Here is a 288358-nt window from a genome sequence, read left to right on the forward strand (position 1 = left end):
CGTCAGCTATTCTTGGCCATTTGTATTTAAAAGCCACCACCTGCATGGTACCTCCTGCTCAACCAAACTCCCCCAGAGAATCAAGAAGGGCGTGCGTGCCCAAATGGCTGCCACTTCTACAAATGTGCAGGAAAGGGAAGTTTTGCTGTTAATTTCTTCACAGCACCTGTTGTAAACGGCAAGCTTATTCACCGACTTGCTTTTCTTGCCAGTAACTTCAGCCCTGTATGTGCTGAAATAACTATGATGTAGCTCAGTTGGTTTTTGTGGTGGTTTAGCCCAGTGTCCACTAAGTCATAAAATCACTCCTCCTCCTAAACTGGACAGGAGAGAGAGAGAAATATAACAAACGGCTTGTGAGTTGAGATAAGGATGGAGAGATCTCTCAGCAATTAGCGTCACAGGCAAAACAGACTCAACTTAATGAGAAAAAAGTATGGTTTATTAAAGAAACAATAAGAGCAGGGAGATGAGAAATAAAACCATCTTTAAAACACCTCTCCCCACCCCTTCTCTTCCTTGGACTCCGCTTCCTTCCCCCACAGCGGCGCAGGGGATGGGGGTTGTTGTCAATTCATTACAGATGGACTTTGCTGCTGCTGCTTCTCAGGGGCAGGCCTCCTCACACTTCCCACTGCTACAGTGTGGGGTCCCTCCCCACAGGTGTCAGTCCCTCGTGAACTTTTCCAGTGTGGGTTCTTTCCATGGGCTGCAGTTCCTTATGAACTGCTCCAGCATGGGGGCTCCCATGGGGGCAGCTCCTCACACCCTGCCCCAACATGGGTCACTCAACAGTTCTTCAGGTACCAACTGCTCCAGCCTGAGTCCCTCACAGGATCACAAGTCCTGACAGCAAACCTGCACCTCCCCCATAGGCTCCCAGGTCCTGCCAGGAACTTGCTCTAGGGTGACCTTCCCACCAAGTCACAGCCTCCTTTGGGCATCCACCCACTCCAGCATGGGGTCCTCCATGGGCTGCGAGTGGGTCTCTGCTCCCTAGTGGCCTCCATGGGCTGCAGGGGGACAGATGCTTCACCATGATCCTTACCACATATCACATGGGGGTCTTTCTTCCAGGGCCTAAGCACTGTCCTCTCCCTCCTTCTCCACTGACCTTGGTGTCTGTGGAGATATTTTCACATTCTCACTCCCTGTTGCTGCTGCAGTTTAGCAACTGTGCAGCAACTTCTTCCCCTTCTCAAATCTGTTATTCACAGAGGTGTTACCTCCATCACTAATTGGCCAGGCCTGGGTCAGCTGCGGGGTCCAGCTTAGAATTGACTGGCCCTAACCCTATGAGCTACAGGGGAAGCTTCTGGCAACTCTTTGTTTAAAGAAGCCACCCCTGTAGCCACCCCCACTACCAAAAACTTGGCCCAGGCAAAAAACCCTATAGTTTTTAAACTGCAGGTTTTACACTTGGCATGTGTCATGTTCCCATGTCTGTGCACCTCCACCTGCAGGTGGGATGGCTATCATGCCCTGCCTCGCTGCGGGAGGGCGTCCCGGGGAGTCTGTGGCTGTGCCTTTTCCCTGCAGGTAGCTTCAAGACTCAGTGCCTCGTGATTTTCAGCATGCCTCTGCCAGCCTTTTGGAGTCAGTTTCTCTTTGCTGGATCTGCTCATGACTGCCTTGTCCCGAGGTGCTCAGTTGGCAATGCAGCTGCCAAGCCCCCGGGTCATACTGAGGCCTCGGGGCTCCTTTGAGCCAAGGGTTTACAGATGGCTTTGTGCAAGTCACTGTTTTCCCTCTTTAAAGCATGCAAGGTGTCTCAGCAGATGATAAAAATAGAGGTCCAGGCAGCCCCACTTCAGGGTAGAAGATGAGCGTGAGGCAGTGAAAGCAAGGTGGGGTTTGTTCTTCTTAGTGACCACCATCCTTCGTTTACTTGATGTGCTACAAGGTAATCTCAAAGCCCAGTTGAGGAAAAGTTTATGAGTTGAGGGAGATGATGAATATGGTACATTTAGGGCTCTGATCTCATTGAAGTCACAAACCTGGTGATAACTGCAGCTCAGGAGCCATGCTGTAGGGTGCTTTGGCTGACTGCTAATGGACAGTCAGAGGCGCAGCAGGAAGTAAGTAGGCGTAAACACAAATGAGTTCCCCTGTACACTCGCTATCATCTTGCAGAGGTTCCCACACCTTCAAGCTTCATACTTGCACTCACCCTCACCCCACTGCGATGGCAGGAGGGTGACTGCCGCCAAACACAGGGCACCCGCCTTGGGGTTTTTTTTGTTATTGTTGTCATCCTTGCTGTGCTAGAAGAGTAACAGCAACAGCTTGTACAAGCATGAAAGATCTGGTCAAAGATTAGTCTGTCACCACTGGCCAAGAGGCACCCGGGAGACAGAGGGAGGACATGGCTGCTGGAGTCCCTCATCCCCCGTGCCGTGTGTGGGTGGCCCTGGGCAGACATCTGAGGCCTTGTGCGTGTGAGCGTGGGAGCAGGTAAAATGAGCTTCCACAGACGTTTCACAGATAAATGCCACCTCCCCTTTCTGCCAGATCCCCCGCCGGGCTTTGCTGCGCTGGTTTCATGGGCGTCACATGAGCAGGAAGAGCCAACTGTGCCAGGAGAGCTGTGTTTGTAACGTTGGGGAAATGCCCTGGGAGCAGGCCTCAGCACAGCCACCGGCGCCCAGGCCCCGAGGAGCCCAGACGGGTGCTGCCGGCGGGTTTGGGCTCGAGTCCCATGACAGAGTGCTGGATCTGGCAAACCAGAGCTGAGTGGTTGTTGGTTCCCTCAGTTAGGAAGGCTTCCCAACTTTTGTTTAATCCCTTGCTTGTTAATGGTGCTCACCTCTTTGATCACAGACTGGCACTGATTTCATTTAAGGTTGAGCAAGAGCCTGGTGACAGGGAAGGCTGTATCAGGAGGAGCAGCTGCTGTGCCCTGGAGGGTTTCTTCACCCTCGTGACCAAAATCTATAGTCGTAGGTGAAACGTATTTATTCCCCGACTAAGCTGGAGCAAACTCAAGTAATCCTTTGCTGGCAAAATAGCTCTGCTGAAAGGTGGCAGTGGCTATCCAGGGAGCTCCAGTTCTTCCCGTCTCAAGCACCAGGGAGGGACCAGGCCCTTCCCACAAAAGGGCAAAGTCACGAGAAGATAAGGCTTGGCTTTGCTTTGGGACACCGCTCTCGAGTGGGATATTGCTGGGGTGAGTAGCTATGCCTATGGCCTACCTGGGGTTTTTCATAACTGTGTCTTCATTAGTTCTAACCGTGCCTCTTGTCGTCTCCAAGAGGGAGACAGCTGCAGAAGATGACTCTGCCTAGGTGAAGGATGACTATTAGAGACCAGAACAATCAAATTATATGCAAAGTTGAGTTTCTAGAGTAATGAAAGCTGGGATGGACCCTCAAGGGGAATTAGCAACGCAAGTGTAATTTGGGGAGTTGTGAAAAATAGAGAGGAGTGATGGATTTACTAAATATTTCCAAAGCAGCAGTAACAAACTCAAAAAGCTGTTGTCTGAGTGCATACTTATGCGTAACAGATGACAAAACCCATTGTTTAAACATCACATTAATATTTGTGCTGCGGTAATACCTTGATACACTCTCCCAACTACGCTATGTTGATTAAAACTAGGGAGTATAAAAAGAAGTGGTAGGCAGGAACTGCATAAGAGGGAGACCAAAGCAGTGGGAAAGGAGAGAGGAAGCCACCAAGGGAAGTCAACACTTTGGTGGGGCTTCAGCGAGGTACGTGGCCACCTCTGGGCAGCTTCACTATAAACTTCTGCTTTGCAACCCAGCAACATTAGAAAGAAAGAAGCAGCATGGAAGGGCTCTTTACATTGTGGAAAGAATGTGAGAAGGATACCCGGCTTGTCTGGCTAGCAAGAAATCCATACTGTGGGATTGCACCATGTATCACGACTGCCCACAAAGCCTTTGAGATGTATCTTCTCCTAAAGTGTTCTACCTCTGGAGAGGTAGACATAGGGAGTGTCAAAATGGTGTGGTGAGGGTGGGACATGCGATACTTGTGCTGGTAGTTTTGAAATCACAGGGTAGGAATAAGAGGTGGTAAAAAAATGAGATGGGGGCATCCTCAGAGCATTTGCAGCCACCTGAGTAAACCAGAGACATGGTCTGGTGGTATTTTCCCAGCTGCTGCCCTGCTTAGCACCGCTGCTGCGCTGCTGATCCAGCATCTGAGCTGCTCACCAGGAAAGCGGCACATGGAGGTTTTTTACTTCACAGCAAGGCAAATGCTTTGTCCCTCTGCCTGACTTGGTTTTACTTTGCCACAGCCTGTAGTGGGCAAGTCAGTCAATTCACTAGAAGAAAGGAGCTGAATGAGAAATGTGGTTTTCTCCACCAAAATCCCTTTAGAAAAAATACTTTGGGAAATATTTTGCATGAAAAAAAAGAGTTGGTTTTTTTTTACTGCATCTGAGAACCAGTAGCTTTTCTTTTTAAGTTAAACCAGTTGAAATGTATTTAGAATTTTCCTTTTGAATATGTCTTCCAGCTGAAAATGCTGTGACAAGGGAAAAAAGCATGTTCTACAAAAACCTCCTTTGGAAGTTATCATTTAGGTTAAAAGAAGACAAGCAGTGAATAACGTGAAAATTGTTGTGAGAGCGAAGGTTTGTGCTGATGTGGGACAGAGCTGATGGCTTGGGCTTGGGAGCTCAAGGAAGGCTGAGAAGGGTCTCAAAGACACCTACAGCCCCTTTGCTTGTAACACAGCAACCTTGGCAGGAGTGAGACTCGAAAACATTAATGGCTTGTTTGCTAGAAATGTTTCATTTTGGCTCAGGGCTGGAATTTTTTGATCTCTAAATTTGGATGGATGGTGATTATGATAGGATAATACTAGGTCTGTCTTGGCTATTTGCTTATCTGGGAAAGAAAAATGTTTATCCCGTGAATCCTTTGAACCTAATGTTCATTAAAGCCTTGGACGAGTAGAGAAAGGCATTGCTCTCACATGCTGGTTTGAGGCCAGTTCCTCCCAGGTGGTTCCTGTCCTCACTGAGTGTGGTGGGCACAGTGACTACCAGCAGCAGTGACCACCAGGTCCCTCGTCACCAAAACATTGGTGCTGGCTCTGGCTCGCTGGCTGGTTGGAGCTCTGTCCCCAGGGCAAGCCTGCCCTGGTCCTCCCACCATGCCAGACCAGCAGCCGGCAGGGGAGAGACCTGCCATCACCTACCTCTGCTGAGCGGGGCTGGGTGGGGGAAGGCACTTGGCATCTTCCATCTTCACCTCCCACAGACAAAAAAATAAAAGCAAAGATGGAAAAAAAGTCCAGAAGTCTCAAAAGCCAAGTAAGATCCTGCCATCCTACATCACTCCTGGCAATGGCTGAGGCTCCCTGGCCAGAGCCCTTCCCCAGGCACATTGAGGGCAGCACCTTGCAGCTCTCTGCAGAGGCATGGATCTGGCTCTGTGTGTTCGAGGTGAGGAGCCCTGAGAGGAGAGTGGGTGACTTTCCACACAAGAAGGCTGTGGCACAGTTTGGAATAGGAGCCAAGTCTTAATGATGCTAATATGCCTTAATTATAAGGATATTTCTTTTCCTTATCATTCAAAGTGACTTGTACTACAAAATCCTTCCCTACATCTTTTATTAACACCCTCCACACACCTTTTTATCACTCAAGACACTAATTTGCCCTTAAATTTGGGAAGACTGGGGTAGCCCTTGGGGCGACTGAATGGTGAAACTTCTCAGTTTCCCTCTCCCGCCCTCACGACATGAGAAAAACACTGAGCAAGGTGTTTTCCCTGTCACATGTTCTGCTGCTGGCACTGTGAACCACACCATTCAGAAGAGCTTTGGTCCGTGCCTCATTGTTCATGTGACTGCTGACTGAATATAGAATGTAAAAGGTTACTTGCTCCGTGCAGATAACATCACCTATTGCACATTTTTAATTGTCGCTGAAAACAGCAGCCAGTTTCATCGGAGCAGCGCCGGAGAGGAGACACCGACCCAGGTCTTGCAATATTTTCCTCAGCAGGTGTGTTGATGTTATAAACAGCAGAGTTTTGCATAGGTGTCCTCCAGCTGGGTATAGACATTCAACTGCTTGAGTGAGAGAAAAGAGTTCATCAAATTCCTCATTTTACACATTTTGCTGTATGCACGTTAAAAGTTTTTGCTGTCTATCTGCTTCGCCAATGATGTGTGCTTGCATGGGGGACAGGGGAGGAAGAAACAGCAAAGAAACCTTTGAAGGTGGTCATTCATTTGGATTTTACCTGTATCTTACTGAAATGGCTGGTTGCTGTCCAGACCATTTGGAAAGGGATTTGGACAGAGGTTTAGAAAGGCTACTTTCAAATAGTTACCAGAAAGAACTTTGAGTTTTTAGGGTAGACTGGAAGTTTTTACATTAGTTTTTAGATCCTAACAATTCCTTTTCCTTACAGTATCCAAATTCTGGTAACTTTAAATAGTTTAACCTGTAAAACATTTCAGTGAGACCCTTACTTTCTGTAAGGGTTTTAATCATGAGTCCAGGAGGCTGGAACACCAACCCAATGTTGCAGAGAGGATGTATAGGCAAGGTGAATGTGATGTTTTTATCCACAGAGATTTTTGAGGGGGAGAATACGGCAGGATTTGGTGCTTTGTGCTTGGAATTGCTCTTGCTTTTCCTGTATGCTTCTGTCTCACGGGTCAGTGCTGCACTAAGCAGAGTGTAAGGTGCTGCACAAAATGGTACCAGGCAGCAGGATGCCTGGGGAGAGTTATGAGCCATGATGTTTTGAGAAAGGCTTTTTGGGGCAATTTCAGCATTTGAAATTGCCCTCTGAGATGCTGTATTCTGTGAAATGCTGCTTCTCTGTAGCTCCCTGGGGTGCTGGAAGGGAGAGCATGGAAGGCAGTGAACCAGCAGGCACAGGGAGGGACCAGGAGCTCTATCTCTCCCAGCTTGCAGGGGTTCTTTTGGAGGACAGTGCTGCCTCATAGGGTCGGATGACCCTTTCTATCAAAATCTTCCATTTTCGTCTGCTTGTAAAAATTTGTGAAGCCTCAGCCAACAAAGCACAAATCTTCCCTTCTAGTTGCCCTCCTCTTAAAAGAAAAAGGGGAAATCACAACCAAAACATTCATGTTTGAAACACCTCCCCACACACGCAGCTGGAGAGGCACATGGGAGGTGTTTCTTTGGTGGAGGGGAGAGATGCTGAGGCTGGCTGTGCAGGCAGGGAGGGCTCCGAGGGAAAGGGCAGGCCTCATGGCGGGAGCAGGAGAGGGGGAAACTGGTGCAGGTAGGTTGGCTTCTCCCTTGCCTGAGCCTTGTGAAAGAGCTGTCAATGGTGTGATTGTGTACTCCTCATATGGCATGTGAGACTGGTCTGTGAATCAGTATTTCACCAAGGCTTATCTGCCAGGTAAGTGAGAAGGGAACTTGTGGGAAGAGAAAGGTTTAGTGAGGCTCAGCTGGGGAAGTGAAACAACTGATAAAACAAACACAGGCTGATGCAGATCTGGAGACTTTCTGCCTCAGCAGGAGCTGTGTGGATGCTGGGCTGCTGCTGCTACTGCTGCCAAACCCCGTTTTCCCACAGGGGCAAGAGCAGCTCTGTGTTTTCCAGCCCACAATATAATAAAGTCAGCATTGTGTCTCTAGGCCTCGGGTCCCAAATACTTCAGCCACATGACACAAAATTTTAACTCAAGAGAAACTCACTCCTCCAGCTCGGGCGCAGCATAACAGGTTTCAGGAGGTTTTACTGGCATCTTCCTGCATATCCTTATTTATACTTTAGACTGATGCTATTTGCCAATGTGAAGCAACGGAGTGGCTCACTGCCTGATCTCTTGTGGGCACTTTTCTTGGAAAGGAGAAGGATGTATTTGATAAATGGGTTACTTCGACCTTACTATGGCTGTGTGAGTCCTTGTCTTGGGTGCCTAGGGGTGGGGAGCAGAGAAGATCCCAGGTTTCCATTCACAGTGAGTACTGGCTCTTCCCACATACTTTGAAGTGCATTATTGCTAATTAATTATCTATATACCTTATCACTGGCTCACCTGCCAGGAAACAATGCCCGCTTGAAGACAGTAATCCATAGGAAGAGTGTTATGTCAGGGACTGGCTGCCTCCCAAGAAATATCTCTCTGATCTGTGGAAAAAAATGTGCTGAGGCTGGCGGATACATCAGTGGAGATGTCTCCATCAGTGGTGACTGAGGCAGCGAGTGCGCCCCTTTCTTTTGTAAGAGCTGAATGGTGGAGGCTATTGCTGACATCCCACACAGGGGCAGGGCAGGCCCAGGGGCTGTTACCTGTTTTGGAGGGCATCAACGGGCTCTGAAGACAAAGGAGAGGGATTGAGCACCCTGTGCCAGGGTGGTGGCTGAGTAGCTGGTGTCCCCACTGGCGCTCTGTGGCAATGGGGACAGGGAAATGAGCAGGCACCTGGGACGGGGGCTTCAAAGGTGGCTTTCCCTCTGAAGCAGTGACTGGGGAAAATACACTTGGCAGCCTGAAATGGGGTAACATTTGGAGTCTGCAGCGGGGACTGGAGCTGTGGCTGAGGCGGTGGGAATGCTGATGAAAATGAAATGTTTGGAGGGAAACCAAAGCGGCAGGATTTCAAAGGCAGGAGTTTTCCCCCATGTTTGCATACTCACACTTGGTATGGCAACAGGCACTTGGTCTGCAATGTCCTCGGTGGCAAAATGCAGTCATTATTGTGGGGGTGGTGTGTGTCTTCCTATGGAGCAAGTCAATGTGTCTTCATTAATAAGGCAGAGCCTTATTTTCCCACAGAAAGGCTTCTGAGTCACCGGTGCTGCTGCACATCAGTCCCTTCTCATGGTCTGGGGGACTCCTGGGATCACTGAACAACAGCCAACAGCTTGGTCTCAGCTTAGGGCTATGTCCCCAGCAGTGCCTTGCCTGGAGGAAGGTGTCTCACCAGCAGCTCTGGTTTAAAGTCTCTCACCTGGGAAAGATTTGCTAAAGAGAAGCCTTGTCTCCTCAAGCTCAGTTCCAGCCACATGGCAAAGGAAATGTCACATGAACCTCCCAAGTTACTCTGTCATGAAGGATTTGGAGGGCTTTGCCAGTTACAACTTCTGATTTTAAGCATTGTAGGCATGAAAAATCCATGTAAGAGCTTTTCAATAAATCCATTATCAACTCTCTTCCCCTCAGACCATGTCCTCTTCCATCAAAATCGAATCTATCGTGAAGGAGAAGAACAGGATGGGAGAGTGCCCAGTCTGGGAAGAAAGGGAGAATGCACTTATCTATGTAGACATTAACTCACAGAAGGTTTGTCGCTGGAGCTCGCTCACCAACAAGGTGCAGAGTGTCTCTGTGGGTAAGAGTCCGTCCTCACTGCTTCACCCTGGGAGTCCTCTGTCTGTGCTGGTCCATCCCTCCTGGTAGGAGTCCTGCAGCATAGTGATCTCGCTTATATTCCGTGAGGCCACACACTCTTTCTTCTAACGGGGTGTTGCTGAGCATGCTGTGGCCCAAGCCAGCAGAGCAGAAGGGGCTGTGGTCAGGTGTGGAGAGCCACACACGTGTTACTAAGCCCAGACAGGAAACCACACTTCATTTGGGACCTGCAGAGGAAAAGGTAGAGGCCTTACGGCTGTGACTGCCCAGAAGGTGCAAAGATCTGGGGCACACAGAGCCAGTGAGACGTGCAAACGATCGCAGGGGAGAAGAATCTTAGCATCAGCTCAGCATTTCCTATCCCACTGAAGCCCTGATGCCCTTGGTGAGGTGGGAAGGGGTAGGGCTGACTGATGGCCCCGGAGCCACCCGCCATCTCCTGCTCTCTCTTGCCCACAGATGCCCGTGTTGGCTCGGTGGCACTGCGGCAGTGCAGGGGCTACGTCATCGCCCTGGGGACCAGATTTGCCTTTCTGGACTGGGACACACAGGCAGTCACCACCATCTTTGAGGTTGAGCAGGATAAACCCAATAACCGGTTCAATGATGGGAAAGTGGACCCAAATGGGAGGTTCTTTGCTGGTAAGTTGCTGGCATAATGATCGCCCTGAGCACAGAGGAACTGGTTACAGTGTATTTTATACGGTGCCTTTTCTTTCACATTTGTGATTTCTCTGTTGAATTCCCTGCAAAACCTGCTATTGAGAGTGTGAGCCATCTGGGGAATGCTCTGCTTGGTTATTGCTTCATGGAGGAGGACAGGGGACCCTGCATCCCCTGACCTAAAGGAGGACAGAGGCTGCCAACAAGGGCTGTCTAATGGGAAAGGGCCCCCTTTTAGTTGGTGGATGGTGTTTTCCAGACATCTGCTTCCATGGGAGCAAAAAGCCAGTGAAAGGCTTGTGCAAATGGGAAGTCTACTGGAGGTGTAGAGGAGGATGCAGCTCCTGGAAGCAGAAGATGAGCTGCTGCTTGTACCCTTCACATAGAGCCTCCTCTAGTTGGCCCATGGCAAACAGGGATGTGACGAGAGACCTTTAGCCTCCTGAAGGCAAGAGGGACTTTGGCTGCTGGTTGCAACACAGCCAGGACCCTACCCTGTGCTTTCTCTCCTCATATAGAACAATTGAGCCAAGTACAGCAATTCAGGCTGGAAGTGGAGAGCGATTGATGGGAGTCAAAACTGCCCTCTATTTGTTTTGCTGGCCAACCTTTTCTTCTCATTTCAAATTTGCCAAAAAATGAGGACACTAGTTTGACTCACACTTATGCTTGACATGTCACTAGAGTTAAGGGAGAACATAAGAGACCAGTATGCTTTACACACCCATTCCTAGCTATACACGGTGGATCAATGCTTTCAGTCAGGGTTTTGGCCAAGCATTGCAAAACAAGTTCATGAAGTCTTCTGAAAGGGGAGGCCAACAGTCTGTCTCAGTTAAAATAAGGTGTAAATGCCCCTTTCCAGTGCTTCCTGCCTCATAGCTGCAGAGCTGTCTCCTTTCTGGAGGAGAAAGAATCAGAAACTAAATAACAAGTGTAACAGGCATTTTTTCCTTACGAAAAAAATCTCTCTTCCTTGGTATTCTCCACTTCCTTCTGAGGTAACTGTGATTTACAGCACCTGTGTTTTCACATCACAGCCTACTTAATGACAAATGCTGTCTACAAAGGGCAGAAACAAAAAGAGCACGTGATGCTTGACTGCATCTCAGCTTTTCCTGTGAGCAAAACCTCAGCCCCTGGCGTGCTGTGGCTCCTTTGGGTCTCTTAATATCTATGACTTAAACCTCATGCCAATGTAGCAACTTGTCCTTTTGTTGGCCAGGAGCACCTCCATGCAAGGCAGAAGCTCCTGACCTGCTCCTTTTCCAACTTATCATCAATCTGATAGGACCTGGTTCATCCATTTTTCCCTAGGACCTCTTAGAATAGCACTTAGAGGAGGTTTTTGACTGAGCATGAAGAACAAGCTTTCTCACAGTCACCCCCATCTCCATTTCAGGTACAATGGCTGAAGAGACGGCACCGGGGGTGCGAGCAAGGCGGCAGGGAGCTCTCTACACCCTTTTCCCTGACCGTTCAGTAATAAAACAATTGGATCAGGTGGACATCTCCAATGGTCTGGATTGGTCTCTGGACCACAGGACCTTCTTTCACATCGACAGCCTGGCATACGCTGTGCACGCCTTCAGCTACGACGTGCATACTGGAAAGATCGGTACACATCCTTTTCTAAGTTGGGTGACAAGTAATGCTGTTGCTCTTCCTGCAGCGAGACCTGAGCGTGTAAGATGCAGTCATTTGTTTGACAGATCTTATCTCTTCTGGTTACAGCTTGCCAGAGGGCTGGCTGTGATTGCTCTCCAATTTAGTGACACACCAGGTGTATCTGGGGAGCAAAACTTTGACAATCCTTCAGCTTACTTTCATCTGGATAGATGGCTTATGTTAAGTCCCATTCAAGGAGTCTCAGGGAAGAAGCCATTTACACTACAGTGAGAATTAGGCTAGAGGATGCTATTCTTGAGTGCCATCTACTGGAATGCTTCCATGGTACTAGCTCCGTACATAACAAACGAGGAACGTGTACGCGTGTGTGTCACAGAAACAAGTTTAAAGAGTCAAGTGATTGTTGTGACTGAGGTTTACAAACTCTTGAAATTAAAATTGCCTTCAGATGTTTGGCAGATTTCCCTTAAATTCATTTTCTGGACAAACTTTTCTCTAAATCATGTCTGCCAAAAAGGAAAATGTAAGCAAACACAAAACTGATGCCATCTCCTTTCAAAGCTGTGAAGTGTTTTTGTGCTGTGACAACCTGTTACACTCCATGGGAATTTAAATGGCTGGGTTGCCTTTGTGTAATCATGGGTGAAAATTACACAAAATAATTAGAGCTACTCAGATTTTATTTTGCTGTGAAAATAAAGTTTTCACAGATTTTAGGGTAAAAGAATTTTGAAGAAGGTTTAATGCAACTTCCCTCCTCGACAAGTACAAAAACATAAAGAGTTTGAGCTTCCTAGCCTTTGCTTTGTATTGGTGGCTGTCTGGTTTTGGGTGGTCTAATGGCCATAAGGTGCTGGGTCAGAGCAGGCCAAGTGCTGCCCGTGGTCACTGCAGCATGGACTATGCATATGTCCACCAACCCATCTGCGCTGCAGCCTACACTGCCAGCAGTTGATGTCCAGGCTTAATCAAAAACGGCGGCTTCATTGGCCATTAAAAAGTAAAATTCTAGATCTTTAGGTGGCAGGGAAAACATTTAAACAGAAACATTTAAATCCAAGAAACATTTAAATCCAAGTCATGGTTTATGTGATTTACTGCTCATAGAAAGACATTCAAGCTGCCACGAGCAGTGGAAGTCTAGGAAAAGTTATTGCACTTGGAGCAGTCTTGGCACGGTGGGCAGCTAGTGGTTTAAAAAGAGGGACAGATGCATTTTGTTCTCTTCTCTTGGTAAAATAAGAGCCCTAATTCAGTGCAATCCCAGCCCGCCATGGCTCTGCTGGAGGCTTGTTTCTGTCAGGTTGAGTCAGGCTTTTAACACTTCTGCCCAATGCACATCTGAAATGCATTTTGCAGCATGTCTGTCTCACAGAAAACAAACTTTAGCTGTTTGCAAGAGCATGGAAGACGTTAGGCTGGGATCTGATACGGAACCGATGCTGACCCACGTAACACTGGCTTCATAACTCTCCTTGCAGCCTGCCCCAGACTTGTGTACCAACTAGAAAAGGAGGAGCAAATGCCTGACGGGATGTGCATAGACGCAGAAGGGAAGCTCTGGGTGGCCTGTATTGATGGCGGGAGAGTCATTCGTATAGACCCAGAGACAGGTAAGGCCTCCGCCAGCACGCGACTGTTGAGTGTCACCTGGGTGCCATGAAGGCGAGAGGAGAGGCAGCCAGGAGGAACAGTTTGAAGGTGAGAGAAGGTGTGGTTTAATACCTGTTCCTGCCCCATCGGTTGCCATGGGCATCACTGGTCCAAGCCCTGGTCACAGGGAGAGTGTAGCTCCCCATGCTGCCTCCCAGTATCAGGTGACCCTGCGCAGGCTCTCACAGCACACACGCTTCCTAATCATGCCACTAACCCCCTCCCCCCCATATATATATAAATGCACTGCATATCTATTGTGAGAAATAGTATAAATCTGTAATGAAAATAAAAAATCTCAATGCTGAAATGTTTAACTGGGAAATGCTGTTAGGGAATGACAGCTGTTCCAGACCAGATGTCTCTGCCTTTCCTGGCTCCCTGTATTGTATCACTTTGTGTTGAGAAAAGGGAAATGAGGCCCCACAGGTACAGGAGAGGGGCTGAAAAATAGAGATGAGGCACATGAAATACTTTAATTTCCCCACAAACTACCCTTTAGGATATGGCCTTTGTCTGAAGGGAGGCTGCCTTCTGAGTAAATGCCACATCTGTACCATGTGTCATAGTACTTCTGTATCTACATGCTGCCTAGAAAATGGAGATTAGGAAACTGATGTACATTTTTTCCCCCAGGAAAAAGAATCCAAACTGTGAGGCTGCCTGCTTCAAGGATCACCTCTTGCTGCTTTGGTGGAAAAGACTACTCAGAAATGTACGTGACTTCTGCATATGACGGACTGGATGAGGCGGCCTTAGCCAAGGAACCTCAAGCGGGAGAGATTTTCAAGGTGAGTGGATTTTCTTTCTCTAAGAACGAGGTGCCCCTGGCTGCCCTTGCTAATCCTGCCCACCTTATGTGCTGCTCCAGATGTGTTGCTTGTCCCTTGGCTGGGCAGAGCTGCTTTTGCACAGCTGCTCCAGCATTTGGAGTAATGGTTAGTAAGAGAGTTGATATGTTGGGTCACTGAAGTCAGTGACTGGTAAGGAATTGGATCTTGCTCCTATCTCTTGCTGTCTTTTCATCAATTTTGGATGAAACTTAATTCTTGGACTCCCTTAATTCTTAATTTTCAGTTGTACCAGGAAATCTAAATGTTCACAACACAGATTGCTCCTTTTAAAAGTTAAATGCTTACATTTACCAAGGCAAAGTTTTGCACTGTAATCCCAAATCTTTTCAGATTTTTTTTAGTCTGTTAAAAGTGGTTGCTATGTTTTGAGAAACTAACAAGCTACATTTTTGCCCAGGGCTCTCAAAAATAAAACTTGTTTCTGCCTTCTTTTTTCAGTCCATTAGCACAAAGTACATCAGGAGAATAAAATGCAGTTCTTAACCAGCAGTTGCCATAATTCCCCGATGACTGACCACAGCATGAAAGGGAAGGGTTGTAAGTGAGGGGAGATGAATGGAAAACAAAAGCCAAGCAGTTCAGCAATATGATTAAGACATATTCCAGGAGGAATGGAAATCTAGTCTGGGACCTGGGGTCTTCTAGTTGAAAGCAGTGCTTTGAGCAGATTTCTCTTGGCTGAGAACAGATAGATTTCTCAAGCAGTGGAGTTTAGGAGCCCAGAGGAGAATTAAATAAGCTTGACCTTTTTTATGTCTGTTCCTTGATTCTCTCATTCTAGAAGGGAACTGGTACTTTCCAGATTCACATTTGTCTTGAATGGACAAAGCACATTAAAAGTTACTATGATTTGTTTGGTTAATATAGAGATGCAGGTCACAGATAATGTGTAAATTAACAAAACTACTGAGTGGCACTTGATAATCTTAACTATCTTAAGGAGTTCTAAAGAGAGAATTTCATGAAATTACTCTTTTTGAGCTCCTCTTGAATCAGAGGACCCTTCATGTAGGGATAGGTAGGTTGCAAGTTGCACCAGGAGAGGTTTAGATTGGACATTAGGAAGAATTTTTTCTCTGAGAGCATTGTTAGACACTGGCACAGGCTGCCCTGAGAGTTGGTGGAGTCTGGAGATATTTAAAACCATGTAGATGAGGTGCTGAGGAACATGCTTTGGTGGTGAGCTTGGCAATGTTAGATTAGTGGTTGGAGCTGATAATGTTAAAGATCTTTTCCAATCAAACCAATTCTGTGATGACCTATTCTAGGTGATCCTGCTCTGGCAGGGGGTTTCGACTAGAATATCTTTTGAGGTCTGTTCCAACCCTTAAGATTCTGTGATTCTGTGCTGTATGTAGTATTTGTTGTACAACACTCGAATATTTTGATTTTACCAGAGATCTTATCTGTTTCCTTTCTCTTATTTTTTGTTTTCTTAAACAGATAACAGGCCTGGGTGTGAAAGGGATCCCACAGAATTTCTATGCTGCTTGAACATTGATGCTAAATAACAAGGAGAAAGTCTTGCATCTTGTAGCAACTCTGACGAGGAGAAGTCCAGTGATCTACAGAATTTATCTGTGTGAGGATTTCTAAGCCCACATTTGAGAGCGTGCTTGTTTGGAATTGAAGGCTCTCCTTCTTCTGTGGGCCTGTGGCTTAGTGCAATAGGTTAGAGACATAAACTTCATGTGTAACATCTTGATTGCTTTTGTGATTTTCCATAAACCTCTTCAAGCTCAAGCTTAGTTTTGTTGAACTTTTTGATGATCAACTCTGGATTTTCAAGTCTGTGTGGTTGGCAAAACAGAATCTGACTCTTGGTTTGACTTTTCATATTACAGTGATGTACCAGCAATGATATGGCTGATTTTAATAAATATTTTAAGAATGGTGACTGTTCTCTGCTGTGGGACTCTCCCTAAGGTCTTTTCTTCATGATCAGACCTATTTGTAGTACCCAGACTTCATTTTTACATCCTTGCTAGCCTTGATTCCATTTGCCTTGTCATGAATTCTTCTATCTTATCTTTACGACACTGTTTATGCTACTGAAAATAGACACTGCATCAATATTTAAAAGATGCTTACAGGTATTTTTTTTCTGCATTCAAATATTACCATGAAAATGCTGAGTGATCACATGCAATTGGGATACAGTTTATGAGCTACCAGGATAGCCTGTGATACCAAAAATAGATGCTCTACAGAGTCCTCTTATCAGGGCTTATATTTACACCCATACTCATGGACTTCCCTTTGCTTTACATATCTTTTTATTGCATATGTGGCTTCAGCTTCTTATCCCTCTTCTTATAATGCTCTTCCTCTTTTTTCCCCACTCCCTCTAGAATTTTTTTTTTCCCTTCTTGTCTCACTGAGCTTCCTCTCTCTACTCAGTATCACAGAATCACAGAAAGGTAGAAGTTGGAAGGGACCTCTAGAGATGATCTAGTCCAACCTCCCCGCAGAGGCAGGTCAGCCTAGATCAGATCACACAGGAACACATCCAGGCAGATTTTAAAAACCTCAAAAGAAGGAGTCTCCACACCCTCCCTGGGTGTTAGTGCTCCATCACCCTCATAGTAAAACAGTTTTCCCTTGTGTTTAAGTGAAATTTTTTGTGTTTCAGCTTTTGTTTATTATCCTTGTCACTGGACACTACAGAAAAAAGTGCCGCCCCAGCCTCTTGACATGCATCTTTTAAATACTTTTAAGTGTTAACGAGGTCCCTTCTCAGTCTCCTCTTCTCCAGACTAAACAGCCCCAGTTCCCGCAGCCTTTCCTCGTATGAAAGATGTTCCATTTCCCTGATCATCTTGGTGTCCCTGCGCTGGACTCTCTCCAGCACTTCCCTGTCCCTCTTGAGCTGAGGAGCCCAGAACTGGACACAGGACTCTAGATGAGGCCTCACCAGGGCAGAGTAGAGAGGGGGGAGAACCTCCCTTGACCTGCTGCCCACACTGCTCTTGATGCATCCCAGGATGCCATTGGCCTTCTTGGCCACGAGGGCACATTGCTGGCTCATGGTTAGTTTATTGTCAATCAGGGCTCCCAGGTCTCTCTGCAGAGCTGCTCTCCAGCAGATCATGCCCAGCCTGTATTGGTGCATGGAGTTGTTCCCCCCCAGATGCAGGACTCTACACTTGCCCTTGTTGAACCTCATGAGATTCCTGTCTGCCCAACCCTCAAGTCAGCTGAGATCTTCCTGAATGGCAGCACAGCCTTCTGGGGAATCAGCCAGTCCCGATCTCACTTTCCGTCAGTTTTCCTCTGTCTCTTTGTGGCCCATACTGCTCAGTACTGAGTTAGAAGTCTTTGTGCCTTCCTTCAGTGCTGTATATATCTGCCCAAGTTTCTCTCTGCATTACTCTCACTTCCTCTTTCTTTGGGAGGGCAACATCTGGCTCATCAACGTTTCTTCTTTTGCTCAAACTGTGTAGGATTTTCTCCCACACCAAAGACTACTCTAAAGCTTACTCCCGAACTTGAGGTTTCCCCAAAGGCCTCAGCATACCCTCAGGGAGCCAGGCCCTGACCAAAAGCTGTCCAGGCTGAGTCGGTGAGCAATGAAAGTGGAGAAGCTGCTCACCACTTCCCTTTACTTCTGTTGCATGGTCTGCAGACAGCAGAAATAACATCTTGCGTGTAAGTAAATTAAACACACGTTGGAAAATGCTGGCAGATAAGCCTGTGTAAAAACAGAGTGCTGTGGAGGAGGTCTCTCAGTGTTTCCTGCCTTTTTTGTGCAAACCTGGGCCCCAACAAGGCTATCCTTGCCTCCTACAACTCCATGACCTCCAGTTCCTTTCCAGTTTCTTCCCAGTTCCTTTCCAGTTCCTTTTCCAGTGAGCAGGAGCTGATTATACCACAGTGCAGCAGAGAGCACAATGACAAGGTGTATTTTGACAGGCTATTGAAATAATGACCCAACACTGTGCTGGATTCACTGAACCACTGTGATCCTTTCATTGTCTGAGAAGCTTGAGAGCTGTAAATATCCAGTGAAATCTAGACTTTGCTTTGAATTTACTGTCTTCTGACCTCCTGGAAAGATAAACAGCCCATTTATAACCCATTGTCAGATCGTTAATGCTGACACTTTGTGATGTTACAAAGAGGTCAATAATATTAATCATCTACCAGATGGGATGTTTCAGTGACTTTATGTTTCCATGACTTTCTCTGAGCTATTTGGCCTTTTCCACCCTTGCTGTTCAAAGCCTTAAGCTAGCCCTCAGACACTATGAGCAGGGACTAAGTACTCGATGCCTCATGAAGATGATCTCCTACAATAACCCATGCACAGAAGAGCAGAGAGACTGTGGTTAGCCACACAGAAATGCAAAACACAGTTTCCATGGGGCTGTATACAGATTGCCCCTAGAATTAGTTGCTTTCTCCAGAGCCAAAATCTCTCTTCTGGCCATGTATCCCTCACAGAAGTTTTGAAAGAACCAAACTGGAGTGATTTCTTCCTTTTAAGATATCCATAATGCCCAGGTCTTTTACATGGCAGCTCTCTGGCCTGCTGACAAGCAGGAAATCTGTTTCTGAGCTCTAATGAGGCAAAGAGCAGGTCAAACCACATGTCCCAGGACAATGTTCTACCCATTTCAAAGGGGAATGTGACATGGGAAAGATCAAGTGGCATATGTGGCCTCTCCAGTTGAACTTAGCCACAGTCCAGAAAGAAATTTGAGATCCAAAGGGCGAAGAAGGAGTTTTGTTCACTAAGCACTATTGAAAATACTTGGCCATTGAACAGGATTTCCCAAGAAGCATTATTTCAGTGCAGTTACCTAAGTCTACTGTGGAACCTGTGTTGGGTACTTTTTGGGTCCTTGATGATTATTTTAGGTCATTAGCAAACACTTTGCTCCTGTGCTACTTGACCAGATGGTGAAACGGGATAATGGCTCTTGCCCCATCACTCTGCTTCACTCTTACCTTGCCCTAGAAGGGACATGAGTCCATGAGGCTGCACAAAGGCAACATGACTGAGAAATAAAATGTTCAGATCATTTTAATGTTTGCTCAACAACTGATCTGTTGGTTTGTTTTTTTTTTTTTTCCCCCCTAGTCATAATTACAACAGCAGTTAAGCTGCTGGAGGATCTTAAGAGCAAAGGTGTTAAACGCCCTTTGGCATCATGTCAATGCCCAACTGGTATAAGGAACATCACTGACAGTTATGCAAGATTTCCTGTTTACCCCATCTGGAGAGGAATGTGAAGGCAGGATGTTTGGAGGCAAGTGTCCTAACCTTTAATTAAAAAAAGTAGGAAGTGTGTGTAGGTACCTTATTTCATTTAAAAAAACCCAATTATTTGCAAAATTGCCCATCCTCTAGGCTATTTGCTCTGTCAGAAAAGGAAAGTAGATAATTTTGAAACAATTTATGCTTGAAAAATCCTTAATACTCTCATAAGTTTTTTTTTCGAGAGGTTCCCCAGGCACGCAAGCCAAGCTCACTGGTTTGTAATACTCTGGCCACTCCTTCCTCCATCTCTAAAGAGGGAGACTATGCGTGCTGCTCTCAGACTGCAAGATCTGAGTGCTTTGGGATCTCTCTCATCACAGCATGGCTTCCCAAATTAAAGAAAGCCTTGAAGATTAACTTCTCTCTGTTACTCAAAGGCCCACTATTTCTCTTCAGATTTCAGAAGTCGATGGCTAGTGATTTTGCTGCCCAAATAAAAGCATTGATTGAAAACCACAGTGGGACTATTCTCCAGCCTTGTTAACCAAAGTGAAGCAAAGGCCCTTTGGCTTGAGCAGGGGGAAGGCATGAAGGAAGTGGGTATGGGGCTGGGCTCATTCCCTTTGTGTGTGTGTAGATAACAGTATTGTACCTATAATCCTTGATGAGGATTCACTCTGGGATGGTTACCAGGTGACTGTGTATCTGGTTGGTGTGGGTCAGCCTCACACAGTGAGAAGTATGTCAGGGAGGATGCTGTCTGCCCAAGGGTGACCTGCTGATGGAGTATCCCCCCAAGAAGAAGCACAGGCAGAACATAAACCAGCTTCTCAAGAAGATAGCAGTGAGTGACGGGAACTGGCTTCCCTTGTAAGGGATTGGATTGTACTTCCTGTCTTTTAGAAGCTTTTCTATTTACTATGTTTAATGTATATTTAACCTATACCAGGCTGGATAAATCATACTTCTCTTGAATGCTTTTGTGTGTGTTGTGAAATAGGCTTTGAGCTGAGAAGATTTTGGTCCTTTTGTTCTTGCCCTTGAGGCACAACCTGACTGCCTTTTTTCGCCTTTCCCAAAAGCCACATCTTTCAGAAAACCTATTAAATCTAAACGGAGGTTCTCCAAATATTCATAAGGATATGAAGGAAGCTGATTAAACATCATGTCTGTGCTGGCATTGATGCAGCACCCACGTGCTGTCACAGGCCTGGAATTGGCAAATAAAACGTTGTAGGGTTTGCTTCACTGCCTTTTACTGTTGTGCCCATGACTCCAGGCAGGAAAGAATATGCAAAAGTATTTCTTAATCCTGGATAAGGAGGCATAATCTTTTTTTTTTCCCCTAGCAATCTTTGTTTATCTATTTGTTGTTCTGATTATCTACTCAGTCTTAAAGAGAAATGGTAAAGATAGTCTCTTTGGTAATGAGAGAGGGGACAGACATAAAGTAACTGACTAAATAAAAAGTTTGTAAGTGCTACCTACTATGAGTAAATAGGTCCCTGGCAGAAAAAGAGGTAGCTACCCTGCTGAAACAACCAGGCTTTGCATGCTTATTTTACCTTGACCCTATCATGCTCCATACTCACACCAAACTTACAAACATAACTTTGAATTCAGGCCTTTGCCACCTCCTTCATGTTATCTCTCTGTGTCAATGGGGACTGAGATTGCAGAGGGTAATAATGCACAGCCTTCAAAGGAGAGACATTGAACTTTGAACCTCTATTCACATGAAAACACTCTGGGGAAAGAAGAAGCGACTTGCCCTATGAACCATTAACAGAACTACTGGGTGGCCTGTGGTGTGACTTTGGTCAGCAGATGGGCCTGACTACAGGAGCAAGAGGCATCTCCTTGGGAGGTGTATGAACAAGGGTTGGGTGTCCACAAAAACAATGGCTGAACTAGCTGAAGGTTGATTTAACTTGTCTAAGATTGTAGATTCCTTGAGCTGCCTAAAGTATGGGTTTATTGAGTGGGTTTGTGCTGTACTGACAATCTGAAAGTCAAAGAAAAACTTGGTTTTGATGTCAGGTTCTCCTTCCACACCAAAATAGAATGTGTAAGACCCTGATTCTCATTTCTGCCATCTTCTTAAAGAAGAAAGACTTCAACTCTGTGTTTACCAGTACCGAAGTCATGTTAGGGAAGAGTGGATATGGGTGAATACCCTGTCAAGAATGTGGTACCTTCTGGAAAGAGCTGCTATCACAGTACTGACATACTGGAAGTAATTTGAGATGAAAGGAAAAAGCTATTGGAGGTGAGACTTAACATTAGTGCTAAGATGATGACAGAGAGAAATGCGAAAGCACAGAGAAGGAGAAGGGCATGTTGCTGGTAGCTGTGGGACAAGTGACAGGAAGGTGAGCCCCATCATTTGAAAATAGAGCTTGAACTGGAACAATTGTACCTTGGGGAGATGTTTAGGACTTGGAGGAAACTGAAGATGATTGCTCCATCCTCTGCAGGGTTTTCCTTGCCTGCTGATACTTTAATGTATCCAAAGGCAGATGGTGGTGTGGGAAAAGCTGAACTGTCTTCTCCCATACTCTTTTTTTTTTTTGCAAAGACTTTATCTCTCTTTTAAAATCACCTCCAACCCAAACAGATGTGCTGGTCTATAATGGATTCATTTGTATCTAATACAGTGAGGAGTGTTGGTACAGGGTATGGGACTATGGAGGATGATGGAGTCATCCCCATATCGTATATTATGGTGACAGGGTGATATTAAGAGCATGGAGCAGCAACATGTGGGCCACAAGGAAGATGAGAATTGTGAGGCTGGTCTGGAGCAGATAAGGGGAGCTCTGCCTGTGTTAGGTGGTGCTGGGCAGATTTCTGGTTTGGGATGCTGAGGATCTTGGGAAGCATTCTCTGGTCTGAGAGCATTGGACATTTCTCACAGAAAATGAGTGTGTATATGGACCCAGAGCTTTCCATGTTGCAGGGACTACCAGTTCCTGCTACAAAGCCCTATCAATGGCCTTCTTCCTCCTGCTCTTCCCCATCTGTAAAGGCCTATGGGCGAGTTTTGAGCTACCTCCTGAATATCTTGCCAGATACTGTGTGGCAGGGAATGGGCAGACTAACTTTGGCCAGTTCTGCCTTATCATAGAATCATAGAATGGTAGGGCCATGCTTTGTGCTTGTACCTGGATCTCCCTTCAGTCTTCTTTCTACGCCATCCTGCCCCTGCACTTGAACAAGCTTCCTTTAAGCAGCCTGGACTTGATCATGTGATGGGAACCCAGGAAAGCCAGTACACACACAATCGCTGGAAATACAACATAAATGTCTCTTTTCAGTGCATGTAGACAAAAAGCTTTCTTGAGAAAAGCTTTCTCTTAGAAGCTTTCTCTCAGGAGCTACAAACCAGGGATGGAAACTCCAGACAACCTGCCATGTTGCAATGAAGGAAAGAAATGAAAAACACGAAGTTTAGCTTGAGGTGATACTATAGCATGAATATTTTTGGGGACAGTGTTTTGGTTGGGTTCTTTGGGTTTTTCTGGTGATTCAGCATACATCACACCTGTCAAAAAAAAAAATAGTAATATGGACAAACTTGACTGTTCTGTCTTGGCTTCGGGAAGGTTGTACTTTTGCTGGCCTGCAATTATTTTGGATTTGGAATTGTGTCTTCCAGAATATGATCGCTCAATACTCTGGAGACAGTGCTCCTGGGATGACTGGCCACTGCTGTGTGCTCTTGTCTCCTCTGCCGGATTCCTGCTTGGGCCAGGGCTTTCTCTGCTTTTCTGGACAGCATGTTTGTGCTCTTTGATGAAAAGTTTTTGCTTTGAAACCAGTAACTTCTCCACTATGTGGAAAAGAGAAATAGGCAGCTCTAGGATGTAACTCAGCAGACTGATTTTAGATGTCTACTTGAGGCTACTGAATTGCACCTTTCAATTATTTACTCCCTTGGATTGCAAAAGAATTCTTATCTGGGTAGGGCAGATGTCAACAGACATTACACTGCAGTTGTCTGAGGAGTTGGACAAGCTGAATCTCACTTTAATGTTCTGGTGACCTGGTCTTCTCTCTTAAATGTAGGTGGCATTGGCTAAAAAGTTACCCAAAAGATCGCTGAGTGATGGCATAGGACTTTAGGCAGTGAAGCCAAGTAATGACGGTGATCACTTCTACCTTCTTGATGCCACAGAGGACTTCTCTATGGTCTCTGCTAAAGGGGAGATTTATGTAGGTTGGCACAGGAGTCCTCTCAGTTAAGGGATGCTGGAACCTGGCATTGCTCAATTTATTCCTTCTCATTTGACAACAGCTTCCTTTTTTTTTTGTAATAATCCTCTCTGTAGCACATAATGTTTGTTACACCAATGGTACGAGAGCAGCGTGTTTGGGACACCAAGGACAGTTGACACCCTGCTAGAGAAAACTTGGTACAGATACACAAAGAGAATCTGTCTGCAAGAGCTGGAGAGAGATCAGAATTACCATCTCCACCCTTGGGTAACTGAGGCACAAATAGGATTGCTCAAGATATCTTTAGCAGGTTTGGAGAGCCCCAACAGAGCTCCATCTGCTGCCTCCTACTCTACTAACACCAGGTGGGTTTTAGCAACTGCAGTAGGGATTGGTAGCGGGCACTAGTAGGAGTAACTGCTGAGAAAAGGGAGGGCAAAAATTAATGCCCAGGGAAGTTAGCAGCAAGCCCTGCAGACTCCATCTTTCCTCCTGTCTGCTGCTGCTGTTGCTCTGTCCTCCTCCCACTCGCTGCTGGTGCCAACGAGATCTGTTTGCACCCACTTTCATAAGAGTGGGTGGAAGTAACTTGAGTCAGCTCTGAGTGTGTCCTTACCACTTTGTCAGTGTAGGTGATCTCTGTTCAGCACCCAGGTGTTGAAGCTGCCTGGGCGGTTTTGAGGTGGCTATCCTAGGAATTTGCTCTCGTTTTTCCTTAAGAGGCAAGTCACTGAGAAAGAGTTGCTATTTTCTACAGTCTGTCACTCGGGATTTCTCAATAGGGCAGAAAGTAAACATCCTGTTTACTTAAACAAATGGCTTCATCTGTATCAACTGCACATTTCTATGTCTGGTTGCTTTGAAGCAAAGACAATGTCCTAAGGTGAGATGTAGCTCATAAGGTACATTTCTTATCACATTAGTGACCTTTCTGATAATTAAAACCACATAGGGCAATTTCATAAATTTATTTCTTTTCATCACCTTCTGTAAATATTTGTGTGTGGTTGAAAGGTAGAGGAAAAGTTAATGTAAAATAATGCTAGGTTCACTAAAGTTCTTTCCTTTGAAATTAGAGGTTTTTTGTTGTTGGTTCTTGTATTATTCTTAGGATGAGTTAGTGGCTAGAGTGATTCCTCTTAGAAGATGTTACTTACAAATATCTTTTAAAGCACTTCCCCCCATTTAAAACAGAACAAAACAAACATAAAACCTCCTGTGATTACAATGGGACCTATTTTTACCAGATAAGAGCAGCAGAGGCTGAGTTACGGTGATGCACTGACCTCTGTTGGCGTCATCCTTTTTTTACTGAAACTCCTTTTAAATTCTGATCTTGATACTCTAGAAAATAGATGATCCATCTGAGACAAGACCTAGGGTAGAATCACTTGGTGATGAAGCCGTATCCTGATGCCACAGTAAATCTAACACTGTGATCCTTCAACCAATTCACAGTTCTTGGGCATACTGATATGTGGCACTGGTTTCCTAAAATAACCTCTCAATCAGATGTTTTAAATCTGTCAAACGAGCTGGATGATTTCTCTTAGGCCAGCAGACTCTGTGATGGACCACATATTGGCTGTCTGTCCTCCTATGGCTAGTGTAAAGCCAGGCTGCAAAGAGAAAGCATCCACAACATCTCAGTAAGATGTTAAAGGTGAGCTGTGTGCTCATGCCTGACTCCAGCCTGCTTTGTACCATCACACCACCTCATAGCATGCTGGGCCAACATGAACCACAGGGCATTGCCTGTTCATGCAGCATTGGCCAGCTGTCAGCAAACCTCTTGTCTGCAACACCCTATAAGTGGCTCTGATCAATTAGCTCCAATTAGAGCTGCCTCTCTCCTGGAAAGAGCTTGTCATGGGAGCCAGGTGCTAAAGGAGCCTCATGGAGAGAAATGAGCATTTCTAGGCAGCAGCTTGTCCAGTTTTAGTTAGGGATGGGATGATCTCTCCACAGGTTGCTCTCTACAACAGCTTTTGTCATGTGACTCTGATCCTCCAGCAGGAACCACTTCTAGGTGCATGCTAGGTTTGCCTCGGATGAATCTCCAGGTAATGGCAGGATCTTATAGGTGAAGCAATCAAAATGCTGCTAAAGAGCGTAATACTCTTGGAGAAAAGAAAGATGCTGTGGTATAGGGAGAAATGTCAGGGGGAAGTAGTTATGTTGACTTTTGGTGCCATAGTATGAGAAGCTTTCCTCTTCTATTTGTCCATAGAAGAACTAAATACTTGGGAATATTCTTTTTAGGCGATACTCTATTCCTCTCCATTTTCCTGGAGGCACCTGCATGTATAACTTGGGTGAGAGAAGGCATTGTGTGTATTTAAGAAACTTCCTAGAGACTCCTAGGCTTAATGAGTAACTGTGGGAAAACACATGAATCCATATTTTCTTTGTACTTCTGTCACTCTGTGTGTCTTTCAAAGAGAAGGTGTGCCTGTTGTCCATGTGCCAGCCTTTGGAGCTAAGTTTTAGAGAAGAGTGGAGCAAGAAAGGCTCTCCAGCCCTCCTTTCTCATGTTGTGAGAAAAATTATTAGCTTTTGTTTTGGAAGGAAACCTGCCAAGTCAAGATGAGAGGGATAGTAATATGCAGGGACGTGCCTGTTCATGCACTCCTTCCTCAAAGTGGAGGCTGAGACTCAGCTGCTCTGTCAGAATATGAGTCATGTTTTTATTTGTGTTTTTCTGACACTGAATTGAGAAAGCTCGTGTAAGTAATTTTATGGTCCTTGACATCACTCTGCACTTCTGCAGGACAATACCCTGACATTTTGCCCTAGGTGTTGGATTAAATAGTAACTGGAGATTGTGCAAATGTTGCTGCTTAGCTATGATTATCATGCCAAAGCCTTGTGCAAGCTGGGGACTTCTGCTGTTGGGGTGGTTCCACTAGTGTGTGCCATTGAGATAACAGCTCCACCTGTTTGCGCCACTGCTGGTTGGCTCTTCTTTGAAAGCACGGGTAGAAAGCCCACGTAGGAGGAACTGAGTGAAGAATTATGTGTCCTGACCACCAGTGCTTGCTAAACAAGGTGAATCTTGGTGGTATACAGAGCCCATAACTCACACTTGAGAAAGGCAGGCTGGAACTTCACAGTTCTGTTGTACATAAGCATTTTGACACAAGCATGTCGCTGGTCCCAGTTCTCTAGGCAGCAATACGACAAAAGGGAACACAGACTGCTGCTTGTCTGGCTGTATCCTGCATTTCCCCTACAGTTACTCTCTCCTAAACTCTGTCTGTGAGAGCACAGGGAGTTGATATTGTAAGAGCAAAGAGGCTTGCTCTTGCAAAGAGGTATGCTAACAGCCACAAGCCTGAAATAATTTAGGAGATTTTATGTTCACGTTCGTTTTACAAATGAGGAAGCTCAGGGCTGCTGGGTGAAGGGTGAGTCAGTGTCACATATTTTGATGCCTTATGGATATGTTCTCAGAGTTTTTTTGTTATCCTTTTGAGACCGTTGTTTTCCCCTTTGCTTTGATGTCATAGCTTTAACTAATCATCTCACAATCTCCTTTCAAGCTGCAGTAGTAGGAACATGGCAGCAGGGCTTTCTCTTCCCAGTAGTCCACTTGGTGGGTAAAACGCAAACTTGGTAGAACCACATTTTATTTTTAAGCTGTCTACTTGCTCTCCAGCTGCTGCTCTTTTCTGTGCTCAACTCTAGATTAGAGATACCTTGTGGACTTGTTCTCCTACTCACCTTACAGTGGTACTACAAACCATGGCTGAGTATTTTAAATTTGTCATACTTGCCATCATGGCAAAAAAGCCTTCAATATGTTTGGCTGCCTCTGGCCTGAAATATGAGCTCTTCTCTCGTGGTTATTCAAATGATGAGACTTGCTCAAGCTCATTGTACAGAAATGAGAAGCACAGAGGATGATGTGTGTGGCTGGATCTCACCTTAATGTGGGTCTGTAACACAATCATATTGTCCTCCTCAACCACAGAGCTAAGAAATAGCCTTGTGTCCCAAGGTGTAGGCATAGGCCTTGCAGATCACAGGATCCAGTGAGAGAAAGCAAGTTCAGAAAAGAACAAGCTTACATATATGAGGCAGAAGCTGTTGCATCCCTTGATCAATTGTACTAAGGAAAGCAGATATTTTAAAAGCCGACTGGGTTTCTGTGCTGAGATGATCAGCAATGTAAAGGAAAGGGAAAAGCAGCAGGAAGGGAAGTGAGATTGGCGAACACGGTTGTTCCACTGAAAAAGTAAGGGCACCTGAGTCTTTACTAAAGAGGTGGCCTTAGGAAGGGCTTCCAGGGGATTGACTTCAGTAAGAACACTTTGGTAGCAGTATGTCTCCATTTGAGCCCATGTGAAATAGGCTGGAGGAATGGTACACTAGATGTGTTCTTTTCTGTCTATTGACTTTAAAGAGAAGTTAGTTTGTATTCAGAAATTGCTGGGAGGAAAGTGAAGATAGGAAAGGAGGAGAGACAGGCATAATGACAGTGTAGCTGCATATACCTCAGCTGCTAAAAAGAAACCCAGTCTAAAAGTCAAGTTAGTTTGGCAAGGTGTATGTCCTATGAGGCTAGGGCTGTTTAAACTGTTAGCCTCCTTCTCTGTTTGTTTGCCCAGCCCCATCTCCCGGCCTGGAATATGACTGCAGGCTCAGAGTACAGCTCAGGCTGGAAGGGCCCTTGGAGGGTATCTTCAGTTCTACCTCCTGACAAAGCCAGGCAGCTCTGGGCTGGGACGGGCTGCTCATGGCTTGGGCCACTTGGTGCTGCAGCACAACTACATGAGGAGCTGTCTGCATGAAGGCCCATAAGTCAATGTTTAACAATGAATCACTGGGATCTCTTTCTAGACAGAGTCCCAGCAGCGTGCACACACTGTAGTGTACAGCTGTCTGCAAGGCTATCAGCCTCCTCCAGCTATGGCAGAGGGAAGAATGAGAAAGTAAACTTCCTTGAACTTTCTGACCTCTTGGTCCTACTGTGTGACCTCCAGAGGAGATAAGCAATGTCCACTCCTCTGCCTTTGGCCCAAAACCCAAGGGCCTCTTAATCAGGTCATGACAGCATTGAAGAAAGGTTATTTTGAAGAACCTCATACTACGGCTGATTTACTTTTGGTTGAACTCAGCTTATGGTTTAAAAAGTACTGGGGATAAAAAAATAAGGAGAAAGACAGTACAAGATAAGGCAACTGCATGCATCTAATTTCCCTTGTAAAAAAAAAAATCTGAAACAAACACAGAAAAAACCAAACCCCCAAGCTGCCAAGTTCTGTTTCCTACAAACCACCAGTTGTTTGGGTTTGTGCTAACCTCCTTTCCCCACTAGTTGAGCACAGGGCTTTATGTGAGCTTCCTTTCAGTGCAGAGCAAAGACTGACAATAAGGATCTAACCCTGTAGCCCCATACAAAGTTTTATCTATGCCAGAGGACCTGAGCATCATTTCAGGATCAGAAATTCTTCAAATACATTGATAGCAGTATCTAAAGCTGTAGCTGAAGGTTCTCATCACACCCATGAACTGAATGAAATTATCTCATCTCCATAACACAGTTATCCATATTAAAAAAAGGGAGGTGTCTAAGTGCAACAATAAAGAGTGGGTGTGCCATCATGTTCTCCACTTATAACCAGGGAACAGGTAAAACTTGTATTTCAACTTGCAAATGTCCTTGCTCCCTGCAGCTTCTAACAGGTGTGCTGTAATGGATGTGCTCATGTGTTCCTGTGAGATTGACTACTGTGAGTTGTTCCTATGGACTGATTAGTTGCCATTGCCATGATCACCGCAGGTAAGATAGATATGGAGGTATGTAACCATAAGAAAAAGCACCTTTGTTTTTACAGGAAAACCTGGCAGTCAGGAACATCCTAATCCATGGAAAATCCAATTGTTGAACCACACAGTCTTCAGATTTAAGTCTTCTGTTGGATTCTGGGGCTGTTTAGTCTGGACTGAGGGGTGATGTCATTAACATTTATAAATATCTAAAGGGTGGATGTCAGGAAGTTGGGACATCCCTCTTTTCTGTGGTAGATAGTAACAAGACAAGGGGTAATGGGATGAAGCTGGAACACAAAAAGTTCCACTTAAACATAAGAAAAAACTATTTCACTGTTCAGGTGAGGGAGCCCTGGCACAGGCTGCCCAGGGGGGTTGTGGAGTCTCCTTCCTTGGAGGTCTGCAAGACCCGCCTGGACACGTTCCTGTGTGACCTGATCTAGGTGAACCTGCTTCTGCAGGGGAGTTGGACTAGATGATCTCTAAAGGTCCCTTCCAACCCCTACCATTCTATGATTCATTCAAAACCGACCTAAATGAGTTCTTGCGTGACTTACTCTAGGTGGTCCTGCTCTGGAACGGGGGTGGGACTGGATGATCTTTTGAGAAGTCCCTTCCAAACCTTAAGATTGTGTGATTTGAGTGGTTTATAATAGGCAGATAGGGAAAGAGGGGGTTAGAAGAGCCTTAGAGCACCTTGAGTCCAACTGAAAGAAAATTGCTGTGGAAAATTAACTCACAAGTGACAGTCAGGTAGGGTTTGCCCACTGTTGGAGCAGCTTCTCTCTGTCTGCTTGTGTCTCCTTTCTCAAACACAAACAGCAGCATTCTTTCAGACAGCTGCTAAGCTTCCAGTGCATTGTGGTGGCTTTTTACCACTGCTTTTAATATAAGGTGGTTTGTTAACATTGTATTTTGAGCTTTGGCAAATCTGCTTTTGTGGCTAGACAAGACTGCAGTTTGTATGTTGCACACAGCAGCGCTAGCAACATCCCCTAACTAAAAAATGCCATATAACAACTTGAAAGGTACCTACTATATTTTTCCTATAAAGATTGAGGAAGATGGGTCATAATGAGTGTACATCTGGACATTGATGGATTAGTTAAGGCAAAATAAAACATAATACAGATTCAGCCTCTAGGTGGGAAATGTTAGCTGGAATCTTTCTGTGTATGCCTCCAGCAGAGCTGCTCTCCTGAGTGTTGAAGAGTGGGACTGTCCCAGTAGCTGCAGCCCTTATGCAACTTTTCAGCTCCACATTCCTGATACAAGAACCAGTGGAAAACAATCCACCAATGGATGGCAGCTTTTAGACAGTGTCAGTAGAAAAAAATGCCCAGTAATATATAAATGACTATGCTATAAATTAGTGCCCTGTGGTAGTGTGGCAGGTCACTATGGTGCTCTGTTACTCTGTAATAAACAAAAGTAATAAAAGATGAAGTAATTTCTTAGGTTATCTGGCCCCTTTGGAAAATTATGTCATTTTTCTGTTGGATCTTAGCTTTTAATATCAGCACTGTTTCACCCAGATTGACATCCTGAACTCGGCTGTTACCAGCCCTGCACCTAAATTACCTGCCATGGATGACTCCTGTTTGCAGTGTAAAGTTCTATTGTAAGACAAACTTGTACTGCAGGTCACCTCAGGTCATGCCTGCACTGCCCAGGACGTCTATCCTTGCATACTTGCATCAGTAATGTGTGGTAGAAGTCAGCTTTAGAAGAATACTGACAGATATTCCTCAAAGATCCATTGTAATACCAGAGACATCAAAGCTCAACCTGTGAGAGAACCACAGGAGTTAAGGTCTGGATGGCTTAAAGACCCAGACACTCTCAGCTTAAACCGTTGCCCCTGTGTCAAAAGTACTGCAAATTTATCCCTGAGGACACTTAGTTTTCACAACTGATCACAGGAAGAATGTGGGATGTTGTTCATGGCTGATGAAGGACACAAGACTTGATCCTTCAGCCTCACCACAGGGATGAATTGAAGCGGAGTCCTTTTTTCTTATCCTCACGGTCTCCTACCAAATTAGGAAAGACATTGTTGCTTGTGCTTTTCCAGGGATCAGGACACCAGAGTAGAGAAAAGGCTTTGTTTCTGACTTGTTCCAGACAAAAATAAACAAACAAACAGATAAATAAAGTAATGCAGAATGGGGAGTGTGGTGAAAAAATAGCTCAGGAATTTACCCCATTCCAATGATTTTGAAGGACTAGATAGCAAATTGAGCAAGTGAAAGTATGAGAGGAGGAGGTTTCCCTTCTTCATGTAACCGGATAGTCTTGTTAGTGGACAGGAATGCATTTATTTTCTGTCTCCCCAGTTTCTCTCTCTCTGTTGGTGTGGGTTCTAGCAACAAATCCCATTTCTCCTCTTGCTCATATCTTCTCAGATGTTGGGTCTGAGGAGAGAGGTTTGTTTACCTCCCCCTTAAGCTTCTCTTTTCAGCAGGTCACTACCAGCAGCTCTCCTATGCCTCTTGGAAGTACTTTTAATGGCTTGTTTTAAACACCACTGGTGCCAGACATGAAGTAAGCTGACTCTACTAAATGGTCTTTAGGGTATTTTAACCCTCTTGTCAATACCAGTGTAGTTAAGTTGAAATTGAAATCCCATTTTCTGCTTTTTGAGAAGAAAATTGTTTTGCCTGGACGTTGCTCCAAGCCCACTGAGGCCTCATTTAACATTGGCGGGACTGGATCAAATTAGTGGAATGAGCTCTTTTTTTCCCTCTTTTTTTTAGTTTCTTTTAAAAAAGCCTCTTTGCTCAGGAAAAAAAAAGTGCTAATACAATTCTACTATAATTTTTCTTTTCTTTTTTGTTATTTTAAAACAAGACAAAACATTTCTTCCATCTTTCAAAACTTTGATGTGAACCTCCCCCCTCAATCTGATGAAGGCCTGGCTCTTGGGAATCCATTGTGTGAAGGGAGTGGTATTGTACCTCATGTCTAACCATCACAGTAGCATATTTGCCAGTCACTGAATTTCAGCATTGAATTTGCCCGTTGTAAATAAAGCCAGGGCTCTTTCTTCATGATGGCATTGACACGCTGCAGTGTGTCTGGGAGACCTGAAGTCTACCTAAATCCTTCTGCCTAAGGTTTCCTGCAAGCAGTGTCAGAGGCACTTTGTTGACAGGCAGACCCAAGCGTGGGGACTGGGCACAAAGAAGGACTCCAGACTGTGCCCCGATCCTTATCTGGTCCTTCTCACAGCATTGCTGACTTTGGAGTAGCCATCGTGGTCCATTAACTCTAGAAGCAAACACAGGGAACCAGAAACCAGCAAGTCTGAGCTGCATGTTTCTTTCGAGGTCTTTTTATTGCCCAGAGTGACCTCTCTGGTACTGTACTCTTCCTCCCTACTGATTCCCCTGCTCTTAGGAGCCATCGTGGCTGCTGCCACTAGATATACAACCTCCTCTCAGAAATACCAATTGTTTGTTTTCAAAGACAGAAATTGGGTAAGGGTTGAGAGGATTTATCAGTCAGGGCAGAAACAAACACACACATTGACAGAGCATTGCAAACACCTCCAGAACAAACATCCAAATCCAGGGAATTTAGTTAAGGCTGTTTAAATACTTACTGCGTGGCATTTCTGTATCTTACAGCATGTGCCATTCTGAAAATAAAGAACTGGCACAAAAGAAAAAAATCTCATGCAACATCCCAAATGTTGTACCCATTCAAAAACCAAAAATCTCACCAAAGTCATATGGAAAACTAACTGATTTCTCTCAGACTGAGTGTGGCCTATTTTGGTAAGCCAAAACTGTCCGTATCCCAGCTCTGTGGATAAGGTTCTGTGACTGCTGTCACAGTGACTAAGAATTTTTCACTCTGATCCAACAGCAGACCTGCATTCCATCTCTGCCCATACTGAAGCTTCTGTATCTGCCTGTTTTAACTCTCTTGGATGCTACCTGCTTCAAACCTTTGCAGTGCTGAATGTTTTAAAACCTGCTTAAACTCTTTCTGGGTAAGTTCTTTCTTGTCCAGTACTTTTGAACTCCACTCAGTCTTTTTAATGCAGATATTTATTTCTTTTTATGAGGGATGAGAAATCTTGGACTTTTACATCTTGCAAACATTGCTAAAAGTTATTCTTGCCTTGACCCCCTCCTCAGGAGACATGCTTATTCAGGGCTTAATCATTTGCTGATTAATATCCTGTCATTCCTCATTTTATGGGCTTCCTAAATCCCTCAAGAGATATTGTGATCTCAGGATTAAACCGAGAGCAACTCTCTTGACATCTCGAGTAATTCCAGTGCAAATGAAGAAGAACTGAGACTTAAACTCAGCCTTGAAAGAGTGGGAATTAGGAAGGTTTGGAGAGGGCTTGAAATTTTCTGATAGAGTATTTCCACAGAGGTGAGACCTGCAAGATTGTTTCCACATCAGTCGGCAGCTATTTCACACTACTACAGTGTAAAGTCCTGTTGTAATGCCTCCAGAATAAAATGGTTTAGAATTATCAGCTTCATGGCTCTTTTTGAGCTTTCCGTTATTAAATTTAAGTCGACACAAAAATAGCTTTTAAATTTTCCTTTCTGTGGTCATGTTTTCCAAACTAGTCACACGAACTTCATGTAGGTTTTTTAAAGCACCAGAACCACATCTGGCTGTACTGTATTTGTTATAGCAGTATTCAGAGGCTGCCTGACTGCTATTTTATCATGAGTCCATGACATGCTAAGGCCTAGAAAGTCTTAACTTTCTAAATAACTGAAGATTTGTTTCTAAATAAATGAAGTTGACTTTGATTTTTCCTTCTAGCTTTTCTTGTTTGAAATACTTTTCCATTTTTTTAAATTCTGTGAAGAGCACAGTAATACTTCTCTGTAGCTGCTCTCAGCTACTTTCTATCACAGCACTGCCAAATCAACTCAGTTTTTAAACAGTTTCTTCTTTCTTACCTTCTGCTTTGCTCTACTTCATCCCTTTAGGTATTTTGTCCTTTTTGTGTCTAGCTTCACAACATCTATTCTGCATCTCCCTCCAGCTAGTTTTGTGATACTCTGTAAGAGCTGGTACATAAACAGCAGTCTGAACTGTGGCATAAACCTGAAGCCTAGGCAGCCCGGCTGTCCTGGGGTTCACTGATAAGAAGGACCCAGCTGAATGTTGACATTGTCTAGTGCTAGTGACACAGCAAGTTTTGCCCTATAAGTGGACACTGCTCCTCCTTTATCTCTGCCTCACACAAAAAAATGAGATAGTGGAAAGGGGAGTATCTGGAAAATACATCCTTGCATTAAGAAGCACAACATCGCAGCAGTCTGAATTTTTCCCTGGTCCTGGCTGTGGTATGACCCTTGGAGCAGCCAGGTCCCAGTTCTGCTGCAGATGACCCTCTAGGAATGCTGCCCTGGGGAGGAGAAAGGGAAGTTATTCTTCTCTGGCCATTCTTTCCACTGGAGTTTCAGCTCATCACTCTTTTCTCAGGAAACTGTGGGTTTTAATGTGCGTTTGGAACTTGGAGATGAAGTAGAGGAGCTTTGTTCACTGCTCTAGGCACTCTGCTTCCAAAACTGCAACAAGGGATTGCATGTTTGCCCCTATGTGTTGTTCACTCACATATTTACCTCATGCCTCCTTCCACAAAGAAAAAAAAAAGGCTTTTTGAGGAGCTTGCCTAGATTTCAGCAAGGTGCCATAAGAAATACGAGTGAATTTCAGCACAGATGAGGTGCTGCAGAAGACAAAGGGGTGAAAGAAATCACTAAACCGTGTATTAGCTCTGCAAAGTGAAGAAACAGAAACTCTGTTGGGCAAAGCGGACAACTGATGTATTTGATATATAGTTATAAATATATTTTTTAGGCTTTTCTCTTGGTTTTTGTGGTATCTTTTTTTTTTTGTTAATAGGTTTTTAGATGCAGTTGAAGGCTGGCCCCGTGCTATTATATGCTATTACTCCCCCGGCCTATCCCCTGCCTGCGGGTTCCTCCCGAGGCGACACATCTCCCGCCCACGGGCTATCTCACCCCGTGGTTCCTTCAGGCTTCACTTCACAAGAACCGCCTCCCCTCTTCTTTCTCTTTCTTCTCTTCCTCCTCCTCTCCTCCTCTCCGCCTCTCCTCCTCTTTCCCGCCTCTCCTTCACCTCCCTCAGACCTGCGGTCACTTGACCCGGGCGGGGCGGGGCGCGGCGAGGGGCTCGTGCCGGCGGCTGGAGGCCGCTGCGGGGTGTGTGTGGGTTGGGGGGGGGGGCGGAGCTAATCTGAGAGGCGCAAAAGTCTCCTCGGAGAGCTGCGATGGAAGGGGAATCTCACATCGAGGTAAGTCAAACGATTAAAAAACACAGCGGGGAAGGGGGAATCCGTTTCCCCGGAGGGCTGGAGAGTGGGGTGCGAGGCGGAGGGCCGGCGGAGCGAGCCTTTCGTCAGGCGCTGCCCTGGCAGCCGCTTCCCTCCCTGTGGCAGATCGAGTGCTTCTCGCCACGGCGTTTCCCGTAATTCCCGTGATGTTAGTTTCGCATTCTGCCGCGGCAAGTGATTTAATTATGTCATGGCCAAGGATTCGTTGATTGGCGCGGCGCTGGGCCGTGTCCCGGCGCTGAGGGCTGGCGGGGCCGCCCGTGCGAGGCACGCTTTGAGCACAGCCCGGGAGAGATCCCACCCACTGCCCTCCGTCGGATGTTAAGAGGGTGGTGATCTCAAGCCGCTTCGTATATTTGTATAGCTTGTTTAATGCTTGCATCCCGGTAGAGTCCTCAAAATGCCATTGCTGGCGGCACTCTGAGCACCTGAGGCTCAGAAAGCTGGCATGAGTGAGGGTAGTCAAGCACAGCAACGAGGGTAGGGCAGATACGCCTGGTTGGAAGACAGACGCAGTTCTCCTTTGTGAAGTTTAGGATTTAGTCATAAGAGGCAGTAGCTAATGGTTGTCCTTTCATTCCTCGAGGCAAGCCTTGGTTTCTCCCTAAAGGGTACCCCACATCTCAAACACAAGGTAGCAACTAAGTTTGTGGGTGGCAATGTGAACACCTAGGGCTTTGCACTGCACAGGGTGTCAGGCCAAAACCTGAGCCTGTCACTTCTGTATGGAGCTTGATCAGCCATGATGCTGCTGTTTCTGCCGTTGCACTCTCGGTGGCTGCTATCCCCAGCCTCAGGGTGCTGAGAGGAAGATGAGGAAGAGGAGGACAAGATATGAATCTCATATATGTCTGTGTTTGCAAGATGTCAGCATGGCTTGGTCTTGCAGTTTCTGCTCTCTGCTGGCTTCCCCCAGCCCAAGCAGGACACTCCTTGTGAAGTGGCCTGGTCCCACAGAGATTGGGGCACTGATGGCAGCTTGTGCCAAGCTGAGAGCCTACCGCCCATGGGTTTTGTCTGGGCAACGCCAAGGGGTCTGTTATCCATCCCAGCAAAGCCAACTGTGGGGCTTGCTCCCTCTGCAGGGGGCTTCCACAGCATGGGCCAGCACTGGGCTGTCCTGATTCAGTGGTGAACTGATATAAGGAAGTCATGTGGCAGAAAACCAGCTTTTTTTGTTGTTAGCTGCAGGACTGTGCCCAAGCAAGGCAGTAAGAGCATGTGGCGGGAGGACAGGTTGACAGCAGGGAAACCTGCACCCTTGGATGCATCCTGAGAGTGCTGTCAGTGCAAAGGAGTTTGTGCTGGACTGAGGGAAGGCTAGCTAGTGGGTCTTACAGGTCTCTGCTGCTCAGTGGGGGACTGCCTACCTGCTCTGGAGGGATGTGGGTGGCTTTGGGGAACAGTGGAATTAGATGGCCCCAAAGGCTCTGGAAGGGGAGCTCCAAATGCCAACAAAAAGTGAAAAAGCAGTGCTTATAGTTAGGTTTCTAGCCTCTGTGCTGGACCTGAAAAAGTGGTGCCATACACTGGAGTTTTGCATCCTCACAGCTCCTGTCAGCTTCAGAGCTGGGGAAGGAGAAAGACTATCCAGTGTTTTGCAACTATAGACAGTAATGCTTTAAGCATCCTCAGCCCCTGCCCATGCTGATGCCACATACTACATAGATTAGAACACAAGGGCACTGGGTGAGCAGTGGTGTGTAGTCTGAGGAAGCAAAAAACACAGCAAAATGGGGCAAGATTAGCTTCAGATGTCTGTTGTCTGAGAACGTGGTCTGCAGGAGACAGGAAGTTCAGCGTATTAAGTTGCAGAGCCACAAGATGGATGAGTTGATTTGCCTGAGAGCTGAACATCTTTCTGAGAGTAAGAGTACCAGATGTGGCATATACAGACCATTTGCTTAGGCAGGACAAAAAGATCTGCATCTTTCTTTTTTTTTTTTTTTTAAGTAAAGCCATGGGAGTTTTTTCACTTGATTTTGCACTAGGCTCACCAAATATCTGTTTTTCTAACATAAGAAGACAAAGGATGCAAAAGACAGTTTACATCACTTCTTTCTTACTTCTGCCATGGTCTTGTGTGTACAGATATCTTCAGGGATAGCCACTTTTCACCAGGAGCAAAGCCCCGGTTTACACACTAGGCACGTGCAACCTGAGTCACTGCACCAGTGGTGCTGGGCATATCCCTCAGTTGACATGGTTTCATTCTTATCTTAACTGGAGAAGCCATACTCAGAAGGATCAATTCAAAGCCACACCAAAGGCATGAAAAGACATAGTAGATGAGTGATGCTACATGCACTAGCAGATGTAAAAGCAGATTGTATCTGTTAATGTGTGGTGTGGACATACAACTTTGGAATGCAGTTCCTAAAGTTGCCTTTCAGATGACCCTACGTGACTGCCAAAAAAAAATCTATTGCATCATGGTTAAGGAAATGTTCTTCATATAAACAATATGGCTCACCTGTAAATCCAGGAAAAGCAACCACATCCCAAACGCAACCCAAAGAATACTTTGGGGAGAAGCAGTCTCGGGAATGAATGTGCAGAGATGCAGCAAAAGGGACCAGGGACCAGTGAGGATGTTTGGCAGACAACAAAACCTGTGCAAATACATATCTGACTGCCATTGCTGTAGCAGACAAGAAGCAATCATTCTCAGTGACGGTTTTTTTAGAAGAGATTAAAAATGAAGGTGTGATATTAATACAGGTCATCACTGTGCCATGATTTAAAAGCAAATGTCACACTACCTAGCTGTGAAAAAATACATTACACCTTGAAACAGTGAAAAGAAAGAAGGCTTTCATCCCCAAATTACCGTCTGAACTTGAAGAATATTCTAGAAAAGAAAAGGCTTGGCGAGCCTGTCTCCTGTGTTCTGTGTCATCCAGGAGAACTTAAAATGAGAAATAAACTGGATAACTCTAATAGGCCTTGGTGATGTCCATGATTTCTCAGCTTGGGTTTCATCCACTGGTGCACCTGCATAGCCATTGCGACTTGTGCAGAAGATCCCAGAAAGGCTTATATTCAAGAAGAACAGATCCAGAGTAGTTTTCAGGGAGGTCTGACCAAACTGAAGTATTTGTGATCATGGGCTCAAAAGGGATGATAAGAGCAGACATCAAGAGATCTTCTCAAAACAGGGTCTAAGAAGATGGACGATTTCCTCTTTGACCTGAAGCCAGTATGACCTGAAAATCCAGCGTCTTGACATCTTTGTCAAGGTTTTTCATAGAGTTATTGTTGTGGCAGCTGAATTGATGCTTCAAGGTAAGCGTTCTCTGGGGACCTGAGGGCTGCAGACCTGTCCTGGCCCTGCTTTTGGTCCCACTTCCCTGCTCATGGGGCTGCAGAGGGTCAGAGAACAGACATTGTTTCACAGTGGAAGTAGGTTACTCCTCATGATGTTGCAATAGCCCATGTAGGCAGTAATTTTTCCATGCCAACAAGGCTTAATGTGTTTGTCTTGGCTCTATTTTTCCTTTTGGTTGGTCAGTTTAGAAGCCTGAAGCTGGAACCCTCCCTTGGCATTGTGCTGGGACGCAGTTTTATCAATAGCAGTGTGTGTTGTGACTGAGAAGCTCTTGACATTTTGCTGCAACTACTTGAGGGAAGGGTCAACGTTTTGTAGTATTTATGAATCTGTTCTGCACAGGTGCAATTCAACCACTCTATATGGAATGGTTTATTCTTTTTCCTTTTCCTTCCCAGAACACTCCATGAAGTCCTAGAGCAGGCAGTAATGGAAGGCCCTTTGCAGACTGCCATTCAGGTGTGCCATGAAAACGATCAATGGATGTCACGATTACCTGAGAAACTCTGGGATATTCCCCTCTATAATTTAGCTCTTCCAGGTAAAGATCGACTTTTGTTCTCCACTGTGTTGTTAATGTGTCATTTGAGCTCTGGAACATCCTGTTTGTCCCATTTCAGGATGACTGTCTTGATTATGTGGGTCAGCGTGTGGGAGAAGGACTTGGGGGAGAGTTTGTGTGATATGTGTGTGCAGGTGAATACTTTTAGCCTGTAATGTCTGGGATATCTTGGAGAAGAAGGGAGAGCAGGGTGTCTTTTGGGTGGGTTTTTTTTTTTGAGAGAAGGAAAGAAATTGACTTTTTTTCAGTCTCTGTGCATCATCTTGTCAGCATCAGCATTAATAATCTGAGGATTATTATCTGGGCAATGGTGATGTTTTTCTTAATTTGTTCTTGCAACTTTCTACAAAATAAAATGGTTCCAAATGAGAGAAATAACGTTTTACCTTATTATTTGGGTTTTTTTTGCACTATCTAAAAGAGGTTGTGAAGGTATGAAAAAAGGAGGATGGAGGTTTTTAATTAACATTTGTTTTTATTAATGTAGAATGTGACTTTTCTGCTTGATCTTGCTTATGAAAACTGGATTTATCCTATTATGGCTAAATACAGCTGCACTGTGGCTGGTGTCCTCACTGGTACTACATACAGACCTGTGTATCATGAACCTTTTTTTGATCATATTATTGCTTCTCTGTGCTGCTTCAAATAGATTTTTTTCCCCTCCTTTCGTCATTCTGTCCAAAAAAGTCACAGGAGAACCTGTTTTCACTGGCATGAGGGGAGGCACTGGAGGGCTGTTAGCTCTGATTCCTTTTGTGTGCACAATAAAAATGGTACTGAAGAAAGGTCTTGCCCATGTTTTCTCTCACACCTGTAGATGCCACAGGTAATTTAGGTGGAAAGCAGCACAGTGTGTAGGTGAACGTTTCATGTAGGCTACAGGATCGTAGGTGAACTTTAGTAAAGACATGTATTTAGAGGTAGTGGGAAACAGCAAGTCTTGTCTTCAGTGGGTGGAGCCTTGTGATGGATTTTTTTCCCCCCTGCCTTTTGTGAACAAATGGAGTGTAGGGTTTCAATTGAAATTGAAACTTATGTCATGATGATTTCTTGGATATATAAATTGATGTTAACTTCAAATGCACCTCTGTTTTGGATAAAGCCTATGTTAGAGGATCCCAGGACAAATGTGTTAAAAGAATTCTAGATCTCTTATTTAACTGTCAGGACAAGGAAATAAGTATCAGTCTTATGGCAGAAGAAAGAAGGATAATATTATCTCTTTTTTTAATTTATTTTCTTCCTCTTGCAAAAATCCTTCAAAAAGTCAGTGGCATGTTCAGTGGCTTTTTTTTTTTTGTTGGAAAAAGAACCATGTTGTTTCTAAAGAGCTTTCACAGTGGTGTTTCTTGGACATTGTAGAAAGCTGAGAACCTGCTGATGTGTGCCTTAAACTTCCTGGCTGTTCTAATGGTTACCTTGTTATTTTTGTAAATGTTTGTCCTTCTTGTGACTATGCCTGTATGGAGAACAGACATGGAGAAAAGAATAGTTGAAGACAAGCCCATTTCAGCAAACATTGGAGGGCTTTTACAAAGCATTGCAGGCTATTTGCTTGGAAGGTTTTGGTGACTGTCCAAGTAATCTACAAAACTGGTCTAGTCCAGGTCAGAGCAAAAGCAGATCAAGACCAGCCAGGTTGAGATAGCTCTGGCAGGTTTTCAGAGGTAGCAAAGGCTGAGGGAAGCCCAATTTAGAAGTGGAGGTTTATCTCAGATAGAGAAGACAGCAAGGCAGGCAAGAAATGTGAGAGAGTGCATCCTGAAAACATGACGGGGAGGCAGAGACAAGTCTCAGTAATTGGTGTTGTGTTTGCACCAGGTTCAGCACAATGCTACTGGGGAGATGTTGCTTCAAGCTCTGAAACTACCTGGTGCTAGCTCACTATCTTTGCATGATATTTGTGGTGTGGATATATCCATCTTCCTTTCATTACTGTAACTCACTGACATCACAAGAAGACTCGTAAATGAAAGGTTACTATCCATTTGCTGATTGGCATCAGTAGATGCAATGCCCATCCATGGAATTCTATTCACTTCTCTCAGACTTGGATTTGGTCCATGGCTATTTATTGCTTTGACTCTTACATCTTGTAAGACAAGCTTCTTTGATTGCATGCCCTCATTATCAATCTTCCATCGGCAATGAGCTTGGTTTAGGTGTTTAAAGCAGGAAAATAGGCAGAAATACAAGGTTAAAAGGTGAAAGAAATGAATGAGACATTAAACTGTTATTGATAGTTTAAAAGAATTTTCTTTATATCAAATACAATCTTGTCCTTTTTCTTTGGCTGTTAGAAATATTGCCTTTGGCACCTGTAAGACCAACTATTTGAGAAGGGAGTTCCTAGCACCAGTGAGTGAATGATTTCTTTGACAGAAGGCTTCAAAACCAAAATGATATGCAGATTCCTTGCAGATACTCTGTAAAGATCTCAGCAAGTCACTTCACCGAGTTGTTAGTTTTCCTGTTGATGCTTTATAAAATGAGAAGAAATAATAGAACAGATAAAGCCAGCAAAATCACCGGTTGCCTGTCCTGAAGAAATTGTGAGTTGCAACAGAGTTGCATTTAAACATGCTGCAAGAGATGTGTCAGATTTATTAAAACTTCAAAGAAGTCAAATGTTTGGGCAGGCTGTACTTGGCTCTGAAGCTTCGCCTGCCTCTGTGTAGTTACTTGTGCTGGAAAGAGTCAGGTAATCTTTGAAATCCATAAAAAGTGGATCTTGTTCATATATCACATGTAAACTTAGACTTGGATTTGCCTCTGGAACCTTCAAGCACCCACCTCTTACGTGGCTTTGTTTTTGGTAGGAGACGTGGCTATTTAGTTCAGGAGGGTGTTTTTACCAGATATGCAAGATATAAATGCTTAAAGTGCCAAATGAGGAGTTGGCCTACTCAAAGGTGTATGAAGATTAATGTCTGCTTTCAGTCATATTTTCCTGTGCAGAAATGATGGGATTGGAACATGAAATCCTGCATTGGGTCAACTCTGAAAACAGGACAAATTTGAGATAAATTCAGCCTTCAGCTATTTATTTCCTACAAAAAAAGTGGGTGTTTACAGCAAGATCATTATTCCAGTGGAAGCTGCTAGCTTAAATAGGCTATTTTATTGTGGTTTGAGGCAAACAACCATGATGTTTAATTTAGATGAGGACTGCTTTACTGAAAAGTCTTGATGGCTTCCCTTCGCCAGGATTTCACACTAAGCTTATAAATGTCAGGTGGGCAACCCCTCTAGAAGAGCCCACCTTTTTGCCACGACCATTTAGGCTGTGAGGCACTATGGGTGTCTGATAGGTGTCAGGTTTGTGTAAGCAGTAACCCCACGTGCTGTGCTCTCAAGTAGTTAAGAAATGACGTTTTCTGTACATTTATTTTTGTGTTCTACAGGGAGCCACGACACTATGACCTACTGCTTGGATAAAAACTCTGCTGTTAGTGGCAATGAATCCAAGGTGGTGAAGTTTTTAAACAAATGTATGCCCTGCATTGTGCACCCCATTATCATGAAGTGGTCTACAACACAGGTAACTGTTGCCTATCGTTCTCATCATGCCTGGTGCTGAGTGGTCAGGCTTTCCCGTGCACAATGAAAGAATAGCCTGCTGCCCAGAAATCTGCCCTCTCCTGAGATTTCATGCTTGGGTGTCGTGGTTTAACTCCAGCCAGCAGCAGAGCACCACACAGCCACTTCCTCACTCCCCACTCTTGCTGAGGTGAGGAAGAGAATGCAAAGGGTAAAAGTGAGAAAACTAATGGGCTGAGATAAAGGCAACTTAATAGGTAAAGCAAGAGCCATGCATGCAAGCAAAGCAGAACTAGCAATTTGTTCACTACTTCCCATGGGCAGGCAGGTATTCAGCCCTCACCTGTAACAGTGACTCAGCAAGATGAACACCATTCCTCCGAATGTCCCCCCTTTCCTTCTTTTCCCCTCACCTTTATAGGCTGAGCATGATGTCAAATGGTGTGGGATATCCCTTTAGTGGGTTGGAGTCAACTGTCCTAGCTCTGTCACCTCCTAGCTCCTTGTGCATCCCCAGTCCACTCACTGGTGGAATGGGATGGGAAGCAGAAAAGGCCTCGATGCTGTGCAAACACTTCTCAGCAGTGACTGAAACATCCCTGTGCTATCAACACTGTTTCTGGCACAAAACTAAAGCATAACCCCCTACCAGCTCCTTTGAAGAAAATGAACTCTATCTTAGCCAAAACCAGCACATTAGGGTATGAAACAGATGCCAGGCATGCTGGATCTTCTTTTATGGTGAAAAAGCATGTAGGTGAGGCCGAGATTATATGTAGACAAAGATGTTGCTTAAAGCTGACCACTTGGTACTAGAAACTAATCTTGTTTTCTTCACTTGTTTATTGTTGTTACAAATAACATTTAATACTACTGCAGTCAAAAGAGGGGGTTTTTTTGCACTTTATTTGGAAGAAACATTTTTGCTCTCACTTTTGTGAGAGATGTCAGTTGTTTTCCTCTTTTATCATAGAATGGTAGGGGTTGGAAGGGACCTTTAGAGATCATCTAGTCCAACCCTCCTGCAGAAGCAGGTCAACCTAGATCAGGTTGTACAGGAACATGTCCAGGCGGGTCTTGAAGACCTCCAAGGAAGGAGCCTCCACACCCTCCCTGGGCAGCCTGTGCCAGGGCTCCCTCATGCTCAGAGTAAATAGTTTTTCCTTATATTTAAATGGAACTTTTTGTGTTCCAGCTTCATCCCATTACCCCTTGTCCTGTTGCTAGATACCATTGAAAAAAGGGATGCCTCAACCTCCTGACATCCACCATTTAGATATTTGTAAATATTAATGAGATCCCCCCTTAGTCTCCTCTTCTCCAGACTAACCAGCCCCAGTTCTCACAGCCTTTCCACGTATGAATGATGTTCCAGTCACCTGGCAGCATAGACAAAAACTGGGATAATTTTTTTCCATAAAGAGTAAGAGAATGAACATGTGGTCCCTCATGTAAGGCTTTTTAAAAGAATGTCAAAATAGTAAGCTAGTGATTATCTCTTTGTTCCTCACAAACATGTTAAAGACCAACTTGGGGATCATGATTTAAGCTAAAGCTTTTGAAGGTTTTTTTTTTTAAAGAACAGAGTTTCCTGGCATCAAAGAAGTACCAGGAATCTTTTCACTTTTGTTCTTATTGAAAGAGTAGTTCATTATTAGGTTATTAAACAGGAAAAATGGGTAAATGGCAATATTTACTCCTAAGCTTCTTTTGTTGCGTTTCAGCAGCCCTGGCAAACTGGAGCCTTAGACACTACTAGATATCAAATATGTAATGGCAGTGATGAGTTGATGTGGAAAGGCACTTGCTTAACACACTGCCTTTTCATAGAATCATAGAATCATTTGGTTGGAAAAGACCTTTAAAATCGAGTTCAACCACTCACCTCACACTGCCGAGCCCACCACTAAACCATGTCCCTCAGCACCTCATCTATGTGTCTTTTAAATGCCTTCAGGGTTGGGGGCTCCATCACCTCCCTGGGCAACCTGTGCCAGTGTCTAACAACCCTCTCAGTGAAAAAGTTCTTCGTAATGCCCAATCTAACCTTCCCTGGCTCAACTTGAGGCCATTTCTTCTTGTTCTGTCATTCATTACTTGGGAGAAGAGACCAACTCCCACCTCAGTACCTTTTCAGGTAGCTGTAGAGAGTGATCTTGTCTCCTCTCAGCCTCCTCTTCTCCAGACTAAACATCCCCAGTTCCCTCAGCTGCTTCTCATAAGACGTGTGCTCCAGACCCTTCACCAGCTTCATTGCCCATCTCTGGAAGTACTCCAGTTTTTCTTGAGCTGCATTTTATTTTGGGACTTAAGCCAGTGAAAGATTTGGATACTTCCTAACTTGTGAGTTGCTGGCTCACTGTAAAGTGACCCCATTGGTGACAACAAGCTCGTTACATCATTATAGTGATTTTCTCATCCAAACCCAGCATATTGAGTGGAAAGCAGCCTGGTGCTGATGAAAGAAGAGGCACAGCTGCAATCCTGCCTCTCCTTAGATAGCTTTGCTGTGCTCAGGTTATCTTTGGGAGGTGGTGACTTCACCTGTTAGTATCTAGAGCAGACATCAAGGAGCCCTCCTGAAGGTAGGACCCACAGGTTGCTGGGTGGCTCGGTGCCAAAGGTGTTAATCTATATGCCCAAATCTCTCTGCACAGTGGCTGAGGTCAGGTGTGTCATTTTCACTCATGCCCTGGATGTCTGATGTGAGATTGCAGCACTGAGCACCATCACTCTCTATGTCTTTTAAATTTTTTCCTTATGCGGGTGGGGAAGCAGGCGATGTTCACACTAATTCAGTATTCAGCCCCAGTGACTGATTAGAGAGTCTAATTGTGTATTTTATCTTCCTTATGAGGAAAGGCTGCAGGAACTAGCGCTATTTAGTCTAAAGAAGAGAAGACTGAGGGGGGATCTCACTGTGTTGGGTGTCAGGAGGTTGGAGCATCCCTTTTTTCTATTGCATCTAGCAACAGGACAAGGGCTAATGGGATGAAGCTAAAATACAAAAAGTTCCATTTAAACATAAGGAAAAACACAGGCTGCCCAGGGATGGTGTGGAGTCTCCTTCTCTCGAGGTCTTCAAGACCCACCTGAACACATTCCTGTGTGACCTGATCTAGATGGACCTGCTTCTGCAGGGGGGTTGGACTAGTTCTCTAAAGGTCCCTTCCAACCCCTACCATTCTATGATTCCATGATTTTCCCCATGCAGTTAACAGAAAGAAATTAATTCATCCAAAGAGCAGTTCAGAGCAGCTATTTCATCTGGTCACAAAAGTTGTGTATGACCTGCAGCCACGTACACTCCCATCTCCAGAGTGCTCAGAGTGAAGGTGGTACAGGTCACTCCTTCCCCTGCTCCAGCCTGGTGGGGATCAAGTGGGCACAGAAGAAGCTGTTGTCCTGAGCCACTGCACCACCTTCACCCTGGGGCATGCGGGGCTAGGGAGATTAAACTCCATCCTAAACCAGGAAGTTAGATGATTGAAACTGTATAGCAGAGTGAGCATCCTGCCATGTGTCTTAAGCTCTGTCTAGGCCCTAAAGCTATGAATGTGGTTATTCAGGTGCAACCCCTTGTATTGATTCAGCTTTTGTTGAATCCTCTCTGACTTTAACCAGCAGAGTGTGTGCTTTCTGAAATGGAAAAGTGTCATCCATAGCAGGTTGTACTGAGACAAACTTGTGTTTAAATATATTTAAATAAATTGACTCTATTTTATCATGCAAAACGAGCCCCAGTATAGATAAAAGACATAACATTTGGGACTTTTTTCCGCAGAAACTCAGCTGTATCGCCTGTTCTGTTCAGTCCTCAAATCCAGAATAGGTCTGAGGGAATTGGAACTTGAGTAAGACTTCTGTTTTGTAGGACTTCTACAGGTTAATTGCAACTTTTAAAGATACTTTGTCTTGAAAAAGAACAATAGCTAGTACTTTTTTTGTCTATTTTTCTTTTTCCTTCGGTTGAGGATGAGTGAGCTCCACAGAGACACCACGGAAAAGCCTTTGATCTAACCAAACAAATACAGCATTTCTGAGGTGCCAATCCTGCAATTTTTGTTCAGAGTAGCCTTGTGAAGAGCAATTGTGTATTTACACACAGGTTCACTGATCTTTAACTTTCAGAACACAACAAGGGCACAGATCTGAAAGTTATCTAATCTGTACCTGCAGTATATGCTGTAGGGAAATTGGCATCCCTCTTGTCACAGAGTAAAATACTTCAGAGTTGTGTCTTAGTGCCATAGAATTGTAGAATCATGCAGTACCTTTTTAAAGATGAAAGAGATGTCAAAAAGTCATAGGTAGGGCTAACTTCACATACTTTTTTTACCGCTTTCTAAACTAAAGAAACAAACCTCTTTCAAGCCCTCAGAACCTTTGTCTTCTGTTGCACCTTTCAGGTACTGACTGTGACAGAGCAACTTGAGGCTGGAGTTAGATACCTGGATTTCAGGATTGCCCACAAGGCCAACGATCCATCTATGAATTTGTACTTCGTGCATATGGTTTACACAACTGTTACTGTACAGGTATTGTCCTTACCTTTGAAATGGCCACAAAAACAATGCTGTTCCTTTAAGAACCGTCATCATCTAAAAATGCTGGCCCAAGTTTTTCCCAGTAGATTATTTGTTTTCCTGATGTGAGGTCTTCAAATCAGAGAAAATCATCAGGGCTGGAAGTTACTTTCAGCCACTTCAAGTGAGACTCAAGCATCAATCCATTCCTCATCCTCAAAGTGGAATCGCTGTGCTTTTGTCCACTGCCTAGCCTCTACCAAGGGCCTGATGTTTCTGGGGTTTATCTTGTGTCGTCCTAGGATGCAATCCCATTTCCCTGGTAATGAGAGAAGTGATTAAAGAGAAGAAGGTACTAAAAGACTAATAAAACTACAGAAACACTTATTTTTTTGAGGAAAAAATATTTCACTGAGAGAAAGAGAGACTCATGTCTGGATCCCATGATGTAATTACTGTCAGCCACTGTGAGGAAACTGCTGTCGGTTGCACTTTGCATCTGCTCTGGCACTATGGAGGAGTTTACGTCTTTCTGTTTGCTGGGACCTGTACAACGAGGCACAGACGGCTAATGCAGCTCTTTATTTGTAGACTTAACTTGTCTAAACTTCATTTTCACGCTCATAAGTCTGAATCTTTCATGTGCTGAGATCTCGTGGTGACTGGCCTGTAAACAGATGTAGTGCCTGACTACCCTGCTAATTATATGTGGTCTTCAAGAAGTTGTCATGGTCTATAACAAATGGGAAAAGCAGGTCCTGTTATGTTTAAGCAAGTACAGAACTTTCCCTGTTTTCCATTTTGTCCTTTAAGATGCTTAGGGAGGTGAGTTTACTACTAACCTGCCTCTAGTCAGAAGGAGGTTCATATTATGAATGTGAAGCTGCTAGGCATAGTGTGCTAGAACCACATCTAGGGCAAACCAGCATAGACCTGCAGAAAGAAAGATTTCCTGGGGCAAATCTCTCTGAACCACCTTGTGGGTAGTCAGATGGCCATCCTCTGTAGCAAAGGTGTATTCTAAGTTGTCGTGACTCTCTTGTAGGATATTCTGTGGGAAGTATTAAGGTGGTTGGAAACTCATCCTCGGGAAGTTGTTATCTTAGCCTGCAGGAATTTTGATGGATTAACCAAGAGACTTCATCGTCGTCTTATTGCCAGTATAAAAGAGATTTTCCACTTTAAACTATGTCCCAGACATGTAAGTAAGAGATTTTTTTTCTCCCTTTTTAAGAATGACATATTCCTGTGAGAGCTTTGCTTCCAAATTTTTAGATATATTTTACTTTCACTTTATTTTTAATCTAGGGAAAGTAACATTTGCTGCATCAGAGATAGGTCTTTACCTAAAAAAATGGAGGAGTTAAAGCAAACCCACATCCCACAATGTGGAGGGGAGAATTAAATTTGGCTGTCACATCTGTTGAGTTGTAGGACAAGAGTAAGGACACAGTTGACTTTCAGCCTTTTGCTGCGGATATCTGAGGAGTCTTCTCTACACCTGCCCATTAGGTATTTGCAGAAAGCAGCAAGACCTGTCTATAGTCTTTTTTCAAGCTGAACACAGCCAGCTCTTTCAGCCTGCCCTTGCATGTCCTGCCCCAGCCTCCACTCGCTCTGGTTGTGTGCTGCTGGACTCACTCCAGCACGTCAATGAGTCTTTTGTGCTGGGGAAGCCCCAGCTGGAGACAGGACATGGGATGCGGTCCCACAACTGCTGAATAGAAAAGAACACCTTCTCTTGAATTGCTGTCTGTGCTTTTACTAATTACAGCCCAGTTTGCAGTTGACCTCTGCCACTTAGGCACAGTGCTGGCTTATGTTCAGCTTGGTGTCCACAAGGTCCTTTAGTGAAAAGCAGGTTTGGAAACCATCTGCCCCCAGTTTGTTCTGGTGTGTGGGGTGGGTTCCGTTCAGGCACAGGACTTTGCATTTGCCTTTGCTGAGCTTCTTGAGGTTTCTGTCAGCCCATGTTTTCAGATGGCTGAGGTGCCTCTTAGCAGCATCTCTGCCCTCAGTGCATTTCTGGTGGCATTGACTATTTTTTACCTGGTTATGAGACAGAACTGACCTTTCTAACCAGCCTAATGTGCTTTTGGTCACCCAAACCTCCAGAGAAGCCTTAATTTAAATAATCAGAAATTATCTGATTGTTACATTTTAGAAGCTGAGGTTCTTAGCTTTCTCTTATTTTTTTTTTACAAGGTGAGGGAGCTTTTAGTAGTTAAACAATTAACATTTCAAAGATGCACACGAACAGAGGATTTTCTCTGGAGATATGTGGGGTACAGGATAATGATGACCCTGTTTGTGATTTGAATTCAGCCTTTGAAGCTAGTATATCAGTAACTGGTATTACCATTTCAAAGCGTATAATGCATTTGAGTTAAAATAGAACAATTCTCAGCAAAACTGGGGGATTCTGAATATTCAGGCCTCAGCTGAATAACTGAAGACCCGAGTGACACTGTTTTATTGTTTCCCCAACTAACTGAAGAGCATAAGCTGTGGATGAGCCCAGCAATACTGGAGAAAATGGTCAAATTTGCTTTCAGACACATGGGCAGCTCTTAGAAAGTTACTAATTGCAAAAGGGGCAAGCTGCTGCTGATTGTAAACAAAGGTGATGACTGAATGGTTTGAGATCGCCTCTCTGAAGAAAGAAGAACGGTTTGAGATCACTGGACTGAAGAAAGAAGAGCATTTCTGAGTTGTATCCAGAGAGAGGGAGAAAAGACATTGGACAAAAGAGAAGCCAAGTACTTCTCTCAAGTGGGAAGACTATTTCTACGGGTTCTGTGAGCAGCACAATGGATCTTGCCATTTTTACAGGTGATACTGTTGCAGGTTAGGTAGCTGTGAGGTTTTTCAGGATCACAGATTCAGATTTAACATCAAATAACCAAGTGCTTGCTCACATTCTAAAATAATCTGGTATCTACTGTCTTTCAAGACTGCAACGCTGTCATCATACAAAAGTAAGCACCAAACTGTTTATGAAGCAACTCCTAAGAGGGGTCTTTATGTAGTACTGGCACGGGCCACTGAGTGACAACATCACATTGCCTTTAAAATTGTAATTGCCTTCACTATCCAAGGTGTCTTCCTTGTTAGACATTGACAGTTTCATTTCTGCTTTGTTTGCAAAAGAAGCACCTGTACACATTTCTGGTAGCTTTTTTTTCACACCCTCTTTTAATTTTTTTCCCAGAGGTTCCAGCTTTAGAGAGGCAGCTGCAGTAAAACAAAGATTTGTCAACCACAGATTTCTGTAGCTTTGAAGAGCTTGTGTATTAATTTTGCAGTATTTTCTGACCTAATTGTGGCTTGCACTATCTCTCAGATGAAGAGGGATTCCCATGTTCATGCAACCGTTGGCTCTCTCAAAAGATTTACATAAAACATTTTTCAACTGCCTTTGGCTTTTAATTAATAAGTTAATTGGAACATCAAAAAGCCACCATTTCCATTTTATGAGCGACAGACACAGCTTTTACCCACAACGTTTAAAAGAACCCAATACCTGTTAAATATGTTGGTTTTGCAAATTCTGTCTAATGGTAGCTTTTGACGATTGGAAAATGTAATTTCATATTGAAACACTTAAATTTAACAAACCTGTTTCAGCCCATCTGTCTATCTTGGAAGGTTTCTGACTCAAGTCTTCCCCTCCCTCAATTCAGAATATTTGGAGCATCCCAATTTCAGAAACTTTCCACTTAAGAGAAGTCATAATTAACCTGTATCTCGAAGACTTATATTTAGCCTTACCAAGTCTTAAGCAGTTCAATTTTCTTTGATGGCTACAGTGACAAATTTGGATCCATGTGGGGTGCTTGCTAAAATTCTTCCTGTTTCTCTGTATCTGTATTCCTCCAGCTGGGTGCTGAGCTTTGCCCCTCTCCTACCTCCTTTCACCAAATGGCACGTCTTCCTCTCTCAACAAATTTTCAGCAGCAGTATGTGTACGAGAGCCAACACAGGGATAATGTCTTGTTACACGAGTGTCAGACCTTGAGTTACTTTATCACTGTTGAATTGTTGAGAAAAGGAGGAATCTGCTGAAGTTCTCAGGCTCCTATCACCCCTGCAGCTTGTAACCCAGCCAACAACCCACTGGGCTGTACGCTTATAAGCTTTATTTGAACTGGATCTGTGCCTCTCTACCATGGCGGTGTCACGAGTATTTCAGCTTTGGAAACACTGCTGTCTTGTTGGCTTCAACCTGGGCACGCTTTCTCTTAGGTAGCCCCAACCCTACGGACCATGTGGCAGCGTGGCCATCAGGTGATAGTCTCGTATGAGGAGGACATGGAAGTGGAGAAGCACCGGGAGCTCTGGCCTGCGATCCCATACTGGTGGGGAAACAAAACTGCCACCCGTGCCCTTATCCAGTATCTAGAGCACATGAAGCGGATGGGCCGCCCAGGTAGGCACTGGCAGTTGCTGGAAATGAGGAGACAAGGGGCATGTGCAACAATTGCAAAGCAAACAGGAAGGTGGGTGATGGTAGTGTTCTGGGGTGTAACCACTTCGGGCATGGCTGTGTACATGAGGCATGCCCATAGTGCCAAGTGTTCGGCCCACCACTGGGCGATTGTTGCTATGCCCTTCTCACAGAGACTACCCCCTCCATCCAGTGCCCACTGCCTGAGGGAAACATTATGGCAGCCTTCTTGGGAACAGAAACCCCTGCAAGAACAGTGCATGAAGGCTGTAGTTGCACCAGGAACTAGCAATGCTTAAACATGCTCGTGTAGTGTAAGCTGAAAGAAAGGCAGTTCGTAACCTCTGACACAGCTCTGAGGTGAAGGGGTGACAAAGGGGAGAACTGCTTCAAAAGCAGGCTCCCCAGCCAAAGGAAAATGCTCCTGTAGGCGTACCCTGCGTTCCCATTGTCACAGGAAGGCTGTGGGAACTGGGGCTGTTTAGAAAAGAGCAGACTGAGGAAGGGATTAATATTTACAAATATCTAAATGGTGGGTGTCAGGAGGTTGGGACATCCCTTTTTTGATGGTACTTAGCAACAGGACAAGGAGTAACGGGATGAAGCTGGAACACAAAAAGTTCCATTTAAACATAAGAAAAAAATATTTCACTTTGAGGGTGAAGGAGCCCTGGCACAGGCTGCCCGGGGAAGGTGTGGAGTCTCCTTCCTTGGAGGTCTTCAAGACCCACCTGGACATGTTCCTGTATGACCTGATCTAGGTGAACCTGCTTCTGCAGGGGGGTTGAACTAGATGATCTCTAAAGGTCCCTTCCAACCCCTGCCATTCTATGGTTCTATGATTCTATGATTTTGGAAGCAACCCTAGCAGAAACAAAACATTCACAAAGGAGAACCTTTGGTCTGCAGTGAATAGTTTAAGATAAATTTAGCTAAACTCGAATGGCTCAATAACCAAGCTTGGTTCAGTAAGTGTTCACTACAGCATGCAGCTGCAACAAGGGGAGACAGTGTACTGAAACAGTTCTAAGGACATGAAACGCTACAGAAAGTGTGTTAAATTAGTGTTTTATCATACCCAGAGGAACGAGCTCTGGAGGTAATGCAGTGCTGAGCGGTTTCTGTTCTCCTCAAAGGAATATTTCAAGTGTTTCCTTCTGATTTTTGTTTCAGAAAAATTCTTTGTAGCGGGGATTAACCTTACTGAAAATTTAAGGTATATTCTTGTACACCCATTTGGATCACTGAAGAAAATGACACTCCAGAGCCTTCCATACTTGAAAATCTGGATAAAGCAGCAGTATCCAGGACAAAAAAAGGAATGTATTAACATCATTGCTGGAGACTTTATAGGAAATGATGATTTTGTCAGAGATGTGATAGAACTTAACACAAAAATTAATCCTCCATTACAGTGCCAAAATAAAGGGGCTGGAACAAACAGCATTTAATTCTCAGCTTCTTAACCTGTTGAAAAGCAGAAAAGGCTTTGTCTACATTTAACATGTCGTGGTTTAAACATAATGGATCCCATAATGGTCCACTTAAACCAGAAATGTTCTGAAGACTCGGTAGGAAAAGTGCTCTTAACATTGCCAGGGTTTCAAGGCCTTTTCACAGAAGACAGAGCAGGCAGACCTTGATGAAGTCTCTAGAGAATCATGGTATAATTTACTTGGAGGTGCTTAGATTCTGTAGGAGTTGGCAATATTGAAAGTCTCAAGAACTTAATCTTATTTTTCATATTAGCAAAAGAGAGAAATGTCAGCACCTGCCTGAATTATTTTGGGGTAAGATTTTATCTTTCTTACCACTGTAAAGATATTCTGCACTCCCTGCAACCCCAATTCTCAGCCTTTTATATCAATGTGAAACTGACTTGTTATCATGGTTTGTGTTAAATATATGAAAGGAACTGTTTAAAAGTATTTCTGATGTATCAAAGAATATATTGACATGATTTTTATATATACACCAATATGTCATTACCATTGGAGATCTAGAAGCAACTGTACTGTTGCTGTGTGCTGAGTATCATTTGTGAGCCCCTTTACCAACAGGGTAGTCACAAGATTCTTTATGATTTCTAAGAGGTATGTGTATTTGAGCATGCACTTACTCTATCACTCATGCCAGTTTTGCAGCAATAAAGATACCAAAACTAGGCCCCTAGACAGTTTTGTCTGTGGTAATTAAATGTTTTATTAGGTACTGCCAAAATATGCCTTACCTTGAAAATGTAACAAGTTCTTTAAACTCTGACAGCTGTAGAAATACAGATCCTTGGCTATTATCATGCTCATTTGGGGTTTCACATCTGGTCTTTTACTTAGCTATTTTAGTAGCTCTATTATTATTTTTCCTCTCAGTAAGTAGTTTTTGCTTATGTAAAAACCAAGGGGCTTATGCTGTTTGCCATTGCACATTAGTCCTACTGAGTTTTTTAAATGAACTGTGCAATAACAGATGCTCATGAAGGTAAGAGAAATGGCAAGCATCAGGACTAAACCAAAAGCAGGCACTGCACAAAGTTCACTGTGCAGCTTCATCAATATACCTCACTTTTTAGATGCACTTTATATACAAAAGCTGTGTTCAAATGTCTGGTGAGATGTGAAATGTTTGCAGAAGTTTTAAATCAACTACTACTTGCCATCACATCCAACTCACCCTGGACACCTCAGCATGAAAGGCTAAGAGGCTACCTCTTTGTGCAATCTCTTGCAATTGCAGAAGACATGAAAACCTAAGCATTCTACTTCTAAAAGGAGAGTTTCTAAACGCTTTTTTTACAGTTGCTTTTATCTTTGTTCTTATCTCTGTGTACTCCATACTGAGCAGTCACTCAGTTCTGATTTTTTTTGAGTCACTACCTGCATGAAGTGTTATACATACTCCAAATGTTTTTCTGCCCATGTTTTATACCCTCAAGTAGCTTGTTACTCTACCTAATAAAATCCGTGTCTGTAATATGGTCTGAGATAGCTTTAATTCTCCTTTCTGTGATACTGATTGTTTTATTTGTTCCCACTAGTAACTCATCACTCAAGTAATGGATCAGGCACAGTAATAGGTATTGTGGGTAAATTGCAGTGGGCAAGAAAAATGTACAGGTAAAATATGTTCACAGCTAACCTTTTATTGAGTAAATACACAAATCTATGGGGTTTTTTACTTCACTGCAATAAGACATGACAGTTATTTTATGTAGGTTCATGCAGCCTTCTGCAGGGGGATTGGACTAGATGATCTCTAAAGGTCCCTTCCAACCCTACCATTTTATGATTCTATGGTTCTTTAAGACCTGCCTGGACACATTCCCGTGTGACCTGATCTGGGTGGACCTGCTTTGGCAGGAGGTTGGACCTCTAGAGGTCCCTTCCTCTATGATTCTGGTTGAATATATGTTTATCTGGTATTGCTTAATGGTTAATTGTTGGACTCTTAGGACCTTAAAGTTCTCTTTTGCTTCATATAAAGCCAACAACATTTTATTCACTAACTTTCATTTTCCAAGGACCATCTGAGACACCTTAAGTGTAATAAATATTATTTTATTCTGACAAATGAAGTACAAATCTTTATTTATATAAAAACCTTGTTACTTTACTGAAGGTTAATGCAGATGCTATACAGTGATTTCCATGTGTTTGGGGTTCACAGCTTATAGCCAACAACTGTTTTAACATTAAAACTCTAGTGCTGTCCTTGCACTTGCAGGCAGAATGAAGTTCAAAGCTTTTATTGTTTCCAAACTGAAGTTTTATGAAAGCGTGTCCATTTCTAAGATGCATCAAAAACATCACCTAGGGAAGAAACACAGTCTTCCATACCCAGGCTAACAGGTCATTAACTTCATTTCACCTCATCCTCTTAATGGGATCAGTTTCTTCTAGGAAAGGATGTAGCGTCACGACATCAAAATCTTACTGTTGGCAAAGAGTTTTTTGTACCTTCCAAAAGCAGAATTGCTGATTATCACCTTCACCCTGGCAGTGCTATCTTCAGGCATGACTTCTACTTCCTGAACTGTTGCTTCTTTATAGAGCCAACTGTAAAAGTAAAAGCATATTAGCACCTTAAAGGTATGACATGCTGCATAATATGTAGTCTTCGTTTTAGGTCAATAGGTTCCAAATGAGGTAATTTAACACTTCAAATGATGAAGTGCTTTGCTTAACTTTTCATTTGCTACCTGCTATTTGAGGGGGAGGGTATGGTGTCTGCATCAATCTTCCAGATTTGTGATTTTATCAGAAATCTGTCTCCAGGACCAGTTGCATGGTCCTTCTGGAAGTATGTGTTATTTTACTAACACACACAACTCTGTGAAGGACACTTTCTGAAGAAGACTCCAGGCTATCTAATGGGGATATTTTTTCTCAATAGGTCAGAAAACTTTGATAATTATCCCTGTAATTCTTAATGCAAATTAAAGTCAGTTTGATAGGATTTGTATATTTTAAAACACGCAAGACTAGGAGTTTCATATTACTCCAAGTCCTCCTCACAATTCAAAACTGTTTACCTTAGCTGAGGTCCATCTAAGTTGATATGAACTGTCAGAATCTTCTTCCCTGTTGCTGTCAAAACTTTTTTCTCTATTTCTTCTTTCAGCTCTTCTAAACCATGTCCATGTAAAGCAGAAACAGCTAAAGCATTTTGTTCAGTGGGTTCATACCTGAAAGACAACAATTGCTAGCACATTTGCTCATGAAAATTAGGTTGTGTAAATATTCCAGGCACAGACAATTTAACTGTGTTATTTTATATCGACACCTTCCTAACACAGGTCACTTCTTGTATAACCCACAGTGATTTCTTTTGTAATTAAAACACAACTATTTTTAAGACCACAGTTACATATGTAAAAGACTGAGAAACATTATTAAATGTATTCAGAAGTGTGGGAGCTCTTTTCTAGACTAAGAATGAAAAAGCTTCAGGAACATAGGAAATGTTTAAGTGCACTTAGCATCTCCTGCTTACCTTTCTATCAAATCCACTTTATTATGAACTTCTATCATTGAGTCCAATAAATGGCTGGGAAGATTAAGATTCTTCAGAACTGACAGAACAGTTGCCTTCTGGAGGATGGTTTCTGGATGAGTAACATCCCTCACATGAACTATCAGATCCTAGCAATCATCAAATATGTAAGACAGTTACTTAATGAAACACAACAGTCACTATGTTCTAGCGCTTTTATACTATTGTTGCATTGTTAATTCATGTAAGATACATTCCTATCCACTAGATAATATGTTCGTAGATTAATGCTGTAAAACAAACTTCTAAAATAGTAGTAAAGCAATGCTGTTTTTTTTGCATCATGTTGGAAGAGACTCTGTCTTTCAGTTCACACTTGCCTCCAGCAACCCTGAAACAAGCCCTGCCAAACAAGCTAATTATAGAATTGAGATTTCAAATAATAACGATCTAATTTTTTCAAAGCCAAATCGGTTTAACAATAAGGCTCCAGTATTTTTGGAGAAAAAAAAGCAAACTCTGAAAAGGTTTTAAAGGAGCAATGGCTCAAAACCAACTGTGTAACTTGTAATTCTGTTTTTACACTGAAAATGCTGAAGATTATCCTCAGCTCTCAAGAAACTATTACTGGTGCTTCACTTGAAATCTTTAAACAAAACTTACAAGTTTCAAGTACACACATGATCATGTTTACCATGATAAAAACCAAGCAATGAAATTCAGTAATTGCATTCAAAATGTTTCATCACCTTTGCTCAAGATACTGCTGCAAACTTCTGAACAGCAATGAGAACTAAAAGTTTCTTGCCTTTCATTTAAAACCTTAGAATAAGGATACTTACAGACAGCTTTTCAAAGTCCTGTTATTACATGGTGAAGTCTAATCCTCAGAAGCATTCTGGCATCTTGCTACCACTGAATTTCATTACCTTTGGCAATGCAGGCTTTTTGTTTAATGCCTGGGCATATACAACGCTATACTTTGCTATAACACAGGAAACTAATGAGAAAATGATTGAAAAACTATATTTATGTTTATCACATGCTGCCCGTATAACATCACAATCACTCACTTTTAATGCTACAGGAAACCTTGAGTGAAAACCAGATCATTCCAGAGGCTTTATTTCTTTTTCAACTCTCAAGATCATTGAGAGATAAATAAATAGGCCTCAACTTACTCAGATGTACTATTTGGATTTTCAGATATTTAATCAGTAAAATCTGATTTATCTGGTTTACGTATCATGGAGGATGACACATATATTCCAAATAAACCCTTTCTGAAGTCCCTTCATATCTATATGTTCTGCATAATTTCAAGTATCATAAAATTGGTTTATGGTAAGATATTTACCTCATTATCTTATGAGACTACTGTTAGTCAGCCAGATACTTCACTGAGAACAGCATGCTAATTAACTTTCCCTTTTCTGAAGGAGCGAGGATTAGGAATTAATTAGATTTCTCATTTTTTATAGTCAATTACTTACTGAGTAAGCCACTTCTTCTAATGTAGCTGAAAAGGACTCAACCAGATTATGTGGAAGATCAGTCAGAAACCCGATGGTGTCAACATAAATAACTGCCATACGCGAGGGCAGATAGCCAGCATGGGCTGTAATATCAAGAGTGGCAAACAGCTGATCTCTGGGTTGAATTCCTGCTTCCCCAGTCAAGGCTTTGATCAGAGTAGTTTTTCCTAATTAAAGAAAAAAAAAGAAGATTTTAATGGCTTCATTCAAGTATCTTCATTCATGTCTAGGTCACTAAGTTAAATCTAGCTTATGATTAGTTACCATAGAGTCATAGAATCGTAGGGGTTGGAAGGGATCTTTAGAGATCATCTAGTCCAACCCCTTGCTAAAGCAGATCCACCTAGATCAGGTCACACAGGAAGTCCAAGTGGGTTTTGAAAACCTCCCGAGAAGGAGACTCCACTAGCTACACAATGTTAGGAAATGCAAAGACAGTCTTATCTTTTATAACCTGAAAACTGGATTTAAGGCCAGATCTGGCTGCTATGCTGTGAAATCACAAGATGATCAAACACTAAACTGACCTACAAAGTGACCTACCCACGTCTCTCACCTCTAAGACTCTCTGAAAAGCACTGCCACGACAGCATTAGGAAGCATATACTTATGTACTCCTCTGTGCTTCTGCTGTCAAATAAAACAATTCAATATTTACTTGTTAAATCCAACAATAAACGGAAGCACTAATAGTATGTAACTTGTTAGGTTTATGCTTTTATTGGGTGTTTCCTCATGAACATAATACTAGAGATGTTAAAGAATATGTCACAGAATTTAGTCATTAAACTGAAGTGATCGGTACAGACTATATTTCAATTATGTGCATAAAATTGCAATATATATACATTTATTTTGTCAAATCTTCAGTTTTATATAAGAAAAACACATAGTGAAATCCAAATCTTTGAGTATGTAACTGATAAAATTAGTGCAAGGTTTGATTTTATAAAGCGGTTGAGTAGGAAAATGAAATGGTCTTAAGATAATGCAGCCTGGAAAAAAGTGTCTTGTCCAAAGTCTATTTATGCCTTGTGCATGAATTCACTTGTATTCAAAAAAACATCTGAAAAAAAATCTTTAGCTTTATTTACAGTCTCTTTTGAACACATCTCAGAACACTACATGTCAATCAATGAAAAGCTACGGTGCTTCTTAAGCACATTTTTCAGACCAACTGCCAGCTCTCCTGAATTTCTCTCCTATTCCCCAAGCCTTCACTGTGATCCAAACAACTATCTACTTTTCCCGTTCTGATCCAGTAATACAGATGGATATAAAGAGACACTTACAGTATTGTTTGCAGTACTATATATCAAATATTTTTGGCACAAGAGGTGCTAGGCACACTGACACCACCCCCCCCCAATCTAACTACAACAAACATCATTTGCTTTCCTAACTATATCCTAATTGACATTTATTCATTACACAATTAAAAAACTAATTAAAATACGGAGCCCATTTGCAATGAAATTAGATTCTGGCTAGAGTTCCTAATTAAAAATTAGACAATGTAAGCTCCTCTGTGTGCCAATTTCCCGAGTTTTTGCTTACCACAGTTAGTATAACCCATTACTGAGATAACGGGAAACTCGCGTTTTCTGCGCTGAGATCTAAGTAGAGACCTTTTTCTTCTTAGTTTCTCCAGGGCATTCCGAATTCTAAGTTCTTTTTCTTTCAAGACACGATTCTGTGTCTCCATGAATGTTTCACCTGAAAAATACAAATGAGTAACTGGCAGAATAGTCTAAAAGAAAGAGTAAACCAAGCAATCTTGTGCATTTGGAAATCAAGTGTGTTAGTACTAGGGCATGCAAAGTTATAAATAAGCAATTGAGCCTATGTACTCTTGCCTAAGAGTCTCTGTGATGTTGCTGACTGTGGACACTTAGCCAGTACAGACCAAGACTTTAATAAAGTTACTTTCCAATAAATTTTTCTATGTTCATCAGGCTCAGAACACTTTTCCTCTTGGCCTCCTCCAAATAAAGTGAAATTAAACTTCTTTAAAGGCTATGGTCAAAAAGAATTCTGTAGTTCATGAGAATGTTTCAACTTTACCTGAGCCCATGATGTATCTAGATCCACCTCTCTGCTGATCTAGCCAAGATGCCTCATTTTTCAGGTTTGACCTGGCAGTAGAATAACAGTCAGAAGCCAATCTCTTTAATCAAGCTATCCTAAAATGACTAACAAATGTGAAGCAGTAGTGAACAGTACAAATAAAAACACTAAATTGCAGTGTTCTAAATAAATCCTGCTCATGGCAAGAAGCCTGGCAAAAAAAAATTCCTGGCTCCTCAACTGTGTTTGAAAAAGCATGCAACTCTCTTGGCAACTTAAAATGGCTATCGTGAATTTTCAGAAAGCCAAAGATGTCTCTTATCCATCCACACAACTCACACCAACTGCCATGTACCAATATTTCTATGCCATGTAATGTAGAACTATGGGAAATTCAGATACAAATTAAGGCCTTAAATCTTCCTTGTTTACAGCTTTCCTTATTAAACCCATCAGTATTAAACCATCAATCCCATATATATGGGATTACATATCCAATTCCTTGCAATCCATCTTCATGTGAGAAAGAACTGGGACCTTTACATGAGAAATGTATTTGTAAGATTATCTCCTGAACGCTTTCTGGTTTTGCCTGTCAGCACTGCAGAACCTTAAATCCATGACATTATAGCAAACACTTCTATGCTCTGATCAATCATTCAGCATGCCATGCAAGCACTGAAACACTGTCATTTTTCCTTACAGTGTTGCCATTTTTGTTACTGTAAAGAAACAGTCACAAAAATATGTAACTATGGAATTTGCACAGCTTTGAGGTACCTGAGAAGTGGAATTTCAGCCAACGCTATCTGAAGTTTTGCTTCTCTGGTCCGGGCATTACAACGAAAAATGTGAAGTACAACTGTGTATCTGTCCAAGACTTTCACGCCCCAAGCATCTTCTAGTTCTTTCTTCAGCCATGTAAGACAAAATAACTAGATGTTTTCTGTTCCACACAGTATCAGTAAATCAGTTCCCACACAGCACTACAGTTACAGTTGGCTGATGGACACTTGAACTCAGCGGGTCTCAGGATTCTATTTCAATGGATGGACAACAATTAAGAGCATGCAAAGACAAAATTTCGTTGACCATGAAGAAAGGCGACAGTTTAGAAGGTAGAACTTTATGTCCAGGCTCACTAAATTCAGCGATAATCCTTCCACTGCCTTTAACACATTCTAACTGTTTGGGGCTGTTTGGTCTAGAAAAGAGGAGACTGGGGAGGGATCTCATTAATATTTACAAATATTTAAATAGTGGGTGTCAGGAGGTTGAAGCATCCCTTTTTTCAATGGTATCTAGCAACAGGACAAGGGGTAATGAGATGAAGCTGGAACACAAAAAGTTCCATTTAAATATAAGGAAAAACTATTTACTGTGAGCATGAGGGAGCCCTGGCACAGGCTGCCCAAGGAGGGTGGGGAGGCTCCTTCCTTGGAGGTCTTCAAGACCCGCCTGGACATGTTCCTGTACAACCTGATCTAGGTTGACTTGCTTCTGCAGGAGGGTTGGACTAGATGATCTCTAAAGGTCCCTTCCAGCTCTATCATTCTATGATTCTAACATCAGCTCTTAGAGCATCTCTCAGAATCACAAATCTCAGTGGCTAAGGTATTGTAAAAAATAATGATGAAATGCTGGAATGGGAAAGCATAGGGATAACACAGAAACAGAAAAGGCAAACAAAAACCAAAATGGCAAAAAAAAAATTTCATAGGGTGCTTTTCACGATATACTTAAAAAACTTCAACCAACAACCGAACAAAAAACCCACCCTTGCCGTCATTCAGCAAAAGGTACTTTAAGTATGCAATAGTTCCCCTCTGCCATCTCTAAAATCCAGAATGCTGTGTTTATACACCTTCTTGAATCAATCTTGTCAAATTCCTTTTCAGATATAGATTTGCAAAAAGAGATATATTTTTAGCAAATGTAGCACTAAAAGAACTCCTACTACAAATTAGGAAATGAAAACTAGGAAATTAAAACAAAACATTTTCAACTTCCATTCCATCAATAAACTGAAGTGCCCAAGATAACTATCTATTAGAAAATCAGGGAAAGTATTCAAAACTACCAGCAAGGCATTAATGTTTGTAAATGTAAACCTAAAAAGTATTTATTTCAGTATGTTTAAGCATTTAAAAGAACATCTACAGTTCATGCCCCACTTGTTTTACTGATAAGTGTTAAAAAAAAAGTGAAGCAGGCTCCTCTTCTCAACGTGATCCACTTAAAATACAGTTTCTTCTTAAGGGTTATGAACGACAGTTTAAATATTTGAAACATTCAAATATAAGCCTGCTCTAAATGTACATCTCAAGTTCAAAACACAATACAGCATCCACAAAACTACAGGAAAACAAATACATTATCCATATAGGTACAGAAACTTGTGCATATAGCTAATCCAAAACTTTGACATGCTTCATTACAAAAGCTGAGTTATCACTTCCAGTTTTTGAAAAAGACCTCAAGTAACTTTTCTGTCATTTTAAGTAGGGCCACTGGCAAACGTGGGAGCAGAGTCTGGACTAAATAGCTATTAGGCTGATGGAGAATTTTGTGCAAGAGAGCTGGAAGCACATACAGTAACTGGATAAATGTAGTAGGAATTGTTTCCTTTCAACAAAACTCAGTCTAGGTGGCTTCATATACTACCAATTGCAAATTCAGAGTCGTGACTGACCGCGCTTCTCATAACCCCAGTGTCATCCAAACAATACTGATATCAAGAATATGATTCGATATTAAATTACCTTTGTTAGTGAAGATATTCTTTCCACATTCAAGAAGACAGCTGTCACATGGGGCAATTTTTTAATCTTTTCTAAAAGATGGATAACCATTGCAAAATACAGTATTAAATGTCAGTTCTCTTTTTAAAAAGATACACACACATAAAACCATTTTGCACTGAGCAGAATGCCTGTAAAATGTCAAGTGGCACCATAGTCTTTGATCGCAGAACAAAGTTGTAACTGCAATAACATAGTGCTACGTCAAGAACAGCTGCTGGTTTCGCTTATGTAATTACATGGACATTAAGTTGCCTTATATATTTTCAGTGAGAACAGGTTATTTGATTGTGTTGGTTTTGTAACCTTAAAAAATTCTTTGAAGGTCATTTGTGCAAACTTGCATGACAAATAAACAAAATTCTCTCTCTCTTCAGCTTTCATACCTATCCTTAAACAGTTCAGCTTAGAATGACACGGTGCTGAAAAATTTCAGCCCTTACCTGTCAAAGCTTGAAAGTTTCCTTTGCCAAAAATAAACTTCTTGTCGGGATTTTTTGTAGGAATCATTATTTTATCTACAACTGTCCAGTTCTGAAGGGTATCTACAAGAGCAATGGCTTCAGCCATCTGTAATTCAGCTTTAGGAACAGAAAAAAAAAAAAAAAGAAGAAAAAAAGTATTATAACATCATAACTTTGCTCAGATTTTCAATAGCTACGGTATATGCATGAACAGGGAAAGGCTAAACTACACTGAAATTCTATTAAGGCATTTATTTTAACCTCTAGCACAAGGTGCAAAATGTCTTATCTCTAATTAGAGTAAACTGAAACTTCTAATTTGATGTAATTTTATCACACAAAGCATCTTTCTGCCAGTATGATTTTTTTCCATCATTTTTTATTTAGAAGAATTTTTAATTGTATTGTCAGCAAAGAAATTACCAAGCTTGTTGCCTCAAGATGTGAAATGAATAATTTGCTGGAAAAGAAATTCTGTTATTTCAGATGAGCACAAACTCACGTGACTAATTCCTTGGTGTTTTGTGCCAATATTTAAAAAATTACTAATGCTGCATATCCTGCTGTTAACTTCACTGCTAGTTATTCATAAAAGACCTACGCTAATTTATGGCTTGCTAAACCCAGGAGACTTCTATCCTGTATTTTGGCTCATCAGTCACTTTTTTTTAAATGTCAAAGCAGTGATTTTTGAGGACTTCATGCAATCACAGACTACATGGGCACAGCAGATCACTGGGTCCAGTTTTGATGTGCCAAATTTTTCAGAACAGATTTTTTTCAAGTTTCTCTAGATAGCAAAACACAATTCACATATTAAGTAGGTTACCTTGGTCCAAAAGGTACTATATTTTTAAAGATAAGCATGATCCTCTTTCTCCTCACATTAAGTGTTCCTTGTAAAATGCAGAGATTTCCTGTTGGACCTGAGGTGTTTCAACAATCATTCCAAAACATTTGTTCAAGCTTCAGGCTCTTCATCTGGAGGGCCTAAATAAATGGAAAGGGATCACTGCTATTCTTCTGTTATGTCTGGACAGAAAGATGCCTTCATATTTTACTTTTCGGTTGTAAAATGGGAATGCTTATGTAAATTCTGAGAAGGTTACAAACTTTCTTCTGCAGTGTGACAATTTGTTAGAATTAACACCACTAATAAAACTGAATGAGATTTAGGTTCATCACGTAACAAATCTGAATACAAAAATAAATATATCTAAACTGTCTCTACATAAAAAACAAACTTGAAAGATGCTTAATCTTTTCTGTTACAATCATTTCTATTACAATTCTGTCATTAGAGAAGTATTTGGAGAAGCATCAGAGCAAGTTCATCATATATCTTCATTGTGCATGATGGATGCATTAGCTAGCTACAAGGTTTTCTGAGAGAAATCTAAGGGTAGCAATGTTAAATAAGGTCTTTCTGGAGGAATTACTGGTGCAAGACCATCCCTAAGTAACTGCATAAAAGCATGTCGTTAAGGAGGACTTAAACAAGATCTCATCTCCACTACTCCCACGTACAGGAGAGCGTTCCTGCTCTTCAGCCAACTTCTGGGCAAGCCGGAGGACCCCAGCACTGCTGAGAGCAGAAAGCTTATTAATGTTCTGTCGGTAAGAGGGCAGCTCGGCAGTTTCCTAATGCAACCTGACCACTCTGCATCGCTTTGTTTTGCTGTCCAAGACCTGAAGTTACCGTGATTTACAAGTCAAAGCACAGTCGCGCCAAGCCTCACCAACAGCGCAGCTGTCATTTAAAAAAGGTTACCGAGGAAGAAAACGGCAGCCTAGACTTTCCGAGTTTTGCATTTGGCCAACTGAAGTAAATAGTTTCACCGCTGCAACAACGGGTCCCCCTCATAGCGCCGGCACTAATGCCCTAGATGCGTGCGTACGGGTCCCGGGGTTACCTACCACAGGAGGGAACCGAGAAGCGTGGCAGCAGAGCTAGAAAGCAGCCCGCCTACAGCCCGCGGCGCCTGCCTGTCCCCGTCCCTGGTCCCGGCGCAGCCACGCACCCGTGGTGAGAGGCGACTTCTTCGGGCCCCACTTGACCGCGGGGTGCACCACGGCCACGCGCTGCGCCCCGGCCTCCACGGCCAGCGGAGAAGGGCCCAGCAGCTCCTCCAGATCCGCATCATCATAATCATCATCATCTTCTTCCTCCTCCTCCTCTTCTTCTTCTTCATCCCCGTCGGGGCCTGCCGCCTGGTTCCACCGCCCTCCACCGCCTGCCCGCGGTGGCTCGCCCCTGCCCGGCGGCCGCTGGGGAGCCCGCAGGCGAACGACGGCGCTGAGGGGGCGGACTGACAGCGGGCCGCCGCGGTAGCGGGCCGCCACAAAAGCCACCGGCGCTCGCCGGCAGCGCAGCAGCAGCGACCGCAGGAGGCAGCCAGGCCCCATTGCGCGGCCCCGGGCAAGGCGGGGGGAGGCAGCGTTAACGGGCGCGGCAGCCGCTACGGAAGCCGCAGGGCACCGACGCGCCCAAGCCCGCACCGCCAGCCCCGCCCACCTGCGGCGGCGGGGCACGTGACAGCGACCCACGCCTCTGATAGGCCGGGCGGTGGCCAGGGGCGGCCGTGATTGACGCTGGGCCGGAGCCGGGGCTCGGGCCGTCGCTGTTGCCGCAGCGCGGGGAGGGGGCAGCCGAGGGGGCGGTGACGGCGCGCGCCCGCCCGCCGAGCGCGCCCCCGCGGCAGGTGAGTGGCGGGTCCCGCGCAGCGCGCGCCCGTGGCCGCCGCCGGTACCTTCTTTTCTCCCGCCGCTGCAGCCGCCGTATGGGCCGCGGCCGCTGTCGTGCCCCGCCGCTGCCGCCCCCGCTCCCGGCTGTGCGTTTGTGTATGTGTTCGTAGGGGGGGCTGAGGGTCCCGCGCGTCTCGGCCTCGACCCCCTTTGCCCCCATTCTGTACCCTCAGGGCGGCGGCGGCAGCGTTGACGACGCACCTGTGAGGCGGCCCCGCCCGTGCGGGCCGCGGGAGAGAGCGGGGCGTGGTGCCGGAGGCCTTGCGGGGGTCTGCCCAAAAGGGCGGAGGGTAAACGGGGCCGGGCCGTAGCTTTGTACGTGCGGTGTCCTCAGGGCTCCTGCCAGGGGCAGCGATCACACCTCTGAATTCTCCTCTTTTCTTTCTTGAAGCGACGTATGCCCTTCTGCGACTTGATTTTGTGGGGGACTTTCTGACTTGCTTCTTAAGGGAACTGCATAGAACTAACTCTGTTTTCTTCACAGCTTTTAGTTGCTGTTTCGTCCACAAGAGCTAAAGCTTCGTGAAGTTTTTAACGCTACCAGCCGTGGTGAAGTTTCCTCAGGAGCGGTGCTGATCCCATCAGCTTGCTGTCCGCGCTGCTGAAATAATGTAGCGGAAATGATAGCAGAGCCCAACGCAGCCAGTAACCTTCCCAGCCAAAAGTAAGACCTGCCGTGAGGTCGTCTATTAAATTTGTTGGTAAATTAGGGTGCTGTCCTTTGAATTTGTGCCCAGTAGGGCAGGCTGCCATGTGTCATTTTGGATGGGAGGGGGGAGAACAGAAAAGAGATTTGCTTGTTACTAATGTCTCTATCATATCGCCTTTTATGTGTTGTTTAGCATCTTCTTAATGTAGTGTTTTATGCTGATTGACAGGGACCTAGGCCTTCCAAGCTTCTCTGTACCTTATTTGCTACAGTGCAAATGAACCTACTTTAGAAAAAAAAAAGATGGGCAGATTCATGGTAAACATGTATTCACTTTCAGTGGTGGGCTGCTGAGAGAAAAGAATGCCGAATAATCTAGAATCTCCCAGTTGGCATTGAAGGGGTACGCTGCTTCTCTGTAGTTCTTTTTGTCAGGGGTACATCAAGTCTTCTCCCTTTCGTAGTGTACATCTTCAGTCATCAGTTGAAACATGTTTATCTTCATGCTGAAGATGACCTTGGGTGGCAAAACTTTAGAGATCTTTTCCAACCCTATGACTCTATGAGAAACCAAATGTATTCGTATCACTGTTTATAGAACAGTATTTGGAAGTAGAAGGAGCAGATATAAATAAATAGGTGGTAAAGTCAAAACATTTGGGAATATCTTATCTCATTTTTAAGAGTGAAGCTGCTTAGATGTCTAGAGTTACATGCTTTGGATTCGTCGGAGCCCGACCTTTGCTGATCTTTTCAACTTCTCAGCAAGTTTGCTCCAGGTCTTTTGCTTCATTAAACTGTAATGAAAGATGAGATGTGTTCCTCGTAGTCTGTGATGACAATTAGCATAGCCTCTTCTATGTCTTTTCCAGTATACTTGATCTGAAGCCAGCCTCTTAATTTCAGAAGTGCCAGGAGAGCACCAGGCAATTGTTTAGCTGAGCTTCTTGTGATGCTTCTAAAAGACAAAACAGTTGTATTGAAATTTGTAATTAAAAAAAAATATACAGGTAGGATTCTTCCAGTAGTATAGATTGTTCATTTCACACAGCTAAAGGAGTATGTTATCTCTTTGTAAAAGAGGTGTCTCTCTTTCCAAGTGTGAGTGCCTAGATCTGCTGCAGATGTTTATTAAGGTAAGAAAACTGAATTCAGAAATGGTTATAGTAGTATTGAGGACTGGATTAAGGGCTTTGTTTTCCTTCCTACTTAAAGGGGTTTTTGTTTCATCAGTAATACTTCACTTACTAGTGGAAGAACTGTACTGTAGCAGGCATGTGATGGAAAAATAGGTCTGTGGGCCATATGTTACAGGATATAAAGGTGAAAATTAGGATGAGATAGGAATGGAATTCTGTTTATGGTTTCTTACTGATTGCTGATGGAAACAAAGTAAATGCCTGAGAACTGTTTCTTAGTGGTGCATGAGACAGTGAATTTAGATATGCAAAAAATGCTCAGTATGGTGTAGACTAAAAGGGGAGCAAAAAAAAGACTAGTTCAGAAACCTACTGTTGCATTCACACAGTTGAGAAATGTTAAATGAAGATATATATCAAGTTTGTTGCAGAAGCGATCATGGAATCTCAAGTAGATAAGGTGATTCCTGTTTTGCTCAAGAAGAAAGAGGAGGTTTTAATTCTTTTTACAGTTTCTATCATTAGAAGCTTAGTTGTGCAAATAAAAACTCCCTTGAAGTATCTCACTTAATTTCTAAGTGGTTTCATGGAGTTCAGTTTCTAGGCTCTGGTTTAGTTCTTGAGCATGTTTAAGTACCTATCTGATGAATAACCTTATTGGAAACATCAGTAGTAAAAGGGAGGAAAAAAAAGAAAATAAAAGAGAAACATGAGTATTGATAGTATCTAGATTTTAAAAGAAATCTCTGCTCTTGTGTAGGCTGTCTGTTGTAGCACAGCACTTCCTGTGGCATTGTCATATGCTGTGGGACTCTAATGACGAAAACAATTCAGAAACTAAATGGCTTTTTAATATTAGTATTTAGTGCTCAGTTACATTTGCTACATGTTTAAGACAGATGTTTAGTGCATTTGTGGAAGTTACTGTAGTGGTTTAACCTGGGCCAGGTTTTTGGTAGTGGAGTGGTTAAAGGGGTGGCTTCTTTAGACAAAGAGCTACCAGAAGCTTCCCCTGTACCTGATAGGGCTAATGCCAGTCAGTTCTAAGATGGACCCTGCAGCTGACCCAGGCCTGGCCAATTAGTGACTGAGATAAAGCCTCTGTGAATATCAGATTTGAGAAGCGGAAGAAGTTGCTGCACAGTTGCTAAATGGCAGCAGCAACAGGGAGTGAGAATGTGAAAACATCTCCACAGGCACCAAGGTCAGTGGAGAAGGAGGGAGAGGAGGGTGCTTAGGCCCTGGAAGAAAGACTCTGCTGTGGTCTATGGTGAGAACCATAGTGAGGCAGCTGTGCCCCTGCAGCCCATGGAGGCCATCAGGGAGCAGAGATCCACTTGCAGCCCATGGAAGACCCCACGCCAGAGTGGGTGAATGCCCAAAGGAGGCTGTGGCTCTGTTGGAATCTCACCCTGGAGCAAGTTCCTGGCAGGACCTGGGAGCCCACGGGGAGAGAGGAGCCCACGCCAGAGCAGGTTTGCTGTCAGGACTTGTGATCCTGTGAGGGCCTCAGGCTGGAGCAGTTGGTACCTGAAGGACTGTTCTCCCCTTGGGTGACCCACGCTGTGACAGGGTGTGAGGAGCTGCTACTGTGGGAGGCCCCATGGTGGAGCAGTTCATGATGAACTGTAGCCCATGGGAAGAACCCACATTGGAAAAGTTCATGAGGGACTGTCTCCCGTGGGGAGGGACCCCACAGTGTAGCAGTGGGAAGTGTGAGGAGGCCTCACGCTGAGAAGAAGCAGCGACAAAGTCCATCTGTAATGAACTGACTGCAACCCCCATCCCCTGTGCCGCTGTATGGGAAAGGGAGTCCTGGACGAGGGAGGGATGGGGGGAGGTGTTTTTAAGATTCAGTTTTATTTTACATCTCCCTGTTCTTACAGTTCCTTAAATAGATCAAACCTTTTCTCCCCAAGTTGAGTCTGTTTTGCCCGTGACTGTTTTGCTGTGCTATCTTCCTGTCCTTATCTTGACTCACAAACCTCTCGTTATGTTTCTCTTTCTTTCCTGTCCAGTTTAGTAGGGGGAGTGATATTTTGATTTTTTGGGCACCTGGCTAAACCACCACAGTTGCTCTATCTGGTTTCATCACAGGGATGTTGTTTTACTTGGTATTATTAGCTCAACAGGAGGAGACTGTTGATCAATGTTCTTCTCATTCTTGGAGATGTGGCTGAGCTTTGACCAGTAACTGTCCAATGTACCAGCCATTCACTTACTTTGTTGAGCCCCTTTTGCTACAAGCACCTTTTGCCTGTCATAAACTGACCAAGTAAGTAGCATGGAGCCAGTAGACACTATAAGTAGTGCCATCCTTCAGGGTGTTCCTGGGAAAAAGATGTTTGAATTAAAGCTTCAAAGTAGTATTTTCCAGGTGGAGACATTAAAAGCAGTACATGATCAAATAAGTTGTTGGTTGAACTGTACTGCAGCAGTTCTGATTTTTTCATTATTGAAATGTTTTAATTCAATTTGGAAATAGTTATAGTTGCTGCAATCAAATGAAATGCATTAATTTTTATTGTGGGATGGAGCAAGTTGCTAAACAGTACGTGTAAACAGTTTGGGAAAGTTGTTTGAGAGAGTGTTAAGCATTATATTGAGGTATAATGTAGAACAAGTAACATGTTACTATGATGTTGGCTTGCATCTGAGTTGCAGTTCTAGTGAAACAGTGCAAGTAAGGACTTGTTTGTCCATAATGTTACATTCTCCTTTCAAATCAAGAGTGAAAGGATTTAATCACATAGGAGAAGCAGCTCCATGACAAGCATGTTTGGCTTCTTTTTGTTTATTTGCAGTCTGTAGAAGAACCTGGGAAGAACTGACTGGTGTCAGAAAAGCCATGCATATTACGATCTCTTGCTGCTTGTTCTCGACTAAGAAGTCTCTGATGGTGCTTGAGATGCTTGATTGCAGTGCCTCACAGTTGCACATCAAATAAAACATTTGAAAACTTTTAAAAACTACTGCTTTTAGTATGCTGCCTCAGTTGTGAATTATATTTTGTCTCTTCCTTTTCTAAAACTTGCAAAAGTCCAGGCAACTGATGTAAGGCTTGGTTCATCCTGAATTATTTTCTTGGCTTCCATCTGTCAAACGCAGTGGCACATTTTGAACTTTTCTATGAAAATATATTCATTGAATTTAACTTTCAACTTTCATGGGACTTTTCTCTGTAGGGAAGTTAAGCATTGGCAAGATTGTATTTAGAAATTTTATATGTTTTTAATAGAATTTTATATTCATCTAGAGTTTTCATAGGTGTCTTTGAAAGCTTAATTCTACATTGCTTATAGTGAAGTGTCCCAAAAGATTAAAAAAGTAAACAGAGTTGTGTTTAAATAAAAACTTATGTTTCCTCTCACTTTATGAGATAACATCAAGACCTTGGTCCTGCAGTTGATGCTGCAGGATTTGACTGAAACAGTCTTGGGAAGAACAGCAGTAGCGCTTATCTGACGTTGGTAAACCTAGTTGGATTTGAGCCGTCTCTGCATTCATAGCACTGTTAATTCTCCCTCTGAGTTCTCCAATGTCTCTGGATATTAGAGAGTTAACTATATCTAACAGTGTAATACACTGTTTTTTTCGTTGTGAGGTACTTATTTGTGTTGGTACACTTTCTTGTTGCAGCACTACCACAAAAACAAAAGTAACTCTCATATGGACTTTCTGTTTGTACCTTGTTATGGTACCAGTCAACTGGCTTATGTCTTGGTCACCATGGTTTAAAAGGAGGCCATAGCAGCCAGCTACCAGTACTAGACCTGCAGCACAAGTGGGATCCAGCTCGTCTGCTCAAACATGACCCTTGTCAAAGCGTATTGTTAGCACTGGGAATGATGAAAAGTGGCATGATTTCATTGCAGATAAATGTGTGGCTTCAGGTCTCTCAGAAGGCGAATCTTTGCTAATATGACAGAGGAATACTTTTATAAACAATGTCCTGCAAATTAAGTTTCTTATTTATCATTTATCTTCAGCATGTTTTACAGACAAAGTCAACCAGTCTCATTTTAAATTGTAGACCTATGAAATGCTAGCAACTTGTTTCGTGTGGTGCACCCACAAAGTGAGTGCGTACTTGTGTTATTGATTTGTGGTGCAAAGCTCTTAAGCCAACAAGGGGATCCTTAAATGAACATCTGCTTTCTGTTTCCATTACTTACTTTCTACTTTCTTGATATTTTTGGTAGTTGTGCTAGTTTTCTAGTTATCTCTGTATCTTACACGAAAGCAAATAGTTTGGAAAAAGTCCCAAGTTTCTGTTGTACCTTCAAAACTGAAAAGCTAACTTTTAAGTAACAAAATGATAATTAATGATCATTAAAAATATGAAACCACATGTATATGCTTCCATTTTCTTCTGTTGTTTGTGCTGAAGTGTGTAGTTCTGTGTTCTCACTGCTAACCCCTTGAACATTTTTGTTACCCTCCAGAGAGAATGCTGGTCGTGATGAGACTGTGCCCGAGTCTACTGTGGGGAACGGCAGCTGTGTGAGAAATGGCAACCTGAGAACACCAGTAAGTTGCTTTTTCTTTCTTTCTTTTTTTCTTTAATTATGGAATTTATTTTCTGTATCATTCACTTGTTATAAAACATAGTTGAGTGTTGCACAGACCAATCACAATACAGTGCATCTAAAAATCTAGACACTGGATACATCTTGACCCTCCCCCCCCACCCCGCCCCCCAATTTCCATTGGCATCACAGCCTCAGTGCCAACTTTTTCAACAGTTGCTTCATTTCAGTGTGTGTTTTTTCTTGTGATGCATTGCGTGCAGCTGATGTTAATGTGCAGGTTGTGTGTTTACCTTGTGAGTGTAAAAGTGTAGAAGAGCTTCTGTGCTTGCTATCTGTTCTTCAGAAATTACAGCTACACTGAAAAATGTCTTGGGGGTAGTATGTGACTGTTCAGAAGCTTCTTTCCTGTTTTACCTTCCCATTCTTCTGGCTTATTGTTGAGAAAAGATTCAGACTACTAAATCCTTTCTTTAATCTCCTTCTTGTATGGTCATATTTGATAAGGCTTTATCAGCGTCCTTGAAGCTTAAAAGTTAGCAGCTCCAGGAAGTCATTACAATGAGGGTAAAATAAACTTCTTGTTAGGGAATAGTTCATGTATCTGTGAATGGCTGTTACATGTTGTGTTTTCTCATGTACTTTCTTTGCTTGACTTTTCAGAGAGAGAAACGGAAGGTCCAGGAACACTGTGAAAACATAAGGAGAAATTCTTCCAGTAGCAGAAGAGTGAGCCAGCTGCAGAATGGAGAACTGGTTGAGGCAGTTACGTTGTTTGAAGTGGTTAGCATGGGAAAACAGGCCATGCAGGTATTTCTAGCTGTGAATTCTGTGAGGAGTTAGTGGAGGGGAGATGGATAAACAGTAGTCATTTTGGTTATTTATTCTCTGGAGCATTGAAATTTTGTTCTGTTTTCGCATAGGTGAAGAAGAAACATGTTTGTCTGGACTGCTATAAGCATGACTCTTGAAAAGCATGCATCTTCAAGAAATTAGTGAAAAAGTAATTGTCACAGATTTTAAAAAAAGGAAAGAAATATGTATCTAACCCAGTCTTCCTAAAGTAATGTCTGAACACAGGAGAAGAGAATTATTTAAAAAAAAAATACAAATCTTATCAGTAGAAAATTTTGGTTGTTCAGGCCACTTTTTTTCTTCTGGGAGTTTGTCTTTTACCTCTATTCTCAAGCAGTTTGAAAGCAGTTTGTGTAACAGTCAAGTTCCCTGTGCATCTATAGAGTTACCGTCTTTCCTCACAATGAGGAAGCTCTGTGAACATTTGTGTATACTATGTTTGTATATGTATATTAAGTTTTTAAGTGCTATATGTATATTTAAGTGTATATGTATAACATGCTGTTTTTATACAGAATCACAGAATGGTAGGGGTTGGAAGGGACCTTTAGAGATCATCTACTCCAACCCTCCTGCTAAAGCAGATTCACCTAGACCAGGTCACACAGGGACGTGTCCAGGTGTCTCTTGAAAATCTCCAGAGAAGGAGACTCAACAAGAGTTATATTATACATATGTCTCCAGTATATAGTGTCTGTAAGCAAAGTGTGTGTGTGTGTGCACATGAAAAGTGCATTTATATTTTGTATGTGAGACCTTAGTGTTTCCAAAATATTTGTGTGGGTGGATTTTTGCCATGCCACAGATGTATTACCTTCAGTGGAACTCACTTGAAGTGCTCAGCTTCTGCTGGGCAAAGTGTGATGTGAAGGGCTTGGAGAGGCAGCAGCTTGAGCCCAGGCTGCTGCTCTTAGATTTCATTACATGTGTGGCACTGAAAGTGAGGTGAAGCCTAGATGACTGACTTGTCTCAGCAGCGCTGTGTCACACACAGGCTGTAGGCTCTGCTGCCCTAGAAATGAAATTTGTAGTTGTTGTTTAGCTTGAATGCAGTACACAAACTGTTCCAGCCCTCTGTGGAAACTGGGTGCTAGAGAAGAAGAGAACTCTGAGACGCAATTGGTAGTATTAATTTAATATTGATTGTTAAGACGGTGCAGAGATTGAATGTAGGTTGTTTCTTTTTTTAAATGAAACTGTTACCTCAGTGCTGTCAAGAAATCATGAGGACAACATTTTAGTTTTGTATATTAAATTTACTGAAGCTGTGGTTATTTTCCCTGTTAACAGGGGGCAAAGCATCTCTGAATGGCAGCATTGCCTAGAGCAGAGCTTCTGAGTGAGCAGTTCAAGACTTCATTTTTGCTCAGACGTCATCCTTTACATGACTTCTAGAAATGGAACAAAATGGTGTGGAGGTTATTCCTATTTTTATGATTTGATGGACCACTGTTAGTTTGTCTTGATTATGGATATGCTCAGTGGAGCACAGCATGTTGTGTTCAGCTCTGACTAATGAGTTTCCTTAATCTGTTCTAGTCTGTTGTAGATGACTGGGTTGAAGCTTATAAACAAGATAGGAATGTGGCACTTCTAGATCTGATCAACTTCTTCATTCAGTGCTCAGGCTGTCAAGGTAATTTACCCTCTTAGTAGCCCTTTCCATTGCGTGTGGGTGAGAGTAATCTGAAGTGCTTTCTGAAACGGAATTTTTCTCTCCAATAAACTGCGTACTTATAATCTGTACTGTTCTGTTACGACAAACTCCAGATGGCCAGGACTAACAGTAAAGAATGTTGCTGATTAAATTCTCTGAGTCTGTATTTACAGCATACCAACTCTCAGAGCTGTATTTCAATGTGGTTTGCAAGGTCAGGCTTCTAAGTGGCATGTCACGTCACTTTGTGGAATCCCCACGTAGGGAAGATGGTTTTAATGACCGTTCTAATTAAAATCAGTGTTTCAGTTGCCAATTGTTTTACAATTTCCTAGCATCTTTCTGTCTTGCTAGTATCTTTGTTTGAACATAAACAAAGCTAGCAAATTATGCTCCCTGCTTTGGTGGATAGAAAAGCAGTGTTTTACCTCATTGCCATTACTTTTACCAGAGGGTTGTGAAGCTGTCTCATAACAAACATTTAGAGGGAGTGACTTTTGGTGACTTCTCTCTGCTAGGGAAATGCTTCAGGATGGCAAGTAAGAGTTTTAAGAAGACTATTCTGTTAGTTTGAAACTTCTGAGTGTATTTAAGCAGCTAGAGTGTACCTTTTACCCTTCATTTTTTTCCAAGTCTTTGACTAATGGGCTTTTTTATGGGAAATGGTTTTGGGTTTTTGATTATCAATGGCCAAAATTTTAGTAAATCCTTGAAGTAAAGAAATGGACAGATAAAATAGCCATGCCAGACAGCATAGGGCTGATTTTTCTAATGTGAAATTTCACTTTTGGTTTGTCAATATTTTCTACTAGAAATGAATTTTTGAATCTTATATATATATGTGTGTGTGTATATATATGTGTGTGTGTGTACATGTATATATATGTGTGTGTGTAAACAGAGATAGAATCCTTGTTTCTTGGTGTTTCTAAATTGAAAATTAAGTCTTTACTGTGGTTGAGACTCGATTAATGTAATACAGTTGTTGATAATTCTTTTAAAACATTGCTTTTCTAGGCATGGTAACAGCAGAGATGTTCCAAAGTTTGCACAAGAAGGATATCATGCAAAAAATGACAGAGACTTTTGATGAGGTAGGCACAACTTTGCATGGTTTTTTTGTGTAAACAGTGGGGTCTACCTTAATAGCCAACCTTGACAGAGTTCCTGCTGCTTGTCAGGAGCTGTGTCCCATTTCCTTAATTTAGGAAAATAATCCTGTTTTTCATGAGAGAAATTTGACCTTGTATTGACCCTCCTTAGCAGCAGCAGGACTTTTGGGTTTTTTATATGTCACTCACTTTCAAGGTTTTATTAAGGCTATGTAACTAATGTCTTCTTGAATCTGTCTTTCTCTTGGGAGTTCTTTTGTTAGTGGGTTGATAGGTAAAGGAAAGGTAAATAGAAAATGTCACTACCGCAGGTAAATGGTTCCTTTGGTATTTGATTGATAGGTCCTTTTAAATATATCGTGTGGATTACTTGTGAGCTAATTCAAAGATATTTTTTAGTTGATATGTTTTTATTTGAATCTTTTCCTTCTGCTTTACTGCCAATATGAGTTTGTATAACAGGATTATGTCACATGACAGAAGAAAAATGCGTTTCTGATTCTTAGGTACTTGGCAAAACAATGGTGAATATCTTGTTTCTTGAGAATTGTTAAGAAAAATGCACAGCTTTACAATACTATATTTCTATTTGACTGCTCTTTGGTTAATTATGCCAACGTAAAATTTTCTACAGTGTTCTCACAATTGCTTCTGTGCTTTTTTTTCCTGTGTTTGCCACCTCTGAATTCATTTGTCGAGCTGCAGACATTAGCCTTGCTTTAATTGAGGATCTCTCAAGACCAGCTGTTGTAGAAATTCCCAAAGAGAATGAGTTTGCCAACATGGTCATCTTCATTTTAGAAGTGTCTCATAGGACTCAGGCTAATATTTGACAGAAATGATCTGATATGTATCTGGCCATATAAATTAGTAATCTGGCACTTCTTTTACATCTAAATTAGGCCTTAGTAGTACTCAGGATGGGAAGATGTGATTACTGTCTGGATGTGTTAACAGCTTTATAACCTTCTCACCTGTCCTGGTGGGCAAAAATTAAGGTGCCACAGTTGCCTTAGAAGCTGTATTCTGCATGCTAATACACCAGAGTAATTTTGTTTACTGGGCAGTGTTTTGATATGCTACTCTAGGGAAGCATTTCACTGATGAAAGGAAGTGATAATCCCTGTGTACAACAAAGCCAATAGCATACTCTGGGTGTTTTTTCCTTTTTTTCTTCAATTCTAAATCCAAGAATTCTGAAATACACTAGATTCTGAAAAAACCTCTTAAAAGATTCTAAAAGACTCAACTTCTAAAATGATTTATACAGAATTAAGTGTTTTTAAAGACAGTATCTGTCAGCTTGTTTAATTTATATGCTTAGACTAGTATTAATGTAGAAAAAAAACATGTCTGAAGCAATTGTTTTAATGTTAACTACAATTATTAAGTGATGGAAAAAATGCTTTAGGATTAAAAGTGTTTCTCTTAAAGCAGGATTGTGATAGCAAAGTTGTTTGTGATTTTTGAGTTATTTCCTCTCTGTTTCCTCATCTTTTTAGTAAATAAGATCGAAATGAAACTTACAAATGAAGTCAATTGAGTATTAGTGCCATATAGGACTATTATGACATCAAAAATAGTTTTTGAAATCAAAGGATAATAGTAGTGAAAGCAGTAGTGAGAGTTTTGCCAAGTAGTGAGAGTGGAGTGAGTAGTGAAAGCAGAGTGAGTATTGTCAGATATCTGCTTGTGTACCTCATCTTGCCTTGTGATTTATATTGTTTATTTATAGCATTCAGAGGATTGGAAAACTTAAAGATATTTCTGTAGTTCTTCATTCTTGATCATTTCAATGATTTAACCATTGCTTTATGGTTACATTAATTACTTGCAATACTATATCCATGTACCAATGATTCCTCACAGAATTCTCACTGGTGTTAGTGGGAAATGTTAGTGGTGGTGAGAATCATAGAATGGTAGGGCTGGAAGGGATCTTTAGAGATCATCTAGTCCAACTCCTCTGCAGAAGCAAGTCCATCTAGATCAGGTCACATAGGAACATGTCCAGGTGGGCCTTGAAGACCTCCAAGGAAGGAGACTCCACAACCCTTCTGGGCAGCCTGTGCCAGGGCTCCCTCACCCTCACAGTAAAATCGTTCTTATGTTTAAACGGAACTTCCTTTTCACTCTTGCTTTCAAGAAGGGCAAGCAGGAGGATCTGAGGAGCTCAGGCTGCTCAGCCTCAACTTGATCACTGGGAAAGTGATGAAGCAACTAATTCTCTACATGTAAGGGACAAGAAGGTGATTAGAAGTAGTCAGCAGGGACTTACAAAGGGGAATTGTGCTTAACCAACATGGAAACCTACTATAACAAAGTGACTAGCTTGGTGGATGATGAGGGAGCAGAAGACTTCAGTAAGACTTAACACTGTCTCCTGTAGCATCTTCATAGACAGACTGATGAAGTATGAGTTAGTTAGTGGACAATGACCTGAAAACTGGCCGAACAACCAGGCCCATAGGGTTGTGATCAGTGGCACAAAGTCCAGTTGGAGGCAAGTCGCTAGTAGGGTACCTCAGGATTTGATATTTGGGCTAATGCTGCTTAATACCTTTAATAATGACTTGACCAATAAAGCAGAGAATAATTTTAGCAAGTTTACAGATGATACAAAACTGAGAGGAGTAGTTCCTAGATCAGGTGGTTGTTCAGCTTTTCAGAGGAACTTTAATAAGTTGAGAGTTGGACAGATAGGAACCTCATCAAATTCTACAACAGGAAACCCCATGAACCTGGGGAGGAATAACCCTGTGCACTACTACTCACTAGGGACTGACTGGCTGGAAAGCAGCTCTGCACAGTAGAATATTGGTGTCCTTGTGGATGACAACATGAACATGAACCAGCAATATATCTCACAGCAAAGATGACAACCTCCTGGACTGCATTAGGCAGAGCATTGCCAGCAGGTTATGAGAGGTAATGCCTCTCTACTTATACTAGTGACACCACATCTGGAGTGCTGAGTTAAGTTCTGGGCATTCCAGTACAAGAGAGAGATGGATTTACTGGAGTGAGTCCAGCAAAGGGCTGCAAAGATACTTAATGGTCTTCCATGTGAGGAGAGACTGAGAGAGTTGGTTCAGAGGGATCTTGACCATGTGTAAAAATACCTGATGGGACATAATGAAGAAGAGGAACCCAGATTGTACTGAATAGTGCCCAGTGAGCACAAAGGCAAGCCAAGATGGGTCATGAGCACAAGCTCACATGTCTGAAAATTCACTTGAACACAAGAAAACACTTTTGCTGTGAGGGTGATTGAGCCAAGGAACAGGCTGCATGGAGAAGTTGTGGAGTCTCCATCTGTGAAGATATTACCAAGCTGACTGCACACGGTGTCACCTGACACTGAGGGGACAGATGTGTTCTCTTAGGGATCCTTGGTAAAATGATGGTGGCACTAATTTTAGTTGCAATTAAAGCTTTATTTTCTTAACAGGATATTATGTTAGTATAGCACAGGATTTATCATTAGACTGGCACAGTATTTCAGAAGTAGAATCAATATAGTAGCACAGCACAGAATTTAAAATACAGCTTAGGATTTCTCATCACTTGAGCAATACAGAATTTGTAATACAATTGAAATGAGAATTTCTTATCACCTGCATTCCTCACAACTCAGGTAAAATCTTAATATCTGGTTTGTTATATCAATGTAATAATCATAATCTAGACTTGAAAATCATAAAAGTCACTCAGTCCTTTGAGAAAGTTAATGACAGTGAAGGTGTCCCTGCCATTGGAGAAGTCCAGCAGCAGTTGCAGGACCCCAGTTAGGCCTTGCAACCACTTGATCTTACGGACAATGCTCTGGGTGCTGCAGTACTTTCCTGTTCTGTGATGGGGTCTTCACCACCACCTGCCTGACCAAGTGCTTGCTTTGAGGCCAGTAAGGAAGGGCCTAGTGCCCACGAACCTTGAGGCAAGTAGGGAGGGGAAGAAGAAATCTGTTTGTTTTTCTGCTTGGTTCATGGGACCTTCAGGGCTTGATAATAAGGGAAAGAAAATGAGTATGTGATCCACTTGGTAACAGAGAATGGCTGTTTGCCTCAAAACAGTGTTAGTGATGCTAACCACGTTACCAGGGGCTGTGGGAGCATGGGGTACCAGTCACACATGCTGCTCTGACTGAGCCTGCAGAGGGGGTTGGATTAGGTGGCGTCAGAGTCCCTCTCAATTTCACTTTTCCTGTGATTCTGTGAAGACTTGTATTGGCATAGGAAGCAGTGAATAGCTTTAATATGGTCATTGGGGCATTTATTTCCTCTTTGTGGGCTGCATTATTCTTCAGTAGAGCAATAGGCTTGTCTTTAGGACCTCTGCTTTTTATTTTCCTTCTAATCTGTTTCTCTCTCCTGCATTTCTTCCTCTATGTGGCATTTTATTTCTTGCAGTTATTTGTTCTTTTGTAGATTTTGTTCCCTTTCCCATTTTGTTGGTGGTATGTTTAGCAATGGAATAGTTAAGTTTGCATAACTCTACAGCCAGATGGAGATAGAAATACTAGTTGTTTCACTGAGCCTAACAGAGAGCTGTATATCTCATGCCTTTTGTCTTGGAATAATTGCAGAGTTGAGGAAACATCTCTGAATCAAGTCACACTAGTGCTAAAAAAATTCTCTGTGACTTGAAAAGCCAAGGATGGTTTTCTAGAGCTTAGATGTTTTACAGGACCTAGTTACTAAATGTTGGAAATAGATATATACTTGCTAAGGAGTTGTATCTTAGAATTAATAATAAAGATTATACCTTGCATATATTTACTTATAAATTCTTGCTCGTAGCAAGAAAACTCAAGTTTCCTATAAAAGTATGTGTTTTTCATAGAATCATAGAATGGTAGGGGTTGGAAGGGACCTTTAGAGATCATCTAGTCCAACCCCCCTGCAGAAGCAGGGTCACCTAGATCAGGTTGCATAGGAACATGTCCAGGGGGATCTTGAAGACCTCCAAGGAAGGAGACTCCACAACCCCCCTGGGCAGCCTGTGCCAGGGCTCTCTCACCTGAACAGTGAAATAGTTTTTCCTTATGTTTAAGTGGAACTTTTTGTGTTCCAGCTTCATCCCATTGCCCCTTGTCCTGTTGCTAGCTACTATAGAAAAAAGGGATGTCCCACCCTCCTGACACCCACCCTTTAAATATTTATAAATGTTAATAAGATCTCCTCTCAGGCTTCTCTTTTCTAGACTAAACAGCCCTAGTTCCTGCAGTCTTTCCTCGTGTGAAAGATGTTCCATTCCCCTGATCATCTTGGTGGCCCCGCGCTGGACTCTCTCCAGCACTTCCCTGCCCTCTTGAGCTGAGGAGACCAGAACTGGACACAGGACTCCAGATGAGACCTCACCAGGGCAGAGTAGAGAGGGAGAAGAACCTCCCTCGACGTGCTGGCCACACTCTTCTTGATGCATCCCAAGTTTTTCTTCTTGTCATTGGTTCTAAGGAAAAAAAAAATACTGAGAGAAGAAGGAATTAGATTTTGTTTAATACATTGGATTGTATAAGCTACCTGCAATACAAATAATCTTAAGTTTTAATAGCATTTTTAATATGAAATGCATGCTTTGTGATGCTTTTGTCTTTATGAATTAACTATGCTGTTTAATAAAAAAGCTTTATAAATGTTGTCTCATGCCTTACAGGAAACTGGGCTGCAGTACAAGAAGTTTGTGGCCTATCCTTGGATCCTGACAGTTACTTGGCCAGTGGACATGGTAGGACTCTTATAATTCTCTGCAACTGTAGTGTGGTGTTTTCTGTGGCTATATTTCGTGTTTGCAGTGCTGGTGAGTACATCAGAACTAGTCATCTTCAACTTGTGCCTTATGGAATGGAGGTAATTGTGCACTTCTGAAGTCTGCTTCATCTGATGTGTTTCAGACTTCTGGTTTGGATGAACACCCTCATACTTTTCAAGTGTCTATTTTTCTCTTCTGATGGGACATCAGCATTTTGAACAGACTGGTGTATGTCAAGTTGCAGTGGTGTTCAAGAATGTTCCCCATCCCATCCAGCAAGATTGAGACCCACACACACAAACATGTGTGTCTCCAGGCATATGTGCACACATGTGTATGCACACAGTTTTTGGCAGTAGATTGGTTCAAAGGCTTGTTTCATCAAAACATTATCTTGCAAACATAAATGTTTGATAAGAAGAGTATTTTGAGAACAGAAGCAGCTTTTTTGTAACACCTCTTCCTATACAACCCTTGCAGCATTGTGAGGAATTTGTTTTAGAATCATTGAATCGTTACAATTGGAAAAGACAGAGTCCAACCACTAACCCAACACTAAACTAAATCATATCCCTCAGCACCTCATCTACATGTCTTTTAAATATCTCTAGGGACAGTGACTCCACCAACTCCCTGGGCAGCCTGTTGTAGTGCTTAACCCTCTTGGTGAAAAAGTTCTTCCTAATCTCCAATCTAAACTTCCCCTGCTGCAACTTGAGCCCATTTCCTCATGTCCTGTCATTCATTACTGGACACAGGGGGTTGACCCATTGTGCTGTCTATATTTTTACAGCTTGCATGTTACCATTTAACAACATCTCAATATGACAAATGTGGACAGTAGAAATTACCTTAAAGTGAAACGTTTTCCCATATTTGTGCTGCTTAACAGATAGAGGAGTAAACTACTGTGATAAAGTAGGTATTTTCTGAAGTTGTAGGTGTTCTTTCTACTGTCTGTGTCATGGTCAAGGAGCATTAAATTGTCCCTGTTGGGAACTTTCCTTTTTATCTTGACTCTTACTACTACTGTTAGGCTCTGAACTGGCTCTTACAACCTGATCAGGAGCTCATTTCAAATTCCTAATGTACTTTGGGTTGTGGGCATCCCTGAGATCAGTCTGTGTTTGTGTTTATTTTTCAAGAAGGCAGTAGGTCTTGTGCTTTGAAACCAAAGTTACAAGCGAAGAGCACAAAGTGCCCTTTATAAGTACTCAAGGTTATTCTGAGTGTGAAGCTGTGTGCTAGAATATATCTGAGAAGGTGTTTGAGCAATTAATGAAGGACCAGTGAAGTAGCTGCCAACCTTCAGGATGAAGTTTTCAGTAGTGAGTGAAGTTTTGAAGTTCCTTGGCTCTGTACATACCTGAAAACTGTCAAGATGCAAGTTCATATTCAGAGCCACTCCTGGAGTCTATGAGGTGCAAATGAAATGAATGTTCACATTGCCTGAGGTTGTCATCTACGAAGTCTTCCTAGTGTGCCCTTCATGTGAGGTGCACCATGTTGTGTGAGAAGTCATCTGAACTGCCATCTGTGAACTTTCTTCCTGGCAGTTTCAACTGTACTGTGAGCACTCTTGTGATTTTATTTTAACTTGCTTTTTACATAATGTCAAAAGTATTGCCTGCTAACTGTTTCTGTGGAGTTTTTCAGAGACTGGTGTTATAAGTGAATGACTCAATATTTGTCATTAAGCTGTAGCCTGATAAACTCCTTAAGCTGGCAGTGCTGTTGAGGTGAGGTCTCATCCTGTTCACACCACTGTTGTTTATTTTCACTTTTCAGTCACTTCAATTTTCTCCTGGATTTTACTACACATTTGCAGGAACAGGAAGGACAGGGAAATGTGGAAGCTCAGCTACCTGTGAGGAAGTAAGAGGCTAGAAGTACTCAAGGTTTATGCCAGTGAAAGCTATTTATGATATTGTCACTTCACATGCCCTCTCCCACCTGTCTGTTCACAACTACCTTACATACATTGCGTTCGGAAGTGAGCTATCATGAAGGTGTAGCTCTAATGAAGCTTGTTTCTCTCTTTTTCTGGGTAGTGGCCGTAAAAAAGTTATGGAAGGGCTGAGGTGAAGCTGACTGTCAGCAAAACTGTCTCTGATAATCAGTGGGAGAGGTGGAAATGGCATGCACAAACAAAACTAATTGGTGTGTTTTCTCTTGACCTTTCTTGTTCAGGACAATGAAGACTACCCACTGATCAGAACAGGACCCTATTGGAAGAAGTTTAAGGCCAATTTCTGTGAATTTATTGCAGTGCTTGTCCAACAGTGCCAGTGCAGCATCCTGTATGATAGCTACTTGATGGACACTATCATCTCGCTGCTCACAGGCTTAGCGGACTCCATGGTCAGAGCATTTAGGCACACAAGCACTTTGGCAGGTAAAAGAACTCACAGAGTTGCTGTAGATCATGAGTTTTCTTGACTTGTGTACAAAAACTCAGAATTGAATTTAAAAGCTTTCTTTATTGGAATGGTTGTTCTCATATGCATTGACAGTGCCTTCCTCTTAACATATGTTACTGTAATATACATTATTTGATCCAACATGTATCTGAATGGAATTTAGATGCTTTGGATATGATAGATCTAAACCATCTTTTCTTTCTAAAGCAACTTTCTTTAATGCCTGACATTGCTAACTTTAGAATTGTATTACTGTGTTCTGATTCCTTTTTTCAGAAACTGATTTTTCACAGTCACTTTTCTATTTTGTTATTTTCCTCTGCTAATTAATGTCATGAGGTTGCGTTAAATGCTTCACTTTAAAAAGTTGGCCTTGGAGAGCTGCTCTTCTTGTGGTACCTGTGCTAAAAAGAAAGTATATTGCTTGTTACACATTATTGTTTTATGCAGCATAATCATACTAAAACTGTTGTCTTTTTTTTCTTTTCACAAAGCCAGTAAATAGCCTCTTTGCCACATAAAGAGCACTTAAAGTATAATTTGTTTTAAAATATACTGTTTGCATTGAAGGCTCAAAAAAACCCCCTTTGAAATCTTTGCAAACCATCTAGTGATCTCCAGAGGAATGTGAATTTTTGTCAATTCAAGTAAAATAGATTCCCTACCTTTCATAGGTCAGCTTTACTGTTGGGGTTTTTTTTTAATTATTACTGAAAATCACCTGTTCCAGAACTCTAGATTCTTCTGGAGAAAAATAAAAATGACATAAAAGAAGAAGAGAGATACCCAGTGCATTACTTCTCTGACTAGGACTCTGCCAAGAACTCTGGCCAAAAATTGTAAATCACCAGTAATATCACAGTATTTTCTCTTTTTTTGGTCATTATCTGCTTTTAAAATAATCGCTGTATTTTAAAACAAATTACTATAATCTAGTAGTGTTCGTGTTTTGGATAATAAACTGGGTATGGTTAGCCAGATGCTTTTTGTGGTATAGTGGTGAATGGTACATATTTCTCAGTTAAGCTAAATACATTGGGTTTGTTTCTTTTTTAGCAATGAAACTTCTGACAGCGGTTGTAAGCGTACATCTGAACCTTGATGTCAACAAGCACAATGCTCAAAGGTTATACGAGGTGGAGAAGAAGAGGATAAGTGGCAAGAGGACCAATTACAGACTTGACCAGCTAGAGAGAAAAAGGAAAGAGGTTAGGCAGGTGTCTTGTATTGGAGATGTGTGAAGATATAAAAAGGGGGATTGCTGACAACTGCTGACAGCTTGCTTTTGGGTCACTACACTTCTTTGAGGTTTATATTCTTTATCTAATGTGTGGTGCAGAGCAGTTGAGACTGGCTAGATTAAGTGATATAAAATGACTAAGGTAGTAACTACCTTAGTTTTCCCTTTGGCTCGTCAAGTACATGTATTGCTGTGGAAAAAAGGCTTTTCATAGAATAATAGAATGGTAGGAGTTGGAAAGGACCTTTAGAGATCATCTAGTCCAACCCCCCTGCAGAAGCAGGTCCACCTAGATCAGGTCACACAGGAATGCATCCACGTGGGTCTTGAAGACCTGCAAGGAAGGAGATTCAACGTACTCCCTGGACAGCCTGTGCCAGGGCTCCCTCACCTGAATAGTGAAATAGTTTTTTCTTACATGTAAGTTGAACTTTTTGTGTTTCAGCTTCATCCCATTACCCCTTGTCCTGTCACCAGATACAACAGAAGTGATGCCCCAACCTCCTGAAAACCACCACTTAGATATTTGTAAATATTAATAAGATCAGAATGTAACTACGAAAAGGTCAATTGCTCCTGTAGATACTGACCACTCACTTTATGTTGGTGCTGTTTGTAAACACTAGCAATTCCCACCACAGTAGTATTGTAAGTGCACTAATGCAAATTTTTCCACACGTAGTGAATTGTGGGACCAATATTAACATTCAGATCTCTTTGTATTTCAGTATGAGCATAAACTTCTAGAGATACAGCACATGACAAATGCTATTTTCAAAGGGACGTTTCTAAACCGTTACCGGTAAGAATGAAAATGAAGCTGTGATGTGTATCTGCCTTCCTAACAAAATGCTGCTTAGATTGTCCAGATACCAGAATCAAGTTCAACATCCTAGAGGCACTGATGGCATCAAGGGAAGTGTAGCAGTTATATTATTTTGAAGAATATGAGCTTATGGAAACCTTTCTCTTCAGTATGTTTCTTGAGGTTTTTCCTGCTGGGTATAGAGCAGTGCGTTTGTGATTTGTGACTGGTTTGTGAGAAGGTGTCCAGAATGTCATAATAATTATTGCATGAAACTTATCTGAAAGTATATGAAGATGCCTGTAATATTTTGGATTGTACTTGCTTTTGCAATTCCCAAAAATAAGTGTTATATAATATACATTATATAATATATATATGATAATATAATTAATATATATTAGGTATTTTAAAGGTATTAATATTGTGATTTTTATAATTTCACAGCGATGTGATCCCTGAGATCCGAGCAGCTTGCATTGAAGAAATTGGCAGCTGGATTAAAACATACCCAGATGTTTTTTTAAATGATAGCTATTTAAAGTACATTGGGTGGATGCTGTATGATAAGGTAAAGTTTTAATTTTCCTTACTGGGGACAGTAGATGGGAAACATTTACAAATGTATTAAAAAAACAACCAAAACCTCTGAAAAGGATCCTAATGTTTAAGTTCTTGAGAACAGATATTTAAGACCATGGTAGTATGAAGAAACCCCAAAACTTTCTTCCTCATTTCAGATTTTATTTTTAAAGCTATTGTAGCACTAGAATCATAGAATCATTTCAGTTGGAAGAGACCTTTAAGATTATTGAGTCCAGCCTTTGTCCCAGCCCTATCAACCACTAGACAGAGAATGTTTTTCCTGGTTCTATAGTACTGTGTCCCACCTGTGTGTGTAGTAACTTTTATATGTTACTGAGTGGGGAGCTATTATTGAATTGTAAAATGGCCCATATCCTTTCAGTACATAGAATCATAGAATGGTAGGAGTTGGAAGGGACCTTTAGAGATCATCTAGTCTAACCCCCCTGCAGAAGCAGGGTCACCTAGATCAGGTCGCATAGGAACATGTCTAGGCAGGTCTTGAAGACCTCCAAGGAAGGAGACTCCACAACCCCCCTGGGCAGCCTGTGCCAGGGCTCCCTCACCTGAACAGTGAAATAGTTTTTTCTTATGTTTAAATGGAACTCTTTGTGTTCCACCTTCATCCCTTTACCCCTTGTCCTGTTGCTAGCTACTATAGAAAAAAGGGCTGTCCCAACCTCCTGACACCCACCCTTTAGATATTTATAAATGTTAATAACATCTCCTCTCAGTCTCCTCCAGACTAAACAGCCCCAGTTCCTGCAGCCTTTCCTCATATGAAAGATGTTCCATTCTGCTGATCATCCTGGTGGCCCTGCGCTGGACTCTCTACAGCACTTCCCTGTCCCTCTTGAGCTGAGGAACCCAGAACTGGACACAGGATTCCAGATGAGGCCTCACCAGGGCAGAGTAGAGAGGGAGCAGAACCTCCCTTGACCTGCTGGCCACACTCTTCTTGATGCATCCCAGGATGCCATTGGCCTTCTTGACTATGAGGGCACATTGCTGGCTCATATTTAGCTTATTATCAATCAGGACTCCCAGGTCCTCTCTCTGCAGAGCTGCTCTTCAGCAGTTCAACCCCCATGCAGTGTTAAATGCTGACTCAGATTCTGATTTTCTCGTTTTGATGGTTACATTTAAAAACTTGGTAGGTTTAAAAACCTACCAAAGCCCCAACCAAAATGAAACAAAAAAATGCAAGAAAACTGTAAGTCAAAGAAATGCTTGTCCTCGTGCTTCTAAAACACTTGAGAGATTTTTAGGACAATAGGAATATTTATTGTGAGTAGCTAATTACCAAAATAAGCACATGGTAGGTACTTCTACAGTCCACCTTTTAAAAGTGGATATGGCTTCTGTATAAATTCTGAGACATCCTCAGTTTTGTGTCAACTTTAAGGAATAAAATTGTATTTTATAAGAAAGCCAGGAGGGGGAGCACAAAGCCTCTGTCTTCACTGTGTTGGACCATTAGCGTAAAGGTAGTATTTGGATTTTTAGAACAAATCTATCAACAACTGTTGTCTTTTCCTGCATAAATTTTATCTGATCAGACTATCTTTTTAGGATATGTTCAGTTGGGAGAATTCTCAAAAGGAAAAGTAATTTTGAAGATGATGTGTCTTCATTCCCAATGCTGTGCAGTGAAAATCAACAGCTGGTATCTCAGATTAATACACGTAGCTCATGCAGTATTGCTTATTGAAGACTGGATAGGATTGTTTTTCTAAAGCTTATTATAAGCAATTCAGATGCAGGCAGAGTGAGATAAAGTGAGAAGTCTTCCCTATTCCCCATTAGGCTGAGGTGTGGTAGTGTCCCACTACTGGTGTTTGCAGTCCTGGCAATGCTTTGTGATTTGCAGTCAGCGTTAAATTGCCCAAATCCAAAAGGAGTGCTGGGCATTTTTGGCAGCAGCAGAGGATGGCAGTGCTTTTATATACATCTGAATGTTATTTCCCATGACTCCTCCTTAATAAGCATTTCCATCCCATCTTATTGGGGGTGGGCGGCAGGAGGCTGATATCTCCCAGAGCCAATTTTCTTTTAGTATGTCACGTAGAGAAGTTTGCCAAATAATTTAGACTTCAGAGTAGAACCACCACAAAAGTATTCCAAAGGTGGGGAAAAGCTGGCCAGGAAATCTACAGTGCTGCAAACAGAGATGAATTTAAGTCATTTGGGAGGCTTTAAAGTGGAGAGAGGAGGGGGAAGTAAGAATAACATTAACATTTTGTCTCGAAAGTCTTCTATTTTAATATAAACATTCCATCTTCCTCATGAGACACCATTTTACCATTATACTCTGACATGAAACATTACTTTTTAATGCAAAATCTTATTTCCAAGGTGCAAGAAGATGCTCCATATTCTGTGGTAATCTGCTCAAAATTGCATATGAAGGTCTCTTATTGGCCCAGTAAGAGTTGTGGAGCAGTGCTATAGAGATATATTTCTGAGAAGTTTATGTTCATCTGCTAGAAATAATGAAACTTTTCATTTTTTGAGAGACTAAGCAACAGCTGATACTAAATCTGAGGGCAGTGTGCGGTTGAAAAATGTCGTTTGTGAGCCCGGTCACTTACTGGTTTCATAAATGGTTTCACCAGTTTCGAAACCCAGACACCTAACTTGTGCTCAGAAGCATTAATGTTCTTCCAAGGGAAAGTACAGCATCCAGATCTAATCAAATCAGTGCTGTTCTGAGCAGCAGATGTTGAAAGAACATGACAATGGGGATTAAAGATGGCAAAAGTGAAAAGCAGAACCAGCAGACAGGAAGGCAAAGACAATAGAGATATACACTAGGCACTTTCTACCATGTTAGACTACCTTTGTCTGGAACTTCAGGGCAGGTTAAGATTTTTTTTATTAGACTATGAAAAACATCTAAAGAAATCCTGTGGAGATGGGGATTTGCTGTTGAACCTCTGTGTCATGACTGTGTGATCCTCTGGTCAAATTTCAGGAAATTTAAAGGGTTTTTAATGTTGCTACCCATTCAACATGGCTATAGAAACTCACCCCATGGTTATGGCTATACCTCTGAAATACGTCTTTCTTCAAATGGTTGTGTTAACATGGTTTTCTGCTCCACAGGTCATCTCTGTGCATATGTACTGTTTTTTTCTCTTTGTGGGGGATGTGGGAGAGCAGTTTTAAAGGCTGCTTAACTTGACAGGACAGATAAGCTGCATTGTCTTTGCTCTTTAGGAGTAATTCAGAAGTAGACCTAGTTTTCCCAATTTATTGTTTGGAGAAAAGAAAAATGACCCAATGGCCACATCAAACCCTCAAAGTCCCGGCCTATATTTGTAGATCTTCTTGAATGGTCCCATCTCATAACGGTGAAGCTGAAATGTCATAACTGAATGTGTCTTGGCAGTGCTGGAGCCCGTGTGGAGCTCTCTGAGGTCACTAGAGCTGCCCACTGTCTTACTGATGTTTTCTACCAGTCTGTTTGCAGGTCAGGGTCAAAATATACTATGATACAACTGGGGAACAGCATGTGTTCAGAGTAGCCTGAAAATGTGCTCGGATAATTCCCTTTCGCTCCGTCACAGCTTTGAAAGATGAGACAGTTTTTTTTGGTCAAGATTAGAATGACAAGGGGATGTTTGTACTTGCCTGCCTTACTGTCAAAAGGAGCTTGGAGGTAGGCAGTGAAATAGCTTCAGAAGGATGTGAAGGAATTTTGAATCATCAAGAAGCTATGAGTAGTGATGAATCCAGAAAAGAAGAGGTGATTGAGAAGTAGAGAACACTGCTGAAAACACAGGAAAACAGTAGAAGCAGCCATAGTAAAAGTAGGTATTTGTACATAGTTACTAATTTTCTCAGCACTTAAAGATATACATATAGGGTTCTGACTGAGATCTTCTAGGTGGGAACAGGATGCCTCAGAAGGCTGGTGGTGTAGTTTAATATTCAACTTTATGTCTGCAGACCTACACTTGAATGCCACCTAACTGACAAATGCAAATGATATTACTACCTGGCTGCCAAGGGCTATGTGACTATTTAGCAAACCACAACAAAACTTTTTTCCTCTTTTTTTCTCTCTTATCTTCAAGCACAAATGCAGTCCTTGTTTACAAGCAAAGCCGTGAGATAAACTACTGAGGGCACTTGAAGTGCCAGTATGCAGTGATGGGTACCAAGCTGGGACTGTTTGTGAGCAAGTTCTGTGCTGTAGAAGCCTTTGTGGCTGTAGGAAGCAGCAGGTATGGGCAGATCTTTCTCAGACAAGGCCTTTAATTTCAAAGCCCAATATATAGTGTACTGCTGGTGTGTCATGGGCAGACTAGAGAGCAGTTACTTATTGTTGCCTGCTGATCTTTCATTTTGTGTTCCTAGCAAAAAGAGGTCTTATGCAAAACTGTTTGTCAAAGCCTGCTATGGGGTGTCACTTTCCATCTAAGCAGGTGAACAGGAACTTGTAGTAATGGATAGCCCATGTGTAGGTGGTCTCTCCTTTCTTGGCTTTCCTTGATTATTCTAACTGCTATTGTTAGCAAGAGGAATTAAGGAAGAAATATAAAGAGACTGATTCAAAGCCTGAAGTTCGTTGAAGTGTCTCTGATATCTTTATCATTGTAAATTTACAGAACACAGTGATTTTTTCTATGTTAGATCCTCAGAATGACTTTCCTAATGAGGTGTAAAGCTTTGTCATTTGAAAGGTGTAGCAATATGCATGAGAATTTAAAAGCTGGAAAATGAGAAGACTTCTTTGAGGCATCTGTGTGAAGTAGCAGTACTAATAATGGGAAATAACACCTAGCAGGGATAAATATGTTTTGCCTAAATTAACTAATTAGGCCAAATTCGAAGCAACTCTTTTCTTAGAATGCTTAAAATACAGCATTCTGGTGTAAAACAGAATTAGGGAGAAGGCATAACACTTAACTCCGTGGCTGTAAGAACCCACAATAATAAGCCAATGCATTTCTAAGGTGTACCTCTTCATCTGGGAATCCTCAGAATTTCTTGGAGTTCTTGTCTGTGTTTAGCAATTGTCCCAGTCAAATTGAAAGAAAGCAGGCAAAGTCTGATGTATGGAAGGAGTGCGGATTGTATTGTGTCCAGTTTTGGGCTCCCCAGCTCAAGAGGGACAGGGAACTTCTGGAGAGAGTCCACTAAGATGATCAGGGGACTGGAGCAACTTTCTTATGAGGAAAGGCTGCGGGAACTGGGGCTGTTCAGCCTGGACAAGAGAAGACTAAGGGGAGACCTCATTAATACTTACAGATATTTAAAAGGTGGATGTGAAGAGGATGGGGTGGCACTTTTTTCTGTTGACTCCGGTGACAGGACAAGGGGTAATGGAAAGAAGCTGTAACACAAAAAGTTCCATTTAAACATAAGGAAAAACTATTTTACTGTGAGGAAGCCCTGGCACAGGCTGCCCAGGGAGGGTGTGGAGTCTCCTTCTCTGGAGGTTTTCAGAATGTGCCTGGATGTGTTTCTGTGTGACCTGATCTAGGTGAACCTGCTTTAGCAGGGGGGTTGGACTAGATGATCTCGAGGTCCTTTTCAACCCCTACCATTGTGTGATTCTGTGATATCACTAATAAAGAGGATGAAGCCATATTTCTATAGTCTGCAGTGGGTACCCACAAATAACTCTTATTTACATAATAAAAATGCCAATAGTGCATGACGTCAAAGATACATGTCTTTTACTATTAGCTGACTACTCTATGTCTTCTAGCAAGCTGAAGTACGGTTGAAGTGTCTTCTGGGACTGCAGGGAATTTATAGCAGAAAAGAACTTGTTTCCAGGATGGATCTCTTTACTAGCAGATTCAAGGTAAATAGATTATTACTTGTTATTTTTTAAGTCTCATCAGTTGTATACACAGAGTCTGATGTGTTGATCAGACTCTCCACTCTCTTGACTGACAGGAACTTAGAGTACTGCAGAAACAGCCAGCTCAACTGTGTGGATGAAGACATATGTCTGCAGATGTATTTCCCTCTGTTTCTCTGGAATTTTCTGATTAAGTTCACGTACAAAATGATGTTAGCGTGCTCTGTGGTCAGTTATCTCCACCATTCTTCTAGAATGGCCCAGAATTTTTTTTGGTATCTTTGATAGATGACAAGGAATTTCATAGTTTAAAGGTCCTTTTTGTTTTTTTGCTGCTCCTGATAATGGCTTAACCTTTTAGATACTGAATTGTGTCACATCCTGACCATGTATCACACTGATGTGGAATGGCTCTCTGTTGATCCACCATGTCAGTATGAATCTTGAAGAAGGATCCCTGCTCTCTTTCCTGGACGAGTCACATCAAATGCTGTAATTTTTAGAGCTTTTTCTGTGACCACACTGACCACATACACTACCTTTTTACTATATTCCACCATCCCAGCTTGTTTAAGAAGTGAAGCACCTTTAACTTATTTTAATCCTGCCCTTGGTAATGATTTGGGCAGCAGCTACTATTAGTCCAACAGGGCTGTGCATTTTCAATATCTGGGTAAGAAAGCTCAAAATGCTGTGATTGATATCTCAGTCCCTCAGAATCAGTACATAACCGATGCCTGCATGTGGTGGTATTTCATATTCTTTTTGCAAAAGGAGCAAGGCTTACCTGTATGTTGTGGCAGTTGCTAATAGTAAAAAAATACCTATAGCACATCCTCAAAAGAACAAAAAAGTAGATGAATGTTGTTATCTTAAGAATTAATTATTCAGACTAAGCTTGGCCAGCTAAGGTTAACTTCTGTTCTAAACAATTTTATGTGGTAGTCCCTTATCTTTCTGTCTAAAAGAAGATTGCTGTAAGCTACATAACCAGCTGCTGGTATTCAAAGACTAATCCAGTCTGTACTGCGACCTCCCTCTGTGTAGAGGATGCTATATAAATGGATTATTGCAAACTCCATTCCCCAGTCAAAAAAACCCAAGCTGAACACAACTCCTTCTCCTCTAAACAAAAGAAACCTAAAGAGCTACACACAGAATACACAGTGATCTGTAATATTTTAAAAACTTTTTATGCTTTCTCAATGATGGGAAATGTAATTGTGTAACCATCAATCCATTTCCCACAAGCAGGATTTTTATACACTCCCTCTTACCCTTCAGTGTTCAAACTCAGGATTTGTGGACTTAGACAAGTTGCAACTGGGTTGTGAGGAAAGGAAGGTGCAAAGTAAAGTGAATCTAGAGGTGCAGAAATTATACATTAAGTGAGAAAGCTGTTAGTCCCAAAACAAACAAATCCAGAGTTTCATATACCTTAAAGATGTAGGCCACACTGAGCAGTGTGAGCTCTTCCCAAGGAGGAAGGACATAGGACAGGAAAATTTCCCCTGTCTTCTGAGGTGTCTGCATGTGTTCCAAGTTACAACACTGTGAATTCCAGAGGTGAGGAATATTGCTGCTGTTCTATGAAGTACCTTTATGACTGAAGTCCTAATTGTCTTTCCAGCAATGCTCTGGTTCTGTAACACGTAGGTACATGCACTTTATTGTTGATGAGAGAAACTGATTATATAATGCTTGTAATTTGAGGCTTACCTTTGTTTAACATACTGAAACGCCAGTAGTAACATCTTAGAAATAAGTTGTCAGTCACTTTTAATTTGTAGATTGTAGTTGATTTCTAGTGAAAGCATACATTACCTCTATTAAAAAAATATCATATTACTGCATGATTAATTCAGTTAAATATTAACATGCTGTTAATTTTCAGCGGCTGGGGAACTACTTGGTAGTAATCAAGTTGCCTTATGTCTCTTAGGAAATAGCTACTGAAATAAAAATAAATCTCTGCTCTACTAGTGTAGATGATCTAGCTGTAGCAAAATTATGTGTTTATGGAGAACAAACCATGTTACCTCTTTTTGTTGTCATTTTACATCCATTAGGATCGAATTGTGTCCATGCCTCTGGACAAGGACCATGAAGTAGCAGTTCAAGCCATGAAACTCTTGATGCTTATGTCACAGTAAATAATTTCTTTTTTAATTTACTGTATTGTTTTAATGGCAACAAGATCCAGATACAATCCCGATGAATCTTCCTGTAATTGGTTATATGCTGGGAAACAGTTGCTTCTAGCAGATTATGAGTTAGTTAAAGCTGCTTAAGACATGGCATTTTCTTTCTGGGGGAAATGGCAAGGTTAAGAAAAACCTTGTGCCGAGGTTCAGTGTGAAAACTCAATTTTTGTATCTTTATACTTCCCTCTGAAAGGAAATCCCACACATCTACCTATCTCAAAATCCCCACTGAAGATGGGGTCCCCACCCCATCTTCTGTCCCAGGGTTGCCAGGCCTTAACCAGGAGCTCAGGGAACTCTGACATCTTCCCTGTCTCCTCACCTGATGTAGGAAGCCTTGAGTTTTGAGGCTGTTGCTAGAACTTGGACTGTTAAGATTCTTGGCTCCATGGCAGAGCCATGTCATATCAGTCAACAGAGTGAGTGACAGGAAGTGAGCAAGTGTATGATGTCTGATTTTACTGAAGTGGAAAAGTAATGGAAGAGTTGTTTTCTTGGGAAATTACCTACCAGCACAGATTTGGTAGAAAAACGTCAAGCTGGAAGTGTGAGGTAAAACTAGACTAATGTTACAGAACTATATGAGGTCCTATTCTGATACATCTTTGAGCAGCATGTTTATTTTAGAAATGACTTTATTTGAAAAATGTGTGAAGAATACATTCTCTGTCCCTTTTTGTACTGCAAAATGAGAATTAAAAACACACTACATTCATTGCAGTTGAGATGTTGAGAGTCACTAAGCATCTCTTCTGTCTCAGAGTGTAACCTGAATTCTACTGATGCAGATGCTTGTTTCCATGTACAGTATGGCACAGTGTCCTTGTGGGATTTAATTTACTGTTTAAGCCAGTATTGGTCATAGCTAGATGAGGATGTAGACCTTAATGAAGCTAATACTATGGTGTTGTAGGTATTTATGTTAAGTTTCAAATATGTTTGTATATAGAAGTGCTGCTTTATAATCTAGTCTCCTATCTCACTTCACACCTCATGGATCTGAGTGGCATTTCTCTAGACCTACTTCAAGACACACTTTGGAACAGCATATGTGAGCATAGAGTGCTTTTCTGCAGGGAGTACCATTGTCTGGATCCCAGGAATAGTAGCTAGGATTATATTGTTTCTGTGTTTACAACATCCATTTGTACATCCCTTGGTTCTCGGTGATGTGTAGCTGCTGGAACAAAGCACAACACTGTATCTGTGTGCATGGCGTGTCCCTGTGCGAGGCACCATTGTTGAAGTACAAAGATGCTGTACACCAGTTGTGGCTGTCCTCGTTCTCTGTCTCAACTAAGAAGTGGTATATTGGTTCTGCAGCTGTTTGTCATCTCTGGCTTTATTATAAGAGATTGTGTTCTCATTAATGCAAGCTGCAGCTATAGGTTTGATCAGTATTTCTTTTTCCCTGAAGCATTTTTTTTTGTCCTTAATTTTTCTTAAATATGATTTCCTGTGTTCAATTTTGGGCCTGTCACTACAAGAAGGACACTTCGGTGCTGGAGCATGTCCAGAGATGGGCAATGAAGCTGGTAAAGGGTCTGGAGAATAAGTCTAACAAGGAGCAGCTGAGGGAACTGGACTTATTTAGCCTGGACAAGAGAAGGCTGAGGGGAGACATGATCACTCTCTACAACTACCTGAAAGGAGATTGTAGCGAAGTAAGGGTTGGTCTCTCCAGTAATGAGTGATAGGAAAAGGGGAAGGGGGCTCAAGTTGTGCAAGGAGAGGTTTAGATTGGAGATGAAGAACTTTTTCACTGAGAGGGTTATTAAGCATTGGAATGGGCTGCCCGGGGAGATGGTGGAGTCACCATCCTGGAGATATTTAAAAGACATGTGGCTGAGGTGCTGAGGGACATGGTTTAGTGGTGGGCTTAGTGTTAGACTAGTGGTTGGACTTGATTTTAAAGGTCTTTGATGCTGATGCTATTCAATGCCCTCTAAAGTTTTCTGAAGAACATTTTTCCATCATAAAGTGTAGTTTTCCTAAGTGAAATGAATACATTTAGATTTTTTTTTAATTAATTAGGTTGTGTGGAGGCCTAGCAAATACATGCATCTCTTATTTTGCTCATCTGTTGTACAGATGTTCTGCTTTCTGTCTTCTCCCATCTACTTGCGCTGAGCCCTGCTGATTTGGCTTAATTATTGGAGTGGTGAAAATGAGGACTAAATAAGAAAATTCAATGCCAGCTCTTCTCTTGGATAAGACTAGTTCTGACCAGTCTGTAGAACCTATGTGAAAAGAATGCAAATGATATAGAGAGTAACATGTACAAACATCAGGATGTTTTTCTTGAAGAGCAGGGGAAAGGCTTATGGCCTAGTACCTACAATAGTGTCAGAAGGGACTTGCTGCTGGCGTTTGTGTCTCAAATAAGTATGTCTCATAGCTCAAAACCAATGTCTGGATATTGAGCAGTAGTGATACTTGATAACACACAGTAAAGCATGAAATGGGTTGGGGAACGGCAACGTCCCTGCTTTCAAAGAATAAGAAATGATAGCTTATATAAATGGTACTTTTACTGGTAAGCATTGATGTAATCTTTTTTTTTTCCTGCTTTTGTCATGCTGTATCAACTTCTCTGTGGCTTTTTTGCTCATTTTTCTCATCTGCAAATTTGACAACTGAATTCTAGTCGCTCAACTTGCATTTTTTGTGAGACTTGAAAGACTGTTCACATCAAGATTCTATCTTTAAAGCTACTGGCAAGAACCTCTATCTCACAAACTCCCTGGATTTTATTTGGAATTGTGGATTATTTTTAACAAATAATATCATCTTAATTGGTCAAGTACTGATCTTCAGAACACATCTCTAATCTTGGAATAAACCTTTGTCATTTCATTACATGTGTCAGCAAGAAGCAAGGCCAGGGGCAACTTGTTCACCTCTAGTTAGTCTGTTGGGTGCTCTGTGACTTTCTTGGGGAAAATTTCCTATGTCAGTAACTGTCTCTTACTGGCTTACATAATTGCATTTTGGGTGAGTACAGTGGCAAGACCTCATTGCCAATTGTTTATTTTTGTGATGTGCCCCACGGACGTTAGTAGCAGCTTTGACCATCTATTAACCATCACTCCATTTCAGTCCTGTGGAATATGCATTGATTGCTCTGTGTACTGCTGATCCATAAAATTGCTCTGCTGGCCTTTACATTCTCTCTCTCACTAGTTAGAGAGTTAGTAAAACCAGTGATCTTTTCAATTCACTTTGATGTACTGCATTATTAACAGTGCTTATGCAAAACCCTCTTGCTATGCACGTACCTGTTTTGGGTGTGGTTTTTTTTTTTTACTTTCAGACCCATATTTGTGTTTTCATTTTGTCTTTTTCTGTGACCTGAGGTTTTCTTTTTTTCCTTCTTGTTTGTTGCGTGTTGTCTCAATTGAATGCCAAGGTCTTTGGGCTAGTAGATTTCTATTTTTATGCAGCATGATGTGATCCTGAAACTGAAATGAGCCTATGAGGTTTAGCATAATAGAAATTATTAATGCTACTGAATTATGCATAATTGTTAGCATTAATGTGCAAAGGATCTGAGAGGGAACAGAACTAGGAAGAAAACAGAGGGAGAAAACATGAGTGACAGTGAAAGACCAAGGAATCTTACTGAAAATACGGCCTTTAGGAGGCAAATTAGTTTAATGCGCCAACTGCTAGAAAATTCTGTACAGTTATATGTGCTTAACTGCCTGAAAAAAAAATAGAGGGATTTTAGAAAAGAGCAGCAAAAGTAATCAAGTAACTAATAGTAGATGAATGAGGGAAGTTTAGAAGTAGCGTTAGGTAGGAGCACAAATCTACAGATAGCTCAACTGTTAATAGCAAAAGGAGTCAGCAGGAGTAGGGAGGTGATTGTTCCCCTGTACTCAGCTGTGGTGAGGCCGCACCTCAAATACTGTGTCCAGTTTTGGGCTCCTCTCTACAAGAAGGACATTGAGATGCTGGAGAGGATGCAGAGGTGGGCTACCAAGCTAGTAAAGGATTTGGAGCATGTCTCATATGAGGAACGGCTGAGGGATCTGAGACTGTTTAGCCTGGAGAAAAGAAGGCTCAGGGGAGACCTTATTGCTTTCTACAGCTAACTGAAAGGAACTTGTAGCGAGGTGGGGGTCGGCCTGTTCACCCTAGTAACAAGCAATAGAAGAAGAAGAAGTGGACTCAAATTGTGCCAGGGGAGGTTCAGGCTGGATATGAGGAGGGATTTCTTCACTGAAGGGGTTGTCAGGCATTGAAATGCCCAGGGAGGTGGTGGAGTCACTGTCACTTGAGATGTTTAAGAGATGAGTGAATGTTGAACTTAGGGAAATGGTCTAGTGGTTGACAGGACTGGGACAAAGGCTGGGCTTGATCTTAAAGATCTCTTCCAGCTGAAACGATTCTACGATTCTATGAAGGGGAAAATTAATTTTCTGTTACATTAGTTAAAACTCAGTTTAATTCTGAGTTACATTTAAACACAAACCTCAAGTTTGAAATCTGGAAGAGCTGCTTTAGTGAAAACTCTGAGTATGTTGCATGTGTTGAGGACTTCACACAAGTATAGAATCAAAGCTTAAAAACTATTTAATGGAGCTGATAAATACATTAATTCTCACCTGGTGCTTTGTTGCTTTGGCAGTGGTCAGTAGAGTTAATCCAATTTAAAAGTCAAGAAACTTAAAAGTTCCTAGCACTTTGCTTAACACAAGATGCCCAAATCAAGTGGGGATGCATCACTGTTGTGGGTAAAAATATTACTCTCCCAAATCTCAGCTAGACTGGGAAGGATGTTGTAGTTTGGAGAATAAGGAGCTACACTAGAGGAGAAACTTGAAAGTTCAATTTGGCAAATGCCATGGCAAGTAATATATGTTACTAATTCTAGTGGTATGTGTAGAAGGTCCCGTGCCAAGTAGTTCAGTATCAGCAAAGAGATGGAACTCTGATTCTGTAGCGTTATTTCATAGTGAAGCCATGGGAGAAACTGACATTCATTAGGTGAGTGCACTGTATCTAGCAATGGTATTCAGACAAACCATTATACTGAAAACCAGTCAAGTTTATTGAAGGCTTAAATGCTATCACAGAAAGTGTTTTCATGTGATTGTAAAAAATAAACTGAAGAGGATGACATTTTTTGTGTACAAAAAAGGAAATTATCCACCTTTGTCTTGTTTTAGTGGCTTTTAAGAAAAATAGAGTGAAAGTGAAATATCTTGAAATACCTGCAATGACAGCAGAGTAGAAAGAGGAAGATAATAGATTAGCTGATTTTGCTACTTGAAAATTTTATGTCAAATGTTACAGTACTTCGAATTGATATATTTTTTGGTTAATAGTGCTCAGAGCATGAATAGTGTTTTTACAATATATTGCCAATTTGGATGCTTTACTTGAATTAATTTTAAATGCAAAGTTGTCATTTTCTTAATTGAGGTACTGTATCTTGGATTACCAATGTCCCTGCCAGGTCTTTCCCTGCACTGTCATTAAAACAAACAAACAAAAAGAAGTGGCAAAACTTTGAAAAGTGCGTCAGATGTACTTTTGTTTTACTGTTGTGATTCTGATGGTATAAGTGATTCCTTGGTATAACTAAGAGCACAGGCCAAGAGAGGTGACTCAAGTAGTTGTGTATCTTGTGTACAGTAAAATGGAACAAAAAACAAGATAGGAAATATGCTGAATAAAATGGCTCTGTGATCTGCCCCTGGAATAGCCCAACTTCTTTGTGACACATTCATGCTGAAGTGCAGACAAAATGGCATGTCATGACATTGGTATGTGGAAGGCCATGCCTGTTTATTTTTAGGCACCTAAACACTGGCAGGCACTTCTGGCTTAACCTTTATCTGTTACTTGGCATTCTGAGGGCTGTAAACTTGGAGAAGTGTTATTGCTGTATTTGAGGTATTCTTTGAATGTTTGATGATTGGCTTATGCATGTAAAAAAGAAAGGCACCCATTTACTGTAGTAGCATTAGTGGTAGTGGTGGTGGTTGTAGTTACATGCTGCTACTTCCAGATGCAAGTAAATCCCCTAAGCACTCATTTCAGTGGGAGTTATGAGTATAAACCTCATCGCATCACATAGAGTAGTGATTGAGCATTATGTGAAAGTAGTACCAGTACATACAGGTATTCCCTCCCATTCAAGGAAGAAAAAGCTAGATCAGGGGCTCAACTGATGTCTTGAGTGTCTGTTAGCCAGTCTTGCTGCTTGCCCAGAGGCCAAGAAGGCCAATGGCATCCTGGCTTGTGTCAGAAATAGCATGACCAGCAGGGCCAGGGAAGTGATTGTCCACCTGTACTTGGTGCTGGTGAGGCCACACCTCAAGTGTTGTGTTCAGTTCTGGGCCTCTCACTGTAAAGACATGGAACTGCTGGAGCATGTCCAGAAGATGGGCAATGAAGCTGGTGAAAGGTCTGGAGAACAAGTCGGATGGGGAGTGGCTGAGGGAGCTGGGGATGTTTAGAGAAGAGGAGGCTAATGGGGAGACATGATCGCTTTCTACAACCTAAAAGTTGTAAAAGGAGTTGTAGTGAGGTGGAGGTCGATCTCATCTCTACAGTAATGAATGACAGGACAAGAGGAAATGGCTTAGGTTGCACCAGGGAAAATTTAGACTGGAGATTGAGATGTGCTTTTTCACTAAGAGGATTATTAAGCATTGGACCAGGAGATGGGTGTTGCTATCCCTAGAGATATTTAAAAGATTCATAGATGAGGTGCTGAGGGACACAGTTTAGTGATGGGTTTGGCAGTGTTAGGTTAGTGGTTGGACTCGATGATCTTAAAGGTCTTTTCCAAATAAAATGATTCTGCGATTGCATAAAATGGATTGTTTTCCCCTCTTTTGCTTCTATGCTAGTAGTGAGTGCTTCGTAGATGGCCTAGCATCTGAACTACTCCTGTCTTAAGGAGGGAGGAAACAACACTTCTGTAGATTGATGTTAAAAATGAGGTTGGAATTTCAGCATCACAGAATGTCTGAGGTTAGAAGGGACCTCTGGAGGTCATCTGGTCCAGCCCCCGTGCTCAGTCAGGGCCCTCTAGGACAGTTGCCAAGGACTACGATCCAGATGGTTTTGAGTATCTCCATTGATGGAGATTCCACCATCTCCCTGAGCAGCCTGTGACAGAGCTCTGTCACTCTCGCAGTAGAAGAAGTGTTTCCTGATGTTCAGAGGTAACTTCCCATGTTTCAGTCTGTGTCCATTGCCTCTGGCCCTGTCACTGAGCAGAGCTTGACTCCAGCTTCTTTGCAGCCTCCTTTCAGGTACTTACACACATAAGTTCCCCTCTGAGCCTTCTGCAGGCTGAACAGGCTCAGTTCTCTCAGCTTTTCTTCACAGGAGTGATGCCTCACTCTCTTAATCATTGTTGAGACCCTCATTGGACTCTGTCTGGTGTGTTCATGTCTTACACTGGGGAGCCCAGCATTGCACCCAGCACTCCAACTGTGGTCTCACCAGAGCTGAGTAGAAGGGAAGGATCACCTTCCTCAGTCTGCTGGTAACACTCCTCCTCATGCAGCCCAGGATACCATTCACCTTCTTTGCAGCAAGGGCACATTGCTGGCTTTTGCTCAACTTGGTGCCCACCAGGACCCCCAGGGACTTTCCTAAGGAAAGGAAATTTCTAAGGTAAAGCAATTTTGTTTGCAGTGGAAAGGAAGAGTCTTTAATTTCTACCCAGGCATGTTACTGAGCTCTTTGAACTATGGGAACAACTTAGGCAAGGAATTCTTTTAAAATAAGAGACACAAAGGTGTTGCATTCACTGTTTTCACAAATAAGCTAAGAAGAGAAGACCAGAAATATAAAGAACAACAATAACAACAAAAGCATGCATTTGACTGGCATGTTTATACAGGAAACTCCATATAAGCATAAGAAAAATAGTTTTCATTGTGGGAGTGGTCCAAGACTAAAGCAAGTTGCCAGAGAAATTGTGGAGTCTCTGACTTCACACTCAGACCCTGATTGGACACATCCCTCAGCAACTTGCTCTAGCTGATCCTGAGCAGGGAGTTGGACTAAGTGATCTCCAGAAGTGCTGCCCATCCTCAGCCTCTCTGCAATTCTGTTGGCCCACTCTAGATCACAGTATGCTTGGGGAGAAATTTCTTCTTTTTCAAGCAGTCCACAGTTTAAAAAAAAAAATGTACAGAGAGCAAATGACAAAGGCAGCTCTCCAGAAAGTAGTGCTTGAAACCAACTAAATAATAGATCGTCATTAAAAAGAATGAAAGAAATCTTGTCAGACTGGTAGTTTATTTCAATAAATTCCCCATAGCTTTTTAATAGAAAGACTTCCTATGTCATGTATTTCTACTCCTGTAAGTGCAATTTGTTGTCAGTTGTTGTTTTACTTTCATAGACTCATAGAAGCGTAGAATGGTAGAGTGTGAAGAGACTTTTAGAGATCAGGTAGTTGTGGAAGTTTAATAAATCTGATACTTCACATAGGACACACCAATGCTTATTGATTTACTCTAATGCACCATGTTACCTCTTTCAATTTCTTACTGTTTAGCCTCAAAAAATACATTTTTTTGCTTAATTTCTCCATTTCTGTAGGTGGCTGAGTAAGAGTCACGTAAATATTTTCCATGGATTCCATGATGTATATAATCAGACCACATTCTATGTGGCCCTTTACTGCAAATATACACTCAGGGGAATTGCTTGTTAAAAGAAGCCACCACAACCTTCTTTAAATATGTAAGGAAGCTTTTGTTTGTGATTGAGGGCAAGCATTGTCTTGTGAGATAATGCTTTCGGACACATACCATCGGCACTTCTATATAAAGACCCTTTTACTGTTCCAGTGACCATTGTAAGCATCCATGAAAAAATGTGAAAAATTCAAGTGACACAAAAGTAAATACATGGTATTCATAGATTCATGATTGATAGTGTATCAACTTCTATAAATGAGAGGCTTTTAGCTTTGGGAAATGTTATCCCCCCCCCAAAAAAAGGTTGCAATAGACATGTGAGTGATACTCCCACCTAATGTGAGCTCACTTACTTTCAGTCAGATTGGAGGATGTTTTGGGGCTCTGGGACGTGTGAAGATGCTCAAAAATGCAATGGATTTGGAAATGAATGGGCAAGTGTAGGAAAGGCTGCCGTTTTTGTAAGACATCACTCCCGGCAAATGAAGAGCATGAATCCTCAGTTTTGTAGAAGGTATTGGACTACAGCTGTAGATGGTTTTCAGCTGTTACTGAGTGCAGTAATAAATAAAGTAGCAAATAAAGAGGGTCTGGTTGGGGATGGGAAGGTTGGAGGCAACCTTGGCTGCAGTGACCAGGAGATAGAGTGGGGAGTTCAAGATCCTGTCTGGAAGAAGCAGGGCATCATGCAGGACCGTGATCCTGGATTTCAGGCGACTTTGGTCTCTTCAAAGATCTGCTTGGAGGGATCTCATGGGATAGGATCTTGGATGGTAGAAGTGCCCAAGAGAGCTGGTTGATCTTCAAGAGCCACTTCCTGCAAGCCCAGGATCAGTGTGTCCCCACATGTAGGAACATGGGAAAAGAAGGCAGGAGGCCTCCATGGATGAGCAAAGATCTGCTGGGACAACTCAGGGAGAAAGCAGCCATCTGTGAGACTGGTTGACCTTGTGGAAAGAGTATAGGAATATTGGCAGAGCTTTCAGGGGTGCAACCAGGAAGACTGGTTAATCCTGTCCAGGAAAGTAAAGGAAAACAGGAAGGGGTTTTTCAGGTGCATCAGCAGGAAAAGGAAGATTAGGGGGAATGTGGGCCCACTGCTGAACACAGAGGGTGCCCTAGTGACTGAGGATGCAGAGAAGGCTGAACTACGAATGCTTTCTTTGCTTTGGTCTTTACAGCCAAGGCTGGCCCTGGGGAAGCCCAGTTCAGCAAGGATAACAGGATGGTCAGGACAGCAGAGGACTTGCTCTGAGTGGATGAGGAAGAGATTAAAGACTTGTTGGGCAAGCTTAACGCTCATAAGTCAATGGATCCTGATGAGATACATCCTAGAGTGCTGAGGGAGCTGGCTGATGTGATTGCTAAGCTGCTCTGCATCATTTTTGAACAATCATGGAGGACAGATGAGGTGTCTGAGGAGAAAGGCCAATGTCACTCCAGTCTTCAAAATGGGCAAGAAGACCGACTCGGGAAACTACAGGCCGGTTGGCCTCACCTCCATCCCTGGAAAGGTGATGGACCAACTTATCCTGAATGTAGTCATTAAACATATGAAGGAAAAGATGGTTATCAGGGGGAGTCAGCATGGATTCACCAAGGGGAAATCCTGCTTAACCAACCTGATACCCTTCTGTGATGACATGACTGACTGGCTAGATGTGAAGAGAGCAGCGGATGTCATCTACCTTGACTTCAGCAAGACCTTTGACACTGTCTCCTATAACATCCTCATCAGAAAGCTCAGGCAGTGTGGCTTGGTTGAGTGGACAGTGAGGTGGATCGAGAGCTGGCTGAATGACAGAGCCCAGAGGGTGGTGATCAACGGCACAGAGTCGAGTTGGAGGCCTGTGGCCAGTGGAGTTCCACAGGGATTGGTTCTGGGGCCAGTCTTGTTCAACATCTTCATCAACGACCTGGATGAGGGGAGAGAGTGTACCCTCAGCAAGTTGGCTGATGACACCAAACTGGGAGGACTGGCTGATTCCCCAGAAGGCTGTGCTGCCATTCAGCGGGATCTCAACTGGCTTGAGAGTTGGGCAGAGAGGAACCTCATGAGGTTCAACAAGAGCAAGTGTGGAGTACTGCATCTGGGAAGGAACAACCCCATGCACCAGTACAGGCTGGGAGTTGACCTGCTGGAGAGCAGCTCTGCAGAGAGAGACCTGGGAGTCCTGGTTGATAATAAACTAACCATGAGCCAGTAATGTGCCCTTGTGACCAAGAAGGCCAATGTCATCCCGGGATGCATCAAGAAGAGTGTGGCCAGCAGGTCGAGGGAGGTTCTGCTCCCTCTCTACTCTGCCTTGGTGAGGAGTCATCTGGAGTCCTGTGTCCAGTTCTGGGCTCTGCAGCTCAAGAGGGACAGGGAAGTGTTGGAGACAGTCCAGCACAGGGCCACCAAGATGATCAGAGGACTGGAACATGTTTCATATGAGGAAAGGCTGCGGGAACTGGGGCTGTTTAGTCTGGAGGAGACTGAGGGGGGATCTCATTAATATTTACAAATATCTAAAGGGTGTGTGTCAGGAAGTTGGGGCATCCCTTTTTTTGATGGTATCTAGCCAACAGGACCAGGGGTAATGGGATGAAGCTGGAACACAGGAAGTTCCATTTAAATGTAAGGAGAAAATATATTCACTGTGAGGGTGAAGGAACCCTGGCACAGGCTGCCCACGGAGGATGTAGAGTCTCCTCTGGAGGTCTTCAAAACCTGTCTGGACACGTTCCTGTGTGACCTTATCTAAGTTGACCTACTTTGGCAGGGAAGTTTTGGTAGATGATCTGTAGAGGTCCCTTCCAACCCTACCATTCTATGATTCTGTGATGTGTAAGGATCTTGTACGTTGATTTTTCTTTCTCTGAACTAGCTTAGTCCAATGACATTTCTATGGCAGTAAGAAGCAGGTGTTTTGAAACTATAATCCTTGCTTTGTGCTTCACTCCTCTGGTCTCTTCAGTGGCTTCTTCAAACATGATGCTTCAGTTTCTTTTTTGTGAAAGGCTGATAATAGTACCATTTCTACCTCTCATACAGTGTTCGAGGTTTACTAGTTGGTATGTGATATTCTTAAGATGTGTAGTTGAATGAAAGCAATTGTGGCTCTGAGTGTGTTTGTGCAGAAGGTCATAAGCATGCTGTTAACAGTGTTTTGATTTGTTTTTACATGTGACTGTATAAGCCTAGTGTAATAGAATATACATTTTAAAATACTATAATAAATTTTTTTTTTCAGTAATTTGTACTGCAAAATGAAGGCTTCCTCTGTGGTGAAGTTATATTTAAGTTCCACTTAAATCTAAGGAAAAACTATTTCACTGTTCAGGTGAGGGAGCCCTGGCACAGGCTGCCCAGAGGGGTTGTGGAGTCTCCTTCCTTGGAGGTCTTCAAGACCCGCCTGGACACGTTCCCATGCGACCTGATCTAGGTGACCCTGCTTCTGCAGGAGGATTGGACTAGGTGATCTCTAAAGGTCCCTTCCAACCCCTACCATTCTATGATTCTATGGTGGACATACAAGCATAAAGGCATAATTTTCTGATTTTATTACTCTCTTTACTGTGACCACTAATGTAGCTTAATTAAACTTTAAATAATGCCCACGTCCATGCAGTGGACCTTATTCTTCATGGCTTGCACAGACCTCTGTTTCTGTACACAGTGAATAAAAGAATGCTGCCAATTTTGTTTGATAGCATTTTTAGATACGTCCTACATGAATTTACCTTTGTAAACAAGTTGTACAGCTATGGAGAATCAGGCCTAGTAAAAGCTGGACATAGCATTCAGAGTATGCTTTGCAGATAAACCCGAACTATAACTTCCGTTGTTATTTTTACCTAGGAACTGTGAGGATGTGTTATCAGCTGAAGACTGTGAAATGTTATACCAGTTTGTTTATACCACACACCGACCACTTGCAGTAGCAGCTGGGGAATTCCTTTACAAAAGGTATCTCTGCCTGTTTCTTGCTTATTCTCGTTTTTCTCAGAATGAAGGTGGATTTATTTAAGGAGGCCATTAAGCATTCATTCTTCTTCTGGAAGTATGCGCTACAAGATACAAGATGTGCTTTCTTCTACTGTATCAGAAGAGAATTACTGTCTGGGGGTAATGATTTGTTCTCCTACACAGCCCCGGCACTATTGGCATGAGAAAAGTTGCAAGACTAACACAGAGAGCATGGAACAACTGGGTGATCCACAGATCCCATGCTATGTTGAGAGCATACCACCTTTCTTTCTACTTTTTCATGTTGCTTTGCTTCGTACAAGTTAATTCACCTGACTTCTGCTGGATTTCCATAGCTTTGGTGATTAATCACAAAAATGGCCTCTTCTTCTCCCTTTGGAAGTTGCCTTATGCATTGTAAAGACTTTGAATAATGAGAGATGCAGCAGATTAAAAAGCCCTCACAATTTTCTGTCAGGTTAATGAAGTACAGGGTTTATCTTCCCCAGGAGTAACTCTTATAAATGGGCTTATAATAATGGTTGCACGAAGTAAATCAAGTTGGCATGCTAAAAAGAAAAGAAATAAGTATTCTGTCTCAATGGCTGAGAGAAATAATTTTGCCTTTCAAAGGAATGAAAATAAAAATATTTTGGCAAGACTTTTGTGAGGAAAGATTCAGAAATAATAATGAGTTGTGTTTCCATGCCTGCAGAATCTCTTGCTAGTTGTCTTTTCCTATCTAGCCGAGTTGCTGATAGTCTGGAGTTTGTGAAGCCAAGTCCAACAGGGAGACAAATGGAGATAAATTTCTGCTTCAGTCTGTCTTCTATCACATCTATGAGTCGTAGTCTTCTGTTTTTATTCTAATATGCTATTGTAAACCAGGTGTTCTTCCTCTAAGAGCACTGCTGCTTTTTGCCATGGAAGCGGTTGCACTGGTAACGTTACTTTTTCTACACAGCTTCCCAGTGCAGTGTGGACGCTTTTGACTCTCTGAAGCTCATCGTTGTTCTAGTTTGCTTAGTTCTTCTCTCTCTTGCTTCTGCCAGTATAGAAAAGTTTGTTGTAGTGTGATAGGAATGTTAGCAACACCCTCCTTTCTCTGGTCATATTGCTAGGAGTTTTACTATAAATGCTTGTTCTCCTGCCACCCTTCTTCTTGCTTTGAATGAAATCTCCTCAATGTCTGCATTTTTAACTTAGGTTACTTAGCTGGCATAAATTATACCAGTAGAAGCACTTTCTGAAAGTATAAGCTTTTACTGACGTTCAGTAGCTTGGTCCTGCTCTTAAGTCCAAGCCATTTGGGCTTTACATTAATCTATGGGGCTGGCCTTCCTGTATTTATCTTGGGATTAGCACTTTCTGTGAGCAGTGCAGTCACACTTATTTTGGATAAAGAAGGATATGGAAATTGAAGTGTCATGTTGTGCCTCATACTTCAGAGAGAAGAGGAAGAACATTTTTTCCACTGTATTTGTGAAGTTGACTAAATTGTCTCTTATAAATACAAGATACTGTGCTTTCTTGAAGAAGCTTCAGTTCCAAGATATACCATGATGTGAATAATGGTTGGATAGTAATATCTCTACTCTCTTAAGGTTTAAATTCCACTTAAAGCAAACTCCTTTTCAAGCATGTGCAAATGCATACCTCATTATATGTTCAGCGCTGTGGAATCTGCATCTGTTGTCCAGAGAGCTGGCAGAGTACCTGTGAAACTGTCAGAAATAGTCTCTGCATCCACAGGGAGGGCAGATATCTCATAATGGAAAACAATCTAATCTCTTTTCCTTTCATCTGATAAAAAACTCTAATGTGATTTGGAGTAAATATGTAGACATTTAGAAGAAATAGAGTCGTTAGGATCTTGACAGAATCAGGGTTAGACTGGAAAATGAATTTAGGGAGAATGTGGCAGACATGGACTGACTTCCCTTTCTGTTGGCAGGCTGCTTAGTCATGAGGGAGATGAAGAAATTCAGCCCAAAGGAGGAGGGAAGTCTGGGGCGAGTACTGACCAGTTGAAAAGATTAATATGTTTTTTCCTGCAGAGTGAGGTGAGAACAGCCACTGCAGTAAGCCTTTCTAATCCAGTCTTGCACGTTAAATCAAGTATTGGCTTCCTTTTGAAAATTATTTCTGCTGGTGAGCTCTGAAATGTTTGGTGTTTGGGATATTTTTACTCTTTAGCATGAGTTTTTAGTGAAGACATTTCTGTTGTATTTACACTAATTTACAACTATGCTAATGGAGAGAATTAGTGCCGAAGCAACTTCTGTAAACAACCCAAAAGACTAATGCCTCTGGGAGAGGTTTTTTTGGTACGTGACTCTGTCTTTCTGCAGGCAGATATGGATTTTGCTGTACCATAGCTCTATGCTGACAAAGAACTGCAGAGTTTTACTGAGAGTTTTATCAGCTGAAGTGTGTGTACTTCACTATTTTGGCTTTTGCAGTGGTGCAGACCTTTGTCTGGCCAAAGTGTCTCAGGCATGGCAGTTTTGAATTTTCCTGCAAAGAGTTTCACAGACATTGCTTGAAATGTTGACTTGTTTCTAGCCCCCAGGTTGGATTTTTAGGTGTTAACGATCAGCAATATAAAAAGCCATACAGAAACTTGTTTTAAAGAGATTACTTAAGTTACAAAGGAAAAGTACCCTAAAAAGAGTAAAGAAAAGCTTTTTACCTACTTTTCCCCCCACCTACTTTTATGCTTTGTATCAGATTGAAGACATGGTGGTTAAATGTTGATTATTCTCAAACTAAATATATCCACACATCCAGTAATCCAACATACGTGTGAATGACAAAGCTTTGTAATGAGAAAAAGGGAGAGGAACACGTGAAGCTCTGATTCTATAAACTTGTGGTTTTAATCCCTAGCTACACAAACATGTTGCATACCTCATAGACAGCTTGTGGGACTGGGCAGGCAAATTCCTGAAGGACTGGGAGTGCATGACCACTCTTCTGTTAAAAAATACTGAAGAAGGTAGAGAAGGTGAGTAAGCAAAGAGCTTAATTTTGTATGAATAAATCTCAGGGTATTTTTTAACATTGCCTTCAGCTTGTTTAGGTTCATTCCATATTGCAGTACCCTTTGATCCCAAATTGTGGAACCCAGGAGCCACAAAGCAGATGCAGCTCAGTGCGCTGCCGATAACAGTATTTGTGTCATCGTACTTGTTTTATTCGATGTTTTGTATTCATGTAATGTTGATTTAGGAACTTTTCAAGAGTACTTGCATAATGCTATTCACAGAGCATTCACTTTTTTTGTTTGTTTGCCCAAAACTGAAGAATCTGAAACTATTAATTGATTGAAGTGCAGTATTTCCAGACTATTGTTTATGCCTGAAAAGAAAACGAGTAATGTGTTGAGTTCATTGACATCTAGCACTCCAGACTATGAGTTTTTTTGTAGAATTGTTTTAAAGGGGACTCAAATCTTTAAGGTACCTTCCAACTCAACCATCCTATGAATAGTTGTAGTAGAACTGGAGGTAGTTATGTGATTGAAATAAAAGTTTGTAGACCCAGTGAGTTAAAGCATAAAGAAGCACGTTTGTCCTAAACGAGACAGTAGTCAGTAGGAGTAGGCCTTGTTAAGACTGGCTGTGTTGTCAGGAGCCCAGCTGCCCTAAAGGGTTTAGCCATGAGAGGAATAATTGTTTGTGTGTTCAATAAACTTAGAAAATGATTTTATTCAAATTAAATAAAACACTCTCTAGACGTTTATTTAAGCAATATTGCATTTTTATTTCTATAGTGTCCTTCCACAGCTGCTCAGATAAATGAGCAAGCTTTACATTAGCTGTTGATGCACCTTCATTTTTCTTTTGTGTGATGCTGAAAGGAGACTGATTTACTTACAGCACTGAGCGATGCCCATGAAAGTGCTCTCATTGAAATTATCCTCGCAACGGTTAAAGAAGCAGCTGAAGGTCATCCTCCAGTGGGCAGAGGTGCAGCCAAAAAAGTGAGTGCATCTTAGTCTTACTTATTGTCCTATAATCACGTTCTGTTTGTCTTATGTGCTTTGCCGGACGTTATGTTCCTGGTGGTAGGTATATCTTAGGAAATGAAATGGCTGATTTTTATGAAACGACACAATGTCTTTTGACCTCTAGGTCTTATTAGTAGTGGATGTTGAAGGAGATGAGCGTTAGAGGAAAGCCAGTTGAAGCATGTTATTGACAAATGGTGAGCACTTATCCACGAGGTATAGCTGTTCAGTGATTTGCATGTAATTTAAGGTTAACAAAAGAAATAGAAAAGCATCTGATTTGGAAAGCATCTTTATCTTAGCTTGATACGCTTTAGACAAAGGCATATGAGTTAACCTTATATGAGTTAACCTTTGTATGAGTTACATATAAAATTCCACTCAAATCTGAGATTTTATAATTGAAACAAAATGCTTTATCTGCAGATTTTGTCAGTAAAAGAGAAGAAGATACAATTGGAAGATTGTACCAAAATTACCGAACACTTTATTGTGGTGCTTCCTCAGCTCTTGGCAAAGGTAACGAACAGCTGCTCTGTGAATGCATGTTAAATATTTCATTAAAATTCCTGCAGTGTACTCATATCCTGTTTTTTCTCTGCAGTATTCAACAGATGCACAAAAAGTGGCAAGTCTTCTGCAGATTCCTCAGTATTATGATTTAGATGTTTACAGTACGGGACATCTAGAGCAGGTGAATAGGAATTGGGGTAGTCATTTCATCTGGAATGTACTAAATTTATGGGACAATGTGCAGAATTGAGTGGGACTTGGAACATGTACAAGTTTATATGTGGAGATACAAAGAAAAGGTCACCTGCCTTGAGGAAAGTGGTCTCATTCAGGCTTTACTTTTTTATTTGAGGCTGACAAAGAAAAAGTGCATGTCAGTTCTGATATGCTGAGACAGGCCTGTGGTAGGTAATGATTTGTGGTTTCATGTGGTGGGCCCAGCCCTGGGTATTTTGCTGTTGGGTGGAAGAGTGGGTGGGTTATGCCATGTGTCTAAGCTGGTGTCTCCCAGGAGTTTACTACAAAATAGGTTTCATTCCCATTGAATGCTGACTCCCAGCTGCTGGGAAATGACAGTAACTGAAAGATAAGAAAGGAGATAGTATATCTGCTGATGGGAGAGGGATGGTCAGAAATGGGTAGATGAGATCCTTGAAATAGCTTAAAGTATTCTTAAGCTGGGATGTTTACAGGAGTGATGCTAGGCAAACACTCCTGGGTCAATTTCAGCACAAAACATTAACCAGAAGAGAGAGAGTCAGCAGAACAACAGAGGTTACCTCCTCTCACTAAGTCTGGAGACTCCAATTGCTGACATGATCTGAAATATTCTCTATCCTCTGCTGCTGAGGGAGGCAACTTGCATTGTTTTGGAGACACACCTGTCCTTTGGAAGGGTATTTTTTATTCCCTACCATTACCTTTATGTAGTGCCAAACACGTGTTGCTAAAGTAGAACTTAAAGGAGTTTCTTCATTCTTTAGGAAGATCCAGAGACAATAATAACAAAAAAGAGCTACAAACCCAGAAAAAAAAAGTATTATCCTCTGTTCCTGCCCATCTGCTCCTTAGACTGGCATTGATTTCATTTTGGTTTTATGATCTATTGAGATATACAGGCCTAGTTAAATGTGTCTAAAGCATGAGTGGGTTTTTGCAGTTTACCTATAATAACCCTTTTATTACCTGCAGCATTTGGATGCTTTGCTGAGAGAGATAAAAGACATTGCGTCCAAACACTCTGACATATCTGTCCTTGAGGCTTCCTCCAGGACTTACTATGTCCTCTGCAGTGAAGAACTTGCCATCTATAGCCAGGTGGATTGTGCCCGAACTCAACTGATAGATGAGTTGATGCGAGAGCTTAACCAGCTACTTGATGACTTCTGCCAAAAGGTGAGTGTGACTCATTGTAGAGATAAACAGACTGTCTCCCTATGAAAAAAAAAGAGGACAGAAAACATTAAAGGGGATATGGAACTATTCTTTGCCTGCTGTTTCTGCTTCAAGGGAGCAGAGCTATCAAAGATGAGTTTGCACCTCTTAGAAGATTGATGGTTTACATTTTAATGAGGCAGATATATTTTGTCAGGAATAGAGTGGGGAAAATTATAAACAAGTTACTCCACACCAGCAACAAGATATTTTATGTCTTTTGGACATTCTGGACCTAAGGTCTGTAGTTGCTCTGTTACTGTGCCAAAGGTACTATGTGCAAGATCAGCTAATAAGTGCTGTGGATATATAGGTGAAGAGAGTGTTCCTAGAAAGGTATAGTTAAACATTTCTACCTATGTGACTATACACAAGGTGCCCTTTGTGCTGTCACTTTGGCTGTAGATATAGTACTAGGAAAAAAATAGCAGCCTATAATGCAGATTTTATAACTTTGGGGTCTTTGAAATGTTGACCTTCCCCTTGAAGGAGGACTGCAGAGTCTCCCTCAAAGCTTTTCATTAGTTCTAAAAAGCAGAAACAGCTGATGGTGATATGAATAGCATGCTGGCTGAACTGAACAACAGAAGCCTGCAGCTGATCTGATCAACTGTGCCATCACGAACAGGTGTCATGCCATGATATGAGAGTTAACACTGGCAGGATTTTATTGGACATTGGGATATTGTAAAATATGTCAAGCCAAAAAGCCACCTGACCTCAGATTGGATGTATTTTGTTGGTCTTAGATAACTATGCCAATGTTGAAGAGTGTGTACTTACGAGACACAAGATAAGTGGTAGACTGGGGATTCTTCAGCTCCTTCACAGTGTGATCCATGTCTAAATAAAGAGATCTTCTCCTGGAACCCCTCCCTTCTAATTCCTTGTTGTATATACTGTCTCCCATAATCACGTAGTATACTTGTGGAAACCACAGCAATTGCATCTATGGGAAAGTATTTAATATATTTTTAGCTATCTTTGAATGTGATCTGGCAGCTGAAAACAAGGAGAGTCAGCACCATGTGAACAGTTAACTTTCCAGAGATCCTTAACAACTGTGTGAGGGAGCCTAAACGGCCTTCGAGTCTGAGGGTCAGCACTTCTGCATTAGCCTAAGTGCTGGTTTTTACTCAGTGTTAGAAATGCTGTAGTCTGGGGAGGCTGCTGTGAGTTTATTCATGACGGGAACATTTCCTTACACAACATTTCTGTGCAGTCAATGTGACATTTCCTTTTTACTGTAGAGGAAAACATGAGTAACATGCTTTGAAGGTGAAGAGACTGGGGAGGGCTAGAGGAGAGCAATTCAAGGTTCAGGGTTGCTTGGGAGGAGAATGTAGCAGTTGCCTTGCCCCACACTGGCTAATTCCTTTCTCTTTCCCCAACTTTCATAATTTAGGAAGAAGGATTTTGTTTGGATGCAGGAGAAATTTCTCGGATGCACTCTGCTTTGAGAAGAGTAGCAGCTTTTCATAAGTGAGATGTTTATTTACACAATTTACTTCCCCATATGCTTGAGTGTCAACCTAACAAGTGCAAAGTGAGAATTGCCCTTGTTTGTTGGGTTTAATAAGATTTTTCATAAGAGAATGAAAACGATCCCTTTGAGAGGTGCTGCAAGGTTTAGTTTTTTCTTGACAGAAATGTGCTCTTAGATATGGAATTATTTTTGGACTCGTCACTTAGGTTGGAGCATCAGCTCTAATGTGGCTGAGAAGTGTGTGCTACAGAGTTGGAACATCAGACTAGACTGAGAGATCCTCTCTGTGGTGCCTCCTTCCTAGCTGGGTGCTTTTGCACTGCCTTACTGTCAACACTGGTGATCAACAGTGAATATACTCTTTTTATTTTCCCCAGTAGATGTAATTTGCTTTGTTTGTTTTAGTTTATTTGTTCTTCTCTTGTTAAAAGATGAATTTCTCAAAAGCTTGGTTCCCCAGGGATTGTCCAGCAAGTAAACTGTGAAAGATAGTTGAGGGTGGGGGAACTGAGCCTTCTACTCGTCGTGTCTTTTACCTCTCCTGTGTGCTAGGGTTGCCCTGTTTTGTGCAAAGAGCAGTCTCACGTTGAGTTGTGAAACACTTGAGAGTATTAGAAATGGTCTTTTAAAGAGTGGTGGAGAAACTGTTCTTTAGACCTTTTTGGGCACTTGGTGTGGATGGATTATAGGAAAAGGTATGGAGCTCAAGCTTCTTTTTCCTCTCCTCACCACACTGCAGTTTTGTGATAAGAATGCAGACTGTAAAGCTGTGGAGTAAGGGTTGCAATGTTTGATCATGAGAAACTTCATTTAATTTCCCCCTCCTTATAATAAATAATTAGTTGTTTAACATTATTGTTGTACATCAGATGAAGCCAAAGTAAGATACGCTTCCCCTCATTGTTCAGGTGAGATTTCATTTCTTGTTTCTTTTTCACTTGCAGTGCCCATGATCTCACCAAGTGGAATCCGTATGACAAGACTTCAAGGTTGCTGGTGTTTGAAATGGAACGTGGGAGTTTGCCTGTGCTGGTGAGTTGTTAATGTTTAACATGGAAGGATGTTTTTCTTGTTGAAGGCAGGAAAATTAGGAAATATTAAATAATCTTACGTGTCAATGTCACATGAGGCAGAAAGATACCGTTTCCATTTCTCAGTCCTAGAAACTGAGGCTGTCTTTGGTATAATGTTATTTGAATCTGTAAATTCATGCCACAGATTTGTTTGCTTGGGAGACTGTCCAAAATTGTGATAGTCTTCTGACATCTGGATTGATCTTTTGTCATGCTCAGCTCTTCCCATTAATTGCACAGTCTTTCTCCTGGTACGTACAAAATTGTTGGGACTGCGAGGAGCCCCTTACAATTGTGTGTAACCACAAATTGGAATACTTTGGGCCTGTTGCTTGACTCTTGGTGAAGGTAGTTTGTAATTAAAAGTTGTCTGGGTGACTGAAATCAAACATTGTCTATGCCAAGATGGAGGTGTATATCCTTGGATTACAAGGTGAAGTACTGTAGCAGTCGTGAATGTTAATCAGCCTCCATTTTCAGGAGAGAACTTGAGATTATTTGAGAAGGGGTGAAACTTAGTTGAGCAGAGAGAACCTGCAGCCTGTGGGTAGAGGTGGTCTTCTTTAAATGGAGCATCAGACCACAGAGGTCTGGCTTCTCCTCCAAATTGCCCTCTGGAGCAGCTTGCTTTTTACCAAATGCTGCAGAGAAATCCCGAGAACCTAAGCCAAAGTTTGCCTTTTTACCACCTGGTTACCTTTCTGTTGAACCCATTGAGAGGTCAGAGTTCTACAGAAGCAGCAGCCTGGCAATGAGGTTTCTCAGGAGGTGGCATTTTGCTTATATGTAAATCCATGAAGTTTATTTTGGGGATCTAAATACTTTGCAGTGCAGAAACAGTTATACTATCAGCATGTAGAATATCAGGCTTGGAGGCTTTGTTTAATTGTGAGCTTTTTGTTGTTGAGCCTTTCATGGAAATAAAGGACGTTTGTTTTTATTTGCAGGTGATCCTGCCAGCACTCCAGTGCACATATTTTTCTCTCCTGTGGCGACTAGCTGCAGTTTCAGAAAATTCTCCCAAGGTTGGCCATTCCACATAATTTTGAAACCTGAGTTGTACTTCTAGAAGTTACTTGTGTGTTCTCAGATTGCCAGAAAACTCCCAATTTTCTGAGAAGATAATCTGTGTGTTTTCTCGAGGAAACCAAATTCAGTTCAGGCATTTTTTTCTCTGTCTGCCCTCTTTTTTTAAAACATGGTTGTGCTTTTTCAGTCTGCAAGAGAATAACTGAACAATGGTTCACCTCTATTTTTACTGCAAAACATGTGCATCGAATTCCTGGGGCTTGATGAAGATAAGACACTTGTTCCACTGCCAAACTTTTTGTTCTTTTCTTGCTTTGAGCATCAAAGAGTATTCAATGAAAACTCCAGGAAGTCCTGCTGCTTTGTTTCTGGTTTATGTTCCTGTTTTACTTGTTTATTTCTGTCAGAAAGTTTGAGGAAAGGAGGAATTTTCTCATCAGCTGACTATTTGCTTTCTTAATTGGTTTTATGAAGTGCCAAGCTCTGACGGGTGTTTCAGCAGACAATCTAGTTTAAGACACCACAGAGGAAAACTCTTCTATGCCTTGGTTTAGATGTGAATGTCTACCCATGGGACTTCTCTTTCTGCTGATTTCTGACTCCCCTTGAGTGCTTCAGTCCTTGTCTCCTCCCATCTCCTTGCCCTGCTGCTCCTGTGTGTGCAGAACTGGACACTGGCACGGGCATTTGTTTTGTGTGAGAAATGCTGTAGCTGGGAGGTTACCCGGTTGGTGACTGATTCACTGTCTATTCCCGGCCTGTTCCATTCCTGTGGGGATGTCTGCATCTCTCTAATTATGTTCTGCCTTTCAGCCCAGGCATGGTCAGCCTGACTGATAATGGGGCAGCACATTTCTTTTTCATTTGGCCTCTCATATGGGACCAGATTTTGATTGGAAGCACGATGTTACGGCCCACTCTGCCAAGTCTGGATGTTGGCAGAGAGAGAAGTTCCAAGAGCAAAGAAGAACATTTCCTGGACAGCAGCTCTAGAACTGTTCCCCCTGCCCCCACTCCTCCCTCAATAGTGCTAAGGCAATGTTTTGCCTCCCCCTCAGCTTCTTCTCAGCATGGCCTGGGCTAGGTTCCCTTTTTCATAAAGATAACAGTTGCGGAGGATGAAATCCAGCCCTCCTCTAAGGGCATTCCTCTTCTATTGACTCCTCAAAGCTCAGTGCAATGGAACAGCTGGGACCTGGTGAATGATCAGATGGTCCCTTGTGTTGTTGTGGGCAAATCAAATGGTCTCTTTTGCTGGGTTTGATTTAACAAATAGAGAAGTCTAAGATTTCGAGTGCCAAAATTAGCAGCCCAGTTAAACCACGTTCTTTTTGTAGTCAATAGGGGGAGAGAGAAGAGCAAGTCCAGAAGCCAGTTCACGTTGAAAATTAGGTGGGATGGACCAGAGGTTTTATGACTCTACTTCCATCTGTAAAGTGGAAATCCTTGTCCCTGCTCTATAAGGATAAGCTGAGGTGAATAAGTGACCCAAGGAATACAGGCTATTAGAGCTGCCCGTCCTACAGATGGAGAAACAAAGTTTGTGACTTGCTGACTACCACTAGCCCCAACAAGTGTGACAGATGCACGTATCCTACTAGTATTTGTCACGTTTCTGCACCAGAGTGAAAGGGGAGAAGTATGCCTTGTTATGGGTCAACCTTTCTATCCCAGATATTGTGCCTGAAAACAAGATGTGGTTTTAAAGTTATTCACAGCTAGCAAGCTGTTGCTACTGTGGGATGTCAGCTTCTTTCTTAATATCATCAATTGTACTATCTTGAATAATATAATTGGAAGAAAGATGCAGCTTGTTGGTTCTGTTATTCTCTGTTGAGTCATAGTTGCCTAACGTATTTGTTCTGTCACTTCTCCTAAATACATTTTCAGGAGTCTCTTTTTGCACTAAGAAGAGAGCTGAGACGTTTCAGTCAGATTTGCCTGTGCTTCCTCCACCACAAGGAAGAAGGTGTAAGAGAAAAGGTTTGTGTTTATCGCTTAGTTGGCGTGAATGCTCAATCCTCCTTTTACATGCCTGCCTTACTTTTCGTGCTAGTATTTCCCTCTACTGATTTTTCCTGGGTTTTTTTTGTCTTGTTGCAGAGAAATAACTCTTTAAAAGAAGAATCCTCAGGAAAATTAAAGTTATATTGGTTAAAATGCTACAAAGTTAGTGCTTTAATCAAGCATAGACACGTGTGTTCGTGGGTCCCTCTGTGGAATCACAACCTGAATCTGAATGACTCAGTTTGCCAGCTGATAATTAATCATTGTGTTTTCTGATTAGGCTGATCACTGTATTGTTGGTGTCATTACTTCATTAATGCCTTGCTATGGATATTACTTAAAAAAACAAGAAAGAGGGGAAGTTGTCCAGTGATTCATGTGTTAAAAGAGAGATATTCTAGCTTTCTTCTTCCTTCCCATGGAAGTTTGAAAATCTCCAGGTGGTGTTCATGAATGATACTATATATAGTGTATCCTAAGGTGAATTCTTTAAGGGCTGAGTTGTGGCATTTTGCTACACCTTGGGGCAAACAGAAATCTTGAGCTTGCAAAGAAAGAGTGGGATAGAAGCTATATTGTGACTCCGTGGTGTTTGATAGACGTGCAAAGTGCAGTTGGCGTGAAAAATAACCCGATCTCTAAATGCTGCTTTGGCTTTCTTTGCTCGACATAGGCCTTCATGATACTCTGTGACTGGTTGCTGATTTTGAGTCATCAGGATTCAAAGAATAAGGAAGAAGCAGTTGGACTTCTAGATTATCTTCCCAGCACATCACTGCAGGAAAAACTACTTTCGTTTATCCAGGAACATGTTTTCACAGAGGCAGAAGAGGAAAGCAGAGGTTAGGCGTCTTCATCACTGGAGAGACAATCTGCCACATGTACTGTCACTTGCCATCTGCACTGAATGTGTCAGGAAAAGGGGCTGGTCCTTGATGGTGGTGATTTGTTTGTTTGGTTGGATCCCTTTCCAAAGTGACGGATCTGTTACTCGCTGCGCTGTGTCCATTGTGATATCCACAGGAAACAGATGACCAATTACTTGCAGGGTGAAAAGAACTGATGTAATGCAGGAACGGGTGAGAATGTAAAAGTACTGGGTAGACTGATTTTGTTGATACAGATGATAAATATGAGCCAGCAATGTACTCTCGTGGCCAATAAGGCCAATGGCATCCTGGGATGTATCAAGAAGAGTGTGGCCAGCAGGTCGAGGGAGGTTCTTCTCCCTCTCTACTCTACTCTGGTGAGGCCTCATCTGGAGTCCTGTGTCCAGTTCTGGGCTCCTTAGCTCAAGAGGGACAGGGAAGTGCTGGAGAGAGTCCAGCGCGGGGCCAGCAAGATGATCAGGGGAATGGAACATCTTCCTTATGAGGAAAGGCTGCGGGAACTGGGGCTGTTTAGTCTGGAGAAGAGGAGACTGAGGGGAGACCTTATTAACATTTACAGATATCTAAAGGGTGGGTGCTAGGAGGTTGGGGCATCCCTTTTTTCTATAGTAGGGACAGGGCTAATGGGATGAAGCTGGAACACAAAAAGTTCCATTTAAATACAAGAAAAAACTGTTTCACTATGAGGGGGAGGGAGCCCTGGCACAGGCTGCCCAGAAGAGTTGTGGAGTCTCCTTCCTTGGAGGTCTTCAAGACCCACCTGGACATGTTCCTATGTGACCTGATCTAGGTGACCCTGCTTCTGTAGGGGAGTTGAACTAGATGATCTCTAAAGATCCCTTCCAACCCCTACCATTCTATGATTCTATGATGGTGTCAGAGGTAAGGCGTTGCAGTGTTACAGTGCAGCGAGTCCATCAGTTCGCGGATGCTTGGGAGTCATCAGAGTGAAGGGCTAGTGGGTTTTGATTTGAGGGGCTGCTGGGCAGATTCAGTAGGAAATAGTACTGGTTGCTCTGTTGCCTTTTTTAAACATGGTTCAAATGTCATATGAGACTGTTTTTTTTGGGGAGTGTTTTGAAAATATGTTGTTAGTTCATTGTGGTTTTGAGGCCGAGTTCAAGTGTCACGCTGTGCAAACCAAGCATTGCTCTAGATTTCTGTGTCAAGCTCTTGTTCTTCAGCTGTTCAGATGGAGTTCTATGCTCCTTTTTGGGCACCACACTAATTCACATTACTGAATGCAAGAAGTGATGGGCATAAATTGCAACAGGGAGACAAAAGAAGAGAATCCTTATCGGTAAAGGTAGAGATACAACAGAAATGATTACTCAAACAGCGTGGAGTGTCCGAGTTGTGTATGTTCTGTGCCTGAAACTGATAAAATTGATCCTGTTTTGGGTTAGATGGCCTGACATCTGTTTCAAACTCATTTTGTGTGATGCTTTCAACTTTTCAGACCTCTCCACAAAGGATCCCTCTTGTCCCATTGCAGATTCCTTCCTAAATGAGTGATTTTGTCATGCTGTGGGTGTGCTTGTCCGCATGCAAAAGCTGGCAGCTGCTCCACTTCAATTTTAACTCTAATTTGCAGCTACTTCTGATCAGTCACTTGCCTTAAGTTTGTTTCCAGACCCACGGTCATGCTAGAAGTAGAAACAGTCCAAATCAAAATTATAGGTCAAAAACTGAAGTCTTTTGGCAGTTGGTAGATTACATTCACCACAGGAAAGAGTGTATCTCAGCTCTCCTACTGCAAGAAGCTTTCCCCAAGCACCTTCGTAGCGGTGTCGGAAGACTCTTAAGAGTGTTTTCCACAGGTTATCCAGTTATTAACCCATGTTCCAGATACATAGTATGTTCTTAATGACATGAGATCACTCTTGTTGATAACCACTTGGAGAGTTTCATCTGAACTCTCTTCTTTCTGGCTGCGTATGGCAACTTTTGTAGGATTTCTGATAAATTATGTGCTGCTTTTCTATCGTTTGTGTTATTCTAAGGAAAAAATGTGGTTGTAATTTGTCTGCCCTCTTCCATATAGTGTCTTTGTGCCCTTTTTTCTGCTCTCTGATTCTCTTCTGTAGCTGTGAACAGTGTTATACAAGGAGATTCTGACTAGTAGAAATCACAGTCACAGAATCTCAAGGGTTGGAAGAGATGTCAAAAGATCATCTAGTCCAACCTCCCTGCCAGAGCAGGACCACCTAGAGTAGGTCCCACAGGAACTTGTCCAGATGGGTTTTGAATGGCCCCAGAGAAGAAGACTCAACAACTCATCTGGGCAGCCTGTTCCAGTGCCCCATCACCCTCACATTGAAGAAATTCTTCCTTGTATTTCTTTGGAACCTCTTATGTTCCAAGTTATACCCATTGCCCCTTAAGGTATCATTGGACATCACTGAGGACAGCCTGGCTCCATCCTCCTGACACCGACCTTTTCTATATTTGTAAACATTAATGAGGTCACCCCTCAGTCTCCTCCAAGCTAAAGAGCCCCAGCTCCCTCAGCCTTTCATCACAAGGGAAATGCTTCACTCCCTTCATCATCTTTGTGGCCCAGCCCTGAACTCTGTCCGGCAGCTCCCTGTCCTTCTTGAACTGGACACAATAATCCAGATGTGGTCTGTGCAAGTCCCTTAAAGTTCAGAGCAGAAGACTGCGGAACTCTCTTGTTTTCACTGTCATCAGTTGCAGGCTTTGAAATGGAAATAAACCTGTGTTTTCTGCTATGCACAGGAGTGAGCACTATGCACCCATTGCTTAGTGTGTTGGCTGAACAGCTCAGGCTGGGCTATTTGGATGAAAGTTGGCTGTTAAAATGGAGACATCTTGAATAAAGTGGGAGAGCAAAGCTTCAATGCTTTTTGTTTCTCTAGACCTGACAGAAGAAGAGGAGAGAAAGGACGAAAGTTGCAAACTGGACGATTTGCACAAGAAGCGGAGTCTCCTTGCGGCGTATTGCAGGTTAATAGTGTTCAATGTGGTGGAGATGACTGCGGCCGCTGAGATCTATAAGCATTACGTGAAGGTAACGTTTGAGATAAAGTTGCTTTGCCTCTCAGTGCATTTTAGATTTTGTAAGTGACTTGAGTGTTTCTAAGATGTGGGGTTGGTAGTCTTACAGCTTGGAATTCATTGCCTGATCACAAAAAGGGTGAAAAAGGTCAAGCGAGGGTAGGGACAAATCTCTCCTCTTTGCTCTGCAAAGGTACCTCACTGCAGGCAAAGCCAAAAATAGAAGGGAAAATTGAGTAGAGGGTATGTCTGTCTCAACATCTGCTCCTGATCTTCTCCAGAGAGGCCACTGCAGAAAAGCAGTTTATGGTTGGGAGAGTGTTTAAACTATGGAGAACCTCACTCTGAAGCAGTCCACTTTCTCCATACAGCTCTCACAGTCCATATGCAGGTGGTTTAGGTTTCATGCCGATCTCGGTGCTTAGACAACTGGTAGAGCTTCAGCTACTCTGAAGCAGGAGGGGTAAGAAGGGCAATTTCCTTCAGTTAACCGGCAGGACTTTGGAAATACCTGAATATGAATCTTCTTGACCTCATGGGTCCTAAGGCAAGTGCTGGTTAAATACGGAAACCTCTGGATTTCTCTCCTGGGGAGCCCTTGTGCTTTTCATAGAATCACAGAAAGGTAGGGGTCAGAAGGGACCTTTAGAGATCATCCAGTCCAACTCCCCTGCAGAAGCAGGTTCACCTAGATCAGGTCACACAGGAACATGTCCAGCTGGGTCTTGAAGACCTCCAAGGAAGGAGACTCCACACCGTCCCTGGGCAGCCTGTGCCAGGGCTCCCTCACCCTCACTTTGAAATGTTACAACATTTCACAATTCTGTTACAATGTTGTTGCAACAAATACTCAACATTTCAGCATAACTTCAATCCTCACCTTACTCTTAAAGGAGCACACCATGGCATTATATGAACTAATATACAAAGTCCAGTTTTCATCTTTTAGCTTGAGTATTGTGATATTGGGAGTGGTTTGTGAAGTTCTGGTGTGACATGAGCAGAGTGACGTGTTTTGTGCACCTCCAGTGCCAAAGAAGGGGGGTGGTAATTCTCGTCTGTTGCCTTTAATAGACCTACAATGACTTTGGAGACATAATTAAGGAAACATTAAGCAAGACGAGGCACAATAACAAAATCCAGAGTGCCAAGACACTGATTCTCTGTCTGCAGCAGGTAAGGTTAAGACTAAAGCAAGAGGCTGGGGACTAATAGGGCAGCTGTATTAGTTTGGATGTTTTTTGCCTACCTTGCCATAATTACTCATTAAAAATCCTAGTGGAAGAAATCACTTCCTTGCCCGTATTTCTCTTGGTGTCTGTCATTTTTGCATGTCATAATTAAAACCCCTTTCAAGTAACTGCATCTGTTTTAAAAATGTGATTTTTCTGCGTGGTTTTGGGGTTTTTTTTATCTTGTTCTTAATCTTCAAATGCATGGTGTGTTAGGATTGATGTCAGATTACAGAGTGTTTCTTGGGACCTGGCTGGTGCCTCTTAACCTTAACAAAGGTTAAGGATATTATTCTGTGTTTTATGGACTACCTAGATTCCTGTTGAGTATGAGGAGCCACAGATGTGTCTGTGGCTGACCAGCTCTAATCCTCAGTATTTTCAGTTTGGTTTCTTTTTCTTGAAGAAAGTGGGTCACAGCTCTTATGAAGGGTCTTAGTTGCTGGGGCTTGCAGCTGCTGGCTGCTCAGGCCAGTTAGCTGTTTCAGCAGCTGCTTTTGCTGGCTCTGCCCGTGACCAGAGCTGCTTAGAGTCGTGCTGTAGGCCACAGAGCAGGCTCCTCCCTGGGGGGTAATGATACATGAGCTTTGCTTATTTCACGCACATTGCCAGGGGCTTAGATCTGTGAACTAGCCCCTGAAATCTGATCTTAGATGAGGCTAAGCAGAATTTGGCTACATATGTTCTGCTGACATAGTCAGGACTTTGTGTTTCGGTATCACATAGACAACAGACCCTTTTTGGCCTTTGCTTGACCTTGAAAGTTAACAGGTTGAAGAGAGCAAGCTACCTTCGTGGAGGAAGAAAACCCCAAAACATAGTTAATTGAGCTCCAGGCATACTTTTGACCCAGTCTCACTCTCAGAAATTGGGCCATGCTGTTTTCTAGCTGTATGCTGAAAGCCTCTTGGGCAAACATGGCCCGTGGGGGCTTGATTTGGAAGTCCCAACAGGAGATGGGGTACGTGGAGCCACCAAGTTCAGGAAGAAGTTCTCTGTCTGCACACATCTTTTTTTCTGGTTTTGGTTTTTTTGGATATGTGCCTACATGTTAAGCACAGCAGTGCCCTTTGTGTCAATTCCCTGCTGCTGTTCCTGTCCTGTAGTTCTCAAGCACGTGCCCAGTGTGCGCCTTTTGTAAGGCTTCTGGCTGCGTAAGCCATCCGTGGCTTGCTGTGCGTGTCTCTGTGTCCTCCCGGTGCTTTGTTTGCCTGTAGGATTACATGTGGTTGCTTACTTGAGACTTGTTTTGCAGTTGTTTCAGGCACACGCAGAAAGCCAAGACAGCAGCAGCAACGTGGACTTCACCTCTGCTTCCTTCACAAATATGAAGGAACTCGCTCGTCGCTTTTCTCTAACGTTTGGCTGGGACCAAGTGAAATCTAGAGAATCTGTAGCCATGATACACAAGTATGTGCCGTGTGACATCACTTTGTTCATGGTCATTGCTTCTATTAGTTAACTGTTACATTACTCTTTTTTTCTCCCAATAGGGAAGGGATTGAATTTGCTTTTCAAGGGACCACTGGAGTCCGTGGAAAATGTGTGCCTCCAAACTTGAGCTTTCTGTTACTCATCAGTGAGTTTTCCAACAAGCTGCTAAAGCCGGACAAAAGACTAGTGTAAGTTAAGTTCTTGTACACTGTCATACGCAGGTTGTGTTCTGTGTATCCCTATACATGGGATGCTGGACATTCAGCGTTGCAGAAGTCGCTGAAGGGCTTTGCAGGGAACCTTTGGAGTCAACCTGGCCCTGAAGCTGTTTGAAAGACAATTGTGGGATTTTGTAGTAGTAGTTATTTAGATTTTACTTGCAGTGTGCATTCTGGGTCTTTTGTAGACATAGTTTTGGCTACACGTGTCAATTCTTCTAAAGCGAAGACAGTGTTAATTTGGTGTCAGGTTTGCAACTTGACTCTGGCTAGTGGAGGGGCAGGAATGATTCTCTGAACAGAAAAGTAAAGCAGAGAAGATTAAAGAAGACACGGTGCCCAGATCAGTATTGTGGAATGATCTGATTCCACAGTTTCAGGATTCAGTTGTGTGAGTTCCATGGAATGTAGCTTGAATTGAAATATACAAAACACTATTCAGAACGTGACTAAATTCAAGAGTTAACAGTTCACATGCCCTGATCCACTGTGCTTTACAGTGGATTACATACTTTTGTTCAATAACATAAGAATAATAGCCTTGTTTTGATATCATTATGCATTAGCACAGAGAGGTGCACGGTTATGTCTCTTACTCCCTTCTTCACCTGCCTCAGCCTTGGTTGTTTTTGAGAAGAAAGTAACATTCTTCCTTTTATTTGTCCTTTGTCATTGCATCCCTAGTTAATGCTGCATATTTTGGATCTGGATCTGTGCACTTCAGTCTCCTATTTACAGAAATTGTAAAAACTAAGGCAAAATATTTAACAGGTATTTCCATGTTCTTGAGAGCGTGTTCGAAGACGTGGGAATGTCAGATGAAACATCAAGACACATCTGCCTCTTTGAATTTCGGAGCCAACCAGTACTTGACAATTGTAATACTTGACAAGAAGTTTTACTTTGGAGAATTCAGCAGAAATGGAAACCCCCCAACAACAGTCACATCTTGCTGCGCCCTGTGGGGCGCGCTTTGTCCTGTGCTGCTTTGTCTCAAATTGGAAGTTAACTTCCATAGGGATCATCAACCAGTTTTTATATAACAAGGGACAAAGGTGGTAAAATGTCTACTTTGCATGACAAACACAATTTATTAACCATTCCCAGCTACTCAATTAATTTTAAAAAATGAATTCAAACTCAAAATGCAAAATACAGAAGAGAAATACTTTACATGTTCTGATTACAACCCCTGGCCAGTCTAAAGTAGATAAACTATGGGTGGTGATAACTTCTTCTGTTATTGCATTTTTCTGGGAGAGAGTCTTGGACATCTATGGTTAGAATTGGTTTTTGTACAATCACAGGAGGATTTGGGTTGGAAGGGACATTGAAGATTCTCTAGTTCCAGCCCCCTGCCATGAGCAAGGACACCTTCCACTAGACCAGGTTGCTCAAAGCCCCATCCAACCTGCCCTTGAACACTTCCAGGGATGGAGCATCCACAGCCTCCCTGGGCAACCCATTCCTATGCCTCACCACCCCCCCAGGGAAGGATTTCTTCCTAATCTCTAACCTCAATCTACCCTCTTTCAGTTTAAAACTGTTATCCCTGGTCCTGTAGGCCTCCTTTAAGTACTGGAAGGTCTCCCCAGAGCCTTCTCTTCTCCAGGCTGAACAACTCCAGCTCTCTCAGCCTGTCCTCATAGGGGAGGTGCTCTGGCCCCTCTTTTGTAGGGTTTCTGTACATCTCTATCCATGTTGACTGTTTTCTAAAGAGCTGTTCTCGTCTGTGGGGTGACTCCTGTGCAACAAGTAGATTTCTGTTAATCCATCCTTGAAAAACTTGGTCATTTCCTTTACCTCCGAGGAGTAATTTGAAATGAAACAAGAGGAAAATATTCCATCATTGGTATGGGCAGATTTCAAGCTAAATCCTGATATTTTGTTTCCCCTAGGGCTGTATTTAACATCTTGAGCAGAGGCTATATCCCAAAAGTACACGTATTCCTGAATGTATTACATAGATACATTCAGGTAGGTTTATTCGTTGAAAACGTGTGTGGGAACCTAGCAGAGGATGCACTTTGACTTGAATTCTTACTGCTTCGGACCTTCCCACTGCTTCTGGGAACAAATGGGAAACAATAAAACTCACAGGGGGGGAAACTGCAATTTTATCCATGACTACATTCAGGCTGTGTTTCTAGAGTAACAGTTTCTATTCTGGGAGGCCTAAAATGCCTTGCAGGAGCTGGAGATTATATTTCCTCTTAGAAGTATTTAGGTTTAGCTCTATCATAAATTACTGGATGGAATGTTTTAGGTCAACATGAACTTTTAGAAATAAACATCTGGTTATTTTCATTTTTATTATTAATCATAGGATTGATGCCCAGGTCTGTACGTTAACAGATGTGAATGCACCTGTAACGGATGAGATACAGAATATGGGCATTTGTTAGAAAGGAGTATATTTCAACACCATCAAAGTAGATGGATTTTAACCTCCTCCCCTGTAATTGCCCGGGCTTGTAGCAGTAAAACATCTGACTTGTCAATTGCTTCGTGCCACAAAACGCACACGAGAAATGAATTATTGGCATAACGAGCTCACGAAGGGCCCGATTCCCGGCTTGGTATTTTGAGCCTTTCCACTGACATCGATAGTGGTTGGATTAGACCCTAAAACAGTAGTTACAATATGTGCTTGTTTGAAACCAACAAATTCCATTACCAGGGTTTCTTGATCCCTGTGGGGCCTTCAGAGTCCAGGGCTCTAATTGTTTCGGAGTCGGTGCTTACCCTGACCTCCTCCCAGCACTGTTTTTTGTGTTTTGCAAAGCAAATGAAATGTCTGATATTTTCCAGGCCACGCTGCTAATCAGAGAGAAAGAATAATACATTGTACAGGCTGGTGTTAAAGCTGTCACTTCTGGTATTTGCTAAGGTGGGGTCTGTTCTAACAGCTCCGGCCTTGATTTTAAAGTGATGAGCTGTGGCTGAAATGTAGTGAATATCCGCTTTCTAATCCCCAGTCAGAGTTGGGTTTTCTTTTCTTGTTGTTATGAAGTAGGAATGGGTCAGAAAGACCTTGTCAGAAATAGCCTGTTTTTCAAAAAGAGTGATTGAAGGAGACCTCTCTCCTGCCGAAAAGGTGACAGCTTCATCTGGGGCTCAAGGAGGCCCAGCGTTAAGTCTCTGGATTGAAGCTGGCAGAAGCAGGGATTTGAACCACTGTTCCCCACATCCTGTGTGTCGTGATGTGTTGTGATAGCTGCAGAGCTGTTAACTGCTGCTTGCAGACACTTGAAGTTTTATTGGGACCCCTGAGAGAGCTGGATTGAGCTTGAGATGATATTACAGAAAAGTGGGTTTATTGGCTGTGCTTGTTTTTGATTTTGACAAGATAGGCACTTGTGGCATAAATACCCCATTTCCTGTGCGTGCTGTTGAATCACGAGAGGGCTCTCACCTGGGCTCTCCTTTGCATTGCGTGGCTGTCCTTCTCCCGAGGCACAAGAGAGGCCACCAGGAGCAGAAGGGGTGCATCCTCGCTGAGTTCTGCCCTGGCAGAGTGCTGGCAGCAGCAGGACACAGGGACTTTCCCTGCCAAGAGGAATTCTTCCTAGAGATGGATGTAACTCTGTAATTCCTGTGGATCTAGTGCTGTTTCTAACACTAAATGCAAGCCCTCTTTTGGCTTTGAAGGCGTTTTCAGGTATTTCAGAGAAATCAGGGGTTCCACAGAATCACAGAATCTCAAGGGTTGGAAGAGACTTCGAAAGATCATCCAGTCCAACCCCCCTGCCAGAGCAGGCCATCTAGAGTAGGTCCCACAGCAACTTGTCCAGGTGGGTTTTGAATGTCTCCAGAGAAGAAGACTCAGCAACCCATCTGGGCAGCCTGTTCCAGTGCTCCCTCACCCTCACAGTGAAGAAATTCTTCCTTGTTTTTCTTTGGAACCTCTTATGTTCCAGCTTGTACCCATTGCCCCTTGTCCAGGAACAGAGAGCACTGCCAGCAAGTTTGCTGATGATACTAAACTGGGGGGAGTGGCTGACACACCAGAAGGCTGTACTGCCATCCAACAAGGCCTGGACAGGCTGGAGAGCTGTGTGGGGACAAATCTACTGAAATTCAACAAGGGCAAGTGTAGAGTCTTGCCTCTGGGAAAGAATAAGCCCATGTACCAGTACAGGTTGGGGAATTAACTGTTAGAGAGCAGTGTAGGGGAAAGGGACTTGGGGGTCTTGGTGGGCAACAGGATGAGCATGAGCCAGCCATGTGCCCTTGTGGCAAAGTAGGCCATTGGCATCCTGCGGTGTATTAGAAGGGCTGTGGGCAGTAGGTCGAGAGAGGTTCTCCTCCCCCTCTGCTTTGCCCTTGTGAGACAACGTCTGGAATATTGTGTCCAGTTCTGGGCCCCTGAGTTCAAGAAGAACAGGGAGCTGCTGGACAGAGTTCAGCTTAGGGCCACAAAGATGATGAAGGGACAAGGGGCAATGAGTATACTGTGAGGGTGACAGAGCACTGGAACAGGCTGCCCAAGTGGGTTTTGGAGTCTCCTTGTCTGGGGCCATTCAAAACCCACCTGGACGAGTTCCTGTGTGACCTACTCCTAGGAGGTCCTGCTCTGGCAGGGCAGTTGGACTAGATGATCTCTCGAGGTCCCTTCCAACCCTTAAGATTTTGTGACTCTGTGATTCTGTGTTTGAAAACAGCCTGGCTCCATCCTCCTGACACCCCCTCTTTACATATTTGTAAATAAATCCTTTTCTGAGGAAAGCGATGCCCTTTCTTTTTTTCTGACAGCTCTCTGCGCCTTTGGAAGGTAAAGGGAAAATGCCTCTTTAGCAATACCTTCCCCAGATAGCGAAGGGAAAGACACTGAGTTTTCTTGTGCTTGCTTTTGGCTTTCCCCAGGTATGCCTACTTGCAGAGGTACATGGCAGAGCCCCTGCCCTGCCGAGGAGACGAGTGGCAGCCGCTGGTTTGGTACAGAAACTCCTTACTGGCAAATGAAGACGAGGAGAGCTCTGTCCCTGGCGGTTCAGGAGAGTGGGCCCCCGTGGGCACATCTAAGGTGCCTGCTTTTAAAAGGAAATTGTCGAATGGTATGAAAACTTCCCTGTTCTGGATCAGCTGCATTTCCCTTGTCCCAGCTAAAATGCACTTCATGTTTTACATTAGCAGTACTGTATGGTGGATGCTGTAGACTTAGCACTATGGACTGGGGCCAAGGTCATAAATCTGGATTGCAAAAATGACCAGTGGGCGAAATAAAGGGATTTTCTTTTACGTGGCTTTTAGCTGGCTCCTTTGGGAAATGAATGCTGTGCTCCAGATCTCCTTCTGAGCTTGGCCCCATTGCTTCACTGCTGTGGGGAACACGTTGTCTGTTCACTGTCTGTTACAGGGTCTTTACCTGAAAGCAGCCAGACTGAAGCAGCACGCAAGGCCCCGGAGCTGCAGTGTGCTTCCCAGCTGGCCTCTGCAGCAGGGAGAAGCAGAAAGAGGCTGAAATCTCGAGAGATGCATTTGCAGGATCGTTTGCCGTTCCTTTGTCCAGGAGCGACGCGGAGAAGATACTGGTGAGAGTTTTATGTCTTACAAGCTCCTTCACTTGTCCTACTATTGACACCTGAGGTGCCTCTATGCACCTGGGCTTCTGGATTTTGTAGCACATCCTTGGGCAAAGGGTGTGTGTCCCTTCCTGTCTTTCTTATGGGCTGTGTCCTGAGGACAGGTTGTGCTTTTTTGTTTCTTTGGTCCAATCTCTAGATTTGCTGCTTTAGCCACAGGGCTTCTCTGCCTTCTTGATCTAACATCAAGTGTGCAGAGAAAAGACAAGGAAGGAGAAAGGCTCCCCATCCCACTTCCCTCTGGTCCTGATTAGAGGGCTGTGGGATGGTTTATCGAGGTGTCAGGCCCTGTTTCCCAGGTTGGTGGGTTAAAAGAGACACAAATTGGTGGATGTCAGGAGGTTGGGACATCCCTTTTTTCTGCAGTAGCTAGCAACAGGACAAGGGGTAATGGGATGAAGCTGGAACACAAAAAGTTCCACTTAAACATTAAAGAAAAACTATTTCAGTGTGAGGGTGAGGGAGCCCTGGCACAGGCTGCCCAGAGGGGTTGTGGAGTCTCCTTCCTTGGAGGTCTTCAAGACCTGCCTGGACACGTTCTTGTGTGACCTGATCTAGGTGACCCTGCTTCTGCAGGGGAGTTGGACTAGATGATCTCTAAAGGTTCCTTCCAACTCCTACCGTGCTACGATCCTATGAAACCCCATACAGACATGTGCTGTTGCAGGTTTTGGGACACTTGTTGAATGGACCTGGTGAATCCAAGTAAAATAGAACAAAAACGTTATTAAACGTGAAGGTAACTCCTGTTTAAATGAAGGTTTTGTTTCTGAACTTCTGTTGGAAGTTCCTCAGAGCACAACCTCTGTCATACCTGAGAAATACTGACCCAGAAACTTTGGGCTACCTTACATGGATGTCTCTCAGCAGCAGATATTACACGTGTGAACTACTCTGCCTTCAGCACACTTGGGCAATGCGCCACCTCGGTTACAAACTTCATCAAGACTTAGCTCTTTTTTTTTTCCACTCCCACTTTTCCTCAGCAAAGATGAGGTTAAGGCTGAAGATGTCTCAGAGGAGGGTCGAGGAAAACACACAGTTGAAGATGATGATGTTGATGTGGTTGGTGCAGACCAGGTAATTCCAGCTCGGGTTTTCTGGCTTCGAGGACAGCCGTAGCTGCTCTTTTGTGACATGTTTCAGGCAGAAAAGTGGGTTCCCTCTCTTCCCTTTCCAGTTGCAGCTGTAGTCTCCTCGTTCAGCTTGATCTGCCTTTTTAGGGCAGTTCTTGGCACCTATACATTGCTTAGGTGCATTGAACACCAGCTAGGATGCATCAGGAGGAGGATCCAGTTTCCTTTTCCCCCATCCTGTGAAGCTTATAGATAAAGAGCCATTTGCTGCATTAGCTTCATGTTCCTGACCCCCTGCAGAGCTGGCCCTGTCGCATGGCCAGCGGGGAGCAGACGGGTGTTTGCATTGTGCTCTGTAGCTGGAACCACCCAGACGCTGTGTGATCTCTGGTCAGCCCAGGGCTCTTCCTGCAGTGTCCTGGGTTTCTTGCCCCTTTTCCAGTCAAGGCTGGTGGGGAGATTAAATCATCCCCAAACTGCCTGGGGCTTTGAAGGGAAGCATGGGATTGCTGTGGGTTTGCAGTGGCAGCCAGCGTAGCCTGGGGATTGTCTTGTGGGCACGATTGCCTCAGGGAGCAGATACAAACTGGGCAGAAATGCAGCTGTGTGCCTGGGGCTCAGCTCAGCCTGGAATAGATATTGGCAGCAGGGAAGGACTTTTAGCCCAGTGGAGTGGAAGAACTCAACAGGGTGCTGTACAGCAGGGCTCTTGCAGCAGTGACTATGCTGAAAGGGGGATAAAAACCAAACCAAGAGGCCAAGAGGTTTCCTGTGCTGCAGCTAACCGCTGCCCTCTCGTCTTCCAAGAGTTTGCTGGGTCAGCCACTGCAAGGGGCTGGGCATTTTCTTCAGATTTCTCCTGTCTTTCCCCCTGCTCTCTGCATTTCTAATAGAATGTAACCCCAATGTTTGGCAGACAGCTTTTTGCAGTGGTTCAGGTGACCCCTTGATTTCCAGCAGCCCTGGAAACAGCTCTAACAAACAGCCACATTCAAAGACCCTGTACGACTTTTGACCTTTTGCATGAGTTTTTCCTGTAAAGTTGAGGAAATGGTTTCTTTTCATATTTCAGTGATTTTTTTCTTTTAAAAAGAAGGACTAGAAGGAAAAAAGGACTTCAGCCTTTTCTTCTAGTCATAAGGCTGTTCAAGTGTAGACTACTTGTTTGGACCAGGTGCTTGGAGCAGCTCCTGTTGAAGACAAATAATAAAATTTGGTACCAAGACTGAGGCCATACAGCAAATGCATTACTACCTAGATTGTAGTGCCTTTTCTGGGTTCCTTGGCACACTGAAATGCTTCTTTCCTTTTGTGGAAGCTAAATATAGTGTTTTCCAAGAGCCAGACACAGCCAAGCTGCTAGAGGGTTAGATGCTACACTTATTCTGATTCCTTATGTGCACTTATGTGATGTTTTCTTCATAGTATGAGACTGACTTCATTTTTTTTTTTCCTTCTGGTGTAGGACAGTTAAGATGCTGCAAGGATAAATGAAAGTGAAGAACACGCTCCTGTTTATTTTCTACAAGTTAACTGAAAATGGGGTTGTGATGGCATCAGCCAAGGCAGCAGGAGATGTCTGTGGAGTCAACTCTTTGCCTGTAGGCATCCACCCAGCACCAGCTACTTGCACCACGTCTGATTTCTCCCCATTACTGTTTGTGGGTGTCAGCCATTTGCCTCTTGAGGTTGTGGGCATCACGATGAACATCATCCTCACTCAGCTGCATCCTGCTCCTCGCTGCTCTCTTGGAACAAAACCCAGCTGAAGCACTGGAATCTGGGTATTGTCAGATACAGAGTCAGAGGCTCTGTAAACTGGATGAGATGAGCTTGCTCAGAGCACTGCAGGGGCACCTGGATGTTCTGCTGGACATGTTCTTTACTAGTTGAGATAACAGAGATGAACGTTTACTTCTTTCCGTGTACCTGACCCTGCCCCAGCTGTGAGCAGTGACCTGCTGGGGCATGGCAAGTGACTTGGCAGTGCCCTTTCCTGCCTGTAACACAGAACATCTGCATCAAACATCTGACAGTATTTCTAAACCCCAGTGCTTGCAGAGGTGTGGTTCGTGGTCTGTGGGGATCCAGCACATTCCCAGGAGACTCGCATCAGGGCTTCTGAGTAACGAAGGAAGAGTGGGCCAGTTGTCTTGAGTATTTTCCTCTGGAAGAAAACATTCATGTGCCATGAGCATGTGGGATTTACTTGGAAGATACAAAGCATGAAAAGACAGTGTAATAGGCTGTAAATAGTGCCCTTCAAAAGCAGCTTCTCCATGAGGAATTTGCAAATAGTCTTCACTCAGGCACGTTTCAAAGGCAGGAGAAGTGGTGCCTGCTTTGGCCAGCCCTTTGGCAATGCTCCCTGGAATTGTATATTGCATTAATCTTAGCAGCTTTATTATTTTTTTAAATATATATATTTTTTGGATTGTAACCGTGTAAAATAAACCACAGCCTTGTTGCTACCCATCAGTACTGAAAGTGCAAGTGCTATTCCACATGAAGTCTGGAGATCAAGCCTGGTACCAGTGGCCCTGCCCTTCTGCTTGGCCCTAATAAAGAAAGAGGCTGAGGCATCAGCTCCCACCAGAGTGGACATGAAAGCTGTGAATGTCTCCCTTGTATCAGGTATCCCCAAGGGGCAGTAGGAAAACCATCATGTTCCATTCTGTATAGGTAAGTGTGCAGTAGGCTCATGCCAGGGGGCAATCAGAACACAGCTTCTCACCCCCACGGACTTGTTCTGAGTTCCAATTCAGATGCAGTCAGTCACCCTCATCCCTGGGCTGTGAGAGTGATGGTGTGGCCCCCTCAGTCATCTGGATTTGTGGGTCTCAGCCCAACCCCTGGCCAGAGAGGCAGAACAGAGCTGGAGAGAGGAAACAGTTACACCTGGGACCACAGCACACAGGCGCATGCTGTAATTCCTGTAAGAAAGGATAGGAACTGGGACTGACTGACACTTCTGGGGAAAGGGCCAGTAACTGTTACAGTTCAGACAGGGCAACAAACACAGTTTCCTTGTAACACCAGCATTTGCTCTACTAGACCTGAACAAAACCCTTAGGAAAAAGGGACTTTATCACAAGTGTAACAGCAGGATGGAGCAGGTGCTTTGTTAAACACAAAGTGGCAACAGCAACTCAAGGTTGTCTGGAAGCCATCTGTTTAACACAGGAAATGTCACTGTGAGAAGAGCCCAGGTCTGAGCAGTGTCTCTTTTACAAGCATCCTTTTTAAGAAGAGGGGTTGCCGCAAAGGGTGTGTCAGGTAGGGAAAAGCAGCAGCTCACCCCCTTTTGAATAGCACAAGAAAGAAGTTCAGGATCATCTAGAAAGGCTGTTTGGTCATCCTTTCCCACAGCATCTTAGGCAACAGATCATAATGGAAGTACTCTGGGTCTCTCCTTCGTTTAAAAACCCTCCAACTATGGGCAAATAGTGAAAAGTAACTGACCACAGAGAAATGTGACACTGGTGACTTTCCTTTAGAAGTGGAATAATCAACACATTCTCTTAAGAAGAGTCCTTTGAACAGTATTGAAGTGATTTGAATTTTCCTTGGCAAGGTTTACTTACAGGCATTAGGGATGAGTTCCATTACTCAAGATACACAGGTCTGAGCAAAACTGATCTTCCAGCTGCTCAGCAGAGTCTTTTGGATGAAGAAAAAACTGCTACAACTTGACTGCTTTGACTGTGCAGCTTGGTGTAACTATCCAGCCACCCTCCATACACGGGTAACCCATCCTGTCTTAAACAGTTCTTTAACAGTAACAAGTTATTTGGAGGCAGTACATAAGACAATTGGAACTGTTAAATTACATGTATGAAAATCAATCTTTATTTCAAAATACAAACATGATTTTTTGAACATTAACAAATCTACACTGCAACCAAAAAATAACTTACATCTTTTTGTACATTTTTCTTTTCCTCCAACAAAATCTGTTTTAACAGTATGAGTGAGGCAACAATTTCAAGCTGCTGTGACACTGATGAATATCCATGGAATGTGTCAATAGCAAACAACTGGAGGGGGAGAGACAGACGAAAGCACTGAATGCCCACAACAAAATTAGTGCACGTCACAGATCAGGTAACATTTATACAGAGGATGTTTAAAAAATTGGTTCCTTCTACATGAATTAACACACTCATTTTTGGATCAAATATGAATGCTACAGACCTTCATTATTAAATAATCTTTTTGTCATCAACACCAATAAAAAGGCTGAAGTTTAAAAGGGCAAGCAAAGTTAGATTCATGGCAAACAGGGACTACATGGAGAAGAGAAGCAACTCATCTCAGGCAGTTGCTTTCCTTCTGCACTGATTGCATGGCAGCTCTGCTTGTGCATGAGAGCCAAACCCTGTCTTCCTTGGCATGGCAGCAACCCCTTAGGGATGCCTGTGAGTGTATAATCATGGTAAGGCAGGTAGAAATTGTCTCCTTACCTCTCAGAGCTGGACAGGAATATCTTTTCACACAGGGGACAGAGGTGGTCAGTGCACCACACGTCAACTTTGAGAGAATCACACAGTTCTCAAAGACGGTAGATTAAAATCAAATATTGTTATCCTTCCAAAAAGGAATTATGCAACATCTGTAAATAAATATTTTAATCTGTTTTACAAACTATAGACTATTGAATAAATACAAAAAGTTTCACCATTCCATACAAATGCGCTTCTTTCATTTAGAAGGTAGTGTAGTGACTAAATATTTTGAGCACAAAACTAAGCTGACTTCCTGGAAACAAAACCCACTGAAATGTGTAGGTGTGTGGCAGACCTGCTGCAGACCATCCTTTCTCTTCTGCAAGTGCTGACTGTAAGGAATCCTTACTCAAAGTCCTCTTCGTAGTCGTATTCGTCCAAGTCTACATCAGCCAGGTGGGAAGGCATCTCAAAAAGTGGTCTTTTCTCCATCTGGTACTTGAGGACGTTGGCCTTCTGATGGTCTACAGCATTCAGTTCTGCCTCATACCTGTGAGTGGGCAACAAAAGAAGTGGATAGAGTCTAGCCCTGTCAGGAAGTGACAAACAGCTTAACAAGGCACTCGCAGGCAGAACATAATTCCCAATCTTTTATATTTACATGTAAAGAAACAACGTAAACAGAAGCAGCCCTTGGTTTCTGGAGTCATTGCTTCAATTGAAGGTTCTCTCTTAGTGACATATGCAGCTTGACTAAGATGATTCAAAGCACATACTGCTCCAGTGGGCTACTCCTGAGTTACAAATGGTCAAACACAAGACTGAAGTTGTTGACAGAAACTCCTCAAGGTATTTTCAAGAAAGCTGAAATCAGGCTTAATTAGTAAGAACAAGCTACACCTGCAGCAGATACAACCAAAGAGGAAAAATACTCAATTGAGCATCCTGAAATGTGCATGAGCACAAGGGAGTGATCGCAACCACTTATTGAAAGCAGATGCTAGAAAGCAAAAGCCAGTTGTTAACCAGAAATCACTGATAACCACCTGCTGCCACCAAAAAGGAACAGATGGATAATGAAATGCAACTATTATCACTCAAGTCAGCAAGGGCCAGCATTTAAAAGGATCAGCTTCAGCCCTGTTTAGGTGGGATCAATCTATAGCAAACAGCTGTTTGAAAAACAAACATAAATCTCTTGTGGAGGTTTAATATGTCATATTAAAGAACTGACCATTCCTTGGGCCAGGCTGACTCGGGCTCACACACATCTTCCCCAGTGCTACTGAATCTCATCTTGGCATGTGACTATTTGCCCTACTTAACAGGAGTAGGCAAAGAATGGGCTTTGGGCACTGCCACTTTAGTATCTGCAACGCTGTAATGGCTTTATGTGGTGATTAGGAGCTGTGTTCTGAGAACGATGTAGGGCAAAGAATAGGCAAATACTAAGAAACCACTATGAGCACAGAAGTAACGCAGCATTAACAGCAGAGGTGGAAGGAAGAACAGTTACTTTCAATCACGAATGCAGTTCTGTTGAAACACTTCATAAACTATGAAACATATGAAACCACCTTCAGTGCCATTTTCAGTAAAAAAATTATCAAAGGCACTTTGATAACAGCAGGTAAAGATTAAGCAGAGTAAAATAGTCCCTGGTCTTCTTTCCTGTCTTAATTTAATCCTTCCCATGAATATCAAAGCCATGGTTGCACAAGCACCCATCAGTGCTTTGGCTATGAACAGAATACCCTGAGTTTCTCCCACAAGTTCACTACCAACTTGAACAGCAATCCAAAGTCACCCTAATAATTATGTTGCTGAATGACACATTTGAAAACAAGGATTTGGAAGAACTACAACAATTTCTGCGCACACACCTGTAAATTATAGTTTTATCTACTATTAATTCCATCTTTTTAAGAAGGGTTTTTTCTTTAAGCAAAACACCTGGAACACACCTTTTGGATTTATTTCGTAGTGACAGGGAGGTGAAAGCAGCTTCTTCCATCACTAAAAATGGCAGCATGAGGATATTTTGGGTACTATTTGTAGGCTCCATCCATCCCCCACTCAGAAGATTGCTATTCAAATGTTACTGAACCAAATTAAAATCCCGCTTTTCCAAAGCTTTGGTGGCCTCAGAGATCACTTTCACTCTTTTCCATGATATTTATATTAAGGAAATTTAGAAACACTGCTCCAGTTTTACACATCTGAGCACTGAAATCATTTGAGATATTTTTGATAGTATTAGAAAGTCTGTTGCTACTTCCAAACACAGAAGATGTTATAAAAATACAACCATACAGCCAACACCACCTCAAAAAAGTCCCTTTCCCTTCTCATTATTTCCAAAGCTCAAGTAAATATAAAGAAAAAGGCTGTTTCTAGATTTGTGTGTACCGCTCCCAAGTGTCAGATCAAGTGTTTTAATAGGAATGTCAGGAAAACATTTATCCTAGAGGTAATAAAATTCATACTGGACCTTCAAACTCGCTTTGAGTGGCAGAGAGGCATTACAACCCTTCAAGTGATTAAAAATCACAGTAAGCGTTGAAGGAAGTTTTTGTACAACACAGTCACTTAAAATACTCAGAAGAAATTTCTGTTAATGCTTTTGTTCATTAAACTAACAGCAGCAAGGACATGTTTAGTAGGCTTGGGTTTCTCTCAGCTTTAGCAACAGAAAATAATACTTAACACAGTGGTAGAAAAAAAGGATTCAGACAGTCATACCTCACAATTAAGTTTTGAAGATACTTTTGTTGACCTTCACTTTTAGAAAGCATTCAAATCTTAAGCCAGTTCTGACATTTTCCCTGAGAGAATACTTTTCTTCTCTATAGGTAGGCATCTAAAGGGTGGGTGTCAGGAGGTTGGGACATCCTTTTTTTCTATAGTAGCTAGCAACAGGACAAGGGGTAATGGGATGAAGCTGGAACACAAAAAGTTCCACTTAAACATAAGAAAAAACTATTTCACTGTTCAGGTGAGGGAGCCCTGGCACAGGCTGCCCAGGGAGGGTGAGGAGTCTCCTTCCTTGGAGGTCTCCAAGACCCACCTGGACACGTTCCTATGCAACCTGATCTAGGTGGACCTGCTTCTGCAGGGGGGTTGGACTAGATGATCTCTAAAGGTCCCTTCCAACCCCTACCATTCTCTCAATCTATCATCTGTTTTGATTCAATTGCTTAAGACACAAATTGGAAAGTATCCTATCTTTGTTCTTTATTAAAAAAGGAACCTCAGTTCAGCAGTTTAAGTGCCACAGAGTCTTCACAACCTTCTGATGTAACAGTAGGTAGAAATCATGAAGTAGAAACATAATACCTGTTCCTATCTTGTCAATCCAAATACATCATACACATGGTTGTGTATGTGATACTTGAAACACTTCAACTACCCCTTCTAATTTGTCAATGGAGAAAATGAGCTCTACAATCTGAACTCCAAGGAAAGAAAGGAGTAAAACTTCAGGAACACTTGGAAAAAAGCTTTTATCCACCTGTGTAGAAGACCAAGAGTTAAGCTATGGCCCATGCAAACCTAACAAGATACAGAAAGTCATGAAATAAAATGCATAATTTTTTGGGCTGTGCTTCCATAGAGTGGTATTTCCATAGGAGAATATTTTTCATTGACAGGCTTTTTTCTCCCTAAATTCTGCAATAAATCTGCTAATGCCAGAAAGAAGGGCAACCTACAACCAGAAGTTACTTGAGTTTACAAACACCAGGCTCAGAAGAAATGAGGAATGGAATGTTTTGGCTTCTCTCCTCCGTATCTCAGTGTACTCCACCCTGTTACTCTTACAGTAACACCAGTTTTCCTTAAGGAATGTATCTACAGAGTGAAGGTGCATTTCTTTTCAGGTTTTAGGATTCTTAAGATTCTGCTTTATGTACTGCAAGTTCCACAATATTCTCTGTATAACTTAAGCAGTAATTGCTTGGACATACAAAGTGAGGCTGCACCTATACCATGGAGAGCATAAACTTCATGGAAGTATCCAAAAAACTGAAGTGCCCAAGACCTGTAAGAAGTTTACTGAAGAGTGAAAATATAAAATAAATTTTTAACTATAATCTGAGGGCTTGAGAAACATTCTGTATTTCAGTCTCTTTTCTGTCCACTTTCTGTGTAAAGCCGGAGAGTCACGGTTCCAGGTACAACTCAAATACTTTATTTTCTTGTAAAAAAAGAAGTGGTCTGACCTCAAGAATACTGGCTGTGAATTTTGCAGCTTTTATCTTCACCAAGAGCAGACATCTTGAGGGAAGGGGGTGGAGTGGGAAATGCATAAAAATAATATAGTTTAGTCTAAACAATAACCACAGAAGTGCCCTTGGCTCAAACAGCTGCAGCCAAGGAGCTCCTAACCAAATGAGAATAAAAGCACTTTGAGACTCTTACTTTATACCCCATCTGCACCACGTGGGAGTGAAATTGTGCCTAAACATGCTCCTAAGAACTGTACAAAACAACACTCGTCTCCAACAAGCCTGGTCATTTCAAACTTAATCAGAGCCGCAGAGTAACCCCGAGTTCCTGTCATGCAGGTCCCTTCCTGCAGATGTCAAAAGAAGACTTAGCCTCCAATGAGTTCCAGTCACCACAGATACTGTACGGTGTCAGGACAGAAGGCTTACAGGAACAGTTGGAATCTTTCCTTGGCTAAGGATTAGCTGTTCTACAGACCACGCAGTATACTTCTGAACCCTGAGCATATCTGACACGAGAACTAGTGTCTCAGGGTATTCCACCACAGCAAAGCTAGAAGAGGCTTTAAGGGCTATACGACAGAATAACGGGGTCTTCATTGAGTCCAGGAGATCTGCATTGAACTCAGGTGAGCGTGAGATAAATTTAGTCAAAAACCATCTGAATCTGGCAACTTTATATCTGAAAATGGGCTTACCACTTAGATTCTAGAAAGTCTCAGCAGCAGCAGAATTTTAAGATAGGAAGGTAGAGACACACAGCTGCTGCAACAGAAGTAAACAGACCAGCAAGAAGACAGAGACGGCAAGGCTGAACCAACAAAGGTGGAAAGCATTTGAGGAACTGGTTCTAGTTAAGATGTTCAGATGTAAGAGTACCTCAGGGCTCCTAAATGCTATTCGTTTGTGTCACAAGCTGGGGCTCTCAAGTTGTGCTGCTGCTGCACTCACTGATGTACTGTGTTCCGTGGGGGGGTGGGGTCTCTGACAGACGCTGCAGCTGCTGCTCTCATCCTGTCAATACCTTTTGAACATTTTGACTCCTGACGGTTTAAACATGTTAATTTTAGAAGGGCATTTTAAAACAGAAGGCTGCAAATTCCAAATCCTTGTTTGTAACCATCCCACTACTTTTGTCATCTGAGTTACAAATAAATAGCATTTCCCAGGAAGCAAGACTTTAGGAAGCTGTTTTTTCCTCTGATCCATCACGCTTAAGCCATTACACTCAGTGTTACAGCATCTCAAGCCAGTGCCAATATAGTCACAGAGTCGTAGGATGGTAGGGGTTGGAAGGGACCTTTAGAGATCAAGTCCAACCCCCTTGCAGAAGCAGATCCACCTATATCAGGTCACACAGGAACACGTCCATGTGGGTTTTGAAGACCTCCAGAGAAGGAGAATCCACACCCTCCCTGGGCAGCCTGTGCCAGGGCTCCCTCACCTGAACAGTAAAATAGATTTTCCTTACATTTAAATGAAACTTTCTGTGTTCCAGCTTCATCCCATTACCCCTTGTCTTGTTGCTAGATACCATTGAAAAAAGAGATGTCCCAACCTCCTGACACTTGCCATTTAGACACTTGTAAATATTAACAAGCTCCTCCCTCAGTCTCCTCTTTTCTAGACCAAATAGCCCCAGTTCCCGCAGCCTTTCCTCATAAGGAAGATACTCCAGGAAGGAGCATCTGGAAGACGCACCTACCTCTTCTGTATCTTCCCCAAACTTAGCCTATGACATTTAGAGATTAAATAAGATAAAAACATTGAAAGTTTAATACTGCCCAGCCCACAGTAGCTAATACTAGTTCCAGGGGAGGACTCCATGAAGAGTTAGGAGTATGGTCTCCCTTTATGCTGAAGAGGCTGGTAATGGTAACAGCTCTCTCCCTCCCCTCTTCTCTCACACGCTTGCTTTCATGAAGCTTCTTGAAATCACTGTGTTAAGAGGATTTTACTTTCTCAGATTTAAAAGCAGTCAAATATCAAGCCAGTCGTTCTCCAAATGCTTGGCAAGAATCAGAGACATTTTAAAATGGAGTATTGGTGTAGGGAATGCATGAAAATGTATTTTCTCTAGACAGGTCCATCAACTTAAGCCCTAAACCAAGGTAAATTTGTACTTGCTTTCCTTATCTTTTTGAATAACAAAAACAACCAATGAGAAATGTGGGACTTTGGATTCTAAAAGGTTCTGGAAGTGAAGGAGTGCTTTTGAAACAGCAACATTTATTCTCTTGAGAAATGCGATAAAGTACTTCAGGCAGATAAATTTGAGGTCAGAAGTGAGAATTTTTTCCCCCTCAAAAGCTCTTAATGAAGCTCTTCATTCACTCAACAATGAGCTACAAAAATTACTGTTGTATTTTGTTGAGAGTTGAAGCTTTTTCAAGTCTTATTTCCTCCCAAAATTTGAAGTAGGGCCTTTTCTTTGACAAAACCAAAGTGATCACAAACCGTCAAGGAATGTTTAATTTGGGATATGGGCAAGGTTCTTCCTCACTAAGCACACGCCTAAACACAACAAACAGCAACAGTCTACAGCCATAGCATCAAGGATGACAGCAATGTTGAGGCTACAGGTTAGTAGAGAGGATTCATACCAACCCTTCCACTGTGTTCTTACCCGTCATTCCACTGGTCAGTTGCCGCCTCCTCTGCTACCAAGATATCATACTCTTCAGCAGCATACTTCTCCCAGTCAGAGATCTCTTGGCTTTCACCTTCACCATCCTAAATGATCACGTTGAAAGTTATGCAAAAAACATGTTAATTGTTGAGCACATAGCTAAAAAAAACCCCAAACAACCTTTTAAAGCTTCACACTCACCCGCAACATAAACTGATCCTTCTGTTCATGGTCAAGGTATTTTTCAATGTTGAAAAAAGTATCAAAAAACACATTTGACAACTTGCATCGCTTTAAATCATGCAGAGTAATTTTTCCTGGAGAAAAAGATCGTAAGATATTTAGAGCTGAAATGAAACTTTGCCCAAGGAGGACGCTACTAAAAAATGAAGTCATTGTTATGCTCAAGAACTTTTTGCTCCTGAACACAATGGCAGAGAAGTGAGCAGATGACATCCACACCTAGAGAAGTGTCCCTCAAAGCAGACAAACCTTTCCAGTGTTTCAGATTTGTGACTTGCTTTAGCTGCCATCCCATGGTCCTTCAGTATGCTGGAGTGAGTTGCAGCCTGCCTCGCTCAGCTGTTGGAAGGCATTGAAGGGAATTGTCTAAGCTTCCTCAAGAAACAGAAGTCATCAGTGAGCTATCCACCATTCCTTCCCAAGAACTGCCTGGATAGCAGGTAAGGAACCTCCTCTGGCTCTTCCCTGACTTGAAAAGGCAAATGCATGACTGATGCCAGCGTGTGACTTTGCTTCATACCAATTAATTTTCCACAGAGACGGGTTTGCCCCACTTGTCCAGCCTGATCAGTATTTAGTGCTTGAGAGGAAAGCTAAATGCTCAGAGGTGTTCTGTTTGGTTTTTTTAATAAAATGATGCTTCCAAAGACTCAAGTCAATGGATCTGTTAAATGTTAGAAGTATTTGCCAAGTTCCTCAGAAATGTTACCTTGTTTCAAAGTTGAATATCAAGCTTCTACAGAAAGACTGAAAAATACCAGACACAAGGAGAGGCAGATGACTACCCTTAAAGCTTTACTGATTCACCTCAACTATGGACAGCCTTCAATTGTCAGTCAAAGAGGGGCTCACTGCAGATGTTATGGAAGAGTTCACTAAAAGCCAGACTAAGGACAGTATTTCCTCAGCATACTGTCCCAGTCTCTAGCAAAGTTTAACTCAAGGACATGAAAGGGAAGCAAGATACGAATCCCATTTGGAAGTGGTTGCCACACTTGCATTTGTCACCATCTGAAATGCCTTAATGTATTCTGCCTGGCTTATAGCTGATGCTCCAGGACGACACAAATCCCTCATGGCATCTGTCTCATATCTGTCAGACCCACACAGATGTCTGCTGCATTGGGCCAGCTCAAGTGGCAGCAACTCTCCACAACCAACTGACTTGAATCCCAGTTATATAAGGTCCCAATTTAAGTCAGATACCTGAATTTGATTTGTTGATTTGCTCTCCAGTTTCCGTTTATTGCACTGGGAGCTCAGATACCTAATACCCGTGCAGATGCCTACCATTGCCTCAAAGACATACACAAAAAAGAATGAAATGCAGATAATTAAATCAGGTCTCCACAAAGCAAAGAATTTGCTCATTGGTACATGGAGCATCCTGTAGAAAAGCATATCACAGTTGAGCCATAACTGCATGACAGTACCTTTTGCTTCATATCTGTCAAGTGAAATGTCATTTTCTGTTGCCAGTTTTTGTATTAGGAAAACAACAGACGATTTTTTTTCCTAAATCCACCTTTTAAATGTCACTCAGTTTTTATAAAAAACCACCATCAACCCTTCACAGCTGGCTTTCCTTTTTGCTGCCCTGTATAACTCTCATCTTGGTTGTGTTTCACGGCCTCCTTTTATCATCTTCTGTATTGTGAACGGATACATCAATCTTGTTCAATTTGAAATGCAGAACATGTTACTGAAGCTGTCTGCCTTTCAGAAGTGTAATGCACAACACTGGAAGGGACCCCCTAAATTTGAGAAGCTATTGTAGGTAATCAGAACACATAAAGGTGTTCTCAGAGCTTGCTTCTCCATTTTAAATGGTCCTCACCCCCCTACTCATTAGACCATGTTGGTCTAAGACTTTATTCCATTGATATCTAGGGTTGATCTTCCAGCTGAAACACATTTAATACTCCTTTTTCATTTACAATTTTAAATTTGCATTTTAGAGATGTGTTTTCACTTAGCAAAGCCATTTTACCTGGGTTTAAACAAGAATACAGAGCTTTAAGTTCTAGTTTTGAGCTATTTCAGTTCCCTTAGCACATAAAACACTTATCCATTGTGGCTACAACAGCATTATCAAATTGAGACAGATATCAGAAACAGCACTGATGCAGAGGCCATGAACATGCAAGATACCACTCTTTAATACTCCACTAATATGTTCTTTCAAGGCATGCAGAAATATTTTTAGCACAGAATCATTTCATCTGGAAGAGATCTTTAGGATCGAGTCTAGCCTTTGTCCCAGCCCTATCAACCACTAGACCATTTCCCTAAGTGCAACATCGAACCATTTCTTGAGCATCTCCAAGGATGGTGACTCCAGCACGTCCCTGGGCAGCCCGTTCGAATGCCTGACAACCCTTTCAGTAAAGAAATTCCTCCTCATATCCACCCTGAACCTCCCTGGTGCAATTTGAGTTCACTTCCTCTTCTTCTATTGCATGTTAGTAGGGAGAACAGACTGGCCCCTGCCTCGCAGCAACTTCAAGTAGCTGTAGAGAGCGATAAGGTCTCCCCTGAGCCTTCTTTTCTCCAGGCTAAACAGTCCCAGATCCCTCAGCCATTCCTCATATGAGACGTGTGCCAAATCCTTTACTAGCTTGGTAGCCCACCTCTGTATCCTCTCCAGCACTTCAATGTAGAGAGGTGCTCAAAACTGGACACAGTATTCAAGGTGCGGCCTCACCAAAGCTGAGTACAGGGGAACGATCAGCTCCCTCCTCCTGCTGACAACACTGTTCCTGATACAGGCCAGGATGCCATTGGCCTTCTTGCCCACCTGGGCACACTGCTGGCTCATGTTCAGTCACTGTAAACCAACACTCCTGGGTCCCTCTCTGCCTGGCAGCTTTCCAGCCAGTCCTCCCCAAGCCTGTAGCGCTGCTGGGGGTTGTTGTGGCCCAAGTACAGGACCCAGCCCCTGGCTTTATTGAAACTCATGGCATTGGCCTTGGCTCAGTCATCCAGCCTATCCAGATATCTCTGTAAAGCTTCCCTACCCTCAAGCAGATTGGCACTCCCACCCAGCTTGGTGTCATCTGCAAACTTACTCAGGGTGCACTCTATCCCCTCATCCAAATCAAGAGTGGTCCCAGTACTGAGCCCCGGGGGACACCACTCGTGACCAGCCAACTGGATTTAACTCCATTGACTACAACTCTTTGGAATCAGCCTTCTAATCAGTTTTTCACCCAGGAAAGTGGTGTATGCTCATCCAAGCCAGGAACAGCCAATTTCCCTAAGAGAACACTGTGGGAAACAGGGTCAAATGCCTTACTAAAGTCAAGGTAGACAACATCCACAGCCTTTCCTTCATCCAACAAGTGGGTCACTCGGCCACAGAAGGAGATCAGGTTTGTTAAACAGGACCAGCCCTTCATAAACCCCTGCTGACTGGGCCTGATCACCTGCTTGTCCTGCATAACACAATTTAGAATGATCTGCTCCACCAGCTTCCCAGGTACTGAAGTCAAACTGACAGGCCTGTAATTTCTGTTCCTTCTTGTATATGGGTGTGACATTGTCTGACTTTCAATCAGATAGGACCTCTCCAGTCAGCCAGGACTGCTGATAAATGGACAGTGGCTTGGTGAGCATCCCTGCCAGTTCTCTCAGCACTCTGATGTACCCCATCCAGCCCCATAGATTTGTGCACATCATTGTGGAGCAGCAGGTCACTGACCATCTCCTTCTGAATTGTAGGGGGGACATTTTGCTCCTTGCCCCTGTCTCTTGGCTTGGGGGGCTGACTTTCCCCAGTGGAAGTGCTGCTATTACTAAAGACTGAGGCAAAGAAAGCATTAAGCACCTCAGCCTTATCCTCATCTTTTATTACCAAATTTCCTTCTGGATCTAATAAGGGATGGAAGCTCCCCTGGTCTTTCTTTTATTGTTAAAGTATTTATAGAAACTTTTCTTATTGCCCTTTACCTCTAAAGCCAGTTTGACTTCTATCTCCCTACATAACCTAACAACATTCCAGTAGTCATTGTGAGTGGTCTGCCCCTTCTTCCAGAGGCCATAAACATGCTTTTTTCCCCTGATCTTAAGTCAAATCTCCTTATTCAGCCAGGCTGATGATCTTTGCCTTGGCTTGTCTCACAGCACGTGGGGAGCCTGTTCCTGGGCCTTTATGATTTCCTTCTTAAAAAGTGTCCAGCCTTCCTGGACGCCTATACCCTTCAAAACTGACCCCCAAGAGATTCTATCAAGTAACCCCCTAAACAGGTCAAAGTCTGCCCTTCTAAAGTCCAAAGTGTCAGTTTTGCTGCCCCGCCTCCTGACATCTCTATCAATAGAGGAGGACTTGGTCACTGTTTCGTGACCAAGGGTGCAGACAGTGCAGACGGCCTCCAACTGCCACATCCTCCACAAGACTTTCTCTGTTCACAAACAAGAGGTCCAGCAAGTCACCCTCTCTGCTCAGTTCACTGACCAGCTGTGTGAAGAAGTTATCCTCCACACATTCCAGGAACCTCCTGGTTTGTTCCCTCTCTGCTGTGTTGTATTTCCAGCAGATACCTGGGAAGTTGAAGTCCCCAACAAGAACAATGGCAAGTGATCATGAGACTTCTCCCAAGTGCTTACAGAATATTTTGTCTACTTCACTACTCTCATTGGGAACTCTATAGCAGACCTTTCCCCCCTAAGCATGGAGCAGCACAGAAGGGCAAATATAAAGGGAGCATGATGCTCATTTCAGAAGGTTTTTTTTTAAGTGTGAAATGTAAATTCAAATGTCATCAATTAAAGATCATATGTGCCAAATGCAGGAGCATAGAATGCAGGTCTGTTTCTAACATATGTAGAACATGGCCAAAAGCTAATAACAGTTTTGTATTCAGATATTTAAGCCTATTTAATTTCCTAAGGGCAGCTTAGGTTTCTAACCTAAAATAAGCCAGTACTGATCTATGGAGACAAATACTGTTTATAAACACTGTTCCCTTTGAAGAAATCTCAAGCAGTAGTGACAGGCAAGAGAACAGAACAGTCAAGTGCTTCTTCTGAAGCATCACCTCAGACAGATAGTGACAAGATTTCATTTAAGGTTACAATCCCAAAATAAAAGCCTACAATAAATTTTCATGCAGTACATAAGGGACAAGTGCAGAGTCCTCCATCTGAGGAGGAACAACCTCATACACCAGTACAGGCTGGGGATTGACCTGCTGGAGAGCAGCTCTGCAGAGAGACCTGGGAGTGCTCGTTGACAATTAACTAACCAGGAGCCAGCAATGTGCCCTCGTAGCCAAAAAGGCTGATGGCATCCTGGGATGCATCAAGAAGAGTGTGGCCAGCAGGTCAAGGGAGGTTCTGCTTCCCCTCTACTCTGCCCTGCTGAGGCCTCATCTGGAGTATCGTGTCCAGTTCTGGGCTCCTCAGCTCAAGAGGGACAGGGAAGTGCTGGAGAGAGTCCAGCGCAGGGACACCAAGACGATCAAGGGACTGGAACATCTTTCATACGAGGAAAGGCTGCGGGAACTGGGGCTGTTTAGCCTAGAAAAGAGGAGACTGAGGGGCGATCTCATCAATATTCACAAATGTCTAAATGGTGGGTGCTAGGAGGTTGGGGCATCACTTTTTTTCCTGTTGTATCCAGTGACAGAACAAGGGGTAATGGAAAGAAGCTGGAACACAAAAAGTTTCATTTAAATTTAAGAAAAAACTATTTCACTGTTCAGGTGAGGGAGCCCTGGCACAGGCTGCCCAGGGAGCACGTGGAGTCTCCTTCTCTGGAGGTCTTCAAGACCCACCTGGACATGGTCCTATGTGACCTGATCTAGGTGGACCTACTTTGGCAGGGGAATTGGGACTAGATGATCTGTAGAGATCTCTTCCAACACTTACCATTCTATGATAAACTTCAGTATGTAAATGCCTGCCATTGGAAAATCATTCTATTAATAAGCTCTAACTGACTTTAGAGAAAAGACAACCTAAAAGCATATTCTGTGTATGACCAACTTTCTGCCCTTAAGGTTGCACTAACTCCTAATCCAGAGAAACAGAAGTTATAGACGGAAAAGGATTTTACTACCTTCATGTTGTGGCTTCACGAGATCCAGCATCTGGCACAAACAGTCTTCAAATGGTAAAGGCTCTATGGCCATGTTATCTAACTTTTGGCACTGTTCTTCATAAAAGTACTCCAGTTCGTACATAGACAAAGCACCATCTCCATCAAGATCCATGCAGCGAAACCAATATTCAATGCTGAAATGTAGTAATTAACAGCAAAGAATTGTTTACACAAACTTAGTACACAGTTATGAGAACTTACATGTCCTGTTTTAAAGGCTACAGAACTTACAGATGCAAAACTCGACTTAAGACTACATTCCATAATGCCATAGGAAGCCATTAAACAACACCTACACTGTGGTAAGAGTTTCTGGTACTTGCCATGCTATACATTACTGCATTTGAAAACTTTTTAGTGTTGCAGGTGGGTGAAGGAAGAGATGACTAAAACATGTGGCTCTACATGAAAGCCTCACAGAAGCCAATGAACAATTGAGAACTCAAGTTCTCTCTTCCTAAGGAACAAGCTAGTGACATCACGCAACAGGTTTCTTATCAATATCCCACAGCTAATACAAGCTGTGTAGTTTCCCACAGTCATTAGCATCAGGAACAACTGCCATTTCCTTTATCTATGTCCCTGTTTGTAAGGAGGCCACCAAGAACATAAGGCACAATAACAATTAACCACTTAATGTCATTAAAATAGCCTTTTGCAGCAGTGACATCAGGAGACACTAAAAAGTAAGAATGATGCAGTGAACTGGACCAGTTTTCCATTCATGTTTTTAATCATTTAGTTCTTCCCTTACACTTCCAGCTGAGCATCAGTGGCCCCTATTTAAAGGCTGGGAAACCAATAAATTCAGTCTATGTTTCTGTTAAAACAAATTCATTCTTACCTAGTTGGTGTCTTCTTGTCCTCTTCAGATATCAAAAACCAGACAAAATCAGCATAGCTAATTTTTCCATCTTTTTGTGCTTTTCTACCTCTTGAAGGCAAATGACAGAAGAGACAAAGTTTATTTTAGCTCCCCTAGCTTTTACTAACCAAAATTAAAGCTTATTTTCCTAGGTGTTATTAACAGTTTATCTCCTAGAAGATACAGTGTTCTTAAGGGACTTGTCAGAGACTACTGTGATCATTCTGGCTAAGGAGCTTGTTATTCTGTTTCTAGCTCAAAGGGTGTTCAAAAGAGGAGGTAGCAGCTGGAAGAGGAAGGTAGCACTCTGCCCAGGACTTGCAGCTTTCCTTCCTCGTCAACATTATCTCAACTGTTAATAGAAGAGAGATTTCTATTCAGGTAAAAGTGACGAGAGCTTAAAGCTGTAGAGAACCACACTAGCTGAAAGTGTTGGAATGGAAACATGAAGATAAACAAAACAAAAACATTCAGAAGTGGGTGTTTGTGGCACTAAGGTAGTTGTCTGCTTCTGCTCTTACACTGGAGAATCCAAATGCTCTCTGAAGACATGGTCAACTTTGAGTAAGAAGTCAGGTAGGCATTTCCTAGACATACCACATCTCCCCTTTTTGCCATTTTATACTCAAGGTGGTTAGAAAAATATGACGCTCAAAAAACTTGCATGAAGGAGTAATTTCTAGACATGTGCCTACTAAGTGTCATTTCACTCATTTCAAGCTTTGGATGTGTCATTTCTGTTTCTTAGTTGCTCTCTAGCTGCAAATGTAATGCTAGCAAAGTGTTTCAAAAATGAAACTACATAATGAAACTATACAAATGAAACTACAACTAGACAAGAGTAAGGCAATCCAAGTGGGAATAATGGAGAATGAATGGCAAAAATGTGAATTAAAGCAACTAGAGGCATTTTTGTAAATCTGTTGATGCAAGAAGCATCGATTTTACAGGTGGTACTGAAAAGCCCAATTCCCTTTGGCCAATGTTTCTTCCCTCCCTCATCCCCATCCCTGCTAAACCATACAACATCCTATAGTGAGTGTTCATTCAGGTAAAAAAGGAGAGTGAAGAACTTGGACTGAATCAAAGGTTCCAAGAGCACTCCCATACTACTGGAGTTTAAACTACAACACCAAACCTTGAGGTTCACTGTTCTGTTTCAAGGGGAAGGCATCTTTTTTTTTTTCTGGGAACATCACACTCCGTTTAACAGGCAAATATATAAATATTAAATTGGATTTAGTTTAGCATATAAGTACCTTGTTACTGCTCCTGAGAAGATCCTCTCTATCATCCTATTTGATATTGCTGTGAAGGAAGGTGTAAAATAGTGTTGTTATATGCAAGTTCCTTTTGCTTTGTATTGTTGAGTTAGAGAGTTCATTAGAAACCTCTCATATATACAGATCTATGAGAACAATCAAGTATAGTGCTCATTAACCCCTTTGACTTCTCTTGGAGAAGATCACTGAACACAAAGTCCCCAAAGCAAAGCTATAACCAGACAGCTTTGAATTCAGACTCCATGCAGAAATAGTAGCATAATAAAAAGTAATGAAATTGCTGATAAATAAGATGGCACTTACCAGTTCTTTGACAAGGAAATTGTGTTTTCAAGTGCCATTACTGTTTATATGACCTTGGTTTTGGCCAAGAGCCGAAATAGAATTGGCACGTTAATACATAATGAGCATACCTAACTGATTCTGACACGGGTCTATTTCTGACATAGTTCTGATCCACACTTCTAATTTTGAAACCATTTCAAGGATTTTAAAGATGTGTCTTAACTGAGCACAAGCTCTGTAAAGGATATTCAGTTTATCTTGGTGAATTCATGGATAGCACTCAAAGCAGCCCATGATACTATTCTCACTGAAGAATTACTTCTTATTATTCTAACTCTGAAATATTTCTTCAGCATTGCAGAAAACCCAATCATTAAAGTAGGTGGTTAACCATTTAAACAGTTCATCTATTTTGTGTACTTATGGTGATGCTATCACTGTATTATTTGAGTAGTGACACTAGTCCTTGCTCAATATTTATCCACAGAAGTGCAGGATAGTTGACATGTGCTGTCACTTATTGTCTTCTTTGGAAAGACTGAAGTCGTTCAGCCTTCTCAACAGCACCTACATTCTAGACCATCTCATTTTGACATGCAAAAAATTAGAAGTTTAAGACTTAAGAAGTTTAAGTTGGGTTATCTTATCCAATTTACACTCTTATTTGGTCTAGTTCTCAGTAAGCAGCAGCTGTTAAACTTCAACCAATATTCCATGATTTAAAGGATGTGAAACTATATTGCGAGTGACTGGGTGTCAGTTCTGCTTCCTTTCTATAGAGCAACAACTCAGTAGAGCAACCTCTGTGATGAAAAAAGCTTTCTTTCCTCAGTGTCCTAAGGTGTAGTCAGACTTTAGTGAGCAAGTTTTTAGAAGCAACCAGACAGAATTGTGTTTAATCATTTTAAAGTGGGATAACATTCCATAATCACTTTGTACTTAAGTCAGCTTTCCAGTCCTGAAGGGACTACATTTAAGAATGGACATAAAGACTCCAAAAATGCTCCAAGAATTCCATACATTTGAAACAGGTAAAAACATGCAAGACTACAGGATCAGAGTCATTATATATTAAGAATGCAGAAAATGGAAAGCTGGTAAATAGTATTGCAACAAAATGAACTTCAGACAAGTCAGCAAAACTTTAAAATAAGTACCTGAATGTATGTTTGCCTTTTTCCACTCTTTTGAGACCTTGCCAGAAAAGCCATGCTACCTGAATAATATCAGTAAAATGGTTTGTTTCCCAAATAACCACCTCAAACTGCCAGATGGTACCATTTATAATGTACCAAGACTTAAAATCATTTCTTTGAGATGAAATCTATACATTCCTTAATTTATTTCCTCCTCTTTCCTACTTCTTTGCCAAGATCAGAATTCAAATGCAGAATTTGTTATTGCTAGACACAAAGCAGCATCACTAGTCAGAAGAATTAGCTGTACCAATAGACTCATGAACACTGGCCTTGTCAGTTAACCACTTCCTCAGGTGAAAGTTTACAGGTCATTTAATACATGTAAACAAAGGTGCTTTATTTTTCATACCATGATCATTATGTCGAGCTAAATCCTTCTGATCAATATAGAGGTCATGGTCTGTATCCAGCTCCCAAAATTTGCAATAGATAACATAAAAATGTTCATATGAGAAGTACTCTGTCAGCTGGTTAATATCAGCTTCCTCTTCCAATAATGCCACATTCTATTTTCAGAAGGATAAATAGAACACATTAGAGAATTTGTAAGACATTTGTTGTACTATCCTAGTTCTCGTAACCAAGTGAATACCTAATGCTATTTCAGCGGAACAGTTTTCATCTTCAGACACAGTGCACACCATGCAGCATGACAGCCAAGGCTGAACACACAAGGTAGAAAACTCTTGTGTTCATAGAAGAATGAGGAGTTCAGCCAGACTTCTGCTAATCACATATGCATTTATACAGCTCTAGATAAAAGATGACATTTCAACATATCCCAGTGTTTGCGAGTTAATGCAATCGAACCTTCACCAGGTTTGGAAAAGGAAGAAATACTACTTATGTTGCTCCCTAGGCATTTAGTTAATGCAGTTTTTAAGCTTGTAGAAACATCTGCCTTGCAAAACTTTAGCTATTACATACCTGCAAAAAGTTGCTTTTCCTGAGTTCATTACAAGTTATTTTCCCAGACCAGGATCTATTTACTGTATAAAATATTCTCTGTATAACCTGCAAGAAACAGAAAGGTGATCTTAGGTATACTAACTACATACCCTCCCAAACATTTCTCAACGATAAGCCTTAGCTCAGCTCCATTAGAGAATTTTCCCTGTTCTGGTCTTCTCATTACTTATAGCAGGTTGATTCTTCTCTCCTATGTCATATTTCCAAAACATTTATAAAATCTGTATCTAAATTCATCTTCATAAGTCTTATTTCAATGCTCTAAATACTCATATCTCACACAGTAATATTGTATGCTATCCACAGTATACCTATTGAGATTTTTACTACCTCCCAGTCTTCCACATCTACAGGGTATCACCTAATAAACCTATTAATGTATCCCATTACTTTAGATTTAAAGACTTATAATTATTATAAGGATATTTTACTGCATAAATGAAGTCACAGAAATAGAAGTGGAGCTGTTTAAGGATTAGAGTACAGTGAGATGTTGCTTGAAGTATGCAAATACAACAAATCAACATTTGACAAAAACATTTCCTTGCAGGTGCAGAGAGAATACATTTTCCCCCAACTTAGTTTTATTCTATTTAAAGTTACTTAAAAAGAACCTCTTAATAGTATTAAAAGTAGTATATATATGATTTTGAACTAAAGAATAAAAAAACAACCCTATGGGAAACAGATGACTAGTTCTTGTGCTATGACTGACATCTGAACCAGAAACAAATCCATTCATCTGAATACCCAAAACTTGTTTTAATCAGTTTTACACACAGTTCTTTTGCAAAACTCATCCATTCAGGATAATTTGTTTAGATTTAGTTTATAACCATCAGATTTTAAAATGTTTTTTTCTGTTTCTTAACAGAATTCAATATTCAACTAGTGTGACTGAAGTCCACCAGATATACATTTCAATTCAGTCACTCACTGCTAACAAAAGCAGACAAAAAAAAAATCTAAACATATTAGGAACTATGACTGTGTAACTGGAGATTGATTCTACCTGCTAATTAGCAACACCAAACACTTCATGTGTAACATTTCATTTGCAATATAGCAGTTACTAGCTAAAAAGTCCATCTCTTTAGGAATCTTTTGCCCTCTCAAATAAAACTTCATCCAAACTGAAGACTAAGTTTTTATCACTTCAGTTTTTAATTGGGGTTAATCAATAGTTGAAGCAAACTCATAATTTCTAAATTTATTAGTAAATTATCCTAAAGTTTCAAAACAAAGCTTAAACTGTGGCATGCACAGGCTCTGCAGCTCTTGCTTTGAACAGGAACAGCTGGCCCAATAAATCCAGAAAGAAGAGACTAGTCTACTTCTGAAACTTAATTAGCTCAATTCTAATTGTAAGTTTGTGAAAGGCCCATGTTTGGCTTATACTACAAAAGAATTTTTTTCTAAGAAGGTTTTGCCTTAGCTTTGCAACTTAATCCATCTGCATGTTATTATCTCATCTGTTATAAATTTAACTGCTCTAAAAATAAAAACAAAATTGAATGTTTGCTACAGACAACTGGGAACAGACTTAAAAAAATGTTTTTCTAAAGTGAACTGTAGCAGACTATGAGCAAATTGTCAGGGAGTTGCCTCCTTTACTGTGCTGTACAGTGGTCTGTCAGAAAGGAGAGAAAATGGTGCAACAGAGATTAGAATTTCATGAATTCATAGTTCAGCTATATACATAACATACTTGCATATTAAATGTAGTGTCTCATTTGTCTGGGTAAACATTTTTAATGGATTTCAGCTTTATCTTGAAATAAAGACAAGGCCAAAATCCACCTAGGGTTATATACCTAACCCTACCAGTAGACTGACCAACCAACTGATCTATATCCTGGCGGACAGAATGTATTGCTTCCATTGGTGAAGAACACCTACAGGACATCTGCTTCACTAAAGAAACATGTGTCGTGTTATGTATGCATAATCATTATACACATGTATATACAAATAAATACAGTAGAATAAAAGGATAATTTAGCTTGTAACAGGAAGTCAGCAGGAATGGATATTAAATAGTAAGCACAATGCTTACAAAATCCTTTAGATGAAGCTTCATATAGGAAGATAAAGCTACTTTCAATACAGGTGTAAAGTACCTCCATCTCAGAAAAAGTAATCTATAATTGTTACTAATAACTTGCAGGATGGAGTTGTCAAAAACTCTCCTAAAATAGGAGAAGAAAGAGCAGATAGTCCTGCTACTTCTTGCTCAGCAGAGCAGTCTTCCAAATATTTTTGCTGTATTCATAACAATACTAGTTTGCTTTTGGGATTTTTGATTAAACACAGATTTTTGTTGAAGACCACACTAACTTTTGTTAGTAAATTACTGACAGCACCACTTTATTCATTATTGCTAGACTCCAGTCTACTCAAGTAAGCCGTTCATCCTAAGAAACATAGTGGAAATAGCAGGACCTTTTTCCTCCTATGGTCCTTCAGGATAGGCAGCAAGCCTTCAGAATTTTAAGCACAGCAGGCTTTGATACCACCCAGAATCCATTAAAAGAAGCTACTCAGAGGCAGAACACTTCCTTCAGTCACAGCTGATAAGAAAATTCTGGGAGCTCATGTAATCATTATAACAACAAGCAAAACCTAACACAGTCAGAAATACTTGATAGGCCAACAGTCTCTCTCTATAAGAAAGATATGAGGAGCCAAACCCAAATGCTTTCAAAAAAGCTTCCACAGTTTTGGTCTAGGTCAAAACCATAAGCTAGAGAAAAAATGATCGACTCTGCGGTTTTGTTTTGGGTTTTTTTTGTTTTGTTTTTTGTTGGAGAATATTCATTAAGCTACTTTTCACATGCACAAAGAAAGTGAACCGAATGTCATTTTGAAGAATTTTAAGCTTTTGAGACTTCAGTGGAATCAGCCGTCTACTCTACAGTTGAGAAAATTTAGTGTCACTGATTTTTCCCATGGGTACAGAAAGAATACTTCAGTCACATAAACATTAAGAAGAGAGAAATGGAAATTTTCATGCATAAAACTACTCTGAAAGAAAAATCCCCAGAGAGGAGAGTGGCAAGTAGCTCCAATTTTACCATTATTTTACTTAATACTGAACATAATCATGATAATATAGACCTTTCATTCAAAATTCCATTTCATTAAACCCAGAGTAAGGTCAAGATTCTAATGCAAATAGTCTATAGTCACAATCAGGCATTTAAGGTAACAGTTTGCTCTTCATTTAACATATCCTACACTATTACAGTGTTTCTTCACTTAATAACTACGGTCAGGAATTTCCTATCAATGTTAAGAAAATCTATGATGCTTAAGAAATTGAGTCTTTCTTCACTAGATTTCTAGTTATGTAGAAATGAAGAGTGACAGCATACTCAACTTTTCTCAAGGGACAAAGACATTTCTACATACTGACTAGTCTTAAGTTTTATTTTCCTACTTTAACAAAAAAATGGCTTGTCTAAATAAAAATCACTTACTGTGGTAATGTACCGAGAATGAAATTCAGATGCTTCTTTTAAAAATGATAGGCCAGGATGACTATTCACCACATCCTACAAGAAAAGAAATAACAAGATCTCAAACAGTATTTGTTAGTGACTATGTAAAACAATTAGAACAGAATACCACATCTGCTTCCTTAACCAAAACAGTTAAAATTAACTTCTACAACCACTAATAACAACTTCATTTAGAACATCCTTTGTGTAAATAATGCTGCTGACTTTTAAAAAAAATACAGTTCTCTTTTAAAGAAGTCAAATACACAAAAGCTTTCCTGTATTTTAGATGAAATGAAGATTTTGAACACTGCTGCACATTGTAGCTTGCAAGTCTGTGGCTGACTACAACTCAGTAAAAGTCAATTTAGCATTTATTCATTCATTAGGAGGGGTGTTTGCTGCTCTGAGAGAAACTGTATTAGGTCTCAGAACTCATACACCACTTTTCCTTCACCTGCCAAAGGCCTTCCTTGACTTAAATTACTTCAATTGCTTTTCTAAGCCATAAGGTTTCTCTGATACATGTGCTCTTCCTGCAAGCAATTTTAAATCCCTGCATCTTACTGTAGTTCTTAAAAAAAGACCTCACCTTATATAAAATGATTAACTGTAAAATAAGTCACTCGCTAGCACCTGAGTGGACCATATAAAAGCAAGTTACACTAAGTATTATCAATAAACAGTAATGAAAATAATGAAAAAGCACATTTAGCTCAAAAAACCCCCAAACAAGGCTTTGCCAATTCATCATTTTGTTGTGTTTCCAGAACTAGCTTCAATTGCTATTTACTTGTAAAAAAGGAATGAAGTCTTCTTGCACCAAGTAGTTGCATCCAGGGTTCATTAGAAGATGAACAAACTTTGCAGCATCATCATAGCAGGTCTGAAGTATTCTGAAATGTAAATATTTCTATTTAATACTCCACACAGAAAATTGCTCATGTTACCTCATACAGACATCCTACAGCAAGGGCTATGAAACTGCAATCACAACATTTTATTCAAAAGCTAATTACAAACGTCAAAGAACATTCCTAGTGAACTTATCAAAGCAGTACTGTCTCACAGATTTACCTTAAAGGAGGGGGGTAACTCCATGCTACTGATTACATGAAAGGATATTTTTCAGTTAGAACTGGAAGACTAGAAAGAAGAAAAAGCATTTTGTCCAGAACTGGCATCTAAAGTTAGGGCCATGATTTCCACTGTTCTCATAAATAGCCAGCCATTTACCAAATACTTAAAAAAAATTCTGTCAACACTGTAAATAAAGATTTGTTTATGTTAAAGTGATGATTTATTTACCTTTTCCCATGTGCGAGTTTGCTGTCAATGGCTGATTATGGGAAAGTGTTTTATTCCCCTTTAACAGACTGGAACTCATTCAGAGTTTAAAATATCCCATTTGAATTAAAAAATGCAATACTTCTGAAAAGGTAATCTACTTACTTCCGCCACATTGCAACAAATTTATGAACTGACACATATCCTGTTCGTTCACCTCCAGCACAATAAAACAAAGGACCTTTCCAGTAAAGTGGGCAATCACAAGCCTAGAATTAAAGTATACATCAAGTCAGTTCATTGATTGCTTATCTGAGGGTTACTCCCTCTTTTATAAATCTTTCTAAAACTAAATTTTACAACATCAAGGCACAAGGTTTTTTTAAACTGTTTCTGAAACCAACTGCATCTCTCAAAATAATTAATTTTAAAGCAACTACTTTAGGCTGAAGTCCAAAAGTGGAAAGCAAAACGTCCGGCAGTTTGCAGCATTCTTAGAGGATGAATGCAGTCACATGTCTGCTCTGTCCATGATCCTAGCAGCTGAACAGAGTCCCTGCTCATAAGCTCCCCTCAAGGGCTGGATATCTTTAAGCTGAGCTCACGATAGCAGAAACAGTTACACAGCTTCTGAACTGGAACAAGTTCACATTTGTCTGTCTTGAAGGCTGGCTTACTTCATCTGCATCCTTGCATATGCATGCACATCTAATCCAATTTTAAGTAGCAGGCCAGCCTGCCCCGAGCAGCAGTACCTCACTTCAGAACACCAACACAGTTACACCTTAACAGCTTCAGTGCTCCCACATACAACTACAGTGATGCTTCTGTGTGTGCTCCAAGTTTCCTCAGTTTTAACAACTAAGTACCCGTCTCTCACTCAAAACTGACTACAACTTGGAGTAGTCAGACATGCTGGAACCTTTAAGAATCCCACGTGGATGTCAAGACTGAATACCACAAGATGTGTAGGGTCACTGAAGCAAAACAATAGTTACTTCTCATGGAATAATTTAACTAGTACTTTATAAAGTGAGTTTGACGAATTCTGTTCTGAGGCTGGGAGGCTTTTCCCTAGGCTTCAGGACAGTGTCTTTCATCACTGAGTTGTAGGTGACTAGATCCTTCCACCTTTCTGGCTGAGAGGGATGGGTCTCTTCTGCCTTTCCCCACTTCTTTGTGGAAAGGAGCTGTACAAGGTAGGAATCTTTGTACTTAGGGAAATGGTCTAGTGGTTGACAGGGCTAGTTCAAAGTCTAGACTCAGTGATCTTAAAGGTCTCTTCCAGTCAAAATGATTCTTTGATTCTATTCTATGATTATTCTCACCATTCTGATTAGCAGCTAAGCTCCTCTGGTGAGGCAAAAAAGGAGTTTCTAAATCTCTAGTCCTGCTTTCATGAAAAGTCTTTGTTTCTATATTCTAGACCCTGGACTTTGAATGCAGAGTGACAGGAACAGGGATGAAAACCTGAGACTCATTACCAAGACCACGACTTGCAGTGATATTTCAAGCACTGATTCAATACAACACAGAACTTAACAAACATTTGTTGCTTTCCAACCTCAGTATTTTGGTTACCATAATTCTAAATTCTCTCTTCAATAAAAACTAGAGTGCTGTAATCTCAAGTTACCACACCATATTTCAATGGCTTTACAATGGAAGTTCATGACACTGCCAAATAAGAAAAAAACCAGTTTGGATGTCTGAAAACAAAATGTATATTATCAGTGCTTTTGCCTCAAGTCTGTTGGTCAATACAGAACACACAACAACATACAATATGCCCTTCAATATTTGATTGGTTATGTGAATAAAAACAGTTCAAGTTTTGTTTTAATGTTTGTTTCTCTTTGTCAGCAAAATGTAGGTTCATTAGAGACAGTTAATGCAAAGATTTCCACACATAACTGTGCTATCAATAGCGTTGAATATGTTGTCTTACAGGTACCACCTTGCAGGAATGAAAACATATAATGCAAGGAACTTAAGTGCACAGAATTCATGTTTCCTTTCCATAAGCATACAGTACTAAAAGCAGACAGTCAATGAGTTCTCACCTTTGCAACCTTCCCCATATCTTCTAATGTTGCCCTCTCCTTTGGAAACTCAGAGAAAGTTCTCTCAATTTTGGCAATCACAGCATCTATATTCACTTTTTCCTTAGGACATCCTCGAGGAAAATAGAAAGTTGGAATGTTTTGACTAAGTGATGGTGGCAAAGTTTCTTCCTTCTTTGTCTGAATCTAAATAGATAAACACACATTTGACAGTCAGGCACCATGAAATACTATATGTTGTTGTCAGATGACTTGAATCTCCTGATATTATATGCTACAATACACCTTCAAAAAGATTTGATGATAGGCTGAATAAGCTATCTAAGAATGTGAACACAGTAAAAGAACACTCATGAGTACTTCCAAACCTGTCATTTAGAAAGATTTCTAGGATGTTAAAAAGTTAATAAAAACAAATTCAGTCTTCAACATATGAACTTTCATGATCAATACACTAGACAGCTTCTTGGAGACATCTGAAATAACTGAGGTTATATTATCATTTTCAGAAGAAAAAACTTCAACTTCTAGCTTTTTGCCTGTAACCCCTTGTCCTGTCACTGGGCACTACAGAAGAGAAACTCACCCAATCCTCTCGACACCCATCCTTTTGGTATTTTATAAGCATTGATAAGATCCCCACTTCAGTCCTCCCTTCTCCAGGCTAAACAGCTCTAGGTCTCACAGTCTTTCCTCTTAAGAAAGATGTTCCATTTCCCGATCATCTTTGTACCCCACCATTGGACTCTTTCCAGAAGTTCCCCATTCTCTCTTGAACTGAGGAGCCCAGAACTGAACACGGTAGTCCAAGTGTAGCCTCACCAGGGCAGGGTAGAGGGGAGGAGAACCTCCCTTGACCTGCTGGACACACTCTTCTTGATGCATCTCAGAATGTCATTGGCCTCCTTGGCCTTGTTGCTGGCTCATAGTTAGTTTGCTGTCCACCAGAACTCCCAGAACCCTCTCTGAAGAGCTGCTCTCAAGCAGGTCACCCCCAGCCTGTACTGGTGCATGGCGTTGTTTCTTCCCAGGTGCAGGACTCTGCACTTGTCCTTGTTGAACCTCATGAGGTTCCTCTCTGCCCAAATCTCAGGCTGGTTGAGATCCCGCTGAATGGCAGCACAGCCTTCTGGGGAATCAGCCAGTCCTCCCAGTTTGAGGTCATCAGCCAACTTGCTGAGGGTACACTCTGTCCCCTCATCCAGGTCATTGATGAAGATGTTGAAAAAGGCTGGCCCTATAAGTGATCCCTATGGAACTCCACTGGCCACAGGCCTGCAACTTAATGCTGTCTCATTGATCACCACCCTCTGGGCTCTCTCACTCAGCCAACTCTTGATCCACCTCACTTTCCACTCATCCAACCCACACTGCCTGAGCTTTCTGATAAGGATGTTACGGGAGCTAGTATCAAAGGTCTTGCTGAAGTCAAGGTAGATGACATTTACTGCTCAAGAGGGACAAGGAACTGCTGGAGAGAGGCCAGTGTAGGGCTACCAAGATGATCAGGGGACTGGAGCATTTTCCTTATGAGGAAGGGCTGCGGGAACTGGGGCTGTTTAGTCTGGAGGAGACTGAGAAGGCATCTCATTAATATTTACAAATACTTAAATGGTGGATGTCAGGAGGTTAGGGCAGCACTTTTTTCTACTGTATCTAGTGATTGGACAAGAGGTAATAGAAAGAAGCTGGAACACAAAAAGTTCCATTGAAACATAAGGAAAAACTCTTTTCATGTGAGGGAGCTCTGGTACAGGCTGCCCAGGGAGGATGTGGAGGCTCCTTCTCTGGAGGTCTCTGAAATTCACCTAGACACGTTCCTGGACATGTTCCACCAATCTAAGTGGATATTCTTTAGCAGTGGGGTTGTACTAGACGATGTCTAAAGGTCTCTTCCATCCCCTTCCATTCTAAGATTCTATGTTTATATGATCAGTAAAGAAGATTTTATCTTTACTAAAAGAAAGCCCTATACAGCGGAGAAACAAAGTATCAATAAAGTTAGGTAACAACTCAAAGTCCTGAATTAATCATGAAGCCTTTCATCACAAGGCTACAGTTCAATGGCTAATGCTATAAGGTGGCTTCTCCTAATGTGAAATATGTTCAAGATCTGAATTCCATTTCTCATTTCCAGTCAGAATTGGCAGTGGGGCAAAACAGAAAAAAACCCAGACAAATTCCAACCCTCACTTTACTATTTATCACCTTTGTCAAAGTGCCTGTAAAGACACTCAGCTTTTCCACCACAATCAAAATTCTTCCTTAAGTCAAAGAACAAGGTGCTTACAGACAGCAGATATTCATTTACAGGGTTCCAACTCAGAAGCCTTCGCTAGATGGCTATATATGCAAAAAAAAAAGGCCCTGAATTAACCTTTCCTTCCCTTCCTCTGCATTTGAGCCAGCATTACTCAACTGAGCATTACCTCAAAGGAGTTACAAGTTTATTTCACATAGGAAAAAGTTACCTTGAATCTTTAACGCTTAAAGTCAATATCCATAATTTTCTAAAAATCCTGTCAATTCATGTAACATTTTTTTCACCAAAAGGGTTTTCAAGCATTGGAACTGGCTGCCTAGGGAAGTGGTTGAGTCACCAACCCTGAAGATATTCAAAAGACTTGCAGATGTGGTGTTGAGGGAGATGGTTTAATGGCGGATGTGGCAGTGCCAGGTTAACAGTTGGACTTGACTCTATGAATCTACAGCTTTGATAGCTTGTCATCATTTCAGTGGTTTGCCTAACGAGACATCAATTTAGAACATGAGTGTTAGCATAAAAAAAAAAATCCCTTCCAACCTTCTAGACTTCTAAACTTTCAGGAAGTACAAAGGTAACATTTTATTTTCTAAGCAACATTGCCACCAGCTACTACAATGGATGTTTCATTCTAGAAAACCAGCTGTACACAAACCAGTTTAGCAGAGCCTCTACAGCTACCCTGTGCAAAACCAGATTACAGACGTGTTCCTTGGATTGACACCACACAGCCAGATAGTTAGCACTGGCAATCAAACCATCTTTTACTTAAAGGAATCAAACTCTTGTATTTTTTTCCAAACAGCAAAGTTATTTCATTTAATTTCCTTTCTCCTATTCCACAATTACAAGATGCACCTGAGTAGTCACTCCCATGTGAGCTGCTCAAATTGCCACCCAAGTGGCAGGTGCTCCAGATCTTCAGAGACGCCCAATGAGGTGTGCCTCATCTGAGAATAGAGTCAATTATAGACTACTAACATTCTCTGAATATTTTAGGCAACATGAGGTAAATCAATACTTCAAGAAAACCTAGTACAGACAAAGCATTTTTAAAATGCACAGCTAGGAAATGTAGAGCCCCCAGGTTAAAAAAAACAAACAACCACCCCTTTATTTTAAAAGGAAAGGTAGGATCATGATCTGTGAACAAAAAGAAGACTGCACTGGAAAAGGTCTCAACAGAAGAAGTATTTGTTCGTTGGAAACTGTTTTTTCAGGAAGTCGTTTCCTTCAGATACCTCAGAGTACTTAAATGATTTGCATTAGTCCACGTTAAAAGCATGTGGAGATATCAGTTCAGGATTTCTTGTAAGACCTATCTTAGCATGTGTAAATTTCTAGGGTGTTATTTAAAAGAGTTATCCAATATATGCTTTTTATTTATTTTTCATCTTTTTGTCTGTTGTAAACATGTTCAAGACCATGATTCTGAAGAAGTGACTGATTCAGAACTGAAGAGAGAAGAAAATTGATTTTTCCAAGATCAAAATGTTATGTTTAGGCATGACTTTGAACTCAGCATGCTTGGCATGAAAGTAGGTAAGACAGTATATTTATTCAGCTCTAAAAATCAGATATCGAATACAAACCTCTCACTGCAACAAAAAAATTCTCTACATTGAACATGTTGCCTATTTCTACATGCTGCTTCTTTAAGTTGCTGAAAGAAGAAACTATAAAAGCACTTCATTTGCACTAGAAAGTGTATAGTCATTTCACAATCACTTCTCATAGATTTATTTAGTGCCTGCAAATAGACACCTAGTGCCCATACCATCTAATACACTCAACAAAATGCCCTTGAATATTCCATGTTGTATCCAGCAGCTCTCGCTCAGAATATGGGTGTTCTGAGCATACTAATACTTCTTAAATGCCACTAGCAACTTGCTATTAGACAATAAAATTGTACTGTTAGTGTCATATCATCCTGTTAATGTCAGTCAACATAGGGATAAGTGCCTGCACCAAAGAAAGAAACAAGTCATCCAAGACTATTAGCTCTAACCAACACACTATAAAGTTAGTATTGCACCTCCTCCCTCTCTCACCTTCCCAAGCAGGGCCAGGGAATCTTCTCTCAGTCTGAATCCTATCCAATGACCAAAATGGTTCCTTGTACAACTGAGGCTGCTCAGCTGTGTGTGCTCTACTGAAGGAGCATGGGAGACTAATAGGGCTCTAAAACCTTCACTACTTTCTATAATTTCAAGCTGGTTACTTCTGTAGGCTCACACATTGTGTAGCTGATGAAGAGTCAAGTTCTGTTATTTTAGGGCAATCAAAGTGCGCTGAGAGATTAAGTTGTTCTAAAATGAATGATAACTTTAACCAGGGAATTTCTTCGTTAACAAGAACGACTAGAAGTCTACTAACATCGAATCTTTTGCTGGAAAATCTGCAGCAGTGTCTCATTCTTTTTACACAACTACTCCATTTCAGTGGTCAATTTACCACTTAGAAAGTGATCTACATTTTCTTACAGCTTTAAGATAAAACTTTTAATATTGGTACCAGTAAACTAAACTGACAAAGAGAAAATGGTTTGGCGAGTGAAGATTTTTCCCTGCAACTTGACAAGAAATAGCACAAATAATAACATGCTTAGCATTAAAGAAAACAACTGAATAAGCTCGTAAATAACTCTTACACCTAGACATGCGCTGCAGCATGCCAAGGCACATTAACCTTGACATGTAAAGTCCAAAATCTGTAATTGTATTGTTAAGCTGCCACTGCAGTTTAAGTTTTATGTAAAATATGGGATGTGAGGTTTCCTTGAAAATTCCTTGTTAGTAATAATGTAAACAAACTTACGTAAGATTTGTCTGTAAAACAATTCAAGAAAATTTTAAGTATATAACCAGTTTTCATTCCTGACAACAGAACCATAAGGACTGTTCATAGCTATCCAACACTTACTCGCCTTGATGTTTAGAAAGGAGGAAGTTCATATCCCACTGGGAACACTGTTTGAATGGTAAACTTCCCGTTTTATTTTGCAGCTCTTGAGAGCCTTTTCCAACTTTTTTTTCCCATCAGGTGTTCATAATAACCGTATAAAAACAATATTATAATTACAATATAGTGATGAATTAGTAAACATGGAAACACCTCATTCCAAAGAGAGAAGTTCAGTTTTCTCTCTAGACAGTCTTATCTCTACCAACAAATTAGTTGCACTTGGCAGTTAACTCTGTTCTAAGCAAAAACAAAGACAACTGGGATTTTGAAATGAGGTAGGTGCCTTTTCCTCATTCTCTTACTAAAAGAAAGACCTGACACTACAATGGAGTCATTCAAGAGCAGGATGGACTTCTGAAATAAAAAGGGAGATGGTGCTTGTTCTCTGATAGTTTAAGATCATACACTTAGTCAAGTCTAGATCTACATCTGCACATAGAGACTACCAACCAGAAGAAGTACTGAACCCCACAAAGAGGTTAAATATGAAGATTCAAGTGCAAGTGAAACCTCAATTCTAAGGACTTGCTGGTAAAGGAAACAAGGTAAATATGTTTATGATGAGGTAAATACATCTTTTAGACAGCTTACTGGCTCTTACTGATTAAGACACAAGCTCATTGAACTGATTTGGTATTTGCATTACAGAAAAAGATAACTTCATTCAGTAACACTGACACTTTCTAGCATCTGACACATGAACATTTGTTATGCCTGTTTCTGAAAAAAACCAAACACCTTAAACATTTACAGAGTTAGTATTCATCTCTTGTTCTATTTGCTATGAATTTCCATATTAGAAAAATGTCAATGGAATACATACAACATGGTCAAGAAAATAGGATTTCAGAAAAACTCTACCTCACATTTAAGCCCAACTTAATATCAAGTTTTTACTAATAAGTGGTACACCACAATCTCAAGCAAAAAAATAACATTAAATACTGAAAATACTCTAACGATATTTTTATGTACCAAATAGGTAAAAGTTTGCTTCAAATACTCAGTATTTTTAAGTAGAGAATTAAAAAGGAATGTTGCAATACTTTGTGAATGTGCAATGCTTAAGTTAATCTTGTCCTTCAATAGACTAGGTCTTTTATTCTTATATATCACACTTTATGCTATTCTTACCTGGATATAACAAAGTGCATAATTGGCTAAGAGGATTTTCTGCAGAGGTATGTATACTACTTGGCCTTTAAAAATCCTAACATCCCTGAAAGCACCCACACACAATGCTTATAAGCCATCCAGCCACAGGAGGAGATACTGCATGAAGCCTGATACACAGCAGGAAAATGGAAGTGTCAACACAGAGACTCAAAAGACAACAAGGGGGGAGTGATGAGATGCATTGTGTAGCATTTGTGTTCAATAATTTCTGAGAGGGACTGCAGTGGTGGCCTCTGTAAGAAGTTGCTCAAAATTTCCACCACCTCTGAGGCTGAATAAACCAGGCACATCTGAGATCACATTTTGTGAAGAAGCAGCAGGAAGAGGAGGAGCTGGAGGTGATAGAAGGAGTGGGATGAGAGAAGCAACTATGCAGACCCTAAGGTCAGTGAGGGAAGAGAAAAGGAGGTGTGCTGGAGCAGAGACTCGCCTGCAACCTGTGGTGAGGCAGCAGCTGTCCCTGACACCAATGAGGGAAATGGTGGAACTGAGATCTGCGGGCAGCTTGTGGAGGGCCTGACAGCAGAGGGGGTGGCTGTGCTTGGAGGGGCTGTGACTCTGTGGGGAGGCAGAGTTGGAACAGAATAGACCTTGCACTTGGAAAGTCTAAGCCTAATCTACATTTCTAATAACATTTTCTTCTTATCAAATTCAGTAAGTTCTTAGGGAAGTCCATTAAGTTCTTAAGTGTCCTACAGTCTAATAAAGTTAAATGGTAATTGTGAATGTAAGAAAATGTTATCAAGTAAGCAGGCTCAAAGTACCTGAGCAGCCTCCTTGTCTCTGTTTCTTCTGTAGTTCCTTATAGAAGTCTAATCAGTAAAGTTAGAAATATTTCTTCTTTAAACTACTATTTGATAGCACAGTGAAACTCAACATTTCCCTCTAGATAAACAAGTTACATGATCCATAGTTTTATGGAATTTAAATCTCGAGAACAGCAGGTAAAGATTTATGCTACTATTGTCTAGAAAATAGTTCAGTCTCATTTGGAAGGAAAAGACATTAATTTACAAAAATCTGTTCCAACAGCACCTCAAATATTTCAGCATGATGAAGTGCCTTCAAAAATCTGCTTCAAGGTAGGTAAAGCGAGCTTACTACCAAAACTTCCCTCAGCTCAAGCCCAAACAAACATCTCTTCTGTAACTCCAGCTTTCTTGAGGTAGACATTAAGACTTACAATTGTCTAGAATTAAGTGAAGTTTTCCCCTCCATTCTCTGTACGCTCTTCAGTGTCGTCTTAGTTTGTGTAGAAAGGAGCTAGATTTATTATTGCAAGAATCAACTCACTGTACCACTTTCAATTCAGCTTGATATGTTTAACTGTATTTTTTCCTCCGACAATGATGATCCTTTGACACCTTAAGGCTGTCAAAATTATTATTTTCACCCAAAACTATATTTGTCTAAAGTCTAGCTATTGCCATGAAAGATAGCTTGAAAACAGAATCTGAAAGGTTAATAATGAAGTTTCATGGCATGGCATAAGGAAAACCACACCACAGTGCACCTACCTCTTCCCCTACTCCTGCATATAGAGGTTAATGACCTGTGTGTCGGTACTGGTGACAGTGAAGCAGGATGGTGAATTCCGTCAGGTCACAAAGATCACTAAAAAGCACATGGAAAAAAAAAAAAATCCCTATTTGTCCTCATCTAATCTCACACAGCTGATTCCACTTAGAAGCAACATGGTTCCGATACTAACATAATGAAGAGTTGAAGAACACTGTAGCAGTGTTGTTTGAAATAAGCTTACATGAAGTTTAAAATCATGCTAGGACTGTAATTCATCTTGCCTGACTTGGTCAGAAAGACAAATGCGAAGGATTGAACTCACATACACCTACAGAGAATGAATCTACACTAAAAACAGGTGTTGGGATATATATGCAAAAGTCTTTCCTCTGGCAACAAACATTTAAGTCCCAGTTGCTTCTTTCTATCCCAGACTTCAGTTTGCTATCCTCAGTCACTGCCTGGCAGCTGGTTTTGGATGTACTATAGAGACTAATTTTATCATACACGCTCCTCTTTCCACAGTAAGAGATAAACATCCATTAATTTTAACCCTGATGCAGTTTTGGACTAGCTTACTTTTGCTGTTAGCCTTAACTGAGATAATGTCTCTAATATGGTTTGGTCTGTAGTCACTTAAAATTTGTTCTACAATGACGTAGGGAAAAAAAGAGGAAAACTTAATACACTTTTCTAAAAAAAAAAGTTCTAGCCATATACCATTAGAAAAGAAAAAAGTACTTAAAACTACACTGCTTCTGACTTTATACATACTGCTTGCCTAAATGAACTGAGTGAAACTGCTGTGGTAAAGGCCATCACTGGATAGTCTTGACAGTCTTGCTTAAAGAATTTTTAAATTTTGTTTTATAGTGGCAGAACCATCGGTAACTCTTTTCCCCTTTAATTTAATCATATTTCAAGAGTCGAAATAAGCCTCAAGATAAAGCTACTGAAGCCTCTGTATTTCAACAGAGTATGTAAATGTTGAATCATCTACACAAATCAATTTGGGATAGTGTGTTAATTCTCATGTAGGAGGAGATGGTAGGTAGTGGCATCCAGGAAAAGCATCCACCCAAAACCATAAAATGCATTCCATACACACTATCCTGCTTGAATGTAAAAACACATTCAACAAATAGCATGCATAAATAGTCACTGGAGACAAGTCCTATTACATGCACACATACAAAAGTAGGACCCAGTAAACAATCAAGCACTGAAAAACTTGCAAATGGTGAAAACCTGATTTTTACTCAAGACTGAACTCTTCATCAGAGATAAATTAGCATTACTTTTCTGCATGATACCTAACCATTACAGCATGCACTTTCCAATCTCCTCACTTGCAGTAATATATATATATATATATATATATATATATATATATATATATATATGGTGCACTACCAGATAGCCTACCCAAGTTCTACAACCCAAATTTTGCAAATACCACAAGTTTCCTATCTGTAGTTTGGTATAGCTGACAAACAAATCACCCAGTGCTGCTGTGAACCGGAGAATGCTATCACAAATACATTATTGCTGTAGAAACACCTCCAAACATGGCTGCTAATGTTTAGAGCTTTCTTGTAGTCATACAGAGTTTCAACATCAAAAAAAGTTCCCGTTGCTGCTCAGTTAGAGCTTAATGATTTATTCAGAAATGCCTTGGTGTGAGGATAGGACTGGAAAAGGAAGGGGTAGCTAAATGTCCTTCAAAGCCATAAGCACAAGAGACCTTTGCATTTTACATGCATGCCTATCAGTAACTTGCTTTATATGCTGACAAAACTTCTCAAAGTCTTTAGATCCAGGATCCTCTAACAGTTTGCTGTGGCTGACTAGTGAAAATACTTTGTTTCCTCCACTTGCCCTGCTACTTTACAAAAGGAAAAAGGTACAGATTCTAAAATAGAAACAAAAACCAAGATTATTCAGGAAAATCTACCCCATGAAAGCCAATTTCTTCTACATTTTGTTGCAAGACAGAAGCAGTGCAAAAGTGTTAGCCACTGGTTGTGAGTTGTTGTCACACAGCCTTCACTCTACGAATTAAGTATCCCAGTCACTAATCTCCATTTTTCATATAGTTGCAGCTTTCTCAGAAAATATTGTGGGTTAAATCAGTACTCCTGTTCTTTACCAGTATATTCTGTTACGTCAGCTGTTCCCAGGAGACAAGCTGGTAAGCACGATCGTTTTGATTGTACACAGCCAGCAGACTACACTGGGAGTCACTACCTGCAAAGGAGTTATGACTGCCTAAGCATAATTTTATTGAGGAAGAACTGTCAGTCACACCTAAGGCAATTTTAACATTTGTCTACAGAAAACAGCCCTTGTTAGCACAGGCCATCAGTTCAATACCAAACGTAACAAATAGGGCTACAACAGACATCTACTTAATTCTTGAACTCTGCAATAGTTCTCGTCCTTCCCTGTTTACAGCAGAACAAGTTTCAATCACTCAATGCAATTGAGCTCAGAAAAAATCCACTCAAGAAACAAAAAACTCAGCCTTAATACTGAGCTGCAGAGTCAACAGTTGGAGCAAATATTCTGTGAACTTCTCATCTGGCAATGCCCCAACTAATTCTGATTTGGGCAATTGAAAATTGCAAAAAACCTAAATCTCATATCCTTCTGATCCTGAAAAAGCTGAAGGATATTTTATACAAAAGATGTGCCAAACTCTTTCAGGATTTCTGGCATACAAAGTACTACTGTCAACAGTCACGGAAGATCCACTATCAGTAGTATTAATAATTACAAAGGTACGGGAAGTATGTCAAAATGGAGAAATGGCTAGTGAAACTGTTATTTCAAAGGAAAGATAAATAAATAAAAACTCTACAGTGTCTACACTGATAGGTAAAAAAACTTAGCTGCAGAGGGAACTGACATCTAGACTCTTAAATCATGCATGTTAGTAAAGTAAGCTGTAACAAACTTGCACCATATCAACTTTTCTACAGAAGCAGTGCACATCGCATAAATTTATTATCAGCCATAACCCGGTAAAGAAACTGCTACCACAGCAGCCAATACATTTGAAACTCAAAGCAGGAGTCTCCATTTCAGAAATGGTAAAAAAAACTACCAGTTCACTTACAGCTTCTTTTAAGAGGCTAGAATTTAAGGCCTAGCAATCCATTAGCAAGAGACCATTTATGGAAAACCTCGTCTTAACCAGCCAGTCTCAGCAGGCAGCTTAGATATTTTTATTCCATTTTAAATGTTGGCATCTGCTCCAGAACAATTGCATTGTATCAGCAAACTAGCATCAAGTGTAACTACTGGCTATGGTCAGAATGAGGTCTCCACTTCCTCACATACCCCAGACACTTGGATTTTTTTCTTTAAAAGAAGCATTTGTGTGCCCAGGTAAAACTCTTATGTAAAAACTGCATATCAAGCCTTCGCTCTGTGGTGTTAAAAGGTCTCCAAGTGATGTTAAATCGGAAAGAGGTCTTAAAGTGATATTAAATTTGAAAATTGTTGCTAAGAAAGATGGCCTGCCAGAGACCTCTCATTGTTACACAACCTACTTTTGTGACTATAGCTTTAACTCAACTGCCTCACTTAACAAGTTTAAGATCTATTTAACTTCACAAACGGGAAGATTGTCTTCCCAATTGGAATAATCAGAGCACTACAGCACAGCCATACACCAGCCCAGTACACACTGGCACCTACACGCTCTGTACTTGTTGCTGTCTTGAACACACCACAAGCATTTGTGAAGCATTTTGGTAACAGAGGAGTGTGAAAGTGATCAAGAGGCACTAATGCCTAAACTTACTTCACTCACGAGGAAAGCCAATCTTGTGAGGCATTGCAGAAGTTGAAGAAATATTTCTCATACAGCTGACATAAATAGCATGTGTAAGCAGCATTTAGTATCATTAACAGGTGGTCAAGAACTAGTAGTTCTCCATTTCCACACTGAGGTAACATATGCAACCACAGGAATTATCAAGTAGTAACAACGGATAAAAAGCATGATGCAGATCAGGTATCAGAAAATACACCAAGCACTTAGTTTTGGCACTGACATTCAGAGAACTAAAGATTTTGGATCACGTTGAGCACACTATATTTAAGAAAGTCTACTTTTACAGTTAGAATTCAACTGTTTTACAACACGTGGCCTCTAAGTAGCAGAAAATACCCATTTTCCTAGTTTAGCTAACACTGAGTTACATGGGTATAAGTATGTCACTGTACACAAATATATTCCATTCTGTTATCATTTTTGTTTCTGACTTCAGAAATAGTTTCCTCACACAGCCTGGGTAAGGATGTTGCTAATATTCCAACTCTGACAGGTAGGGATGTCACCAGCTGTTGGCTAAAACACTCCGCTCTGCTATCAACAGGTAATAAGCCTTTCAGTTTATATCTTTAAGTTGCCAGTACATTTGACATGGCAATTTTTTCTTCTCCCTCCAAAGTTTTAGAGAAATTGATGAGAAAGTGGACATAGTGCCTCTTCAAGTGCTGCATTTCCAGTTCACTATATTCTATAGCTGTTAAGTCACCAAAGAATGGTCTTACAACCAAATGTCATGAGAAGATGGACTGAAGTTCTGCTGAGCTTTATGCAGTTATCTATTCAAAAATTCAGTTTCCCAAAGCAAGAGAGAACATTTCAGCAGCTTTTCATTGTTTTATCTTCCTTTTGAGAAAGTGATCTTTCCAGGAAACCCTATTTTGCTCAGTTTTATCTATTCTCATTAATAAATACAACTTCTGAAAAACAGCCTGTTCTACCACTTTCCAGAGCCACCCACCTCACTACTGGTTGTCTATTTAAAGATTTTAACGAAACTTGATTTGCTACACTCCAATGACTGCCCCTTCCAAAATGCAGGGGATTACCTACACAGATGACTTACATGGCTCTATGTAAGAAGCCACTGGTTTGGAATTCCTAGAACCTGTGGAAACCCCAGGCACTCTAACCCATCTCAGAGCTGATCTTGCGCTGCAATTCTTACCGTCCATCATCATTACTCATTTATTTTAAAAGGCTAGCTTTAATAGCACTAAATATCCTCAGGAGAATCTGACACTTAAGTCGTAGAAACTGCATGGATACAAAAGATTATCAAGAGTTTAGGAGAAGAACAGAAAAACAGATTGGCTTCCATTTCTGCTTGATTTTAGCATTCTAATTTTAGCATTGTATTTGTGAACTATTCTCTGTCTGAAAGCCAACGTGGTATAGGCAGTTGTGAAATCCAATGGCAATGAAACTAGCAACTGAAATGAGAAAAAAGTTAATTCTATAAAAGTTCTAATTGGTCTTTAATTTCAACATGAGATTTATTCAATTACTATGTAGGTGATGAACAGTTATTCTTTGAAATGCACCTAACCCATAAGGAGAAGTTGAAATGAACATTAATATGAAGTGTCAGGTAAAGAATGTCCATCATCTTCTGTATCAATAGTTATCAGGACTCATATTTTGGTTTCAGTTACTTTTAAAAAAGATCTCCTTAAAATCATGGAGTTGAAGTAAAGTGTCATTTAAAAAAAGAACCTTGGATAAAATACTTTGTATCCTATTGAGCAAAGACAGACATCAGATTTTAGTTTTATACTCCTATTAAGCTTGTTTTGCCTGCAGAATTGTACCTGTAATATGATTAAGAGGTTTCACAGACATTATTCTACAGTTGCCATTTACCCAAGAAGTGCAAGTCTGGTTAAAAATGAAAATCGTCGGTTCATCAACTGCTTTGTAAGTTGTAAGCTGGCAGAATGCTAGAAGAGAAAAAACCCTACAGATTAAACAAGATGTTTTCTTAAGTACTTAGTTGCTTGTAGGTATGCATTATCATACTACATTGAGAGGTTTTCTAGCTCAATGTAAAAAAGCCCTTACAAAGTGCAAGTGATCCAGCTATCATTGATTAAAGACAGATCAAGTTAAGGGGCACCACACAAGCTAATATGTGTGTTTGTTTACAACAGGATGCCATGACGAGACTAAACTTGTCTCATGCTCTGAGGTACCTAAATATTAACTGATATCCTTACTTTTGGGTAATAAAGACAGTATTTTCTTCTCCTCTCTCTAGTCAACAAATTTCCTTCTCTGTCTCCAGTTCAGCACAAAAATACAAGTTGTAAAATCCTTTCATTCACAAGTTCATGCTGAATGGCATAAAACAGCAGGGTCAGCACTTGCATTCTGCTTTGCATAAAAAATATACATTGCTTATAGAATTCAGCTGAAATTAATTTGAAATAACATAAAACACAGAAGGCTGACATTTTTAGGGTCATAGGGTTCTATGGCCCTCTCTTGAAGGTCACCTGAAAGGGACACTAGTGTACCAAATTCAAAATTAAGTAGCAAGCTATATTTAGAATGATTTTAAAAGCCAAAAGTACCAAGATAATGTAATTTTTATTCAACTGCAGAACTTTTCTTAATTAAAGAAGAATAAAAAAGTAAAATACCACCACAGATATACCTTTAGTACATGAATTAAAAGTGAGGGTGAGGTCAGGACAAAGTAAATGCTTTCACATACCACCAAAAGCCTTAAAGTGTGTTCAAGGAAATACCAAATTTCAGTCTCTCCAATAAAACAGTTGTACACTTGTTCCCCCTCCCAAAAGGTAATTATCTTTTAAAATATACTCTTCAATTAGTTTTCATTCTAATTACATTTCAAATGCTTCTATTCTCAATTATGAGCTCACTTGAAAATGGTGGATTTAACTTGCTGCTGCAAAATAGCAGAGGCACATGTGTGAACTGAGCAGCAACAACTGATCTCATCCAAAGTCCAAAAGAAACATGATTTAAAGGAATTCAGGATCATCGTGTAAGTATGAAAATCCCTTTTAACATATTATGTTTTGAGTCTGTAAAGTTACAGCTTATCTCAGTGTATTTTATATGCCCAGCTTCAGTAAAAGGTAAATTACAACCTCTGGGGAAATCCATGCAGATGATGATGATGCCAATTAAGGAAAACAGACTTTAAAAGTCTAACAGCATTAAGCACACCAACTTTGCAGTGCATATGCCTCTGTGCAGACACTGTACTTCATGCTTCAGTAAACTCTCCTCATTTTTTGTTTGCAGAAAACTAGTTGCAGTCTTCTAAAACGCAGAAGAAAATCATATATGGAAGAGGCTACAGAAACCCTGCCAGTTTAGGAAGAACTTCCATGTATTTCCTGCAGTTTGCATGGTTGTGAAGGTACAACTGATAACAGTAACTTAAGTGTATAAGAACAGAAAGACAAACCTGGACCTGCTGAAAAGCTTTCAGTCTCTTCTTGAATCTAGAAGGTAAAACAAAGTCACATCCTCGAGCTAGCAATGCCAACTCCTTCCTTAGATCAGGATCTTGCCGCAAAGAAATCTCCTTTATCCTCATGCTTTCGGATTTCATATAATGTCTCCGTGTGCCAGTCCAGGCACTTGAGTCCCAGTAAATAGCAGAGCTGTTGTATTATCACACAGTGCCACTTAAAGCAGCAGCTGCGCCTGAGTTCTGTGATTATAAGAGTCAGCTCAACTTCGCCTGCTCCATACATTAAAGGGAACTGGGCTAGAATCGCAAAAACAGATTGGGAAGTCACTTTGGGGGCCTGGCCTTTCATACACGCATTCCAAAGTCTAAATGGGACAGTATGGAAAAAAACAAACCTGTTTGGAGGAGCATCTATAAAAGCAGCTTCCAATTTTAAAAAAGCAAGCCTTACAGGAATGTGGAGGGGCCAGCCGTGGTCATTTTGTAGCCTCCTCCTCCTCCCATCCCCCTCAGCCTTCCTGCTGTCACAAAACACTCACTGTCTAGCTTCAACGAAATACCTCACTGAAGGATAAGGCTTATTACATAGCAATTAAAATCACTTTTAAACTCTTCAGTCCTTTAGCAGGAACCTTATTACACCAGGAAAAAGAAGGCAGTGACAAAAAAAAGCTGCAGACAGACTTTCAGAGCGGCATTCATCTAGATCTAAGTTCTAAGGATTCTAAGTATCACAAGAAACTAATGACTCAAATGCTAAAGCAGAAAGCAGAGCAGAAATGAACCAAGTGTTACCACAATAAAATGCTGCTATAAATCATGCTACATTAGAAACATCAGTGATGTAACAAAATCTGGAAAAAGGTGACAGGATGCTTTTTTTTCTTAAATAGGTGTTGTATAAACATTAACGTCCACATACTAAGACTGCATACCTGTCACATTTCAGCAGCACTAAAGTTAGAGTCGGCTACAACTCTATTTTCAGTTTATTGAATCTCAAATACATTTTTGGTTTTGGTGTGGGGTTTTGTTTTTGGTTTTTTTTTTGGGGGGGGGGATGTTGAGGCCACATTTTAATCCACAGCAATATTCTTCACAGAAACAGAAATATGATAAGTTTTTCTGGAAATTAAAGTGACCTTCTGTCCTTTCTCTTGTACAGTTTAGGCACAATAATAGATAACTGGTGAACTTTTAACATTTAAATGGGTATATCTTTACTAAGTGTTTCTGTTTTGTCCGTTTTTTTCAAGTATTACCATTACAGCTATGGGTACAGCAACTCTTAATACCCCCAAATTCTCTAAAATATTAGCATGTTTCTCATTTATTATCTGTACCCTATCATGCACACATTTAGTTACTAACAGAATAAAAAGGCAAGATCTGGCCAGTCCTACTCTATTTTAATCCCTCATGCTTTAAATAAGGCCACTTGCTTGAATACAAAGACATACACAGCCTAAGAAACACTAAACAACTCTTTCACCACTAAGTTCAAGATTTTTCTAACTAGATGGCATTATTTTACCCCCACACTGTGTTATCTACGATCTTTAGTCCTATTCATCCATTCATAACCATTCTGTCACGCAACAATAGAGTAAAAGGCCACAGTAAATACCCTCATAAGATTAAGAAACTATTAAAAAGTTTAGGAAGACATGTTTTGACTTAATTGGATCCTTTTTAGTTTAATCAAATAATGTTTAAAAAAAGTTATGACAAAAAGCCTGGGTTTTTTTTGTTTTTAATTTAGTATGCAGTTTTCCCTTCACCGCTTCTTCACAGCAACCCCTTAGGAAGATATTTCTTTTGGAAGTTGAAGAACTAGAAAGGAGTTGATGAGGCAAGTGTCAGACATGTCCTGGTTGGCATGACCAGACTATGAAACTGCATTAAGCAAAACTGGCTGTCACTCACTGTCTTTTAGGAAGATCAAATCAAATAACCTGCAATAACTCAAGGGCCACAGGGAAGCCCGCAGGGAGCTGGGAGGGCAGCACACAACAGCAACATGCCTGGAACTTGAGATGAAGGACTGAGGTGTTAAGAGTAGGAGAAGAATCCTAATCTGGCAACAGAAACCCATTCCAGACCAAGATGTTTGGGAAAGGTCAGAAAGGTTGTATTGCAAGGCCGATTGCATTTCAGGTTAGGCAAAATAGGCCTGCCTTCAAGTAAGGCAAGGTATCTTCTCACCTAAATTGCTTTCTATTTGCAACTCTTTTCACCAAGTGACACTCTCCCATTCACTACTGTGTTCCTAGTTGTGATGGAGGTGGCTGTAGTATATCATTAAAATGACCAACTGCCACATGGAGACACAACCTAAAAGACTGGAAGTCCAATTCACCTGTATCTGCTGAAGAAGCCTCAGTAAGAAATCAGTGTTCTGGACTCCATTTGGGAAAAACAGTTGCAGATTTCCCTCCTTTTTGCAAATAGAGCTCAGAGTCTACCATCACTTAATCAACAAGTCCAGTATTTTGAATATTTTGTATTTGGTTATAATAACACGATTTCACTACCTGAGGCAGATGTTAAATCAATCCTATTGTTAGCCTAATATTGTTTTAGCACTACTGTCACTAGTTTGGTTTCAAACCTAGTGGTTATTTACATACCTGTATGCAGTATAGTTGTCAAAATTCCACAGGTTGCAATATATGAAAAATACACATACAACTGAGCATTCAGCTACAACAGATTGTGAGAGGTAAGTACTCTGGCAGCTATTAATCACTTTTTCACCATCTGAATGGAAAAGGGCTTTGTATTGCCATATTTAAGGAGACTTAGCATTTGTAAAGCAATGTGGTCAGGAACAGCCTAAGATCTGTCTTAACCTTTTCAATCATGAATTATCCACACAGAAAAGGGAAAGCAAGCATCCATCCAGACTGAACTAGGGAGTGTTTGAGTATAGTGTTACATTTATTCTAAACCTGAATTCTCTCCAGTGAAAGCCAATACAAAATCCTTTCCTGGGTGAAGGGCTGGATGCCAGCCATGAAACTGTTCAAGTATCCTGGAAGCTTATTATTAGCTAAACAGAGTGGAAGAGGTATGCTCAGAGTTTCCTTCCAAAGCTACAGATACACACTATGAATGGATTTGAACCAAGGGATTGTAGCTGAAGAGTTTGTCACTTCAACAGAGATCTGAATACACAATACACAATATACACAATAACAATGTAATATTTCTGTGGCTTTCACACAAAAGTATTCAAGTAAGTCAAAGAGAACAATCATGAACATTTTGGGTAAAGTGTAAGAAATAGAAATCTGAGGAATTTTGACACTGTCTTCCAGAACATACTCATCAGAAAGTCCAGGAAGTGTGGTTTGGGTGAGTGGACGGCAAGGTGAATCGAGAGCTGGCTGAATGACAGAACCCAGAGAGTGGAGATCAATGGCACAGCATCAAGTTAGAGGCCAGTGGGGTTCCCCAGAGATCAGTTCTGGGGCCAGTCTTGTTCAACATCTTCATCAATGACCTAGATTAGGAAACAGAATGTACTCTCAGCAAGTTGGCTGATAACATCAAAGTTGGCAGGACTGGCTGATTTCCCAGCAGGCTGTGCTGCCATTCAGTAGGATCTTGACCAGCTTGAGAACTGGGCAGAAAAGAATCTCATGAGGTTCAACAAGGACAAGTGCTGAGTCCTGCTTCTGGGAAGGAACAACCCCATGCACCAGTACAGGCTGGGGATTGGCCTGCTGGAGAGCAGTTCTGCAGAGAGAGACCTGGGAGTCTTGGTTGATAATAAACTGAACATTAAGCCAGCAATGTGTCCTCATGGACAAGAAGGCCAACGGCATCCTGGGATGCATCAAGAAGAGTGTGGCCAGCAGGTCAAGGGAGGTTCTGCCTCCCCCTCTACTCAGCCCTGGGGAGGCCTCATTTGGAGTCCTGTGTCCAGTTCTAGGCTCCCAAGCTCAACAGGGATAGGGAACTTCTGGAGAGAGTCCAGTGCAAGGCCACCAAGATGATCAGGGGAATGGAACATCTTTCATATGAGGAAAGACTGCGGGAACTGGGGCTGTTTAGTCTGGAGGAGACTGAGGGGGGGATCTCATTAATAAGTATATAAATGGTGGATGTCAGGAGGTTGGGACATCCCTTTGTTCTATTTATCTAGTGACAGGACAAGGGGTAATGGGATGAAGCTGGAACACAAAAGAGTTCCATTTAAACATAAGAAGAAATTATTTTACTGTGAGGGTGACAGAGCAGTGGCACAGGCTGCCCAGGGAGGTTGTGGAGCTATCTTCCTTGGAGGTCTTTAAGACTCACTTGGACATGTTCCTGTGTGACCTGATCTAAGTGGGACTGCTTTGTTGGGTGGGTTGGACTAGATCTCTAGAGGTCCCCTTCAACCCCTACCATTCTATGATTACCTCAAAAGGCCTTAAGCAATTGCCAATAAAAATGCAATTTCTTGGTGTATTTAAAGGCTTATGAGACTATGAGGAACTGACTTCAAGTCTTTGAAAATCCATCCATAGAAAAACTTTAGTTGCTGTGGTCCAATCTTCAACCCAGTAACACGTGAACTAAGATGGCAGAAAGCCTTTGGAGATGGTGTAAAGCCCAATGGCAACACTGAGCAACTTAATGGAATCTCTCAGCCTGCAATGCTGCAGAAATTCTAGTGGCTTTTGGGTTAACTGTGGAAAGAGAACTGCCATATCTCCACAACAATGTAAAGGCCTAGTGAGGGGTGGAACAGAGCAGTTAAGAAGATAACTAATGCAAGGCAGCATCTTTCTCAATATAAAAAAAAAAGGCAACTAGTTCAAGAATGTATTAAAGAAGCCAAACAGCTAATGATTTTAAGTAAAACACAGCTACTATGAGGAAGGAAAGACATAGAAGACAAAGAAATGAAAGCAGCATTTTTTTGCTAGACTGACAAAACAAGCAAGAAATGCAAATTCCCCTGATATATCAGATACTTCTCCCTCCCTGTCCCAGTCTTCACAGAAGATTGTGATTAAAATACCACCATTGTTTAATATTATCAGGAGTTATTTCTAGACCAGTTAGTCCATATCTGGCCTTTGATTTACCAAAATATGCCAGAACTAGATTTGCCCAATTATTTCCACAAATATTAGGCATTTGATAACTAACTGGTTTCTAAGTCCTTAGATTAAAGCTCCACAGTCAGACTGAACTTTTAACAAACCTAACCCAATTTCTGCAAAACACATTGCCTCATGGTGACACTGCACTTCAGTCAACAACATGCTCCTTGAGTAGGTGCATTATTTACGTTAGTCTGCAGATCAGCAGACAGTGGTAGCCTGGGGATCACTGTTGTAACAACAGTTCTTAGGGCACTGAATAAAAACTGAAGGGAAAGGGTAGAAGGTATGTCTATCTCAGTCAGATTTGATTTTATGACCAATAAAGTGAGAAAATACAACTTAGGCAGGTGTGGTAGCACCTGTAGTACTTTTCTGCTTAACAGGTATCTAGTAATGTCCAGTGTTGACACTGTATAAATAAATGAAGAACGATAAAGTTTCTCTTTGGAAAGAATTCTAAAACTCCCTCCTGATTCTCCAAAGATGACCTTGCAGGGGAAAATCTCTTCAGAACAATAGGCTAAAGGTTTCCAGGAGTGTTATTTTACATTATTATGAGCAATAAACAAAACATTCCCTTCTCAGGAGGCCACAAGGTCAGTAAACTACGCTACGTATTGAATTTTAGCGGAGCAGGTGCTGTAAAACATGAAATGTCTAGAGAGTGGAAAAAAATCACAAAGATAAATAGGAGGTAGCAAAAAAATGTGCTCTTTATACATATAACTGCCTAAGCAATCAAGAATATTAACATTTATTGATAAGGTGACCCATTCAAGCATGTGGGGGGAACATCGTATTTTTCAATACTGAATTAGTAAATATTGATTTTGACTTGTGTTTCTCAAATGCCTGACTCCATCCTGAATTAAAGATGCACAAGGTTGAAACTTTTCTATCCCTATACTGATGAATAAGGAATGGGATTTAATGGGATTCTAAATAGTTTTCCCAGTTCTTCAGACACTTACCTAACTTGCTTTTTGCTAGTAACTTCCCATTCCTATCTGCTTTATGTGGTATGATGCACCTGTGAGCTCAAGAGAACAAAATATTACTATCCATCCCTAACTCTCCTTTGGATGAGCCACTCATTTTCAGCAATACACTGATAAAACCCAAGGAAAAAAGTTTAAAATGTCTAGATCACAGAATCGAGTTGTTATGCCCAGAACCAGCTACCTAAAGTGATTGCTTTAAAGTCAGTGACAGTGTTTTGATTATGCTATGTTACACCCACAAACTGCTAGATGTTGTCACTATGTAGCTAAAAAAAAAAATCTACCTTCACAGGGAGAAGCTGATCCTTTGGCCTTGAATTCACATGAATCTAGGTTTAGATGCAATTTTTTTTGGAGGATGCAATGCCTAGCTCATAGAACACACAGACAACAAAAAAAATTGCAAGTCTTGCATATGTATGGCTTCTCTAATGATTACCTTTTCCAGTACTCTTGGATTAGAAGGTAGATGCCTGGGAGGTTCCTTCCACAGTTGCTGGGAGAATCCAGAATTTTTAGAGGGCCAGACAGTGAATGAAGACAACAATTTGATGAGAGATATATAGTCATGTTGGCAGCCCAGGAAGGATAGGCTGATCAGATTCTCTGCACATTACCAAAAGAATGCCATGTATGTACACCACACCATAGGCTGCTATCAGATAAGCAAGATAAGATACGTGTCACCTTGCTAAGATTATACTGCCTGGACTCCAAAGACATAGATAGCATGGACCTTTTTAGATTGCTAACTGCATCTGACAGACTAAGGTCAGCATGTGTCAACACTAGATACTATAAAACCAAAGCCTGACAGTTCATGGATGGCTTATATTCCTTTCAGAACAATTCCCATGTTCTCTGCCATCTTAGTAAAATGTAAACTGATGTTTTCCTCTTTTGTGTATAGCATAAAAAGGCTTTTAATGGAAACAAGTTGTTGGAATGGTGTCATACAGATGGTGCCTACTTACTATTCACAATCTTCAGACTACCTTATTTACCAAATCATAAAAACCAGGCACACTCAAATTGATGCTTCTGGGTTGGATATTAAACAGAAAAAGAAATAAGCAAAACACATAGTATGGATTATACAAATTAAAGTCACTTGTTCTAGTAAGCCACGGAAGAAGCTACAATCCACAACATACACATATGTAAATATACCAGGGTATGCCTCTGAATAGCAAAACAGTTTAAAATGAATTAGTTAAAGCTGATTTGGGATCTTACTGAGATTTCTCACAACAGACAACAGCTTTTGCAATGGAGTCTAATGTTTTGCATTATGCAACTTTTTTGAAGTCACACAAGCCATTTTTGATATTTAGTCACTTCTAAATTGCTACTATTTACCTCCTGTCACCTTAATTCAGAAGTCAGAGTAATTTGGTAAAAAGAACAGGAATGACAATGTCTTATAACTGTCCAGCAACTTATGTAAACATTACACCAGCTGTTCAGTACTTCATTTTGACATGAACTGATTTTTTTTTCAGTTAATCCTTTCAAAACCACATTTATATCTTGGAATTTTATCACTTCCAAAACTAGCATGATTGGTTTATGGAAGTAACACCACTACTTTAATTCCAGCATCATAGGCTAACACATGTAATTTAGTCCCTGAAATCACAAGACAATCATTTTGAGTCAGTGACAGCTGCAGGATAGCTTCTTGCTTATGCTTTTGCTTGACACTTCCCTCCCCTAAAGATTTTAAAGTAAACTCATCAAATTGGGAAGTTTAAGATACAGATATTATTCAACAAGTCAGTATACTTTACCAACCAACAGTGTTATTTCTGGTAGAATTTCTAGAAAGTACTCTTGAGCTAACACTGTGTTGATCATGTATCGGTCTTTGCTGACACAAGAAGTGGAGAGGCAACAGAAACTATACCGGTTTCTACAGAGCTAACTGAAAGGTTGTGCATCTCTAAACTTCCAAACAGGGTACAATGGTAATGGACAAATCTAAGAAAGAAGGCAGAGCAAAGAAGCTGGTCATTAGTAATGAATTGAACTTTAGCTTCTGATATAATGACTAAAGGGGTAACCATCACACATGAAGAATGAAGACAAGTAATAAGACAACCTACAGAGGTATTACACCAGAAATGCATTGCCAGAATAGCAACAGTACTCTTGAATAGCAATTGCTTCCATTCTCTATCCCTGTAAGTCTCAATGTGAAGTCTAAATGATTTGTAAAAAATACTAAGCTGAAATATGTTACTTAATAAGCAAGTAGTCATAATTTCAGGATTCTTTACTTTGTTAACAGCAAGTAAGATAACAAAACTGGTGAACTTTTGTTTAAAATCTTAGGTTACAAAAGAAGACTTGTGTTTGCTGTAAACAATGACTATTCTTGAAGACTATTAGTAGATAGAAGTAAGTATAACCTAACCCATTAAGTGTTCTTAACATGATTTCAAAGAGTTTGCTTTATTTTCTAGTCAATGAAGTATGTCATAAGGAAGAAGATTACTTACAACATATCAGTGATGATCATACTTAGTGGAAGAATTGATGAAATCTAAAATATTAGCTGTTTAGCAATACACATCTAGCTTCTAAAGGAATAAAACTGTTTAGAAATTCTGCTGAATTCTGAAAGCGGATCAAGGCAAGCCATTTAAAATACTCTACAAGCCTTGTTTTGTCAAAATGATATCAAAAAAGTCTAACAAAACCTTGTTTGTTATGGATACATTTACAATTTTGTTTTATAGATATTTTGCAATGTTTCCCTCACCACCACTTCATAAGGTCTTTCTCTCCATCCTCCTTGCAGAGATTCCTACAAATCATGTGAAAGTTTCTTTGTAGCCTTTCAACTCATCTCACTTGTTGCCTGAAATCAGCCAAAGTTTCTACTAAGATCTGCATAGAACAAATATGTAAGTCTAGTTGCATGTGAAGTTAAATTACGCTGTTTACACAATCTTACTCAAACACATGCCAACAGCCCAAAGTGCTCATTATCCCTGCAAGCACCTATGGGTCAAGGGACAGTACCTGAACGGTTTGATAGTTTCTACCTCTTTTTTATATAGAATAGTAATGGCTATGCAAAAGGGACACATCTAACATCAAATACCAGAATATACTTTTAAAAACATCTCTTGAACACTGGTTATCCTTCCATAGACTCATTTCAAGTTGTATCTCTTGGTCACAAAATATCAGCTAATCTTATCTACCAAAACATTAGTACCATCTGGTTAACTTGAAGACCACCATACTAATCCAACCCAACACAAAGGAGTTACTTACATATTATACCACAGTTAGAACACTAAGTTTAGTAACCATTTGTTACAGAAAATAAAAGGAGCACTTAACTGGTACCTTCTCAAATCAATGCAACTACTTGTCTAACTTCCTTTGAATTTTGAGACAATTGCTCTGCAAAGCCTCTAAATATGCAATACTCATCCATGTGATATTACCATGGGTATTTTGTAGATTTTTTTCCTTTTAACATTGCTTGATGTCACTGAGTAACTATTTTACTCAAACTGCATCAGTGGTACTGAGGTGAGCCTATTCATCCTTTTGGCCTTGAGCTTATTTCTTGGTGACAGAAAAAGCATAGGACATATGGAGAGGTTCTCACAAATATAAAGACAAGTTCTAAAGCACCACTGAAGAAAAAAAAACAACCAACACAAAATCTCTCTTCTACTGCAATATCTAATTTCCTCCCAGACTGACCACCTGTTAAAGGAATGAACTATTTAAATGACTGATGTAAAGCTAAAACTAAGCTTAAAATGTACTGAAAGATGAGGCAGAGAAGCAACTGGAAGTAAGCCAATGTCTTATACACAAATGAACTTTTTTTGTGTCAGCTTTTAAAATGATGGTTACTCACACAAGAGAGAGCACCTGTGATCAATATATTTCATCCAAATATTTGAATTTGGCCTTTGTCAGGATCCAGGTGAATTTTAAGTCTGAAGAAAGCTACATAGAATTCTGAATTCAACTTTTCAGCACTAGAAAAGTCAAAACCCCTTAAGACTGGATGGACAGTGTATAAGAAATATTTATTTGTTTCCAGTAGCACAGAATTATCTTCTCTTTCAAGTGCAGCTGTCACTTTAAAAGAGGACAAAAGATCACTATTTCTTCTAACAATCAACAATGTATAAACAGAACTAAGGCTACTGCTAAGAAAAGTGTAACATTTATACCCCAGGGTACAAGACTCAGTTCGAATCCAGAGCACTACCAAAAAGCTACAGCAATGAATAACTTTCAGTTTCTCATTTATAAATGAAATGAACAGCTAGTTCTCCAATCAGAACAATGATTCTTCTATTTCAAGCTATTCAGTACAGCAATGTTCAGAATAAGTGCTGCTTATGCTGACTACTATTATTTCACCACACTTAAAACTAATAATGATTTTCTAGGAACACCTAGAGCTGCACTCTTCGAGACCTTAAAAATCAACTTCTGGCTGACCTTCCTTTGTTGGCACTACAGAAGGAGCTTTATTGTGAACACGTTAGTGCCGACATCTGTTATCGTCATAAAAGTACATCAGTTTGATATCAGGTTATTTACAGTCTGCCTTTAAGTCACGGGCTTTAGTTGGGAGCCAAGTCTACCATCCTCCCCATTTAGTGATGGGACATGGCACTATTCATGCTAGCCTTGCATAATGCAGTTACGGAGCATGTGTGCTAGACCGGACTCAAGTCTTCCACAGTGTAATCTGCTGTGCAGTGCAATGCTAATACCATTTACATAACGCAGACTGGGTAGTTAACATTGCTTCCAGTATTAAGGTATACTAGGTACCAATTCAGATGCAGGTAATGAGACTATACACTTGAAGTGTCAACACCAACATCCAAGCTTAATAACTATTTAAGTTAAAAACTGGCAGGGTTCAAACACTGTCACTCCTCATACTTTTCTGATGTTTTATGAACATTGTTTCTCTCCTTGCTAGTAGAAGGTAGTATCCCAAAAGCTTACAGCACACCTGCAGAACACAGATAGTCTACCACTAACTGGTCTAAAAGGTGCAGGTATAAGGTAGCTGTCCTTTAATTCAAGTTCTCAGAAGAACTCATTTGATCCAAAAAGCAACTGTTAAGTGTTACGATGCTCAAACTTCTGTTAATGTTAAAAGGTTTTGTCTTGAAAGAGAGACTAACTAAAATGGGTTCTAGTAGGACTACTCCATTTGAATCAATTAACTGGTAAATATTTAAGAACGTTAGAGATGAAAAAAAAAGCTATGTAGCAATATAGTAAAGTATTAAAACAATTAAATACAGAAATATGAGATAACAGGCAGGAACAGTATGCTTATCACATAAAAGATGTACGGAAACAATGAAAGAAGTACCTTTCTATCAAAGGTTGACCCTGCAGAGAAACAGAAAATAACTCTGAAGTACTTCAGATCATATTACATTCTCTCTGCACCACCACTCCCCAAAATGCCCATAGGGAATTCTGCGAATTGTTTCCCCAGATGCCTTGCACACCAGCTGGTTAGGATTAAACATCTTGCCTGTGGCACCTTTTAGGCCTTGAGGCCTGGCATTTTTGACATTATGAACAGAGTACAATTGCTTATACTCCATATGTTTAAGATAATCTAGAGTGCCAGAAACACTGCTAAATCCATGTACAATAGTGATAAGGGTTAGAAGAAAGCTTTAACAGCTATTCTTCAAGTCTGAAAATTACAGCTCTAGAATTTCCTTTCTTTATAACAATATACACAAAATATTCCAGGCCTAAATGTCTGTATTTTTCTATGTCTCTGATTTAATATATTTAGTATATACAAATCACAAGCCTACTTGCAGAATACTAAGTGGTAGCAGGCAGTTCATGTCACACAACAAAGAAAACCAGAACTTTGCAATTACAGTGTTTGTACAGTGGATGCAATCACACATTGACCTCACCGTGAATGACAACATGAAAGTTAAGGAAATTCCCTTCCCTAAAGGGAAAAAAACAACCCTAAACAAACACTGTTTTCACTTGCACCAAACACAATGTAAGATGAATTTTCATGGTATATTTCTGTCCAGATTTCAAAATGTGCATGTGGATTAAGCCAGCAGTTTCTTCTGAATTAGTGTTTGAGGGGTTTTTTCCCCCCCTCCACAACCTATCTTTAAGTATCTTGTTCAGATGAACAAACTCCTATTTGAAGTGCCTAAGTTGTTTGCTCCCCTTTAACATAAAGGCCACGTAGGTTCTTTCATTACCGGAGAAAGTCCTTTGGACTTGCTAAGCAGTGGAGGGCTTCAACTGTATTGAAAGCTTGCAAAATCTCCTCTAACAAGACATTTGTGTTTCAGCAAAAATATGTGTCAACTTCTGAATTTTGGATAAAAGCATAACCCTTAAACTTCAATTACAAGCCAAATAGTGAAAAAAAGAAAAAAGTCTCCTTGAACACAAGAGCCGTCAGCTACAGTACTTTTAATGCCGTGTAACAGTTGCCATTAGAATACCAAATTGTTTTGCTCAAGGTGTTAAAGGTATCAATATTGGTCTTCCAAGAATATTTCTCATTCTGTAAAATATGTTTTTCTAACAAGTAGAGAAACCTGTAGCACAAAAATGTGATTTCCTACACATTCATACTTACTACTTGGTAATAATCTGAGGTTGGAAGTTTTCTGTTATCAGCTTTATTATTTAGTGTCCTTCAAAAAAGTTGCAGGAACAATTTCAGAAACAAAAGGTGTACAGAAATCTTACCCATAATTAAATGTAGTGATTCAGCTCAATGATATTGAAAACATATCCAGTCAAAATGAGTTTGCTGCTTGTACACTGCATTATGAACATTCCTGTATACAGCAAGAGAAAGTTTAGTAAAATGCCTGAGTTGACTTATATAGTCCTAAAGGAAAGAAATCTTCAGCTCTTTATGGCTGGATATAAAAGCCCTTTCCTAATATCACCCTCAGGGATGCAGAGTTAAGCATATTAACTTTCACCATTTTCTAGGACTGCTATTCAGAATTTAAGTCTGTATTACTGGACCCATAGTACAAGCTTTATTTTTAAAAAAGAATATCTGAAGTATTTTCTTCCATTTATAGATATGAGGACCTCAAACTTAAACTCAAATGAGGGCGAGAAAACCATTAAGGCCTGATTTGTGAACCATGATTAAGTGCACAAAACCACATGCATTATTTTTGACACTGCAGTGAGCAGTTTATGGATGTCCAAGAAGGAAAAGGAGTCTATTTTGCTTCCTACAAGAAAATACATTGTCATGGCAGAACATGCAATTACACAACTCTTTGTGATATTTTAAGAGTTGATGTCTGTTCCAAGTGTAATTTGTACCGCTTAAAGATTAGTAAACTTTTGGATGAAGCTTCAGTCAGTTATGATGAAGAATAAAGCCAGAAGTAAATTTCTTATTGTTGGAAACTTCCCTCTGCCCAATGCCTTAAAAAAAACTCAACAAAACAACCAATGGCCTAATCATGTAGGTTCTCTCTCAGCACTATACAAACAATTCCAATTAAGTAAAAGAATGTTGCTCTTCATTAATCTCTTCACATTCTTCTTCACGGGATCTACTTAAAACAATCAACCAAGACATAGGAAGAAAAGTTACAGTATACAAGTTAAGTGATCAAGTAACAGTGGCTTTTAATGGAAGTTCTCCCTTTGCTTGCTTTTACCTGATATAAGAACAAACCAAGCATCTGCTAACTTTCTTATGTCACTAGAACAGGAAACGTAATGATGTCAACACAAAGAAACAAGCAAGTAAATCAACTGTCATCCCCAGTGTCTGCCCAGTCATAAATAAAGTTCAAGTCATTATTATAAACTCAATCTAGACAAACTCTAGACTAAAAGTGAAGCATATTTAAGAAGTGGGGACTAAAGTTGTCAAGCTAGATTTGAAAGTTAGCATTTATGAAAACAGGACAACACTTCAGATTAAATGCTTTAGTGCAAAGCAGCAGTCACATGGTTACTCCTGTGGGTTGAAAGGTAACTAGTTACAATCTATTACTGGTGTGTATTGACAAGTAACTGATACTCCTAAACATTCTCAGCTGTAATCTCTTTACCTTTAGCATCCTGAGAATGCTTCCCTGGGACACCAGAAGGCCTGGTCAGGGTATTGAGTTAGACACAAAAGCATACAGAGTGATTGGAAGTGATGACCACTTACAACTTGCCACTTAATAATTATTAAATTACATGAATTCATAGTTCTACAGCAGAAACTGTGTGTCTCAACTCCATTGATAAGGCAGGTCATGTATGTAATGTTTTCTTTTATCAGTCATCACATTATTTTCTATCCAGTTTTATTTTTACTAAAATTAGATTGAACTGAACTGCAAGATTAAAAAAAATAATCCCAGGTTGGGGGCAGGGGCGTCATTCTTGCAAAAAGGACATTGTGTATTATAAATCAAGTTCTCCTTAGAAAGGAAGCATTGAGTGTACCATGCAGTACCAAAACAATTACTATGTTAATATGCAGAATCAGTGGAGCCAAATTTGAGTCTTGTACTAACAATAGTGCCTGGTATCATTGGACAAAAGATTATTTGCAGTCAAGACAGTATGTTATAAAAATAACACTGCAAACAAACACAGGGACTTTTATTTATGCACAATTAGATTGCATTTAACAGGGAAAGGGCCTATTATTGAAAGTCTGGTACCTGAAGCACCAAAACCTGATCTGGGCTACCTTTGGCAAAAGTAAGTTAAACATAAGTTGCATCCAGCAACTGTGATCTACTTAGTTTACTAAATAGCCCTTGTAAAATACCACATCTAACAGACTTCTTCAGATATCTAACAGATTTTTTCTTCTTATATAAAGTAAGAAATGTATTTCACATATGGTTAGTGATGGCTATCCAACCCATCTAAGTTTTGGCTTTTACAATTATTTCTCTTTCATTCTTCAACTCTAAATATGGGTTCTCCTCCACAATGGGCACCGTTCAGGGAACACAAGGATATTATTGAAAACTACTTTATTTTAAGGCTATTTCTAGCTTATCCACCAGTTGCAGTTTGTTCATACTCGTAAAAAAAATGCAAGAATACAGACACTAACCTTATTGCATAGGAGAGGCAATACATCAGAAAGCAAGAATTACTTGTTTTCCTTAACTGTGCTATACACACTAAAATAAACATAACACACAAATTAGCTGCTGCACAGAGCAGTATTGCATGATGCTTGAAATTGTAGCTCAAAACCACAGTAGTTAATACCAAATCTAATCAGCTGTATGGGAACTGGAATTTCTAAGATGCCTCCTACTCCATAGTTCTGAAGGGCAATATTGCTCTTGACAGAAAAATTATCAGAAACAGAAAACAATTCCTTTCTCATTTTGTTTCAGGGACATGTGGTTTAGAAAAAGCAACAGAGCTGCACAGAGCCAAGACAGTCTTCCAGAGCTCAGGCCACCTAGCCATTACTGCTAGTGGAACACAAACATTCATATTTTGTGTTTAGTGCTGCTGTTTCACTCCATAATTTTGCAAAATTTGCATAATTTGCCAAACCCACAAACAAAAAATTCATTTCCATGTAAAAAAATAAGTCTAATAAGTAATAAACAAAAACTTACTGCTCTGTTTCCTGAGGATCGACGTGTTCTAATATGAGAAGGGTTCCTTTGGCTGACTGGAGTCGCCAATGGAAGAGTAGAGGAAAGCTGTTGAGGAGGACTGAGACACAAAGGTAATTTGGTATCTTCTAATATGCATTGCTTGGAATTGAAATTCTTATTGGAGAACCTCTCATTTTTCCCATTTCCTGGATTTCCACCAGCAATCTCCACTTTCTCCTCATCCTTAATTCTTCTCAAGCAGTCCTTTAATGCCAGCTGAGTTGCAGGCTGACTCAACCAGCACAAAAAGAGTTCGTCCACCTTCATTTTCAAAACAGGTTGCAGAACTTTCCCATGTGACATTTTCTACCAGTTTCTCTTTTTGTTGGATTGAATGCAAATTAAAGACTTGAAAATCACCTCTTTATTCCACTCGACTTTCAGGGTTTCACAGGCTCCAAGATTCCTGTTAAGAAAAACACCATTACATGATCTTACAGTTTTAACAGTGTTAGATGTTTATTATTCCCTCAAGACACCAACAGGTGTTGTAAAACACACAGTAACATGGGACTACAACAACATTTTGCCAATGTCGGCCATGAATCGGTCACATCCAGAAGACAATTTCTTTTAAAAGCATGCTGTGTAAGCAACGGAGACTGAAGAGAAAGAAACTGCACTCAGACTTCCTCAAAGAGCTATCTAATAAACATTCTCCAAGAGTAGATGTTAAAATCTCCTAGGTTTATTATAACAAATAGTCTTGAAAAAACTTGTAACTGAATCTGCCAAGAACTAAATGTCTAAGCAGTTTATGCAAAGCCTTGGTGATGGTACAATTAAGGTTTAAGAAGCAAGTCTTTCAGTCAGTGGATTTGGAGTCAAGACTGAAGATTCAATTTTCATTTTGAAGTCTATGCTTCTGATTTAAAAGTCTTGCATTGCATCTTGCATTTCAAGATGCATTCCCATTGGAGTGATAGCCAGCTGAAATCCCAAACATCCTTCCTCAAGATTTTGTTTGCCTGCCCACTTGGTAACATACAGTAATTTGATATTTTAATTGATCTATTTGATATTCACTTTTACAGCTTTTTTTTTTTTTAAGCCAACACAAAACCCAAAGTGATTAAAGAACTAGGACACTATGACTTCAGGTTCGATTCCTCACCTGAAACAAAGAACATGTTTGGGTTTTTTTAATAAAGTGTATATGATTTTATGGACTAGAGCTAAATACTAAGAACAGAATCCAAATTACTGACATCATCTCAGCAATTAAACTACTTAGTAATCTGGTACAGCTTAACTAAACCTTGATCTTCCTCTGGATTTGTTTTTTTGTTTTTAAATGCCTTTATCAGTATTTGATTCACAGGTAAAAGACAAGAAAAACGGGCAAGTACTTTGCTGAAGACGCACAAAAAGAAGCACTTGAAATCACAAACGAGTAACACCTAGCAAGTGAATGTATTATTGAAATCAAAACTCAGTCCTTATCCCAGGAAACTATAAACTTTAACTAGTGCAGCAGTTAATTTATTTAAACCTTTACGTTTAAGATATTAACAGTTCGATTATTCCGTCGCTGAAGTCGCGTTGCTTCACCCGTTTTTTTAAGACCGACGCCTTTACCGCGTCCGTGGCTGTGCCAGCAAAGCCTCCAGCAGCACTCGCTCGTGCCAGGAGGAAAGTGGTGCTGCCCAGCACCAGCGGGGCTCCCCGGGCGCCTGGCCGGCCTCATCGCGAAGTTCCGCGGGCCGGCCGGGAAGGGCGGCAGGAGGGTCACCCCGCCTGCCGCGCCGGCCAGAAGCGAGAGGCCTCCCGCGGGCTGTTTGAAAGCGGCGGGCCGAGCTGGGCACGGCCGCAGCGCAGGCGCGGGGAGGGGTGGGGAGGCAGCGATCGCCCCCAAGGCAGCCCCCACCCCTGCGGAGGGGGCGGCTCTGGGGAACGGCCACCGGGGAGCAGCCGCGCCGGGCTGGAGGAGGGTGGCGCTGCCCTGGGGGCGGGCAGGGAAAGCCCCGCAGCCACACACCTGATGGCACCTGCTGCCCCAGCAGCCAGTGGGACAGCAAACGCTTTCCCCTCCCGAGGCCTCAGAGGCGCCCGCGCTTCACACCGCGGAAGCGGCCTTGAGGACCCGCGCGAGACACGCCGAGGCCACGGAGAGCAAGACGGCAACCGCTCACCTGCGCCGCGCCACAGCCCAGCACACTGCCCCTCCCGCCGCTGCCTTCAAACCCGCGCCTCCTTCCGGCCCGCCCCGCCCCGCCCCCCCGCACACATCTCGCGAGATCTCACCGCGCCCTCCCGGCCGGGGACGCGGCGGGCGGTGACCATGGTAACGAGACGGGTGGGGCAGGCGGCGTCGTGACGTCACCCCTTAGCGGCGTGGTGGGTTTTCTCGCCCACCGCCCCCTCTCTTCCCAGCAGCCTTTGCGGCTGGGGCTGGTAGGGTTTGCTCAGCGCGGGCTGTGGGACAGTGCCCATTGTGGGAGCAGCCGCCGTACCCCTGTGCCGCAGAGGAGCTGCCTTGCCTTGCCTTGCCTTGCCTTGCCTTGCCTTGCCTTGCCTTGCCTTGCCTTGCCTTGCCCGGCTGCTGCCTTCCTCGTAGGACCGTCTCCTGCTGCCGAGGCGGCAGCGCCGTGCCGTTAGGGCAAGGGCAGGCTGAGCAGAGTGCGGTGCGAGGGGTGGTCGATGCGGCCTCCGGGCCCCCAGGCTGCGGGTAAAGCGGTAATCAGTGCCCTGCTTTTCGGATGGCGGGGTGTAGGATTACTGAGTTGCCGCAGCGGTGCCTGCCCGTGTCACTGCGGTCACATGGCCAGAGCTGTCACAATTCAGTGCTGTTACCTGCACTGAATTAACAGGTTGGCTGTGATGGGACCTCAGATTCTGACCTGTGGCTCACAGACTGCGCCTCGCTAGTTCCTGAGAGGAGCTGGCAGAGTACGTGAGCTTACCTTTGCAGGGGCCAGCTATTAAAGAACACAGAGTACTATTTCCACACTATTGCTGTTTTTGCCACTGGGCTTAGAGGATTACACATGATGGGGTGAATGGAACAGTGGAGTCAGCAACAAATAAAAAATCTGCTTACGAAGAGAACAATGTGACCTGTTTGCAGCCCCTTCTTGCATTGGGTGACATGCACTGGAAACTTGGGGTTGCTAGTCTTTGTGGACACTCTTGCCAGGCGTCTCTGGGTGCTCTAGTCAATGGGGCATTGTGTGGTGGAACCTTGCCTCGTATAATTCTTTTCCTTGATTTTTTGTACATCAGTAAGTCACCTGCATTTTAACGTCAGATCGCTACTTCCATGAAACGTTTCCTCATGTTGTTACATTTCCCTTTTGTTCATTCATTTGACATTCTTACACAGTTTTCTGTGAGAGACAATCCAGTTTTAAGGCACGTTGTTACCACAAATCATTAGAATATTATTAGTGTGGAACTGAGGCTTTACCAGAGATTATACTATTTGCGTGTTACAGTGGTTTGAAGTGGAAGGCCTAAAAGTGCAGACAAAATAGGGTAAGTAAGTGAAAGAATGGGCTTGCTTTCTCATTTTTAGGGGCATGGAGAGAGGACACATAGGTAAGAAAGGTCTGGGGGGAAACAAAAGAGTAGATGTGGTGAAAGAGGTCTGGTACAGGTCAACACAATTGTATTTTTATAATGGTCAAAATGTTATCATCCAGCAAGACCCAGTGTTGCTTTTATATCTGAGGGCTTTGACTTACTCCTATGGACATCAAAATACTTTTTTCACACATCTTAAAATTTCTGCATTCAAGAAAACATGTAGTGTTGAAAGTTCTTGAGGAGGTCATCACATTTCAAAGCAGACTAGTACTCTCCTGCCCATTGGTTGGTGAAGGTTAGAAAGTATGTTTTTAGAAAGCCAAAAGGGACAAAATAGCATTATTTCTGGAGTGAAGCATTCAACATTAGACAGAAGAAATATGTAAAATTACAGATAAAACTGTAAATATTATGGAAGTAGCTTTAAAGCAGGGGAAAAGAACATGAAAACCCTGTGTTAGGGCTAGCAGCAAGGTTTTTGGCCAAGAACAGGAGGACTGAATTAAGAAGACTTATAGCAGAGCCACAGACATGGAACAAAGAGGACTTTTAAAACATTTTGAATGCCTTTGAAGCATTCCTTAGTGATGGTGTAGCCATCTGTTGATTGACATGTTGACGACAGGTGGCAAGAAGGGGATCAGAGAGTGAGTTGACAGAGTTGTAGAGTTGGATATCATCTGCATAGAGATGACGCCCTTTGTTGAAACTGGCAACACGATCTCCCGGAGGAACGGGACAAGCAAGAAAAAAGAAATTAAAGAAAACCCCAACTCTGACAAATACAGGCAGTCACAGTATTCTCTTGTGTATGCTAGTGTATATTCAAAGCAGTTGTAATTCTGACTTAGAGTTTGTCATGATTAACTTTTGTATGAGAGAGGAATCAATTCCCTGTGCTTTCTGTTAAACAGAAAGTACTTTGGGCATTGTCACCAGGTCATACCAATACTTGCAATTGACAGGGATGTTTTGAGTGTGTTTCTGGATAGATCATTTCTATTCAGCAGTATATCTGCCCAAACTAAGCCAAAAGTGGAAAAATATCTAAACTGAACCTCTTTGTTCATATCTTCCACCAAGAACTGAAACTTGAAATTCCTTTTTGACAACTATTTCCATGTTCTTGCTGGCATGGCAAGCACAGAAGCTGTACCTTTTCTGTGTTGCTTTCAATGTATGGAAAACAGAAATCTGTTCTAGTGTGTTACAATTTATTGATCTATCTGGTGTAAGGATGGGCTACTTTAGAAGTCCACTGAATAATTATTAAAGTACCAAGGGTGCAATATCTAATTGATATCTGAAAGTTAAAGTGAGCATCTTTCTTACAAATAAAGACTGCAGGATCTGGGACTGTTCAGCCTAGAGAAAAGGAGATTGAGGGGTAACCTCATTAATACTTAGAAGTGTTTAAAAGGTGTATGTCAAGTGGATGGGGCAACACTTTTTTTCTGCAGTATCCAGCGACAAGACAAGGAGTAATGGACAAAAGCTGGAACACAAAAAGTTTCACTTAAACATAAGGAAAAACTTCTTTACTGTGAGGGTGAGGGAGCCCTGGCACAGGCTGCCCAGGACGGGTGTGGAGTCTCCTTCTCTGGAGGATTCCAAAACCTGCCTGGATGTGTTCCTGTATGACCTGATCTAAGTGGACCTGCTTGAGCAGGGGGGTTGGACTGGATGATCTCTAGAGGTCCATTCCAACCCATACCATTCTGTGGTTCTATGATTGTGTGATGAGGTCACACTTAGCATTGTTGTAAAAGGTGCAGACCACACTTTAAATAAGCCAATGCCAGAGGCTAGTGTACTGGTATAATTAAAACCAATTAATGTTAGTTAATAATAGGAGTGCTTGGACCTCACCACACAGTGCTAGGGAGTTAGTACACCCATGCTAATATATCCATGTAGCAGGGTACTTTGCTCCATGTAGTGTGTGAAGGTGGTAACCCGAGTGTTCTGAAGAGCTACTTACACTAGCTTGCAGCTCTTGTTGGCTCTGTTGCATACCGCTTGTTTCTGGCCTTGTTTTACTGGTCTTAACACACAAGATGCTATTAACGGTACTGCCAGTAGACACTAATGGCTAAATATCAAAGTTCTTCTTTGCCTCTATTTGTCACAGTTAGGGTGACACAGGGCAGTGGTGTTCATTGTGAATATTCCCATTCCAAATCATCATTGCACAGCAAGAGCTGGGCTTCTTCCCTGATAACCTGGGGTATGTACAACTTAAGACACATGAGTATGAAGGAGGTATCTCCACTCCCTCTATACTTGGTGAGAGTAAAGCAGTATTTCTGAGGCCTCATTAACATTATCCTGAGGTAGACATCTAACTTAGGTCAACTTTTAATGACTTAAATGTGCCTGTTTCTCTCCACTAATTAGTAAGATTTTCAATTAGTATCTGAGGCATACACAACCACTTTGTAGAAGTCTAAAGTTAGGTAGGGAAATGTGTTTGTGGTATTATGTTTACTTGATTGCACAGGGCTGTGTTAGCCTCATCCAATCTCAAAAGTAGGGTCGTCATCGTTCTACAGAGTGTGAGGTTGAGATGGAGAACGTGCTTGAGATCAAAATGCAATTCACTGCAGGATCTTTATGAGTCCTTATCCTAGAGCTTTTTGTATGCCTGTCATGTAGGGAAGAGAATTACAGTGCCTCCTTAGGATGTTGCTTTGAGAAGAATATTGCATATTGATCAGGCTTCTTATAATGCTTTTGCTGACACATTTCACAAATTTCAAATTTAGGCACATGAAATTTAGTTCTAACCTATATATAAGCACTAAAATAACTGTGTCCTGATTTCCTAATATGCTAACTTAGTTGGAAGCAAGTGTGCTGAATATCCCTGACAAGATGGTCAATTTTATTTAAGTTGCTGTAATTGAAAATTTTGGCCAGATGGGCTCATTGAGGTTTGCACTGCCAAGGTGATGTTCCTTGTAAACCTGCTTATGGTGCACAGTCAGAGAGACTTCAGGAGAGTATGCATGTTGCTTTCTACTTAGTGAAAGATAAAGTCCATCATTCTGTCACTCAATAATTTCTAATCTTGGTACTGTATCAGAGAGGGAATGGAGAGGACTTTGGGTGTTTTATGCAGCCTCGCTTAAACTGAAGGGAAAGGCCTAGAAGATGCTAATAACTGGGAATCCCTTAAACTATGCACATACACCAGCTAACCATGCCACTTTATCCTTTCTTGGAGCAGCTTACCAAAAATAGAGCTAGGGTGGTGAACTACAGGTCATACAGCCTCCAGAAGTAGCGTCATATGCAGACAAAAAAATGTCAGCAATGTGGACTTGGTGCACGTGTTTGGCAGCCCGCAATGCTCTCAGAAGAGCCCGATATTGAGATTTGAGGCTTGAATTTTCTCTGTCTCCTACCACTTTGAAGTGGACTACTACAGTAATGTGGGATCTGGTTAATAGCTTGCTCCTTAAGAGCAAGTCGAAGGTATAATTACAAATCAGTTTGTAAATTGGAGCTTGTGTCATTAGCACAGGCATTTAAACATTCTGTAGTTGCAGACACATTTCCTCATCACACTGTGTAGGCCTTATCACCGCCTATCTTTTTATATGAGCAGCTGATTTAATGTTGGAATATTTACATTTCTGCATGGAAAAAAAAAAGAGAGTATAAAATGTAGATCCTGTAGGAACAGATGCACTATGAACCAAAGAAAAAAACTGGTTCAGCAGTTGTTTACTATTGTGGTTTTAGATTATTTCCTACTGCACATCACTGCAGAGCTAGCAGTGAACATTTCTTGTAGATTTTACTGAATTACTGTCAGTGAGTTGTTTTTTTTTTTCCACAGGGGCTTTGGATTGGGCAATGTTTACAGCAGTCCAGATGTGAAGGCTGGTTCCGCATTAAGTCACCCTGATCTTCTAATCCCAGGTTCACATACTTCTAGTGCTGTATTTTATCTAATGATTTTATCTAGCATTGTATCCAGGTCACATGGAGTTTATGGAAAACTGCTCAAAATGCAGTCTCTAGGGTGGTGTTTAACAAGGTGTGCATGAGGATGTTTATGGGGTGTGAGACTAGGAGTCCATTCATTCTCCACACTGAGTGTTACCAAGCCCACTTCTCTTCTAACCTAGTCCTGGTGCAACCATTAAAGGCAGAGGAGACTCTGAGCTATTGCATTCAGCAGTCTGCAATGTCATATCTCCCATCTACTTGTCTGCTACTATACTATAAACCATGCCCTGGTGCTTGGCTCTCGCATCTCCACCAGCTGGTTAGGACTCAGTCTGAAGAACTGGGGTCTAAACTTGCTTTCCTGGGACAGGTTACACACTTCTGCGTATTTCGTCACAGCAGTCTTCAATCAGATTGTCAAGGAGTCAGTGTAAAACAGATAGTGCCTGTACACTCTTTCTGCTTTGACAGTTCTAAAGAAATGTATATCATGTAATGGGAGAGTGTATCTTTGTCACTTGGCACCCAGAACTGTTTCTAAAATAACATGTATATTTCTAGGGCACTGTCTTTGACTATCTTTGTGCATACATATATACATTAAATGGGCACTGCAATAAAATATGGGATTATGCTAGCTACCACTGCTCTAATTAGCTCACTGAACTAAAAATGATTAACACAGTTAATTGTTGGATTACCAAACGAGAAGCACACACCTAATAAATCCTTTTTTTATTATTATTATCTGTTAAGTGTCTGGCTGCTTGAGTACTATTTTACAACTTTGGTTAAATTCATCTTGTGCTCTTCAAAGCCGGTAGCAAATTTTTCAGTTTTCACAATGCTATGGGATCACGTGCCTGTGCTCAGGGGGTTTTAATTCAGCATTGCATTACACAGGTTCCAAGATCTGATCTGTGATTTGACCGCTATTTTCATCCAGCAAAACTAAATGATTAACTATTCCTAAATTTATGAGCTAATTAGTACGCTAATACAAACCACATTTATAATTTCCCTGAGTTCGCTTAATCCGTCTTCATTACAAAAGTCAGTTCAGATGTCCATAAAAGCTTACAGGAAAAAAAAAAGGAAAAGTATTTGTTTTCATTTTCATTAGGAAAAAGTGAAAATTCCAAAAGATTCTGGGCAGACAGAGCCACATTCTTTTGCTCTCATTAAAGTCCTTTTAGTTACAGTAGTTAGAGGAGGAAAACACTGTCCAGCTCTAGGCATATGTCTGCAAGGTTGCCAACACCAATAATTTTATCACAAGTTTAATAAGATTTGGTGTTTTTCTTATAAAGCTCCAGCTCCATAGTCCCATGATTATGAAATAATATTATCTTCCATTAAATGTATATGTTAAAAAAGAGCCCCCGTGGCTGCAAAGATAGGTCTTGGAAATAGAAAATTAATGGCTCAAAAATCCTAATTAAAAAAAAAGTATCAGAGTTTCAGATTAATTTATTTAAAGTCAAGACTTTAGAAGTAACCTCAGATTTTGATAAGTGTTTATTAATCTAAATATTTTGTCAGTAGCAACACTAATTCCAGCAGTATTGCTCTTCAACTTTTTCTTTATAGGATCTGATGCTACATCCTTGATATTCTTTTCCCACTCCAGAAACTTCGTTTAAGACACAAAAAACCTACACGTTTTTGTGATTTAAATGCATCAAAGCACTGAGACTTGGGGTTAAGTGTTGGTTACATATTTCAGATATTGGAGCCAGGCAGCAATTCAGTCTAATAATGTGCATGTCTACTATTTCCTGAAAATTTGCTGGTACATGACCCCATATATGCATATATGTGACCCTACAACAAACTCTCTTATGTGATGCCAAAAAATGGCATTAGCTTCAGCTGCTTTATTAAATTGTTACCCAAGCTGGCTTACATTCCCAGTGAACAAGATATAGCATATCAGCAACTAATGTGTGGTGTGCCAGCTGAAATGGGAACCTCTGCTCCTCTCCACCTTCTCTGGGTTAGTGTACAGAGGAGGAACAAAAGCCAGTTGGGTGCTGGGCCAGAGTATTTTCCGCGCTGTCATGACAATGTTTGTCCTTCTCTCTGAAGAAGGCACTTGAGGCACGCTACCAAATGGCTGCTTTGAGCCAAGTTACTCCTTTTAAGAGCCCCCAACTCTCCGAGTCGTCAGTGAGACAGCGTACCCAGCAGACAAGTAGTCTGGCCTTTAAGAAGCACTTACAAAATAAACTGCAGCTGTGATGGACTATACTATTCCCAACTAAATATTCTGTCTCAGAGACAAGGTTAGAGAAATAGTCCCCGTAATTAATGTTTAGCTTTTAATATTACCAGCTGAAAAGAGAAGCGAATGTGACAGCAGTCAGCAACTGCCAAGATATACGTCCAATACGGGCCTATTATGGAAATGAGAAAAGTGCAAGCCAAAAGAAGACGAAGCTTGCATAATGTCCTGGGCAAAACAATTGAGGCTGAAGAATATAATTTGAATGTATGGGGAGCAGTCGCAAGAGCTAAATTTATCAGGGTGATGCAGTCTTCTCTGGCTTGAGCTGGGTTCCTGATCTGAGAAGACCCAGTTGGTATCCCCTGGTTATGAAAGTCCTCCCACAGGGCTTAGTGTCCACAGACTAATACAGCCTTTGGGAATAGTCCCCATGGTAACACGAAACCAGATTGTATTAGTATTTTAATGCAGGCGTTTCCTGACTTTTAAGTGCCTCCTCATGCGGCCTTACTGTCTTGACTCCACACATAGTCCTTCTACAAGGAAGGGTACTAAGACCTCTTCTGGAATGATCAAGATTTGAATGCAACTTTTCAACAAAATTAAAGCATTTTTCTAATTTCCTACTGTATCATAAAAAAAATCTGTCACATGTCTGTCTTACACTTTTTATATTCCCACAGAGGCATTCACAAAAGAAGTTCCAAATAAGTGTCAGCAGGAGTAAGTTCATGCAGCAAATGTCCTTAGTGTTCTGGACCTTGAAATGCAGCTAATAGGTTAGGGAGAAGTCTGTGCTTATTTCCCATCCTGTTCAGGACAGAATCCAAGCTTCTACTTGAATTACCTCAAAATCACATGCTGTTCTATGACATCTTAAATTTATTTTTGTGTTTCTGATTATGTAAAATACTCCATACTTTATTCCTGTGTGTATCTATTTGGTATCTGTTCCCTTTAACCTCTAAAAGAATGCATTTTAATTACTTCGATTTCTGACAGTCTAGAAGAGGTAAGAGGCCCGTGAACAGTAATTGGGCTGTATTTTCTTATTCAGCAGTGTTCCTGTTAGTGGCAGTTGCAGAACCACCCTTATACCAGCACAGTGCCACGTAATGTTTGTTTCCTAAATTGCTCTTGTAGGGCCAGGTTTGAAAAATGCAATTTTTTAAATAGTGGGTTTTTTTAAGTTGAGGCTTGACTGAAATGAATAGATCTGTGTGTCTCTGGAGGTCCAGCTCTTCTCCTATGTCCATGCTGCTGAACCTCAAATTACTGTTCTTGCTAGTGTTCACCATTTCCTGACATAGTTTGTTAATTTGGAAGAACTAGTTCAAGGGCTTCTACTTGTGAATGTTTCTAATGTAGCTGCTGTCCTTGATAGTCTGAGTACTTACCCTGTTCCTGAGAGTGCTTCTGTGCTTCTGCTTTTTCCATGTGCCTCACATCCTGTCCTTACCCTGTGGCTGTGAAACTATATAAGTTGTTGAGGTAAACTCCATGGCCAGATTGTTTACAGAGAATAAGTGCCCAGTGAGCATGCCCAGCATCATGCAGAGCTCTCTGTTTCCACATAGGAACTTTGAGTTGGAGCACTGTCCTTGTGAGCTGCTTGTGATATGGCAGAAGGAAAAATGTTCTGCCCTTGTTGTGAAGGCTACCTCAGTTCTGCCAGGTGACTCTGAAGGGGAGTTCCCCTCATAGCTGGGTCTGGATAAGGGCTCTGCACTGGGTGCACATGTGTGAGGTGAGAACATGAACATGGGGGTGGCTTCCCCTTTTGCTTCAGTAGCAGTGTAGTCAGTAAAGGCAGTCCAGGCCTTCATTTTTAGCATAGTGCTTTAACATTTAGGTTGCTGCATTGACATTTTAATTAAATGCTAGTGATGCCTACAGTAAAACATTCCTTGTGGCTTAACTACTCCAAATAAATACGAAAGAAATAACTTTAACACAGTATTTAAAACCCAAACATGGTAACTACATGCATTTCTAGAAATGAAGAAAAGAACTGTTGATGTAATTTTTAAACCAAACCATATTAATGCATCATCATTATCCTGTTGTCCAAGTCCAAGTGTCCAAGCATGCTGCATCAGTAGGGTGGTGCCAAGCTGAAGTTGTTCAAATCAATTGTTGTGCTGGGGTTGAACTTCAAAAGCAGCTGACAGCTTTCCAAATTCAAGCTGGTAATCCCTTGGAGCTAATATGATACCTGATAATGCTACCTGGCAAAACTTTTGGGGATGGAAATGAAGCCTTGCAGCAGTTAAGTATATCAGATGTCTCAAAGTAATTAAAAAGGCTGTGTTTCTGTCCCTAAAAGCATTTAAAAACATATTAAAATACTTCAGTAAGCCAACATGGAACACTGCAGGTAGATACTGGGAACAGATCTGTTTTTTCCCCAGTTTTGTACTCATTCGTTTGAGCACTCTTAGAAAGATGCTCACGTTTTCCCTCAATGGTGGCTGCTTTTCACATGTTCTAACCTACATAAATTCTTAATGTTTTGCTATACTTCTTGCAATGGAGATGTTATTGGTTAGGTAATAAGAAAAAGCCTCAGTTCTACCATGTAATGTGCATTTTTGCACCTTATGAGAATATTGAATAGACTTCATTATTTTTTTCAATACAAGTCTGAATTCTACCATTTGATTACCTGAACCAAAAGCATTTCAATTTGCCATCCATCACCCTGACCAGTGTAAAATGCTGAATATTCAGATTAAATTGGAACTTTTTTTCCTATGAATAAGGAATTTGATTCAATTCTATAATATACAGTGTCTCTGGGGAGAGGAAATTGAGCTGAAGGTCGCTGAAGGCAAGTGAGAAAATTGTATTATCCAAATACAAAATTCTTTTTCTTATCATCAAAACCTGAAATACAGCCATGGGGAATAAGGGGGTCAAGAGAGAATTCAATTAGAGATGAAAATGGAAAAGGTGCATTTTTCAACTTACCTTTCATTTTTCCAAACAAGTGGCAGCAGTGAGCTGTATGAGGACAATGAAATATTTGTCATGGAGTTTAAACTTTTTTTTTTTTCTTTTAAATAAATATAAATCAGAAAACATTCTCAATCAGTTATAAAGAGATAGTAAAAGTCTATATGAACTGGAGTGTCCAGTCCTTCATTGCCTTAAACATTGGAATTTTATCTTCTTAATCAGTGGTGCAGGAGACATAGTACTTAATTACAACAATTTATGTAGGTACAATTTTCTTGTTAAGAAGGAACAATTCTCAAATATTTATAATCAGTTTCCCATCTAAGTCAGTTTGCAAAAGCAATTTCCGCACTTTTCTTTCCTTAAATCATAATGTTAAGTTGTGGTGGTTTTGCCTGGGCCAGGTTTTGGTAGTGGGGAGGCTACAGGGGTGGCTTCTTTAAATAAAGATCTGCCAGAAGCTTCCACTGTAGCTGACAGGGTCATTGACAGTCAATTCTAAGATGGACCCCGCAGCTGACCAGTGCCTGGCCAATTAGTGACTGAGGTAACACCTCTGTAAATAATATATTCGAGAAGCAGAAGAAGTTACTGTGCAGTTGCTAAATGGCAGCAGCAGAAGGGAATGAGAATGTGAAAACATCTCCACAGGCACCAAGGTCAGTGGAGAAGGAGGGGAAGGAGGATGCTTAGGCCCTGAAAGACTCCCCAGTGACCTGTGGTGCAGACCATGGTGAGGCAGCTGTGCCCCTGAAGCCCATGGAGGCCACTAGGGAGCAGAGACCTACTCGCAGCATGTGGAGGACTCCACACTGGAGCAGGTGGATGCCTGAAGGAAGCTGTGACTCTGTGGGAAGCTCACCCTGGAGCAAGTTCCTGTCAAGACCTGGGAGTCCATGGGGAGAGAGGAGCCCAAGCCAGAGCAGGTTTGCTGTCAGGACTTGTGATGCTGTGAGGGCCTCAGGCTGGAACAGTCAGTACCTGAAGGACAGTTCTCCCAGTGGGTGACCCACGTTGGGGCAGCATGTAAGGAGCTGCCCCCGTGGGAGGCCTCATGCTGGAGCTGTTTGTGAGAAGCTGCAGCCCATGGGAAGAACCTGCGTTGGAGAAGTTTGTGGAGGACTGTCCCCTATGGAAGGGACTCCAAACTGTAGCAGTGGGAAGTGTGAGGAGGCCTCCCCCTGAGAAGCAGCAGCAACAAAGTCCATCTGTAATGAACTGACCACAACCCCCATCCCCCTGCACCACTGAGGGGGAAGGAAGGAGAGTCTTTGGAAGAAGGAGGGGTAAGGGGAGGTGCTTTAAGCTTTGTTTTTTTATTTCTTGTTTTCACTACTCTGTTTTGATTGTTCATTAATAAATCAAACTATTTCTTCCCAAGTTGAGTCTGTTTTTCTTTGACGCTAATTGCTGAGTGATCTCACTGTCCTTACCTTGACTCACAAACCTCTCGTTACATTTCTCTCTCCCCTGTCATGTTTGCAAGGAGTGATAGAATAACTTGGTAGGCATCTGACACCCAGCCAGGGCTAAACCACCACAGTAAACATTCACAGTAATTGTAGAAGCATGGTGGTGTTATGCCATAAAAATGCTTGATTTTTATGAATTATGGTTTAGGAAAGAGCTGCTGTGCTTGCTCAGTTCCCAGCTACATGACTGGTGTCACTACTGCCAGTACACTTCTGTCTGCAGGATAGATTTACAAAAAGCATTTGAACTAATGTTGAGGCTAATTGCTGAGGAAGGAAGATTTCCAGTGAGATTCTAGATTGCTAATTTAGCAACTTCCTAAATTTGCTGTGTAAATTACACTGTGATTTACAAAATTAGCTTGAGATAGCTTAGGAGTTCTTATTCTGTGCCTGTGCTTGTCAGTTTTGATTGCAGTCGTTTCCTAAACATTTGTTCTTTCCAAGGTAAAATCGCTGTGGTATTTACAGAAACCTTTCTGTATTTGGAAAGTGATAATTTTTAATAGTTTATCATTACATAACCATTTATAGTCTGTCTAGTTAGAATAGATGGTGCCATATTTAACCAAACTTTTGAATTCATTGTATTTCTAAGGAGCACTTCATACTGCAAGTACCAGTTCTGAGTTTGGGTTGGATCCAGTATCAGCTAGGACTTATTAAAACTTTTCTCATAGTCTCTGAAAAGTAACTTGAAAATATTGTTAGTCTTGAAGCCAAATGCAGTCGTTTGTGAGATGGAACCAGAAAGCAAATCACCAGTCTCTGTAATAACCTGAATCTGAATTGGTGTATTTATAATACTGTGTAATTATTGAAAGTATCTTATATTGACTATGAACCTATTCTGCCTTTCAAGAAAATAATATCTTTTAAAAAAACTGAAATTAGCAATCGTAACCTTCATTCTCTTTGGGTATAAGGGTTGTATGTGCAGATGTGAAATTTGGCCATTTGCTGCTTCGTCAACCTGTGCACTCGGTATTGTTAGGGAGTAGAAGTCATGATGTGGTACTCAGGACATCTCTAAATGCATGACAGAGTTCATAGGGATGAATAATTTTCCCCCAAATTCAGAGGTTCTTTACAACCTTCCACAAAGTGGCCTTTTTTTTTTTTTGGTGTAATGGGACAGAAATCTCAATTCTTTATGTTTTTGTTTTTTGTCTAAAACCCAAAAAAACATGTTTCAATTTTTTTGGCTTGTTTAATTTAAAATATAATGGGTTGTGTTACGGATACTGAAATAGCTGGAATGAAATTCTTTCAGTGGGAATTCACTTTCGTGACATTTTAAAAGATCTTACTATGTACTTGTCTGTATTTTTAAGGTGCCTCTGTAAGCCTAGGCCTAATAGTTTCACTGGCTTTCAGTGGAAGTGAAAGGACTCTTCCATTCTGATTGGATTGCAAGATTGAGGTCTTTGTAAAATAAAATTCCTACTAGATAGATCAGGAGTGTCTGCATGTTACTTAGATAGAGATTTGAATAATTTTAATTTTTTTGAAAAGTGACAAAGAGTTTTATATTTCAGATCTAATGAAATAAGACTTACTTTAATTTTCTTTTCAACCTATCATAGGAACAAGAGTTTCATCCACAGTTGCTCAATTTTTCAAAGTGAAGGATAAAGGACATTAACACAGGTAAGATTATTCAGTCTGGTTCTATTTGAATCTACTGAACTTCCTTCTATTTGACAAAATGTAAAATTAATGTTTTTGGAATCTGGGGACTTCAATAACTTAAGAAAATTAAAAAATAAAGGGAATTTTACTGAATTGAAATGAAATAGGTTGTTAGAAGAAAATCAGCCTCTGGTAAAGGGAAGGGAAGAAAAATGATAAAGAGAAATCACATTGACAGAAGCCTCAAACATTATGGAAGCAAGTAGGTCAAAAGAGTTGTTCAAAATAATATACCTTTGGAGTATATATTATCAAAAGCACCATTAATTCTTTAGGCAGAAACACACCTACAAATGCAAATTTATAGCTAAGCGTTAAACAACTGCTTGGGTGATGGGAACAAAACAAAATATATACAGTGCAAAAAATTAAACCAAGCAATTATTAGAATCAAAAGAAATTATACAAAGAAAAGGTAAAAGAAAATAAATGCACATGATATTTCAAAGCAAACTTAAGCCTCATTGTTTGGGAATAAAGTTCTAAGGGGTAGATCTTCTGTAGAAATTGGATTATTAAATCCTAAGATCTGGGAAAAGGGATTACAACCAATGTCAACCAATGTAAAGAAGAACTTCATTTTTTAAAAACTGACTTTGATGAATGTTAAATAGAGATTATACAGTAATCTTACACTCGGGCATGTTATCTTACACTCATTCTACACAAACATGAAGTAGAACTACACATGCTTTATGAATTTGTCAAGATGTGACAGAAAACCTTGACCTCCCTTCAGAGGTATCACTTGAAAAGCAGAGGGGCTATAAGATGTGGGCAACAAAGAAGGAAAAGGTTATACAAAGGGCCTAAGGATTATTTGCACAGTGTGTCTCCTGTAAGATGCTTCAGATCCTCAGCTCAGGTGAGCTCAATTGGAGTCAAGACTGGGTACCAGCTTGCACTTGCAAGGCCAAACCAATGATGGAGAAGGCCAGAGACTGACAAAGGCCACACATGTATGAGTAAGCTTAATGCAGACAAATAGCTTAACTAGTAAAATACTGCTTGAAAGTGCAGCCTAGTAACTGCTCTGCAGCAAGGTGAAGGAAATGTGTCATGTAAGTAAGAGACTGACCTACTTAATTGATACTTTTGAGAACATTTTTTAAATAACAAAACCCTTTTCCACACAGTGTTAGGATTAAGGCACTAAGCATTCTGTAGTTATGAGTTCCCAATGGGTAAGGCAGTAAGCTCACTGGTATTACACTGTGGGGAATATTGCATGGATGGAGCAGGAGACAAGGTACTTTGCTAGAATAACGTGGCCATGTGGAATTGCATGTCATGAAGGTCCTGGACCAACATCATTAGAAACAAATTGCAGTGAGGCTTGTATGGTGGTGAAGAGACAGTACACTTTTTATCCCTGTGCATCATTGATAGCAATCTAGGGAATCAGCCAGGCTCCTTGGAGCTATTCTGACTCCCACTGTGTCCCTCTGTGGCTCTGCAGTGCCTGGAAAAATGAAGGAATGAAAGGAAAAAGTATCCAAAAATAGTCACTGTCCCTCATATGACCCCTGCTGGACTCACAGAAAATAAGTATCAAATATGTATGGGTCTGCCCTTTCCAGTGCAGTTCTTAAATTTGCTGCTGTTTTACAAAGAAAAGTGCACAAGGAATAGAAGATACATTTTTTGAGAGGGATACCTGGAGGGTGTTTTCAACTTTAGCAGCTTAAAAATACTGTTGGTTCTGTGTGCCACGGTATGCTGAGTGAAGGATCCATTCCAACTCCCAGCAGTACTGCTGAAAGAGTCATCTCTGGCTTTAAGAGAGCGTGGCCTTAGCTAGCAGTGTACGTATGCGTACACCTCAGGTATAAGGGAGTTTCCTACTCACAGGTCAACAACATGATTTCTGAACAGCCAAGGTCACAAATGATGTGGAGTATAACCACCTGGTGGAAAAAGGGCCTGCCTTTTTTTATGAGTTATGAGGGAACTGTGATGTGGAAAGTACTCTGGTAAGAGGAGTACGGCAGTTGTCTTGGTATCTCTTGGTTCAAACTCTAAGTGAGATGTTGAACACCTTGAGCTATCAACGACCTCAATGTAAGTTTATGTCACAGCCAGCAGGATATTGCTTTAGTAGGACAAATAGAAATGCAGATGTAGTACAAGACAGTTTCATTCAGTAAAATGGAATAAGTGAAGTGGAATAAAAGCAGAAAAAGCATAAACTGACAGAAACTGGGTAGCCATATGCTGTGAATTGTTTCTTCTATTTAAATAGAAATTAGAATTTTTCTGAGTGGCAACCTGCTCCCTCAGTTTCCTTTTCCATTTTTATAACTCTACAATATGAGGGAAATATCTTAACATGAATATGACTATGTTCCTTTTGTTGATAAGAACGAAACCCTTTTCTTTCAGCTGCAGAGCCATTATTGCAACAGTAAAGAAGAAAAATGTGATCAATTTTAAACTGATGAACAATGAAAATTTTCAGTGGATAGAATAAGTTATGTTGAGGTCATTTGGTGAGAGCAGATTATGAGAAAGGTAGCTCTTGTGTGTATTGAGCTTTTCTGGTGAAAAGTAAAGTTGCAAAGCCTTGTTTATGAGCTTTTTAAAGTTAACAGCAAATTTCACACTGTGGTATGCACATATGCACACTGACAGCTAAATCTGAGCTTGTTCTCCCTCATGCATGTGTATGTACACAGATACTAACCTTTTTATGCTCAGAGACAGCTGAAAAGCCCAGAATCTGGCTGCAGAAGAGCTTTTCCTGTTTACTTTGTTGTCTATTGAATAAGCTGGCTTATTAAAATAGAGCTATCATTTGGCAAAATTCTCAAGCAAGATTTGTCCAAGAGGTTGCTTTGCACAAATGCAGAGTGCAATGATTAACTTGCCATTAGGAAGAAAGAAATACACATTAAAAGATAAACCAAATCATATCATTGGCTTAGATGAGTGTGTTATGGAACAATCTGTCTTACTAAAGATACCAGATTGGTAAATATAGAATTTCCAGTTGTTTATGTACCTGGGTCTTACAAAGAGAGAAGAAATATCCCTTTCCTTCTTCTCTGTGTCATGAACTAATAAATTAGAACCAAAGCAGAATCATCTTTAGGCCATACCTTTGATTTTCACAGTCCGATTGCCAAAGACACAATTTAGCTGAGAGTAATATCTATGCATGATGATGGACCTGATGGCAAGGGAGATTCTGGTTGGAGAAACTGAAAAATTAAGCACCAGGTAAAATAAATCTTGAATTTTGAACTCTAGATGATGTACAGGGTAGGACTTTTCAAAGCATCTTCTTGGAATGCAAAAAGTTCAGCTAGTGTGAAAAACAAGGAAATCTAAATTAAGTAAACCAAACCCATGCTAGTGGGTCCACAGTCAACTACAAAGGCTTACTGTGGACAAGTTACTGCCAGATATTGAAAGGAGAAGCCTATTAAATTTTGGGAAACTCTTTCTTATAATCTCTAATGACCGTGCTGCTATATACTGAACAAAGAAAGTGAAAATTGTTTTGCTAGAGATGTGTGCAGTGATTCCTCAGTGGTAACTGCGTAGTTCATTAACTAAAGCCTTACTTCCTAGCATCCCCAAAGACTGAATCACAGTTAGTTGAACGGGCTTTTATACGAACAGGGCATAAAACATCCATCAGCTGGCATGCTACTGATATAATTTTAAATGTTTTGCTTAAAAATACATAACTGAGAATATTGAACTCCTTAGACAACTCCTCAGAGGATGAATAAGGAAGCTTCAAACTCACCTGTTCTAAATAACTTAAGATGTAAAGGATCTGTGCATGTTGCCATGGTACCTGTTCCTCTTCATGCTGTAGAAACATGTAGGTGGGATAGTTCTAGCTGTATTAACAGAGTAAAGCACTAGTCTATGTCCAGAGTCTCCAAAGGCTCCCCAGGTGTATTCTATTTTGGAAGAGAATAAGAAGATTTTTTTTCCATTTCCACGAGTCTTCACTTAACACAGATGGAAACTTGTACAACTCACAACTTTGATCTCAGTTGCAAGACGGCTCTTCAAAAATGTTTCTCTAAGTAAAGAAAAATGTAAAGAATCTCTCCTTATTGCCTCAGCTAAAGGATCCTTTTTGTTTCCCTGCATTGTAAGATCTGGTGTAACTGGCACTTGCCTAATCCTGCATTTTAGGAATGTCAGCAACATGAACCTGCAAAAGGGAAAGGAGTTTTGTGCTTCACCTCCTCTTTGCTCCTGCACCTTCTGGAGGTCGTGCATATACTGTATCTCCCATACTGCCACTGTTGTGGTCATATTTGGAGTGATATGTTATGTCATCAGCACCACAAAATTCCTAAACATTTACTGGGAATATTAGGCTTGCTGTTTCTGAAGTGAAACTTATAAATTACATCGCCAACTCTCAGAAGAAGACATCCTAGTATATTTGTAGCCATAAATTAAGAAAAATATGTGTCTATCTGTATTACCTATTCACTCAAGAATAAATCACCTATTTCCTTCTTATCAAAACCAATGCATCAGATAGATATCTCTCTCTCTCAAATGATAATGACATGATATAAATACTCTGCTATCATATAAAAAGACCTGTGCCTGCCTCTCTGTGTCCTTCACTCACTGAAAATGTATAGTAATTTTCAAATCACAAGAGAAATTTAGTATTATTTGTAATGGGTTAGGCAGAGTTAAAATTAGCAATGCCAATCTATTGCTTTAATTATTTTCTCTTGTAACAGAAACAGCAGCCTTCCAGCTACTTGTGAGGCAGTAACATGTGTGTGCTCTTGTGACTGACTGACTGACTCACTGTGTCTCTGGTTTTTGTTGCTGTTTTTGAGGTAGCTGAAGAAGCAATATATTTATGGCAAATCAGGTAAATGGTATGTCAGAGACACATAAAACTCTCTTATACAAGCATTCATAAAAGACTTTTCTCCCAGCAACAAATGACATCTATGTCTCTTGCAGCAGAATATTCCTTACTCTGAATATCTAAATAAAACCCATGATTGTGCAGAGGAAAGATTTTTGAATGCTTCAGAGTCTGGGCTATTTTTCTCACCTGAAGTGCCATGCTGTCTCAGTGGTCTACTGAAACAGTGTTTTGCTTTCATTTTGCATAATTTCATTACATAAACATAAAAGTGAGTGTAACAATATTTTTGCATCATAACTGCTTCCTGTAATGTAATGGATATGAAGTGTAGTCTGTAAAAATACCATGAAACAAGAAGCGCAGATTTCTACAAAAATTTAATCGGTATTTATGCAGGAGGCTTGTTGTCATTCTCTGTCCTTTATTGCTGCTGGTGGCAGCTCAGAAGTTGACTATATTAATTCTCGCTGGTGTGCAGTACTGACGAGTCTGCCTGATCCTGTACCTTATAGTAAGTGCAGGTTTAAGCAACCAGACCTGGCACCCTGCCCCAGCCAGTGCTTTATTTAACACATCTTTAAAATTACCTTTCTGTTGTCTGTGTGTTAGTGACTGTGAAACAACAATCTTGTTGGTTTTAATTAGTTTCACATAAACAACCTTGATAAACAGAAATAAATGCAGTTTATGGAATAGGTCAGTAAACAGCACGTACAACAGGCAGTTGCCGTTAGGAGTAGCTGGTGTTTGTGATCAAGTTCATGGTTCCTGCTACAAGCTGGTTTCATTTACACAGACATTTGTGGTAGGAAGAGAAGTGTGTCGATACTTCTAAGTGTCAAAAACTGTTGCTTGTGAAATATTATTATGTGAAACTCAAGTAGCATATCGTCTTTGACTTTTGCCTCTCAGTCCATCTGTTTTATCATGTAAGAGGGTAATATGTGTCCCACTCCCTCCCCCAGCCCCCAGCTTTTAACTGCATTGTGCTGTAAGACAAAATAAAACACTATAAATGGGACTGTAAATAATTTCTCAGCTTTTTTGCTGGCTTCTTCTAGGGCTAAGAGAAGGAGCTGACACTCACTGGAAGATAGCAATCTTCCATTTTCTGTGTGGCAAACCTCACATTGTCACAGTGAGTCTTGAGGTTGATTTTTTGAACAGGAGTGTTGTTATGTATATATCTGTCTCACAAACCAGGGAGTAAGTTTTGTCATTCCTAGACCTTGTAGAAATTAGTGCAACACTTAGAAAAGGTGTTTTTGTATTTGTAGAGACATAAAACTTTTTCCTCACTGCTTGATCTAAGTAAAACAAAGATGTGCATTATAGCCTCTCAGCACTGTGAAGTCTTAGCATGAGGCCTTGGAAGGCAGCTAAGAGCACAAAGGGGAAAAGAGCTCCTTAAATATACATGATAGATTAATCAAACCATATGTCTGTGTCTCCAGAAGTTATTGCAAGGCTAACACTCCTGCCCATGGAATGCTCTTACTATCTAGTGATTCTTGTGACAGTGTGAGTGACAGAGGAATAATACGCTGAAAAGGAAGATGGACAGAAAACAGCACATTGAAAAGTAGCATTGGGCCGGTAGAGGGAAGGAGGAAAGTTCAGATATCAAAGTCTATATCCTTAAATGTGGCAGAAATTGACTCTCTTGTCTTTCTCACACATACATTGTGCATAGCAAATACTGAATCAAGCCTCCTTTTCCCCTCATTTGAACCCCAAATGAAGATTCTTACTGGCAGACTGAATGCTTTGCTGAAGGTAAGAGACAGAGAAGCTGTAACACCAGCCTGCTGTGATGCAAGAAAGCAAAACAGATCTGTCAATATCTTGGCTTCCTGTGGTCTGCAGTCACTGAATAAGCAAGCGAGGTACATATGATTGGTGTTTGAAATGCAAGCATGGCACAGCAGTGCATTGGATTCCTACAGTGCCCACTTGAGACTGAATGGTTTAGGAAGTTTGGCTGAAATATCTGTCCCATCCAGTGCTCTCAAGAGCCTGGCTCAGGGCTTCTCACAAACTCAAGTGGAGATGTCCTCTCCTTGGAATTATTCTGACTAAATGTCTGGTTCTGTATATCCAAAGGAAGGTAAAGAGTTTGTCATTGAATTATTTTCATGTGATCACTGTGTGGTCCTGATCTAATGGAGCAGGTGTGAAACAGGGCTCAGAGGCTGGTCCAACAATAACAGCTGACAAGTTGGGAAAAGCACAGTGGCCTCTGGCTTAAGGTGATCCTGTGCAACGGCAAAGTAGGAAAAGTGACAGCATATTGAATAAAGTAACTTCTGTTTGTATCTTTGTATTTTGCTGAGTGCTGAAGAACTGGAGAGAAATTTTTGATAGGGACAGTACAGTTAGTATTGTCCACAGAGCTGGAGCTGTGTTGCCTGGCAGGAGTTTGGCTGCAGGTAGTTGATAGCCTGAAGGAGACCATCTACCTGTCAGTTTTTCCATTGTTTTTTGCCAACATCTTTAAATGAAAACCAAAATTGTCTTTAAGCAATATTGCCAGCCTGTAAAGGGAACATCATCCCAGAGATGGTTCAGCAAAAATAGTACCAAAATGCAGAATTTTCAGAACTGGATACTGCTGTAATGCAGATGATTTCTGTACCTTTGAAATAACTTACTGTCCTTGTTTGCTTTTGTTTGTTTTCCCCTGCAATGTCAGACCATAATCCTGTTGTTTATCAGGCTTCTATGTTTACTATCCTACTTACCTGCCTCTCCTCATATGAGCAGCGATCTCTTTGCTTTGGGTCTCTAAGGGCTGTGGCTAATGGTGCTTGCGTGTCACACAGTCTTCCTCATTTACTGAAAACATACTTGTCACACTTCTGCTCCTAGAAATGTACAAATATTTCATAGATTAGTGCAATTAACCCTGGGTCATATATAGAGCTACATTTCTCCAGTTCTCTTTGGTTTTTTGTGTAGCAATCTCTTCAGCAGGGATTATTTGATGCTTTTGCTTTTGGGTATTTTTCCTCTCAGCATTACACTCCCTTGTTCCTCATTCAAATACTAATCTAAACTTAAAAAAAGAGGAATAACGTGCAAGGGATGGCCAGATAATGTACAGATTTCTGTAGTGCAGTTGAGCATATCTGGTAGTCTTGATTCAATTGAATTAATAGATTTTCTGTTGGAGACTACAGCCAGGGAATACTTCAGTGAAAGGAGTTCTCTTGCAACAGCTGCAAGCAAACAAAAAATAGTTCTAATAATAAGTAATTGGGGTGACCTTGAGAAATAGCCTCACATGTTACTTAAATGTTTATCTTTTTTTCCCCACTTAAACTGTCATGAAGCAGAGGAGTAAGAACGTAACACATTATAGAACACTCTACAGAGCATAACATGTACCAGCAGTTTAATTATGTTTTCCTACAGTCCTTCTTTCTGATGCACTTCTGTGAGTGTAGAAGAGTCTCACCAGAGAAAAAAGGGATTTCACTAGCTCCTGTGGGCCAAATTCCAGCCTTAAGCCAACTTGTGCATCTTTGCTAGAGCTCATGTAGTCTGGATGAGGGATGGCAGAAGCAGCAGCCTCCTCTTCCTGTTTCTGAGCAAAAGATGAATGAGTGTGGTACCAGATGAAAGGCAGTAGTGAGTCTAGTGGAATTAGTTTATGAGGAAACCTCTACCCAAATGAATTTTATTTGTCTCCCAGCTACAAATGAAATTCATTTGTTTTGGACTTCCTGACAAATTCAAATGTGTCAAAACATTAGGGTCGCAAAGGTGGTCGTTTTGCATCAACAACTATGTTTTTAGTGGCACACTGGTTTAAATCAGTGGATTTCAAACAGATTTTGTATTGAAGTTTGGGGCAGAGTTGAACCCAATTTTCCTGAAGAGAGTTGTGGTGTGTGAACAGATTTATATGGCTGGTCAGTAGCTGAAAGCAAAGCCATTAATGTTTGAACATCTGTGGATGTTATTTGGGAAACTGAAAAAGCAATTAAGTGTTTGGAGAGAGATTTGAGGGAAGAAAATATGATCAAATATAAAATAAAGGCTTTGGGAATTCAATATGAGAGAAGAAGACTAGAGAGATGTTAGAGGGGGAAGCTGCAGTAGAATGGGTTAATACAGATTAGAGAATAGGAGAAATAAACCGAGTAGTGTTAGAATCAGCCAGAGAACTCCAAACTCTTCATCTTTAAAGCTTAAAACTTTAAAACTTAAAGCTTTAAAACTTTTCATCATTACCCAGGTCATAGAGAGCAAGTGCTAGGCCTTTTTCCTCTGCTACCAAGAAAAGCATTAATTTAAATTTGGCTGAAACACGTATGTGATAAAGAAAGCCTTGAGTGAGTCAGCTGAAGAGTGTGGGGCTTGGTCTTACAGCTTTTTGTCATTTTTTTTACACGTGAGAATCTGACATTCTCTTACCAAGGCCAGCTGCTAGAACAATGGTGCTTCTTAGGGAAAACATTAGGACGTTGAAATAGATTGTCTGAGGTAATGATAACATAATTTATAAGGCCAAGAAGTAAATCTGGATATGTTACTGGTGTTTGTACATCAAATGCAAACTGAACATTGGTATCACATAACATTTCAGTCATATATCAATTAACTGAAAGATGAAAGAGAAATGCAAGACTGGCAGTTGAGTTAGATAACCCTGTTTGTAAGTAGTGTTTGTGTAATGGCTAGTGGCAAGAAATTCATATATCTTTATTTTACTTGTTCATGTCCAAATGTGTATGCAACTGCTGCTTGTTTCATTGTTGAATATTGCTAAAAGCTATGTTATTTACCCGTGTGGTTTAGGTTCTAATAAAGTGCAAAAGCTGCAGCTCTAAGGGAGAGTTAAAATACATTTTTCTTTGGAGATACTAATTGTCCAGGTTTGTGATGTGTATCATTTGTAAAAGTACACGTGTTCAAAGTGTTTTAACTACACTGTTCATAGCAATTTGTGTTTATAGCTTAGAATTAGTACCTAAAATCTTAACTACCATATCCACAGTTTTCACTTTGAAAGCATTTAATCTGAAGGAAGCTTGACTTATAATAAAACTGATGAACTCATTGTAGCAACTTTACTTAGTGTCTGTAATGTGTATAAATGCTGCCACATTTAGGGGTTTTTTTTTAACATTGGGGTGTTATGAGACGTTACATTCAGCTATCTAGGTCAAACCATATTAGTTATTTATATTTAATTGGTTTAAAAAGAGTTTGAGCGTTGAGTGCGTACATTTTTCCCCAGGTAACAATCAGAATGGCTGTTCAGATACCTGATGGATCTGTTGGTTGTCATGGTGCTCTCTGAGAGGGAGTGGAGCTATCCCAGCCTCATGCTGGGGGAATTAAAAATGAAAATTAGAAAGATTAGGTAATGTAATGTTGATTTTTCTTATGACTTCTACTTCCTCCGAGGAAAGCAAGTGCAATGTTTTTAATGAGAACAAAAAAAAGTCTCTTGGATGCTCTTGGTATTTAGAGATGTCAGCATTCTGTGTGACAGCTTATTTCCAGCTTGACCGCGTTTCTGTTTATAAACCATCATTAGAGGTTTATAATGGAAGCAGATGATGTTCCAGGTGATATGTGCATACTGCCTGTAGTGATACTCTTAGAAACTAGCCAAATTTAACTCAACTGTGTAAATAGGATTACTTCAGTACACTGTAGTGCATTGCTCTGTCTGCCTGACACCCCTTCTGTGACTTCCCTCACCCGGGCATAACTGCCCAAAGCATCTCCAGGAGCTGCCCCTCCCCTGCAGCTTGTGCTGTGTGGCATGTGCAGTATGTGAGGGGGCTGCAGCTCTCCTGACCTGCTTACCACTTGGCCATGAGTACAGCCTAAACCCTGCACCACATTCTGCACACTTGTATTTTCCCACTCCTTATTGGTAGAGTGCAGTTTAAAGAACCTCAGCCAATACTCACTAAATTTGGGTCATCTCTCAAGAGGCACTTCATGAGGTATTGTTCAGGGAAGGAGAGTGGTGGGCTTATATGCCCAGTGGTCTGAGTTGGGGGGAATGTGGAGATCTGGCTATTTGCAGATCACACACTCTGTAGAAGCTGTTGTCATCCTACAGGCCTTTTTTCTTTGAAAAAACAGTAAATAAAAATTGGGACCAGTTGCCAAAGAGTAAGTACAGCTTAAGCATAGATGCCATGCTGGAAGCCTTCCAGCTGGCAATCAGGTGCCAAAACAGAAGGATCTTTATTTCTCTTTTCTGTTGTATTTGCTAGCCAAGGACTCCTTTTTTTCGGTACCTGCTGTCCAAAACGAGTCTACAAGACTGCTAGCATCCTGGAGGCTCCAAACCTGCTGATACTACAGTTAAGGTCGTCTTATAGATTTCCCATACTTTTTCCCCCTCCTCCTCTGGGAACTACATGCAGAGGTTTGGGTCTTACCCAAATAGGCTGGGTTGGCACAAGGTGCTTGCAGTTCCATACTGAAAGAAAAGGTGGCCATGCCAAGCGGCAAGTGTAAAGCTTCTATGGGATCCTGAGAGAAGATGAGTGCTCCATGGCTATCCAAGGGTGACAACTACTTTAAGTGATAATTCTGATGTGCCACCCCATGAAGTGAGAAGGTTTGGAAACATACTCTACCATAGATACTTGGGCAGAAAATGGTGGATTAGGTGGGCTTAAGGCTTCACATACTGATGGAAGTCTTACATTCTTATCTCCTGGTTGCTAGACTCCGGATATTTACTAGCCTGTGGACAGTGAATTAGGGTCAGAAATGGGAATACTGGCAATTTGACTACAATGGCCTTGATCTGCTTTGCAGTACAAGAACATTAAAATGTTAAGAGATAACAAATGTTCCATGTTAACTTGACTCATCCTCAAATTACTGGCAGCATGATCCTGCAGGATTTCCTTTTCCCTAGGTACATTTGCAAATATGTGTTTACATTTACTGGATAGAATTCTGTGACAAGAATGATCTGAAATGAAATTATGAAGTGTACTGCTTGGAACATTCAGCTGCAGAAGGGAAACAAAGTAAGCAGAGAACAATCTATCCAGGATGCTACCAGGCTGTACTGCAGAAAAATGACAATCTATATTCATTAAAGATATTTAATAATGTTCTTAAAAAAATAAATGTAAAAAATATCTCAGGTCAGGAAATATGAACCTTATTATTGATTAAGCATTTGAAAAGGGATTATTCTCAATAAAGGAAACCGTATTTTCTGCTCACTCTTTTTCTCTTGTGTTTTTATTAAGCAATTTAATATGTCTGAATCTTACTTTATGTTGTATTTCCTCTTTATTACTTTATATTACATCTCTGTGTTCATAGATTGAATGATATAACGCTTAGCTAGGAAGGAAATATGCTTTCTGTTCAAACAGGTATAATAATTTCAAACCAACTTTACTCTTTTTATTGAGGAAAAAGTTATTAAAAAGCCTGTAAGATGTGTTTGTTTTCTTTTTGATCAGAGGCTTTGGTACTCAAGTTCTTCTTTTTCATATTTAGTAGGAAATACAAAGGAGCCCTGTCTGTTTTGTAAGGGTCCTGTGTTGTGCTGTTAAAGTCAATGGGATATTTGCCTGTTAACTTTGATGGGAATGTGACCAGACCCTGTATTTATAGCAGAAAGCAGTATTCATATTGGTGTAATGGAAAAGATGCGCAGGCATTTCAAATACCTGGCAATCATTCTTGCTTGGTTTTGCCATAGCTTAATTGAATTCACACCAGCTGAAGAATTACCCCTTTATGCTTGCTCTGGAAAGGCTGTAGGATGCGTACTCATACTCTTAGCTTCCAGGAGACATTTGCGTGATGGAAACACTGAAGTGCCTCTGCCTACCTCTCCCACAGGCAACTAATTTAGCCACGTAATTTGGCTCTGCTAGTGTCAGTGTCTCATCCTCAAGATGGTAGCAGCACTATTCTGCCTTTCCCTCCCAAATAAATTCATTAGTGCCCCCAAGATGCTCCAGTAGCAGTTAGGGGGCTGGAGCCTCAGAAAGAGGCAAGGTGCTTGGCTGAGAAGCCCACTGCCTTACTGGGACTGCTCCCATAAGGTGATTTGGATTTGGTCACCCCGCTTTGGGGGATTTAATGGTGGGGATGTGAGAAAGAATAGTTTCTGGGCTGTTTTATTCAGGACTTGAGGCAGAGCCCAGTAGAGAACAGCCAGAGAGTTTTGCTGGTCCTAGGAACAGTGCAAATGTGGCCAGAGGTAATTTGTATGGTGGAAAACAATCCATGCATAAGCTAGATAAACACATTTGTTCAGGCCTTATAATTGATGAGCGTGTTCTAGTTTTGGCTGGAATAGAGTTAATTTTCTCCTTAGTGGCTGCTACAGCGCAGTGCTCTGTTTTGGATTTAGAGTGAGAATAATATTGGTATCGCACTAATGTGTTAGTTATTGCTAAGCAGTGTTTATCCTAAGTCGAGGACTTTTCAACTTCTTATACTACCGTACCAGCAGAAGCTGGGAGTGCACAAGAAGCTGGGAGGGGACACAGGAAGGACAGTTGACCCAGATGAGCCAAAGGAGTATCCAGGTCTAGTATATAAACTGAGAGGTGTTGCTTGGGGAACAGTGTGCCTCAGCCAGTGGGTGGTGAGCAATTGTGTATTCTATCATTATTAGTAGTAGTAGTATAGCGTTATTATTAGTTTCACTTCATTTTCTGTCCTGTTAAACTCTCCTTATCCCAACCCATAAGTTCTACTTTTTCTTTCCCCCAATTCTCTCTTTCATCCCACTGAGTGGGGGAGACAGAGCAAGCGGCTGTGTCAGCGGCCAGCTGGGGTTAAACCATGATGGAGCAACATGCTTCCGTTTGCTACAAAGTGAAACTCCTGGGTATTGGAAATTGCCCAATATTTTTGCTCCTTGCTAGTTGCTGGAAAAGGGATAGTTTTGGTCAGTAAATGCTTGAGAAACTGCACTACTTGGAGCTGGGGCTCTGCCTTGCAGCAATGCCACACGAGTCCCCTGGGAGCAGTGGCCTTGCATTGTCCCTGTCCAAGTGCCACCTGGCAGCCCACATGCTGCCCAGGGCCACTGAGTGGGATACAAAGAGAAAGGGAATTCGGAAACCTGTTGCATGCAAATACCTTCCCAATGGTTGTGGAGTCTTCAAAACCTGCCTGGACATGTTCCTGTGTGACCTGATCTAGGTGGACCTGCTTTGTGAGTGAAGTTGGACTAGATGATCTCTAGAGGTCCCTTCCAACCTCTACCATTCTATGATTCTATGATTCTATGGCTTAGTCCCAGTAATTGATTATACAAAACACCTGGGAAGTCTCAGAGCACAGATTAGGCTCAGGTGCTTGCTTCTGTGAGCTGCACGGTCTTGCTTGTAATGGCCTTGGTTGTGGAAACTTTTTTAATTTCCTTGTGAGATAAGCAAAAAGCAAGAACATGAGTAGATCATGTGAAAGGCCTTCCCCCATGAGGAAGGAATTGTGTACAATGACGATTCTATTATTTTACACAGTTTGACACAATTGTTTTTGAAGGAAACTCTACTGTGTGGCAAATGCAAGCTCAAACAGTTTAGGAGTACATACAAACACACTAGAAAAATCACCTGATTATTTAGAAGGGTGGAAAAACACATCAACCAAACTCCTATAATCCATAGTGGAGTAAAAATACAGCTAAAATCTCCACTTTCACAGTTAAAGACAGTGATATAACAGTACAGCCTTGTCACAGACAAACTGATAAGTAAATGACAATCCATACTGGTAAATTAATATTCTTGACACAAGATGATTTTGATACAAGCCGAGTAAAATCCAAGAAGGTAGACAAGGAAGCTGAAGCACAGAATGTTGTGTAACGTACTCAAGGTCATTGAGGAAACCTTGTCAAAACTGGCAGTCAAATTTAGGAAGAGGAATCCTTCTTAATCGTTTTGAACTACTAGGCCATCCCCTCATAGCGAAGAAGCTCTGGGTTTCCTTACGACTAGTTATGATGCATTTGAAGATTTTTCATTTTAAAAAACAATGTGAAGGCCAACTGATTTGAAGCAATTCCTTGTGTTTAATTATCAGGTTATTGAAGCCTTTATAACACCCCCTTTCTGAAGCTCAGTTGAATTTGTAAGCAAAAGGTGCCTTTCTAAATAGGAAATGTACGCATCTTATTTGGAAAACGAGGATACAAGGTGTCAAAGTTCCTGAAATAAAACATTTCATTGAAAGAATGTTGAGAGTGCTCTGACATTTTTGACATTTTTTTCCCTTTTTTTGGCTAAAACAGTCTGTAAGAGTTGATTTGACTTGGCAAATATTCTCACTCCTTAGAAAACCATTTTTTTCCAAATTTACTCTTCAGTGATACTATTTCCCCTAGATCTATGGCTCAGCCTTATATTTAGCATAGTTAACACAAGTCTACCACAAGTCAACACAAGCTAACCCTTGTGCTTTCATTGAATATATCTTTGTTAAAGCCTTAGATCCTTGGAGCAAATGCCTGTGCTAGAGACCCTGTTTTCATTAACAAAAGCAAAATGAATTTCGGAGACTCAGGGATGTAGGAACAACTTTAAAATGGGATGTAAATACCTTTGGATCTATAGCCTTGAAAAAAACAGAAGATGAACAAACCCTGCCATTTACAATTTTAAGCTAGAAAATTAATTTCTGGAAGCCACAAACAAGTTTTGTGAAGATGGAGTTTGCTGTCATACAACTGAATGGCAGAGCTGGACTTCAACCAGGGCATGAACTTAGCCGAAAAAGAAAAAAAGAGAGGCAATGCAATATTCATCAAAGGAAATGGACACTTTTGCTGCTTCAGTGGACTCTGGATCAGGACCACAAAAGTGTTTCTGTGTAAGTTTAAAATATACCCAACAGTTTTCCAGTCAGAGGGTGTTAACTAGCTCTGCAGGAACATGAAGGTCCCATTGTGTGGTGCCCTTGTGCCAGCAAGTATCTCCCAAAAAGCCCATCACACCCTGGGTGTTCAGTCCTGTAGGCAGTTGCCATCAGATGCAAATGATGGGAGAGAGAGTATACCTGATGCACGAAATTATTACTGACAGCTACTCATATTACTATGATATGTATGGCCTCTATTGTGCCTTCTAGAAATACTTTGGATGCTTTGCTAGCTTATGTTGTGTAATACAGCTTTCCAGAAGAGGCTGTAAATACAAACACACACTCACATGCACACCCCCTGTATTCTTTCATGCGTATGTAAGCATTACCCTTATTATTTTATGGTGGTTTCTTGTGTGCTCCCCCAGGCACATTACCTTATTAATTTGATTTCTGTAGTCTTAAGTTCTTAATTTTATGATCTTTGGCCCTTATTCAAAAAGGTACTTAAGGAAAATCTTAAGTAGTTTCTGCAGAAATACATTGAAGGACTGTAATTTCTAGATGAAAGGAAAAGTAGGAAAAAAGAGACTCTTACTATTTTGTGTCCACGTAGTTTATAAAAACCTCAATTGTCTATGCAAATAACCTTTTTTTTTTTTCAATTTAGAGATACCACAGAACTATAAACTAGAGCTGCCTGGCTACTGCAATTTAAAGATGTGGGAATATTTGGTTATACTTGGTTTGCATTTGACAATGTCTGTGTGCTTCAAAATGTTTGTGGCTTGTCAATGACATTGAACTTGTTCATGTCTGGGTTTGGGGGTAGGTAACATGGGTAATGCAATATTAATGTAAAGAGTTGTTCTTTATTATCTACTTGTACCTTTTTTATCTCATTGAAATTTATCTTCTAATCAAGGACAAGAAATGTCTGAGTATTGATCTAAGGTAAGGCTCACTCAGTGTAAATGACAAATATCACATATTCAAAGTAAATGATCCAGGCAAACCACCTCCTGTTTGTTCAAGCCGTTTGCAGAAGAATAAAGACATCAGTAGGAATAAGACCTGGTTCATAACCAAGGAAATCTGCTTAATGTATCAGATACTTTATTTGTAATGAAAATTGTAGAATCACAGAATATCTCAAGTTGGAAAGGATTCATAAGGATCATTGAGTCCAACTCCCTGCTCCTTGCTGGACTGCCTAAAACTAGATCATATGATGTATTCTACAGGAGATGTGCTTTTTGAAAGATACATAATTGTGGAACATTATTTGACTAGAAGGGCTTGGCTCAAATCCTCTCCATGCCTCTCAAAAAGACCAGATCAAGCTGTGAAGTAAGAACAAATCCCTGTGATGATCCTGAACAGTAAATCCCTGTGAACATACTGAACAGCAAATTCAGCCCCAGGAAAGCTCATGTCCTTCACAGGCAGTTAGTCACAAGCTGCTGAGATACATCCTTTATATATCCTTAGCTAAAGCCTAGAAATTTCTTAGAATAAAACTTCGATGAGGACATCACTTCATGTCTGTCTTGTGGATCTGTGCCCTAGAGAAAAAAGTGCTCTTCTGCTGAGCACCAGTTGTCAGGATCTGAATTTACTCCAAGCATTTACTTTAAAGATTTATGGTTTATTAGTACAATAGGAAACTTCTTGCCAACAGAGTAGTGACAAAAATGAAACAACATCATGAGATTCATGACCATAGTAGTCTGTGACTCCTATATGTAGTGTATCACATCAGGTAAAGTGCTTTCTATGTTCCTTTCATTAGTGGAATGACGCCGCATAGCAGAGAAAGGGAAAGCCCATCAGCAATGCAAGACACCTACTCTACACCCTCAATGTGAGACGTGGCAGCTGAAAAAGTCTTGCTCTGTGGAAGAATATAGGTTCCTAAAGAGCATTTAAAGTAGAATTGATGTATTTAGGCAATGTGGAGACCTCTAATCCTATGCCTGGTCTTATGGTGTCCAACATTGACTATAAAGTTCCACTGACTTGGGGGAAAGCGTAGGTGGGCTCAGCTCAGTTGCTTGCACTCAGGCATGGAATACCTTTTGAAACATTTCAGTGGGTAATGGAAATGTCTGCATGAGCCTGGAAATTGTGTCTCAGGTCCTATGGCAAACATTCAGTCTTTGGAGAGACAGCTAGAGGCTGGGGATACCCTGGGATTTCTAAGGTAGCACAGTATTTACAGGTGGACAGTGAACACCTCAATTTCTGCTCCTGTGAATGCTGAGGACTGACACTCCCTTGGCACATATCTTCATCTCTGTGTCTCTCTCATGACTAAGACTTTGCCATTTTTAGTGATGGGAACACTTTTACAGAGTGCTTTACATGAAATACAGAAGCAGCATTTGGAAGGGAGTCTGGAGTGCTGTCCCCCAATCCCTCAGATGGGCAATGCTCAGAGCAGTCTCCTGCATCACAAAACATCACAATTTTTTGGAGTGCCCTCTGTCACAGTGCCTGGGCAGCAACTAGAGGAGTGGATAGTACTTTGCCACCAAAATCATCTACTGCTGCTGGGTGGCTGGAACACTCTCCTGGGAGACATGAAATGTGGAAGTTTAAGGCAGAATTGAATGTTTCCTTCCTCCTGGCCTAGTATCCCAGCTCCAGTTACATTGCCAAATCACTCCTCCTCTTGTACTGCTATGGGCAAAAATGATGCCTGTTGCAGCTTGGAAAGGAATGATAGAAGTGGTGAGAGAGCAGAAGCAAGGGCTGTAAGTCCTTATCCAACATAGATGTTTCCTTGAGGCCTCGGTGGCCTTAGCCTGAGAAGTCAGTGTTTTTATTGAACACCCTTCCTTCCAGCTTTTCCTATCAGTTAGTTTCAATAACACTGTGGGTAAGATGGCTGCTGAGAATCCCATTTCAAGTAGCTGTCTCTTTTCCACACATTTCATGGTAAAACTAGATATGAGCCACAGATTTTATCTCACAAACCAAATATCTGTGAAAGAATGTAAGAGCAACTCCAGGTACAAAACAAAGAGAAAAATGTTTTTAATTGTTAGAGACATAGTGGGAGGCAAAATTTTAGTAGAGTTTCAGGGGAGACTGAGTAAGTACTCAGAAGAGAAATCCATTGGGGTTACCAGACTGATGAACCACATCAAGCTGAAATTCCCTGAACTGAAAACATTTAGGAGTTAGAAATGCTATGGCCACTGCTTAAAAAAAAGGGAGCTCAGATAAGCCCAAGATGTGTCCTTGGGCAGAATCCCCTCTTGCTGGGGAATTTGCTCTCCCAGGGTCCAGCTACGCGCAGCTCAGCTGATTCTAGACCTGGGGTGGCTGTTGTACGTGTAGTACTGGAGCGATGGCAGCTCTGTATGAATGTAGCGTTATGAACTACATAAAATCAGTGCAACAGCAGACTCAGGTTAAAAGGGCAAAAGGAACCAAGCTATGAGCAACAATCTGATGTGTGTAATTTACAAGGTGAACTGGTCTTTTGTTTCTGCATTTCCTGAAGGTAATGGAACTTGAAACGACTTGAACACATCTCATTTTAGGACTCCCAATACACATGATGGGTTCACATAAGCTAAGGGAGTAAATTTTAAATATTTACAGCTAGAATTAATGTTACCTGTGGTTGTTCTTCACCTCTGCCATTGCTAATTTTCTCATCACTGAGACACTTCAGGTCAAGATCTTTCATTCTTGTGAGGTTCTCTAAATAAGGACAAGTCTTGATACGCTGGCAAGAAGTTGTGGTCACAGCAGTTTTGTACCAGCCTCAGCCAGCTGTGTGTTATTTATCCTCCCTTGGCTGGCTGCAGGCCATCACTGGTATCTAGGCAAGAGGAACTGTTGCCCTGGTGAACTGCAGCAGAAGTTAGGCAGTAGGAATCTGCACTGGGCACCAGATTGCAATCCTTATTCTCCTATTTCAGTGACTTAAACTGTGTCAATTTTTACTTTCAGTTATCAATTTCAGTAACCATTGTAAATGAGGCAAATTATAAAGTAAATTGGCACAATTAAAAGACAAAGATATCTCTAGGTAAGGCATAAAATCAGCTTCAGGAACGTAAATTGAATGTCAAGCTCTGACAGGGGCTTTCAGTGTAATTTGAGGCTTTGGTTTCAAGTTTGTTAAACTGGCATGCATTTGTCCCATCCATTTTGATTGGAATTGAGATTTTATCCAGCACCAGGCATATTTCCAGTTTTCCTCTGAAGCTCTTTACAGCAGTGCAAATAAATAAATCTGATTCTTCAAGAATGCCCAAACCCTCTTGAAATAAAAAAGGTTTTATTTGTGAGAAGCTAGAAGGACTTCTTGATTTTTTTGTATTGCAGCAGAAGCCTCCAGCTCTAAAACCTTCCAGACTCAATGGTCTCATGGCACTTTTTCCGTGCCCTTCTCAGTCAGTTTTAAAAGCAAGCACTATGTTCTTAAGCCATTTTTGTCATTGGTCTCACTTTCTGGGGATGGCCTTGGGGACCAGGGTTTGGATGGCACATAATGTCTTTTTAGCATCGGAGATTTTCAGAGCAGCTTTCAAGATGTCGTAAAATCTCGATGAATTTTCTGATTTTCTTGTTTTTATTTTATTAGAACAAAACTTAGTTTACAAAGACTTGTCTGTGACTTCACTGGTAGGACAGACAAACTGGTATCTCTAGTGTGAAGTGATGGGACAAAGTTTCTTGTTTGCTGTGGCAAAAGAATTAAATGTTTTTGATTTTTTTTTTCCCTTAGCAAGTTCTGAGGGATTAAAGCACGTGAGTGCACCAAAAATAGCTGCTTAGCTGGGCTGGAATTTGTCTCAGTCCAGCAATCGATGAGGATGCACATGGAGCCCAGGAACTGCTTTCCTTTAGTTTCCACCTTCAGAGGTCTGTGGTCTTCCAGAAACCTATGGCCTAAAAAGTATTAGGTACCGGTCATGATTTCCACCTTCACTAACTACAATTTGAGAACCTCTGTATCCATAAGAGACTGCATCTCCCTCACCAGAGCAAGATCAAATTTCAGGTTTTTTTACCCTAGTTACCACAGTCCCAGGCCTACACAAGACAAGGGTTGGCAGTTTTTGATCAGAAGAGCAGCAGCAGCACTTACTGCAGGTGTAAACATGGACAATCAACTTTTGATTAGCTGTATGAAGATTGAGTTGTGGATTAGACACTTTTCCCTACCACCTCATTTTCATTATGTTTACTACCTCATTCTTCATATCAACATTTTCAGAGTTAAATATGTTGACTCTGTTCTTGCAACTTAATTTACATCTGTTTTGTATTAACCATGATCTTGCTTGATCTGAGTTATTCTGTCTTCAGCCTACTTCATTGTCCTGGCTAATTGAGAGTCTGTTATGTGAAAAATCCTGAAAAAGTGCAATGTATAATTGATCCAAGATTATATGAGCATACAAAATGGACATTGGCTTGGTCCATAGAAATATAATAGCTGTACAGTTAAAACTGAAGTATGTAGTAATGTATCTTAAACTAAAAACTTATAGCAAAAGGCAGTGTGTTGCAGAGCTACCAGCTTCACTAGTTAAAATGACAGGCTGAGAATGGGCAGACTCAGGCTTGTCCTCTTGCTCTGTCATGAGCTGTGCAGGGCACAGTGCGTGGAAGAGATGTATGTGTGGACAAGTGCGTGCTTATGCTTTTGGCTTCTAAATATTATATGGGCTTTTAGCTTCTGAATATTATACCTGGACTGTGAGGTACCTTAGTAGCGTGTCACAGGGTCCCCCAAAGCAGTACAGTGATTATCTGTACATACATAAAGTTTGTGTTTATTCAGGAAGCATTTTTGCTGAGGCTGTCCTTACCATCTATGAAATGGAGACATCCATCTGATTATCTCCTTGGGAAGGCTTTTAGGATCCTTGATTAGGTACTGTTATCCCAACACAGAGAGGTGCTGGGCTGCCCATCTTCTGAGACTGTGGTCCTTCCTGCCTGCTCGTTATGTCCTTATGATCAGTGATCTGCCTCCATCCACCTGTTGCCTCTCCTTTTGCCTTCACCTTTCCCCTCTATAAACCTAAGCCCCAGCCCCAGTTAAATGAACGGTCATCTCTTGGTAGTTGGTTTTTAGATAATGCCTTTCTACCGAAATATAAGATTTTTTTTTGTTAAATAGAAGTGCTGTCAAACTTCAGAACATGTGCTAATTCTGAATATTTTGGTCTCTTGTTTGTTATTCCTTATGTTTCAGATCTCAATTAACTGTCTTTCAGAGACAGCATTGTTAATTCACACCGAGATATTGCTTCTCTTATTTCTTTGCTGATTAGCTAATGTAGCTTAATTTCAGTGAGGAGTATGCATATTAAATGGCCTGCTGCAATCAAAATGCTTTTTAGTTTTGAAGTTTCTTTAATGCTGTTACAAATGTGTTCTTTGTGATTACACGTATTTTATACTACCGAGAATCCCTTCCTGTAGATCATTTCATTTGTCCAAATTACAAAAATATAAGTATAAATAAATTAGGGAATGCTGTCTCTCCTCACGAGTTGTGAAAGTCAGGAAATTTACTTGTTACAGCCATAAAAAGAGAATTCATTGGAGAAATGGATGGCTTGGGAGAAGAATAATGGATATAGCTAATGCAGGATTTCACAACAAAGACATCTGCACAAGTCCTGTCCAAAGTTCTAGTCCAGCAAATATTAGTATCTCTCCCACAACAATCCACAAAAGCAAACAATATATCAGGATGTGCAAGAAATGGAATATAAATTAGTTTGGAAAAACAATGTATTAGTCTGCCTAAAAAAAAACCCCAAACCAAACAACTAACAGGAGCAGCATTTTTGAAAGACTGCCTTCTTGGTGCACGCTAGAAATAACTTTCGTGTCTGCTTTCTCTTACACAGATGCTTTATATGTGAGTTATGGCACAGTGCTGCAGGCAGAACATGACTGTAACAGTCTTTGACCCTTTTGTGGACCAAAAAAGGTTGAGTATTGCAGACATAGGAACCTATGCTTCTCAGTGCAAGTCTGGATGTACAGATACCTGTTTCCTTGGGCAGGAAGAGCTATATCCATGAGAGAAGGATGCAGGGTGTCCATACTGCATGACAAAGTCACAGCCACAGGGCTGTGCATCCTCCCTTCCCTTGAGTCTTATCCATCCCTGTGTCTGGACACCAGAATTAACTAAAGAGCAATGTACAGTATCCGTTTCTACTACACAGACATCTCTGTCTTTTACACAGAATCTATTGTGTCCACAGATACTGTCCTCAGTATCTGTGTCCACAGATACAGATACTACTTTCAGACAACATCTGGCCCCATGGGTCTTGGCCATATTTATCTGGAATCCAGCCTTCAGTGTTGACTCAGGTTAAGTCTACTCTTTCTTCACCGTTTTCCATCTCCTTCTTGGGCTTCTTTTCTGGTTCTCCTCCATGTTTGTACATCCTTCAGAAAAATAAAAGACAGCAGATACCCCAATCTGCTTCTGTTGGTTGGTGATACAAGTTTCTTCCATCTACTTAAAGGAATCATTTTTTTCTTACAATGATCTTAAACCTGATCCAGAATGGTTTGGGGAACTTATTTGTGGTGGAGAATTTTGTGCTTTTGGACATTTAAATCTGATGTTTCTCTGGACAGACTGATCAGTATTTTAGCCTGCTAAACTCTTCAGTGATTCTGCATTCTTTCTGGCTTGCTCTGTCAATAGTGGATTGACTTTAACAATCCTTTAATCAAATATTTTATGGGCAGTTTATGTTAGAATGGGGTGAACACTTAAAGTTGTGGCCCTTGAACAGGGCCTGTGGGTTCTTAATCATACATAAACCACTTTTCATATCATCTAGCCATGAATTTGTCCTTTTCTATCTGTTAAATTAATTTCTCTGAACATCTGGAATTTCCTTTGACTTTATTGCTAAATCTATTTCCAAATTAATATTTAGCTTTATGCATTCTTATGTCAGTGACATCCCAGTAAAAGCATTCCTATAAAAAAGAGTAAAGTACCATTAGCTAGTCCCTAATGTGATGCAGTTTTCCTTTGCATTATGGTAGAGGGCTCTGGCTTTCCTCTAACTCTCAGCTCATGGTTTTTACCTTCAGGAAGTAGGATAAGTCTAGATGTAGGATAAGTCCTAGTTTCCTATCCTGAGATAGATTTTTGGGGTCTTTTATTTTCAAAGTGTTTAGGAGGATGTGTATCTGTGTCTTCCATTATTATGGTGTTCGTTATTACGAAATTGCGCTTGATCACAGGGTTGTTTCAGAAAGCCAGTCAAGAGAAAACTGGTACCTGCAGTCTGTAGAGTGGTCTTCAGCGTTTTGGGATGCAAGTTAAGTAGTTGCCACTAGATGACAGTATAATCTACTGATATGCTACCTAAATCAGCATTTCAATACATTGTAATATTGAACTTGTTCTTGGAACCCGCAGTTTGTAAGACTGATTTCACTAGTGCAAAGAACAGTGGACTTCGGGGAAAAAGTAAAATGTTCTGCTTTACTTTTTATTTGCACCCTAAATACTGTCACCTGGAAGGGCAAAAATATTGTCCACAAGTCCTGGGTGAGTGCTAGAGGTAAAAACTTGCAAGAAATGAAGATTCTGAATTACTTAGGTGTAACTTGTCTCTGAGTGTCTCGCTGAGCTCCCGTTAATGTTGCCTTGCATCTCTGCAGTTATTTTCACTGTGTATTGTCCTTCTCGCTTGATGGGACTTTTCTCAGTTGTCAGTGAGTGCAGTAGTAGAAGTGAGTTGGGTCCCTTTTTGCTAACTGCATTACATGTAATTACTACAAGGAAAGCTAGTGTAAAAAGAGATTTAAAGTCTCTGTTTTTCACTAGCTGGTTTTAACCTAACTTGTGTCATAAATATGTTCTCTCTTGTGCTTATTTCATGACTTATTTGTCAAAGAAAAATTGTTTGTTGTGAACTTTGGTCTTCTTGGATGAACAGAAGCAACGTTCTTTATATTCACCTTGCTTTTTCCTCTGCCTTGTCGTCTGCAAAAATACTGAATAACTGTAATGTAAAAAAGCAGGTAATTACAGAAGATGTCTTGCATGCTTTTAACATTTAAGTTTACATTTTTCAATTGCAGCTTTTAAATTGCATTATTTTATCCAAAACATCTTGAGAAAAGACTAAATGCGATAAATGGCAGATGCAGTGCTGCTGTTGCAGCTCTGGTTGGGACAGTCACCTGTAGATCCATCTTCTGCTGCACAGCTTTTGTAGAAAACTTTATTTCAAAGCCCATGACTTTTAGGATTTAATTACTGCACCTATGTTTGTAGCTGACATTTGTCTCTAGACTGCTCAGCGCTTGAAATAATGAAGCGCTCTATGACAGGAGTCACCTGTTACACAGATTTTTCACTGTATCATAAAAGCAATAAAGAATCCAAACCCCCAAATCCTACAAAATGAAACCCAAGATTTTTTTTTTTTCATTTTATAATTTCAGATTGGTACAGGAATTGTGGAATTAAGAGTGGTGAATAGCTGAGAAGGGTCAAATGAAAATCCTCTGAGGGGAATGAGAGCTAGCAGTACAAAAAACCAGGCTAGGCAGACTCCAGGAAGCGCTTCAGTTTCCTAACGTGATCTTTCAGAAGTCTACCTTTGCCTTCCAAAGATTGCCAGATTGTATCATATTGACAAAGACAATATTCTGATCAAAGTCCTAGCATAACAATGGTATTGAATGCTGAAACCAATATCCAGTGCTGAATAAGTTCTTGTGAGACTTACATGTTTTTAGCCTGACAGTCACATGAATATCTTTTTAACTTGTGCTGTAACCTAGGCAGAAGTTGCATCTCTGAAAATACTCATGCTACAAATGTAAGTAATTAGAGCTATGGGAAATAATCGATATGTGGTTGTAAGGCTGAATGGAAATAGAGAAATTAATACATTGGGCAAGACTAAGCTGTGATAAGAGAGGTCCCACTGGCTCTGTCATTATAGGCTGTTTGTTTTCTTCTGGGGACCTGTATTTGACTGAAGAGATCCTTCAAATAAATCACTTGAAATAGAAGTGATCAGAGTGGGCACATAGCAGTATTTCAGAGTCTGTGTTAGAGAAGATACAACAGTGATTTTTCCACTTTTTTTTTTTCAACAGGGAAATGCCTTTCTGTTAGTTCTGTCTTAAGCAAGAAGCTGTTAATGTGGACAGCGACTGTAGCCTCTATTCTAAGGTTTGTCTGCATGTTGATTTTAAACCAGGTTCAGCAGGAGAGCTTTTGAAAATGTCTTCTGGTGTGTCTGCATGTCCAGGTCAGGGTAAAGAAGCACTCTGCACTTTCTTATGCTTAAAATCCGGTTACTGTTACTGAAAGGACTTTGACTACGTGTGAGACTGATGGGAAGTGCAATGCAAGTCCTTGCATTTTAAAAGTTTTCTTTCAGAATGGGAAAAAAAGGAAAGGCTCGTATTTCTTCTCTTTGGGTGGTTTCTGGGTTTTCTTGTTGTCTGCTGCTGAGATGTCACCAGCAGTTCTGTGTGCAGTGTCTGCAAGTGGCTGAAATGGGGCAGAGAGAATTTCCATAGCATCGTGTGCACTGAATCTGCCTCACCCTGGGTGTTTAAACAATACTTAAAAGAACATTTTTCTTTGCAAATGTCTAGTGTAAAATTCTGGCTTAAAACAAATAGTGACATGGCAAAAGGAAAGCATTTTTAAGCCTGAGGCCACACACAGCAGTAGTAGGAAAGGGTGGGCCTTGGCTTCTGAAGGTCTACTTGTTGCAGTGCTGGGGGTGCTGGGCTTTTCTTCTGTGTTAGCTGCAGTAAAATGCTGTTGCTCAGAAGAAGAAAGATGTTGACTACACTAGAGGAGGGGTCTGAGCATGGCTTTCTGGAATGCCACAGTACCAAGGATTTTTTTAACTGTTAAAAAGAACTAGTATTCAGTAAGAAGCAGTGGGGACTTACAGCAATAACTGAGACAAGAACTAGTAAACAGTTTGACATGTTTCACAATGTGTCCCCTTGTGCATTCATGGGGAGAGCAGAAGTGTTACTATTACTTATTTTCATCAACAGTGATTTTCTTGATAGCACTCCTGTAGGTATTTCTCATACCTGTCCACACAACTCACCCGCTATTCCCACAGGAAAATGCAACGAGCGCAGCAATGTTACAAGAAAGATGGGTGAGAGCAGGATGGGAATTAGGCCATCTGAATGCTTTCCTGTGTATGCTCAAGCATGTTTGTTTGCATGTGTGCATGCCACTTGGCCTATTGAACCTATCTGCCCAGGTCTAGTGCATGTGTCTATGTTTTCCTCAGCTTTGTCTTAAACATATGTACTAAACCTACACATAAATTCTAAGGGGAAAAAACAACAAGCTCTCACTCCAGGTGCTGTTTGTGGGGCTGTTAGAAGCTAGTAGAGAACACAGTCACATGGCCTTGAGAAGCCACACGTGCAGGTGGGTCAGAGGTGACTGAATATCCCATAGTGCTACATGTCAGGTCCCACTTTCTTGGTAAGTTCAGAATTAAGCTTATGGATCTCAAAGGTGCACCACTCTGGCTCATTTTGCTAGGCACATAAGCCCCATTTGAAGAATGCACTGGAAGAAAAGGGTTTGTTTTAATGATAAACCGTGACATATGTTAGGGCCTGTCATGATACTATGGGTCAGAATTGGAAATATAACAGCAAAGAAGCACCTTCCAGTGACTTCATTACTTCTGGACTGAACTGAAGAGGCAGAAGTTATTCTTGAAACAAACTAGGAAAAATCAGACAAAAGATGTAGTTACCCTAAACTGAAAAAAACCCCCAACAAAACAGGGACAGAAAAAATTAGATGAGCAGGTTCCTCAATCATTACACTCTCCTATTGACAGAGGTTCCCTTGAACTTCTTTTTCCAGCCAGTTGAATCAAATGTATGTTGCCTCCCAGAAGAAAACATTGCAACTTCCAAAGTCTATTCAAGTATGGACTAAAATGATGCCTACTTTCAAATGGATAGGTTTGGACAGCCATCTTTGATGCCTCCTCCTTGTAGAATCTGGACACTCTCTTATGCATTCCTCATTCTGGAGGTACAGCACAGAGGTGCCAAATTATGCTTATTTTTACTATATTGCTCTAAGACTTCTGCTTTTAGGGTCCAAGTCCTACTGGATCAACCAAACGAATCTGGGCTGGAAACCTTGGAATCAAAAGCCACACACAGACTCACAGGAGGGCACAAGATCTCCCTGTTTCTGACATCCGATGAGAGAAAGGTGGAAGCTGCAACATTGCAGAATGGATGAAAAGCCACAGGGTGTTATTACCGGTCAGTGTAATAGGAGCAATTGGAGATGGTGGGGACTGCTGTGGGAAGTGAGAATTTCCCTAGTTTCAGATTATAAAAACCCCATAAAACAGCATTGCTGTTTCAGTAATGCTGCACTGCATTAATGCCTTCCTATTTATAGCATCCATTTAATCATAACAAAGTCCCCACTTTCTCCCCCATAAGTATTCCCTAGAGAATTGTCTAATCTAGCTTTAAACAACTCAAGTAACAATGCTTCCATCATTTACCTTGGTGATGATTACTTGACCTAATAGTAATAATTGTGAGAATTCTGTAGGGTTTAGTTCATGATGATGTTTGCAGACTGAATTGTGCAATTCTGTTTATAAGGGGTTGGCTATAAATTACAGCATTCAGCGTTTTCCTGGGGTCTGAATGCACCAATTCAGGTGCCTCACATCTTATTTCTAATGGGAGGTTAGGTGCTTAAATAACTTTAATAACCTGCCTTTAAATGAATATTCACAGCTAGCTGGCACTTCCTCTACTACCCTGACCTGGTACAGTACTGTGTAGGATTGCCCAGTATCCTTCTTTCAGCCTTTTTTGCAAATGGTAGATATACTTAGTATTTATGTCCTCATAGGGCAAGAGAGCATAAGAAGGATATAATCTTTTTTGGTTTTTTGTAGCTCTGTTGCTTTCTTCGAGGTTGAGGTAGTAGGAGCAGGGGAGAGACTCATACTGAGTATTATGGTGGTAAAACATTAATGTCTGGGCCTCCAGTTCAGACACTGTACTCTTCAGAAGAGCTGCTAAATGGATACCCTCTTCTCTTTGTAGTAATGATAGTTGTCTTTACCAATGATTCCAAGCTTTTGGGACAATGGCTCACTATCAGTTCTAAAATAGCACACAGACCACCTGCATTCTTTGCAGCTAAATGTCTATGCACAAGTTTTTCATTCAAAACACCAACTTGCTGATACAATCACATCAGCTGGCTGAACATCAGCTACCACAGTCTTTCTTCTCAGTCTGCAGCTGAGGAACAGAACATTCATATTACAGACAGAATTTTTTCTGGTTTAAAACAAAAAGACCGAAGTTTACTCTTAATCAAAAACTGTTTTCTTTCGTATCTGTGAGGGAGATTCAGGATGTCCAGAAGAGTGAAGCTCTGTGACTGATTTTAGGAAAAGGCTTACTTAGGTAGCAAGGGTAGCACAATTCACCTGTCACCTCCAAAGGATGACTCCCTACTGTTGGAGCTGCAGTCCTTTAGGAATTTCGTGGCAGAGTACATGAAAAAGTAGAGACTTTTGAATTAGGCCCAAACTGAGAAACAGATGAGTTCTGGCCAAGGGCCAGTGTTTTCAGAATTGTTGATCAAAGATAAGTTTTATCACAGTTGTTTTTTAAAAAATACAGACATCTCACAGAATAAATGAACTAAAACAGATGGAATTTGAGCCCTTACAGTTTGAGCTGAGATGGCTTTTTCTTTCTTTTTCCTTTTTTCTCTTTTCCTTTCTTTCTTTTTGCCCCATGATCACAAACATGAAAAGATGGAGGCAATACAGGTGTAAAATTTATTATAACTTCCAAACTCTTGAGGATACTTAGAGAGCAAAGAACATAAAAAACCCGCATTTGACCTTAACCATTACTTGTTCCTATGGTGGTTGGGAATGATTAAGCCCTTTTTAATGTAGTGGAAGCTGGAGTCATGCTTCACTTCTCCTAATGCTCTGTAAAGGACAAGCTGCTAGAATTAATATAATAAATATAATAAACTATAGAGAAGTACGGCCCACAGTAGACATGCTGTTCACAAAAACACCCAAGTTCTGCTCTGAGTATACATTCTGGATTGTCACTGGCTTAAACATTGTAGTGAATGCGGCAGCTATCAGGAGAACAGAGAGAGTATATGGGAAAATGTAGACATTACTGTTAACTACATCATGCTTTTGGCCCAGTCAGTTTTTGGCAATTCTTTTTCCATTAATATTGAGGCCATAGAGTCACAGATTAGAGCCATGGACAAATTTAGGTCAGAAGGGACCTCTGGAGGACATTTGGTCCAACCCTCTGATCCAAATGGGCCTGACTTCCAAGTGAGATCAGGCTGCTAAGGGCCTTTCCACTTGTGTTTTGAATGTCTCCAAGGACAGACAGATTGCACAGCCTCTCTCTGCAGCCTTTTCCCATTCATAACCACTCTCACTGTGCAATATTTTCCTCTTATGTGCAATCAGAATTTTTCTAATCCCACTTACCACTTTCTCCTTACAGCCTCTTCTCATTTTTTGGAAAAGGCAGTCAACTTCAGACTTCTCAAGCTACCATTCTTTTTATAAAGGGATGTCGTCTGACAAAGAGAGAAGCAGCATGCCAAGGGACAAATATAACCACTCTCACAATCTGGGGTTTGAATTCTAAATGTCAAAAGCCCTACGGAACACTCGTTATGAATATTGGTGGAAAATCCGTAAACCCATATATATTCATAAAAGCAATCAGTCAAACAATTACAAAGAGCATACAAGCCCAGGGAAAAAAAAAAAGAAATCTTGCTCCATATGTGGAGAATTTGTGAAGGAGGAAAGAAAAGACTCCAGCAGAGGAGTCCATTGTTTGCAGCCTGTTCTGATTATGAGCGAGCACACTGGAGTCGGTGGGAGCCACATACAGGTTCAAGAAAGGATAGATTTGACTCTGAAAAACAAGAATTTAACATTGAAAACCTTTGGAATGCTGCTTTTTATTTCGTGATTTATTTGTGATTAAAGTTTAACTCTTTGAAGAGTCAACTCATTCTTCAGCCAGCTGTTTCTGCAGTAGCCTATGTTCCTTTTTTGCTGTGACACTTTCAGAAATACGTTGCTCATACTGGCACAAGGAAAAGAGTGAAGTTCTGGCAAATCAGTGGCAAATGAAGGGATGGCATCTTGCAAGAGGAATTGTACAAGGACAAAGTGATCTTATAGATGGATGACTGCAGAATAAAAGCTACATAATGACATACTGTATGCAGCACTGAAAAAAAAGTCAATGGACTTAATGTCAAAACAGAGAGAGATAAGAGTGGGACATCTTATCCATTTTTGTTTCACTTGGTAGAAAAAACAGAATACCCTATTCCAGTGCAGGAATCATGTACTGGATTAGCACAATAATTGATAAGCAAAAATAATTTGAAATGAATTTTAAAATACACAGGCCTGACTAGCATTATAGTTTAAATCATCTCTTCATTTCCACCGTAACTTAGCTCCAATTCTGACATGCTTTTTTTTTTTTTTTGAAATTCATTATGTCAACATAAGTAGGTGCAGCTTATCATCGCTTGGATGGTTTGCATGGTTGTTATTTTTTAGCTGTTTAATTCATTGACTCACATCCGGCAATAATTCATGCAAAACGGGCTCTGAACTCCTTTGCAATATGCAGATTTGTGTGCAAATGAGCATTACCTATGGTGCTCACACTGAAGCGTTTTTCTTTGATGTACATTTCTGACATTCTGAGATTGTAAAGAAGAAAATAACTTTAAAAATTTTAAGAAAGCTTAATTGAAGTTAACATAAAAGAAGATACATGGTGTTAATTGGTCTGTTTCAGGCATAATTTGGGCCTTTGAGACCATGTCCCTTACCCCCCGCCAAAGTGTCAAGACTCACATCTTTAATTCAACAATCTTTGTATTAATTACCTCTGGATAAGGTAAGCTTTGATTGGAAGTCCTTTATTGTAAAATTACAGTACATTGCCTGCTTTAAGATAAATAAATTAGAGTTGAACTTGAAAAAAATTATCTCCATCCAACTGTGAATGGGAAAGTGCATTTGAGTATCAAATGCTAGATGAAAGAACAGTTTTTATCAGACTTCTTTAATAAGGGAAAAGTGTTTTATTTTGGTGCCTCTATTTTCATTGTTTTGGCACATTGAAAAATAATATCTTCATCAAGAGATGGAAACACTGACGTTCTAGGGTTGCCAACACTTCCCTCCCAAAAGGCCACTTTCTGCCTCATGGGAACTCAGCATTTTCCTCTGAGAATTCCTCAGTGTCTGGTCCATTTGTCACAGGGTAATCAGTGAGCTAGGGATTAACCTCCCCACACCCTGCCGCTCCCTTAATTGCCTCTTGTTGACTGTCCATTAAGATCAAACTTGATTTTGTTTTCAGGGATGGAAGGACTGAAGAGGGTTTTGTACCATCCTCCTGTCACCTGGTTGTGTTTGGGGTAAGAATTGTTTGCCCTTAGCTCTGGGAGGTATCAAATCAGCTGCATGGCTAAGAAAGCTGCAGGCATTGCTCGCAGAATAAAGACAGCCTGGATCCCCCATTCATCCTAGAGGAGGATCAACCATTCCTGGCCTTGCTGTAATGGAGCTGCAGAGCTGTAATTGGAGGCTGCGACTTGGGTGCTCTGCAAACAGTATGCTTTTTGTATGGGTTATGCTAGCCACAGTATGCTGCCAACACACGTGCTTCCAGTGCAACTAAGTGATTTGAACAGCGTTATTGGTGAGCACTGACAGAGCTTTACAGCCTGTAGGCTCAGCCCTGACTTCAGAGATGCTAGCATTACTCCTCTGAGTAAGACATGCCACACACCTTGTGCACCTTTCAGGGCTGACACATGTTGCTCCACAGGTGCTCTTCTGAGATAAGCAAAGACAGATAGATAACAAACTAGGTGCACCAACTTGAGGTTTGACCCATGAAGCTGGTGATATTAACAGAGCTGGTGCTAAGGCCACTTGTACCAAAGTTTCAGAGCTGACACCAGAGTTATTTCAGCTCTTGTTTCTCAGAAGAGAGACATAGCTGACCTCTTTAAAATATTTTCATCATATACAAAAGACCTGAAGATATACGTTTTCTGTTCTTAGCATAGTTCTGACCATAGTCTGTCACCTCCTCTTTCCTTCTTGGACATCTTGCTCAGCACAGAGCTGCCATATTTGCCCAGTTAGCACAGAAGGTGTGCCAATGATGAAGGGATGCTTGGAGGCTTCAATTTTACCACCTGAGTCATCAACTGCCTCAGTAGGCCAGGTTTTACCTTAAGTTTTTAGAAGAGGGAAACTGTATACTAACTACAGGTTTGGCCCTTTTTTTGCATTGAAATCACCTGAAATGAAAGACAGCCAGTAGGAAAAGGCCAGAAGACTTTGTTTTCTTAGAAACCCTAGAAATGCTGACACAGCAAGGCATGGATCACCTTTTCAACCCTCCCCTACTCTGGGTGGGGAATGGTACCAACAATATCTTGAAACCACCGAGGGAGCTTGACCCAAGAACTGGTTGTATACTACTTTTTTCTCACTGCAGTAGGCCTCTGTGATTTTCATCCTGCTACGTTTTCCCATCCCCTAGAGGCAGACTTGTCAAGAAGCCTTTTGTCTGGCACAGTGTTTTCAAATCCAAACTCTGATAATTATCTGTGGTTCTGCTGCTGACTTGAAAGGCAATTGCTAGGCATTGAATCCACATTCCCTTCAGTACAAAAATTAAGAGTAAGGAGAAGAGGCATTTCTGTGCCTGCTTCTCTCTCCAACACTTGACCGTCAAAGATAAATGAGTTCAATAGAAAAGAGCAGACACATGCTTGGAACTCAGTGTAATACAGTACAAATCAGTAGAAAGTGCAACACAAAGGCTTTGCATAGCAGACTCTGCTAATCAGAAGAGGTATTTTAGCATATTTAAACGAGGACAGGGCATCCACTAATCAAACAACAGAATCCAGAGGTACTGAAAGAGCAAGGGAAAGACTGTCACTTAAAACTTTTCAACATGGATGGAGGATTTTTGAAATATCATTAAATGTGATGATTTAAGTTTATAAGAAGATAATGAGGTAAGTAACAAATATGTCAAAACTAAACTGTTAAACATTGTAATTATGCTGGATACAGATTAGTTGCTGAAAAAGTTTCCTATTACTGCACTGTAGCTGTCAGAAAAGTGTAGTGAAATAATGGGTTTTCTTTTCATTTGATTTATTTTGCAAAAGATACTGTGTGGTAACTTTCTAACAGCTTTCATGGGATGAATAAAAATTGCATCATGAGCCTGCTAAGATTCTTCGATATAATTTGGTGCAAAGTAGACATAAGTGATAAAACCTCATTTTTCACATACAAGATTTTAAAAGCTTTCATGCCATCCAAGTAGATTGTTTTACAAGTGCTGCCTTTATACATTTCCCTTACAGTCTTCCACCTTTCTTCTAATGTTTTTCAAATCAAGCCCAGGTTGCTGTCACATTCATTGACATTTCTCCTCCACAGTAGCAATATTTTTTGTTAATCAGTCAGGAAAAAGAATTAGTTTTACATCAACATTTTTAAAGGATATTTTCTTAAAACCTCCCAGGGAAAAAAGTACCTTTTACTGAGAATTGTACAAAATGTACATGCTTCCTAGGCCAATAGATCATTGCCATATGAGTATAACAAAGGTTACTTAGCAGTCACGGGTTTTCTTTGGGAATATTGCCTTCACAGAAGCAGATCTCTAAGGAGATGAGCTTATTTTAAGCTGATATTCATTAGAAAGCTGCTAAGCCGCTAGAGATATTCTGGATACAAAATAGGATATCTGGCTTATATTTTCTTTTGCAGGTAATAGGAGATAATATCTGTAATCATGGACAGAATCTTTGATTTATTGCCGCGATAGGTTATGTTGTGTCACATGAGCTTTTTATCTCTGTTTCTTTAAAGGAGTAGTTTTAATGGATTTGAAGCATGAGAGCATCAGAGTGATATTTTCAAGACTGGCATCTTCCTCCGTTTATGAAAATGATGCCTCCTTCTGGATATGCCCTGGATTTGCTGTAGTTGCTTGTTGAGGGCTTGAATTATCCAACTTAAAACCAGACTGTTTGTTTTCATTGTCTTCGGTAGAAACTGGATAAAGGCTATATACCTCACCAAATTAAGAGTGGGTTAAGTATGATCTTTTGAAGGTAGGAGAGGGTATGTGTTTAATGTGTTATTGGATCTTTTGATGAAATATGTATCTTCCTCAAGGTACAAACAGTTGAAGAAAAAAACCTAAGTATTGGACAGAAGAAAGAGATGACTGCATGTATTAAACAGTAAGACTCTTCATGCTAAATACTGGATAAAGATGATAATTTAATTGAATTGAATACTTGAGTTCAGAAAAGAAACAGGGAAAGAATCAGGAAGATCTTTGTTACGAGTAAAAAGAAGTTATCAAAAATTTTGAAAATGGTTGTTTTAATAAAAAATAAAACACCTTCAATGAAGAGTGTTTGCATATACACATTAATCTCATCTGTGATAAAGATGATACAATCAAATCTGAAAGGAGACTTGGGAAAGATATCTTTTTAGCTGTATAAAAGAAAGCTTTTGGCTTATCACTTTTGACAGTATGGATACAGTGGGAAAAGAGCAGAATGGTGTCTTCAGGGACAATGCAGCGCAATCAGGGATTGACTAAAGGGTAGATCCTGCTCTTTCTCCATTATATTCTGGGTGGTAAAATTTCACTGTCTGTAGCCTGAATCTATAGTACTTTCAAGCACAGAGAGAAGCTAGTAGCAAAACAAAGGGAGGCATTACGTGGAAGTTCAGGGCCAAAGCTCTGGAAATTTCTATTGTATGTACAGACTGACAATACTTCTAGATCAGGGCAGGAGCATTATGAAGTAAAAAAAAAGAAGCACAAACTGAACACCTGCATGACCAAAGAGGGAATGTATTATTCCTCGGTGGCTTTGGGTTACTGGCAACCACAGATTTCTGCCAAGGCTTTTCCCTTGAATTTTCTTTTCTAGACAGGGAGATGTCATTCACCTGGAGCACTGCTATCAACTGGTAAAACACAGGTCTGAGATCTCAGATCTCCAACTCAGTTCTCAATGTGATTTGCCACAAGCTCTCCCTCTGAAGGTCTCGGAAGTGATTTGCCCTCTCATTTCCTTGATTTGCCTTTTGCCACTCTTAAAAGACAGTTGTGTATTCATACAGCTCTCGGTAATATGGCATCTTGGTGGAGAATGCCAAAAAGAGCACTAGGCAATGGCTTTTTCCTGGAGCTGTGTATTCTAAGGAGGGAGGAAAAAGCAGTGTGAAGTTATTCTCTGCTATTGTACTGCAAATAGAATACTAAACAGGTTGGGTTTTTTTCCTTCACATCAGCTGTCACATTTTGGAATATAATTATACACCTCATCAACCCTCCAACAGAGATGGGAGAGGTGGAAACAAAAATCTTTGGTATTTTGGAAAGTTTTGTTTTGCCAGATGATACAGCTTGTCCAAAAGAGGAGAGTATACTGGTGGAGCTGACTATAAAGGGTGGAGAGAGTGAAGAACCTCAAGTAGGTTTTCTTGTAGTACACAATGACCAAAAGTTGCTACATTTGCAATATAATCATTCACATATATATAAATGTACATGTTTTTTCTTTTTATCTATTTGCCTTGACAGATTGGTCTTAAGCCTGGATCTCCATAAATATAAGGACATATGGGTATATCAGTGAAATACAGTTCCTCTACTAATCTTAACAAGAGCCCATCCTCACTCAAGATGAACAAGTAATGAGTAACAGTCTTTAACAATGAACATATAGGCCTTCATAGGCCTTCTGAAACACCAATATATGTGAAGGATCTCCCTGTGTTGCCTGTTGTGAAATGTGCTGCCTGTTAAAGGGAAGATGCCTAAAGGTACAAGCAAGATTCTAGGCAGGGGCATAGTGAGATCCAGTAGTTTCCTGGTCTGATGGTAACACTTTGATTGCTTTTTACGACACTGGAAATTTGGCATTTCCAGACAGAACTTTCTACCACGTTACCAACAGATACCTCTTTGCATAGTTCTTCTCCTGTGACTTAACTACCTAGAAACTTTTCCAACACTGCAGGATAACAGTTTTAATGAAATTATCACCAGTATAAAAAATTCTCTCTGGCAACTTACTACATATATTATGACCAGGTTACTCGAGGTGAGGTTTATCTGCAGCAGATTTACAATGAAGCATTGTGGTGGTTTAGCCCTGGCTGAATGCCAAGTGCCCACCAAGTCATAATAACGCTCCCCCTCCTAAACTGGGCAGGGGAGAGAGAAATATAAGGAGAGATTCATGAGTAGAGATACGAACCAGGAGACCACTCAGCAATGAGCATCATAGGAAAAACAGAATCAGTCTGGGGAGAAATGGTTTGATTTCTTAATGAACAACAAGAACAGGGAAATGAGAAATAAAACCAAATCATGGAACAAGTCCCTCCACCCAGCCTTCCCAAGACTCCCCTTCCTTCCCCCACAGTGGTGCAGGGGATGGGTGATGGAGGTTGCGGTCAGTTAATTCCAGATGGGCTTTGCTGCTGCTTCTCAGGGGAAGGCCTGATCTCACTGCTACACTGTGGGAGGGACTATCTCCCATGAGAGATAGTCCCTCATGAACTTCTCCAATGTGGGTCTTTCCCATGGGCTACAGCTTCTCATGAACTGCTCCGCCATGGGGCCTCCCACAGGGGCAGCTCCTCACACCCTGCCCCAACGTGGGTCACCCACGGGGAGAACAGTCCTTCAGGTACTGACTGCGCCAGCCTGAGGCCCTCACAGGATCACAAGTCCTGACAGCAAACCTGCTCTGGCATGGGCTCCTCTCTCCCCATGGGCTCCCAGGTCCTGACAGGAACTTGCTCCAGGGTGAGCTTCCCACAGAGTCACAGCTTCCTTCAGGCATCCACCTGCTCCAACGTGGAGTCCTCCATATGCTGTGAGTAGGCCTCTGCTCCCTGGTGGCCTCCATGGGCTTCAGGGGCACAGCTGCCTCACCATGGTCTGCACCACAGGTCACTGTGGTCTTTCTTTTAGGGCCTAAGCACCCTCCTCCTCCTCCTTCTCTACTGACCTTGGTGCCTGCAGAGATGTTTTCACATTCTCACTCCTTGTTACTGCTGCAGTTTAGCAATCATACAACTTCTTCCGCTTCTCGAATATGTTATTTACAGAGGTGTTACCTCGGTCACTAATTGGCCAGGGCTGGGTCAGCAGTGTGTCCATGTTAGAGGTGACTGGCAATGACTGTATCAGCTACAGAGGAAGCTTCTGGCAGCTCTTTGTTTAAAGAAGCCACTCCTGTAGCCTCTCCACTACCAAAAACCTGCCCCAGGCAAAACCACTACAAGGGTAAAAGAAGATTATGAGATTAATGGGGAAAGAAATTATTTTTCCTATAAATTAAGCAGTCAAACATTGAATTAATTTGGAGATAATGTCCAAAGGCCACCCTTTGAAAATATTTTTTTAAAATTTTGTCGTAATATTTCCTGTGAAAAGTAGTAAAACATAGTAGTACCAAACTGTAACTGAAAAAACAAAAAGTGTAAGAACACTGAGCTTAAGTGAGCATATCTTTAAAAGATTCACTTAGAACCTCATTGATCTGTTTGTACCTAAATTAGACTCCAATGGTGTAGAGAAGCCAATGGAAAAACTCAGGCAGCCATTTGCATATAGCAATGCTATTCAAGGAGTCATCAAGACAAGTGGGCATTCTTATCAATCACTAAATTTGCAGAATTCTTAGAATATTTTCAGCATTGACTATAAAATCCAGATGTTTTTCATTGCTTAGTTTGCTGTCAACCAGCACTCCCAGGTCTCTCTCTGCAGAGCTGCTCTCCAGCAGGTCAACCCCCAGTCTCTACTGGTGCATGGGATTGTTCCTCCCCAGATGCAGGACTCTGCACTTGTCCTCGTTGAACCTCATGAGGTTCCTTTCCACCCAACTCTCAAGCTGATCGAGATCCCACTGAATAGCAGCACAGCCTGCTGGGGAATCAGCCAGTTCTCCCAGTTTGGAGTCGTCAACTTGCTGAGGGTACATTCTGTCCCCTCATCCAGGTCATTGATGAAGATGTTGAACAAGACTGGCCCCAGAACCGATCCCTATGGAACTCCACTGGCCATAGGCCTCCAACTTGACTCTTTGCCATTGTTCACCACCCTCTGGGCTCTGCCATTCAGCCAGTTCTAGATATACCTCACCATCCACTCATCAAATCCATGTTTCCTGATTTTCCCATGAGGATGTTATGGGAGTCAGTTAAGATATACTTTAAAACACCATTTGTTCCTTCTCACAGTGGTGTTCTCATTCCTTCGTGGAATTTTTAAGGAGTGCATGTTGTTGTGACAGCATATTGAAGGAACATCATCTTTGTTGGTGTAATAACAGCTAACAGCTTAACACCTATAATGAGCCAATAATGGGAAGGATATGTTGGATTCTACTAGTTTTGAAGTGGTGTCAGCTAAAGATTTGTAGGATCATGTTTTTTTCTTACCTTTTAAAAATAGCTACATCTAGCAAACCTTACATTTTATTCTTCTCTGCTTTGGATGGTAAAGTTAAGCAGTGTTCTGCATCTTGCCTTGCAAAATCTATGCTTTTTCACCTTGACTTGACCTTTGTCTCAATAAGTTTGGACTGTTCTTCAAGGATGCGAGTTCTAAGCAGAAGACCTGTTGTCATCCCTCATTAAAAAAATGAATTGTTCAAGTGCTTCATGACTAACACTGTGCAAAATCATACTCACTGAGCATCTGATTTATTTCTGTTGCTATAACATGGAAAGTTTTTATGCTTACCAAATATTTTAAAATTTGTCAGTGATGCATTGAGAGAACTTGCAACCTGGTTCTGTAAAGTTTTAAGTCTCAATCTGGAATTAATGTACTGTGTAGTGAAAATTTCTCCAATCTTTCATCCTCATGAATTCCACCGTGTTTTAAAAGTCTATAATGGTATCTGAGAAATAGTATCTGAGAAATGTGGCGCTTTCTTAATATTTGTGCAGCTCTTTGAAGAACATGACATGGAAAGCAGGCTCAGGAGGGAGTAACAGGAAGACCTGCTTGAGCAGGGGGGTTGGACTAGATGATCTTTTAGATCACTTCCAATCCCTTCCGTTCAGTAATTCTATGATTAGCAGTATTGTTGTTTTTCATTTGACTTTGAAGGCTAAAGCTAAGTTCCACTTAGGCTTAAAAGATGCTGTGTTTTGAAACAATCAGGCATTTCATACACTTAACATACTACTGCCATGCAGATGAACAAGGTGGGTAGAACTGATTGATTATTAGTCAGAGAAGCTTCTCATTAGGAATAAAGCAGCAGCTATTTGCTATTCTAAGCTTCCTTGAAACCTCGAATCCTTCACAAATACATGTAAAGTTTTACCACATGTAAAAAGGAAGACCTCAGAAATGGCAGATGAGCCAAGGTTTTTAAAAGTGACTTAGCATGTTTTCCATAGGACAAGTTAAAAAAGTGGTGTTTGTCTTCTGGTATAGCAAAAAGCTACTAGATGGGATGAGAGTCTTCCTGGCAAAGCTTATCACTAATGTACAAACAGGTCTATTTCTGCTCTAGGTTAACCTGCTTTATCAGGGAGATTGGACTAGATCTCTAGAGGCCCGTTCCAATCCCTACCATTCCGTGGTTCTGTGATTCTGTGCTTATGTGTGACTTTTGCACTGTTAACATCCAAGTATTCAAGAGACTGAACTCTCATCCAGTCTTGCACAGTACATTTGTAACGGAACTTGAAACTACAGATAGGACCAAAGTTGCCATAACACCATATTCTTTTATGACTTATTGAACTCTAAAGCACTGTACAATTCTGAAACATCACTTGAAAAAAATACTCCAAAGTACAATGGACACACAGTTCAGGAATTTTGCTAAAGAGTTAAAGAGTTATGATACGAAATGCTTGATGTGTTATTGTACCTGTGTAGGTATAAGGCTACAGGTGTGTTAAAGTTTGTTAAGGGGACTAACAAAGTCTGGACAATCTTGATATAATATGCCAGTTTCTCGAAGCTATTTAAAGCTGCAAAGTGAGTGGGAAAGCCACGTTTTGTAGCTTCTTGTGACTAGAAGCATGTCTATGCTCTAGTGTCCTTGACTATTTGAGGGATCCTGTCCTTGCCTGTCCTCTAGCGAATCTGCACCTGTGTTTCATGACTAGCAGGTTGAATTAAATGGCCCTCAAAGTTGGCTTTTGCTCCTACAGTCTTTGCAAATGTACCCTTACCTCTACTAGAAGAAGTGGACAGTAGACAAGATTTAGTGCCAATGTTGTCTAGGATTTAATGTATAAAAAGATTCAACTGCAGGTCTTTAAAGTCTACCTGAGCACCAAACAGCTCTAAGGATAAATTGTCAAGCTGTAGGACTATGTGCCTGACAAGTGAATGACCTTGGTGGCAGGAGCACTTTCCATCAGATGTACTTGCTGGTTGCACTGAAATAGGCAAGTGTTTTTAAATGTTGGTTTTAATAGGTATTATACCTCACTGGTTGCTCTTGAAGAGTTTGAAAAATTTTAATGAAGGCTTACAATGTTTCATGGTTGAATCAAGGGACTTAAAGTGTGTGCCTCCTCTTTATTACTGAATTGTGACCTATTAGCACTGAGAATTTCATTGCCTGTATCAGCTATGGGAAAATCATATGAGAAAAACCTGTGGGAAAGGCATGTACTGAAGAGGATGACCAACAATGTTAATGTACTAAATTCTGTAAAACATGCTTGATCAAGAAAATCTTATTCTAGCTTAACAGCTTGATTACTGACTGATAGAAAAGCTTTTGTTCTGGTGAACATATGAGGAGGAGCAGCTCCATAGCCAAAGCAGACAGACACTGCATTTGTTTCCTTCAGCTTGTAGTAGCTAATTAAAGATACTGTGGATGGTAGTTAAATTGATTTCTTACTTTTGAACAATAGACTATGAGGAAAAAAATCAATTACATTCCCACTCGAGGAAAAAAACCTCTGCAACCCAGAGAATATCAAGAGATACATATATGAGCAAGAGCTGTTCCAGAGTGCTAGGTCAAGTAATGGTGCTGGTCAAGAGATAAGGAAAGTATAGGAGTCCTTAACTTCTAGAAATGAGATAACTTCATTAACATCCTAGATGACAAGGAATATGGATTTTCATGTATTGCCTAGGTGGTAGCAAAACAATTCTGTTGCTTGCTGTTTCAGACTGAAGGTCAAGTGTATTGAGATCTTTCAGCTGGCAGGTGCATTTTTTTTTCCTAAACAGTTCCATCTGACAAATACACCTCTTGTTCTGCAAACTGTTATGGGTACATCATGATGTCCTGTTTAGTTCAATTTCAGTTAGAGAGATATGAACACAGCAGGGATAAGGGAAGGGAGGAGATTGGAGAGGAGATGGAAAAGTACAGAAATAAGAACCAGATGCCAAACAGCTTGCCCACGGGATGGCTCTCTATGTTTGATGTATTTCTATGGATGATGTGGTAGGTTTAGATTCTGTAGAGTTTAGGTTCTTATTTAAAGGGGAAAACCACAAAATATTTCTGTTCTATCCAGAAGGCTAGAAACTTTTAAATGTAAGCAGATGTAGCCAGCACTCTTCCTGAGTGGACATACCAGCTAAACTAACCTCTCAAAATACAAAAATCTTTCCATTCCCAGCTCACCAAGCAATGAACTCTAGAGCCAGAGGCAGCATGAGTTACTAGGATATCTCTACATACAACAGGGGCAAATGGAAGGGGAAAGAAGCGAGTACTGATGATGAGAGACAGAAAATCTCCCCAGAGAACAGCTGAACACCCAAAGTCACAAAGAACAACAAATATGTATGGCTAGAATACTAAATGACAGCTAAGCCAGTGTCTAGGTACCTGACAACTGGCAGTACTAATCACAGCTCCCTGTGTCCTTTAGTGTCCATGACTCTACAGAGTCCAGCGTGCAGCTGCTTGTCATGTCAGTTGTTTCACTTCCTTATGTCAGATAATCATGTGCTATCCTATCATAGACTCATAGAATGGTAGGGTTGGAAGGGAGCTTTAGAGATCTAGTCCAACCCTCCTGCAGAAGCAGGTCCACCTAGATCAGATTGCATAGGATCATCTCTTACTTGGTAAAAGTTGAACCCTCCCAGATCTTAAAAATATGGATAGGAGCACGCAGTCAGCTGTAGAGATAAACCTACTGTGTGCCCTTGTGCTTACTTTTTCTTTCTGGCCCCATGAAAATTGGCAGGGGTGGTTATTTTTTCCTCACAGAAACTTCTTCCTACGTTTATGGATGTGAAGACCAGGACAGAAGCTAACACATGGCAAATTCAAAGCATCTTACATAACCTGAGTGAGGTATGAACAGCAACAACCTGGTAACTGAGGAGTTTTGTAGGGGGGACATCAGGGTCAGCCACTGTGTACTATACTCAAAGGTGAGTGCAAATCATTCGGTAGACAGCAGTCTCAGCACAATCTCTATGCAGCTTACACATAGTCATAAGTTTTAAGTGTTGTAATTCAAAATCTACTCCAAAGAGGAGGTTGTCTTAAATCAAATAGTTAAGACAAGTCAATGAACATCAGACTTTTTTATTAGCACGCTCTTTTGGAGCCATGAATGTTCACGTGGATCGTATTTACAAGCTTTTGCCCACACCCACCAGGGTTAGAAAATTGCTTACTAAGTAAAATGAAAGCTGAGATCCTAATTATATGATTCCAGGAGCTGAGGCTTCAATAAAAACAGATACTATGGAGCTTGTGCAAATCAATTATCTGTGAGTCCAGGGAGGAATAGATAATCCCTCTTCAATCTTCAGTTTAGGGTAGTTTTGCTCCATGCTGCCTCACACGCACAGCTTTAGATGCTTCATACATCCCTAAGCTTGATTGCTTTTCTCATGTTGACCTCTTGCACTGGCCCAGAATAGTGAGTTATTGCATAAACAGCTCACTAAGAGTCTTGATTATGTTACATTTACTCTTGTGACTGTTCTTTACTGCCAGAATTAGGCCTCAGAAATTAGGAGAAAGTCAAGGTCATCTCAGGAGCAATTTTCACTGAGGTCAGGGTATCCTTTCAATGAGGCAGGATTGGCACTGGACATTACAGAAAGGAGGAGGCTTGTCAAACTGGCCACCACCATGTTTGAAAATATCTTATGTGTTGCTTCCATAAAATGTATTTTTATATGTTTTTTATGTATTTTAAAATGAGAGTTTTTTCCATAAAATGTATCAGGGAAGGTACAGATGTCATATTCTGATCTCTCTTTCCACTGGCAGGTAATATTATCTTTACAATTGTTAAGGATCAAGACCTGTCCTATGAAAATCACTTTCCCCTCAGTAGGTGATGTTTTACCCATCTTGAGGGAGAAACGAGAGCAGAAAAGCAAACCCAGCCACCAGGCTGATGCAAATGACCTGCCAAGGAAATTGAAACTGAGCTGGACGTGAGCTGGCCAGTATTGGGGACAGAAGCTGGATGTCAGGCATAAGGGGACGAGGGAGGAAATGGGTACAAACAGGGTTGTGTATGACATATGGTTCATTTTGCTCTTAGTCTAGCAGAAGTTTCTGAGTGGATATGAAGTCCTGTGCCTGCTTGTGTAAAGCCCATTAGCATATGTCTCTGCAGTGGGTTTCTGTGGCAGAGTTCCAGTAATTATGGTTCATTAGTATTCATTAGTACCAGGTCTTGCCTGATCTTGAGTTCATGTTGAATCAGCTCTGCTGTAACATTTTTGATATGGGCTGGATGTAGAGGTCAGCATGGAGGCATTAATTAGGCCTGGTAGTCAGAAGTTATTTTCATGGCTCTTCAGATAGGGTTTACTTCAGATGTACCATGGCTTTTCCTTCTGAAGTGGAAAGCATATATGTAAAGTGGAACAGTGGTGAGCCTGACACTCAACGGCTTGAGAATATAAAAACATGAATTTAAAGAAGGGCCTAAACTTGCTCTCTGGAGTGACCTGTTTAAAAATCTGCAGGGTTTCCAGGAACTTTTCTTTAGTGTTGCTGCCACTCAGGAATGTTGACATTGAAAAGAATTTGGAGATGCAAAATATAGATGATGGATGATAATGTGATTTGTATTTCTGACTGTTCATTCCTCTCTTGATCAGCTACTGCTGATAATAATGTAACCATGAGCTTTTAGGGTATACCCTCTGACCTCTACAAAAAGAAGAACATTGAACAACAAACCTACTTGTCTCTTGTTAAAAACAAAAAGGGGAAAAAAAGTCATGTTAGACTAGTTACTGCATTAAGCAGCTAAGTTCAAGGGTACCTTGGAAACCAAAGATACTTTTGAGAGGCTACAAGAACTTTTCTGTGAGGAAAGGATGAGTAAAATCTGAACACAGATTGGTATTCTTTTCTTGGACATTTCAAGAAAGTGAAATTATTAAAATTCTAACGACTAGCTTTATAGAAAAGAGTATTTTCTGTGTAAATCTTAAGCTATACCTTTATCTAAAAGCACAGCTCTACTTTCTATACTACAACAGTCTGGAAAATCATGATTCTCAGCTAATTCTAGTAATAACTAGTCTCAGTAGAATATTACCTAAGAAAGAGAAGGTGTACAAAGTTTCATACCCTGAAGCATCCAATCAAAGTATTTCTCGTAACTAATGTCTCCTTTAGTAGAGTTGAAAACTACAATGCAGAGATACAATCCATGAGATGGGTTATTTGCAGAGCATTGTCATTACTTCTGGGTCACTCCAGAGAAATCTGGCTGAAAGATGATGGGAAAAAGCTTTTTTCAGACTTTCTCATCTTCAATAATGAGTAAAATATTTAAGAGGAACAAGGAAAAATTCTTATAGTAAACGAAATGCACGGGTTGGGACTGCTGTCCTCATGAAACCTTATGTTTCTAAACAACAGTAATAGAATTATGTATCTAGATGCTCTTGAAAGTACAAAGCAAAAAGTCCTCTACTGCTTGGAATAATCAAAATATTCCAGATGATGACAACAAGACAAGCTTCTAACACTTCCTGGCTCTCTTTAAGTCAGGTGCTTTTTAACATTCCTCTACTCTTTTTGTTTTTATGGTTTTTGGGTAAACTGTTCAAAAGTGAGGCTCTTCTTGACACAGCATGTGTTTAGGCTGTGGAACTCCTGCTGTGGATTCTTAAATTTAAATAGTGACACAGTGAGTGCACACATTCATGGAAGAAATGTCCATTGAAGTCTATTAAATATAGAGAAATGATCTTTGGCTCAGGAGCTTGTTAAACATGAAATTGTTCGGGGCTGTAATCACCAAAAGTATCACTACTCGACTTGTTTCTGTGCTTTTTGGCTGGCAAATGGAGACTGGGCAAATGAGCTTCTGATCTGACCCAGCATGGTGACTCTTATGTTCTCATATTACGGCTCCTGAGAGATAATGTTGAGATCTTGGCAGCAAGGCATTTCTGCATCACTTTCAAACTCAAAGAGGATGAAACAGATGCTATCATGCAGGAAAGCCTTTGTTTTAAATGAAAACAAGGCAAAAGACACAGATTAGGAAAGCGCAAAAGTAACACCTTATGTAGCAAAGACGTCTGAGTTAGTAGTACAGACTACAGAGAAATCAACCGCCCATACCTGAAGACTTTTGAAATATTGCATGATGTACACAGAAATAAAGATGAATGATTTTATAGCTTCAAGAGATCCAAGGGCCTCCATGAACCTAAGCAGACCATAGGTGTGTTTGGGGAAGGAGCTGTGGAGATTTGCAGCCAGCATTTGGAGGGGGAATGAAAAAACTAGTATCACATCCTGTTCGGGCTGGTTCCCCATTTTTGTTCAGCTTAAAAAATCTGGCACCCTCTGGGGTGACCTTTGGCACCAGATGGTTTATAGCTCAGTCTCACACATCTGTCTCCAGAGCTGAACACCTCTTGGGCCTCCCCTCGCCCTCAACCAGAAAGTGCACACACACACTCTGGGTCCCAGCTGAACTGGATACTTTTCATTTCCAAATGATTTAAAAGGAGAGACAATCCTCTTTAAGGGCTTCTATGGGTGAGATTCTTTCAAAGTTATGTTAGTGCTCTTTGCTTATTAATGATGTAAACTTGTCAGACTTGATTGGGATGTAGTATGGAATCCATAGATTAATGATCTCCCAATACAACATAATTTGCAAATACCCTTAATCGTCAGATGTAACCTGGCCTCAAAATAGGAATGCTTTGAGCCAGAACATTTAAAATGAAGTGAGTCTGAATTACAGGACCAATTTTGTACGACGTTTTGATAGAAGTTATCTGATTATGAGGCAACCTGGATGTTTAAAAAGCAACTATTTCCTCTGACAAGAAAAAGAAAATGCAAACCCTGCTAAATAAGAAATGGTAAGCCTTTTCTGCCAATAAAAAATTAAAATTCCCTTTATCTGAGGATAAGAAAAAAAATCAAGTTTGGTGGTGGTACATTCCACATAGAGGGCTCCTCTTCTTTCTTGTCACTCCTGGCATCTTGTTTTAGGATCCCTCTTTGATGTTGTACTCCTGCTGCAAGAGAATTGTTTCTAGTTCAGGGGAAGAATGATGCGTCTTTAATAAACAAACCTGGGAACTAATATAAATCCATGTTGACAAATGCTTGTCAAGAAGAAAACCAAAGAAACAAAATCAATACATGGTCTTGCATTAAATCACATTGTTTACAGATAGATATCTTGCAACTTCTTTTTTTTCTTTTTGTTTACTAAATAGTTGTCCTTTATTAATTTAGGATAAACCAGAATTTGGCTTTGTAACAACAAAAGTTTTAAAAAAAAAAAGTTTACAGCCAATCTTTTCAAATATTCTGTCGTTTTTAAGGAAAAAAACATTCCTCCCAGCCTTCCTTATTCTGACACCATTTTACTTTAGAAGATCTCAAAGTACAAGTGAATACATGACACTCGCAGTGTCTCCAGTGTACACATTTTACGTTTGATTTATGACATTACTATATAGGTGCACTTGACAGCTTTCAGATTGAAGCAGAGACAAGAGAGCTTTAAAGTGAGATGGGTTATCTGGGTAAATCTATCAAGGGTTCGTCCTGGGAGAACAAGGAGAGAGGCTTTGTAGAGCCCTGCTGTGTAGCAAGCCTCCATGCTGAGCACATCCCAAGCTCCCTGACAGTTGCGCTCAGCCTTCACTGTAATAACGAATAAAAGGGAGCTCCCTGTAGATTACAGATCTTCCGTGTTTTGACATTGACCTTAATACATAATTTAACCACAAAGCCTGAGAAGTGTGGAACAAGATAAGAAAAGACCACAGAACTGGCAAATAAAGTGATGTTCAATCAGAAATCATATTTGTTCCTGATAGTGGAGATGTGGGCATTAAAAAGAGAGACAGAGAGAGATTGAGAGAGAGAGAGAGGGGAAGAGAAAGGGAAGAGCAGTCTGGGTTATTTGAAGACTTATGGATCTCTTTTAAAGGACATATGGTTGTCAAATAAAAGTTTGTCCTGGATTCACAGTGAGAAATAAAAAAAAAAAGTCAATGGTTATTAAATTTTCATAGACACTGGATTGCTGCTTTTCTCAAAATAATGTAACGTCATTTTCCATGTTTGCCTCATGTTTGTGCTTTTGCTTTTGACTCAATGGACTGCAGAGGGGTTGGTGCATAGAATTACCATAAAGCTGTCCTTAGGCATATATTTAGACTAATCGTGTTTAATATCTGCCTGTTCTAGACCTTAGCTTGGCTTCCTACATTAAAAGAAACAATTGTTTGGATGCTAAGAGTTTGTAGGTTTTTCTTCTTATTTACAGAGAACACTCAATGCACAAGTGAAATGCACAGTGGGATGGGCTGCTTGCATGGCAATGGAATATTTTTACTTGAACAGAGGAGAGGGTCATGCAAAGGAGTAGGATTCTTAGCATAAAGGGTGTGATTGTTGATACTGTTAAACTGAAGGACAATTATTAAGGGAAAACTACCAGGGATGAAATTGATACAAAATAATGAAAAAAGCGCCTTTCAAGTATCATGAAGGATGTACAGAGTTGGGAAAAAGTTACTTTTCATCATTTGTATGAGTTTTACTTTTTCATCTCTACTGGATGACATACGTGACCTGTTAATATTACAGTTTAGCTTCTAAATGTTTTTTATACAGCTCATACCTCACTTGCTGTTCTTATGCTACAACAAGTGGAGGGTAAGAGCTTCAGGAAAATTCCATGTCAACATTATTGACATGCTAAATGTGAAATCTTTGAAAATATTTACATTGAATGAAATTGAAATTTAAGTTAGAGTTTGACCCTGGTTACAAAATTGATGCCTCCTTTTGTATGCAGTTTTCAGTCCCCTCTCTCACTCTCAAGTCCTTCAACTCCACCTTGGAAATTTGTGCAGGCACATAAGTCATTTGGGTGGCTTTGAATGATGTACCCAGAGATTCTTTAGTTTTAGAGCTTAGGTACATAATTGGTCTTGTTTGAGACGAATACTTTTTCTTGGATGCAAATATTTTGACTCTTAAAATATGGTCAAACCCTGAGAATAAAGTATTAGACATGAAAGAGAATGCACTGTCTTGATGTACAAAGTTGGATTTTTATTTCTTTCATTTCCAAGAGCAAGCAAGCAAGCAAATCACTCTGAAGGAGTTAAAGTACCTCGGTGTTATCATTTGGGATCATTCTTGCATGTATCCTTTGGAACAGTTTGTATTTTTTCTTTAAATATATGTATGTTTATTTAAAATAAGAGATCAGAAGTACGTTTCCGTAGAGCAGTCTGCACACCAGAAACACCTCAAGTTTGAAATAAGGTTTTAACTCAATGCAATATAATGGTCCTAACATTCTCTCCCTATCACCACAGCACTCCACCCACCTCATAACCCCTCTGACATGCTCCCTTTCATTTCAGCAATACAACCCACCCAGCTTCATACTTCAAAGGGCTGAATATAATACTTCAGCCCTCGACCGCCTGCTACATTATTGAAGAACATTATGACAGTTAAAATCCCAAAGCTGCATGGCAAGTCCTTCTCCAGGATACATTGGTCTAATTCAGTACTGAGGAATACTTTCTAAGAGAACCACAGCATGCTTATACCAGACATATGAAGAATACAGTTTACTACTTTCACAATAGTTTTCCCAGTTGAAAAAGAGGAAACAAAAGAGGAAACAATAAATGGGAGAATAATAAACAACTTGAATTCAACCATCTCAGCTATTTCTGGTCCACATATGCAACTTTCTGCCAGAGTGCTAATAAGAAATATGAAGCAAAACTTGATGTCAATATGGAGAGGAGTAAAAGAGAAAGACTCCAAGAAACAGAAATAACTCAAGGAGATAACAGTCTTCTTCTTACATAGGAGAGAAAACATTTTTGTTCTGGTTAAAAATGGTTCTGAACAAAGCCTGGCAGGAAGGTTGGCAAGGCAGTTTCAGAGCAAGGGGGAGACAAACTGTGTTAGATTGGCTCAGGTTAACTGCAGTGTATTAAACACTTGCCCATCCGTTTGAATCCAAATGTGCTAGCTTGTCATTCAAATCTTCTGTTACACAGCTCCATCATTTTTCACGGTCATTTTCATTTGATTTATAAAATAATGCCACAGGTTTCCCTGAAAATACGTTACTAAAAGTATGAAGTTACAGGTGATGCCTGTTGTATAACATTGCCATATCAGCTGCGGTTCCAAATTTAGTAGTTTGCCTTACTGGCACACCAATCTGAAGGTCTGTCTGTGCAATGCATTGCAAACCAGGGTGTTAAGAGTCCAAAAAAGGGGACAAATAGTAAGAGGAAGAGGAAAGAGAAGTAGAGTGCTTTGGATTTGGCAAAAAATCCAGGGAAGTGTAATCTGGTGTGACATTTCCCTGTCCTCATTAGGACTAACTTTCACAAACTGATGGAGAGCTGGCAGGTCTGCAAATCTTCTGTGATTGCCTGTGGAGTCATAAGGGCTGGAAATGCAGTGATCGCTCACAGGATGGCTTATGGGGCTGTTTCTGATTTATGGATGGGAGATGTTACTTTCATCACATAGAGACACAATTAGAGTAGCTCCCCAATTTCATCAGTAGGCCACCAAGAGGTTGTATTTCAGGATCTCGAAAAACAAAAACAAAAGCAGAGCCAACTGGACCTCTTACTTGAGCAGAAAAATAAAAGTTTATTCCCGCTAAAAAGCCAGTGACTGGAGCAGATAAAAGTCTCCAATGTTTTAAAATTATGGTGAATGCTGAAAAGGTAAAGGAGAAAGCTCAGACAGATATGTAGAGGTTATATGAAAGCTGTGAAGGCAAAGAAACTGGAAGAATGACACAATTTTTGACTGAGTTTGGTGCATAGAAGTACTAGATATTTCGTGAGAGCAAAGTGGAAGAAATGAACGTTTCATTATCAAAGGGAAAAGAAAAGCTTCTATGAGAGGTATTATTGGTAATCTAGATGGAACAATAGAGTAATTTATCACACTCTCAAAACTGCCAGGCGGGTCTTTGTGAATTTACAGCATTGAAAAGTGCATTTGTTTGAAACTTCACACTTCATGGTGGATCAGTTGAAAGTTCTCTGAATATTCAGACTAAATGTTTGAGTCTATGACTGTGAACACGAGTCAAATGAGTCTGCAGGAGAAGTACAGGTACTATTTTTTAAAAAAACAGGTAAAAAATAGTTTTGTCAGCTGATGTAAATTAGTATTAAAAAGTCCAGTATATATGCCAATATCAAGAAGGAAAAAGAAGACATGTGTTTTCAAAAATGCTCAGACTAGAGCAGGTAATGAAATTAATAAGTAGTGTGAGAGGGGCGAGCTGTGCATTTACTCAACAAAGAAAGATGCTGCAAAGTCAAAAGAATGGCTAATAAAACAAAGCACAAATGGCCTCCATGTGATGCACAAATTAGGCCCAGGAGCACAAATGAAAGGAGTGAAAGAAATTGAAACACACTTGTTCAAAAGAAAGTATAAAGTTGGAGAAGTCAAAGGTGACACTGAAATCTGAAAGCAAGGGACAAATTCCAGGCCTGGCCAAGTGTGAAGTGTCACTGATGTTCAAAGGCACAAAGAGTAAAACAAGACGTTGTGGTAATGCACTAAAGAGAGGCAGTAGTCCATGGGCATAAGCTTGGTTTTGTCACTGAAATGTGTGCCAAAGCCTTGTAGATTCATAGCCTCAGGAACAAACCTGAACCAGACGTGAATGTGCCAACGCGTGAAGTGAAGTGTGCTTGCAGAAAAAAGGGTCACCTGGTGACATTCAAGGTACAGTTAATGGAAGATGCAGAATCTCTTACATGTGGCACTAATAAAAGTGCAGCAAAACATGACAACAGATGGCTTCATTCACAGGATCAGCCAGAGCAATAAAACAGACTTGTTCTTTGTAGCTGGGGAGAAAAATAGGAAAAAGGATTGGTTTTAGATTTTGCAGTGACCACAAGATGCTGAACAATATCTTTTAAAAAGGAAAACATTTCCATTTGCTCTCAAGGAACAAAATGTTTGCTGAGATGGCAGAAGCCAAGTTCTTCAGAAGATTAGATAAAGAGGGAGGCTTTTGGCATATTCCCCTGGACACTGAATGCTTCAAAATTTGCTTTCAAATCACCATTTTGCAGATGGTGCTTCCTGAGATTGCTGTTTTGGAATCCATTTAGCATATTGCAGCACAACGACCCAAACACTAGGAAGTCTCCCAGGAATGAAAATATATGTGAATGACATAATAGAAAGGGGCAGCACCACTATTGAACATCAAGAGTGATTGGAGAGAATACTGGAAATTGCAAAAAGAATCAACTTTAAATTGAACAGCACCAAATTGTCAATCTCAAGCTAATGAAAGAAGTATATCACAAAATGAATGATGCCTAACTCATCTACAGCAGAGGCCTCAAGGGCTATGACAGTGACACAAGACAGCTGTATAAATACATATACTAAGCAGAATATCCAACTGTTGCAGGAAGTTTTGTGATTTTTGTCTAGAATCAAAAGACAAGATACTAAGCACAGATCACTTTTCATGAAACTCAAGAAAAGACTTGTTGAGGATTTGGCTAAGAGGAACCTCTGGAGGTTCAACAAGTGCAGAGTCCTGCATCTGGGGATGAACAACCCCATGTACCAGTACAGGCTGGGGACTGACCTGCTGGAAAGCAGCTCTGCAGAGAGAGACATGGGAGTGCTGGTTGACAACAAACTAACCATGAGCCAACAATGTGCCCTCGTGGCCAAGAAGGCCAATGGCATCCTGGAATGCATCAAGAAGAGTGTGGCCAGCAGGTCAAGGGAGGTTCTTCTCCCTCTCTACTCTGCCCTGGTGAGGCCTCATCTGGAGTCCTGTGTCAAGTTCTGGGCTCCTCAGCTCAAGAGGGACAGGGAAGTGCTGGAGAGAGTCCAGTGCAGGGCCACCAGGATGATCAGGGGATTGGAACATCTTTCATACGAGGAAAGGCTGCAGGAACTGGGACTGTTTAGTCTAGAGGAGACTGAGGAGGAATCGCATTAATATTTACAAATATCTAAATGGTTGATGTCAGGAGCCTGAGACATCCCTTTTTTATTGTATCTAATGGGATGAAGCTGGAACAGGGAGCCCTGGCACAGGCTGCCCAGGGAGGGTGTGGAGTCTCCTTCCTTGGAGGTCTTCAAGACCCGCCTGGACATATTGCTATGTTATCTGATCTAGGTGGACCTGCTTCTGCAGGGGAGTTGGACTAGGTGATCTCTAGAGGTCTATGATTCTATGACTCTTATTCTATGATTGCCAATCTTACCCCTGGTTTTTTTTGGAAAGGAAAGCTAAGAGAAGGTTATGAATGTGGCAGTCTAGCTAGGATACTAACTAGTAATTGTAAGCATGCTGCAAAGATGATATGCTTTGCTTGATGTCATGCAACTAGGTGACCTGGAATGAGCTGTGACAGTGTTGGACCACTATGAATGTACAGAGCTCTGTATTTACCCTGGATGTGGGATGTTATGTATGCAGTCGTATGAACTATGAACAGAGAACAATGAAAAGGAAACACTTCTCATGCTCATATTGAATTGTTCAGAGATCAGTCACAAAAAGTACAAGAATGATAGTTATGACAGTAAGGCAAACAAAAAGGTAAGGAAGAAGTTCATCAACAGGGACACATTGGAATGATTAGTCAAAAAACATGGCAACAAAGCTGTACTTTAGTCACAGATGAAGAGAGATATCATAAATAGTGAACATAAATAAAGACTGGCCTAGCTGCATCAAACGTTCCTATGTCTCAGGTTCCAAAATCAGAAGTGAAACTGCCCAGAGGGGTTGTGGAGTCTCCTTCCTTGGAGGTCTTCAAGATCCGCCTGGACATGTTCCTATGCCACCTGGTCTAGATTGACCAGCTTCTGCAGGGGAGTTGGGCTAGATGATGTCTAGATGGACTAGATGATGAGATCCCTTTCAACCCCTACCATTCTATGATTCTATGAAACATGGTTTGTGTGAATAATTGTAGCAGGTCTCAAGGCATATAACTAATTGAAAAGACCACAGCCATGATGAAGTGTGCCACAACTGATACCTAACTGTTAAGAAAGGGAGTAGATATTACTGCACTCCACTAATTCTGAACTCCCACATGTTTCTACAGCGTACTCATTTTAACATAAGCCATCAAAGACCTGGTTCACTTGCCCAAATATAGGCTTATTGTTCCATTTAAGATGCAAGACATACCTGAAATGTCCTCAAGAAATTATATGGGACTTAAAGAAGAGCTATGTTACTAGAATGGCAGCTGAAGGCCACGTTAGGCACCCTAGGACATCTTAAATCCTATAGGCATCCATATATGAGCAACTCAAATGAGTCTTTAACCACAGATATCCAAAGACAAACCAGAGGACACTCCATGCATAAGGAAGAATTTGCTCAGAAAACAGTTGTCACAAGAGAACCCTAGAAAAAAAGGAAAACGAGGCATAGAAGTCTGCGTAGATATCTGAGAGACAGAGACAAGCCTTAATCAAAGAACGACAATATAACTGTGATTTTTGGCAAATGGTCTAGAAAAGCCAAGATGGACAAAGAACTGTAACAGTCACCAGGTGTTTGCCACAGTACAGACTCTGGCAAGATTACTTCTGTCAGAAAAGAGGAATGAAGATACATCACCTGGTTTACATTCTGGAATTGGAGCCAGTGAATGGACTCCACAGACAATCTTGATATTGTACTCACAGGAAAACTTATTTAGACTTCAATATTTGGCTGGTATATGTGTTTGTTTTCTCAGAATAAGAGCTACAAGGTCACCTTAGGAAAGAGCTGGAGAATTCCTCTGATTAGTTAGCCCAACACAAGCCTAGTGCAACACATGTGATGTGCAGAAGCCTGGTGTTTACCATGAATTTGGCTATAGCCAGAGTGATAGTGACATCGATCTTCTGGTCTTCAGGACATGAAGAACAGGCAACTGAGGAGCTTCAAGAACTACATAGCTCTTTGACCACCAGTACTTACCTGTCAAGGCTGAGACTAAAGTCAGCTTTGTACTTCCATCAGCTGTTGTGTCGAGGTTAATTTGAAGACTAATTGAATTAATCTGAAGGCCTGTTTCCCACAGTCATTTCTTTGAGTTCCCCTTTCACTTACGCTGCAGCCAGATCACAGGTAAAATCACCTCCTGCTGCCACTGATAGGGTTGCTCTTAGCTCTTCCTTCCACAGGCTGCTTTTCCATGTTCTTGATGCAGGTGAGTCTCTAGTCATCCAAAGGAGGTTTTGTTAGATCTGAAAGACTGCAATTAAGCTGTTCTGAGCACTGTAACACCTGTTGATATGGAAACTGTAGATTTGCAGTCCCGAGGATTGAGACCCTTCTTGTTTGGGAGGATGGACATCATTGTGGCATTTTGCAGCCAAGAATGAATCTCTATTGTCATTTCAAAGATGGTTTAGAATTACAGAGATAAAGAAAGTTCAACCAGTCCCCCAAAATTGCTATTATTTTTTTATTTTATTTTTTAACTTGCACATTGTTGAACCAAAGTATTTTATGTCCAGTAAAAGTCCTCTCCCTGAAACATGATGGCTGTTTCCTTTCATATCATTTTTTTCCATAAGCTTTATGAACTTCTGAAAATGCAGGGTGAATAATTACATTGTTGTTAAAAATATAACATAAGTAGCAGAGACTGCTGCACTAATGAAGAAAGAAAAAGACTTTTTTTTGAGTCGGAAAGCCTGGGGGAAATCAAAATCCTCTTGAAAGCTTCAGTGGTAGTTTTGCTTGAGTGCAGATTATGGACTCATGAGCTCTGTGAGTGTACAGGCGTGCCCATATAATCTTTACAACATGTGCATGTTATTTAATAGGATGGTTGCAAACAAAATTCCCAGGCTGGAAAATCCGTGCCTTCAATGCATCTGAGGTCTTATATCAAAATCCACTCTTTGCTGCTTCAGGAGATGTTCAAAAGCATTGAAGGAAGTTTCCCTGTTTTTATTGTGTACGTGTGCAAGGAGAAAAGGAAATTAACAGGGATCTCTAAGCATTCCATCTACTGTTTGAGATTTGGGGTCCAGGACAAAGAATATTGTGACTCATGTCTACAATCTCTTTGGCAGAAGTTTAAGTAGGATAGGTGGCTTTCTTTGTGCAGAAGATGAGGAATGCATGGATTCACAAAACTGGTAAGAAGAATGACAGTCTTGCTAATGTCCCTCAATATATTTTTCGTAAGTAACAAAATCCCTTCTACTAAAAAAAAATAGTTGAACCAATTTAATAACATGTTCAATTGAAAAAAAGATTGTTAAGAGGTGGAAACCTTTTGGGTCCCAATTACTGTTAATTTGTAATCCAGTGAGGTCAAGTACCTGATTAAATATTCATATAGGAGAAAGGTCATAGTCTTTTGTGATCTTCTTTGCTCTGTGTTAATTTTCCGTCAGATGCAATGAGTTCTTTTTGGAGAACACTTCATCAGATAAAGTAAGTCTTGCTGTTGGCTTCAGAAAAAGTAACTGTTGAGTTTTGATGTCATGCAGCTGAAATCAATCTCTTGCAGTTAGATACATCTTTAGCTGAAGTTTTTCCAAAGCAATTTAGTGATTCTTGGTTTCTCAGCAATGCTCATCTTGGGCACTTTGAAAGGCACTAGACTTTAAGGATGTGAAGAGTACCCAATCTCTGGAAGTTGAATCCCTTTAAAGATGTCTCTGTTGGACATGTTTATGTCATGTGGAAGCCTTCCAAAATCGCTAGTCATTTTTGAAAATCCTGCATTCAAAGCACACTAAAAAGTATCACTTTTATATATAGTGTAATTTGTTTCGTAATTTAAACTGTTTAATAGAGGTACACCATATCAGGCTCAGGGGTGTCTGAAGAGGCCAAAGCCTCTCTGAAACATTTCCCTCACCACGGCACTGCATGGGGCAGTTCATTCACTGCAGTCAGTATGTAGAGCCTTGGAAATCCTCTTGAAAGGAACTCAGCATCCTCTAGGGACTGTTCGTGTGCCCCAGGTGGTCTGTAGGGCTTTCTCTCTGCCAGTGGCAGCCTTTGGCACTCTGATGTGGGACATAAGTTCTGTGGAAAACCCATTTTGGCAATCTCAAAATAAAATTCATATCTCTTCCTGCACACTTACTTTTCACTTTTTGTGTGTGCATGTGTGTTTGTTCACATTTAGCTTGATTTATTTAAATTCCTCTTTACTAGCTCTGAATTTTCTATGTATCTCTGTATTAATGCTATACACACACAAGAAATATGCATTCAGTCAATTCATTTCCCTACTGTGTGCATTTTGCTCACTGTCAGACAGTGATTTAGCTCAAGTGAACAAAAAAGTTGTTTTTCAGCCTGTAAATGTCATGCAGTAGAACCAGGAAGCAAAAGAAAGATTAAATTTGCTGTTTAATTTTGTAATCTTCATTCTGAAATCTTTAGGGATACCCCATCTTTCACAGCATATTAATAAATCTATGTTCTTTTTAAATGAAAAAAACAATGAAACCAAACTACTTCTTACATTAAAGAAATTATTTAACAGAATACCTTCAGTTCTGCTCCCAGTTACAGGAGTACAAATCCAATTACATCAATGAAACCAATCTGGGGAATTCTGCGATGCTTTTCTGGATAAATACTGTTGGAATACCCCTAGTGGGTAAAACTTGGACTGGTAACTCTGCTTTGTTGTAGTGTTATTTTTTTCTTTACAACCTATAATTAGTAGTTGGCTGAATCTTTGGCCAGTGGACACTGAGTAGTACTGGGGCAAAGAAACAATTTCCACCTATTTGCAGTACTTTTCCCTCCCTGTTGATGTGTAGTCCTACTACTAACACCCTTGAGACAAGATGATGCAGGTAAAGAAGGCAGCTGTACTCTCAGGAGGGTAGTGTCCCTACTACATTGCTCTTTCATGAAGAATAATTGTAGAGTTGACAGAACATTCGCTGTCGTAATGCTTTGATTTCATCTTGTGTGTCAAGTTTAAATAGGGATTCTTGGGAGTAGTGGTTATCTGTTATTCTTTGCTTATATAACATTGAGTAGGATTGGAATGCTGATCTTGTTTGACCACTATTAGGCAGACTGTTCTAATCTGATATTGTCCAGCCAAATATGAATTAGCCAGCCTAGGCTCTGATTTTACTCAATGGGCAGAATTAGGCACTTAAGTAATAAACTTATTCTTAAGTTTATTTTAAATGTGAATGTTTTACTGCAAAGAGAAAACCCTTACTGTAAGAAATTGTTTCTATTCTTTTTCCAGAACATGTAGAATTGAAGGCCAGGAAGTGATCATCTCGTCTAGCCTTCTGTGTCATCATAGACCATTACATATCCCAAATTACATATATAGAACCCAAATAACTTGTACTTTGGTGAAATAATATCTTCAGAAATGCAATTAAGCTTGGGAACTCTGTATGTCTAGAAATGGTAGGTTTTTTTTACATTTCTTGGTTTACAAGGGAAAAGCCAAGATATGTAAAAAACCTGCTATTTCTAGTGGTAGAGAGTTCCCAAGCTTAACTACCATCCTGTGGCATAAAAACCATACACATTTATTTTGATTTGAATTGTCTGACTTCTCAGCTTCTCAGCCTTTGGGTTCTTGTTATACTTCTCTCTCCTGGAATTTTGCACAGTATTTTCTACCTGAGAAAGTGTTCACATACTGAAATCATGTAACCTCAGTCTTGTTTCAATAAAAAAAAAATACCTGAGCTCCTAGAGTGTCTTATTGTGAAGCATCTTCTCTAACTCTGGGATGCTTTCTTTACATTTCCCATTTTCCCATTTCCTTCTTGGAGTATGGACTCCACATCTGACTACCAATGTCATAAACCACCTTCCTCTCTTCCTGTCTCCACAGTTTAAGCATACAAGGGCTGTGTTTTTTTCAAGCCACTTTGAGTTCTTGTTGAGCTGCATTCACACTGGAGTTTATTGCAATTTATCTACAGACATTTCTGTATAATATTTTATAATTGCATGGTAAATTATGACCATAAAACTTCAGGGTAATTGCCTACTAGAGTATTCTATGTAACGTAAGAGGTCCAGTAGTTTTCACTACACTCCCAGCAGAAAAGGCTTGAACACTGGATATGCAATGACACTTTTCCAAAATCTATCAAATCAGGGTATTAACACAGTGACAGTCTTCTGCAGAGTGACACTAGCCAAATAATTTGACTCACCATGTTGCATTAGATTTTTGTGCATGTCAACAGTCTGTGTTGTGATGAGCCAAAACACTAAGGGAAACAGTGCTCTTCCAAAAATGACAATTTAAGCCCACTTTAATTTTGTTACTTCACTAAGCTTAAGAGTTGGCAGCTGAGAACCCAGCTCACTCCCTCAACAAGACAGTTGCTTTCAGCCAAGGAACTTGCAGTATGTTTTAATGGAGTAAATTAATTACATAGCAAAGAACTCGGTGGCTTTGGAAGCCAAACTGCAGACTCCTCAGGAAAGAAAACACACTTTCTAAAATAGAATATTACAGTGCAGAAAATACCGTCTTGGTTCCAGCATTATGGATTGTTAAACTGCATTTTCCTACTCATATTCTAGCCCAAGTAAGGATTTCCTACTGTAATTTTCAAACTTCTCCTGGATCATTTTCTTCTTTTTTTTTTTTTCCTCTTTTTTTAACAGGTGCAATTTGGAAGAGAGAAATACTGTGCTTTTTCATTGTCTCATGACATCTGCGTTACTAGAACTGGATTAGGAGATACAGGAAGTTCTTGATCCAACAGAACCCGAAATATGAAGAAAGCTTAGACTATAAGCTGCTAGGGAGTGGACTGTTTTGCTGACATTCATACAATGCCTTTTGCAGTGGCATTCTTGCCCATGACAAAAAGCATCCAGGTGCTCAAGTAATAAAGCTGAGAAATATGCAAATAGTCTCCTTGAAGATCCAGTGCTTTGACGGATCAGGGCCACAACTCAGTGAATGAATGATGTTGGCTCAGAGCAGCTGAACAAGCCCTATTGTTTTAGGAAGCTGTCATCTTGTGCTCCAAATTCTAATCCTTCATTAAAAATAGCCTCTAGCATATAATTGCAAAAATAGCCTTCTCCACTTGGACTGACAGCAAATTGATGCCATGTTGCCTCTAGCTTCTGTAATAACTGGAGACAGCAGCTCAGAATGGCCTATATTCACTCCTTTCACTTCAATATCTTGTTGACTCTGAAGCCTAATGATAACTGTCTCAGAGTTCATGCTATTATTTAACTTATGATCAAATATGTAAGAAGCAAGAAGAAAAACGATCAACAGGGGTTAGTGTCTTTAGAGCACTCAAAACTTAAAATATATGACTGTTGTTTTGCATGTGATCCTTTTCCTCCAACATGATTGTCTGTTGCTCGCCAGGCAAAAGCCACTGTCTTCCTCCCCATGATTAATTCTATATTTCATAAAGAGAATATTTGTTATTATGGAGGGCTTTGAAACTTGTTCTCAAATAGTCACGCTTTCTTGGTTCCTCTGAGTTTTTTTTTTTTTTCCACACTCGTGAGAATGTAACTTTGGGTAATTTCTAGTTTGTTTGTCTAGTTACAGTAAAAAGAGGTGTACTTTTTTTTTGTAGTGACTTGAGTTTTTCCCTAGCTTGTCTTCTAACTGGAAATGTACAGAGCATGCTCATATGAACTACTCATTTTTTTCCCCCATAAAATTTGTACATGAAAAACTCATGGAACAAACTTAGTAAAGTAAATAAATTTAAGATTGAAAAAAATATTTAAGACAATACCAACTGTATTGCAGACAATTGAGAACATTTTTTTTCCAACATCTGGTAAAAAACATCTGTGGCATTGGACTAAGAGCAGGTGCAGCATTCAGGAACAAGGATATTTGAGATGCAGGTGCACAACATGTATAAAGGGTTCAGGAAAAACTTTTGAGAATCTGGCAGTTAAAGTAACATATTCCAAGATAGCCCAGGGAATTAAAGGATGATCTTTTCCTGGGGCTCAGTCTCAAATTTTTGGTGTTGAGTATATGTGAATGAAGGGGAGGTTTTGAAATCTGGATAAGACCTAACAGGGTCTAAAAAAGATTTTGATCCATAACACTGCAACTAAAGCCAGTTACTGTTGTTATACAAACCCTTTATCTACCCAAAATCTCTTAGACAACACACCAGTCTTTGTGAAAATACAATTTTAGAAACAAATAATGTATGCGAGACACTGAAAATTTTTCATACAGTATCACAACAATTTGTTCTTTGTCATAGTTTGAAGATGAAGTGTGCTAACAAGAAAACAATTAATGCTAGACTTCTGTGAGAGCTACCTTGACGAGTATGGAAATCATTTGAGTATGAAACTCTTAGTTTTTCTTTCTCCTGTGTAATCCTCATGGTGCTTGATAATTTGCTAAAGACATTCTGGAATGCAGTCTTCTGTGACACAGCTGTTATCAGGGGTTGCATAAATACTGCATATCACGGATTGACACATTCTGTGATATCTTTTGTATAACAGAAAATGCCAGCTAATTTCAAAGGTAAGATGGGGTAGAAAGGTTGGTTTGGGTTTTTTTTTTTAAAGCTAAATGCTTTTTGTTGAATACCTTTTGCCAAATACCTTTTGCCACTCAAAATGCCGGGTAATTTGAGGCAAACATAACATTACGTCAGTTTTTCTATCACCTCTGCAGGACTCTGTAATAACTGAATTTTTTCCTGATACTATGAAGGCTTAAATTGGAATGGTTCAAAATATTCAAAAACATTTCCCATTTGTTACACTGTAAGTACAGGGAAAATACTTAAGGTAGCAAAGGAGATTAAAAATAAATATTACCAAAGAATTTGTTTCATGTGATTTCCATTTCATTTTGCCAAAGCATTTTTGTAAGATACGAATACTCTTCTTTGCAGGTGGATTTTGAGTTGCCCTATTTATAACAACGTATGATTATTGTACATGTGAATTTCTGTTCACTAGGGTGATAAAAAAATATACACTCTGCTTTCCTGCCTCTACAGAGCTGGAGGCGGGTTTTCACCTTGTCCTAGTTAGACCAGTCATTGATACAACGTAGAGGTAATCATTAAACACAGCTGTAAAGTTTTCCTTACTCTCTCCTTCAAAATGTATCTGAGAGACCCTATAATTTTAACTGTCTCAGGCTTTTCTTTAGCAAGTAAAGAAATACCAGAGGAGATTTTCTAAACATATAATGATGCTTTCAAGGATCAAGTTTCTTCCCTAAACATGTCTGACAAACTACGTAAGTGTTAATTACCTAATTTCATGTAACTTGGCTGATCTGTTTATCAGGCAGAAATTTTGTATATCACGCATGTCTTTTATTATTGTTGCATGTCAAACTGAGGTGGGATTTGCCTCAATTTTTGAAGGCTTGTTTCAAAAGAACATTGCTAAAGTTTGCAAGAGAATTATTTTTGTAATATTTCTCCCCAAGGCTGGCTTGTCAGTGTTATCAAGGAGTTTTATGCTCTCTCTTATAATGTAATATTTAATAACTTTGTTTTTTGCATTTGGTTTCCTTGGTACCATTAGGGTAGTACAGGAAAAAAAGGCAGATACAAAAGTGTAAGTGTTGCTTGGGCAATTAATCTGCCAAACTATATACAACCAGCTGGATGATTAACGAGAAGGGCCCCAATTCTGCAGATGCCCACCAGATCACTTCTTGTCCTTCATATGGGTGATTCCACCCCTGTGTTCTCACTGAGCAAGGAAACATTTTCTGCTTTGTTTTGTGGGGAAGCATGACATAGCAAGATTTCATGTGGCATTTTCTCCCCTTGTTTTACCACTCTAAGCCATTTGAAGGGGTACAGCTCAAATGTGTGTGTGCTCAAGAGAGTTAACCAGACAATTCCAAAACCATGGCGTCTATGGTTTGGGCTTATTGCAGCATTTAGCAGCTTTCTCAAGTAACTTCAGAAATAACATTTCATTTCTGTGGCTGCTTGGAAATGTTTAATTCTGCCCCCACCCTGAGTTTTGGGATCCCTAGATGTAACGCAGATTGTAGTGCAGGCTTATCAGAACTAGTGTTGCCAGAAGCTGAGAGAACATAATTCACATTCCCAAAATGTAAGGAATTAAAATAGAATATTGTCAGGTGTAACGGGGTTATGTTCTGGTTATTTTCAACTTTAGTGAGAGGTTCTCATCCTGAATTTATAGATGGTGAATTCAGATTTCCACCTCCAGTAATACTAAAATGTTAATTCCCATTGGCAGTGCACTGTAGCTTCACTGAGTCTCAGCTGCATTCTCCATAAATCAGTGAATGTGTTTCACTCAGTCATTTGCTAACTCCTTCATTTTTCCTTCTTCTGAAACTTCTTAATGTAGCCTAGTAATGCTGCTCTGAGAAGGCATTCCAGTCCTATTTCTATCTCCTCCTTTATTTATTTTCTCTGTCATTTTTATTCTTTGGCCACTTCCCACCACGATGGGTAATCTCTACTAGAAGCAGCATTTCTCAAGTAGAAAAAAAGATAAATAAGTCAGTCTTTGTTAAAAAGAAGTAGGAGATGACAGCCATTTTCAGACATAATCCTTGAAGGAAAGCCAGGCATTCTATGTTGATTTCAAAGCCCTTTGTTACCAGAGAACAATTTTTTACATTCCCAAATGCCTGTTCTCTTAGTAGTGTTCTGCATCGAATCCAAACTATATTTTGAAATGCCCTTAATTTTTTATAAATTAGCATAGGTATGTTGTTATGACTGCAAATCTGTGTACAGTGCAAAACTCATTTTGTTAGTTTAACTGCTGCCACCTTGTCCGAGTCCAGTTGAACTTTGTCATAGGTCCTACAGAACTATTTTACTCAGCCAAAGCTGGCACAAACTGCAGCTGGGTTTAGAACTTGTTCTGGTATTCTGTCGTGAGTGAGTAGATCATTTTCAAACCCCAAAGCAACCTATACTAAAGTCACACTTTAACATGTGTTGGATGCTGTGGCAAACTCAAAGGTAGTAACTATCCAGTGACACTAGCATAAAAAAAAACAGGTAGAAAATAAGAATTTTGTCTGTCAAAGAGACTAGTGCTGAACATCTGCCTGAAGTATATAAAAACAGCTTCTGTTTTCCTTCTCTCACAGAAATAATCCTGGATTTTGGTTTTATTGTTTAAAATAGACCTAGTGAGGCCATGTATACTGCGAGATTTCTTCACCCAGTAAGCTTTGACATTTAAGTCACAAATGATGTGCACTCATTAGTGATGTTCTCAGAGGTACTAAGCACCTGAAAACTGCAGCATTCAGGGTGCAAGTTACTAACTAGCCCTGAAAATTTAGTTGCAAGATGTAGACAATTTCTTACCAGCACTAGTTTCACTAAGCAGTGTTTCTGGCCATATATGCTCTGCACAGGGAAACTTTTGTAGTGTTTGCAATATTGTTTCAGAAATGGTTCTATGATTTGTGGCTTCCAGAAAAACATATTCCAATAAAACAGCTTTGACATTTGCTTCACCTGGTTGCTCAAAATATTAACATCTCTGTTGAGTGAAGGTATGGCAAGCGCATTGAGGACATAGTAATCTTGGGCACTTCCTCTTTCATCACAGACAACTGACACAGAAATTGTTCCAGCTAATTTCTTTTTTCCCCCGGCAACATGGTAATCAAAGACTTTAGGGAGATGCTCAGTACGCAACCATTGAGATGTTGGCATGACCCCAGGAGATTTTAGATTTGCTTCAAGATAGTAATACAGACTCGGGTTATCAAGATCACATTAACACATGTAAATGCTCCTACTATGTTAAAAAAAAAAAAAAAAGGACTCACTGAATTGTTTTGGTTCTAAACAGTTACCTGTTTTCCTGTAGGGAACATGGGAAAAAAATCAGGCTCTTGCTTTGCAATGTACCCTGTGGCTTCGGGATGGCTGAAGGTGATGCATCTTCTTCTCCAGGATAGCGGTGCTGGCACACCTCATGCTCAAAATGCCACCACCAGAATCATTAAATGGCATTCTATAGGGAAAAGACTGAAAGCAGTTGGCATTGTTTCTTAAATTTGTGCCTGTTTCTGTCTCCCTCAGCCTAGTGTGTGCAGTGGCTTTGGTTTTAAGGCCTGGCCTTTTTCTCAGGTACCTACCCACTCTGAGGACAACTGACCCTTTTGGAAATGGAGAAACAAGATAAAACCCAAGAGATTCTCTGGTTTGCCCCCTCTTCCCGTCTGACAAAATGGTACTTCAGGGGTATGTAAGAGTGATAGTGTCTCATACTCCACTTTTTACAGAGTTGAGGGTGTCTCTCCAGCCTAAAGTCTGTTTCTTGTACTCCTCACACCCACCCTGAGTGAGGGATGCTCCCTCAAGTGGTAGCAACATGGAGAGCCCTTTGCATGGTGAAGGAGAGAGCTCTGGGGAAGGACTGGAGTAGTTTCTCTTAAAGAGTTTCAGTCTTCTTACCTCATGTGCTCCATAGAGATTTTACCCTCCCATCTGAAGCTGCCCAGGTGTGGTGGGAGACCTGAGCCTATGAGGCAGCATGCCAGTGGCTTCTGGTGTCTTACAGACAGTGTCACCTCTCTCAGTCAGTACAAATACACAGAACAGGGGCTTATAGGGGAGAAAACACTAGCGGCAGCATTCTGTAGGGCAGTGCTAGAAAGGGCACAAGCATCCTGCTTGTTTTCGGAAGGTGTCACTGCCTGGAGAGAGCAGCCATCCCTGTAAGGAAGCAAGCATGGCAATGCTTCTGGCGGGAACCATGGTGACGCTGGGGCAAGTGGTGACCAGTGACTGAAGGGGAAATGGTGGGGAAGGTGGAAGGTTGGGAGGCGAAGTGGGGCTGGAGGTGGGAGCCCTCACATGTTCCTTGGCTCTCCAGTTATATATAGAATCATAGAATCATGGAATCATAAAATTGTTTTGTCTGGAAGAGACCTCTGAGACCATTGAGCCCAGCCTTTGTCCCAGCCCTATCAACCACTAGACTACTTCCATAAGTACAACATCCAATTGTCTGTTAAACACCTCCAGGGATAGTGACTCTACCAGCTCCCTGGTCAGCCCATTCCAATGCGTGACAATCCTTTCAGTAAAGAAATTCTTCCTCATATCCAACCTGAACCTCCCCTAGCACAATTTGAGCCATTTTCCTCTTGTTCTATTGCTTGTCACTAGGGAGAACAGACTGGCCCCTGCCTTCCTACAACTCCTATTCAGGTAGCTGTAGAGAACGATAATATCTCCTCTGAGCCTTCTTTTCTGCAGGCTGGACAGTCCCAGATCCCTCAGCCGTTCCTCATAGGAGACGTGCTCCAAATCCTTTACTAGATTGGTAGTCTACCTCTGTATCCTCTCCAGCATCTCAATGTCCTTATAGAGAGGGGCCCAAAACTGGACACAGTATTCAAGGTGCGGCCTCACCAAAGCTGAGTACAGGGGAATGATCAGCTCCCTCTTCCTGCTGACAACACTGTTCCTGATACAGGCCAGGATGCCATTGGCCTTCTTGCCCACCTGGGCACACTGCTGGCTCATGTTCAGTCACTGTCAACCAACACTCCTGGGTCCCTCTCTGCCTGGCAGCTTTCCAGCCAGTCCTCCCCAAGCCTGTAGTGCTGCTGGGGGTTGTTGTGGCCCAAGTACAGGACCCAGCACCTGGCTTTATTGAAACTCATGGCACTGGACATGGCCCAGCCATCCAGCCTCTCTAGATGGCTCTGTAAAGCTTCCATACCCTCAAGCAGATTGGCACTCCCACCCAGCTTGGTGTCATCTGCAAACTTACTCAGGGTGCACTCTATCCCCTCATCCAAATCATTAATAAAGACATTAAACAGGAGTGGCTCCAGTACTGAACTCTGGGGGACAACACTCCTGACTGCCTACCAATTGGATTTAACTCTGTTGACCACAACTCTTTGAAATTGACCATCTAACCAGTTTTTCACCCAGGAAAATGTATGCCCATCCAAGCCAAGAACAGCCAATTCCCTTAAGACAATGCTGTGGGAAACAGGGTCAAATGCCTTACTAAAGTCAAGGTAGACAGCATCCACAGCCTTTCCTTCCTCCAACAAGCGAGTCACCTGGTCATTGAAGGAGATCAGGTTTATTAAACAGGACCAGCCCTTCATAAACTCCTGCTGATCAGACCTGATCACCTGGTTGTCCTGCATGTGCTGCATAGTAGAATTTAGAATGATCTGCTCCACCAGCTTCCCAGGTGCTGAAGTCAAACTGACAGGCCTGTAATTTTCCGGATCATCCTTCTGTTCCTTCTTGTATATGGGTGTGACATTGTCTGACTTCCAATCAGATGGGACCTCCCCAGTCAGCCAGGACTGCTGATCAATGGTGGACAGTGGCTTGGTGAGCATCCCTGTCAGTTCCCTCAGCACTCTGGGATGTACCCTATCTGGTCTCATAGATTTGTGCACATCATTGTGGAGTAGCAGGTCACTCACCATCTCCTTCTGAATTGTAGGGGGGACATTTTGGTCCTCGCTCGTGTCTCTTGGCTTAACAGGCTGACTTTCCCCAGTGGAAATGCTGCTATTACTAAAGAATATGTCTCTGTTTAGGACGTCCAGATAATGCAAGTGCCATGTGAGTGAACACTTACAGATTTCCTTTAGGATTTAAGGATTAGTTAAATATGCCTCTCTTAAAAAAAAAAAAAAAAGAAAAAAAGGAAAAGTTTTCTCACTTTTTTGATACAGTACTTCTGTTATCATGATATTAATAATTTCGAGGACACTGTGGAAGACCGTACTAAGCTGTTGCCGTGTCAATTACACAGAGCTATATTTTTGTGCTCATTATTATTCTTGGATGTCTCTAATTTACATCTAAATGTACTGACTAATTTTGATTCAATCATGTCAAAAATGATAGGTCATGTGTGGGAGGAGATGACAGTCCTACCATCAGGAATTGCCAGAATGTGAATTCCTCGGGGCAATGATTTAATGCCCAAGTCAAGCAGTGCTGTCAGAATTGGAGGCCAAATTATGACACATTATGCTGTACTATGGACTTGCACATACAATACATATGAAAAAAGTGGCTGAGATTGGAGTTATTAAACTATGCTTTAACCGCTGCTACATTTTCCTTCTCACTCTCTCTCCTCCCGCTGTCTTTTTTTTCCCCCGCTCGCTGCATTTGTTCAGAGGTACTAATAATGGTACAGAAATCTCTTCTGTAACAACCAACATCCCAAGCCATTCTGAACAGCAGCTTGTGATTAAAGTGGGTGAAAAATAATGGCACTTGATGTACATTTCTGCTTAGCCTTTCTTTAAATCATTTACATTTTTTTAGCAAGCTACATGTCAGCTAGATGTTCTGTGAAAGGGCAGGGCCTATTCATTCCACTTTGCCTTTTTCCCAGGATTTTTTTTTAAGGAATCCACTGTCTCCAGATAAACGTGCTGTATAACCTTCAGCAGCTCCTGAGCAATCCACGTAAACTGATTTGCATACTGGATAACTCATCCTAATTATTGCATCCCATTTGCCTTTTTTTAGCTTAAGGGGATTTATCTGTCAGAAGTGACTTTTTTTTTTTTTTAAAGATGCGTTTGTTTTTCTACCTGGTCTTTTAATACTGGGGGAGAAGCTGCAGAGCTGTTTACCACAAACACTGTATATGCAGTTCATCACATATTCTTGTTCAATCAGTGCTGTGATTAATGTCTTAAAATTCTTTTTTAGAGTCACTGTGAAACTGTTAAATTTGATGATCTTGTGTTTTCATACCTCTATTACATGTTCATCTATTCATTTATTCTAGTCCTAAAATAGTGTAGTGATAGTTACTATGATAGAATTGATAGCTGAGTCAAAATAATTGTGATTTTTCAACTATCTAGAATGACTTTAAAAAAAAAGCCTTGAGATTTCAAATAATTTGTGTGAAAAGTTATGCTAATTGATTTTATTGGCACAGGACTGAAAAATGTTTATGGTTTTGAAATGTTTAAATGAAATATTTAGTCCTTTTTGATGTATTGAAGATGAGCAAAAGGGAAATTATTGTGTACAGTAACAAATATTACAAAAATAAACAATATTTTAAGCATTGATTGAGAACCAGGCTCTAAGAAAACTAGCTGACATTTAAGCCTGTAAGCTGAGAATGGACCCTGGAAGGAAGCTCTGTTGCTGAATTTGGAAAAAAATTGCTGTTTGTCATCAGATTGGGATTGTTTGAATGAAGTGCAGGGACATTTTCAGAGATTTGGTGTCCTGTTTATAACCTTGATGTTTAATGTTCACAAAACCCCAAATCCTGAGAAGTAAATCTCTTCCCGTGCAGATCTGTCTTGCTGCAGACATGTGGCTTGTGTCATTCTTTCGTTACTTCCCTGGCATCATTTAAATTCATGATGTCTCAACTTTGTCAGTCGGGCTGGGGCTGAATGCCAGCCTGGGGACTGTCTCCATGTTCATTGTGGCTGTGGCGACTCATAGCTCCAAATAGCCGACCATGTGCTGGAAGTGTGAGAGGTTTCCAAAACGCTTTTGTATTTGCTATGCTGTGCTAACAACTGTTCCTGATCTCCTTTGAGGCTGCAGGAAGAAAGGCAGCAGGATGAATGGACTGCACGGGCCAGATCTGCCAGTTAGATTGATCAACCCAATTTACACCATTGCAATTCAAGTGATAATTATTGTACTAGAAGGAGAGTGTGTTACTCCTGCTCTCACAAAGGTGAGATGAGTGGCCAAGGTGCTAAACAGCAGAGAAAGGTAACTCTGTCTTCTAGGAGATTCTAGGTTCCCAAAGTCTCGGGATTTTTGATGTGATTGTTGATGTCTGTGCCAAAGCTGCAACGCTGGATACTCCAAAGGGTAGTACAGACAGCAGCCGAAATGAAAAATCCAATCCAATCAAATTCCTCTTTCCCAGGGGCCACTTTGGGGGAAGAGGAGTAGAATTTGTCAGGACTTGGAAGGAAATGAGTGAGAGGTTGTATGGATTGGATCGGATGTTGGGATTGTAAGAGGCAACAAGGAGAGCCTACAGATCTGATTTCACTTCTGGAGGCACGCAATTGAAATTCCTCCTTGCACTGACATGGAGTAGAAATGATCTGCAGCCAACTGGATTTCAGACTTCAGTCTGCATTTCCCTGAATGTGGAGAGTTCCTATCCCTGATAATTAAACTTCAAAGCTAACACTCTATTAAATGAATAAAGCTATTATTTCAGTCTGTTTGGCTGCAGAGACTGTTGGTTGATGTAGTGAAGGCATTAAAGAGGGCTATAAACTTTGCTGTTTTTCAAACAAAAGCAATGTTTTAGAAAATGCGGCGAAATAAGCAGAAATACCTTAATCTCTTGTTGTCTGCAGTTTGTTTTCTGTGTGCCTGAATGTGTCTTTTCAGTGCTTAGGAACATATGAACTAAGCCAGGTTTCCTGACTTCTGCTGGTCATGGACTTGTTGAAAAGCCAGGACTGACAGCTTCATTTCAGTTGGCAGAGGGAAGACAAACAGCTGACAGGGACCATACCTGGAAAGGCATTTTTTCCTTGTAGTTCAGTCACAGATTCCCAAAGATGGAAACAATTGAAGCTCACTAGGTTAAGAATGTCATGGCTTAGTAAGCTATTTTACTGGTACCTGAAAGAAATATATTTTTATATCACGTCCGTGTAAGCTCACACAGTTTGGTACAAAATTATTTTTGGACTTCTGTTTGTGGTCCTACATAAAAAAGCCAATTTCTTTTTTTGGATTTCTGAGCTCTGGAATATGTTTTGCATATGGAACTGTGTCAAGTTGTCATTCTATTATTGCTGATCAGTTTAATTCTGTTAGTCTCTGATTTTTTTGTTTGCTTGTTTGTTTTTATAAACAAAATTTGCTCTTTTTCACAGGACAAAGGGAGACTTCATAAGCCAGTCACCAGCTTACCTAAGATTCTTGTTTTTAAAAGATTAAGTGGAGGTAGAGGAGGAACGAGGATAGACCCAGAGATGGTGTTTGAATAGTCTGCAGCTTTATTAACACATCTGGGAACTATTCAGCAATAACTTGTACAAAACAGATCATTCTTCTTTCCATAATCCACTCCACCTGTTGGAGGGCTGCCATCAGGATGGCTGGCCAGTGTGGTCATTCTGGCTTGTTTTCTGGCCTTATTTTCCATGTGGTCAATAACACTGTGAAGAAACGATCAGACATCCACCTCATTCTGCAGCTTCTCTGGACCTCCAACCCCTCTACCCCTTTGCCAGTTCCTGTTTGCCAGCCTGTTAGATTTGTGATCTGCTTGCCCCACACTGGACTCTTTGCAAGTTCTAAAATACTGAACGTTATTTTCCAAGTTCCCTTCTACTTTTCTGAACTGCTGAAGTCACTTTTCTCAGTTTTTCCCATCTGTTATCTCAGCCTAGTGACACTTTGAGCAAATGGAAAGAAGCAGAAGAAATTTCACCTGGCCTGGAAGAACATGACTTTTCTTGACCCTGCCTTCCCTAAGCTTTGTCTTTTCAAATGCATCATAAACTAGCACCAACACTGTTTCCTTTTCCCATCTACACATCTGTGAATTGGTTTTCTGCAAGACCAGAATATGTCTGGATTACCTGTGCCAAGTACAACTAGTAGCATCTTATTGTCTTCTTTCTTCTTTTCTGTCTTGTTGCATTGAAGTGGCTGGATTGATGGGAAATTGTATTTCTGTTGTGTATGTCGGTGAACACAGTTGATTTCTTCCACTTTAAGCATTTTAAAAATCCATGTGGTCTATACTAGTAGTCATTGAGCCTCACTCCGTAGTCAACTGAGAGAGAGAAACATGTTCAGAGGGCAAATGCCATAGTCTTGGTGACCTATTTGCTTGGCATGCATTGCATTTTGTCCCTGATATGCAGTGGGCCAAATTGGCTAGATGGAGGCTCAGTAACACTCAGAAGAGTACTTGTTACAGAACAATATAAACAATTATCTTACCGAATTTCTCCTTAGGGAATTTTGCCAGTCTGCCAGATGACAAGCATAGAGCTTCTTGCCTAAACATCTCTACAAACTAAAAAATAATATAAAAATAATCTCCAAAATAACTGTGAAAAACAGATATTGAAAGGTGCTTAGAAAGCTGTCCCATGCTGTAAAAGTAGAGAAGGACATTTCAGACATACTTGGCTTTTTCTTTTCCCAGAATTGCTGTGCAGTATGATAACAATAATTCTTAGCTGTGGAATAATATTTCAGGTATGGACATATAAAACCTAGAGGATACAAATTTTTGTGAATGTGGCAAGCTATTTTTTGAAACCTCAGGATCATCCAAATACAGTCTGAACTTGCAGAAGTTCTGCAATCTGATCCATAGGTACATTTTCAGTCACAGTATCCACAAAATGGATCCTGGCTGTACCAGAAAGACTTTCTCTTAGCATCTCCAGTCATGTTTCTTCTCTTCTCCCATTACAGCTACCAGCCACTGACATCAACCAATTTTTTCCATGTTGGCAACTAACCCAGAACTTCCTTTGCTGAAAGACAGAGGAAGAGTAAGAAAGACAGTTTGGTAGAGAGAAGTCAGAGCTGTCTTTGTGGGTTTTTTTTCATAGCGTAGGAAATCTCTAGGGAGGGAGGTAAATCTCATGAAAATGAATTCTAACTCTCAAAAACTGAGAAGATGAAGAAGGAAGAATACCAGCCAATGGAAAAGCTCTGCTTGTATGTGGGATCAGTAGGATGGTGGAGATGCCAGCCTGAAACTGCTGGAATAGGAAGTTTGTGAAATGGCTTGTACAGAAAGAGTGGCTCTTAGGAAAAGACTTGGAGGATGTCGGTGAGAATTGCAAGCTGGTGAGAAAATGGGATGGGAGGATGGCACATCTAAGTCCTTGACAGAGGACAGGTTCAATTTTCATTTGGTGCTTTTCTTCTTACTCCTTTCTCTGCCCATGTGGTGTGGAAAATCTGGTTTTTTTTTACATGTGTTAATTGAACTAATCCAGCTACATCCTGGTATTTGTGCTTCTGAAGATTGGAATACAAAAAATATATTTCCCAAGTGAAGTATTTCTATACAGAAATCTTTCCTGTTTGTCATTATGGTAAGATGAGTTTATTATTCAGATTCCAACAAATGCTGTTTTCCAGATGTGACTTCACTAGTTACTCCAAGCTATTAAACTCTCAGTGCCCTCAGACCTGACACATATTTGACATATAAACACCATTACACAAATAAAATAGGAATTCCTCGGAAAACTGATCTAATAACATTGGAGTGATAAACCTTTAATGTTAGTTGAGGATAATATGAATTACCAAGAGCAAATAACAGACTTGGAACCTGTGTTAGCAGGACAATGTGCTGTAAAGAAACATAAGCAGAGCGCACAAACTATTGTGGCTGGAATTTGATTTGGAGAACTGCTCTGGTGAGTAACTGTTTATAGGGCTTTGTGCAAGCATATGTTTTTACGTGGATGATAGTCACGTCATCTTGTTTTGAATAATTGGTAACTAGCTAAAGAAAAGCCTTCAAAATAGCTGATTTACTGACTTAGGGTGGACTCTGTTGGTTTCAGTCATAAACATGAGTTCAGATTTGTAAGGGTTTCCTTCATATGGCTCATGCAGGGAGAATGGGAAATTGATTTAGCACTTTCTGCTTTTTGTCTTCCCGTTCTGCTTACACCTATGTACAAAATGAGTAATGCTTTTGTTTCTTCTGCTTGACTTTGGTGAATGATTTCCATTCGGGAAAAAAGGTTCCCTGTGGAAATAACAGTTATTAATTTCCAGTACCAAGGCTAAAATAGCCTTGATGCCATCATGATAAAGAATAGTGTGGTTATAATCACTGTGGTATAGCATTCACTATGACTTTCTTAAATGTTAATTTGGTCTCTTAATTTGACCTCCTGTTAAGCGCTTTATGAAATGAAGATAAAAACGGAAAGGGTAATACATTAATGCTTAATCCATTTAATGAAATAGGATTTCCTTTGTGATTCCATATAAATTAGTGTATAACCGCAACTATTTTACCTGACATAATAATAGAGAAGAAACTAATTCTCAGCTGTAAATCCTTGCAGTTAATTTTGAAATGGTCACTTTACCCCTGTGGATTACTGCATATCACTATTGTCCAGAAGGCTTGGATTGTATTTTTTACTTTGTCCTGTTTTCTACTTAACTGTAGTTGTTTCTCGCCTGTGCCTGATACCCTACAGATGTGAAGATTGTTGAGGATTAATATATGCCAAGGGGAAGGTTAACAATGGTAGTTTCCTCACACAGGAGTGTTTTGAGATGGATTGCACAAGTCACTATGTTATCTCTTTTTTTTTTTTTTTCCCCTAAGTCGTGACAAATGATTAAGGGATGGAGGGAGAAGAGAAGCTTTGGGTTCTGCAGTTCTTTTCCGTACAGCCCCACGGGGAATTAATAATTTGCACCTGAACGTCTTTTAGCCTTCATGGCTTACTGTGAGACATCCAGGTTTGAAGGCTAATACCCTGTGGCTATTGGCCATTGCTCCCTGAAGTTAGTCTTTCCATGGTGCATATATGTTTACTGGCATTGCTACTGACACAGTGTGGACTGAACCAATGATGTCAAAAATATGAATGGCTTGAGCTAAACCTCTGTCACTCTGGGTGGGTATTGATTCTGTGAAGTCTTTATAGGGGAAAGACTAGTAGTGTACACACTATTAGGCCCTCTTGCTCAAGGACCTGTAGAGTGTTAATAAGTATTAATCTTCCCTCATCAAATCCATTCATTGCAGAACAAAACAAGCAGACAGCAAAGTGATATGGTAGAGGTCAGACTGTTTACAGGACAGAGATGCCATTTCAAAGGAATGAAATGTACTTGACCATATCTCTTTGACTGCACTATTACATGTGTCTTCAATTACACTATGGGCTGATTAAGATTTCTCTACAATTGTTTTGCACTCTTACAGCCTCTGTGGAAAACAGTGGAATTACTTCTCTTTTGTAGGCATGTGAGATCAGAATCAGCTTACACCACCACCACTGGCCACATGCAGATGCTTTTGGCATGAACATGCTTTCTGCTTCTGCCAGTGTATTTGACTTGTACCAACCCTGTACATGGTTTTGGTTGAGTAATAGTTTCCCAGTTATTTAGTACAGTGTTTTGCCTCTTCGTTTACATCAGCAGGACTTTTCCATTAGTGTACAACTTTGTATTCAGTTGGGACCAAGTAATATTCCATGCATACTCATTTTAGTCCATTAAAATATTACACATTTTGTATTTTTAAAAGGAACCACAGGAAATTCAATTCTTTCTTTCTTTGAGTTTCATTATTCCAATATCAGAAACCATATGTGGGCTTCTACTCTGTTGTTTGTTGTAACATGTGGCTGAAAAATAATATGAAATTGGGACTTAATTGGATTAAATGCCTGGCAGACATGCTACATCTGGTTTAAAAAAACCCCAAACATCTTCCTTTCTAAAAACTGTGAGGCCTTGACACTGGTAAAATGATGATTTAAAAAAAATAATGTTAAGCTGGTTAGATAAGAGAGCCCATCAATCATGAGGTTTGAGGCCTGATTCTTGGTAAAAAAACACCAGTAGCTCCACCAGAGTCAGTGGCATTAACACAGTATAAAACCTATTAATTTATGATCAAGCTCTAGTCTGTTATTTGGAACTGAGAGGACTATAGTCCAAGATCTGCAGTCTCTGCCTTTTGACGTTGAGTAGCTCAGTGTAGCAGGCCCCAACAGCTTTATATACTCTGCTGGGAAAAATCTTCTTCTGGACTTTTAAGTGATCATAGAATCATGGAATGATAGGGGTTGCAACGCACCTCTAGAGATTATCTAGTCCAATCCCCCTGCTCAAACAGATCTGTCTAGATCAAGTCACACAGGAATGTGTCCAGCTGGGTTTTGAAGGCCTCCAGAGAATGAGACTCCACAATCTCCCTGGGCAACCTGTTCCAGTACTCTGTCATCTTTACATTAAAGAGGTTTTTCCTTAGGTGGAACTTTTTGTGTCCCAGGTTTGGCCATTACTGTAGTCCACCACGAGAGCAACGCGTCAACCAGGGAGTGTTGCAACAGTTGGCATAGGCAGGGTGAGCAGGGAGGATGGGCAGGTATTAACGTACTAATTCCATAGAGAGCCACAACCAGGGGAAGTACTCTGGTCTTAAGCTGACAACACAGTGAGCACTCAACTGTGAACTAAAGCCAGGGCTCAGAAAGAGAATGCCCTGCAGATGATTGATGCATCCACCCAGACAGAGCTGGGTAGCAAGGATGCCTCAGTGTAGGCGAACTGCAGGAGGCATTTAGGTACATCTCTTACTAAAGTATGTGTGATAGATGCCATCAAGTCCAAGAGCTGCAGCATCAGATAAAAGAGCTGCAAGAAACTATTAGTAGGCTCCAAAGTATTAGAGGAACAGAGCTAGAGATTGACAGATGGTTCCAAACACAGGCACCAGCCTCTGCTGAAAATAAAATGCCTTGGGTCCTGGTTACACAAAAAAGCAGGGCCTCACTTTACAACCCTCCCTCCAGTGTCCCAGTCAAAAACAAATTTGAAGCATTAATGATGGAGGACATAGATGAGCAAGGTCTGAGTGGGGAACCCTCAGCAACCAATCCACCACCAACTGCCCCACTGGCAACAGGGAGCAGGCACTGTGAAAAGAAATGACGGATGCTCCTTGTAGTTGTCTCATTGCTAATGATATGAAGTAAGAAATGGAAAGGAGATAATTTCACCTTGTAGACTGGCTGAAAAATAGGAGAACTCACAGCAGGCAGGCAAATCTTGCTGGCTGTGGCTGTCTTTGACACCAGAATGAGGCAAAACTTGAGATATCTGAAGTGGAACACTGGTCTCACTTTGTATCATTCTCTGAGGTGTCCTGGACTCACAGAGGACCCACTTTTGCTTTGGTGAAGGTTGGGTCAAATCTCTGCAAATGGCAGGTGACTACAGAGGGTAGGCTGGGAGTAGGGAGAAGAGATAGACAAGATGGGGGTAGACTCTGATGTATTACGGTATTAGATGAATGTAAAAGGAGAAAAAAAGGGAAATGAGTACTTTTAGAAGTGTAACTTTATATTGTTTGAAGTGTTGTGCAAATTAAATGTGAATTTCCATTGCCTGGAACCTCAGTAGATATTTCATCAAATATCAAGCCAACAGGAATCATTAGGGAGAATGGCAAATTTAAGTGTTCTCTGTATAACCTGCACTTTCTTTTAATATTACAAATGGAATTTCAGTTGCATGTGCAGCAACTGTCGAAACAGAAGTGTGACTGGGGCAAGAGACAGGCTGTTTCACTTCAGGAACATTTACTCCTGGCTTTCCATGATGGCAGAGCATTCCCAGGCCTGCTTCAATATTTCTCTGTGATCCTGGCATTCAGGGAAAATATCCTGAAGCTGCTTAAAATTAAACAAGTGAAAGTAGTTAGTGCTTGTATATTGTAATTCCCATATGTGGAATGTAGTCATGCTTTTGTGAGGGAGCAGATGAGGCATGGAGAAATGAAATGTTCTGTGTACAGTGAAATAGTAAGTTGGTAGCAGAGCCTGGAGAAAGGAAATTGGATCTTCAGATTGCCAGCCCATTTCCTCCACAGCACGGGCTCTTGATATGGGCATTAATACCAACATTTATATTTCTATGTCAATTTTTTTTTCCCCAATGAATATTTATCTACATATGGTTGAGGGAGGAGAATAAGTGTAACCCTCATCTTCCCCAGGGTACTGCCTTTAACTGTTCGTTGGTACATTACAGAGGAAGATGGAAGATTTGTGTGTCAGTAAGTTAATGGATTTCTTTATCACCCACTTGGGCTTCAACCTATCCCACTCAAAACTGATCATTTGCAACAAACATGCCAGCTCTGAAGGCTGTAAATTCTGAATGTTAATTCAGTGAACAGTGATTCAAATGGAAAATAAGCAATGAAACTGTGAATGACCAAGCAGAAGAGAACAAAAAAAAAAGGACTGTAGCTGGGTTCAAGTCTAAATGAAAGATAGTCACCTGTTCTATGCCACCAAGGATAGACAGTGTCTCTAAAACTATTTATCTTGATTACTACAAGGTGTTTAGATTGTGGTTATTTTAGTTTTTGAAGCAAAACAAACAAAGTTTTCTTTCAGTGGATAAGAGAAACAGTGAGAATATTAGTAAATCTAATTTTCTTTCCACTGAATATAAATAAATGCTATGAATTTCCGTGGATTCAGGAAATGGATTTTTAATTTTTTTTTGCTTTTTGCTTTTTTTGGAACACACAACTAATCAAGTTTTGTTTATGGCCACAGTGCTGAATATCAGGGCCACACTCAACTCGAACAAATGCCAAAAGCTGCAGAGAAAGTCTGGGTCACTGTTCATGTTTTGGAAAGTAGCTTGTTATATCAAAAAATATCATAAAGTAAGACACAGACTGCATCTCTAAAGCACCTTGGGAAAATGACAAAACAAAGAAATTCCCACACTAGCAAGCTTTTTTTTTTTTCTTGTCTTCTGCAAAGCTGAGTCTTAGAAAAGGAATATGGTGAAAGACCATAGACTGTCTACTGAACTTTATACTTGGGAAACTGTAGTTTACTTTATTGATTTTTCAGCTAGAAAATTGTTAACTTCTCACACTACCTGATGGAAATAAAGTTTATGTTGCTGGAATCAGGCGGCTGAGATCAATAACAATATGGTGAATGCAAGCTACTTTTGTGTAAGTTGGCCTATACGGAGAGATGAGGTGTGGAAAAACAAAAGGCAGGGAATTTTCTTGAAGTACAGGTGTTTAAATGGTTGCTAGACTTCAACCTGGATTCCTAGTAAATTTTTAGGAAGGCCAGTTGCATGCAAACTCAAGTGTCTTTGTTGAGCAAATAAGGAAATAGTGTCCTGAAATAGTGTCCTTGCTTGGGAATGGTGCATTAAAATGATCCTTCCTGTTTTTGAAGCTAAAAGTTGTAATGAGCATTAATTGCAAGCACTCTTGCATGCTTTGGCTCCAATTTAGTCTCCATC

At 41.0% G+C, this 288358-nt stretch overlaps 5 protein-coding genes across 11 annotated transcripts; 3 read left to right on the top strand and 2 right to left on the bottom strand.

Annotated features, from left to right (window-relative positions):
* Nucleotides 1–9141: 9141 nt before the first annotated feature.
* On the top strand, nt 9142–15620 carry LOC104551565 (regucalcin). Its single transcript, XM_010200577.2, has 6 exons — nt 9142–9307; nt 9787–9969; nt 11393–11608; nt 13101–13232; nt 13909–14063; nt 15570–15620. Exons 1-6 carry the CDS (start codon nt 9142–9144, stop codon nt 15618–15620), a joined length of 903 nt encoding a protein of 300 aa, XP_010198879.2.
* A 19928-nt stretch (nt 15621–35548) lies between these two features.
* Nucleotides 35549–55038, top strand: PLCXD1 (phosphatidylinositol specific phospholipase C X domain containing 1). 3 transcript variants are annotated; one of them, XM_061998395.1, is made up of 8 exons: nt 35553–35623; nt 38821–38947; nt 39389–39531; nt 42960–43096; nt 47505–47633; nt 48667–48822; nt 51867–52050; nt 53242–55038. In XM_061998395.1, exons 3-8 carry the CDS (start codon nt 39420–39422, stop codon nt 53517–53519), a joined length of 996 nt encoding a protein of 331 aa, XP_061854379.1. In that variant the 5' UTR covers nt 35553–35623; nt 38821–38947; nt 39389–39419; the 3' UTR covers nt 53520–55038. The 3 variants fall into 3 exon arrangements, with proteins under 3 accessions (XP_061854369.1, XP_061854385.1, XP_061854379.1); XM_061998385.1 differs by lacking the exon at nt 38821–38947 and having other exon boundaries at nt 35549–35623; XM_061998401.1 differs by lacking the exons at nt 38821–38947; nt 48667–48822 and having other exon boundaries at nt 35549–35623.
* A 598-nt stretch (nt 55039–55636) lies between these two features.
* GTPBP6 (GTP binding protein 6 (putative)) lies at nt 55637–66406 on the bottom strand. The gene is made up of 10 exons (XM_010206725.2): nt 65946–66406; nt 63904–64041; nt 63422–63492; nt 61440–61570; nt 60657–60727; nt 60150–60308; nt 58551–58759; nt 57058–57206; nt 56597–56749; nt 55637–56120 (listed from the first exon to the last, which is right to left on the bottom strand). The coding sequence occupies exons 1-10, from the start codon at nt 66328–66330 to the stop codon at nt 55979–55981; spliced, it is 1608 nt and encodes a 535-aa protein (XP_010205027.2). The 5' UTR covers nt 66331–66406; the 3' UTR covers nt 55637–55978.
* A 135-nt stretch (nt 66407–66541) lies between these two features.
* On the top strand, nt 66542–135548 carry LOC104563650 (cohesin subunit SA-2-like). Of its 5 annotated transcripts, XM_061998331.1 has the most exons (33): nt 66542–66626; nt 67154–67333; nt 72903–72987; nt 73650–73796; nt 75381–75477; nt 76516–76592; nt 82266–82337; nt 84552–84756; nt 85838–85989; nt 86750–86823; nt 87274–87397; nt 93131–93229; nt 95299–95378; nt 107956–108063; nt 110018–110126; nt 110953–111070; nt 111945–112048; nt 112502–112594; nt 112680–112769; nt 113780–113983; nt 115428–115504; nt 116453–116540; nt 117529–117606; nt 119501–119593; nt 120291–120459; nt 123387–123538; nt 124600–124701; nt 126013–126167; nt 126251–126379; nt 131276–131466; nt 131769–131943; nt 132981–133074; nt 134536–135548. In XM_061998331.1, exons 2-33 carry the CDS (start codon nt 67290–67292, stop codon nt 134542–134544), a joined length of 3594 nt encoding a protein of 1197 aa, XP_061854315.1. In that variant the 5' UTR covers nt 66542–66626; nt 67154–67289; the 3' UTR covers nt 134545–135548. The 5 variants fall into 5 exon arrangements, with proteins under 5 accessions (XP_061854315.1, XP_061854348.1, XP_061854332.1 ...); XM_061998348.1 differs by lacking the exons at nt 66542–66626; nt 67154–67333; nt 72903–72987 and adding an exon at nt 75132–75251 and having other exon boundaries at nt 73713–73796; XM_061998356.1 differs by lacking the exons at nt 66542–66626; nt 67154–67333; nt 72903–72987; nt 73650–73796 and adding exons at nt 73948–73989; nt 75132–75251.
* A 1423-nt stretch (nt 135549–136971) lies between these two features.
* Nucleotides 136972–195335, bottom strand: PPP2R3B (protein phosphatase 2 regulatory subunit B''beta). The gene is made up of 14 exons (XM_061988519.1): nt 195290–195335; nt 193116–193563; nt 162165–162350; nt 160267–160370; nt 159608–159710; nt 158794–158868; nt 155273–155359; nt 154695–154851; nt 152838–152886; nt 151558–151647; nt 150672–150847; nt 144572–144687; nt 144368–144474; nt 136972–138065 (listed from the first exon to the last, which is right to left on the bottom strand). The coding sequence occupies exons 2-14, from the start codon at nt 193458–193460 to the stop codon at nt 137921–137923; spliced, it is 1740 nt and encodes a 579-aa protein (XP_061844503.1). The 5' UTR covers nt 193461–193563; nt 195290–195335; the 3' UTR covers nt 136972–137920.
* Between the last annotated feature and the right edge of the window lie 93023 nt (nt 195336–288358).

This window comes from Colius striatus, chromosome 1, assembly GCF_028858725.1.
Source record: "Colius striatus isolate bColStr4 chromosome 1, bColStr4.1.hap1, whole genome shotgun sequence".
Lineage (NCBI taxonomy): Eukaryota > Metazoa > Chordata > Aves > Coliiformes > Coliidae > Colius > Colius striatus.

What these genes read in the sequence shown, in the direction of transcription:
- LOC104563650 (XM_061998331.1), top strand. Translation starts at nt 67,290, where the DNA reads ATGATAGCAGAGCCCAACGCAGCCAGTAACCTTCCCAGCCAAAA. An exon ending in TCTTTACTAGCAGATTCAAG is followed by an intron (nt 93,230 to 95,298) that starts GTAAATAGATTA and finishes TACATCCATTAG; the next exon opens with GATCGAATTGTGTCCATGCC. An exon ending in TCTGTAGCCATGATACACAA is followed by an intron (nt 126,168 to 126,250) that starts GTATGTGCCGTG and finishes TTCTCCCAATAG; the next exon opens with GGAAGGGATTGAATTTGCTT.
- PLCXD1 (XM_061998385.1), top strand. Translation starts at nt 39,420, where the DNA reads ATGGAAGGCCCTTTGCAGACTGCCATTCAGGTGTGCCATGAAAACGAT. An exon ending in TGAAGTGGTCTACAACACAG is followed by an intron (nt 43,097 to 47,504) that starts GTAACTGTTGCC and finishes TGCACCTTTCAG; the next exon opens with GTACTGACTGTGACAGAGCA. An exon ending in ACACAACTGTTACTGTACAG is followed by an intron (nt 47,634 to 48,666) that starts GTATTGTCCTTA and finishes ACTCTCTTGTAG; the next exon opens with GATATTCTGTGGGAAGTATT.
- GTPBP6 (XM_010206725.2), bottom strand. Translation starts at nt 66,330, where the DNA reads ATGGGGCCTGGCTGCCTCCTGCGGTCGCTGCTGCTGCGCTGCCGGCGA. An exon ending in GAAGTCGCCTCTCACCACGG is followed by an intron (nt 64,042 to 65,945) that starts GTGCGTGGCTGC and finishes CTGTTCCTAAAG; the next exon opens with CTGAATTACAGATGGCTGAA. An exon ending in GCTGAAATTCCACTTCTCAG is followed by an intron (nt 60,728 to 61,439) that starts GTACCTCAAAGC and finishes TTCTACTGCCAG; the next exon opens with GTCAAACCTGAAAAATGAGG.
- PPP2R3B (XM_061988519.1), bottom strand. Translation starts at nt 193,460, where the DNA reads ATGTCACATGGGAAAGTTCTGCAACCTGTTTTGAAAATGAAGGTGGAC. An exon ending in GGAAAAGCAACTTTTTGCAG is followed by an intron (nt 154,852 to 155,272) that starts GTATGTAATAGC and finishes TTCTGAAAATAG; the next exon opens with AATGTGGCATTATTGGAAGA. An exon ending in AGCTCGACATAATGATCATG is followed by an intron (nt 152,887 to 154,694) that starts GTATGAAAAATA and finishes CTTCCTTCACAG; the next exon opens with CAATATCAAATAGGATGATA.
- LOC104551565 (XM_010200577.2), top strand. Translation starts at nt 9,142, where the DNA reads ATGTCCTCTTCCATCAAAATCGAATCTATCGTGAAGGAGAAGAACAGG. An exon ending in GGTGCAGAGTGTCTCTGTGG is followed by an intron (nt 9,308 to 9,786) that starts GTAAGAGTCCGT and finishes TCTTGCCCACAG; the next exon opens with ATGCCCGTGTTGGCTCGGTG. An exon ending in AAGCGGGAGAGATTTTCAAG is followed by an intron (nt 14,064 to 15,569) that starts GTGAGTGGATTT and finishes TTTCTTAAACAG; the next exon opens with ATAACAGGCCTGGGTGTGAA.